General features: G+C 37.4%; 5 protein-coding genes and 1 long non-coding RNA gene across 10 annotated transcripts; 3 read left to right on the forward strand and 3 right to left on the reverse strand.

The window, feature by feature from the left end:
• Nucleotides 1–4,981: 4,981 nt before the first annotated feature.
• On the reverse strand, nucleotides 4,982–22,824 carry mettl4 (methyltransferase 4, N6-adenosine). The gene is made up of 8 exons (XM_066723418.1): nucleotides 22,398–22,824; nucleotides 21,034–21,099; nucleotides 20,176–20,539; nucleotides 14,168–14,237; nucleotides 13,296–13,470; nucleotides 12,692–12,798; nucleotides 12,505–12,596; nucleotides 4,982–5,510 (listed from the first exon to the last, which is right to left on the reverse strand). Exons 1-8 carry the CDS (start codon nucleotides 22,677–22,679, stop codon nucleotides 5,353–5,355), a joined length of 1,314 nt encoding a protein of 437 aa, XP_066579515.1. The 5' UTR covers nucleotides 22,680–22,824; the 3' UTR covers nucleotides 4,982–5,352.
• An 801-nt stretch (nucleotides 22,825–23,625) lies between these two features.
• On the forward strand, nucleotides 23,626–103,975 carry smchd1 (structural maintenance of chromosomes flexible hinge domain containing 1). 2 transcript variants are annotated; one of them, XM_066723419.1, is made up of 48 exons: nucleotides 23,626–24,069; nucleotides 37,271–37,346; nucleotides 37,897–38,055; nucleotides 38,222–38,304; nucleotides 38,409–38,542; nucleotides 38,766–38,880; nucleotides 39,719–39,838; nucleotides 40,589–40,755; nucleotides 40,881–40,974; nucleotides 42,897–43,107; nucleotides 44,510–44,627; nucleotides 45,450–45,633; nucleotides 50,525–50,722; nucleotides 51,089–51,202; nucleotides 51,884–51,990; nucleotides 52,069–52,151; nucleotides 52,471–52,584; nucleotides 53,097–53,174; nucleotides 53,265–53,384; nucleotides 58,025–58,169; nucleotides 58,364–58,463; nucleotides 60,559–60,631; nucleotides 67,610–67,749; nucleotides 71,206–71,340; nucleotides 71,573–71,800; nucleotides 73,045–73,193; nucleotides 75,259–75,347; nucleotides 75,503–75,621; nucleotides 75,841–76,008; nucleotides 80,629–80,754; nucleotides 80,937–81,016; nucleotides 81,327–81,484; nucleotides 82,335–82,450; nucleotides 85,212–85,273; nucleotides 86,217–86,304; nucleotides 87,267–87,398; nucleotides 88,672–88,824; nucleotides 89,159–89,291; nucleotides 90,073–90,192; nucleotides 90,698–90,783; nucleotides 91,064–91,186; nucleotides 93,416–93,606; nucleotides 94,100–94,209; nucleotides 94,902–94,972; nucleotides 95,453–95,624; nucleotides 98,070–98,228; nucleotides 101,088–101,205; nucleotides 102,462–103,975. In XM_066723419.1, the coding sequence occupies exons 1-48, from the start codon at nucleotides 23,860–23,862 to the stop codon at nucleotides 102,541–102,543; spliced, it is 6,111 nt and encodes a 2,036-aa protein (XP_066579516.1). In that variant the 5' UTR covers nucleotides 23,626–23,859; the 3' UTR covers nucleotides 102,544–103,975. The 2 variants fall into 2 exon arrangements, with proteins under 2 accessions (XP_066579516.1, XP_066579517.1); XM_066723420.1 differs by lacking the exon at nucleotides 75,841–76,008.
• Nucleotides 103,976–112,614: 8,639 nt separating this feature from the next.
• On the forward strand, nucleotides 112,615–135,156 carry LOC136770759 (EMILIN-2). The gene is made up of 9 exons (XM_066723421.1): nucleotides 112,615–112,914; nucleotides 113,529–113,654; nucleotides 116,199–116,377; nucleotides 118,052–119,968; nucleotides 129,812–130,105; nucleotides 130,266–130,313; nucleotides 130,447–130,497; nucleotides 131,340–131,471; nucleotides 131,559–135,156. Exons 1-9 carry the CDS (start codon nucleotides 112,760–112,762, stop codon nucleotides 131,894–131,896), a joined length of 3,240 nt encoding a protein of 1,079 aa, XP_066579518.1. The 5' UTR covers nucleotides 112,615–112,759; the 3' UTR covers nucleotides 131,897–135,156.
• An 85-nt stretch (nucleotides 135,157–135,241) lies between these two features.
• lpin2 (lipin 2) lies at nucleotides 135,242–172,436 on the reverse strand. 3 transcript variants are annotated; one of them, XM_066723423.1, is made up of 20 exons: nucleotides 172,268–172,436; nucleotides 155,257–155,457; nucleotides 151,220–151,315; nucleotides 150,673–150,983; nucleotides 150,333–150,440; nucleotides 149,483–149,609; nucleotides 147,928–148,249; nucleotides 147,385–147,484; nucleotides 145,086–145,273; nucleotides 144,630–144,723; nucleotides 144,353–144,422; nucleotides 144,106–144,198; nucleotides 143,480–143,556; nucleotides 141,817–141,961; nucleotides 140,878–141,026; nucleotides 140,440–140,526; nucleotides 139,659–139,811; nucleotides 139,063–139,177; nucleotides 136,795–136,898; nucleotides 135,242–136,393 (listed from the first exon to the last, which is right to left on the reverse strand). In XM_066723423.1, the coding sequence occupies exons 2-20, from the start codon at nucleotides 155,446–155,448 to the stop codon at nucleotides 136,249–136,251; spliced, it is 2,676 nt and encodes an 891-aa protein (XP_066579520.1). In that variant the 5' UTR covers nucleotides 155,449–155,457; nucleotides 172,268–172,436; the 3' UTR covers nucleotides 135,242–136,248. The 3 variants fall into 3 exon arrangements, with proteins under 3 accessions (XP_066579520.1, XP_066579522.1, XP_066579519.1); XM_066723425.1 differs by lacking the exon at nucleotides 172,268–172,436 and adding an exon at nucleotides 171,732–172,033; XM_066723422.1 differs by lacking the exon at nucleotides 172,268–172,436 and adding an exon at nucleotides 163,725–163,982.
• On the forward strand, nucleotides 137,930–148,064 carry LOC136770811 (uncharacterized). The gene is made up of 3 exons (XR_010822296.1): nucleotides 137,930–138,018; nucleotides 143,994–144,045; nucleotides 147,940–148,064. It is a non-coding gene; the product is annotated as an uncharacterized LOC136770811 (long non-coding RNA).
• Nucleotides 172,437–174,711: 2,275 nt separating the features above from the next.
• Nucleotides 174,712–243,012, reverse strand: LOC136770822 (myomesin-1). Of its 2 annotated transcripts, XM_066723426.1 has the most exons (40): nucleotides 242,872–243,012; nucleotides 242,078–242,275; nucleotides 232,880–233,020; nucleotides 232,219–232,432; nucleotides 230,795–230,952; nucleotides 228,713–228,805; nucleotides 227,114–227,202; nucleotides 220,241–220,291; nucleotides 219,294–219,455; nucleotides 217,661–217,822; nucleotides 214,765–214,906; nucleotides 213,216–213,415; nucleotides 212,936–212,992; nucleotides 211,491–211,615; nucleotides 211,052–211,235; nucleotides 210,494–210,668; nucleotides 207,143–207,264; nucleotides 204,535–204,552; nucleotides 201,890–202,086; nucleotides 201,190–201,316; nucleotides 200,760–200,944; nucleotides 200,559–200,673; nucleotides 199,813–199,969; nucleotides 199,408–199,514; nucleotides 198,948–198,992; nucleotides 198,326–198,462; nucleotides 197,231–197,375; nucleotides 196,246–196,305; nucleotides 195,722–195,789; nucleotides 193,725–193,838; nucleotides 192,970–193,057; nucleotides 192,619–192,657; nucleotides 192,260–192,365; nucleotides 190,086–190,249; nucleotides 188,549–188,585; nucleotides 187,569–187,591; nucleotides 187,342–187,397; nucleotides 186,041–186,256; nucleotides 180,538–180,673; nucleotides 174,712–176,336 (listed from the first exon to the last, which is right to left on the reverse strand). In XM_066723426.1, exons 2-40 carry the CDS (start codon nucleotides 242,209–242,211, stop codon nucleotides 176,125–176,127), a joined length of 4,761 nt encoding a protein of 1,586 aa, XP_066579523.1. In that variant the 5' UTR covers nucleotides 242,212–242,275; nucleotides 242,872–243,012; the 3' UTR covers nucleotides 174,712–176,124. The 2 variants fall into 2 exon arrangements, with proteins under 2 accessions (XP_066579523.1, XP_066579524.1); XM_066723427.1 differs by lacking the exon at nucleotides 204,535–204,552.
• Between the last annotated feature and the right edge of the window lie 45,346 nt (nucleotides 243,013–288,358).

Raw genomic sequence — 288,358 nt, forward strand, 5'->3', positions numbered from 1 at the left:
GCATTGTGCCTTGCTTAACGAAGAAAGCACTAAAAGCTCTAAACAATATTTTTTAATATTGCAAATTACTCAGAATCAGCTTAGATAATGAAATGTGTAACTTTTAGATAGCCACTCCATTCAAAAAATGATCAATATACTTTGAAAATATGTAATGGATAAATAGGTTTAGTTTGGCACTATTTATTAAACAAAACAAATCACTGAAACTATACAAGTGTTATAAAAAATCACCGCAAAACTATTTCTCATTTAACTTAACCTCATGAGTAAAGGATTCATGATTCTATATATTTCCATTGTAACTGAGTTTGTCTTATCAATTTATTCTATAAAATACATCTTTGAAAAAATATCACAAATCCACTCCTTAGGAATTGTAAAAGAGAAACATTATTTTAATGTCGATGAATGACTTTTCTCTGAGGCATGGTGAAAAACTATTCTAACTAGTAGATTATTTTGGTTCTTTGCTTTTTGAACTGCACTCTAAGCAGAAATATTCAAACAGGAACAGCAACAGAGCAATGCTCAGAAAACAAAGAGTATCAAACAAGAAATTGCATAAGTCGTCAATGATGAACGCTGCTTTGAACTCATAAATTGCTTCTAAACTGAATATTTACGTAACGCAGTCACTCTCAAAGCTTTTTGGTGAATAAGATTGAAAATGCTTGAACCTACATTATACAAGTAAATGAAAATGTAAATAAAATATACTAACACTTTTAAGTAAATAAAGCATCTGAAAACATTTGAAAAACATGCAATCTATAGGCCTGATTCATGTTTTGTGATTGCTGGAAGATATTGAGTTAGTGAACAATTTACAATGGTAGACATCTGAAAAAGTCAAGGCTGAGGAGAGAAAATTTCAATGAATTTACCTGCGTTGCCCTGGTAACGCATTTTTTAATCAACACATACAATGCTTATGTCTGCAACAGCAGAAAACCTTGATTACATGAATTGCTTTTGTTGCTTGGCTGTGCACTGAAAGTGTTTTTCTGCCACACACAATTCAAAATATACTGTTCTGTAAATGCAAATGGAAGATGTCCAATAAAGTAGATGTATTGGTTCACAATTTTTTCCTTCAAAATCATACATTTTACTGTTAAGAATCAATGTTTCGCAAACTTGGAACATTGTTTTTGCTATCTTGATTAAATTACTAATTTTAGGTGGGGAATCCTACAATCTTGGCAACATTTATTCATATCAGTGAAATTCACATTTTCTGGCAATCTTATATAATATTATGTAAATCTAAAATATAGTAAAATATTTTAAACATTTTGAAATATTCACATTTTAACATGTGCATATAGATCCATGTCATTGTAATGAAATATCAAAATACAAGGTATCAGTTGAGATGTTATATATATATATATATATATATAATGTTATAAAAGTAAAAGCATATATTGACACACACACATACACACACACACACAAAATCTAATCATAGTAGATCAGTTTGCTTTTAATAATCCAGGTAATTATCTAAATACAATGATGACCAGATTCAGAAATGAGAGAGTAAAAAGAGAATCGAAGTGATTGTTCTAGTCACCACATAATTAGATCATTAGGCTTTTTTCCTACATTATCTTGCAATTTGGGACCCAAGGTCTACTTACTGTAATTCTCAGAATACATTAACCATGCACTTTCCAGTCTCAAAGACAGATGATCCCACAGGGGAACAACAAATTATTCTGCCACTGTTTCCGGAAAAAAATAACACTTATTGTATTTGGGGTCTTGCGTAGCTCTCATTGATTTTTGAGGCATTTCCGCAATATCAAAACAACCATGCTCTATCTATGGATGCTACGATGCTACATTTTTTTGTTCTATTTCTCTCCTGTATTTTACAGCTGTTCTCGTCAGTAAAGCAAATTCCATAGTTCCCCAATTGGTTTCAGGATAAATGTCTAGCTTTGTGACTTTTAATGAAAACATTAATTATATAAAAAGGCAGCATCACATTACATAAATGGCTAGACAATAAAAGTGACAGAGAAATGTTGCTCGGTCTCATTAATCATGGGGGAATTGGGAATTGTAAAGCAACAGAAGGATTTCCACTTACATCCACTAGACGTTTCTTCCCTTCTTCCTTTCTTCCAAAAGCTATTATCATTTAATAAAAAAAACCTTCAAAGAAGCTCTGTGTATTTTTCATGTCGATAGCTGCCAGGAGAGTAGGTTTATAGGTTTTCTGACAAACTCAAAGACAGTTGTTTGAGTTTTTTTCTTCTTCTTCAAGCAAGGAGACAAAACTGATATTCTGAGAACAGCATATAAAACTGTCGCTGCCTCCCTGTAAAATTAGCTCTTAACATCCATTATTGATGCAACCTTTCTAATCAGTGTCTCCACTTTTACAAATTGCTACCCTTTAATGAAAATGAGAGGAACATTCTGTGGAGATAACAGCTCCAGTCCTCAGTGAAGGAGTCATGTGTGTATTAGATGTTTATTTGCAAACAGTACTGCCATTCTTCTTTCCTCCTGTCTCTTTCCTCTGACACAAGGCAAAGGTGGATCAATCAAACTTCTAAATGCGTGCTTTTCAACGTATCTGTACTGAATACTTGTACTAATATGTAGAAATAAACATATTTAGAGACATAAAAAAAGAAAAGCAACAAAAACATTCTTTCCTTTAAAATTCACGATAAAACTACAATTGAACAGAAGGAAAATGACAGTCTTCTAGGATTTAATGAAAAACTTTTATTCTCAGGACAGATGGCAATTGCAGCTGACAAAACACAGAATTTAAAAAGGACCCAGGGAGCAGCAACTCACAAATTGCCTTTATAAAATGTATAGTGCTTCACCTTGACTGGGAAGTGCATTTGATGTGGCCAAACCTGTAAAACCTGTCAAATTAACAAAATTAAATCCTTATTCTTCAGTTTTTTATTTTGAGGCCAGAACCACAATTAATGTAATGCTTAGATAAATGATTTGTCCTTCAGCTGTTGACTGAAAATACATGTTCTGTTTGGAGTAAAGAGATCTAGACAATGTACTGTATGTAGTTGAACCTATTACATGAACAGAAGGAAATGACATGTATTTTATGCATAGTATGGAAGCATACACTGGCTTTAGGAATATCTCATTCATGGAGGTAAATAATATTGCTAGTCAAAACATATTAAAGAATCTTTAAAAGACAAAAATCAAACAACAAGCTGCACGTCAGCTTGTAAAAGTAATGTTTTGGGTGGCAGTTGTCACCTATCAGTTCTTATATCTCTCTAATCTCTCCTGTGAAGTATGGCCTCCCCATTCACACAAAACAGTTTTCCATCTTTCCTGGCTCCCTGCCTGAACCACATACCTATCAGTGAGCTGGAACAGCCTCCGCAGATTTACTCACTATAACATGCTCCCAAAAATCACACACTCCCATCTAACAACAAAAAACACGTGTCTCCCAAACTGGCAATATCATTTATTTATGCCACTTTCTGCAAATTGAAAGAGTACATTCACTTTGTAGCTACAGAATCGCAATATTGGTGTCAAAAGGGTCCCTCAGTTAGAACTTGAATTCTTCTGTCTAAAGTCCAATTTTCCTTATCAATCAAATTCAAGTAAGCATGCTGTCAACTAAACTCGCATTATGCGGCAAGGCCTACTTTGCATAAATGCACTTCAATTTCCTTAACTATATAAACATTATACAGGGAAAATAAACTGATTTGCAGATGTTGAAGTGTTTAAGGAGAAAGCATGAATGTATTCGCTGGCACAGGAAAATGACCAGATAAAAGGAAATAAACAAATGTATTCTTATGGGGTGTCTAGTCAGAATTGGTTTGTATACTTTAAATGGAATAAGTGTTTGAAACCTCTTGGATTTATTCCTCTTTAAACAGGAAATGGATGGATAAGGCGTATAAAAAAAAAGAATTATAAAAAAAATAAAACATCTTGGTGAATTTGACATGCAAAATATACTTGCAACACAACAGTGCCAAGAAGGCTCCTAAACGTTTAGTGCTAAATTATCCAGCAGCCGCCTTTCCCCAAATTCATTAATTTGAAATTGCCCCTGCAACAAACGTAATTCGTCCTCATAGCGCTTTGTGACAGGTTTCCTGAAAGAGTCATGAAATTCTCATTAGATCAAAAGAACCAGCCAAGTGAGGGGGGAGGGGTGTGCTACACAATTGGTTCCGTGCATCATTACAGACACCACAAAACCACACAAAAATGAGATTTTGGGTATGCAAGACATAATTCGTTTTTAGGTCTGCATATCGGAACAAAATTGCACAGGTACAGCTGATGTAATTAAAAGAATATGGCAAATCCATTCTCTAGGTATCACTTCACAGTGCCAGTGATCCATGCGTCGTTAGACACAGCATGTCACTGAAAACAGAAAAGGCCATGGTTGTCAGAAAGATTTCTCTGTGGTGACCTGAAGCTGTGCTCAGATCTCTCCGTTATGTATCCCCTTAAGGACACTTAGTGTCAAAACATAGGAGGGAGTTGACGTTAGGTGTTATTAATCTTAATGATTTTTTCACTGATCTACATATTTTCCCCGCAACTGGGGATCTACCTTTTTTGTCCTTCATATCAAAGCGACTGTATGTCTCCTGTTGGGATCTGATAAAATGTAGATATGGAAATTTCAGTTCAGGAATATGCTCACTGCCACACTTGAAAACAGGTTCATTCTAAAAATAAGAAGTGCAAAATCTGTAAGGTTTTAGTTTAGTTATGATTTAGTTTATATATAAAGCCTGTTATTAGTAGGAACAATACTGCATGTAGAAGCATTTCATACTGTGAAATCTTGTTGGAAATCTTCTATTCTGTTGTTGCTTCTAATGAAAATATCTCAGAAAATAACATTTGACATGTACAATTCAAAATTTTGGGGATGCACACCTCTAACTCATTTGATCTTATAGCAATGCATTTACAAATAATATCACACACATTTAAAATTAAAACTGGGGTGTTTATTTCATGTAAATGGTCATAATTTTGTCCTCAAACTGGTGTTAATCATGAAAGGTAGTATTGCATCTGAACATACACAGAAATATAGCTTAATCATCTTTCCCAACATGTTGCAGTCTCTGTCTACATACAGATATAACGCTTTCTTAATCTGAGTCATAAATCATGTGATCTATAAGGTTCTGTAATTTTAACTGTCATGTATATGTATATATGTATGCACACACACAAAATAAAATCCGTAGACCTTTGATATTAAAATAACCATCTAGGAGGCTGGTGTAAGACTGTAAAACCCAGGTTAAATGGTACACATGAAAGGCTTCAAATGGAAGTGTGATGCTTAGTCTAGGTTAGGGAGTCTGGGCCTGTCTCCTCCATATTAAAATAACTCAGGTGCTGGAACTTAATGACTTCATTTCCCCAGCTGGTCCATCCAGGCTGAAGGTTGCGTGCAAACAACTCAAGGCACTTTGCTTCAGGATCAACATATTCTTCCAGCACGTCTGCACAGAGAACAATGAGACAAACAAAAGAGAATTCAATCACAGTGAGCTGTGAAAGGTCTTCCTTTTAATACAAAAATAATATAAAAAAGAATGTTTCATTAAAAAAAAAAAAAAAACAGCTAAGAAAATTAATTTCAAGGATTTCATCAGCCAGGTTTGTTATTTATAATCAGAAATCATGAGGAATGGATGCCCTTGAGAACAGGAACAATATCTCCACAGGCTTCAATGGCTCTGACAGATCGGTTTCATTTAAAGGCAGTGAACAGAGACCTCACCGCCCACACAGGTGACTTGCCTGTCTTTTCATGACTTTCATAACCGTGCACATCTTGAGCTTTCACTTAACTTTCTAAATATCGCAAGCTGCTCTGTGTTTTAATAAGCCCCCCTCTGCATTCATCAGTCTCTCGACATTCTCCCACAGTAAAAAATGAAAAAGAGGAGGGGGAAAAAAAGAGCTGAACATTGACCGAAGAAGTGAAAGTTGCAAAAGTCTGAATGAAGGAAGAAAATGTCTAATTAGTCATTGAACTCCAAACTGCTGTGAGAAAGACCGTGTACCCTCTGGGATTAAAAACTTGCAAATGAGGACCAAGGCTGTCAGACTAAAATGAAAAAAAAAATATATTATTATATGTTATTGATAATGATAATCTGCAATCTATCATCCCTGTCCAGTCATCACTCACGACTCTTAAATTCCTTTGAAACGGGAACAGACTTTCAGCTGTTTGATTCAAAGCACAATTTCTGACACCATGCTGTGCAAAGCTACCTTAAAAACCAGAAGAGTTTATTACAGCGCAGTGACATGCCATGTGCAGTGGAAGATGCATGCAAGTTCAGAGAAGGAATTAATTATACATAACTAAGCTGGCAATTCATGTCACTAAATATTTAAAGTAATTGTTTCGTGCTGCAATTTTATCTATAGCAATGACTCTGCCTTCATCTTTCCTACAATAAAAGGTTATCTGAAAGCTATACAGAGCAACAAAACACAGGTATCATTTAGTCGATGACAGCACTCTTTGTACGATGCAATCTCCCCAGATGTAGGATTTAAGGTCAGCAGTTTGCTGTGACCTTATTAAGATTTAATGAGTGAAGCTAGTTATCACCATATTAACAGTTCACATACAATAAATAATGGTTCATTTAAAGCTAGTGTGTCTGTCTGTGTGTGCGTGTGTGTACGTACTTCAGACTATTCTAGGAATGGAAAAGGTTTTCTTTCTTAGCTTTAATACAGTTAATACAACAACAATACTTAATCAATAGCCTATATCTTTCCTGTAGCAATGATAGTATCCTTCTCATAGCAAGTCTTATTACTTTCCACACTGACAAAGTATAAAAAGTTATTGATTCATATATTGCTTTAATAAATATGCTGTGAAGTCTAGAAACACAAATACCTATGTAAAGTCAATAACTAAACTAACAAATTGGATTTTTGCAGTGTCATATAGGTATATAAAAATTTGTAATACATTTTTTTAAAGTGCAATAGAAGAAAACTATAGCACCACCACAATAAACAATGCCTAATATAAAACATCTGTATTATTACATTTGTTTATCTATTTTTCAATATCCTATTCAGTGTGAGTTTTCTGTCTCTTTAATTATAAGCTAGGAGAAGGAAAATAAGAATAGACTAAATCTGTACCTCTGATCGACTTATTTTCAGTGGTAGGGCTTATTTTCAAATGATTGACACACCAAAGTGCAAAAGTCATAACTCTCTCCCTGCTCTGGAGAAGACTCATTTCACATATAAGATTTTCTGAGGTCACACTGGACCCAGCATTGCGTCAGTCAATACACAATGTGTAAAGTGTACGGCAAAGTGTATCATCTGGGAGATGAGCAACGACATCAATCCTGACATGCACTGGCCTGTGTGACCTTGAAAGACTTTTAGGGATGCAGGGGTCTACTTAATAGATTTGGTCATGAGTAAGTGATTGCTGAAAAATAAGAGAATGAAATGCAGAGCTGAGATAGTATGTGTGTGTGTGTGTGTGTGTGTGTGTGAGTGTGTGTAAAATGGTAAACAAGCAAAATGGGTTATAAGTGGGTTATTTAAATGGGTCGAAATGTACAAGGATCACAATATTGAATTTCTTCCTTCCGATGCATTTATTACATTATGCCTCAGATATTTTAGAAACTGCCAAGATATTTCAAATGCAAAATCAGTGAACTGATTCTCTGGCAAGACACAACCCCCAGATCGTAGTTTCTCTGGTAAAAGGAAGACACATCAGATATGTATTGGGGTGGGGGGGGTGCAATCAAGTGAGCAAAGAGTAGAAGAATCAACAATTTATATACTCTGCCCAGACATTAGTTGTATAAATATATAGACAGTTGCAGTAGAATTTTTAAAAATCAATGGAGTGGCATTCCAAAGTTTACATAACCCCCAGTGTTAATTCTCCAGGCTGACACTCTAATTCTGAAAATAGATTACTGATAAATACCATACAATACCAATACAATATTGATTAAACTAGATAACTGTTTCACATGGAGGGTATAAATACATTCAACCACAATTGTCTATATATAGAAATAAATATACAAACACACGCATATATATATAGTGAAAATGTCTCCAATCAGTTGGTAAAATCTGCTTATCAAGTAGCAGAGACTGGAGCAGAGCTGCCCCACTGGTCTCTTCTGTTTGATAAGTGGATTGGAGACATTTTCACAAAACACAGTTTTTCCCTTTGTGGTAAGAAACTCATACTGATGAGCAGGAAGCAGTAATGTTTAACCAATCAAATCACATTATTTCACTGCTCCTTTCTGTTTCTACAATAGGTATTTCCATTTCTAGAACAATCTAACATAGAATGTACACAGATCCATAATGCAACACAATGCAGCATTAAAATACCTGTTTATAAAGATGTCCTGTCTATGATAACAACCTAACAGTCAGTCAGTCAATCTGGTGTTAGCTGTATATTGCTGAAGCATCATAGCTGTTTACTGTAAGTGGAGCATACAAAATGTTTATACTACTACAGTCATTAGACAACTGTACTGAGCACAAACATTATTAGTTGTATCACATAAAGTCTTACATCAAATAGGTGAAATTACTTTTAGATTCAGTTTTTTTGGGTGACAGTTTACATGCAAACACATATCGGACAGATTTATGATTTTTTTGGTTTTCCTTTTTTAACATGAAGTGATATTCAGAGTCATTGCGTGGTAAGCAAACTCCCACAGAATTCATTATTTTTTTGTACAATTGTACAATGTATATGGTAGGCAAGGATTTAGTGTTCTAGTTTCTGCTGTTTTTCTTTCACCTATTGCTCTTCTCAATCAAACATGAAGGAACTTGTGCCATAGTTTTGATAACTATCCTGTAACTGAGACTATAAGCAGCGTAGATACATTTATTTAATTTGCACATCTATATTTTTTCTGGTTTATATGAAATTATTACCTTCACAATCTTGAAAGTTCAAGAGATATAAAAGGGTGCTGAATGATTAAAGCTTCACAATAAAAGCTATATGTTGTACTTTAGGTGGTAAATGCATTTGCCTTGTAGCTGAATGTCAAAACAGATGGAAATGTATCTGACAAAGCAGTAAACAATGGAAGACAATATCCCAAAAGAAAGGTATTCTATCATACAGCAGATATTTTTGCCGATGTGAATCTTCATTCTACTTAAAGTGTGCTGAAAGTATAGTGTATGCTTAGTTAGAATATTTGTCCTTTAGGTTATCAGCAGGTTTGACCGAAGTTTAAAAAGCAAACAAAAAAACATTATAGTCATTAACAAACTTTGAATCATGAATTGGAAAACTTAGTTGACACATCACAAATCTTACATGTTACTGTTCTGAGAATTTTTTGTTTTGTTTTTCATTGTCCTATTTTGTGAGACTTTATGACATTAAAAATTTCATATTAAATAGTATAAGCTCTTAATTTGGCATTTCAAAGAAAAATAAATGAGTGGGATTAATAACATGAAAGATAATGAGATGCTTTGATTAAGTATCTCTGGACAGATTGCTGTTATTTACAGTAATAAAGCCAGACCAAATGAGGGAATAGAGGCAATCTGTTGTTAATATTAAATAAATTTCATAAAACGTTTTTTTTTTTTTCATATAGGAAAATAAATTCATTAAATATACTCTGACTTATAAACATGTTTGCAACTTTCTGTTAGCATTCGTGTTGCTGCACTGCACTCTACTGGTGAAAACAAATAAGAATCTCCCCTTCCACTATACTAAGGCTAGTACGCTTTAGGTTTGAATTTCATGTTTATATCTTAATAACAGTTCACTGTAGTGTACCATAGTTAAACCACAGCAGAGTGTAGGAAAACAATGCACAATATTGGTAAAGCATGGCAAGTTATAGTAAACAGGATACAAACAATGGGAAACCATGACAAAGCATCTGGTTTAAGCATTATTTTTAACATGAACATGATCCAAATCAAAGTGTGACTAAAGATCAATTAAGAGAAAGAAAGAAAAGCTATTAATTACACAACTCCTTAGCAATAATGAACACATTAAAAAAAACATTTTGTTGAGAAAAGGAAAAATGCTGTAAAATCGCAAATAGAAAATAAATAAAAAGTTGATGTTTTCATAAAAAGCCTCAAAAATGTATTATTTCTTTCCTACATTAAAATATCCAACTAATTCCATACTTTTGAATTACTTTTCATATATTTAAATATAACTTAACCTTGTTAACCTGTACATCAGAGTCATTAGTTTCCATGCTAACGATAATCAAACTAAATGTTTTTATTTCACAGATTATGTTTTTATGGACTGTACTAAACCCATATGACATAATACATACCAGATTGCTGAGAATTACAATAGAACTGTGTAGGTTGTAACTTAATAAAATTATAATATGGTTATAATGAAATATACTAGGGACATGGTAAAGGTTATACCTCCTTCATACTTCTCATTGTTTCATTTTGTTCATGTAATTGATTGGTCACAGTTGAGTAGATTTAAATATTCATTACTATATGCATTGCTTCTGAAGCTCGGCAGATACATGCGTTAATCTGTGAAGTCATGACTTTTTGATTTAATTAGCAATGAGTACGAATATCTTTACCTTTAGTCGTAATTAATGTTATAACTTCAACTGGTGATTTAATACTGCACTGACAACATTTTATGGAGCTACAGTTTGTTAGATGTCTCTTATTGTAAACTGAATTTTGCTTTAATACAAGGGGCAAATGGACAGTTTAACTAAAATAATTCAAGTACCATGTTTGAGTGTTCTACTTTGAGATGTTTACATATGAACTGTGTTTCAGCGTGGTTTGTATTGACTGACCTCTTAAATATGACCAATATCAGTAAAAATACTTACTTATCCAATTTGTTTTTTTCTCCTTTCCCAGAAAATTAAGATCACAGTGAACTTGACTTGAACATGAATATATATATATATATATATATATATATATATATATATATATATATATATATATATACACACTCACCTAAAGGATTATTAGGAACACCATACTAATACTGTGTTTGACCCCCTTTCGCCTTCAGAACTGCCTTAATTCTACGTGGCATTGATTCAACAAGGTGCTGAAAGCATTCTTTAGAAATGTTGGCCCATATTGATAGGATAGCATCTTGAAGTTGATGGAGATTTGTGGGATGCACATCCAGGGCACGAAGCTCCCGTTCCACCACATCCCAAAGATGCTCTATTGGGTTGAGATCTGGTGACTGTGGGGGCCAGTTTAGTACAGTGAACTCATTGTCATGTTCAAGAAACCAATTTGAAATGATTCGACCTTTGTGACATGGTGCATTATCCTGCTGGAAGTAGCCATCAGAGGATGGGTACATGGTGGTCATAAAGGGATGGACATGGTCAGAAACAATGCTCAGGTAGGCCGTGGCATTTAAACGATGCCCAATTGGCACTAAGGGGCCTAAATGTGCCAAGAAAACATCCCCCACACCATTACACCACCACCACCAGCCTGCACAGTGGTAACAAGGCATGATGGATCCATGTTCTCATTCTGTTTACGCCAAATTCTGACTCTACCATCTGAATGTCTCAACAGAAATTGAGACTCTTAGACCAGGCAACATTTTTCCAGTCTTCAACTGTCCAATTTTGGTGAGCTTGTGCAAATTGTAGCCTCTTTTTCCTATTTGTAGTGGAGATGAGTGGTACCCGGTGGGGTCTTCTGCTGTTGTAGCCCATCCGCCTCAAGGTTGTACGTGTTGTGGCTTCACAAATGCTTTGCTGCATACCTCGGTTGTAACGAGTGGTTATTTCAGTCAAAGTTGCTCTTCTATCAGCTTGAATCAGTCGGCCCATTCTCCTCTGACCTCTAGCATCAACAAGGCATTTTCGCCCACAGGACTGCCGCATACTGGATGTTTTTCCCTTTTCACACCATTCTTTGTAAACCCTAGAAATGGTTGTGCGTGAAAATCCCAGTAACTGAGCAGATTGTGAAATACTCAGACCGGCCCGTCAGGCACCAACAACCATGCCACGCTCAAAATTGCTTAAATCACCTTTCTTTCCCATTCGGACATTCAGTTTGGAGTTCAGGAGATTGTCTTGACCAGGACCACACCCCTAAATGCATTGAAGCAACTGCCATGTGATTGGTTGGTTAGATAATTGCATTAATGAGAAATTCAACAGGTGTTCCTAATAATCCTTTAGGTGAGTGTATATATATATATAAATACACACACACACACACACACACACATTTCGATAGGCAGGTGTTTAAAAGTGAATTAATAACCATCTCACATAACTCCTATACACAGGCCTTGAATTTCCAAACATCCATGTCAGCAATTTTTTGCTGGAATAGATATTGAACCGTGATTTTGCAATGCATATCATATAAACATTAAGGTTGTTTAAGATTTACAGTTAGCACTGATTCACAAATATTTACCTGCTAGTGAAGGTTTCTGTGAATGAAGAGTAGAGGGAACACTCACAATTATCTTGTGATCTGGGAGAGGGTTTTCATCCTTTACTGGAGAGCTTAACACAAATTAAACTGCATATTAGAAGGCTTAAAACAATACAAAAGAAAGAATATACATACTTGATAACAGCATGAACATAAATAATTTTACCTCGATGATGCATCCTTAGTTTTGCAATGCCGCCCCAGGACTAGGATTTCATAGGGTTTTTTATGTGGAGAATCAATTGGAAACACATATTCCCCAGAGTTTGTAATCTGAAAGAAAACAGAAAAATACATGCTGAGCTTTCATCTTCAAAGACAGAGATACTGTATATCTATAAGTATGTGAAATTCAAAGGGAGATGCAATGTCACCTTCAAAAGTGTCCATTCTTAGTTTCAGCAAAAAACAAAACAAACTGAAACTACATTTCACCTCATTGTTGAAGATTTTGAAAGCATTTATTATTATTAGAGAAAGTGGCAGACTTAGGTTTGTCGAGAGTTGTGTTACAGCACAGAAGGTTGTAAAACTTTTCATTGCTTCTACTTCTGAAATTCACTATAAATCCCCTTCAGTCATTGTGAACACTGAGGAGCAATTTTAAGTTTATTTAGCCAGCACACTTTTGCAAGGACACATTTCAGATGGATAATGCTGACATAGTAAGGACACCTTTAGGCATTAAATGACACTTTATGTTATGAGAGATGCCTGCAGATAAAGTAATAGGAATCTTGTCTGTTTAAAGTGATGTTTAATATGTTTACCTTCACCCACAGCCACTCTGCAAGCACTTCCACAGACCAGTGAGGGTACAATTCTTCCTTCACAAATCGTAAGTGCTTCTGTCTGTTTGTTACCCATGTGAGCAAAAGACAACCTTGGGCTGCTAGCTCAGGGACAGGTATCCTCTTCAGCTGAGAGGGCGGCAGGGAACTATACCTGAAACCATAAGTGTTTATTAGACAAAATGATATGCGTTAACACTTAAAAATCTACATGTAATTGACCAGTGGGGAAAAAGCTGATGCTGTTGATCATTTGACTACTTTGTATAACTTGTAACTCTTCCAATGAACTTATCTGTTGTAACCGTCACTGTAAACATTGAAGGCTTCACATTTTAGGAAGTGTACAAATGACACAAGATATATGAAAAAGAGAACTAAAGAGCAGGTTAAAAGGATGTATTTGATGTTTCAAAGTACAAATAACTTTAAGTGGCAATTTCTATCCTGGAGTTACTGTCAAAAGGAGCAATTGGCCTTACAGTATATTTTTAGATGATGTGAATTTTTGGTTGATTTTCTTAACAGGAAGAGAACTCAATCAAATCTGACCTACAGCTGCTCCCACCCACTCACCATACATAACACTGCATTGGTAACTGCACTTGCAGGCAATACTCAAAACAGTTTCCAGTGTTAATTCAAGAGAAAAGGTACAGTGGAGAATACAGGGTGGAGATTCCAAAATACATTTTTTCAAACCATAGCTTATTGAAAATATAAAGTTCTTTTCACTTTTCTGATGCAAGACAATAGTGACCCTCTTAAATTGCCACCAGATAATAATATCATTTGTTACATACAGAAAACATATTTAGATACAATGCGACACTAAAATCCAGCTTAATTACCTCTTGCTCCGTTTTACAGACTTGTTTTCCCAAGGAGGATCAAGAACAATTACGTCATATCTTTCATTAGCTATAAAAGGAAAGTTACAGGAGAAATTAAATTACAAATTTGCACACAATAACCTTTTACAATACACACACAGATATATATATATATATATATATATATATATATTGTTGTGAAAAATACATCTTAAATTAAATCTGTTAATATAAGATTTTAGAATGTATTATTCATACATTAATTCATATAAGGCATGAAACCTTTTGTGTTTTACCCATTTTAACCATAAGATGGCAGTGGTTCAAAAGTCAGCAAAGGCACATTAAATAGCTGATACAAATACAATGTTGTTAATAATCCTTTATTCAGAAGACAAAATTTATCAAACATCATCACTTCTTCAACCCAGGTTCATCCACAACCTTTGATTATATTGCCTAGCAGACTACCAGGAAATAATTTGTGTAATTGCAATTATAAAATGATCCACTTGCATGATGCATTCAATTAACTAAATCAAATAAATCAATTCCAGTTCAAGTGTGGACTTATTAGAATCGAGACAGGAATTTGAATTGCAATTTTTAAAGGACTGGAATTGTCTATTCCATTTAAATTATGCTAAACAACAGGAATATGTTCATGAACTATTGCCCTAATTTGTCTAATATTTTGGAAAAACTGAAGGATAGTATTCTCAATTTAGCCTAAAAAAATCATGATATGCATGTAATTCACACACTGACAACAACAGGTACCATGACTGATTAACTGATTAGGACTTAAAGGAAAAAGAAAGAAAGAAAATGCACTGCAGTAGGTACCAAAGAGATGCATCCAAGACTCTTATCCCAAACACTTGTCCCACACTCTGCTCTGTGCCACACTTACATATGCTTGTACTAACTTATAAACTATCATAAACATCCCTACATCATACTACAGCTACTAACCTACATATTTTTTCATACCATTGTTGATGTATTCTCCTAACATGAGTGTGATTTGGGGGAGGGGAGGTGCTTGTGAATTTTCATCAAGGGGGAATGGTGTGGTTGCAGTAGCACTTGTGTTTTAATATATTGTAGTAATCTTGAAGCCTCTCTAAGGAACCTGTGTTTTTAGTGATGCGGTATGATCACTGCACTGTGGCGCAGGAAACTGGGGTTCAAATCTCGCAGTGGCTGGAACCCCCACAATCTTTTTGTGTAAAAGTTCACACATTTATGGCAAGTATAAAATTATATATATATATATATATATATGAATCACTTAAAAAAGCACCATTTACTCAACTTATGTTGACCTTTTATTTATTAACACACTTCCATCTAGTACAGGCAGTAACTCACCGCAGTTAAGGATCGCTTTTTTCTCTCGTGTTTGCTAGTTTAGTTAAGAGTTACATTGATTGTTTACGTGGTTACTTGTTTAGCTAAGAATTATATATCTTGCACCTGTATTGTAGTAAGAGCAGTGACTGTTTGTTAGTTAATTAGCAACTTACGTAGCACACTCGACATGCACTTTCTGTAAATCAGAAGCGGTTACATCGTAGGCTGTTATTATTTAGCATTTATTTAGCATTGCTGCGAGCTACTGATCAGTGTAACTGAGCGTGTCCAGCTCGGTCTTTGTCTGTATTCAGATATAAAGCAGCCGTTAATTGTGCCATTAGCAGTCCTGGGTGGGAGGGATTGCCATCCTGACAGCCTTGTTTCATTCAATGCAACGCAGGTGTGTATTGTCCTGATTAGCTACGGGTGGCATATTTAATAGCCCCCCCGGACCTATGTGCCAGCAGTCAGTGCCAGCAGCCTCAGTGCCCCCCTTCTGAAGGGCCCCATCTCCAAAGGGCAGGGACTCTAGCTGTGGGACTCCAGCGAGGAGAAGACAGCGAGGAGACACCGCACAGCAACAGCAAGAAGCCAGCCACGAAGATCTCTCTGATTCCTGTCCTGCTCTCTCCTTCCTCTCACTGTGCACCTGCACACCATTGCTTCCCTAATCCCTTATCTTCTCTAGCGGCTGCTTACCTTCGACACTCTCTGTGACACCCATGGACATCTCAGACCATCTCCTTCTCCCTTTCTCTCCTCTCCCTCCCCACCCACTCCCTCTGTCACCTTCTGCCGTAATCTCCGCTCCGTCTCCCCCTCCACCCTTGCTTCCACTGCCCTCACTCCATCGGCGTCGTTAGACCCGGGCTTCCGGGGCTTAAGCCCCAGGTCTCTTAGTAATAGCCCCGGGTCTTTCCATCCATAACGGCATTTCTGAGCGATTATATTATACTGACGTGCGAAAACTTAATACGAAAACACCGTCAGCACTTTGAATCCACTGTCAACAACCCCTGTAAACTTGACCCCACCTTCTCCTCCCTCATCTCTCACTGCTGATGATTTGCCTACTTCTTCTCCTCCAAGATCGCAAACATCCCCAAGCTCATTAACAGTCCCCCCTCCTCTCCCATCACACCCAAACCTCCCACTGACCAAGCCTCCTTTTCTTCATTCTCACATCTCTTGTACTCTGAAGTTTCCGCTCTCCTCCTACATCACAAACCTACAACGTGCGCCCTGCTCCGCTCCCTCCACTGGCTCCTGATACTGGCACGCATTCAGTTCAAGACATTGACCCTCACCTTTGACTGTGAACCTACATCTTGACCACACTTAGCTTTTACTTTCCAGGATGTATGACCTCACTTACTGTACTTACCTGTGTAAATTGTAAGTTGTAAAATGTATTATGCTTTGAATTGCTTGTAAATGTAATGTAAATTTGAATTTGTAATGTTTGATGCCTTGTACTTAACTGTATTCTTGCACTGTGTATTGCACTTATATGCTCTGGATAAGGTCGTCTGACAAGAAATAATAATAATAATAATAATAATAATAATAATAATAATAATAGTAGGCTTTTCTCCACGAAAACTCTGTAACTGGCTTGCTTAGCCTAGGCTACTTCATGAACAGTTACAACAATGAAGAACACAGCTCAGAAGTGCAATTTCATCAGGCAGTTAACAATGCTATTAGCCCTAACATTAAAAAAATACATATTTCGCTCTATCTATGCAGCATTAGAAAAGGGAGATCAATTTAAAGATTTCTATGCCTCCCTTAATCCTGTTCTGACTCCCTTAAATAAACTTTTTAAAGTACTGACAATTGAGTCTAGCTTCTACTAGTCCAAGCTCCCTGCCTAACAGCAATATAAAGATCCTGGCAAAAATGTTGGCACAATGTCTGGAGTCAGTTTTACCTTCTGTTATTATCTGTCCAGACTGCACTGGATTCATGAAGAAATAAGCACTATTTTTTATTTATTTAATATGTATACCACCTCAACTTCCCACCTCCCAGCCTTTTGACCATGTTGAATGGCATTATCGTTATAGTGTTCAAAACTTGAGAGGTATGCTCTCTCCCCTCCTTTTTGCCATTCCTACTGAGCCTCAATAGCTGTTCAGAATAGTCAATATCTAAGAGAGAGTACTAGAGGTGGATAGGATAGTGTGTCTCTCTTTATGCTGATGATCTGCTTATTTAGATCTCAATCCCCGCTGCTTCATCTCCTCCTGGTCCTTTCCATTTTAGAACATTTTGGTGTAATTTCTGGCTACACGTTACATTTACATAAAAGTGAGTTATTTCCAATTAATGCTGCTGCTCATCAGTATCCACTTAATACATTAGTATTTAACACCACATGATCATGTTACAGGCAAATTTACTTATCTTTTAAAATTTAATTTTACTCTGCCTTTAGCACACACAGAACAGGACTTTCAATGCTGGTCTTTACTAAATATACTGCTTGCTGTATTTGGTAATTCTGTTAAAATGAATACCCTTCCTAAATGTTCATCTCTCTTTCAGTGTATTCTGTCTTTTATTCTTTCATTTTTTTTAATAAACTTGATCAAATCATTTCAAATTTAATTCAGAATAAAGTTCCATGCATCCATGAACGTTTTTTTTTTTTTTTTTTTTTTTTTTTTTTACAAAAATTATTAGGGGGCCTGGTTTTCCAATTTTGATGCACTTTTATCCTCAGCAATCAATCGCAGTGCGCTCACATACAGTGAGGGAAAAAAGTATTTGATCCCCTGCTGATTTTGTATGTTTGCCCACTGACAAAGAAATGATCAGTCTATAATTTTAATGGTAGGTGTATTTTAACAGTGAGAGACAGAATAACAGCACAAACATCCAGAAAAACACATTTCAAAAAAGTTATAAATTGATTTGCATGTTAATGAGGGAAATAAGTATTTCATCCCCTATCAATCAGCAAGATTTCTGGCTCCCAGGTGTCTTTTATACAGGTAACGAGCTGAGATTAGGGGCACTCTCTTAAAGGGAGTGCTCCTAATCTCAGCTCGTTACCTGTATAAAAGACACCTGTCCACAGAAGCAATCAATCAATCAGATTTCAAACTCTCCACCATGGACAAGACCAAAGAGCTGTCCAAGGATGTCAGGGACAAGATTGTAGACCTACACAAGGCTGGAATGGGCTACAAGACCATCGCCAAGCAGCTTGCTGAGAAGGTGACAACAGTTGGTGCGATTATTCGCAAATGGAAGAAACACAAAATAACTGTCAGTCTCCCTCGGTCTGGGGCTCCATGCAAGATCTCACCTCGTGGAGTTTCAATGATCATGAGAACGGTGAGGAATCAGCCCAGAACTACACGGGAGGATCTTGTTAATGATCTCAAGGCAGCTGGGACCATAGTCACCAAGAAAACAATTGGTAACACACTACGCCGTGAAGTACTGAAATCCTGCAGCGCCCGCAAGTTCCCCCTGCTCAAGAAAGCAAATGTACAGGCCTGTCTGAAGTTTGCCAATGAACATCTGAATGATTCAGAGGAGAACTGGGTGAAAGTGTTGTGGTCAGATGAGACCAAATTCGAGCTCTTTGGCATCAACTCAATTTGCCATGTCTGGAGGAGGAGGAATGACCCCAAGAACACCATCCCCACCATCAAACATGGAGGTGGAAACATTATGCTTTGGGGGTGTTTTTCTGCTAAGGGGACAGGACAACTGCACCGCATCAAAGGGACGATGGACGGGGCCATGTACCGTCAAATCTTGGGTGAGAACCTCCTTCCCTCAGCCAGGGCATTGAAAATGGGTCGTGAATGGGTAATCCAGCATGACAATGACCCAAAACACACAGCCAAGGCAACAAAGGAGTGGCTCAAGAAGAAGCACATTAAGGTCCTGGAGTGGCCTAGCCAGTCTCCAGACCTTAATCCCATTGAAAATCTGTGGAGGGAGCAGAAGGTTCGAGTTGCCAAACGTCAGCCTCGAAACCTTAATAACTTGGAGAGGATCTGCAAAGAGGAGTGGGACAAAATCCCTCCTGAGATGTGTGCAAACCTGGTGGCCAACTACAAGAAACGTCTGACCTCTGTGATTGCCAACAAGGGTTTTGCCACCAAGTACTAAGTCGAAGGGGTCAAATACTTATTTCCCTCATTAACATGCAAATCAATTTATAACTTTTTTGAAATGCATTTTTCTGGATTTTTGTGTTGTTATTCTGTCTCTCACTGTTAAAATACACCTCCTATTAAAATTATAGACTGATCATTTCTTTGTCAGTGGGCAAACGTACAAAATCAGCAGGGGATCAAATACTTTTTTCCCCCACTGTATGGAGTCAGTCTCCTGCACCCCCACATCCTTGCCTGCTTTGTTATATTCTCCCATCCCCCCATCAAACTCACACTACAATACCACCATGTTGATGAGGTCAACCATCAGGATCTAGACACAATTTAGATGACACTATGGTCTACAGTCACAACCACAGCTCATACAACCATTGTGGTATTTTTGTGTGAAAATGTCTATATGAACATCACAGATTTAGTGTTGTGCTGTGCTGTCACCCCAAGTTTTTACTGAATACAATGGTCAAACAAAAAAGCAGTAAACCTCTTGAGCACATAACTTCAGGAAAGGATCTGTATACTCACAGTTCACAAGGGGCTGCATTCTCGATATATCAGAAAGTAAGAAGCTGCAGTGCGGGGGTAGGAGATATTTCTCCCCCATCAATGTTACCAGTCTTGCACAGTCCATGTTGTTTTGTGTAATACACTCAAATAAGTCCAGTTCTGTGGAAGTCTGATCCTCAGTGATTGTCTGCACTGATCCCTGCTCAATGCCATTCCCAATTGGAAGCTTCTTTGCCATTTCACAAAGATCTGCAAGTCTGCTATCAACCATTGTCAAATCAAGACTTTCATGGCATTCATTTACTCTTGCTCCGTAGAGGTAATCACAAGTAAAACCTTCTTCAACTAAAGATTTGGTGCCCTCTAATATGATTTTCCTAACCTGCATTAATCAGAAATAGAAATCATGGAGGGAAAATTCAGAGACATTCTGCATAGAATCATGTCAGAAATTACTTTAAATTTAGCAAACACCTGATGAAAAATAAACATATACAAAATATATTTTTGTTTATATTTATTTAAGACCATATCAACTGCATTATTAGTAGCACTATGACTCAGTAAATGTACGAGCCAATAAAATATGGGAACAAAATTCTGAGGCCTGTTGCTCCAGTATGATTAACCTTGAGTTTCTTATTGTTTACTTCCATTATTTCACACACACATCAAAACAATTGTTTGTTTGTATATTTTAATTTACCTTGTTTAATTTATTGTACATGTACATATGTCATGTTACTGAATGACAGACAATTTAAGCATGATGAACCACATAAAAACAAGGTTCTAATAGAGGAAATTAATCATGGAACATATTATATAACATATGTTTATATAAGAATATTTATTTGCAACACTTAAAAGACTAACCTTTTCATGGTAAGATTCTGAATCAATCTCTCCTTGGTTACGCTCCTTATGTTTTCGCTTGCGTTTCTGGAATAAATAAGTAATGTTATGATGCATTTTTTTTTCCAATTGCAAAAAGGTGAACATTATTCACTTAAAATGTATAATATTTCCAAACTATCTTTAATACATGTTAAGCACTTTACAAATGTGATTTTAAGTTATGGTCATAGCGACCAGCATGTTGTGTTGGTTTAATGAATAAGAAATGGTATAACGTGGTGAGTGAAGAAACCAGTGTAATGATTAATATTAACTGAAATGATATGTCTTAACATTAGCATTACAAATACTGGTATGTTAAAATTCAGCAAATTAAACTAGGTCAGCAAGATAAGGTTTTATCTGAAGATAACGAATACATCTGTTTCTGTGACGGGAGTTACCCAACAGTCATGCTGCCCAGCCGATGAACCACAAGTGTGTAAAACCTATGACAAACTTGTAAGCTTTTAAGACTGAAACTTGGATTGTTCCTATGTCACTCTTCTCTGTAATAAAGATTATATTTGCTTTACTTCTCCAATTCTTCAAAAGGTTCTGCAGTGATCCTTTAACTTTTCTCCCTCTCCAGATCTCTGATCCTTCAGAGTCTGCTCAGTTCTATCAAGCCATAAAATGCATCAGAAATGTGCTTTATAGTCCACAGTTGATGGGGGATACAGACATCTTAATAGAAAGCCATACCTTGTTGGAATTGTACATTTTGATTGTGTGAGAAAATGTCAAGCAATATTGAGTAACCTTCCACTTAAGTAGGATATTGTCACGGTTATATTATTAATCATAACCTTTGTCCCTGTTATCAACTCCCCTTCCAATTTGCTTGTTGAACATAACCATTCAATAGTAACATATTTTACAGGTGGAAGACTTTCTTACCTGCAGTAACACTTATTAAGTGTTAAGTTACAATCTGACTGCTCACTTTAAACAATGTTAGCCATCACATTATTGTTGCAAATATATTTCACAGTAAGGTGTGGGGAGAAGCAGGCAACCATTAAGGTTAGGTTTTTCTTGCACAATATGTGTTGTTGTTTCACACATGCACAATGCACATATTACAATGCAATACTGAAGAATAAACTGCTCCACTGTGGACTTGACTGGGGGGATGGAGTCGGGTACATGGACCTGGGGGGAAGGGGGTGAAGCTGCGGATGAATGGAGGTGGGGGAGGAATTGCACGTTTCTTAAGAATGTAACACGCTTAGAACAAAATAAGCTTCGATAAGCTCAAATAGCACAAGTCTACACAAACCAGTATGACCAAGCTGAAGCCCTTACCTTAGTGCACACGCATGGTTGCCACTGTCCCTTACCTTACATCTGACCCTCAAATGCAATGTATCCTCGCTTCTCGTTTGTGAACTCTCCTCGTTGCTTTTGCTTTCTTGATGGACAGTACCGGGAGCATCCAGGTTTGTGAATGTCTTCGCCAAAATATGGGGTTTTAAGATGTCAAAATATTTTCGTTTCAAACTAAATTGCACGTACTGTTTCAGGCCAGGGTCTTTAACTAAAAGGCAACTCTGAAAACTTTTGTTTATATGAGAACGCTGATCCAAAAGCCATCCTTTGGTATTCTTGAAAACGACAGACATTGACAACAAAGTGATTATGAAAAGTATAACACGTTAAAAAAAAGGCAGCAATATTATATATCATTGATGTAGCCTATACAAGTTTGCAGTTTCGATTTGCACAGGGCGCTGACATCTTGCATCGGGGACGCATGCGCACCGTAAATTATAAGCACGTTGTGAATTTGGCTGACTGGACACAATTCAGTAAACAATCATCTCAAGAAACTGAAAGGGAAACGTTTCGTTGAGTGTATGGTATGTGTGATTCCCGAATTACTACGTTTGAAATATATATATATATATATATATATATTTAATACAAATATATGCATTCCCTCAAACGCGTATTAATTCACTCTGAAATAAAATCTACTTTTATTTAACATATTTTGTGAGCTTTGTTCGGAAGTCTTTTAAAAATAACTATTTCGTTAAGTGGTATTTAAATCCGGTCAACTACATGTATTTATTGATCCACTGCTCATTACAGTTCTATCCTATATTTTAAAATATACACTCATTTTGAAGACAGTGTGTTCAGACTCTTCTAGTTCTTCAAATCCAATTGCCAAATTAAGACAGAAAACGAATGGGTGAATTAAATAATTCAGGCAAACACTAATTCAAATGTTTCCCCAATAATGCTGAAGGTTATTATTAAAATTACCATTGCCTATGTTGCGTGACACCAAATGTCTGTTTTTGTCCACTATTTTAAAAATGCCACGATATTGAATAAACTATTAAACCATTGTTGTAAACCATTGCAGCATAACAAAACACCAGTGGGTGGCAATGATGAACAGACCTCCCAGCGCTATGCAAACGCCATCTTCCACTTCTTAGAACCGCCTTAATCAAGCAAAAAATCTGCGCAGACCTGCACAATTCCGGCGACCCCATTGGCGGAGCGGCGCAGATCCGCGCAGACCTGCGGACGCCTGCGCTCCTCCGACGCGACCTTCTTTCTTCCCGTGGCTCGCACTGCCCCACGTGACGCGGTGTGACGTAGTGGGAGCAGGTCTGTTTGGATGCCTTTGGCGGGTTTGCGAGTCTTTTCGGGATGCGCATCTGGGGCACTATGCACTGAATTCGAGCAATTCCTCCGCAGCCCCGTCCTAAAAGGTTGAGCTCCGACGATACCTCTTGGCAAGCCTAAAGAAAGCGGGTCGGTGGATGCCCACACGCTTCGAGAAACATGGCGGCGGATAGCAACAACCAGAACAGCAACAACAGTCAGACATTGCAGCTCCCCACGGTGTCCTGCGACCCCAGCACCCCAGGACCGTCGGGGTTTTCACGGAGAGTGTTTGTCTTTGACTGCCGTGTGGAAAACAATAATCTCTGTGAGAAAGTGTTGGAGAGTGGGAGCATGACACTCGCGGATTTCACTGGCATAGTTTGCAAGGTAACAACACAACACAACGCAACGCAATGCACGCGTGTACTGTCCTGCTCCGATCATTTGCATTGTTATTGCACGTTTGTTGAGATTTCTGCAACAGCCAAGTGTCTAAAACGAAGTGTGCGATGGCATTATATTATTCAAATCCGTGTGTGGTCGCGCTGTTAGCTTTGCTGAAGTGGCACCGCAAATGCAACAATTAAACACGCTGGTCCTCAAAACAGCACACACGTGGAAGGGTTCAATTTTGAGAGGTGCTTGCGTTGCGTTATAACTTACGTGTGTTGTGGCTGTGCTGTAGGCAGGCAGTGCAAATATCGTGTTTAACAGGAAGTTGGAGCCGTGCTGTAGGTGAGGGATGCTGTTGCAGACGGTGGGTGATGTGATGGGCATGTTTCACAGACCCAGATTACATTACAGTACCGTGTTGGACTCGAATAAAACACGGGGCCCCTGGACGTAGAAGCAATTATATTTTGTAGAGGGTGTTGAGGGACTGTTCATGGATAGCCAATAATACATGATCAGTGTCTCATCAGTATTTTTCATTAGACTGTAATGCATTATCACATTGTTGTGGAAATGAGTGTTAATTAACTTAACTGCTAAATAGGGAGACATGTAAATGTTTATGCCATGTTTTCTACAGTTCCATCTTGAAAGGCGATGAATACGCGCTTCAATGTTCTCTACGATATAATACAGCAGCTTGTTCAAAATCAACAGTGCAGCGTGGTAAAATAAAACCTGTAAACTAATATATATATATATATATATATATATATGAAAAATAAATGCACGGTTTTGCTTGTGCCCTTTCCATTGTTCCTGCCGGTGGTAAAACCGGTGTCCCGGACCTTAACTTTAATTGATGCATAATATTTAAATGTATCCCATCAGTCTCAGCTGAGACCAGTATCGATGTTGCTAGAAATAAAATGTTTTTTTTTTTTTTTTTTTTTTTTTTTTAATGACATGGATTCAACCTTCTTGAGAAACTTAGTTCCTTGTAACATTATCTAACGAGTTTTGATTTTGTATAACGTCGCGCAATTAATTAATTAAAGTTGCGAGAAGTCATTTAAAGCCACTTGCATGGTTAGTGAAAATGGCGGAAACAAATAAGTCGAAACCGGCGTGTGTCAGGAAACTCTTCTCGTCAATTTGTTTGTCAGGGTGGGTTGTATTTTCACTTGTAAGTAGTAGAGATCCGTTAATGAGCATTCAAACTTTTCTCCATGTGACTCCGACAAAGTGATTTGATGGGGAATTAGTTTGACAGTAACTTCCTTGAATGGCCCGATTCAATATTGTTTAATTTATTTGGGGATATTTTGTTAAACTGACCCTGGTTGCACGAATTATATTGTTTATGCATCACAGTTTTTCTCAATTGTTAACGCACGTTTGCTGAAACTACATCGCATAACTAACAACTCTAAAAATAAAACCCCAAACTGATCATTTCTGCATCCAAACGACACACACACACTCAAATGAGTGGAATTTAGTGACGACCAATATCACATTAATGTGACATTTAAAATCCTCTCGCAACTTATTTCAGTGTAAAGACTAAGAGTGTGTTTGTGTGTAATCAAACAAGAAAGAATACAAAATGTAGTTTTAGATTTCCACACTTCAGACAGCACACTAAGCAAACATACAGTAAATATGCAAACCTACAGTAACTTGTAATTTACATATGCAAACGAAAAAAATAGGCCTACATTGTACTGCTGTATGTTAGAAACTGTCAAAATACACTAAAGCCAAAATAATAACTAAAGAAAACAATACTCCATTGCAAAACATTAGTCTGTTGTTTTGATCTGGTCACAGATGTTCATCAACATCGCCGGCAATGTTCTCTTTGCCAGACAGTGGGGGATGTCCTCTGGCATGTCACATCCACGCTGATGGCACTCGGCTGGGATGTCTTCACAGGCTTCCTCCATGTCCTGGGGTTTGCAGACATGCACCTTCATTGGTGTACTCACCTGTGGCCTTTGTTATCAGACCTTTAGTATGGATAAAAAGTGAACACTCATCACATGTGCAAACACTATTTGTGTGAGTGAATGTGATCAATAAGCTGATCTCAATTACCAATTTGCACATGAGTGTAGAGAATTGTTGTGTTTTGCCAAATGTGTTATAGAATTGCAGTCTGAGTGGAAAGCAGAACGTATGCTAACAGTGTTGCAGCTTTGGTGTATGTTTCTGGTAAATGAGTTACAGGTCATTGTGCTTCAGGTTCCAGTTTTAGTTTAAACAGTTGGGGAAAATTGTAATTCATGCTAATACATTTAAAATTAAACCTGTTGCACAAAGTGCAACATACTGGTGTCCCCTCAGCTTAAACTATCCACACTGGTTTCAGGTGCAGTGTTTTGTTGTTGTTTGGTTAAGTTTTAATTCCTTAAACTTAACTATATTTGGTCAGTTGCAACGACCTGCAGCTGCGCACTGGAGATGATGGCGAGGTCAGACTAAACCAGTGCGCAGGTTTAACACCCATCGCACCGAGCTGAGCGGCTGAAGTTGGTCCCCAGCTGCGGACTAAACGAGCTCTGCTGCCCAGAGGAGACTAAAACCCCATTCACACTGAAACCATTGACTGCAATTTGTTGCCGGCAAGGTCTGTGTGAATGGAGCAGGAAAACCCGATGTTGTGAACAGTGGGCAGCTCACACTTAACGACTGTTTTGTGTCTTCAGCGCAGGACACACTGACCGATCTGACACGCGTGTCGCGGATCTGCGCACAGCCTGCAACCCCACACCCGCACGAACGCGTGATTGCGCAGTTACAGCAGCGACGCGGCTCTATCCTTCCCACAGGATGAGCAGCGCATTGTAGCGGTGGATATTTAGCGCAGACCTGGTCAATTACAGATACTAATTGGTGTTTGAAAATATTATTTTCCCTGTATTAGAGTATTTTAAAATAACCTGCGCCGAAACAACCATTGGTATTTGAAGTATTTTAATAAATACGTATGGAAATCTTATTCTCCTGTCATGTTTATTCTCGCTGTTTCTTCTCTCTTCAGTCGGCTCGGCTCTCATTGGCTGCTGATCACGTCACCCTCCACGATCGGCGCCGATCGAGTCATAAATATAAACACGTTTAATAAAGTCGTAGCGGCTCCGACCAGCTTACGGTCGGGTCGGGTCGGAGCAGCGACGCATCAGCCCGTCTCTCACTGCACGACCAGCTGCCTGGCGTGACGATCAGTGCCGATCTGTCGTGAGGGCCAAATCGCGCTCAAATCGTGTAGTGTGACTGGATAGTACCGTACTAAGGGCAACGAAGTGTGCAAATCACAGTGTATTGACAACGTTTGTAACTGAACTACTCATAACTCGAGTCCTAACCACAAATCATCTTGTTTTGCATATCAGATAGTTACGTTTTTGACATTGACAAAATGTAATGTATTAATAATGCTGTGGTGTACACTGGTGAAACTGACACCTCACCTAACAAAAAACGCAATTCAAATAAGAACCAGTGTACAAATTGTTGGTTGAAAGGTTTCATTAAATACTATGAGATAACGGAGAATATATTGAAAGCTCTGCAAGAATTACTACCCAGCAGCAATTGCAATGCAATATTATAGTAATAATATGGAGTTATACAATTGCGCTGTATGTATCCTATAGCCGATATATTAGTATATGCCAATATAGTGTAGTAGTATATATAGTATAAAAGATAGTATATTTTTTGTATTGGGTAGATTACAAATTTTGTTTGTACATGCATACATTAATAATCTTACATAATAAGAAAAAAACATAGTTTAGTCACAGACATTCAAAATCTCCTTAATCTACCTCACCCTTCACTGCACTGTGATGTTCTTGAACTGACACTTCGCTAAAGTGCTACCAGCTATTCTGTTCTATACAGACCTTCAGTGTGTGTCCTGTAGCTTTCAGTGCCAGGGAATCTGCAATACTTCTGCTGACTCGCAGTGCTTATCCATTCAAATAACTATGGCAAAGGAGAACTGACAGGGATCTCACTTTGTATCTAAGAAAAAAATAGTTTGGAAGAGTCTGGTACACAGTACATCTTATGTGTCTTACAGTTTGCAAAGGTTATTTATGTCAAATGAAGGTTACCAATTCATGAATATCCGTCATATTAACTGTGTGTGCTGTTGTGCTACTTCCGGTTATTAGTTATGTAGGGGTAATTTTAGTATTTTAAATACATTTATTTACGTTAACTTCTTTAGGACTGTACAGCAACTGGATGTGGCCAGATATAAAAGTTCCAAGTTTTGATTGGCCCAACCACCTATTAGTTTGACCGATCATGATTGCACTGAATGGTTGAAACTTTTTCTTAAATTGCCATCACATCTGTTGTAGATCTAGGTGTGCAAGGGGTTAATCCAGGAGGCATGGGCACAAGTATTTGAGCACTTGGGAGTGTAATTGAATTCAGGGTGTATAAAAAAAAAAAAAACACCTTTGTCTAAATTAAATATAAAGATCTAGATTGAGGATTTAACTATAGACCTAGTCTGTACCCACTGAGTTTAAGTGGACAATTACATGTAAAAATATTACTGGACACTAATACACAATATCATGAAATGTATACAATATATACAATAGCATACAATATATAGAACAAAATAAAAATGTAATCCCTTGTAAAGAACACAGTTGACTTTGTTTAATCAGAAAATACTTTTTTGCAAGTGTCCGTTGTAGTGGTAACTGAAAAATACCAATATTAGTTGAGGCGATTTAATTCTTATGTTAAGTATTTAGCATAAAACTAATTTCTCACATGGACCAGCTCAATAGTTGTCATCAAAAAAATCTTGGGTACAACCATACGTTACAGGAAGCATGCACAAACTGCACTAATAACAGTGTTATTGGCACACTTACTACAATATAGGAGAATGTTCTTGGGAAAGTCCTTCAGAGGGGTGCAGTGACACTTTGAAAGAGCAGGACAGTGCTGTGCTGAGCTGAGCTCAAAAATATAACTGAGTTTGGACTGAACAACCATGTCCCCCATCAATCATCCATCAGGTTCGTAACCGAAGATGACTGTATAAACAAAATATCACTGACTGTATAAACCTATATGGGATGCACACTGTCTGCTACAGACAAGGCAAACCAAGAGCCAAGTCATTTGGTTGGGTGCAGCCATGGCCAGGTGCCTCCTTGGACGTTTTGCCAGTTGTTTCTTGCTCATCAGACTTCAGGGCACTGTTGTCGCCTGGCTGATCGATTTGCAGCAGTAGCCTCAAGGGATTGACTGCTGATCCCGCAATGTTTTAGTGATGCCTTCAGATGGTCTTTTAATCGTTATTTCTGCGCACTTGTGGAGCGGCACCCTGTATGCAGCTGGCCATACAATATCTGCTTCGGGACGCAATCCACTGGCATTCTGATAACATGACCGAGCCATCGTAGCTGGCAGTGAGTGATGGTGCCCTCAGTGCTCCTGCAGTTGGCTCTCTGCAGGATCTCAGAAAGTGGAACATGGTCACGCCATAATATAACTGAGTTTGGACTGAACAGCCATGTCCCACCTATAAACTGTATGAATTCCTATTCTGTAACATGTTTCTTCACTGGAAGTATATTTATGCATCCTTTTCAATTGCATTCTTATCTTTGATGTAAGTTACCATTATTATTATACCAGTAGACAGTTGATAAGCATGTATTGAGGTGTTTTAATTCTTCTGCTACATGCATTTGAGTGGGGAAATTATCAGCCAGCTGTAATTCTGCATTGAGTGAATTAAAAGAGGAACCTGCACTAATCCAATCCCATTTGCCAGAACCTATTCCTTTTATTTTTAATTTGTTATAGCAATTTTTGTTACCATTCTCTGACTTTGTGACAGAACTTTGAGGGAGACAGCATCTTAGATGAGGTTAAAGTCAAATCAATCAATCCATTTTTATTTGTATAGTGCCCTTCGCAGGGTAGCCACAGAGCCCTTTACAGACTGGTAAACATACAACAAACGTACAGCAAAATAAAATAATACATAAATACAATACAATAAAATATAGACCTGTAAACATTTAACATGATCTAGAATAAAGTGAGTGAACATTTAAATAAATAAACCATTTAGGCATGGAGGAGAGGAAAAAAAAAAAAAACTCCTATGGATGGCATGTAGGAGCAAATGAATCTCTGGGGGTCCACGGCTTATCATCTCAGTCTATTTCAGCAGCTAAAACTTATTTAGCTCCTTCTGCGGTCTATTTACACCTCACAATTTTATTTTCATTTCCAGATTGGCTATTTCTTCCCATTGTTTTATCAGCACTTAATTTTGATAAGGTTGCTTTTTCTACATTCCTTTTTTTTTGTGTGCGTGTGTGTGTATTAATTCCCTTAATTGGTGACCTGTTACTACTGCTATTTTGTATTATTCCCTTCGTCCTATATTACCGCTTTGTGTAGGTTATAAATCTGATCACAACTAATATCCCTTAACCCTGCTGCAGAAGCTTTACTTATTTATTTTATTAATTTTTATGATCAAGGGATTGCTTCGCTAACCCAGACTTTTTTTTTGTTTTGTTTTTTGGAGCCTGTTCACCTCATCTGTTTCACTTCTAGCTTTTCTTTAAATTCTTAGGTCAGTAAAGTTCCCCTTCAATATATTGTGGGGAGGAAACCTTTACATTTAACACAATACTATATTAATTCCCAGGTACTTCAAGAACATTTGTTTTCATTCATTTTAAATGTATTCAGCCACATGTTTCTCTAACAAAAATATTACTTGCATGTGCAGTAAGTTAATCTTTTCTCTTGCTGAAGTCTGATCTATGCTGGTATGTGTGGAGAAGATCCATTCCCAAAATAATTTTGAAATGATTGATAGTTTCTCTTGCCTACTCGTTGTACCTGAGGTTGTGTCTTATTACTGGGGACTTCAGACTCTTTGTCTTGGAAGTGATTGACGACAAAGTAAGCTAGAACTGCTAATGCAAATTAACAAATTTATAATTTTCTGAAGTACTGGTCATTATTTATATATCTAGGAAACGATTACTGCTGACTTCCCTCAGATTTACTTTTGTTCTCGTATATTTAAGTGCCGCTTCAGGTGGCCCAAGCAGACTTAAATATACCTTGTAGCACTACTGGTGATTTATTTAGCAGATCACCCTTATGTTTTGAGACCACCACCATAACATTATGCAGATATGCTTCTGATTCAACCTCACAGTCTCTTACCCCATTTCCACTAGCCATGTTTAGGTGCACCTCCGTGTGGCCGTGCTGTAACTGTGCACCTACACTGTGCCCGGCAGCGTTTCCACTCATTGTTATGAGGTCCAGCTGCCCTAGGAAGTGACTGTGAGACATGAAAGGTCTGGGACAGTCAGCACTGGAATTTAGTGTTTTTAACTGCAGGCTGAAATACCTCTAACATTAAAGTGCAATAAACTTTGAGCTGAAATGTTTTTACAATATCTAACACAGTCTTATAGTATGTTATACCAGATATTCAAAAGTAGAAACGGGGACACATTGCAACAATATAAAAAAACAAAAGACATCACTAAAAAATATGATTGTTAGAAAATTAAGTGTTCATTTTGAAGTATCTTTTCCCGTTTCATCTAGTTTATTTTGTTTACCACTGCATCGTAAATAACCATGTTACTTCTCCCTGTATCATGATCCAATTAACATTGACAATATAGCTTAATTTAAGTATCCAGATATTCACGCTTATTATTTATTTGTGGGAGAATGAACTGCGTTACATTATTAAATACAGTGTGCGAGGGATTAAATCTGTTCTGTGTAGCCACTACAGATCTATTTCATGAAATATACATTATTACATACACAGTCACAGCCTATATATGTAGTTTCTTAAGCAAAGCGAATGTGTATATAAATACAGCAACAACACTCTGGGATCCGTAACTTACTTGAACAGTTTTTCCACAAATTCATTGTTAGCATTTTTTGTCTGTATACCTCCAGCTTTGTCAGTGTCACAAAATAAGTCACATATCAATAACATTGCGTGTAGGCATCAACTTTTATTGTGAATGGGATTCCTTTAAAAAATACCTTTGACACCGTAATTAATGGATCAGTTGTATTAATTGCTAAGTTTAGTAACATTGTAAGGTTTGTATTTCGGTAGTCGGTAAAGCATCTATAATTGGATTACCATTAATATATAGTAATATATATAGGGCCTTCGTTGCCTTATTTTGCGCTTCACAATGTGCCACACATTCTCAATGGGAGACAGGTCAGGACTGCAGGCAGGCCATGCTAGCACCCGCACTCTCTGCTTACGCAACCATGCGCTTGTAATCCGGGCAGAATGTGGTTTGGCGTCCCTGGAAAAGACGACGTCTGGATGGCAGCATATGTTGCTCCAAAACGTGTACATATCTTTCTGTATTAATGGTGCCCTCACAGATGTGCAAGTTACCCATGCCATGGGCACTGACACGCCCCCATACCATGACAGATGCTGGCTTTTGGACCTGACGCTGATAACAGCTTGGATGGTCCTTTTCCTCTTTGGCCCGGAGAACACGACGGCTGTTTTGTCCAAAAAGTATTTGAAATGTTGACTCGTCGGACCACATAACATGATTCCACTGTGCTGCTGTCCATCTCAGATGAGACCGTTCCCAGAGAAGTCAGCGGCGCTTCGGAACAGTGTTGATGTATGGCTTCTGCTTTGCATAGTATGCAGCGGATGCAGCGGTGAATGGTGTTGACTGACAAAGGTTTACCAAAGTATTCCCGAGCCCATGTCAGGATATCCATTACAGACTCATGATGGTTTTTAAGACAGTGATGTCTGAGGGATCGGAGATCACGCGCATTCAGAAGTGGTTTTTGGCCTTGCCCTTTACGCACTGAGATTTGACTGGATTCCTTGAATCTTTTAATTGTATTGTGCACCGTAGAAGGTGAAATCCCCAAAATCCTACCGATTTGTTTTTGGGGAATGTTGTTCTCAAAGTGTTGTATTATTCGCTGACGCATCTGTTGGCAGATTGGCGAGCCTCGACCCATCCTTGCTCTTGAAAGACTAGGCCTTTTTTGGAGGCTCCTTATATATGATGATTACACGATTGCCTCACCTGTTTCACATCGCCTTCTTATTTCAACTTGTCACATCGCTATTAGTCCTAAATTGCCCCTGCCCCAACTGTTTTGGAACGTGTTGCATGCATCAATTTCAAAATAAATATTTACCTTCAAAAAAAAAAGATGCAGTCGATTTAAGTAAAACATTAAATACCTTGTCTTTATATGTTTTTTTGTTTAAATACAAGTCAATGGACATTTACAAATCAGTCCTCTTTGTTTTTATTAGCATTTTCCATAGTGTCACAACTTTTTCAGAATTGGGGTTGTAAGGGAAAGCTAAAAATCGTGCCATTTAAATAATTGAGAGAATTTACAAGACATGGGGACATTTAATTTAAATCCAGGAAGAATATTTCATGTTTGCGTGCATTTTTATATATTAAAAAGGAAAAAAGGAATGTATTTCATCATGGCACATTGTTTTGCAGTCCGATGCAGTCCTTTCTCCAGGATGATTTTCATGATCTTTTCAAACACTCTTCAATGTCTTTCTGCTCCAAGCAATTAATCCTGTGTGGCACTTTTCCATGGTACATTAAAAACTGCTCCAGATTAATTGTTTTCCCAAGGTAAACGCACATTCCTTCTTTGGAAAAGTTTCTACCGCATCTCTCCCATCGAGGAAAAAAAAAAAAAAATAGTGGCCACCATTACTGTAGGGCACAGGGACATCGTCATGCTGGAACAGGAAAGGGCCTCCACAAACAGTTGCCTCAATGTTGGAAGCGTAAATTTGTCTAGAATTTAATTATATACTGTAACGTTAAGATTTCCCTTCAGTGGAACTAAGGGTCCAAGCCCAGACCATGAAAAACAGTCCCAGACCATTATTCCTCCTCCACCAAACTGTACAGTTGGCACTATGCGTTCTTCTGGCATCCGCCAAACCCAGATTAGTCCGTCAGACTGCCAGATGTTTAAGCGTGATTCATCACTCCAGAGAACGTGTTTCCACTGCTCCAGATTCCAATGGCACTGAGCTTTACACACCTCCAGCTGACACTTGGCATTGTGTATGGTGATCTTAGGCTTTTGTGCAGCTGCTCGGCCATGGAAACCCATTTCAAGGAGCTCCCGAAGAACAGTTCTTGTGCTGATGTTGCTTCCAGAGGCAGTTTGGAACTCATTAGTGATTGTTCAGGACAGATGATTTTTATGCACTATGCCTTTCAGCACTCGGCGTAACCATGCTCTGAGCTTGTGTGTCCTATCACTTCACGGTTGAGCTGTTGCTGCTCCTAGACGTTTCCACGTCACAATAACAGCACTTACTGTTGACCCGGGCAGCTCTAGCAAGGCAAAAATTTTACTAACCGACTTCTTGGAAAGGTAGCATCCTATGACGGTGCCACGTTGAAAGTCAGTGAGTTCAGAGCCGCCTTAACTCAAATGTTAACGGGGTCATAGATTTAAGGTGGCACTGGGCCAGGTCAAAACTAGTCCCACTTTTTGACCCAGCGTAAATCTTTTGCGGTGGCCTAAAGGTGACCTGAATGTGAATATGAACGGCCCTGGGCCGGGTGGAAAGCGTCAGTGCATGATGCAACTCAAGCCTGCCCCCAGAGACTGATTCAAAGGAGACGCCACTTCTCGCCAAGGCAGAAGTAAACACAGGCACCAAAACAGCTCACACCACTGCACAAACGGTAAAGACATACAGTATTTTCTCTATATTGTTTGAAGGGCATATTGATCTATAGCCTTAAATGTACAGATACATTTCGCTAGCTCAAATCTTTATATATAATATAATTATATAAGTATATGATGTATAATGAGTATATAATCAGTTATAATTTATGTAAACAGTTCAAACTACTCGATCAATTAAATTATTAAAAGTGTGTAGCATGGTTGGTAAATTTTACACCTGAAAATTGCATTGTGAAATTGTGAACGGTAATGCATATGATTTCTTGTGATTTAATGCAAATGTCCTAATAAAGGTGCTTCGCTTTCGGGTGAATTGTATAACAGCACTTTTAGACTTGCAGAACCGAAGATAGACATTTGAAAATGGAAATATATTAATTTGATTTCCCCATTGAACCAGCACATTTTTTAATTATATTAGAAAGCTGCGGCTGCAAAGGGTTAAGATTACTTTCAAAGAAAATATAGAACCGATCAATAGCCTATATATCAATATTAATAAGTTGTGACTATAAATACATCACATACACCTGTAAGCAGACCTAATGTCATGCGTCACTGGTTTGTTTGAGCAGATTTGTTTATTCCCAGCATGCATTTCGTTTAGGCCGCCTTTTCGCCCGCATACGTGAACGCACTTAGGCTCCTAAACCTGCAAGTGTGAATGGGGTGTATGTGTGCTTGATTGTATACACCTGTCAGCAATGGGTGTGCCTGAAATAGCTGGATCCACTAATTGGAAGGGGTGTCCATATACTTTGGCCATGTATTATAACTTTACACAAAAAAATTATAAATGATGCACGTGTGATGTTTATCCACATACCATTGACAAATTAATTATGATTTGTTTTTATTTTTTATTTTTTGTTTACGGTGGCACAGAAATAATTTATTTTTAAATGACCTCTGTTACACAAGACAAAAAGCTTTACTCTGTCCAGATTTTACTGGAATAAGAAAGTTACAATTTAACTTGCAAACCCATTCACTTCAGAAAATCTCACACGCAACATACGTTACAGCGCTTTAGCCTGTTCATATAATCCAGCGCTGGCAAGTGAGGTGATTCAAATGATGCAAATGTTGGAATACACTGTGATCAAAGTGATCGCTGTGGATTGCAGATTTTTTCGTGGTTTTGAATGTAGGATTGTTGACTTACATAAACAATCTCCCCTGTGAGTAACTCCTTTGAATAACAGCTGTGCATACACACACATCATGTTGTCTATGCAAACCATAGGCTAATTCTTATCATGGTGTAAGACTGTGAAATGCTAACACTTGGTTGACTTGATAATAATTAGGCTGATGCAGGGAAGACAATTCTAGTGCTTTTTTAGTTTTTTTGCTGTGTTTCCACTAGCAACCACTATATATATCTGCTGATTTTTTTTTTTTTTATATATATATATATATATATATATATAATTTTTTTTATAACCCTTATGTTTCTCAATGGGTTTGTGTTTGTTTCACCACAGTGCTCAGTAGTGCATGCAGCACCACTGTGCGCAAACTAAAGCACCATGTTAAAAAATCATGGTAAATAATTATACAAAAAACTGTAAAACGAAATAAATATGTATTTATTGTCTGAAGTCTGACAAAGGATTTTATGGAAAAAATATTTAGCCAATAGTATCTGCAGTTATATCGGTGCATTATCGGTGGAATATCTGCCGATACAGATTTCTGTAAAAGGCCATTATCGGCCGATTTAATATCTGTTCTTTTGTGCCCTACTTTCCAACTATCAAGGAAGTTATAACGCAACACATTCTGAAACCCTGAAATAGCACACATTTGCAAGCGTTTGACAACTGCCATTATAGGAGAGTTGTATATTTTAAAATATTGAAAGTTGCTTATATGATAAAATGGGTTGGGAAAATTGTCCTACATATATGCTAAATGCAAAATGTAAAGGTGCAGTAAAACCATAATCTTAGAAACCTTGCTAGTTTCCCTTTACTAACTATTGTTTTTGCTGTACTGGAATTATGGTTTTAGACTAAGAGCAATTGTGTACTGTCTGCTGTGCATTGCTCACTGGTATCTTCCATTTCATAAATTTTCATTTTTAGTTAATTTTTTTTTATTTTCCCAATTTAAATACTTTATTCAGAAATAAAGTCAAATGGATAATGGAGATGCCCTCTAACTAAAAAGTGCTACAAAGAAACGAGCATACACCTTCATAACTGAATATTTGCATCCATGTAATAATACAGAGTTAAACTAGATCATATGCAAAGTGATTAATAAACTTCCTAACCACTGCACATGTCTGTTTCACTGAAGTCTGTAAATATCTTCACAGTAGTTGGTAGTTCTGAAACAATAGCTTAGTAATGCAATGCTGCTTTCATTTTCATTTTTTCTTTTTTTTTTTTAGGTGTTTAGTATTCGTCCGGATGAAACTTATGTTTTGACGACAACAGCTAGGAAACAAATTGATGAGGCCCGATTTGGTGAGTGGGATGTTTCTTTTGGATATGGATGAAAGTGATGTTCAACACTCTGTGGCTTCGTTAAAAGGAAGGCACTCTAAATCCTGTAAATATTGGTTCAAAAAAACCTCCCCCCCCAAAAAACCCCCACCAAACTTCTGTTATTTCTGTGGTTGAAGGAAATATTCACCTGCTGCTCTCGTAAATGGTGCTGATTAATAAAGGCATGCAGATTAGTGACTTTTGTACATATTAAGTGCCCCTTTTGCTACCTGTGTCTTCACCTAACTAATTGTATTAAATATATTGCATAGAAAGTGTTAATGTGACTAATGAAAAACTCAACAAAACTTTTGCTTCTATTTTACTATTCTCTGTCTGCATGTTCCGTAATCAGTTAAAAAATGCAGGATACTTTTTCAAATATTTTGTTCACATTGATGTATGTTTGTGGTTATTCATGTGATAACTTGGACATTGCTATCGCTCTGAAAATTCGGGTAATCTTGACAATTATGTGGTTTAAGATATATTTACTGTAGTTCTGAAAATTGTGCATTTCTCTTTGCAGAAGAAATTGTAGAGGGGAATACTTTGTACGTGCTGCACTCTGTTGATCAGATCTTGCCAGTCGCAACAAGGGAACATATTGAGTTCCTTCCGCACTATGACACAATTGTTAAAAGTGGCATGTATGAGTACTATGCCAGTGAAGGGCAAAAAGCTTTACGTAAGTAATACAGTTACAAACGTCTGTGCATTCCTTTTTCTGTATGATATTCTGTGCTGTATTTTACTACTCTTGGCTACCATGACACAATGCTGGATACAGTCTAAATTGATAGTGCTAAAAAAAAAATTCCAACTAAATCTATACCTACAAATTATTTTTCCAGCTTATGCGTTTGCTGAATTGATAGACAATGCTTTGTCAGCAACCTCACAGAACAATGACATCAGGTCCATTGACATTAGATTGGTGAGTATAGGTTTTTATTCCTTATTTAATTAGACATTTTATTGCTATTGTTAACTACTACAATATTGGTTGTTATAACTAACTTTTTCCCCCCCCCCTTCAAGCTATTTGATGAATCCCATGGTAAACCTGCAGTAGTTGTCTTGGATAATGGCAGTGGCATGTCAATCAAGCAGCTCAATAACTGGGCTGTTTACAGGTTGTCCAAATTTTCAAGAAAAGACCATGAATTTGAAAGGTTTGTATTCTTTTAGAATTGAAACTCCTATTCCTAAAACCTGCACAAAATTAATGGTGATGCTAGGGTATGTTGAATAACATGAATAGTAATTGAGTATGATAGGCATTGTTATTAATAATTACATTTAAACATTGGAATTCAGGTTTTTCCTCATGACACATGTCTGTACATTGCTGCTGTTTTGGATATTTTTTTTAATCGATTTTTATTTTTAAAATAGTGATCATAGTGGTTATATTCGACCATCTCCAGTGCCTCGCAGCTTGAACAGTGACATATCCTACTTTGGAGTAGGTGGAAAGCAAGCGGTTTTCTACATTGGACAGTCAACTAGAGTAAGTAGCATATAGAACGTTCCCTTTTATTAACATATTTGCTACAAAGTATTTAGTAAGTATTTTATGTTCATCGGTTTAGTTTTTTCCCAGCGTCATTTGATAGCCTTTCTACCTAGTACTTAAATGGATATCGCAGAAGAATGTTTTGTTCGATGGTGGCTTTGAAACTGTTTACCATTTACATCTCACTATGAATCAGAATTACTTTAATGATTTGAGGCAGGTGTCATCAGTACATGCTTTTCACAGAAGGGTTCATGACATTGGATCCCGCCCCTACCCAACAGATAACAACACATAGGCAAAAGCACAGTCCATATAGGTTCAGATTGCCTTCAGAATTAACAATAATTGAAAATTGCTCCAACGGTTACTTAAAAATAAAACCTCCCCCTACTGACTCCTACCCCTGACCAGTCACACAATAAAGTAATATATCTGCAATACAGTTAAATACATTTTAAATAAAAGATTAATCATCCTGTTCAACATAGCTGTTTGCCATCTAACAGAAGCAATATTTTGTCTTAAGATTTTATTACAGCTTTCTCTCAAATTGTACACATGGTGTTGTATCAGACCAGTTTTTAAGGTCAATGGATGTTTTGTTTTTCCCTATTTGATAGTTTTTTATGTAACTTTCAAGTTTTGACTTCTTGATCTCCTGTATCCCACTCTCTTGATATGACAATAGATGTGTAAACTTGATCTTAAAACAAATATTTGGGCAAACTGATCACTATATTTAATTTCAAACTAGAACATGTCAAATGCATAACCAGTCAGTGGTGGAGAGGGTCTACAGACTTAAATTGGTTTATTTGTATTAATTTAGATGATCACTAGACCATTAGGATCTCTAGATGTTCATGAGCTTGTACTTTCAAAAGATGACTTTGAAAAGAAAGAGAAGAAGAAGGAAGCGATATACAGCGGATTCATTAGAAACCGAAAGGTAAGCATATTTACTATTCTTGGATCTAGATTTAGACTTAAAAGATGATAATTTGTTCTAATTTGAATTAATATTTGTAGAAGAGCTTTCAAAGTTAAACACACAAATATTTGCCAGCAATAAATTATAATTCTACAATACAAAACAGGATATGAAAGAAAGAAATGGGCCTCAAACATATAATAAGTGAGCAGCAAGTAGCTCGGGGGCTTTAGGTTGCATTTCCCTGCTCTAGGGACTTGGTCTAGACAACCTCGTGTTTTCTGATTTATGCACAGGTTAAGGTTGATTGGGAGAAACTGTTAATGTCTCTGTGAGCAGCAGACCCACTCAATTTAGATTTAAAGTCATAATAAATCTGAATGAGAGATCACCTGCCAACATAACTTCCACTTCACGTTTCAATACTTGTGTGTACTTAACTTCCTGCAGAGGATGTAACCTGTTCAGTTTAATCATACATCAGTGCTACCAACTGTTTTAGTGACCATAGTGACTATTTTGTTTAGTTGCCTACAGGCAGCCACTGTGTGGTGGTGTTGTTGTTAAAGTCTTTTAACTGCCAGATTCCAGTTGTTATCCGTGAAATCTATAGCGTCTCACAAATAGTAGTAGCAAGGCTATAGATGTTTAACTACTTTATACTTGATTTTTGACCTTTGCTAAAATGTATATATTCATTTTTCTAATTCCTGGATACATTTTTCAAAGGATCCCTGTATTTTGATAATGTGTATACTTGATCTCTAGCCAGGTGATTCTTCTCACATAACTACTGACGATGAGCATTTCCTGCATGGTATTATAAGTGAAGAAAATGGAAAGGACAGTTTTACAGCTGTGGTGATCACTGGAGTTCAAGCAGAGCATGTCAGCTACTTGAAGAGCTACTTCCATCTATGGACCAGAGAGCTTGCGTGAGTTTTAACAGTACTCTATTGACATTGTGCTAATTTTACATTTTCTGTAGGAATGCAAAAAAATACTATAACACAAGTAAATCTTTTTTTTTTTTCTTTTTCTTTCAAATTTGCATTTCCAGGCATGTTTATCATTATTATGTGCATGGACCCAATGGAAATGATATGAAGTCTGCAACGAGGAACACTGGTTTCATGCAGAACATTGATATTCAGGTAATGTTAGAGTAGGTTAATTGTGATGTTAGGCTACACTAAAATCTTCTATTGTTAGTGTTTTTGCATTTTCTCTCTAGAGATGGATGGATAAGATCAGGACTTCATCTTTCAGACAGTGTGACCCTATTTTGAGCTTGAAAATATTCAATACACACACACACCTCCCTCCACACAGACAGATTTGAAAAGCATCATATTGTAGCCTAATTATGAAATCATTTTTGATAAGTTTGATAAGGCTGAAATCCTACTAAATTAATGGGATGGTTGGGGCTGCATTGATGCACAAAAGAGTTCCAGACGGGGCTTCGTAGGTCTCCGGAAGAGTCACAAATCATTTTCTACACTTAGATGGGCTCTGTGTTTTATAATGTCACAGCCCCCAGGTTAAGATCCCCTGGATTAGATGGACAGATTAATTGATATTCAGAAATATTTTATTTTCTTTAATGAGTCCTAATCCCAAAATATTTTTGTTGTTACTTGTGTGATTTATTATTCTTTTATGTATGTATGTGTATGTATGTGTAGAATACATATATAGAATATAATGTGTATATATACATACACACACTACCAGTCAAGTTTTAGAATACCCCCATTTTTCAATGTTTCCAGTTTTTAGAGAAATTTAAGCAGTTCAAGTCCAGTGAATAACCTGAAATGATACAAAGGTAAGCGGTAAACTGGCAGAGGTTAAAAAAACCAAAACAGGTTTAGGTTACCAAAAACTGAAAAATAATGTACATTTCAGAGTTTTATATACTGTTACTACACCCTCTTTAGCATTATTTGGCAGTGTTACATGCAACTCCCGTGCATAGAAGTTACACTGTATTCCTACAATGCACACATTGTTTGAAAACTTATTCTCTCGGCTACCAGTGCATTTTATTCTCAAACACATCTTCGCCTGCCATCATTCAGAGCCCGGGGGGTAAATGTGCAGTCTGCTTCAGGAAGTTGGAGGTAGTCTCATATAGATGGTCACAGATCACTCGGTTTCGATCGTATTTATTTGCAAATAGGCTTGTTTTGTACAGAACAACCTAACAATTAATCGAGTATATATTTGATGTTCTATCAAACGCACAGAAATTCAGTTCCAATTATGTAAATCGTTGTGTATTAGTACACTGTAAACAGAGTTTTCCATCTTGACATTTTGAGCTCTCTACGGGTGTGTTGCTTCTACCAAAACATGGATGGTCTTGTTCTGATCAGTAGACTCTGTGGTCCCAGAATGTCATAATTGTCTATTTTCTGAGATTTTGTACATACATATATACATATATATACACGCATGCCTGGACTACCCTAGATTTGGCAACCCAGGTCACACTTTTCGGTATTGTGAAATGCATGCTTGTTTAGTCTGTGGGCTGTTGCAGGTATGCTGCAAAACATGTCAGCAAATGTGTTTCCTGATTAGTTGATAAAAAAATAACCAGGAGACTAAACCCACAGCAGAAATGAATTGTGTGATTTAAGAGCGGAACTTCTATTTAAGAGCGGTTATATTTTGATTGAGAAATTCCTTATGGTTCTCTTTCACGTTTGCATCTGAACATTGACAGAAGCCGAAAGAGTAATGCTGAATATGTATCTCTGTGCAAGAGCTCAAGCACAGATCCTAATTCCTTCTCCCATCAAGTTATTTTAGCAAAACTTTTCTTTAATTTTGTGTAGTAGTTTATTTGCAATAAATATGTACAAAAGTTAGATTTTCTTAAGACTTTCTAATCTACTTTTTTATGTGAAACCACTCCTCACACAGTTTTCTTCCATTATCCATGTAACAATTAACAAGAGTTTTGTGCCAATTCTTTTGTTAATTGTATTTGAGTATTATCCAGGTGTCCTATAGATTAGACTGTTTAGTACATAATTACTTTAAATCCATCACTTTTTCTTCTTAGATCTCCATGTCTGAGAAATCGAAGCAAACGAGAGTTGTTAATCTCAGAGAGATCAATGATGACATGCAGACTCGTTACATCAACTCCTCAGCAGACAGTTTTGAATTCAGGACACGTGTTGAAGATGATGGGGTTGTGGAGGGAATTATTAGATATCACCCTTTTCTTTATGATAATGAAACGTACCCCGATGACCCTAACATCGTCTCAAGTAAGTCTTAAGGTGTCTCATTGACTACAATAACCACCAGGGTTTTCAGAATTTGTAATGGTTTTCAAAAGGTTAAAAACACAATTCTTTGACCCATTATTTTTGTCACACTTCATTCCTTTTAAATCGGTGGATCCCAACCCTGGTCCTGGAGGGGGACCCCCTACCCTGCTGGTTTTTGTTCAAACCGAGCTCTCAATTACTTAATTTAATCTTAATTGAATTAGCAACATGCCTAGATTTGACTTTTTAATAAGAATAAGAATTGTTCTTTATACAATTCTGTACTTAGCTTAAAACCCCTACTGTTTCCAACAATTAAAAAAACTGATATAGGAAATTGTTAGTTCAATTAAGGGTAATTGAGTAATTGAGAGCTTGGTCGGAACAAAAAACAGCAGGGTAGGCGCTCCTCCAGGACCAGGGTTGGAAACCACTGCTTTGAACTATAGCAGTTGTGAGTACATTTATTAGAACACCCTATTGTGCATGAAGTTGCGTTTTTATGCTCAGTAAATCACCCCACTGTAAGTTGTTAAAAATAAGCAAAATTATGTGCTACACTTGCAATTAATGTAATGCAATGCATAGCCAGTAATCGTAAAAGTTTTTTGCCATCTTGTACATGCAGTCTTGGATCAGCATAAGGACTAAGATAAGTCATTCTAACATGATACAAAACATACTTCAAAGAAACTCAGCTGTTTTTAGTATTGAACTAGTTTCATGCAAGATGAAATTGCAAAAGGTTATTAGCCTAACGATTACTCGGGTGAATTTTTGCAAGTTGATTAAAATAGATTTATAAATATACACCTTTATGATAGATAAAGGCATTGAACCCAGTTACAAAATTAGGCATACAATTGTCTTTAGAATATTGTTAGAGAATTAGCATGTTTTCACATAATACAGTTAGCCATATCAGGTTAATTTAAACATGGTACATTTGGAAATAAACTATTACCAGTATGTAATTTCCTTACTAGTGCATCCCTTCATTTAGGTTCAGGTTACTGTACTAATGTTTTTTTAATTATTTAAAACCTGAAGCTAAAACCGTATGTAAAAATGCAGATATTTAAATGATCAGATTCTGCCAATTCATGGGAGATACAATTACTGAAGTTGTAACTCCAGTTTGTTTATTTGAAGACTGAGAGCTAATTTCTTAGTACTGTGTTTGGGTTTATGCCACAGTTGAATAGAGGCCACTTAAAATATAGAATAATTTTGTATAATATTATAAATTTGGAAAACCTTCAGTTTTTATTATTGCCGTGCTGTCTGTACCTTCGAAAATGCTATTGATGTGTCATTGTCCTTTTTAAATCTACAGTCTTGCTTTTTTGTTAACAAAATGAATGGGCAATACAGAACTGAAAGATTTCAAATGTTTCAGAACCAACAGATGATGATGATGAAGACTGTATTACCCTTGATAAAGGAGCCAGGGGAAAGCGGCCTATATTTGAATGTTTTTGGAATGGGCGATTGATACCTTACACTACAGTGGATGAGTAAGAAGTTAATAAATTATAGAAAATATGAATTAACACATTTTATACATTTTTTTTTTTTCTACAATCCAATCTTAGTCTTTTGTAAGCTGTACGATTACACATTTAGAAAAGTAATCTGTGTTTAAGCTTTACAGTAGTGCTGCAACTTTCTACTAACTCAACTAAAATCTTTTATACTCGACTAATTTGCTTACTCTAATACTTCGAGAAATACTTTGAATACTTTACAGTATATAGAGTTTAATGTTGCATTTCTGTATAAGCAATACATTAGTATAATGATGAAGTATCCAAGCACCTGGCCAACAGCCACTGCTTCCAGTATTGTAATCTTGTTTTGTTACTGATTCTTTAAGATATATGCACAGCTTGACATTCACAGAGTATTTATAAACTTCTGTGACTCTTGTTAATGAAGGCTTTTCAGATACTAAAATAATTTGCAGTAATCATTGCCCAACCTACTTCTTAATGAGTTTATAATTTACCATATATATATATATATATATATATATATATATATATATGAAGTGATCTGCCTTAAGTGCTTTGTCATGTGCTTAATTGAATCCATTTGACTGCAGAACTTTTTTTTAATTAATCATGTAGACATTATTCTTGTACTTATTTAATTCTATTACATTGATAGTCTACTTCAGCTAATTTAGCAAATTTGCCTTCATGTTTTTGCTGAGTAGGACTAGAGGGGGGGGGGGAAACTTTGGGTGCGTGGAGAAATGTAATTCTGGTTGAAGTACGTACCTGGATACTTCCATTCATACATACTTATGTGGGTTCCAATCTTATTTCTTTTCCCAGCTTTGAGTGGTGTTCTCCCCCAAAGAAGAGGGCCACTGTGCCTCTGGAGTGCTACAACAGGATCTCCGGCGTTCTCTTCACCAATGACAGGTTTCAGGTCAGCACTAACAAACTCACTTTCATGGATCTAGAACTGAGGCTGAAGGACAAGGACATTCTCTTCACACGGGTTGTGAATGGACAGGTATTTGAGCTTTTATTTTTATTTTGTGTATATTTTTGGTCTTCTCCTTTTTAGTCTTTATTTTCTCATATGCACAACAGGCCAAACAGCAGGTTGTGTGCCGGGGGGTTTCTTAGAAGAAATATACAGTTATGTAAAAATGGTCATAGATATTTCAGTTTAAAGGACAGCTATTGTGTTTTTTACAATGATTTGTTTCTATGTCTAGAGACCCCAAAATCACACTCTTTTGGGTTTCAGACATCTACCATGGAAATCCAGATTCACAGTCCTTTTGGTTAATATAATAACTGCAATCCACATGTGTTATGATATAATGATATAAAGAAATCACACTAAGTAATGGTCATGGTTATGGTTTTGAGAACTAGCAATTTAAAGAACCACAAAACAAAAACATTTGCCAAGACATAAGTGCTACATGTAAATATTGACAATTAACATTTAATTAACATTTTTTTTTCCAAGTATAACAATTCTAAAGTGTAATGCCATGTTTTCACAGTGCTGCGCTCTTGAAATAGGTGGGGTCTAGGGAAACGGACATACGTATTCAATGATATGGTGCAAAAGGATGGTGAATTATGTACAGTGCAGGGGTGAATAAAGACAAAAATAAAGATCCTCTGGAGCCTATTTGACTGGGAAATCTAAATCAGGTCCAAGTTCAAGCAAAGTTCCTATTGTGGGGTTTCCAGTTAATCTGGGAGATGCACATACAAACAAATAAATCCTCTTTAATCTATGTGTACAAGGGCAGTCTCTCACACCAAGTCAGTAGGTTTAAACATACAATCATACTTGGTTCAAACAAGATACTTATACAGTCCTGGTGCAGTTGACATCGTCATTGACAATCGTCTTGAGAAACCCCTATAGCATTGTAGCATTCTTGGATTCAGATCGTCTGAGCTTTTTCCTATTCCCTTCTTTTGGTCTTTGGTTCTCTTTGAAAGTCAACCTTTGTGAATGGGGAAAACTCACTATACAGTGCCATGAGAAAGTATTTTTCTATTTTGGCATTTTTCCTATTTTGTAGCCTTACAACCTTGGAATTAATATAGATTATTTCGGGGTTTATATTATTTGATTTACACAACATGCCTACCATGTTGAAGATGCAAAATATTTTTTATTGTGAAACAAAAAAGAAATTAAAAAAAAAAAAAAAAAAACGAAAACTTGAGCATGCATAACTATTCACCCCCCCCCAAAGTCAATACTTTGTAGAGCCACCTTTTACAGCTGCAAGTCTCTTGGGGTACGTCTCTATAAGCTTTGCACATCTAGCCACTGGGATTTGTGCCCATTCTTCAAGGCAAAACTGCTCCAGCTCCTTCAAGTTGGATGGGTTCCACTGATGTACAGCAATCTTTAAGCCATACCACAGATTCTCAATTGGATTGAGGTCTGGGCTTTGACTAGGGCATTCCAAGACATTTAAATGTTTCCCCTTAAACCACTCGAGTGTTGCTTTAGCAGGATGCTTAGGGTCATTGTCCTGCTGGAAGATGGACCTCCGTCCCAGTCTCAAAACTCTGGAAGACTGAAACAGGTCTCCCTCAAGAATTTCCCTGTAATTTAGTGCCATCCATCATTCCTTCAATTTTGACCAGTTTCCCAGTCCCTGCCAATGAAAAACATCCCCACAGCATGATGCTGCCACCACCATGCTTCATTGTGGGGATGGTGTTCTTGGGATGATGAGAGGTGTTGGGTTTGCGCCAGACATAGCGTTTTCCTTGATGGCCAAAAAGCTCACTTTTAGTCTCATCTGACCAGAGTACCTTCTTCCATATGTTTGAGGAGTCTCCCACATGCTTTTTGGGAAAGAGCAAATGTGTTTGCTTATTTTCTTTCTTTAAGCAATGGCTTTTTTCTGGCCACTCATCCGTAAAGCCCAGCTCTGTGGAGTGTACAGTTTAAAGTGGGCCTATGGACAGATACTCCAATCTCCATTGTGGAGCTTTGTAGCTCCTTCATGTGTTATATTTGGTCTCTTTTGTTGCCTCTCCGATTAATGCCTTCCTTGCCTGGTCCGTGAGTTTTGGTGGGTGTCCCTCTCTTGGCAGGTTTACTGTGGTGCTATATTCTTTCCATTTCTTAATAATGGATTTAATTGTGCTCCGTGGTATGTTCAAAGTTTCAGAATTGTTTAATAACCCAACCCTGATCTGTACTTCTCCACAACTTTGTCCCTGACCTGTTTGGAGAGCTCCTTGGTCTTCATGGTGCTACTTGCTTGGTGGTGCCCCTTGCTCAGTGGTGTTGCAGACTCTAGGGCAGGGGTGGGGAACCTTTTTCCTATCAAGGGCCATTCGAGTGTTCACAAATGTATTTACGGGTCACAACCTTAATTAATACACCTACATCAAAACATTACTACAGATGAAACTTACATTCTAATGCAAGAACAAATCACTTTTTTCTAAACTCATACACTGCTATCAAAACATAAATAACTATATATCATACAATAAGCAAAAAGCTCAAAAACTGCATACAATAAGAGAATGAAAGAAGTGTAAACGTAAATATTGGAATAATGCTCAAAAGCAATATTTTATAGTTCAAAAACAACTATAGCATTTATCAAAACATAATTGTACACTAAAGTAAACATTTTCAGCATTGTGTAAAACTTTGTTTTCAACATACAAAGCTACAGTGAATAAAATCAGTGTATTTCAATAAACTATGTACTATATATTTAGACTGCATACCTGACAGCTCGGTATAGTCCACACAGGACAGTTTCTGCACTTTCCCTGCATGAGCTCGTACCTCACACTGCATTTTGATAGCCCTCTCCAGGTGAACACTTTTACTTCATGAATATATAGCATCGCAATACATGCTCCTCCGCTGATAATGTCCATGAATCATTATTTTGGTGCGATGTGCCTGCGCTATTGCACTCTGTATTACCTGCATTTCACAACAATGTTTTCACAGCACTGGCACAAACCCACGAATGATCTGTTATTCCCATTATCACTGATGCCCCTGAATCAGTCATGTTCATATAAACGGCATTTCCGAAACGGCTCTCTTCATCTCCGTTTATAATCCATTTTTATTTGCAGGGTAATCACTGTATCCTCTCAATCTGACTACAGTTTTAAGAAAACACCTGCAATGCTGTACAATGCGTGTGTTTTTCAAGCACATGAAAGACTGTAGACGGGTAAAGATCACCACTGGAGCCTCAGTGGCTGTTTACGGCCCGGAGGCCGGATGTTCCCCAACCCTTCTCTACGGCCTTTCAGAAAAGATGTATATATACTGAGATCATGTGACACTTAGATTGCACACAGGTGGACTTTAACTAATTCTGACTTCTGAAGGTAATTTGTTGCAACAGATCTTATTTAGGGGCTTCATAGCAAAGGGGGTGAATACATATGAACGCACCACTTTTCTGTTTTTTTATTTTTTTTGAATTTTTTAAAACAAGTAATTTTTTGCATTTCACTTCACCAATTTGGACTATTTTGTGTATGTCCATTACATGAAATCCCCCCAAAAAATCAATTTTGAATTACACGTTGTAATGCAACAAAATAGGAAAAATGCCAAGAGGGGTGAATACTTTTGCAAGGCAATGTATGTTCCATCAATGGATACACTGTGCATGTACATTAATTAAAGGATGTGATAAAGAATTTATACAGATAATTATCTCTACTCTAATTATATAAACAATATCCATCCTCCTCATTAGTTGAGACTTAAGGATTTACTTTACATTCTCATGCTACCAGGCAGTTTCTTCCTATTTTCTGACTTGCACAGCTGCATGTTTAACAGTGGCACCCAAAGCTTTCTAAATCTCAAGTGCAATATGCTGATCTAGTGCTGGGCTCTTCATTTTCCTCTTGTTCACTTGATATTAAGACCTCCTAAAACCAAATAAAGTAAATCAATAAGAAAAATGTATTGGAAAAGCTTTCTAATACTTGGGGACTTGTGATTTATGCAGCCTATTTTTTTTCCTAATCTAATTCAACTGCTATGCCCTAGATCAGTGTTTGTCAACCTCCGTCACTTAAATGGCACTGGTGTTTTTTTTTTTTTTTTTTTTTTTTTTTTTTTTTTTTTTTTTAAATCAAATTCCTTAAACAAGAATTTGCGTATGCTCAGCCATCACAATAAGATTGTGGTGGTTGTGAGTAGGTAGTTAAACAGTGTTAAGCCAGGTCCACATCTGAGCAACTTGCTGTGTTTTAATTTATTTTATTTTTTTCCTGATAACCAAGGTGATAGCCTTTTTCTAATTTGTATCATTTTTACAAGGTGAAGCACTTCTGTGAATGTCTGAGAACTAAGTTGAAATGTCATGGGACAACAGATTGCACACATTTTATATGTTTTTGGACAACAGTGATACTTTTTATATATCCTGTAATTAATGATAGTTGCATTATTATTGTTGTTTAATTGCAATATTCCCTAAAGAAAATGTAATATTGTTTTTCTCCAAGGCCTATTGAATACCTTTGAACTGAAAGTAATATTAGCCAATATAGTTAATCTGCACTCAGTGGCACAGGGTGTTGTGAAATGTTTAAACACATTTAGGCCTAATTTTATTTTTAATAATGTGACTGGATGGGTTTCTGATAATGTCAGTAACATGATTATGGCATAAAATGACATTTTGATGTTTACTTCCAAATTCAAATTTTTCTGAAAGCAGTTGGTTGCAACCATTAAACTGTTCTGCCTGAGCAAAAAGAGCTTTAAAGACTACCTGACAGAAGCAATCCAAAAGGAAAGCTGTATTTGACCCATAAAGTTCCTACCTAAACCATGCATAACATTCTTGATAAGTTGGTATTCTGCTGCTGAATATTATTCCAAATACATCCCTTTTATTTTGCTACTTTAGGAACAGAGAATGAAGATTCTAAAAGAATTTACACAATGGTTGAAGGAATGTCATGAAAGGTGGGACAAACAGGTCAAGTTTACTAGTTTCAGAGGTACCATGACCAGGACTGATGTATTGACAAAGAGAATGCAGAACCCATGGGCGAGATTCGCATCAATTGAGTGGGATGGAAAAATATATAGAGAAGGTCAATATGTAAGTATTTAGTGCATTTTCAATTTTTTCAGTTTGTAAGGGAAAATCTGATGTAACGACATCTTTAAGCCCATTACGTTTTTTCTCCTTTTCCCTCCTATTGTGGCATGCACTTGGTATGAATTGTAGAATAGGTTTGGAACGCATCACCACATGGGATTCAATACAAATGAAAAATGATTTTAGACATTTTTTAAATATGTATTAAAAGTTTAAAGACGTTCTGTCACAATGCATTTTTATTTTACATTTTATTCATTATAAGAATACAAATGCAATGCAGTCAAATTGTCATTCTTTTTATGAACCTTTAAAAAGATTGTTTCCAAAATCAGCCAGTGTATAAAAAATGTTTGTGTTGACTAGGTGAAATCAGTCAAAACCCAGCCCATTTTCTATGGCAGTATAACTCAGTTCCTTCTGTTTGGAGATCATGATGATGATGTATATTCTACGGGAGGAGAAGTTCAGATTTCACTGGTAAGAAACGCCACTCTTAACTTGAGTATTGGTGCTTCGCACTCCACGACTATTACTAATACACAGTAATAATCTTGATCAAGAAAGGTACTGGTTGTAGATTACATTTTGTTCTTGATTTGTGTTTTTGCATTGGTAGTCGAGTATTCACTCCTGAATAACCAGCTGCATTTGGCATAAAATGTTTGTCAAAATCCTTCACTGTATAAAGGCGTTTCTTGTATTACCAAACATTGTCCATCACAGAAGTCCAAACATCAAACCAATTTAAAAACTACAACAAGAATCAACCAACTTTTTTATTTAAAACAATCCTATTGATGATCAAACACTCGTATGTTAATTAGTAACATGAATTGCAATGGAAAGATTTATCAGGGAGAGTGTTGCAGGATCAGGTGTTCGACTTGCTTCTAGAGCCTTACATCCACCAAAAGTAATGTACAATTGTGCCATTCAGTAAGTCACCTGTAATTACTGTATAAACATTTAATGTATAAAATATTTATTTTTTACTGTAGAATTTGCTTTAACACCCTGAATACTTCATATTTTTGTTTTAAAAAAATCATGCCAAACTGGACACTATATTTGGTATTACATAGAGTAGAACAAATAATACTTATTGATTTATTGTAAAAATGTATCTGAATAACAATTTTCTGTGACTTTGCTCTGCAGGAACCAAAGGCACTCTATGATGAACTTAAAGTGATTCCAATTTCAAAAATAGATCGAAATGTTTCCGTTAGTGTTATTAAGAAGTACATTGATGATGAAATGGCAAGGTGAGTTATTTTGTATTTATTTAAATATTTGTTTCCTTGTGAAATGTGTTATACTACATTTTATTATTGTAACAACAGGCTTCCAGACCGACTCTCAGTGACGTGGCCAGAAGGAGACGAATTGATTCAGAATGATGTTCGTTCTGCTGGAACTCCAGTTGGTAGGTTTTTCTGTAGCTTTCCTCAGTGTTTCTGCCTTGGTGTAATTAATATATTTTGTGATTCCAAGACAGATCGGTGTCCTGTTTCTTAGAAATAACTTGTATATAAATAGATTTTATTGCATGATAAATCTTGATTAGATTATATTTGTTTTAAAACATTTTAATTATTTTGAGAAATTAGTTAAATTAGTAGGTAAATTCAATACTAGCTTTAAATGTCAGTTTTGTGTTCAGTCCTATTGTTTCAGGGTTTAGATTTAGTTTATTATTGTGTTTATTTAAATGATGCTGGTAACCTACTCTTTGCTGTCTTTAGGTGCAATTAGGATTGAGATACTGAATAAGAGAGGAGAAGCAATGCAAAAGCTACCTGGCGCTAGTCACAACGCATCAAAGAAATTGCTGGTTGAATTGAAGGTCACCTGGCATTGTAAGTGTGCAAATGTAGTGTTCATCAGATATAAATAATGTATATGTAAATACAAAGTAACCACCACATTTTCACTTGTTAGTTGCATTTCATCGTTTTACTTTTTAAACTATTACCACAAAGGAATGCGCTCCAGCACATTAAATAACAGAATACAATTTATTACGAGAAAATACATTGTACAGTTTAGTTTGGTCTATAAACGATGATTTTCTATGTATTTAAATGTCTGTTATACAAGGTAAACGAAACAAAATATACATTGAAGTAAATAGCTCTTAAAGTATTTTTCTAATCACCTCATTGGATGTAAAATGTAAAAATGTGTTAAAACCACCTTAAAAAGCATTTCATGCTTTATTTGCTACATAACATTCTTGTCGATTCTCTCAAGTTCGACCAAAGTAATGCTTCAGAATGCTTTTCTGACACTGCACCTGCAGGGACAGCACTTTCAACCTTTCTTTACCATAGTAAAATAACATCATTCTCTGTTTTCCCTTGTCAAACAGCTCCCACTGGGGACATAGAAACAAACTCCCACATCAGTCAGCATGGAGGAAAATGGCCTTACTGGTTTAAAAAAATGGGTGATTTCCTCTTCACAATTACGATTTTTGTTTATTTAGACTTACTCTTTTTCTTTTTTTTGCTTATTCTTATTTCCTCTCACCTTTCAGAAAATCTTAACCAGCTGGGAAAGTACACGCTGAAGCTGCAGACAGTGCTAAATGAGAGCAATGCCGATACCTATGCTGGACAGCGTCTGCCTTCACAAGTATACGAATTCTCTATCAAAGGTAATTTTCTCTACAGTTGTCACATTTTATGGGACTACAGGTTTTGAAGAACATTTTTGAGGTCCAAATGTTACAGATTTTTAAACCATGTAAACTACCTTGGTTTATTTTCTAAGTAACATAATGCATGATTTCTACATCATCCATTCATACTGAATTTGAATTGTTTTGATACCACCATGGACAAAATTACCTAATTTCAGGGTTCGTACGGGTGCTTGAAATCCTTGAAAAAGCTTGAATTTTAAGGTGGTATTTTCAAGGTTGTGAAAGTGCTTCAATGTTAATATAATTTATCGAAGTTTGGTAATTACTGTCACAATACATCAGAAATCTGATTAAATTAATTAACAGGATTTAACTAGTTTGAGAGAGCCAGTTGATTGCTTTATGTGTGGCCAATAAGACTCCTTTGTCATCGTTTTAAAGAGAGGTGACTGGAACACAATGTATATAAACTACGGGTAATACAAGGTTCAAATCTGCGTACAGCATATTGCAATGTCTACAAGAAAGAGATTCAAGTTTTCACTATGCGAGAGTCTGCGCTACAGTCACACCAAAGGTAAACTGCAGGGAATTTTCCATAATTTCTATACGTGAGCGGCAACTCTAGGTCTTTGTCTGTATTTGATGGTATGCTGACATTTCTGTGCACATTAATGTATCTGCATATCAGTGTGTGCGCACTGCACACACGACTGGCCAGCCATGTGCGTTTCACCTGCAGGCCTATAGCCTAATAATGACATTTATGAAGTGTAACATACTGTAGCCTACCAGTGGAATAAAAACAATATGAAAACTAGTCACACCTCTCTTAAGGTGTTTATGTAGCCCCCACCTGTGAGAGCCTTAACATTGTGTGGCACTCGCAGATGTGGCTAGTGTTCATGCTTATTGTAGGTTAGCTTACTCCTGTATTGTTGTGGTGTACAGTGATTAGGTTACTCAATTAATATCGCTCATTGATATAAAATAATACATAGTCTTTTGATTTGTGTGTGTGTGTGTGTGTATATACACTCACCTAAAGGATTATTAGGAACACCTGTTCAATTTCTCATGAATGCAATTATCTAACCAACCATTCACATGGCAGTTGCTTCAATGCATTTAGGGGTGTGGTCCTGGTCAAGACAATCTCCTGAACTCCAAACTGAATGTTGAATGGGAAAGAAAGGTGATTTAAGCAATTTTGAGCATGGCATGGTTGTTGGTGCCAGACGGGCCGGTCTGAGTATTTCACAATCTGCTGAGTTACTGGGATTTTCACGCACAACCATTTCTAGGGTTTACAAAGAATGGTGTAAAAAGGGAAAAACATCCAGTATGTGGCAGTCCTGTGGGCGAAAATGCCTTGTTGATGCTAGAGGTCAGAGGAGAATGGGCCGACTGATTCAAGCTGATAGGAGAGCAACTTTGACTGAAATAACCACTCGTTACAACCGAGGTATGCAGCAAAGCATTTGTGAAGCCACAACACGTACAACCTTGAGGCGGATGGGCTACAACAGCAGAAGACCCCACCGGGTACCACTCATCTCCACTACAAATAGGAAAAAGAGGCTACAATTTGCACAAGCTCACCAAAATTGGACAGTTGAAGACTGGAAAAATGTTGCCTGGTCTGATGAGTCTCGATTTCTGTTGAGACATTCAGATGGTAGAGTCAGAATTTGGCATAAACAGAATGAGAACATGGATCCATCATGCCTTGTTACCACTGTGCAGGCTGGTGGTGGTGGTGTAATGGTGTGGGGGATGTTTTCTTGGCACACTTTAGGCCCCTTAGTGCCAATTGGGCATCATTTAAATGCCACGGCCTACCTGAGCATTGTTTCTGACCATGTCCATCCCTTTATGACCACCATGTACCCATCCTCTGATGGCTACTTCCAGCAGGATAATGCACCATGTCACAAAGGTTGAATCATTTCAAATTGGTTTCTTGAACATGACAATGAGTTCACTGTACTAAACTGGCCCCCACAGTCACCAGATCTCAACCCAATAGAGCATCTTTGGGATGTGGTGGAACGGGAGCTTCGTGCCCTGGATGTGCATCCCACAAATCTCCATCAACTGCAAGATGCTATCCTATCAATATGGGCCAACATTTCTAAAGAATGCTTTCAGCACCTTGTTGAATCAATGCCACGTAGAATTAAGGCAGTTCTGAAGGCGAAAGGGGGTCAAACACAGTATTAGTATGGTGTTCCTAATAATCCTTTAGGTGAGTGTATATAGACACACACACACACACACACAGATCAAAAGACTATGTATTATGTTATATCAATGAGCGATATTGAGTAATCTAATAACCTAATACACGCCAAAATAAATTGTGTGTGTGTGTGTATGTGTGTATATATATATATATATATATATATATATATATATATGTATATGTGTATATATATATATATGTATATGTGTATATATATATGTGTGTATATATATATATATGTATATGTGTATATATATATATATATATATATATATATGTATATGTGTATATATATATATATATATATATATATATATGTATATGTGTATATATATATATGTATATGTGTATATATATATGTGTGTATATATATATATATGTATATGTGTATATATATATATATATATATATATATATATATGTATATATGTATATGTGTGTATATATATGTGTGTATATATATATATATGTATATGTGTATATATATATATATATATATATATATATATATATATGTATATGTGTATATATATATATATATATATATATATATATATATATATATATATATATGTATATGTGTATATATATATGTGTGTATATATATATATATGTATATGTGTATATATATATATATATATATATATATATATATATGTATATGTGTATATATATATATATATATATATATATATATATATATATATATATATGTATATGTGTGTATATATATATATATATATGTATATATATATATATATATATATATATATATATATATATATATATATATATATATATATATATATATTATACTTTATTTTGGCGTATTGTTCCCTACAGAGGCAGAAAAGAAACCTAACAATAGCATATTGCTCGTACAAGTGGTTAAAAAAAATAGTTTTCTCTTATGGTAAAATTCTACTCCTGCTTAGTTTTTAAGCTTTAGAAGTTGGTTGCTACAGTTGCAATTGTAACCACAATGAGAAATCTTTATTTTGTATTTGTGTAGTTCTACTGTTTGTTTGAACAGACTAAAACAGATTTGAAAAGTGAATTTGAAGTCCTCCAAGTTCACGTCTTCACACGTGTGGTCTAAACTCCCGAGAGTGAGATTTTTGTCAACTTAAGACCACAAACAAAGTCTACAAACATGTATTGTATAGAGTTTCTACAAGCATATCATATCACATTTATGCTTATGTATATTTACATTAGACAAAATAAACATGTATGGATTAAAATAAAGGTACTAGAAAGATAAACGTTTCTCCAGACCCACACAGCAATAAACACACCCATAAATTAGACGAGACCCCTTCGCAGAGGAGGAGTGTCATTCAGCACTGGCACAAGGCACAACATAAGCACGAAACAGTTTCTGAAATGACGTCTTCGTTTAATCCCAGCAAAACCAAATCATTTGTACAGTTATTTACTAAAAAGTCAAATATTTACAAAATATAATATGGATTGGGAAGGGGGCAGAAGGAGTGAGTTTTCAGTCATCCTTCAGTGCACAGAATTCCTTGAAGCCTGGAATTTCAATATTTATTTTTCGCAGAAATGTGTCCCCGTTATGTGGACATGTTGATGGTTTTGTATTCATGTTCAGTTATTATAATGTGTTATAACTTAAAGAATTGCCAGAGAACAGCAGATACTAATGCCATGTATTTAGGGAGATTTTATAACTTAAAAACCTTATACTAGGCTAAGGTTATGGGAACTTATACTTGGTTGTTTTGAAGAGCATAAACATGACTGTTTTGACTGTAATTAGTGAGCAAATTGAATATACATGGATTAACAGTAAAGAGTTTAAAATGTTATGCACTATTTTACATTTGCACATTGAATGTACATGGAAGTAAACTAGAGTATTTGTTGCCTTTTTTATGTTTATGTATTTAAAACGACACTAAAGATTTAATTGAAACGGAAGTTACTATGTACTGGTGTTCACTGAATTTGACTGATTTTGTGTGATTTTATATTGGCCTAAGCCAGGTAACATAACACAATGCCAGTCTACATGTTGGGTGTTACAATACAATAACATCTGATCTACTGTGGTGAAATTATAGTTTGATGTTCTTAGTTCAGTGCAGAAAAGTGTGCAGTTTAGATGAGGTTTAGTTTACCTAAGCTGTGAGGTACTGGAAAAGCTTTGACAATACACCTTGAAAGTACTTGAAAAGTACTAATACATATACAACGTGTAAACGTGTATACTCTTTATGGATGTTAAATGCTAAGATGGCTTGCTCCAATAATTAAATATTGATTTAACCAGGTTTGCTACATAATGATACTGATTGTTAGTAACTATGTTTCACTCTTATAGAACATTATTGGATATGATGGAGATATAGGCATGTGTAACTTGTTTCTCTTCACAACACAGAGGGAAAACCAGACCGGTTCTCTATAGGAACGCTGGAACCGCTGCTTCGTGTTGGAGTGCCCTTTAACATTCCTGTGGAGCTTCTCGATGAGTTTGGACATCCCACTCACTCGCCTGTGGATCTCAAACCAGTTCTGGAGAGCAGGTGTGCAAGATCAGATAGCATTCTTTAGTGTGGAACTATATTCAGACCTTTGCTTATTGTCAGTAATTAATCACTTAGTCATTACCACTGGATATTTGCTGTTTTTGTTCTTAGTATTATATTGAATCTTTACTTGTCGATGAGACTCAATATCTTAACTAAATCTTTTGTATTTTTTTTTGTTTTGTTTTCAGTGCCCTGGACTTATCTTATGTTGCAACTGTGACAAAAGGAACTAATTGTGTCATTGAAGGTGTAAAAGCAAAAGGTCCTGTAAACAACTATACAGGCAAGGTGGGTAGAACATTTGTATTTATTCTTCAGAAGGCGGATTATATATGTTTTGCAGTCATGTGCCCATTTCTATAACGAGAACTACACGCTGCCATTGTGGAGTGAATACAACTGTTAGTCCACCAGTGTTAAAGGCAACTGTTTTTTGTCTTTGATTTTGGTAGAAAAAATATATAACAAAACTATGTAGTTGTGCTTTCTGCTTATGCCGAAACACTGGACAAAGAGTATCAAAACAACTTACCTAATAAAGACTGCATCCATCATGCCTCGGATAAAATCAATATTTACTACCCCAAGCACCCTTCCATACGTAAAGGCAAAGGAAGTACCAGTTTTTCTTAACCTGATATTTATAACTATCTCATAGATAGGTCTTCATATTAGGCAAAAGAAGTCCTGAAAGCTTATAAGACTTGACTGTCAAAAATATTTAGCCTAGATCTTTCGCTCACATCTCTCCATATATAAACTGTATAGGTCTCTTTGTTGTCTATAACACTGACAGTTGCTGCATTGCACAACCTTTATATTATAGATCTAGGCCAGTTTATTTCAATGAAGGCTATAGACACATGACACTATATGTATTATGTGCACTTAAATGGAAATGGATCCACAGTCTATGTAAATTTGATACATATTTGATCTATTTTAATTGCACTATATAATTTACATATTATGAAATATATGCATAAGGCCAGTAGCATCACTGTAATCAAATGCCATTGATTTATTGAGAATCTTTAATTTGAAGAATCATGTTTAATTTGAAGATCCAAAGGCACAGTGTGATTTACGAAATGTTCACTCCAAAATGGTAGGAGAAAAGTAGGAGGACTCTTCCTTTTTATTGTTCAATCAAAGAGTAGAACTAGTTACTACACAAATACAAAATAAAGGTAATATTCATAACTATTAAATACACAACACAAACAGAATTAATACTGATTTAAAAAGAACGATGTACAAATTACATTGTAAATTGTTTTAAGTGTTAAGACTTAAAATCACGACTTTAAATGGAGCATTTGAAGTAGACTTTTTAGATTCAAATACATATTTTAAATAACTATATGTAATTTATTCCATTTAAATGTTGTTTTTAAGTTTTACAAATGCATGCTTTCAGTTTATGTTGTGTGTGGAGGTTCAGTGACAAAAATACCAACGTGACTGTCTGGCTTTTAGGATGATTGCATCAGAGTTGCAGTGTTGCACTATTCGTTTTAAAAACAATATATAAATGGAGCAAGGTACCTCCCTGCTAACAAAATGTTACCACAACGTTGTAGCAACATGGTCACAATGTTGTCTGTTAGCTGGGCTGTCAATTCGTTATGCACTTTTCATCACAAGATTTTAATAAGAATCAATAAGGTCACAGACAAAAGATTGTCATCAAGTTTTCTTTTGGAAATCACTACTTAAGCTGTGCTAAAAAAAAATAGCTATAATAAATCATAAATTACAGATTCAGTACTTATTGACATACAAATTACATAAAACCCCAATAGAGCTATTAATAAATCATAAATAACAGATACAGTAAGTATTCAGTTCAATATCTACATAAATAAAACCTGATCAATACTTCTTTTAATTTAGATCAAATACTTTTTACAACAATTCCAAAACAGCCTTTAATTAAACCCTACAGTTGCCCACTGCAGTTGTAGTCTTTTCAACTCTTTAATCTCACTACTTTTTATCGATATCTCGGGCTACATGTTGTAACTGCAGGCTTCATATAGAAACTATAGAACTACCAGGCATCACTCTCTGCTTGCTTTTACTGGGTGCCGGTCATGTTGCGCAGATTTTCCTCATTCTTCACAGATCCGAATGCTCAGATTTTGTGCTGATTCTGTGCAGAATGACTAAAGCCACATTGCTCTCAAGTTTTCAAAAACTCAGATTTGTCACTTGAAGAAAAGGCCGATTTTGACAACATTATTTTTCACCGCAGTGAGGGCGTTACAATGCGGGAGGGCCGTATACTGTTTACTGGCACAGCTCTAACATGTTCTGTTATTTGTTTATAAAGGCAGTGTATAATTATTAATAATTGTGTTACTGTTTTTATTAATGGCAGAACTACAGTATCAAGGTGATCTTGCCAGGCTTGAAAGAGGACTCCCAGCTACTGAAAATCAGGCTGCTTCCCGGTAAGATCCATAGCCACAGCTAGAGTTGTAAAAAATACTGATACTTCGATACTACCGCAATTCCATATTTCAGAAACGGTTCTGAGCTATGCATTCGGTAATATCGAAGTATGGGTGCACTCTACTAGTATAATTAAAATTGTGTGACTGTATCTTTGACTTAAAAAAAAAAGAAAAAAAAAGGCTTTTTGTCCGCGCAGTACTATACACCACGAGAGCCGATGTTTTAACTAATGGACCTTATTCACAGTCCCAGCGAAAACGAGTCTCAGTTCTGGAAATGCGATAAACAAACATGTATAACTGCTGTGTTACTAGCCGTGTCAGTGATTCCCTTTATGACAGAAATAAAGCCCTGTCATTTCACAGATGTTCAGTAGACAAACAAAAGGAAAGCCTGGATTATCACAACTCACCGAGACATTGCACCACTTTTCTCTAGTATTTTTGTTCAATTTGTTATTGATTGGACTGGTTACATTAACCACCAAGAGTTTTGAGATTAAATATGACCACCGCACCCACAAAATGTGCGTCTCCTTTATAAAACAGCTGTGTGATGAAAATGAAAAATAAACAGTTGGATTAAACTTAATATTTTTACATATGAACATCGCACAACATTTTCACAGCAGCAACACTGCATTGACATTGAAAATGTGAGTATTTTTCTTATTTTTTCAAAACGAGCGCATAGGCTACATAAACATGAACAAACTAATAATACATTTTACACAATAAACTGTGTAAACTGGTGTAGAAATCATTATGCACATATGTTAGCAAACATACAATAATAAAAAGTTATAAAAATAGCATAACCTCTTGCGCAATTTGAAAGCACTTTGAAATTAGTTTGACTGTCTGTATACAGCTCATACATCAATGCAGCTGCGCACTTTTCAGCACTGCAGTGCATTTTCCACAGACTTGCATTTCAACAAAGTGAAATATCAACAGGTCTGTCTGTGTGCATTTAGCAACCTGGCAGTGTCTTTATTCCATGTCCTGTGGATCGCCAGCTGCACCTGATACAAAATAATTAGCACATGATGCAACGAGATCAAGTGAATTTCAAAGGAAAGTTAGGAACTTGCTGAGCCAATGAGGGGACAGGCAGATGAGAGCTAGATTGGGTGTGATTCTTCAATTGTGTATATTTTGTGTCATCTGCTAATAAAATAATTAATGATAATATATGAATAGAAGTGTAGACATTTACGTGTTTCAGCTCTCAACACGACACAAATGAATTCCAAATGACTGAGTTCATTACAAAGCCCAGATTGTCGGCTTTATTGTAGTCAAGCCTACAGGATAAACTGCTGTCTGGTGGCTGAAGAGTATTTATAACTTACTACATTTGACGAGTTTACAGCAAATGCCGTATAGGTATTTAATACACATTTTTAGTAATATACAGTGCATCTGGAAAGTATTCGCAGCGCTCCACTTTTTCCACATTTTGTTATGTTACAGTCTTATTCCAAAATAGATTAAATTGATTATTTTCCTCAAAATTCTACAAACAATACCCCATAATGACAACGTGAAAGAAGTTTGTTTGAAATCCTTGCAAAGTTTTCCAAAAGGCACCTGAAGGACTCTCAGGCCATGAGAAACAAAATTCTCTGGTCTGATGAAACAAAGATTGAACTCTTTGGCCTGATTGGCAAGTGTCCTGTCTGGAGGAAGCCAGGCACCGCTCATCACCTGGCCAATACCATCCCTACAGTGAAGCTGGTGGTGGCAGCATCATGCTGTGGGGATGTTTTTTAGTGGTAGGAACTGGGAGACTAGTCAGGATCGAGGGAAAGATGAATGCAGCAATGTACAGAGACATCCTTGATGAAAAGCTGCTCCAGAGTGCTCTGGACCTCAGACTGGGGCGAAGGTTCATCTTCCAACAGGACAATGACCCTAAGCACACAGCCAAGATAACAAAGGAGTGGCTACAGGACAACTCTGTGAATGTCCTTGAGTGGCCCAGCCAGAGCCCAGACTTGAACCCTGTTGAACATCTCAGGAGAGATCTGAAAATGGCTGTGCACTGATGCTCCCCATCCAAACTGATGGAGCTTGAGAGGTCCTGCAAAGAAGAATTTGAGAAACTGCCCAAAAATAGGTGTGCCAAGCTTGTAGCATCAAACTCCAAAAGACTTGAGGCTGTAATTGGTGCCAAAGGTGCTTCAACAAAGTATTGAGCAAAGGCTGTGAATACTTATGTACATGTGCTTTTTTTTGTTTTTTATTTTTAATACATTTGCAAAGATTTCAAACAAACTTCTTTCAAGTTTGTTTCTTTGTTTGTAGAATTTTGAGGACAATTAATTTAATCAATTTTGTAATAAGGCTGTAACATAACAAAATGTGGAAAAGTGAAGCGCTGTGAATACTTTCCAGATGCACTGTATAATAACCGATAAGTGGGAGAAATTCACATACGCGGACACATTTTCTTTTGTATTGCAAGAGCCACCCAAAATATGTGGCTAAGCAGTTCTAGTGTTCACTGATTCATAACAATTTAAAAATAATGTGTATTTACAAAACAAATATTGATTCAGCTATATCTAACGGCATATTCAAAATAAATATAGGCCTAGGTAATGCTGCTTGATTTTAATTTATTTTCTGTCTAAGATTCTTAACCATCTATTAAAATGTTGCAAAAAGTTACACAGTTTAAATTAATTACCTTTACTATATCCAGTATTAATATTGTTTAACGGATCAACTATGGCTCAAGACTGTGTAGTGTAAGAGAATTTTATATGCTTGGTTTTTCAGTCAATCTAAATAAATAGTTGAACTGAAAACTCATAGGTCAATTGGTTTCTCTTTTAAGATTATTTTTAGAGGGAAGATGCGGTCAAGTCACAGATGTGCAATAATCATTTATTTGTGACAAAAATAGCAAACTAATACAATTCAATTATATTACTGAAAGTAAGTAATGTTAAGCTTCTGCTGGATTACAGAAAGAAAACAGATAATACCCGATTTCTCCTCACGGGGCAGCTTAGGTCAGTCTGTTCAGGCAGGCAGCAGTGTGTCCCTCTCCCTCCTGCTCTTCCTCTTCTTGTCTCCCTCCTCTCTTCTCCCGTTCTCCTTTATCTGTCTGTTTCTTCTGTTATAAGGTTTTTCTTTAACCAATCACATTTTGCCAACATCACACCATATTTTGATATGGCAGTAAGAAACCTAACTGCTTGGACTCTTTGAGGTGTCTGACCTTGTACTCTTATCTCTAGTTTAACTGCTAGCAGGGCCCCTCGGAATCTGAGAAACTAGGCAAAAAGAGGGAGATGTCGGTTTTCCTGTATCAAATCAGACGGCAAGATATTCCCCAAAAAAAAATACATTCTAACAAATATCTTACAGTAGATATATTTACCTGTTATTTACTGTATTATGTTTTGGCCCAATGACTGGTGTGTGTCACATGCATATTCTGTATATCAAATAAAAGGACATTCAATTCCCATATGGAACACATTTTCAATATATTATGAATCTGTGCAATAATAATGCAGTAAAACATGACTGTGCCTATTGATTGTTACTCCAACAAGCCAGATTAAACCAGTCACGGAATGCTCTGTTATGTCGGCCAAAGAAATTACCAAAATATACATGAGTGTTATTAGCTACCTGCACTATATTGTTCTGAAGAAAATGTTTGAATGGTTAATGAATTCTGGAAAAAGTTTTCTTATACTATGATACCTGTGTTTACTGCTCCGGCCCATTTGATCTGGAGTGAAGATTGTGTATCTTTATGAAAGGAATGCTAATGTATGCGTTTAAATTTTTTTTTTTTTTTGTGGTATCGAGTATCATGAAATTGAACTGGTATCAGAAGTTCAAAATTCTAGTATCGTGACAACCCTAGCCACAGCTCAAGCAACTTCTGTTAGTCTGTACTCAAAAATGTGATTAATTGTTCAAATACAATATTACTTGAAATCTAGTGATGTGAATTTGGCTGTATTGTTATTTATTAATAGACAACTGTGTATGTGTAATTATTGTAGCTTTCTATAGAATTTAAAACACATTTTTGCCCTGATACAGAATGGATTGATTTATTATGCAATAAAAGATTGCAGTTTAATATCACATTTTGTCATTTTAGTGTTTTTTCCAAAACTGAACCTGGTTTTAACCACAAGATGTCCCCATTCAACAATGTAGCCAACAGCAACTTGTTGATTTATTAGAAAATATGGGACTTTTTGCAGTTCACTATAAAATAACTTCTGTAACCTATTGAAATATTTTCTTGAGTCCATTTTGTCAGTGTATGGTTCAACATATGCATATATATCCAAACCTGGTGTATTAAAAGCTGAGATTTTACATGCTGACAAAAGTTTTGTCATTTTCACATACTTGAAAGATAACCATAAAAAGACACCTTATTTAAAAGGTTATGCATACTTATAATTGAATAATCATGTGCAGAAAAAGGTATACAAGCAGTAGTGTAGGCTGATCCATGAAATTCTCATGAACATTCAAAAACTCAAACTTTTTTGGAAAATGGAAATGCATGTTATGTCAGTTTGAAGCAAACCTTTTATGTGAGATGCAAACCCCTTCGTATCTATATAAGACTAATAACTTGCTGTGTTTAGTGTTTCAGTATGGTAAAGTATAGTTGCTTCTATTGCCTTATAGATTATTTAATTGTTATACATTACTTGGTCCTTCTTGAATTTTTCCCAGATGACTTTTTGTCTTTACATAGTTTTTCTTTCTTTACAAATCTGTATCCATCTGATTTATATTTATCTTTATGAAAGTTTTACATGTTTAAAGATAAGCTTCTATCTTGATAGTAAAAATTGTTGACATATATTTATTGCATCCTTTAGGGTGTATTTTAACATAGATGTGGGAAGTATCCAGTTTTACGTGGCGTAGTAAAATGCCTTTTTGAGACCTCTAAAGTGTCTAGGCTACTAGCAGTAAATTTAACCCAGCTGCTATCCAGTTGTCAATGTCAGTACTCCTGATAACATTGTTAGGACTCTGGATACCTGTGGAGCACAGTTTGTGCCAAAAGTGTTCGTCCATCAATTTGGTAGTTCATTGGGAAATTCATTCAGAAATTCGTCAATTTGGCCATTCAGCCGGAAGATTGGCCAGGAATCTGTCTAGTTTATTCATTTGTCCGATTCGTGTGTCGATTGATCAACTATCTAATGAATGTGGCTATTCATTAATATAAATAGACAAACTTCAAAACAAACCAATGAACTTCCAGACAGACCAACTTCCATGCAAACATGCAGACAACACAGTGATTTTCCAGATGGACCGATGAGCTTCCAGACACACAGACCAACTGTCGGTCATGCACTGTGCCAAACCCACTTCAGTCTGTCTAGTCAATAGCAGCAGACACACCAATTTTAACCAATAAAAGTCCAGGCTCACAGAAAACGGGCTCAGACAATAATGGTGCAGTTTATTAGAAAGGCCGTTTCTCTGTCTCTCACCTTGATCCGCATTTGTCCCCACTCATCAGAAAATCTTGACTCGTCAGAAATCCATCAGGCTATAAAATCGTGCTTGCAGTCTTTTCTCCGTGAGATAGAAGGTCAAGCATCAATGGATTATATTTATTTCAATATAGATTGGATCCTTGATCACAGGGGCTGTGCCAGCCTCTTCTCAGTGGGGGGCTGAGGTGGTCTTGACATTATATTGGCGGGGCTTCTCTTTTACACCTTGTTGGCACATGTATTTCTTAAACACACATTTTAGTGCATATAGTTAATCTGTGTTATCCTCAAAAGGAGAATGAAAACATACAGAATGATTTTGGTTTTAAACTTTACCGATTTACAAATCATTGATGCAACACAACTACTAAACAAATAGGCTAATAATTCAAAAGAGGTTATTAGCTAATAAATTTGTAGGATAATGTACTGTATTTTTTTTTTGTAATATGTGCACACGAAAATAAACAATACACACTAAAGCGAAATAAACACACTAACACTAAACACCTTGCCCTAGCCAATCGAACACATATTTCCATTTAAATATAATTAAACCTAATTACAATACATACAATACAACACTGCACTGTCCATAATAACACTATAATAAAATACAAAGTCTGACATTTGCGTTGGGGTGCCTACGGTGGGCTGAGACACATTTTGGGGTAGCTATAACCCCCACAAGCCCCCCCAGAGCCGCCACTGCTCAATCGTCTCCATGAAGTTGAAGCTGTTCATGAAATTCAGCTGTAATCTGTAGCTCATCATGTATCTGTAGCTTTCATGTATTCAGAAAAGACACGGGTTGCTGTAACCAGTCAAATTATATTCACTCGATTAATAAATACTTTAGTTAAGTGTTTAATACAGACACATGGAGCAACACCCACAAGTTTAAAACTTTTTCTGTCTTTTAATATTTCAAAGCCTTTTAAAAAAAAAAAAAAATGAACATAACCCATTTGTCACTTACTTCGACAGTATTTTAAAATATTCTTACGCTACATGTACAAAATATAATGATTAAAAAATACTTATTTTACTCTGCAAAGCTGTGGTTAAGCCTTGCCTATTCTAACAATTAATCATCTCGTAAACAACCCTATGTTAATGGTGATTTGAATTTCCATACGGTTACACAGAGACAGAGAAACGCACTTTCTAATAAACTGCACCACATTGACGGACAAACACTTTTGGCACAAACTGCGCTTCATAGATACCCCTGTAAAGCATTCAGGAAGCTTGTAAAGTGTAGTCGAAAGCCATGTCCCTCCATATTATAAATTGTTGTAAAACTGGTATTTTGTTTTAATAAGTTAACCAATGTCTGTTTTAATTCAAGTAATATTTTATTAATTATCTTGTAAACCCAGTCACCTTTGCCTTTTGGCAAAGTATCATCCAAATAAATACATTATTATTATTGTTAATATAGTATTGGTTTTCCTTTCTTCAGGTCCCCCATTCTCGCTCAGGGTAAAAGCAGAATCTGAAAACCTAGTTCTTGAAAATGGAGCATCTTTTCCTCTCCTAGTTGAGGTGCTTGATGAAGCCGGAAATATCACCGCTCAGCCGAAAATGACAGTCAGCTGTAAGGTAAAATCCTGACATAAACCCTACACCCTAATCAAATTAAATTCAAATATCAATGTATGAGATCCATTTAAAAAGTCATGAAAAGCTTTTAACAAAGGGTTGTGGAAAAAAGTGTTTAGATGAACAATGTTCATTTTTAACTGCTGCTGATAATTGTGTAATTCTGGGAATGTCTAGATACAAATTGTAGTAAACTGGAAAATGTCAATTTAATCAAAGCTAAAATGATGGACATGTTAAAATAACTATGAAATGCTTGTTGGTAGCATAGGAGGAGAAGTGCATTACTCAAAATCTATGTATTTTGTATGTATGTACAATTGTGAAGTAGTAATTATTTACCAGACTTGATCAGCATGGGTAATTCAGATCTGAAGCAGTTTAAATGTTGATTTGGTGCTGGAATAGTGAGTATTGAGTGCAGTTATCCCGTAACAAAAGGTTAGCCTATATTTTCTAGTGCTCAAACCCTTTAGTTTAAATGTAATACAGGCTTACCCGTTGGCAATTTACATGTAAGTTTCATTCATGCCAAATACCATGCTTTAAGTGACATTTCAATTTAAATTTCTATATTACAACAGTGGTATTACACAGGCAAGTCCTTACCATTTTTATCCAAATGGGTTTGCTGTATGTTTTGGGACTGTACTGGTATTCAAGCACTCTCATCATGTGGGTTCCTCTTCATAACTGCAATGGCATGTGCTTCAAGACGTCTGAATAAAATGTTGGAACAAAACATGCACATTTACAGAAAAAAAGGCAGAATCATATTACCTTTCATTGTGTTTTTACTCCATGATTTCAAATGGATGTAGGCACTGTTCAAGACACGTCAGACTTAAGTTTTCCCTCAATTTTACCAGACCATTAATTTGTCCTTTAAACAGGACTCCAGTGCAGTGAGGAGCCAACATGAAAACACTACACTGATCTAGTCTGTAGTTTTATTCATATTGTTTAGGTTTCAATCAGATTTTGAGTCCCATAGTAATTGTCTAATGAAGCTTCAAAGACAATTCTTAAACTTGTATCCATTTCTGAGAAAGACATGATTGCATATGTGGCCTTAACAGCAAAAAGACTAGACATAAGACTAGAGGTGAATGTTCCTGCCAAGTGTTCAGTGAGATAGCTGCTGCTGTTTTCCTTTGATCCATTTTTTAAATCTAGCTTTTGACCACACCATTCTCGTATAATATGAAACTTTAAGTCTATTATGCACTTTAATTTTGATGATGCTGCCCCGCCACAGCCCCTGGACCCCATCCCCACGCCCGGAGGTGCGTACATTCCAGATTGGGAACCAGGGTCCTTAAAAAAAAAAAAAAAAAGTTATTGGGATTTGATGACTTTATTTTAAATCTATGGGAATGTCTGTACTTCTCATGACCTTTTCTCTTTATTCCAAATGTTTTGTAATTGATTCTAGTGATAAGATGGTTGAACAATATTCTAATTTGATGTAAAATTTAATTTTGTAAAGACACATGTGGAATTTAAAATGTATACTAATTTAGTGGTAGTTTATGGTTTAGAAATGGATGATATCAATCATCAAAAGTAGTTTCACTTAACCTCAGTGGTTTATATTTTAAATATATTCATTTTAGGATTGCATGGTTACATACTCCTAAGAGACGTGGTCTGGCATTATTAAACTGGCAAGCAAATAATATTTAGCAATGCTGACATTAAGAAACAGGCTTCTGACATCTGGAGATAATTTGCTAAGGAGTGTTTTTATTTATGAAGAAGGTTAAATGGTTTAATAGAAGTAATGACCCTTTCTTTAAAAAAGAGGCTTGAAATTACTTTAATGGTTTATTAATGCTATGAATATATGTTGTACATGCAGCTGGCTAAGTAAAACAAGCAGGGCACAGTCATTGGAGACTGCTGAGGGGGTCTTCTGTCATGTCTCACTTCGCCTTTTTATTATCGGTGTTTTGTATCAACTCCTTGCCTTATAACCTCACTTACTAAAGTTCGAAGTAAAATGGAAAAATGTGTGGATGGAGAAGTACCCATTGTGTAACAGTAATAATATCATCATGCTACTACAGGAATGTACAGTACCCTCCAAAATGAGTTACACTCTTGATAAAAATAATCAAAAAACACTAAAATCAAGTAACTAGCTTTATTTTAATTCTTCATCATTTTGAATATATTCTCCTTCATTTAATGGAATCAACCGACATAACACCTTTTTCTCAAATGTATTTCCACAAAAAATAAAGTAAGTTACAAATATCCATAACCCTGTATTCTGAACTTTCTCAGGGTTTCGCACATAAATTTCCATAGGCAAGGCGGTCTGATATCGAATTGTCCAGCAGGAGGTGGGTCATCACATATTGTTGAGCAGAGGGGGCGATCACATATTTTCGGGAGTAGGATCGCAAGTGGGTGGTGCTTTTTTTTTTTTTCGCCCGCCATTCACGTGTTTGTGCCAGGCAGCCTCTACTAAGTTGTCTTATAGTGTTTTAAGAGATTTGGTGAACATATTGTGAGGGAATTACTGCAAGATAATGCATCACTTATTGTGCAAGAAAATACTCTTTTTGCATATGTAGAAGCTTTCAAACCTCTACTTCACCAGTGGTGTAAGCAGATGTCATTAATCACTATCTCCTATGCAAAGTCCTTGACCATCTCAGTCACAAGAAGCTGTTTCAAAGAGCTTTCATGTCATAGAGCTGGAACTGAAGCCCAACTGCAAGTGGACTAACCTTCATCTGACCTCCCACTGATTATTTTAACATCTGGTGTCCTTGTTTTGATCTTGAACTGCAGCAATGGTTCCTTCATTAATGTTGTGAATAGGAATGTGAGGCTACTCAAGTACAGTAATACCTCCTGTGAATGAAGCTGCTTTAGAAAGAAGCTTAAAGAAAAGAAGCTGACGTGAAGCACTTCAAAAGCACGAATGTTGTACTTGCACTGTAAACCCAACCAAATCAGTGAAGAGGTCCGAGTCACTCACTCTGTCTAATCAGTGCTGCCAGTCTTCCTTTCCCTTTCCCATATCTCAAGATTCTTGTAATGGAAAATTTATTTTAGTTTTTTTTTTTTTGTTAGGGATTGGTAATAGTAAGTCCCTTTATTGGGCAAAAAAACAAATTGTAAATGTAAAAATGTAGATCATGAACTCAAAAGTGAAGTGTCTCATTCTAAGCAATGTGTGAAGACTTTAGTGCAGAACCCTACCTTACCTCAAATGCATATTTCAGATTTGACTTTGTTAGTATAATTATTTTCCTAGTCTACCCACTCCCCCATCCAGAAATAGTATAAGGATGTCAAAAGCAAACCGTCTGTACCAGATCATTTTTAACTTGAGGTTTTGAGTAAATTCCTGGCAAATGTTTGCTCATGGAAATGTTATTAAATATAATACACATGTGAATGAATTGTTTGTAATATGCAATTTTTGTTTTTATTATACAGTTTCTAGGTGCTCCAAACTTGCCAATGTACATAATAGACTGCAGCAACACTGGGGTGGGTACATTAACAGGTCCACCTGTGTATGTCAAAAACATCAAGAAGGATCAGACCATAAAGGCAAAAATTGAAATACCAGTAAGTTATTGGCAAAGTTTTAATCATTTTAATAATTATTGCTATGGCACCCTATTAAACTTTATCATAGGTCCACTGAAAGATGAATTGTGACTTTTCCTCCCATTTTTCAATTTCTTTTAGAATTGCTAATTAATTAGTCTACCTTTTTACGGAATTAAATTATAATTTAAATGATTTGGAAATATGTACATTGTAGAATACATCGCAATAACATTTTCCTTTATTATAGAGCTGCAAGAATATAGAAGCAGTAGAAAAGACTGTAAAGTTGGTGCCTAGTAGACATGTGGCCAGATTAGAAATCTTAAGCGTTGATGGTGACAAAGCAACTCTACTAAAACAAGATGATGAGATCAGCTGGACAGCTGGTGACAGCCTGCAAAACCTTATCTTCAGATTGTATGATGAAGGTGACCGAGAAATCCCCATCACAGCTGGCTTAGCACAAAAGATTAAGGTAAGCAATTTTAATACACGTTTCCATTTGCTTCTATCTACAGCTTTGGTTCTCTATGTTCTCCTGCAAAATTGTATTTAATCTTCACATGTGGTTGTCTCTTGGTATCCATTCAGTAGCTTCCTTTATCCATCTTTGATCTGTTTTTCTTGCAATGTGTCCAGCCCATTATCATTTTAACATTTTACTCTTATAATGATGCCACATATTTCAGCTTGTTCTCGGATGTATTAATTTATTTTTCCATCTCTGGTTGTTGTTGCAAGCGTACATCTTTCCATCTTCTTTGCGTCGTGTTCAGTAAAGTTTGTGCAAAGTGTGTCTGAAGTAAGCACTGGTAGTATGAATTAATCAAACATTAATCTCTGCAGGCAAATGGGTAGATTTCCATTTAACAGTGTTCTGTTTCTTCCAAATGCAATCCATCCCATTTTCATTCTTCTTTTGATTTTCTTCTATATCTCCAGCTGCGCTGATTTATTGTCCAAGGTAGACAAAATGTTTGACTTCTTGACATCTGTTGATATACTTCAATTTCCTTTGATTTGACAAAGTGGTTAAATATGACTTTGATTTTACTCTGGAATATATATATATATATATATATATATAATATTGTGTGTTTCACAAGTTCACTATCCCAGCAAACTATTTAAGGTCTGGCTGGGAATTGGAATGAATTTCACATTTTCACATAATAATAAACTTAATGGAATTCCCTCACTGCTATAACCATTTCAGACCATGAGGATTTCAGTTTGGAATTGGCTCCTACAGCTTGGCTAAACATCTTTTGTAAACAAAGTGGACGGAAGATGTGATTGCTTGGTTTGGATTAATGGAAGTTCAAGAGTAAACCAATATTTTAAACGTTTTTTGCACCTCTTGCAGCCACTAGAGGAAGCCTATGATGTGCTAAGGTTCGACAGAATGTAGAATAATTGTGATGGAAATAAATTGAATTGGGTTTTGGTTTGAATTGACTGAATTGTGCAAATGGAGTCATTATACATAGCCTAAGAGAATAGTTGTTGTTTTTTCTTCATTCTGCTAGCATCTGAATGTTTTTCTTACTAAATCTAATGGGAGAATATTGTAATAAATCAGTGTTTTGTTAAAATTTATGAAAATTAAATAAATAATAAATTAAAAAAAAAAAAAAATCTTCTAGCCTGCATCAACTGGAAGCAAGTCACAGGAACTGTCAAATCTGTGTTCACAGCAAAGCATTTTTTGTCCTGTAGGTAAACTGGACCCCCAAGTTAAAGAAGGAGGACCTCATTGAAGGAATTCTACCTGATGTGATGGTTCCCAATTCCATTAAAGACCCCCGTTACTGCCAAGTGTCATTTCAGGATGAACGCGTGTCACTCGAAAGATCTTTTACTGTCAGGTAAGATTATAAGAATTATTTAGAAAAAACATTCCAGACACATTTGCCTCGGCAGATATGCAAAATGTTCAACCAGAAATGTCTGTCTTGGTTTTATTTTGTTTTATATGTTTTTTTAATTTAATTTAATTAAAATTTTGTCTTGCTGTGTGTATATAGCCTATAGTGCTGAATTACACTGTGAATGGATCAGTCTCACAGTTGCATTTTCTCTTCTGGTGTGTTTATTGCTATATGAGTTTGAGAGAAAAAGGCTTATTCTATCCATCTGTATTTCTAGTAACTTAATGTTTATTTTGTCTGAAACCCACTGAATTACTCTGAAGGGACTGGTCTCTCTCAAAAATCTTATTCTATCTATCGTTCTGGTAATGTAAGTAATCAATACATGTTTATTTGCTCTCTAGTTCACAATGCTTGAATGAAAGACTATTATTAATATTCCACTTGTGCTTTGTCTAAACTGCTTCTTAATTTCCACATATAAAACTGTATTATATGAATACTTATACCTCTTCTACTTCTAAAAATAATTATACTACAATAAATTAGGGGCTTTAATACAGATTATTCGTATTCTTATTATTCCATATTATTTCCCTCTTTTCCCTCTGTAAGCACATTATTTCTAATGTAACAATGAATATTATTTACAATTACAACTGCTTCAACTACTACTAATAACTTAAATTTACTTACTATGACTATAAATATGAATGTACCTAAGATTTTATTTTACTCCACCTACTAGGCTGATTACTGTTTTCTATTGCTTCTATCCTAAAACTTTTTTTAGGTGTGTGTGTATGTGTGTATGCATGTATGTATGTATGTATATGTGTGTATATGTATATATATATGTGTGTGTATATATATGTGTATATATATATATATATATATATATATATATATATATATATATATGTGTGTGTGTATATGTATGTATACTGCAGACAGTTTTTCCAGGAACTTTAGCATTCAAGTTTATTTTGCTTTTGTATAGTTGTGTGTATTTGCTGAATTACACTGTGATTTTTTTTTTTTTCTTTGGGAGGGAGCTCATTACATCCAGCTATCTTTCAAGTAATGATTATTTTGTCTGAATTACACAGCAAAGGGGTATATCTCTCAGTTGCACTTGCTCCAGTGTGTTTATCGCTGTGAGAGTTTGTCCACACACTGAAACACTATTGAACACTGTCCCTCCCTGTAATTACTTTGCTGTTTTATATTATATTCTATGTTGTCGGGGTTCAATGGACACCTCATTACAGAAGCTCAGTTTTATTTATATTTGTGTTTTTAGGGGTTCAACAGGCACCTCATTACAGAAGCCGTATTATTTTTTGTGCTTTTGTTTTACGAGTTTGGGGGAAATTTATTTTGGGTTTGTACTCCCGAGTGTGCATTTTCCCTCTTATTCAAGGATGTTTTGCCAATATTATGTGTAAATCAAATGGCAGATGATACTAAAGCAAAATGTTCAATAAGCACCTTATTAGATTATAAACATATATATGCTTGCTGTTAATTTATCAAGCTTGTTTTAAGCGTGTCTTGTGAAAGAGGCTTTATTGAATCAGCGACTTAGATCGGTTTTACTTTAGCAAGGCAAAGAATCCTACCTAATGTGTTGTGCACTAACAGAGGTTTTCAATCCTGGTCCCAGGGGATCCCATATATATGCATTGTTTTCAGTGGATCAAGTCAGTGGTATAGAAGTTGAATGTTATACCAGATGCACAGTAATTGTGTGAATTGTGCAGATTTTTTACTGTTTTTCCAAGTAGGCCTATGTCTTTCTCCCTTTCCTTTGTATTGTAGATGCCAAATCTAAAATCCAGTCCAATCCATATTGTACCTAGTGTTTATGTAGTGTTGTTTTAATAGTCACTTTTTTCTGGAAATTTCCACAATGGTGCTGATGGTAATTGAAATTAATAATCATTATGATGCGTATCCCTCTCATTTCACCAATCTTAAATGTAACTTGATGGGAGATAAAACACCAGCATATATACAGTATTATCTTTACTTGCTTTTTCTAATCTCTTGTGTTTGTTAGGCCTCTTCCAGATGAGCCAAAGCGCATTAAGGCTACTCTGAATGGTGACTGTTCACTTACTATGGGCGAAGAGCTGACTGCAGATATCTGTAAGTAAATTGTTTGGAAATGCAAATGTTGAATATTTCTAATTTTAGTTTTTGCCTTTTAAATCTTTATTTACTGATACTAGAGCACATTTAGTAAAAGAATGGTTTGCATGTGTGGTGTAAATTGTGATTGCTTCTAATTTTCTTTACTCTAGATTTGGAAATTACAGACCAGTATGGGAATAAAACAAATGTATTGTCATCATCTGCTGTGAATTCAGTTGGTGTTTCTTCTGAAGGGCTTGATAAATCCAGTTTACAAGTTATCTGGCAGGTAAAGTATCATAAGCAGCCTATCAGAAAATGAATTTGCCAATTATTTCTCCTCACACTTGGTATACTGTAAGTTTGATTTCATCTTTTTTTTTTTGTTAATTTACTTTTGAATATTACTTATTTTGTGAATTTAGAACATTGAGATTCTCTTTTTGAGAAAATGTTTTAGCACACGCTTTTTTTTTTTTTTTTTTTTTTTTTTTTTTTACAAATATAGGAAAGCTTGCAGTTAATTGTGATCAAAGGAATAAAGTTCACTCCCATAGCTCCTGGATCCAAAGAGCTGTGTTTTGCTTGGCGAAGCTTTGTGGAGTACATGCGTGTTAATCTGATTGCAGGACCCCCTGCACAGCTGCAATTTGTTGACTGGCCAAAGGCCGACAAGGTAACGAGTTTGTGTGTTTGTGGGGGGGGAGGGGATGTGTGTGTACATGTATATAATCTGTGTTTCTCTCTCTCTCTCTTATATATATATATATATATATATATATATATATATATATATATATATATATATATATATATATATATATATATATATATATGTACACATGTGTACCCGTTTGCATAAAATGCAGACACTCAGGCTTTTTGTTTTTGCTTGTGCTTCAAGATACATACACTAACTTAAACTATATACTTTTAAAAATATATAGTTTTATACATTTCAATAATGATTTTGTATTCAACAATGAGATGTGGCACAGATGGACACGCCTTCTCTCTGTAGTGTATTGAGGTTTTTAAACTGCAAATCAAAGTTTTTTTTACACATTGCGAATGAAATGTCCTTTTGAAAAAAAGGAAAACAAACTTCAGACCCAACACACGTTGATTACATTATTCTGTACCAAAGAACAGAGTTATCAACATCAATACAACATAAAAATGTATAAATGTTTTAAGATTGACTAGTTCTGCTGTAAAAAGCATTGTTATAAGCAACCAAGATTAGTTTTTTGGCAGGTGAGAGAATTAGTATGACAGATAGTAATCAAATGTACTGTTGCATTTGATCCAGATAACAAATGGAAATTTTAAAGCACCTATTGTATTAAGGCATGTGGCAAGTCTTGAGGTTACGTATTCAGTTGATTGTGTTGAAATCTTTACAACTGTTGCCACTGTGTGAAATATTTGTAGCCAAAGTTTGCAATCAGCTGTTCTGATGTATATGTATGTGTGTGTGATATTTTATGTATACAGTGAGGGGAAAAAAGTATTTGATCCTCTGCTGATTTTGTACTTGGTGGCAAAACCCTTGAAAAATCCAGAAAAACGCATTTCAAAAAAGTTATATATTGATTTGCATGTTAATGAGGGAAATAAGTATTTGACCCCTTCGACTTAGTACTTGGTGTCAAAACCCTTGTTGGCAATCACAGAGGTCAGACGTTTCTTGTAGTCGGCCACCAGGTTTGCACACATCTCAGGAGGGATTTTGTCCCACTCCTCTTTGCAGATCCTCTCCAAGTTATTAAGGTTTCCAGGCTGACGTTTGGCAACTCGAACCTTCAGCTCCCTCCACAGATTTTCTATGGGATTAATGTCTGGAGACTGGCTAGGCCACTCCAGGACCTTAATGTGCTTCTTCTTGAGCCACTCCTTTGTTGCATTGGCTGTGTGTTTTGGGTCATTGTCATGCTGGAATACCCATCATCCACCCATTTTCAATGCCCTGGCTGAGGGAAGGAGGTTCTCACCCAAGATTTGACGGTACATGGCCCCGTCCATCGTCCCTTTGATGTGGTGCAGTTGTCCTGTCCTCTTAGCAGAAAAACACCCCCAAAGCATAATGTTTCCACCTCCATGTTTGACGGTGGGGATGGTGTTCTTGGGGTCATTCCTCCTCCTCCAAACACGGCGAGTTGAGTTGATGCCAAAGAGCTCGATTTTGGTCTCATCTGACCACAACACTTTCACCCAGTTCTCCTCTGAATCATTCAGATGTTCATTGGAAAACTTCAGACGGGCCTGTACATGTGCTTTCTTGAGCAGTGGTACCTTGCGGGCGCATTTAGGTAATTGATGCATATAATCTATTAACATGTCTATTTTTGAAAGCATTCTTACTTTACAGCATTTTTCACACCTGCCTAAAACGTTTAAACAGTACTGTATGTATATATATATATATGTGTGTGTGTGTGTGTGTGTGTGTGTGTGTGTGTGTGTGTGTGTATGTATATATATATATATATATATATATATATATATATATATATATATATATATATACACTCACCTAAAGGATTATTAGGAACACCATACTAATACTGTGTTTGACCCCCTTTCGCCTTCAGAACTGCCTTAATTCTACGTGGCATTGATTCAACAAGGTGCTGAAAGCATTCTTTAGAAATGTTGGCCCATATTGATAGGATAGCATCTTGCAGTTGATGGAGATTTGTGGGATGCACATCCAGGGCACGAAGCTCCCGTTCCACCACATCCCAAAGATGCTCTATTGGGTTGAGATCTGGTGACTGTGGGGGCCAGTTTAGTACAGTGAACTCATTGTCATGTTCAAGAAACCAATTTGAAATGATTCGACCTTTGTGACATGGTGCATTATCCTGCTGGAAGTAGCCATCAGAGGATGGGTACATGGTGGTCATAAAGGGATGGACATGGTCAGAAACAATGCTCAGGTAGGCCGTGGCATTTAAACGATGCCCAATTGGCACTAAGGGGCCTAAAGTGTGCCAAGAAAACATCCCCCACACCATTACACCACCACCAGCAGCCTGCACAGTGGTAACAAGGCATGATGGATCCATGTTCTCATTCTGTTTACGCCAAATTCTGACTCTACCATCTGAATGTCTCAACAGAAATCGAGACTCATCAGACCAGGCAACATTTTTCCAGTCTTCAACTGTCCAATTTTGGTGAGCTTGTGCAAATTGTAGCCTCTTTTTCCTATTTGTAGTGGAGATGAGTGGTACCCGGTGGGGTCTTCTGCTGTTGTAGCCCATCCGCCTCAAGGTTGTACGTGTTGTGGCTTCACAAATGCTTTGCTGCATACCTCGGTTGTAACGAGTGGTTATTTCAGTCAAAGTTGCTCTTCTATCAGCTTGAATCAGTCGTCCCATTCTCCTCTGACCTCTAGCATCAACAAGGCATTTTCGCCCAGAGGACTGCCGCATACTGGATGTTTTTCCCTTTTCACACCATTCTTTGTAAACTCTAGAAATGGTTGTGCGTGAAAATCCCAGTAACTGAGCAGATTGTGAAATACTCAGACTGGTCCGTCTGGCACCAACAACCATGCCACGCTCAAAATTGCTTAAATCACCTTTCTTTCCCATTCAGACATTCAGTTTGGAGTTCAGGAGATTGTCTTGACCAGGACCACACCCCTAAATGCATTGAAGCAACTACCATGTAATTGGTTGGTTAGATAATTGCATTAATAAGAAATTGAACAGGTGTTCCTAATAATCCTTTAGGTGAGTGTATATATATATATACACTCACCTAAAGGATTATTAGGAACACCTGTTCAATTTCTCATTAATGCAATTATCTAACCAACCAATCACATGGCAGTTGCTTCAATGCATTTAGGGGTGTGGTCCTGGTCAAGACAATCTCCTGAACTCCAAACTGAATGTCTGAATGGGAAAGAAAGGTGATTTAAGCAATTTTGAGCGTGGCATGGTTGTTGGTGCCAGACGGGCCGGTCTGAGTATTTCACAGTCTACTCAGTTACTGGGATTTTCACGCACAACCATTTCTAGGGTTTACAAAGAATGGTGTGAAAAGGGAAAAACATCCAGTATGCGGCAGTCCTGTGGGCGAAAATGCCTTGTTGATGCTAGAGGTCAGAGGAGAATGGGCCGACTGATTCAAGCTGACAGAAGAGCAACTTTGACTGAAATAACCACTAGTTACAACCGAGGTATGCAGCAAAGCATTTGTGAAGCCACAACACGTACAACCTTGAGGCGGATGGGCTACAACAGCAGAAGACCCCACCGGGTACCACTCATCTCCACTACAAATAGGAAAAAGAGGATACAATTTGCACAAGCTCACCAAAATTGGACAGTTGAAGACTGGAAAAATGTTGCCTGGTCTGATGAGTCTCGATTTCTGTTGAGACATTCAGATGGTAGAGTCAGAATTTGGCGTAAACAGAATGAGAACATGGATCCATCATGCCTTGTTACCACTGTGCAGGCTGGTGGTGGTGGTGTAATGGTGTGGGGGATGTTTTCTTGGCACACTTTAGGCCCCTTAGTGCCAATTGGGCATCGTTTAAATGCCACGGCCTACCTGAGCATTGTTTCTGACCATGTCCATCCCTTTATGACCACCATGTACCCATCCTCTGATGGCTACTTCCAGCAGGATAATGCACCATGTCACAAAGGTCGAATCATTTCAAATTGGTTTCTTGAACATGACAATGAGTTCACTGTACTAAACTGGCCCCCACAGTCACCAGATCTCAACCCAATAGAGCATCTTTGGGATGTGGTGGAACGGGAGCTTCGTGCCTTGGATGTGCATCCCACAAATCTCCATCAACTGCAAGATGCTATCCTATCAATATGGGCCAACATTTCTAAAGAATGCTTTCAGCACCTTGTTGAATCAATGCCACGTAGAATTAAGGCAGTTCTGAAGGCGAAAGGGGGTCAAACACAGTATTAGTATGGTGTTCCTAATAATCCTTTAGGTGAGTGTGTGTATATATGTATATATATATATATATATATATATATATATGTGTGTGTATATATATGTATATGTATATGTGTATATATATGTATATGTGTGTATATATATATATATATATATATATATATATATATGTATATGTGTATATATATATGTATATATGTGTATATATGTATATATATGTATATGTATATATATATATATATATATGTGTGTGTATAGCTTTGTGTATATATATGTGTGTTTATATATACATTATATATGTGTATAATACATATTATAAATTTTCATAAAAAATATTTTTTTATTTGAACAGCATCTAATGGTGGTTAATGGGAAGGAATTTGAGAAGCCGTTTACTCTTCAGTTGTGTGATCAATGGGCCAATCCAACCTGTGACCCACAGGTCAAAGTGGTACTTTTAAAGGATAACTTGTTAAAGGTATGTCACAGATGCATAAACAAGTTACTAATAAATATGAATGTCTCTGTCTTACATTTCCAAAACATATTTAATAATAAATCCCTTATGTAGAGCTTTATTTTCCAGAGAGAATTGTTATTGTTAAATCTTTTCGTAAAACTAAAAATACAGAATTAACATACTTGGATCTTTCTTTTCAGATGGCACCTGTGCCACAGCCACAAAAAGTCGACAAAAATGGTAGAGCTACCTTTGCAGCGTATCGAGTGTATGCACCTAAGTAAGTATTGTAATAAAGAACCGGTAATTGGTAAAATACACTTCTCCTAATCAAAGATGCTTTTAAGCATATGTGGTTAAACTAATTGTAAGGTACACCTTAATTTCATAGAGGCACTCGTGTGATTGAAAGTTGTTTCCTTGTAATAGTTTAATTCCTTTTATTTGATTTTGATCATTTTCAGGTGATACTACTTTTTTAATTTCCATTCTTAGCAACCTTAACTACAACCTTAACTAATAATAATGCATATGTATTACTTGAATAATGTTTTTTTTAATTAGAAAATATATTTCTCTTTACATTTTAGGGGTGAATACAACATAACATTTCAAGGCATATTAAATAAATCCACTTTAGAGGGACCTTCTGTGAAAATCAATGTTCTCCCAGACTCCACTAAACCTGTGAAACTCTTGGTAGAGTACGACCAAGATGCAGTGTTCCCTGCGGGAGGTTTTTTAACCGGTATTTTATCCCCTATTATTTTTGTGATCAGTTTTCATTTTGGCTTCCCTCACTTTTATACATATTTTTGTCTGCCTAAAGTTTATATTCATGCATCAACCTACATCAACTGGAGTAACATTTCAAAAGATCTATCCACGACCTTTTCAATCTTCCATAAAAATTGTACCCAAGACACTTATGAATAGAATTGTAGCTCAGTGTGCAGATCTGTGACAAATTGACAAATTCCTTTCACATAGTTTAGCTACATCCTTCAACATACCACTTACGCTGAAGTTGTATGTTTTACCTTTTTTTTTTTTTTTTTTCTCTCCATCACAGATTTTTGTTTTATATAGCCCTGGAGTCTTGCTCACTGACTTATTTTAAAAACCCAGAAACCTAGATCTGTTATATAGGGCCCTTTATTTTGCCCAAATTATTTGAGCTGTAATTCATTCATCATCCTACAGGTCTCACTGTATCCCCTTCATGAACCTAAGCAAAAATAAAGGAAACAACACATCAAGCTCTGGTTAATTAGTATAAGCAAAATATAATTGTATTTTTTGCTATTCAGTAAATATATTACAATAAATATTGACACTGCTGGATTTTGCAAATGGTATCAAACAACCATGTTAAGCCCTAAAAATTTACATCCTGGCAATGTTTGATATGAAATGCTATATATTTAATAAATTAAGAAATCACACGTTTTCTCTCAGGTGATTTGAATACTGGTCATATATATGTTACCATTTTGCATAGGATTTGACAGTCTTAAATCATGACAAGGTGAATCATGACATGGGTATATTTCTTTTACCCTCTTGAAGTGTATCTATTTATAATCTGTAATTTCTAGTGTTCACAGTGACTGTTCTGTCAGAAGATGGCAATGGAATGAGGAATTTGAATCCAGCTATGATGTCAATGCAGATGTGGAAAGGTCGGACTTCTGGCACACGACCTCCAGAACATGTAAGTCTGTTAGCAGCAGATTCACATCGAACACTGTGGCTTTACGACACTATTTGCTCTTTTCATTCAATGTTCAGGCTGATTATAGTGTTAATAAATTTAAACAAATTAAAGTGAAGTCACATCATATTTAAATGTTGGGCCTTATCTTTTTATTGCTGAAATAGGGATGCACCGAAATGAAAATTAAATAGTCTAAATGAGCTTTTACTATTTTGTCTTGCTTTTCAAAGACAAGATCAATTACAAAACTACAATTTTAAAACATTTATTTAACATTTCAGCAGACATCATACCAACAAAGCACAATATTACTTAAAATGAATAAATTAGTAAAATAAACATATTTTAATACTTTGAGCACCCCCTTCTTGATAACTGACTGAGGGTGCATAAATGTGTGGTAAACATGTTAAAAGGTGGCAATTATTTAGGTAATTCATCAATCACTATAACAAAAGCTAATTGCACACCTGTATAGACTAGACAGGTGTGTATCAGGGAAAAGGAAAAAATGCTCCCCCACAGTTTCTACATGCAAGTGTTATAAGGTCTTCTATCAAAAAAACACCACATTCTGTTGAATTATACTACTTGCTAGTAGAGGCGAGAGCATCGTTTTCAAATTAATCAATCACATATGCAATAACATGGCAGCTAATGGGGATCTGTATAAACACACTAACAAATGAGAAGGGGTGTTATATGGTGACACATTATTGCTCTTCATACTCCTCTTCCTCTTCAGTGCTATTCCCTTCTCTGGGCCTCTGCACATCATGAAAAGGATTTCATTGGATTGGCTAGATATTCAGAGTCACGGTCTGTGATTGGGTAAAAAATATATAATCTCTAGGGATGATGACAGACAGTGACGTCCTTTCTATGGTCAATACCACACGCCGGGCATAGACGCAATGTAAACAAACTGCACACTTCTCTTCAGCAGAATCTCCGCTACGCAGCAGAAAATGCACATGTCTCTATCGCAAATCGTTTCAACACAAATTAATATGTTGTAATTGATGCAATTGATGAATACTTATCTAACACAACAACTTTGTTAAATAAATATCTATGTAAAAATAAATTATTAGATGATGTATGGAAATGGTATGATAACAGCAGACCTGTTAACTCTCACGCACCTCGTGTCAGACTCTTGTATTATTGTACCGAAATTTTTGCGACTTTTTATTGTCACGATTTCAAATCAACTATAAAGGTTGTGACTTTGTTTTATAAAGGAATATTATGCAATTACAGCTGTAATTGACCGAACAATACGGTTTTTTTTTCATTTTTTATACATTTTCATTCAGTTGCCAGCTTAGCAATGTGAGCTGCAATGAAAATGCCTGAGCAGTAGCGTCCTTGTGGCAATGTTTTCCAGTCAGAACAGCGAAATACAAAATGTATAAAACCTATAGCTAATTTATGCAGTCTACTTCACTAAACGATTGTTTTTTTTCCTGTCCAAACCACACTCAGACTGCCGCTCTGCGTTCAGAAACATAACTGTGCACTGGAGTTACATCAAATACAAAATAAATAGCAATAGCTGGCTGCTATTTGATCGTGTCATCAAAAACGTCATTGTTTGGTAAAATGTATTTGTTTTTTTCACTTATTCGGCCGAACACCGAAAGTGCTTTTTTTTTTTTTGCTATTTTCGTTTGAATAATTCCGGTTGCTGAACATTCGGTGCATCCCTATTATGAAAGTAAAATCTCTTACTCATGTTGCTAGATAAAATCAAATTTAACTTTTTATATTATATACTGCTGTGCAGTCAGTGTATAATTTTCTGGTTGGTTTTGTTATGGATTTTCCCCCAGCCATGACAGTTATGTTTGGAATCTAGTTTTATGAAGGAACTATGGCAACACAATCCAGTTTGAAATGGGTAAATATTGTGGTGTTAAATAAGTAATGCTACTGTGTACAGGTCAGCATGGTCATGACCCAGATATGATTAAGTTTATCCAGGGTTTTACATCAGCTTTTTCTTTTAACACTATATGATGTTTAGCTGGGAAGAAGTCCTATACGGAGAGCCTTAAACTGTCTTCATGGTTAAGAATGAAACAGTGGGCATTTGCCAATGGGATGTAACCTGTTCATTGCAGTTGAAATAATAGTAATGTTATCAGTGAAATATAAGATAAGTATCTTCCCCACAATATTAATATACTCATAAAGCAGTGAGTCTGTTGACATGGATAGCTAATATGAATATTAAAATGCAACTTTTGGTCTTTAGTTAAGACACTTCAAGAATCGAGGGCTGTGTTAACGGTATACAGGGGTTCCCGACAAAATTAGCATAGGCAAGGCGGTCTGTTACAGAATTGTCGACCGGGGGAGGCGGTGGGGTGCAAGTGGTTTGTCTAGCGTATCCATAGGTGCTGTCCCCCCCTATATTGACAGCATCTTGTATCCCCCCCATTCGCCAACTGTTTTAAAACTCCAAATGCATGTCCCCCCTAGTTCTGAAACACAACCTATGCTGTGTCGGGTTGTTCACAGCCAACCCCCTGCCACCGTGGTAAATTCTCCAATGCTATATCCATACTGAAAAATGTGTCACTGGCACAGCCCTAATTGAATCCATGTTTGTATATTTATGAATACATTTATCTGAATCTCTTTGTCTTTGTAATAACTTAATTGCCACTTCCAGAACGGTTCTCAGATGAGTTCAATTATCGATTTATACCAGCATTTCCTTTCATTGGTATTGTTTTTGGTTTTCTTTTAGGCTGCCACACTCATGTGTAGCAAGCCAAAGGAAAATGAAAAAGAAGGCCGGTTTTATTTCAGGTGGGTTTTTAATTGTATTTCCTCATTCTGCAATGAATGCTGAATATTGGAATATTTATGAAAGCTACAATTTTTATTTTGTATTATTTGATATTGCTTCAGTAATTTCTTATGCAAGCTCTGATGAGCAAGACCAAATGCTAATTGGTTTTACTTCTCAATTGAATTAACATTGTGGAAAATCCCTTGCAATGCACAAAGGAGTCTCTTAGGACATTTGATGGAAAAGATGGGAATTGTCTATTGTATTAAAATGCATTAGTTTATTTTTTTCCTATAATTTCATAACTGGTTGCCAGCTTTGTCCCTCTTGAAATCCCTTATTTGGAAATGGCAAGAATAGGGCAACACACACTGCCAAATAGTAATAAAACGCCAAGTTCAAATTAAAATCTTGGTCCTGTTTAGTTTTTCAGAGAGTGTTTCATGAGTTAGGCTATTAGACTAGGTACGTTCTGGATGTATGCCTGTAGTAGGAATTATGCTTTTCAATAAAGGACTAACATATCATCCATTACTTTGTTTGTACAAACCATGACGAGCTTGGGGGCCCTCTAGTGAGACAATACTCGGATTGTGTAAAATCATGGTTCTTTTAACATGTAATTCCATGTAATGTGTCACTGCAATTTGAGAACGCAGACCTGATCACTTTCCATTCAAATCTTAAAAAAAAGTAATAATAAACAAACAGAGCAACTCTAGTTCTTTACGTCTACTTAAAATATAATAGAAATCATGAAGTAGAGCCTGCTAGAAGGGAACCTGACACTGTGCAGGGAAACGGCAAGTTTTGCAGTTTTATTTTGTATATATGTATTTATACACCATGTACCAACTTGGCCATTAACTCTTCACCTGATATGAATACCTCTGGGTGACCATATTGCTTAACCTTCTCAAAGTGTAGCTTTTTTTTTATTATTTGTATGTTTTTCATCAGAGACAAAATAATTCCAGATCGTGTGGGCGAGTACAGCATTCAGTTTTCATTTACAGTGGACAAAACGAGAATGTTATGGAGTGAACAGGTGAGTTTCTGTTCAAATCTTTGAATACTCAAATAGTTTCAAATGTAATACAAATATTTTAATACAATTGTTATGTAGGATTTCAGATTGTAAAATCACGTATCACTTCTCTAATCGTACGTTACTCATTCAATGTCAAGTGCAAATGCACAATTTTAGTTTGTCCCTGTTATGGATAGCATAGTCTTCAGTGCAGAGGCACTTTTATTTGAAATGCAAGATTGCTGAGGTTATAATTGTGAATTGCACTGTAAATATTGTAATGATGCTCTTACATTTCAAGAATTTGAATAAATATCACGAGTCCCAGGCCACAATTTTGGTGTACCAAGGCCGATGTCGAATGCTTCTAAATGGCTGACGAGCAAATCACAATCTCCGATTTATATGCGATTTGGTCATTCTCAAATCTGTCATGAGTGAATATAGAATGATGCCTTTACAGCCCTGTATAATGACCAGTAGTTCCAGTCATAAACTTAATACCCATATTTGCACAGTTATTGTGATGACAAATAACGAGACGTAATATTTGGATTGCACCTCAACTGAAAGAGAGCCTTAGGTAAAATTATACAGAAATAAAATATTTTTGCCCAGGATGTAAATTGATGTTTGGTACTTTTTAATTTGATTCCTTGTATAATTGCTATATACTTTTGTTAGTGTGTTTGCCTGTTTTGTAATCTTGCCCCTAAAGAAAGAATTAAAGTGCCATGCAGCTGGAGATGGGAGAAGCTTTAAGATATTAATTATAAACCTTTCACAAGCACTGTTACTGGGATACTGATAAATCTTCACTGTTTACTAATGAAGGTTTTTGTGGTAAAGATGTATGGTTACATTTGAAATTATATCCAGTTCAAAGATATTTATGTGTCATTAAAGTTATTTATATTTGATTCAGTGTAACAGGACAGGGTCATTTTCATAATATTAATTAAAGTATGTTTTGATTTCAGTTTGTAATAAATGTGGAGCCTAATGATCCAGTGAAATTGATGCCAGATGTCCAGCCGCCAACTCCAGTTGTTTCTAATATCCGTTCCATTGCCCTTCGGATATTAGTTAACAACCTGCGTCTTAAAATCATGGTAACTAGATATTTCTTGTTTGCTTTATTATTATTATAAAAGTATTTCATGTTGTGTAAAGGCCCAGTCACCACAACTCATTAGCTACATGATTATATGAAACATCCTCCGTCTGTGTGGGCCTCTGTGTTAGTATATATAATGGCCTAATTGCAAGAGAAACAATCTCAATACCATGAGAGCTACTCACTTCAGTGAGCCATGCCTAGATTATTTTTTTAGCAGTTCAACTCCTTGTAAATCCAGAAGGACACCATAGCTGCTCCTTAATAAACAAGTAGCAACGAACTGGCAATGATGCATGTTTCTGCTCAGGGGTTTTCTCTTAGTTCAAAATAGTTCAAACACACTGAAGTAATTATTTACCAAATTGTGTAGTTCTTGTTCACATCTCCACAAAATACAAAAGTTTGATACAGAATATCTTAATTTATTTTCTCTAATATACACCAGTTTAAAAGCTGTTTATTTGTATGACTGTTTTGTTAGAGTAGATTTAGCAAGTGATCAAGTAAGGGAACTGAATACAACTTGGCGAAATTGCCTACAAATGGAATTACTTTCATTTTCTTTTTTTCGTATGTGTCCGAGACTGAATCAGAACTGTGAATCCACCCACACATGGTAAATTATATTGTTTAGCAGGATTTTCTTCCACTTAATGGGTATCCGCTCTATAATTTAAAATCTGTCATTGTTAGGTCAGTCAAAGTTGTAATGCAGCTCATGTTGAATTTATGCTGTTTTTGGGTTGTTCTATTTTCCCTTGGTCATGGTCATGCTGTTTACTTGCTGTTAGCTTTGTAACAATCACCAGTAGGAACATGGTTTCAGAAGAACAAGGTGGATATTAACGCAACCCTGTGTGAAATAAAGTACAAAAGAGTCAACTTCAAAACACAATGATAGGTTTTGACATAGTGTTTACTAAGAGGCAAATCAGGGAAGAGGAGTTCACAGCAGCTGCATATATGCACCAAATTATGGAAGATTCAGTACTGTAAATGGCAAAGAAAAATGTTTCTGCCATCATTGACAACCTATTTTGGTAAATGTCAGTAATGTGTTATTGTTAGGAGATTGCAGAGATTCCTTGCAGTCAAATGAATCAGCATGGCTTCAAAGTTCTGTTTGGTTGCCCCTTTGTTGATTATTTTAGCAGAATTCAAAAATAAATTAATATTTTGTTCTTTTACCTGGGTGGCTTTTTGGGGAATTGTTAAATTACCCCAACTGTGAATTACACTGAAGCTTTTATGTCTGCTGTTTTCAGGATGAGTATGACAACCCCACTGGTGCAAATCTAGATGGAAAAGTGGTGGTTACCATTAAGAGTCCTAATGAGACTGACATCGAAATCCCTCAATTTCAAGGGAAAGTCAGACAAGTACAGTTTAACCTCTCTAGAGGTTGTGCTGAGATTGTGGTAAGTTTGCTGTTCTGTAAAATCTGTTACCAAAAGAGTATAATTACATTTACAATGGATGTTGTTAATTGACTTTTGCTTTTCAGAATGACAGGTTGTACTGTTTCAAAAATCTATTCAAAATTGTATTGATAGCTTGATTCGTTTTTGGTCTCGGGTTATCAAAAGATCATAATTAGAATCAGTTTTAATCTTCGATTTATTGTGCTTGCTTTACAGATCTCACACTTTACATGTTCCTACATGTAATGTATTTTAAAATGTCCTGTATATTCTACACATGGATTGAGCTTAACCTATACTTAAGTGTGCTGTGGAACTTCCCTCATTTCAGAATCTCATTCTTGCTGAAAACAGCCCCGGCATCGACGGAACTGAATACATTCTGTTCTTCAATCCAGTTGTTCCTGGCTTTGTAAAAGAAAATGCTTTGAAACCATTTGAGCTTCCATTCATGTTTTCAAATGGTGAGCTACAGGTTTAGTCCTTTTTGTTGTATTTGGTTTTCCTTCAAATCTTTTAATGCTATAACCTTTCATCGTTTCATGTTTTAACCAATAGTAGACACTTTTTTTTGTTTGTTTGAGTGCTTTTGGCATACATACACCAAGTACTGTATGAAAAGTATATTATTTAACATGCACCGGTGTAAATCATTTAAGTGTATGTATGCATGTATATACATTTATATATGTGATCCCCCCAATTTTAGGGTCTCGAATGTATTTGAAAAAACTAACATAATCATTAATAGAATACTTGGTTGCAAAACGCCCCAAGAACAAGCAGGAACTAAAGACAGCTGCAGTGCAGGCCTGGCAGAGCATCACCAGGGAAGACACCCAGCATCTGCTGATGTCTATGGGTTCCAGACTTCAGGCAGTCATTGACTGCAAAGGATTTGCAACCAAGTATTGCAACTCACAATTTAATTCATGATGAGTTTGTCCAAATACTGTTGATCCCCTAAAATTGGGGGGGCCACATATATAAATGGGTGTAATTCCTACACCATTCACCCAATTTGAATGTAACTACCCTCAAATTAAACATATTTTTTCCTTTCAAATCCATTGTGGTTGTGTACAGAGCCAAAATGATAATAATTATGTCACTGTCCAAAGATTTATGGACCTAATTGTGTGTATATATTGTAACAATGTTTGTGTGTGTATATATATGTGTGTGTGTGTATGTGTGTATATATATATATATATATTTTATTTATTTTTTAATATCCCTTTTCAGATTGTAAGAAGCAGCAGCAAATTGCAGCCTTAACACGGGAGAAAGACCAAATTACCCAGTCTGTTGTTGCTTACAAGAGTTTGTTTGACACAAACAATCAACTAGTCACAGAGTTGAAATGTAAGTTATTCATTCAGCAAAGAAAATTATCATACCCAATAATTTCTAATTCAATGTCATAGTGATTAAGCCTTTTTTTTGTGTGTGGTTTCCATTTAGATTTTTTTTTTCCTACATATTTTGAGATTATTGTCATTCATGTGAGAGTCTCTTTGTGTTACTCAGGCAGTAATGACAGAGCCAGGCCAGTTTACATCTAATTCTAAATTATAGCTATGGTTTACATAATTAACTGCATTTTTGTTGTGCATATCTGTAGTAGCATTTAGCTTTTAACATGCATCATTTCAATTTCACTCCAAGGTACTGTTTATTTACATTATGCAGTTATTAATTGGTATTATCCTTTTGTACCATGGAAATTTCACTTACAATATCAACAATCAACTAATGGCCATTGATTAACCGATCCATTAATCGACTGACAGCCCTAGTTATAAATAGTAGTTATTTTCTGAGAACGTAGTCAAAGGTAAATGCTCATGTTACTTTTTTGTTTACATAGGCCAAGCCCGAGAAGCATCAGTAAAGGAGGTTCATCTCAAAACGGATCTGAGGAATATAGATATCGATGTGTCCCAGCTGACAGCTGTGAGTGTGGTCAAGCTCTACATAGCTTTCTTTTGTATGTGTGTTTTCAAAGACACGTGTACAGTTCCTTAACCATGTCTGTCAAATAGTGTATCTGTCACAAAGCTAATTTAGAAAAATAATGTTTATCCTCCAATTGTAAAGCACTAGTTTTTAAATTATTGTAGTTTAAAACTTGACTAATAATTTTTAATTAATTATTTTATAATTTCTATAATAAGCCCACCCTTTAAATATTTCACACTGCACAGCTCAAGATTTCTTTTTCTTTAATTTGCAGGTTGAACATATAGAAGTCATGATGAGAGTAAAGGCAGCAGAGCGTGAAAAGATAATGAAAGAGCCTCGCAGAATCTGCACAATCCCCAACACTTCTAAAGGAAACCCAGATGTCTTGGGAAAGGTATTTGCAGAACATTATGTGCTGCTTTTTTAATTGTTTGAAATGCTGAATTTACAGAACCTACAAACCGTACGGATATCAGAACTAGATGCACAGAGCTTGATTATTATATGTCCATTAGGATGAATTACAGAATGGCTATAGTTCTATATAGAGTAATGGATTGATCTGTGTTGTCTTGGCTCAGTCAGAGTGATCGGTGACAAATCTGTTTACTGTGTAAGTGAATCGGTTTGCAATGCATCATTTCATTCCAGAGTCTCATTGATAACAGGTTAAAAAAATATTTTAAGCTTCCCACTAAATAAAGGCTATGTATTAAATTTACAGACCGTTAGATGGTTAAAGAGAAGAAGTAGTGGTTTGTAATGCTGGGCTATAAGGTTTCTGCCAGAGGTAATTTATGTGGTATTTAATGTGTTAAATGGAAAAGGAGGAGGGGGGTTTGGGTGTCTCATTCTTTAGCTTTTAGTCTCATGTTTCAGTATTTTTAATAACATGTTGTAATAAAGTTGCGTAATTTATTTGGGGGGGAGGGGGGGGTTGTTTCGTGGTTTAATTGCTTATTTCATAGACTTAGTATCCTGAAAGAATGCAACTTTTGCCTAAAGCGTGTATGTATAGATAACCTCAAATTAGGTTTTTCTTTACATCTGTGCCCTGTGTAAATATGTCTTTAATTATTGGAGCCATCTGGTGTTTGAAACCACCCCAACAAAGCATGGCTTTTATTTGTTTGTTTTATTTTGTTTTCATTACCATTAAGCTTCCTGTTTTGCAATCGGAACCTATTTAATGTATTCAAACGGTGAATGTAACTGTCTTTCTGTAGCTGATTTTAACTTAATGACGTTATGAAACATGTCAATCCCAGTCAAATCTTTTTAACTACAGCACAAAGGATTATCAACAGTGGTAAACTAAATAGTTTGCATCTTATCCACCAAAATAAGACTCATTCTGAATTTTTAGATTGAAGTATGTATGTGAATGTATGTATGTGATTGAATGTATGTGAATAATGCATCACCTTACAGATTCTAATTACAGACCTCCTCACCCCTTTGTTTTTTCAGGTTTTTTTTTACTTTACAGTTTTAGGGTTTAATTAATATTGTATAATTATCCAGATTTCTTCATTTGTGTATGTTGGGGGGAATTAATCTAATGCATGTCTTTATTAGTTTTAAGAGTTTCATTCAGTGGCTAATTCAGTTTGTGAGTGCATTCTCAAATACTGGTTGTGTTGGTGGTTTTTTCCTGTTTGAGGATTTGCATTTCATTTTTATTCCTTATTTTTTTTAGTATGAAAATGATTAGTATTTTAGTATAATCCTGAGAGATCATTTTAAATGTTCCCCACTTGAAGTTTATACCATATGTGGGAGAACTTATTAAACTTTTTTCAGTACAGTTATGCCTTTCTCCTCATAGATGTAAGTACTGCTATGAAACATATTATACCAAACATTGTAAATCATGAACTGTAGGACAGATAGATTTGTGGTTAAGCAGCACACCATGCAGTAGCTTGACTTTAAAAAACACTAAGAGGAATTCAACAGACCAATATTTTGGACACGCTTAGGACACAGTCGGAAGATGTTCTAATTGGTCAGGTGGTAATACTGTGGACAACATCAGCTGTTTTGTTTAAAATAGAGGTCCACTGTTTTTCTAAAACCAGCTCAGCCTTGCTCAGAAAAGCTCCCACTGCAGGCTGGTGCATTTACAAGTTGGGAAAACATACTATATTTAATACATTTAATTTATATCCATTTAAAACCAATCATTTCAACAATTGTGAAGAAATAATTTAAATTCTGTAGTATTTGAAACCTACTACTTTTGCAGTTACATGGTCAGTTAATTAAAAAAAAAAAAATTAAGTTACTTTTTATTTAATTGCTACCTTATAAAATGTATAGTAAGCTGGAAAAAATGTATGAAACAAAATTACACCCTATTTTACTACTTTTGAAAATGTATTACAAGTAACTGAAAAAGGAAATTAGCAAGATTTAACAATGACTAAGATCTGTTACATTAATGCACTAAATATTTTTTACAAATGGTTTTGGGGAAAATTTAGTTTTTGTGCATTTTTGGAACAAGCACAATCATGCATCATTTATGTAATGAATGTACGCTCATAGTGCAATTTAAACGTGCATATGTAATCAACTCCATTGTGATGTTCATACATCTTAAAACATAACTAACCCACAGATTGCTCACTTGGCCCATGTTGCGGACAATGAAGCTGCAAAGGTGATCTCTTGGCACCTGGCAAGTGATATGGACTGTGTGGTCACACTGACCACTGATGCAGCTCGGCAGATCTTTAAGGACACCCAGGGAAGGCAGCAAGTGCTTCCTCTGGACACCATCTACAGGAAAAACCTTCCAGACTGGAACAAGTATGGCAGATTTGTTACCTTATTCAATTATATGCACAACATGTATACAATTCAAATAAATGTAAAACCTAGTTTGTTTTAAAATATTTCAACTGAATAGTTTAATCAGTACTGCCAATTAGTTATAATATTTCTAAGCAGGAGCCTTTGTCTAAGGCAACTTACAGTATATCACATTATAATTATCCATTTATACAGCTGTTCTTTACTGGACCAATCTAGTACAGTACCTTACCCAGGGGCAAAGTCCCCCACCTGGGCTTGAATTAATATTCATATTTCACTTGGGGCCGGATTAGTTGCGGCTTCATTTTTAGAAAGATGACACTTTCTTCTAATCATAAATGTAAGTACTATGATGAACAGGTTTATAGTTTTCTATTAGTGGGTGGGTCAAAGTTTTGCTTTAATTCGACCCATGGTGCCTGGAAGAGATCATATAAATACCTGGATTGAGCTTACAAAAATAATAAATATCATTTTTCTTTCACAGGTCCCTACCTCACATAAGGAATGGAAGGTGTTGCTTTGAACCTTTAGGAAATCCTGTATTTGTTCGGGATCTCCTGATTTTCCCAGAACATCTTCCAAACTGTAAAATAGGTGAGTCAGCAAATATTTCCTGTTGACTACTTACTTTTATTCTTTTACTTGTGTTAACTCAGTACTTTTATTTTTTTCAATCACTGAGCCATGTTTTGATCCATAAAGGCATAAAGGAAAGTAATTTTGTTCAGAATGTATTAAACGGAATTTCTGAAAGTTGATTTAATGACAACTTATCATGTTGATGTTAAACATTTTATTAAAGTGGTATTCTATGCAACAGATGCATCTGAAAATTAGAATTAAAATGAAATAATAAGGACCTTACTTTTGCATTTATAAGATTGTTTAATAAGTGTGCTTCATTCTTCAAAATTCTTCAACCAGGATTCCTCCAGACAGATTTGTTTTTAGTTTTTTGTTAAACTATGAGTGAAAGGCAGTGTGTTTATGCCTGGGGTTGGTGGTTGCTCTCCTCATGGTTAGTAATCTGCAGGCTTCTATGTGACTCTACTACTGCCCAGCATATTGGGCTGCTTCCAGCAAAGCTCAAGAGTTCATTCATTTAAAATAATTTTCTGTTATTTGCAATGTAAGTATAATATAATCAACATTTGGTGCCTTTTTGTAATAGTGATTTTTTTTTTTTGCCTTAAGCTGCATTTAGTTGAACATGTGTTGCTCAATTGTTATGTCTCATTGGGGGGTGCTTTGTTTAATGGCTGCCCGTTTCCTGCAATTCTCCCCAGTCTTTGGCATGCTCCTGGGAGACACCATTCTTCTGGATGACTTGGATGCTGCAAACCACTATAGGAAGGAGGTGGGTAAAATTGTCTACTTTATCAAGCTGTCATCAGTCAAGTACCACATTAAACCAGTGATGTATAGATCAATAATTTCCTCTGTTTTTACTTTAAAAGATGCCCACTTAATGGCTATTTATAAGAACAAGTAAACAATTGGGGGTGGGAATCAACATTAATGACTTGTCTTACTTATTTTTAATATGGTTAGTATGATAATTACAAATAGCGGCTTTTGTAGAGCTGGATTAACAAGCTCAATCTCCATCAATTAGATAAATACTTAAGAAATACCATTATCCCTTTGATATGTGGCTCTGGGTTAACAAACCTGAATTATATAATTGGTAATTCATAACAATGTGTACAAAAAACATCTAACTTTGTTGGGTATTCTTTCTTCTGGTTCATTAATACAATCTTAATTTAAAAGACAGATCAAAATTAAGGATTGTGTCATTTATGTATTTAGTTATGTATTTTTTTTACATCTTCAGGTTGTTAAACTGACACATTGTCCAACATTATTGACCCGGCAAGGGGACCGAATCCGTAGCAATGGGAAGTTTGGAGGCCTTCAAAACAAGGCACCGTCACTGGACAAGTTACGAGGGATGTACTTTGGAGCACCTCTGCCCCCATCATACCATAAACTGACGACACAAATTGGTAAGTACATTTTAAACAATGGAATTTACACTTTGGGGCATTTGTGCAGCAAACGTCTGTTTCAAATACTTAATGAAGATTAGTAACAGTTCCATTTGTATGTTAAGTAACATAACAGATGTGACAAACATGAGGAGACCATTCAGCCTATCATTCTTATTCAGTTGCTACTAACTTACAAATCAAAGTACCTCATCAAGATGCATTCTGATGTAACCCAATGAATCGGCTTCCACAATGTGGTTAGGTGTTTATATCATCGTCAACAACAGCCTTTACTGATCCGCTGCTGGGTGAAGGCCTCTCCAAGATGTTACCACTTCATTCGATTTACGCTCTTTTCCAGGTCATAGCAGCAAACTTCTTTCATCTTCTAGGTATTTTTTTCATCTCTTGGGATGCGAACCATTCTATAGCTTCCTTTGTCCATCTTTTCATCCATAGTTCTTGCAATGTGTCTGGCCCATTTGTCATTTTAACATTATCACTCTTTCAATTATGTCACATACTTTTGTTTGTTCACTGATCCATGTATTTGTTTTTCTGTCTCTTGTTATTTCCATGCTTCTTGGTGGTGTTTGCATTTTGTGTATCATTTTTGCACTTAGTGACCAGGTTTCAGAGACGTACATGAGCACTGGTAGTATGCATTGATCTAATACTTATTTTCTCTAGTCTCAAGTTTTGAGGGAGCATGCAATTTGTATGCTGATTGCAGCTCTCGTAACAATCCTGCAGTCAGGTCAAGACACTGGTGATTACGACAAGCCGATGAGCTGAGCTTCCTTGAGACGGTTTGTGCAGACATTCTTCAATTGTGCCAACCCACAGTTTCATCAGCTGTCGAGGTGGTTGGTCTCAGACAATCCCGCAGGTGAAGAAGCCGAATGTGGAGGGCTCGGGCTGGCATGGATACACGTGGTCTGCAGTTGGGAGGCCGGTTGGACTTACTGCCACATTCTCTAAAACGATGTAGAAGGCGGCTTATGGTAGAGAAATTAATGTTCAATTCTCAGGCAGCAGCTCTGGTGGACATTCCTGCAGTCAGCTTGTGAATTTCACGCTCCCTCAAGACTTGAGACATCTGTGGCATTGTGTTGTGTGACTAGAATACTCATTTTAGAGTGGCCTTTCATTTTCCCCAGCACAAGGTGCACCTGTGCATCATGCTGTTTAATCAGCTACTTGATCTGCCACACCTGTCAGGTGGATGGATTATCTTGGCAAAGGAGAAATGCTCAGAAACAGGGATATAAACAAATGTGTACACCCAATTTGAGAGAAATAAGTTGTGTGCTTATGGAAAATGAGATCTTTCATTTCAGCTCATGAAACATGGGACCAATACTTTACACGTTGAGTTTATATTTTTGATCAGTATATATATCTTATATAAATCTACATCCACACATGCATGCATACATATTGTGACACTGTCAGATACAATTCTCTCTAAACATCCAGATAATCAAAATGACAAAGAAAAGACGAAGCATGAATCCCAAAGAATAGTCAAAGTCCATAAATCAATGTCAATTACCAGGTCGTCTTTGTTCTCTCCTCCACCTTCCAGCTCCTATACACCACAATAAATGGTGCCAACTTTCTGCTTTTATGCAGGATACGGCCAATCAGGAGTATCCTACGGGTCAGGTGCTTCTATAGCATGATTAATCCTTCCAGGACTTCTGGGAGGTGCTGGCCTGGTAGTGCTGCACCTAGCACTAAAATATATACAATATATACACATACACCCTATCTGTTTTCTGCATCTACAGTATTTTATCCTTGATATACTTGCATTTTAATTTTACTATACATTTTTCTTCTGAGGACCTAGCTTCTGTATTAGTTTTGAAGTAGTTGTTTGGCTTAACATTGTTAATTCCTCTCAAGATTTTCTGTTCCTGAATCAACTGAATGAGAGTGACGCATGTTCCACTCCAAACAGACCATTACTCATTGTATGCAATGCCCCAGTGTTAAATTACACTGGGGGGGCAGCCCACTTTAAACTTGAAAACATGTTCTATCCCCTGCTCTCGTTCGCTAAGGCTAACGGCCATTCTTCCTCTATTCAACTAGGACTATAAATATTTCATTCCATATTGGGTAGAATTCATGTGGGGTAAAAAATAATATATTCTGAATGTATACAGTCCTCAGTTGTTCCTCTCTTGGGCATGAGTCCAACTGAAATAGATCAATAGTAATTTTATATTAATGGTAATAAGGTGAATACAGTTACGGAATAAACCGTGATCCATCTTCATATTTTTTGGTTTAATCCTTCTAATATTGCAATTAGTTGTATACCTGCCCTTTAGAATGTGCTAACTTCTTGGTGTTGCTTGCGACTTTGCTAAACCTTTTTGTTTTCCCCCAGAGTTTCTAAATTGTCAACGGCCTATGACTCTAATGCTATAAACCCTGTTATCTTGGCAGATCTCCTTCAGCAATATCGCACGGCGTTTATGAAGCTCAGAGATGTGAAGAGTGATATTGAAACTCACATGCAGTACCTCAAATCACCGGAGATGTTGAAGAAACGAGAAGAGCTCCAGTTGCAGGAGAAACAGCTCCAAGACATTGAAATGAAACTTGGTAAGTCATTGACTTTTAGAGGAGAACATTTGAGGTCATGATTAGCTGCATCTTTTACAAGATACTGCAAAAAAAATTATTTCATCCAACTGTATTAGCTTGCTTCTTGAAATTTTCAATCAGCTGTGGTCTGTGGCACTTCATCACTTATGTCTAACGTGAACCCTTGTCAGTAGGGATGCACTGAATGTTCGGCAACCGAAATTATTCGGCCGAAAATAGCAAAAAAGCACTTTCGGTGTTCGACCGAATAAATTTTACCGAACAATGATGTTTTTGATGATGTGATCAAATAGCAGCCAGCTATTGATATTTATTCTGTATTCGCTGTAACTCGAACACACAGTTATGTTTCTGAACGCAGAGCGGCAGTCTGAGTGTTGATTGTGGTTTGGAGAGGAAAAGTCAATCGTTTAGTGAAGTAGACTGTATAAATTAGCTAGCTAGATAGGTCTTATACATTTTGTATTTCGCTGTTGTGACCGGAAAACATTGCCACAAGGACGCTATTGTTCAGGCATTTTCATTGCAGCTCACATTGCTAAGCTGGCAATTGAATGAAAATGTATAAAAAATGAAAAAGAAAAACGTATTGTTCGGTCAATTACAGCTGTAATTCCAAAATATTCCTTTATTAAACCTTTATAGTTAATTTGAATTGTGACAATAAAAAGTTGTGAATGTCGGACCAATAATACAAGAGTCACACGAGGTGCGTGACAGTTGACAGGTCTGCTGTTATTATGCCATTTCCATACGTCTTCTATTGCATTTTTACATAGATATTTAACAAAGTTGTTAGATAAGTATTCATCAATTACTACGTATTAATTTATGGGGAAATGATAGAGATGTGCATTTTCTGCTGCATAGCGGAGATTCTGCTGAAGAGAAATGTGTGGGTTGTTTACATTGCATCTTGGCTGGCGTGTGGTACTGACCAATGGAAAGGACGTTACTGTCTGTCATCATTCCTAGAGATTTTTTTTTTTTTTTTTAACCCAATCACAGACCTTGACTCTATGAATATCTTGCCAATCCAATGAAATCCTTTTAATGACGTTCACAAACCCAGAGAAGGGAATAGCACTGAAGAGGAAGAGGAGTATGAAGAGCAATAATGTCATCATATAACACCCCTTCTCATTTGTTAGTGTGTTTATACAGATCCCCATTAGCTGCCATGTTATTGCATATGTGATTGATTAATTTGAAAATGATGCTCTCGCCTCTACTAGCAGGAGTTATAATTCAATAGAATGCAGTGTTTTGATCAAAGACCTTATAACACTTGCAAGTAGAAACGGTGTGAGAACATGTTTTTTTCTATCCAGATCCTTTTCCCTCATACACACCCGTCTAGTCTATACAGGTGTGCAATTTTATAGTTTTGTTATAGTGATTTGATTACCTGAATAATTGCCAAGTTTTAACATGTTCACCACACATTTATGCACCCTCAGTCAGTTATAGGCCTAATATAGATTACTCAAGAAGGGGGCTCAAAGATGGCCAAATAAAAATATTTGTATTTTACAAATTCATTTATTTTAAGTTTATATTGTCTGCTGGAATGTTAAAAAAAAAAAAAAAAAAAATCAGTGTTAAATAAATATTTTTAAATTGTAGTTTTGTAATTGATTTTGTCTTTGAAAAGCAAGACAAAATAGTAAAAAACACATTTAGACTATTTAGTTTATGCAATGGTGAAAAAATTGGCAAAATAATTGGCAAACAATGCGAAAAACCACATTTGGCCTTCGGCCAAGTGTTTCATTATATTCGGTTTCGGCTTCGGCCAAGAATTTTCATTTCAGTGCATCCCTACTTGTCAGGTTACTGAGACCTGTCTTATTGTTTGAATCAAAATGGCTGATCCAGTAGCTGAAGAAGGTGACAATTCAACCCTTGCTTCATTATTCTCTTATATTTCTTCGAAGCACAATTTGATAGAATCTTTATTAAATTAGTTTTGTTCCTCCATCCCAAGCATAAAAACTACCATGGAAATCTACAAGAGTTAACTAGAAGAGGTGACTCACTTAGTTCTTGTTCATCCAGTTTAGAGCTGGATGTTTTTTTCCAAAACAAAATCGGCACTAGTAAAACATCTCTGTAGTTGTGTAATAATGTTGTTTTTCATTAAATTGACAAATGTCTTTCATAATCCTGCAGTCCACTGAAACACTACTTCTCAGATCAGAAACTTTTTCTTGTTTTAAAATTTAAAAGAAAATTGCCTTTCAGTAAAATTAAATGTTCCCAACAGGTACATGCTCTAATAATTGTTCTCATATGCTTAGTTTCCATTGTATGGGCATATTATGTCATTCATATATTTGAAGAAAAAAACAAAACAAAAAATGCAAGCAAAATTTGGAAGAAGTACATGAATGTTCATTGTTTGTGGAAGTCACTGTCAATGTCAAATATAAATTGGGAGATAATTATACTGGGATACATAGGTATGGCAGATATTTAGCTTTTTTTTTGCACTTCACGCATTTGTTTGTCCAGGCAGCACTGATTTTTGGCCAGCTATATTTAATATAGCTACAGGAAACCCTGTATATTAACTAACTACACTTAAAATAACCCTGCATAAAACCAAACCCATATTTACGAGTAGGTCAAGTATCTGTTGAAGTCACATTTTATGTCTACCATGGACAACAAATTGGCACAGATGGAGATCTTATGGAAGAAAACTTAAAAACAGTGGAAATGGGATGGAGTACATTTGGAAGAAACCGTACACTATTAAAAGGAAATTTGCTCACTTGCCTAAAGGGCAAATTATTTTATCAATGCATACCATCATCACTCTTTTAACCTCATTATATTTGATTTGATATGAAGGTATGACACCTGTGCGGAGGACTAATGGAGCAGGATGGAAGCGACCAGTGTCAGAAAGTGAAGACTCCCCATCCATTAGTACAAAAAGGACACGGCGAGACAGTTACCGAACTCAAAAGTATGTATTTGAGACTAAATTTATTCTGTTACATAATACTAATTGATTTGAACATAATCTGTAATGTTTTCAGATTATAAAAATTGAACAAAAACTCACAACAGGATTTTAGTTTATGAAGTAAAAACAAATTGTATGTATTAAATGTACAATCAGTAATAACCTAAAAGTCTTGCATTAATCATAGCATGATGTTTGGCTTACATTCTCATGTAAGCTTTTCACTATGACTCCAGGAAGAGAGTATCATGAGAGACTTCTACTGAGTAAACATCCTATCTAAGGACCAGTATTTATGCATACCTTTTGTCCTGATGTGTCATTTTTGCTAATTGTTAATCTGATGTAATGCACTATGGCTATGTTTTGGAATTGGAATATTTTTGGAATATTTATCTTTATTGAAATCTACTCATATGTTGTTGCCTCTTCCCATTCCCAGTCACACTAATTATGCAGTTAACATGTTAGTTATTAAGAATTTACTCTACTCTAGGTGAGTGTTTAGTAATGTCATAATATAGAACAAGCTTAAACATAAAAAATTGTTTGTGAGGAAATTGTTTTCAAACCTGAAAATAAGCCAACAGTTGGCCTCATAAAATGTTTCCTGCTAATTTCTGTTGCCTGGTTACTTTCTGACACCTGGCAATAGAGAATGTAAGAGGGAGAACCCTGATAAAATGTAATTGTAAAAAAAATGTACTATGCAAAACAAGTGAACCCCTGCACAGTCTTCCAATTGTGTACTTGATTTAGTATGCCTTTTCCTGTAATTTATCAGTAAGCATTCCTTAAATGTCCATCTCTGAAATAATTTCCTGTGTAGTTGGACAGAATACACAAATTTGAAATCTGAATACTTAAGAGCAATATTTGCATTTCATTACTTCCCAACATTGTGTGTGTGTATATAGATAGATAGACATTATTGATGTTTTGTATTATCAATAAACACTAGTAAACCTGAACAACATCTTCCTGTAGTGGACCTTGGTGTCTCTTTCTTTATCCAGTATTCAAAATCTATTGTAGATTTATCTAAGAACAGGATTTTTGGAGGTTTGTCATTTGCAAAAAGTGCAAAAAAAAAAATAGCAATCAAAGTACCATAACAGGAAGATTTGATATCTATGATTATAGCTATGGAGCCTAAATGTATACAATGTGCAATCTGTTATTCTACCAAAGTGTAAATCTGCATGTCTGTGGTGGTGGTGTTTGTTTAATAGTATTTTGTTGCTTTTCATTTACAGCACAGATGTGGTTTCATCTCTCCCTGCACTCTCAAGTCCTGCGACCAGCACTGGCACTGTAACAAGAAAGAGAAAGGTTTAGGTCTTCTTTTTTTTTTTTTTCTTTCTTTTTTCTCCTCTCACCAAAATGGTATTTTATTTGTAATGAAAGGTTATTTAAACTTGTGTTATTTAAAGATTTGAGGGCTTTTTTACATTCCTCCTCTTTGATCTTTAATATTCTTTGACTTTTTTCAACATGTACTGTACATTTTAATACATTTTGTATCTAGTGTTAAATGTTTTTGTTAAGTTTCCAGCATTTTAGAGCCGTTTGCTAACTTCGACTTTGTTTCTGATTTTGAAATGGAAAAACAAACTTCTGTTGAATCCACCATTTAACCAATGGGTAATTGAATTCGCAGTGCTAGCCCTTACAGTTGAGGATACATTTACACACCATAATACACATTATCAGTTTGCACAGCATGATGGAGTGATGCACTTTCTGGGAATACAAGAGAACAACTGTGACTGGAATATTGTGGAAAAATAAATCATCTTTTGTATTATGTTTTTTATGTACTGTTATTGTTGGTGACGTTAATGCAATACCTAGATAGAGTATAGCTAAGGATTTCACTTTTTTTTTAGGGTTTGCTGACCAATTTAGTTTGAGCTCAAATACCATTTCACTTAAAGTTCTCATGAAATACATCTAATTCCATTGCAGAGGACTGCAGAGATCTTAAAATTAAAACCTGAATTTCATAGGTTTTGGAGTCACAGACAACCAACTTCTGCAGCAATGCTCCCAAACTGTGAACAATGTTATTTTAAAATTGTAATCTTTGTATATTTTTTGTATATCCACCTTAAAAGCTGCACTATTCACTATACATTGAATGTATCATCAAAAAAGCTGAGTATTTTATGTGATTTCTAAGGAATCTTGAATCCAGCGTGGGCTTGTATATTACAAGTGTCTTTGTATATGAAGGTTATAATACACTGCAATAGTCATATTCATACAGCAATTATGTTTTATGTTTTTTATGTTCTTTGACCTGCCCAATGGTCTACTGCATCTGAAGGCTTGTAATTTATAAACTTTGCTTTTATTTTATTTTGTTTTAATTTTCTTTATCTTAAAAACAGATCAGGTTAGCTGAAGATGAGGTTTTTGTTTGTTTAACCACAAATATTACCTTTAGCGGGCTTTCACACCTACAATTTGAACAAATACCACTAGAAATGCGTGGTCTTGTTTGCTTGAAAGTGATGGTATGTTTGCGACATTGCACAAAATGTAGTGTAAGACCACAGCATTTTCAGTGTATGATTATTATGAATATAGACAATTTCCAGCAATAAACTGCAACTGAGTGTGTTTGGAATAGTGTAATGTGAAACCAGTAGAATTGTACACAAACTAACTATAGTATAAACAAAATTGAATTCACTTTAAAATAAGTTTGAAAGAATTTTCCTGGTTTGAAACGAATAAAACATAAACTGGTTTGTTTGCAAGTGAACTAGGTGTGAAAGTGTCCTTGTTTAAAGAGCAAAGAACATAATAAAACCTACATCTTGAGGTAGATGCACCTATATACTCTGATAGTTTACACTTCTATGTGTAGATTTTGAAGGAAAATAATGCTGTGTAAAAGTAAATATGGTTTTATGTATATCCAAATGGCTGTCAAGTTTTGAATTTGGTTACAATAATACAATTGTTTGAACAGCAAGAACACAGATAAATAATACAAATAAAGACCATGCACCCATGATCAGTAAACAAGTCTACGTTAAATGTGCAGAAAAGTGAAGAGACACAGGGTTTAATATCTACTGTATAAATTAACAGACTCCAAGGGCATGGTGGAGGGAAAGATTTAATGCAGTTGTTAAGCATTTCTTAAAAACTGAAAGAGTGACACTTCAAACTGTTTTAACAGTTTGTTTTTCAATGGAAATCATTGGTTGTAATACAAACAAGGCTCAAAAAGGTGGTGCTTAATTTATTTATATATAGTTTCTGTCATGAACAATTTGTTAGCCTTCCTCATGCATTACTCCAAGCCCTACCCTGGACCATCCCAGAATTATAAATGGAATAAAACACAAGGTCTCTCAGATGGCCTACTTCTTTGCAACCTTAGTGGTTTTATGATTACAAACCTGTTCTGTCTAGCAAACATTGTTTAACTGTTGAAGCTACCCATTACCAATAGGCCAATTCAGAGCTACACAGCCTTTTTAATCAGTCCCTCTTTAATGTGTTGAGGACTATTTTTAGTTCATTCTGTTCCTCCCCAGACAGTTTAAGCTCTTATACACATCATGTTGAATAATATCAATGGAAGTATTCTCTCCAGACAATCTTCCCATGGAACGGGCAGCTTCCCCTTTGCAGTTTTGCCTTGTATACCCAGTAATTTTATAAATAATCACATACTGCATCCATAAAGTTTGAAAATTGTGCTTGAACAATCCATGAAAAGCCCTGCCTTGGCATTGTGAAGTCCTGGGAGGATTTATGAGAAGCACACAGAGAAATAAATCCTAATGTCATTAAAAATATGAAGAGAGAGAGCGGTTTTATAGGACATAAAAATGGGACTGTGGTCAAAACAAATTGCTGCAAGCACAAATCTAAACCTGTGTGAGAAAAGCCAAATGAGAAAAGTAGTATTGCAATGGGGGCTTTTTAAGAAGGGTAACCATTTTAGTTTGTGTGTGGATTCTGGATTGCAGTGGAATACATATCAAAAGTATGTAATGATTTCAACATCGTATAGGCAAATGTGGAACTTTTTGATCTTTTGTTGCATCTAATAATACACTGCCTACTAAAGCAATTCAAATTGATTTAGGTCTATTAGTCAGAAACCATCCTATATATTTACCTTTTAAGATTTGAGTATGTGTGTTTTTATTACTGTTAACTGTTGTAAGATTACGGAGACTGAAGTTCTGATGCTGTCCAGAGAAACTAACCATAAAAGGGAAAGAGTGCACAAGCACAAATGACTAAGGAACTCGAATGATTTCATTTAAATGTCAAACACTGGAACTAGTTGATTACTTGGAACGGTGAGTTAATATTAAAAACATTCAGGCTAGTTTTCAGCTTGTGATATAAATACCTTGCTCAAGAAAATTTAAAGTAAAAATCTGAAGTGACTTGAACACGAAGATGTGGACAAAATCCTGGTTTGTTTTTAAACCATGTATAGGTCAGTCATACATAAACAGCCTATTTTGTAATATTTTCCACTTAAAAAAAAAAAATAAAATCTATTCTTTCTTCTTGGAAAATGTATATACTGCACTTCAAACACCATAGTCCTGAGCTATTGTTCTTTTCCCTTCTCAAGTTAATTCTTGGACACTTAATATGATCTTACATAATGCGGTGAACTACGTGTGTACTGAATGTTTTAAACACAAGGTCTATAAATGCCTTATTCAGACATGGAGTTTCACCTCCTCTATGAGAGTGCTAAGCATCCCAGAAGGTTAGGCTGCTGTCTTCCAGGTACAGTCTGGAGAGATGCGTCTTTTATCCCCCGGAAGACGAGACTGGGCAGTGCTGATCTCAATGTGAAGGGAGTTCCACCACTTGGGGGCGAAGGTGGAAAAGTAGTGGGATCTGGAAGATGGGGATCAGAGAGGGGCTACAGTGAGTCTTCTGGTGCAAGAAGACCGGAGTGTAAGGAGAGATGATTTACTGTAGGTAGCTAGGTGAAGTCTGCTTGAGACAACTTTAGGTAAGAGCCAAAGTCTTGAACTGGATGTGAGCTGATAGAGAGCCAGTGGAGAGTGCAGAGAAGTGGAGCAGGATGTGCAAATCAAGGTAGAAAGAACACCAGATGAGCAGACAAGTTCTGGAGCTGGCAGTTAGTAGATACAGGTGAGCCAGTCAGGAGGGAGTTGCAGGGTCTGGTCCGGAGAGAACAGGATCTGGATGAGCAGCTGAGTGATCAGAAGAATGTAGAACAATGGAAAGAAGGGAAAATCAGATGTAAAAGGTTATGCTTGCCATTATGCAATGCATCCAGTAGGAGATAGCAGAGTTAGTAGAAGAGATATGAAAGGGAGTGAGAGGGTCATAAGAGGGAAATGAAAGAATCATTTGGGCATCTGAGTTGGTACTCTGTGGGGCACTTCTACTGCCACCCCTGTAGCACAAGTGCAGCACTGGGTTCTGAGCTTTGCGTTAAACGTCAATGTTCAAGTGTACAGGACTTTATGGGCAGTTAATTTCTTGCCCAAATGCAAGGTTTCATGGGTGTAAGACTCATTACCTAGGAAATTGAGTATCAAGTCTTAAAAGACTGAAGATGTTTTTACTGATAAACCCATTCCTCCAATTCAGCAAGCAAGTTCCTGTATAAGCTGGTGAGTACAGTTTTAAGATTTTACTTGTCAGTTGCATATTCTGTTCTTTTAAAACCCATCATTATACACTGTTAACTGAGATATGCAATATGCATGTTGGTATAAATGGAAAAAAAAGTTATTGTCTTGACTTCTAGGAAAACAAATCTGTAGTCACTGTGGGTCATGTAATGTTGAAAACATGCTCTGCCAAAATGGGTCCTCCTTAAAATATTATTTATTTATTATTATTAAAGTTTTAGCAGACACCCTTATCCAGGGCGACTTACAAAATATAAGTGCAATACAAAGGCATAAAACATTACAAATTCCAATTCACATAATACAGTGCAGTCCAAGGCATAATACATTTTACAAATTCCAATTTACACAAGTGAGTACTATATATGAGCTCTTACGTCCTGGATTGTAAGAGCTGAGAGCAGACAAGATGTTAGGTCACAGTCAAGGGCAAAGGGAAAGGGAGCATAGGGGAAATCAAAATAACAATACGAGTACTAGAAACAAGTAGTAGGCAAGTAGTATGATAAAACATTGTAAAGTGCTATCTTACAGGAGAGTAAAGGACTAAATTACTAAAGTATTGTGTGAAAAGATGTGTTTTGAGAGGAGGCAGAGTTAGTCTTCTGGCACTGGAAGAGTGCAGTGGTCTGGAGGGAATGTATGGGGAGACGAGGGTTTGAAGGTAGCTTGGTGCAGTGTGGTCGATAGGTGAGGGTCAATGTCTTGAACTGAAGGCATGCCGGTATCGGGAGGCAAGGGAGGTAGCGGAGCAGTGGAGTAGCGTGTGCGAATCAGGGCAGAGAGAATACCAGACGAGCTGCAGAGTTCTGGATGAGCTGGAGCGGCGGGTAGTAGTTGCAGGCAGGCCGGCCAGGAGGGAGTTACAGTAGTCCAGGCGGGAGAGGACCAGTGACTGGACGAGTAGCTGAGTCGAGTAGTCAGTGAGGAAGGGACGGAGCCGGCGTATGTTGCTCAGGAAGAATCTGCAGGTGCGTGTCAGTGTGGTGATGTGCTGAGTGTAGGAGAGCGCAGGATCGACGGTGACTCCTAGATTCTTAGTGGAAGAAGAAGGAGAGAGTATGGTGGATTCCAAGGGGACAGAGATGAAGAGATCAGCAGAAGGTGAGGAAAACGGGGGGAAAAATAGATCGTATTTGGAGAGGTTGAGCTTGAGGTGGTGCAAGTGCATCCAGGCGGAGATAGCAGACAAACAGGAAGAGAATGCGAGAGGGGATGAGAGGGTCAGAGGAGGGAAAAGACAGGAAGATCTGGGCATCATCAGCCTAGAAGTGGTAGGAGAAACCATGGGATGCGATGAGGGGGCCCAGGGAGCGAGTGTAGAGAGAGAAAAGGAGCGGGCGCAGGACGGAGCCTTGGGGAACGCCTGTGAGGAGAGGTTGGGGGGTGGATGAGGAACCTCACCATGTCACTTGGTAGGACCTGTCATTAAGGTAGGAGGAGAACCAGGTGAGAGCAGTTCCAGAGATTCCAAGGTCAGCGAGGCAGGAGATGAGGATAGAGTGATCGACGGTGTCAAATGCTGCGGAGAGGTCAAGGAGGATGAGGACTGAGGAGAGGGAGGCCACCCGAGCACGGCTGAGGGAGTCTTTGACTGCCAGGAGAGCCGTCTCAGTGGAGTGAGCTGTGGATCCAGGAGTGAGTGATGGGAAAGAAATGCAGAGAGCTGATGGTGGACAGGGTCTTGGGTCTTTGAGAGGAAGCGGGGAGTAGGGAGACAGGGCGGTAGTTCTGAGGAGAGGTGGTGTCAAGGGTAGGTTACCTGAGCAGTGGGATGACAGCAGCTTGTTTAAATGCAGAGGGGAAACAGCCAGAGAGGAGGGAGGAGTTGAGGAAGGAGGAGATGAAGGGGAGTAGATCAGGAGCAGTCGCTTGGTGGAGGTGAGTGGGGAGGGGGTCCAGGGCACACGTTGTTGGTTTGTGACCTAGGAGGAGAGGGGAAATTTCAGAGTTCGAGAGAGATGTGAAGAAAAGGAAGGGGGACTGCGAGAGGAGGGGGGACTGTTGAAGAGCTTGCAGATGTCTGTGATCTTGGAGGAGAAGAAGGATGAAAAATCATCTGCAGTGAGAGACGGGGAGGGGGGCCAAAGAGGGAGCAGAAGGTGGAGTTGAGTTTGCGGGGGTTGTTGACAGAGGATTCAAAGAGTGATGGGAAGTAAGACTTCTTGGCTGAGGTGAGTGAGATGGAGAATGTGGACAGTAGAGAGCGGTAGAGTTCGAGGTCAGCTGGGAGTTTGGACTTCTTCCACTTCTGAAGTGAAGGAGATGAAGAAATCTGGCAGATAATATATATATATTTGATCATCGCTCCACCTATTTTAAAATTCACCAGCCACTACTTATTAGGAGAGAAGAGAAGGAGGATGCATGAGCAGAGTTAACGGAATCAGTGACAGATAGGAGAGCAGTTTCAGTGGAGTGAGCGGAGCAAAAAACAGATTGCAGAGGGTCAAGGAGTGAGTGGGGAGATAGAAATACAGAGAACTGATGGTGAACTGCCTGCTGAAGGGTTTTAGAGAGAAATGGAAGAAAGGAGACAGGATGGCTATTCGAAGAGAGTTTGGGTTGAGAAGTTTCCAGTTATTTAACATGGGAAGGGGGGCTGTTGTAAAATCTTCAAAAGAATCTGAACATCTATGGCAAAAGAATAACAACACATAACTAATAAAATACAAACTTTTCTCTGCACTGACACACATACACCCTTACAAGACTGACCAAACAATACGTTTTTTCTATAACGATCTTTCCTACAGAATAAGCTCTGTGCTGCAGGTTTTCATGTTTGACTAATGACCTCCTACTTAGAGGTCTGATACTTCACAGTCATTAACTTTCAGCATTGTTTATCCTCATCTGGCAACGTAAACAGTTACATTTTGAATGACAACGTATTCACTTTTTTCCCACAAAGAAGATTTGCGCTTGCTCTCAAATTACACTACTTTGTATATGTATATGGCTGTTCTGCTCTATTGAATATATATTCTGGCCTTTGATCAAGCATTCATTTTATTTCCATTCTTTAGTTTGCATGGCTTTGTGACATGGAGTTCCACTCTTGTAAAAAATCTCTGCTTTTATTGAGCTTTTCTAATGAGAATAACGGCAGCAGTTATTTGGTTAGAGCTTTTACTCTTACTTTGAAATAATAAAAAAAACTCAACCCCTGTTCCTGGAGAGACTCTGGGTATTCTGTTTCTCATTCCATTTGATGTCCATTGTTTAATCTAACCATGGCTTAATTAATCAAGACTAACATTATATTTAACCACTTAACACATATTAAACCTGAAGAATTCAAGTGTTCAAGCACCAGGGCAGGTGATCCTCTGTGAAAATTAACTTGGACTTAACTTTGCTGCATAATACTGTGACACTAGATCTGCTATATTTCAAACTTCCCAGTCTGTAGGTGCTCTGACGCTTGGCTTTGTCAGGGCATCTTTCTGATGTATTGGAAAAAGCTTAAACTTATCTGTCTCCACCTCAAGGCACCAATGATAAGAATAGATGCTTTGTACTTTTTGGCTTTTGGCTCACTGTGTGTACATTTCCTCATGTGCACCTCATTTTCAGTCTGCATAATTATGTTATGTGATAACCATTGCCTGATAGGGAAACAAACAAAAAAAAGACTAAAAACTGGGACGATTCCCAGATGTACTGGCACGTCTGGTATCCTTATTCAAGAAATGTCTTCGTTGTTGAAGGTGACAAGTTCAATTTTAATGTAGTAATTTTAATGTCTTTCAGGTTTCCAATGCTCTTCGTGTCTCCTTGGCCAAATTTTACTTCCCATATTTACCAATATCTGAAGCTTTCATGTGTCCAGCTGTTGTATTTTTGAGAATTCCTGCATATATAATTGTCTTGTCTGCTCACCAGACATTGTTTGTATATTTAGAGAAACTACTGAGAAAATACAAAAATAATAGAGACCCCAATACATATTTTTAGGTTTAAGTATTACATCTGACAGAGGATCCACCTATAACCTGCTGTTATAGCCGTGAGCCGTGAGCTATTCTTGAAGATATGACTGAATTTCAGCTATTTGTGTGAAATGAAATCATGCATTTAGATCATGGAAATCAGATGTTAATATTTTAGGTGCACACAACTCCATGCTTGTCTCAGCCTCACCCAGAAGGAAACATCAGTCTGAAGTTATATAATAAATATTGTGTCATCTTGGCATTGGACCTTTATATTCATGATTATTATACAGTTCTGTTATATAGTCTGCTGCTTAAGTTCACAATGGACATAATTGTCACATTGTATTAAAGTCTTATGCACAAGCCATATAAATCATCCGTTAATGGCTGTATATTAGAGATCCAAGGCCCAAAACCCTATTGACTGTCAATTGATATACATCGGCCTAAAATTAAGCCCTGTCAGTGCACACAAGAATACAAAGAAAGGGTATTTTTAACAGATAACAGCAAGACATTGTTTCACATCAAACAGAAACCTAGCAATTACTGTAAGGGTTGAGCTGAGCTGGACCACCATTGCTTACTGGGAAGGAATTCAGTTTTTATTTTAAAGGTCTGATCTCTTCTAATGATGGTTAATTAACATGAGACACAGTGCTGTACTTTGCCTTCTGGTAACTGTAGTGGTTTCCATCCAAAACGCTACCACATGCCAATGATTGTGACACTGCTGAACAAAAACCACACGAACCAAGGAGGTTTGGTAAAATGCTTAAAAACCTATTGAAGGATGGGTACCTCCGTGTTCTGTTTGTAGTTGGCCTGGTTGTATCTGTGTGATGACTCACTCTTTCCTGTGTTTTTTCAGAAGGTCAGAGGTGTATTGCTATTAGAGATTTTTCCCACCATTTGTACAACACTGCTATTGTCTTTATCAATGGGTCGTTAGACTTGCCATTTATTCTTCAGGACTTGCATACTCAAAAACAATCATATAAGACTGAAAGAACAGACAAGAAAGTACACTAAAACAATTAATAAAAATAATAATTAAAAAAAGCTAAAAATGAGCAAAACAAAGTGATATAGATTGAAATCATTTTGTTTCACGTTTTCAGCATAATTCTAGTACTAAAGTCTAAGTGTAAACTTTACTGTGGCTTTTGATACATTACTGTATTGACTGAAGTCCAAGTTCAATACTAAAGCAATGTAATGCATGTGCTAGCATTATGTTACCACACATCTTACCAACCCCTGAATTTATTTGAATATGCAGCAACCATTTTCATTTCTCCCAAGCCGTGTCGATAGGATTTCTCATCATCTAACATTTTTCATGAGGATGGAAAACCTCCACATGTTTCTGAAGTTAGTCATGTTCTGGGCTCAATCAATGTTACGCTTCTTTTGCATTTGAATATCTTATTACACGGGGCCATATTTCACCGTACAGGGCATTTTTCTTTATAGCTATAGTGCTTTTATTTCTAATCCAGCAAATGTTTCACTGTAATAGTGTTTGATATGTGGTTTGACCAACACCTCAAAACACTGAAGACGTTTAGTGTTCCTTGAGAAGTATATACCACAAGTTAAAGAACAATTAATGTACATCTATACAAAAAAAAAAAAAAAAAAAAAAAACACACACACATTGAGTTTGAGTAAGTGGAAAACTGGATTAAACCGTGCTGACAGTTAGGAGCGCCTTTTCTGGGGGGTGGAGGGTCCAACCCCCTGCGGACTGGACTCGTCATATCTGAAAGGGCTGTATTACTCCGTAACGACCAGAAACTCATTTAGTCAGCTTGGCCAGCTTTGGAGAGAGGGACTCTTCCCATTGTGCCAGATTACAATCAAGGGAACTACATCAAGGAAACTGTCCCCCCCCCCCCCCCCTTTCCTTTTTAAGTTTTTAAGTTACATGTCCTATCTATCAACTAAACAATGAAGCGCATCCAAGCTGACTCCGGATTGGAAATCTTTCTTTTCTTGCTCATGTGCTCTCTGCTCCACGCAACTCCTCACCCTTCAAACTATAACCTGTTTTCCAAGGGAGCCGCCGCATATCCTGCTGCATCTGTGCACCGACATAGAAATAAGTAAGTAACGGCTTTGTTTGTTCATTTGCTAACGTGTTTGCTAACTGAATAGCTTCCCCCCCAAAACAAATATATATATATGAACAAATATGCGTTTTAGGTTTAAACCTATCATTGCCATTATTAAAATTATCATAAGAATTACAAGACGTTATACATGCATTTCTTTTTCTTGCGTTTTTGGGGAGTTGCCTATCACTTTTCCTGGCTCATGTTTAAACTGCGCTTTTGCTCAGTTTTAATGATCAACATGAGGAAAATTGCATAAGATGAATCATTTCTGGTTGCGCCCTCACCGGGGACATCCTGGCCAAATTCCCTGTAAAATGTGATGAAGCTTTTATTGTTTTTTAGGGAAACCGTACAATATGCTGTATGAGAAGAAGAATATCCGCCATATCCGACTTCTTTCCCCACATGCATTTCAGTGCACAGCTACATTGACACATTTATCCATCAGCAGACCTCACTGATACAATGTCGCAATTAGATTAGATGCCATTTCAGTGTAGCTGGTGGAAGGAAGGCCTTGTGTGTCTGTGGGTGGGGTGGCTTTTGTCCTAACTTTTTTTTTTTTTTTTTTTTTCCCTCTTCCTTTCTACAACTGACTGTAGGAACTGGTGTGCATATGTTGTGCACAAAAACGTGACTTGCACTGTGCTGGATGGGACTGAAAGTTACGTCCAGTCTGAGCTCACGCCGTGCCCCATGAATCAGATGAACTGCGAGCAGCAAGTGATGTAAGTGTCTCGCAGGGTGCAGGCTCTCATGTATCAGAGCAGTGGAAACAATGACATATACATGAAACAAAACCCCAAAACAAGTGTGTTACTTTCAGTCATTCTTCCATCTCATTTAAATACTGAATATTATACTATCATGAACCTTATATGTCTCCCCAATGACCAGACTGGGAGAAGAGCATGCAATTATCCGCCTACCCATAGTAGAATTGTACAACTGTATACAAGTGTAAAATATTTAGTCGGTATGAAAAATTATACAGTAACGATTATATACTAGGCTATTAATCAACTACAGCAAAAAAATCTAATGTATTTTAGATCTTATTACAACAAATATCAGCCATATAAAAAAATATTTTTGCAGTGCTGATAATAATAGGAACTCCCTTCCATAATAATGAAGTAGGGCCCCTATAGTCCTCTCTTGTTTTTATGACAACTGGTAAGATTTGTTTGTCTTGGTGAAGTATCATAGGGAGCGATTGTGTTGTATTTTGCTGGCTGTTCTACAATGATTAAGTATGGTCTTCAATATGTAAAGTGGTCAGTGTGGCTCAGAATTCATCAAAAATAACTTTAAGGTGGAGGGACTGATAGATCAGTTCTTCTAAACGTATCTCACTTCAGTGATGATCAAGTGAGATATTGATTTACTAAAACTAAACCTTAAGCATTGTAAAATACCTACATTTGAAAATGTGTTTTTATTTTTCCAGAATGCTAAACACTCTGCAATTGATTTACAATGTAAACTAAATAGTAACAGTAAAAGCACATGGCTCAACTCAAATGTATTGATTTATTTTATTATTCTCTTCTCCTCATGCTGTAGAAACCATGTGTTTGAATGAGGGAATGCTGTATTACCAAGACCTGTTATTCTATGAATAGGATCTGATATATTTAGCATTAACATTGTGCATATGTTGGTAATTTAGCAGACCTCAACAACTCCTTCATCACCAGATAGTATATTCAGCTTTGTCACAATTTTGCTATTTGTAAGACCTTTTGCGTGTGTGTTAAAGCTCCATGAAGATTGTGCAAAGGCATGACAATGAAGTATGTTGTAGGATTTAAATGATGGAAACTATGAAGGAGTTGAAAGTGAAAATAATGAAAAGGCACATGACATGGAAAAGCATCTGGAGTTTGTTTAAATAAATTTAATTTTACAGCTGGGATACCCACCTCTTTGTTTCCTCCCCTAAGGAGAGTTATGCTATAGGCTGAGATGTGGAACAACATACACGAGCTTTCACAAAAGTCTGGTCTAATTTCTCCTTTATTACATCACCTTCTTGAAAAGGCAAGCCAACATTTTTGTTTGTCACAGTGAATTCGACAAGGTGTAAATTTAAACTTGTGGAAGTCGCTTCAGTCAAATGCGTTTTTCATCTTCTGTGTTTTCAGTACGTCCAGTAATGTGTGGGGTACAGAGTTTTCTGTAGTTGAGTTGGTGTTTACATGCCGTAATTTTCAACTACACTACAGGTGGTCTTGCTTGTCGCACATTAGTGAGACATGGCGACATAAAACCAGCTGTATAATGAGTCTGTTTTGCTGATGGAAATGCAGACCAGGTTGAGCCTAGTGTCAATTAATCATAGCAATTTCTCTCATTTAAAACGGTGGTGCTGAAATGCATTATTTTCACTGTTTGGGATTTGGGTTTGAGAAAATTGAGAAGAAAAATTGAAAACAACATTTCTGTTTTAGATGTTTGACCATTGTAATGAATGATTATGAGTGGATGAATGAATTAATCAGTTAATGTAAATCGGCTGATGCTTAAGTTTGATTTATACTCAACAGTTAGTATTTATTTATCCTGTTCTGCCTTTATTGAAGCAGAATCATGTTCTTCATGGTTAGGAAGCATTTTGATCATTTCCTCTCACTGCCCCCTACTGCTGATAGTGTTTACTATACAGCTCTGGAAAAAATTGAGACCACTGCAATTTTTTCTTAAATTAGCATTCCATTCATATTTGTATTTGGAATTTGGGAAAAATGTTGCCAGTAGTTTATAGAATAAAACACAAATGTTCATTTTACCCAAACGCATACCTATAAATAGTAAAACCAGAGAATCTGATCATTTTGCAGTGGTCTCTTAATTTTTTCCAGAGCTGTATGCTGGAAACACACTGAGTCCAAAATGTATTTTTAGCACAGCAAAGTTGGCATTTATACTGCATTTGTGTGGTGGTTATAGCCCAACTTACAGACGTTCTTTCTGTGAATACCCCCATGAACTGGAACAGCCAAGTTTCTTTTGAAGTTCTACACAGTTCTCTGATCATTTATCTTGGGAGTGGTGCTACTTCAACACTTACTGACGGCCCTGTAAGCCTGTATGCTGTATAGAGACTACCTGAATGTCACGAAGAAACAGTGTCCTTTGTCTGCATGTTTTGTTTTCCACGTCTTCCAAACGGTTATCTTATCAGTGAGTAGTTGAGATGGAATTTATTTGTACCCTGAAAAGGCTATGCTTGCCATATCTGTAAAATTGGTGCTTTAATTTCTCTTCAGATACCGGACACGTTTTCGTCCCACGTACAAGATAGCATACAAGACTGTCACAGAACTGGAGTGGAGGTGCTGTCCGCGTTTCCAGGGACCAGACTGTGAAGAGCTGAAAGATGCTCCATCAAAACAAGCATCACTGGGACCCAATCAAGCCCCAGTAAAACCTGTTGAACGTGAATTGAGTAAGCTATTTATATAAGTAAAGTGTTTTTGTATCTTTTATTCAAAAATGGAATCTGTTCTCTGTTCAATGGCACCCTTTGCTAACACACAGATAGGAACATGAACAGTGAAATACTCTGTTATGCAAAGTATATCCTGCACCACTACTTAAATATACTATTGTGATTCCGATCGTATTGGTTTCGGCAAAGTTACTAATTGCATTTTAATTTCAAATGCCAACACTAATTTAAATATTCAAATACAGTAGACTACCTTCAATTAAATGGCATCAGACATGGTATACAGGCCTATGAAGGGCCGGAGCCTGCAGGGTATGTAGGTCCCTTTAATCCATCACCTGATAATGACCTGCAAATTGTAACCAATTAAGTAAATAGGTGACTGAAGTAAGTAATAAATCTGCCGTCAAGGACTGAGCTTTTGGCACCCCCATTTGCAGCCATTATCCCGACACAGATTGCTACATCAAGCCTTTATTTTCAACAGTATAATTGAAAAGGAAAATCTGCTAATTTGTATGTAGTAACTATTCCAATAAGTAGTTAAAACGTAACTGTATTTCTACATCATATTAAATTGTTATAATCTAAACATTTAAACCACATGTACTTGAGCAGTAATTCATGTAGAAAAATAAGATTATTTTAGGTATATGTATATACTTTTAAACATTTACTTTTCAAAACACTTCTTGACTTTGATATGCTGAAATTTAGAATATACAGATCTGTTACAAAAAAAAGCATAATACAATTTAGATAGATTGCTCTGTATCAAACAATTGCAGTTTAAAGAAAGTCATTTAAATGACAAGAAGATATTATAAAATGATTGATTTGCCATCAGACATCTGTGATTGAATTGAGAAATAGTTATGGATTATTATTATTAGTAGTAATAATAATTTCTTACCAGATGCCCTGACTCAGGTGACTTAGGTATAACAGGAAACACTTTCAAAGCATTACAAAAGTAAATACAATCTATAAAGCATACATACAATTAGCATACTTCCTAGTACAAATGAGCCAAGTGTAAAAGTGCCTACTTTTGTGTCAGTAAAAAGTAATGTACTATAGCCCTAGAACTACATGGCAAACAACTTTAGCAGCCAGTTTTGATAAACCACACACCATGAATTACCCAGAGTACCCCCTTCTAACTGACTGCGTCCTTGATCTTGACAAAGGGGATGTTTGCATTGCCACATGGCCTTAACTCCTGTGATTGAGGGGGGAACTGGAAGGCCTGGCTAATGACAACTGTGTGTACCCACTTCTTGGCATTGTAGGTCTGTTGTTGTTGATCCAATTACTGCTGTGAAAGAGTCCACAGGCCTGGTAGCAAATGTCCTGGGAAGATGTATATGTGTGTTCCAGCAGTTCTCCCAGCTCAGTGCAGGAGACTGAATGTGGACTATTCTCAATTGGAAAGGTTTTGTTATACTTGAAGCCTGAATTTACTGGATTTAACGACTCCCCAACAGAAGATATTACAAAATAATTACATAGCAAAAAGGAAAAGCACCCAGTCACATAGTATTTGTCTATGGGTTGGTGGTTGAGTATTAGACCTGCATTTTCTACAGAAGTACACAAAAACAGTAATACGATAGTGTGGTTTTGTTTGGATGAGTGGTATTGGTGGTAACACTGCTACTTACCTTGCAGGGCCGCAGGTCAGAGAAACAGGATTGCAGGAGAATCAGATAAAGATGCAGCAGCTGGAGGATGAGGTGCAACGCCTGTCCCAAACCATTCTCGACATGCAAGCTGCCATGACGGGCATGAATGAAAACCTCAGGGAGGGCATGCAGGAGGACACCAGCAAAATGCTAGTGACTCTACTGAACAATCTGAGACTGCCTGTTAGTGCGCTGGCAGGGGAGACAGAGAGCATCAATCTGCAAAGCTTTAGGCATGGCCAGGAGCAGGAGGGCATGGACGAGGTGGTGGCCAAGCTCCACAATGTCACAGACACCTTGAAGAACAAAAGCGACATGCTAGACGACCTGTATGGCAAAGTGAATGGGCATGAAGGGCAGCTGAGACTTCTAGCAGAAGCTGCCCAAGGCCCTGTTGCCAGTGCCTCCACCTTTGACATTTACCAGGCTTACGTTGACAGCAAGTTTGAAGACTTGAGGCAGGAGATGCTGGAGGGGATGGAGACTAAGATGGCAGATCTAAAAAGCTCCTGTGATTACAAGATATTGTCTGTCCAGCAGCAGTGTGAGGAACATGAGACCAGCTATCTGAGCTTGGCAGAACTTCTAGACAGCAAGGAGGCTGACCTCAGGAAGGAGATTGGTGACCTCAAGGTTCAACTAGAAGGGTCAGATGGTTTAGGGAAGGTTAACAACTGCTGTGAGTCAGGTTCTCAAGTTAATGCCGAAACAAGAGACCTTGAAAAGGAGGTTGAGCGTATTGCAGAAGCCAGCAGGGCCCTCAACGCAAGATTTGATAATGAACTAGAGCACTTCACCACATTTCAACTTGAAGGTGTTTATGGTGAGCGTTTTGAGGAACTTGAGTCTCGGATCAATATTACAGAGAAGAATTCTGAAGTGCACTGCTTCTATATAGAAGAGAAACTGAGCCGACAGATTGCAGATGAGGTTGACAAGTTGAGACAACTGCTTGATCAGAGACTGGACTCTACGGAGAACCAGTTTACCACTACTTTTGGTGAGATAGGCAAAAGCCCTTCAAGTGAAGTGAATGCTGGATTGGTGGGTGTTTCACAAAATGAGTTTATCGCCAACAAACAGCACGTCCAAAGTGAAGTGGAACGACTGGAGGAAAGAATAAATGGGATGTATAATTCATGCTCTGTTGAATGCAGTTCTGGTTCAAAAGATATTGTAAGTGTTCAACAAGATCTTCAAAACTACAAAGCTGACCTGAGTTTGATGCATTCAAATATGGACGTTGCATCTGCAAAGCTTAGAAGAGTAGAAAGTGCTGTTCAGAAATTAGTACCAGCTGTCCAGCGCAATGGCCAAAGTATTGGGAATGTAAAGAATGAAATTGTTTCCCTGAAAGATAACCTTGCTGACTTGGGAGATGCTGTTACCAATTTTGGGGACACTTTGCAGAAATACACCCAAGATCTCTTCCACATTAATGCTACCTGTGGTCAGAAGGGAAGTACTTTCAGTGAAGTGACTGACAAAATCCAGGCGGTTCTGGACAGTCGCTTGTCCCATGTTGCTGTAAACAGCAGTCAAGTGGACGAGCTGAAAAACAAACTGGAACTCCTCGGCAACCAGGTCAGCACAGAGCTCAGCCAGTGCAGAGAGAGCACCCAGGGAATCATGAAGGAGGTCTCCAGTGTGGATGGCCGGGTGTCCAATGTAGAGAATGTGTGCAGCAAACTGGATGGCATTTCAGGCAGCCTTCAGAGAATCAAAGAAGGCCTCAACAAGCATGTGACCAGTCTATGGAACTGTGTCAACCAAATCAATGGCACTCTAAGGACCCAGACCCGGGATATCCACAGACTGAAAGGCTCCTTCCAGACTTTCCAGGCAGAAATCTCAGAAATTACCAAGAACATCCAGGACTTGGCTGATTCACCTATCAAACCAGGTAAGTCATACATTTAGCATTACATTTTTTGTTGTATTTATTTTTTCTTTGGTGGCATGCTTGTTCTTTCAATCAAACAATGTGAGTCTTTAAAGGTCATTTCACAGTGGATGCATCTTTGGGTGAAAAGGTGGGTGAAAATATATATTTTCTTACACACTGGCCATGTCACATAAAACATTGGCGTGAAACATTGACCATGTCCTTTTGTTTTTGTTTGCGTCGTGTGTAAATAGTTGATCTAACCAGTGACATTCTAGGTCATAGCCGCATTTCCATGACAACAAACCTCAACTACCTAGCTAACGAAACTGATGAATGGCTAATTGCAGATGTGGACCAATCATTAAGACAAAACAATTAAAATAAGTGAAATTGGTGACAACATTGGTAAACATATTTTTAAATCATGATTATCCTCCCCTTGCTCTCACACCGTGTAACATTTTTTGCATATTTCTGATATTTAGTCCGATGACAAAATCAATCAAGACATAGTTTGATGCATACATATACACTCACCTAAAGGATTATTAGGAACACCATACTAATACTGTGTTTGACCCCCTTTCGCCTTCAGAACTGCCTTAATTCTACGTGGCATTGATTCAACAAGGTGCTGAAAGCATTCTATAGAAATGTTGGCCCATATTGATAGGATAGCATCTTGCAGTTGATGGAGATTTGTGGGATGCACATCCAGGGCACGAAGCTCCCGTTCCACCACATCCCAAAGATGCTCTATTGGGTTGAGATCTGGTGACTGTGGGGGCCAGTTTAGTACAGTGAACTCATTGTCATGTTCAAGAAACCAATTTGAAATGATTCGACCTTTGTGACATGGTGCATTATCCTGCTGGAAGTAGCCATCAGAGGATGGGTACATGGTGGTCATAAAGGGATGGACATGGTCAGAAACAATGCTCAGGTAGGCTGTGGCATTTAAACGATGCCCAATTGGCACTAAGGGGCCTAAAGTGTGCCAAGAAAACATCCCCCACACCATTACACCACCACCACCAGCCTGCACAGTGGTAACAAGGCATGATGGATCCATGTTCTCATTCTGTTTACGCCAAATTCTGACTCTACCATCTGAATGTCTCAACAGAAATCGAGACTCATCAGACCAGGCAACATTTTTCCAGTCTTCAACTGTCCAATTTTGGTGAGCTTGTGCAAATTGTAGCCTCTTTTTCCTATTTGTAGTGGAGATGAGTGGTACCCGGTGGGGTCTTCTGCTGTTGTAGCCCATCCGCCTCAAGGTTGTACGTGTTGTGGCTTCACAAATGCTTTGCTGCATACCTCGGTTGTAACGAGTGGTTATTTCAGTCAAAGTTGCTCTTCTATCAGCTTGAATCAGTCGGCCCATTCTCCTCTGACCTCTAGCATCAACAAGGCATTTTCGCCCACAGGACTGCCGCATACTGGATGTTTTTCCCTTTTCACACCATTCTTTGTAAACCCTAGAAATGGTTGTGCGTGAAAATCCCAGTAACTGAGCAGATTGTGAAATACTCAGACCGGCCCGTCTGGCACCAACAACCATGCCATGCTCAAAATTGCTTAAATCACCTTTCTTTCCCATTCAGACATTCAGTTTGGAGTTCAGGAGATTGTCTTGACCAGGACCACACCCCTAAATGCATTGAAGCAACTGCCATGTGATTGGTTGGTTAGATAATTGCATTAATGAGAAATTGAACAGATGTTCCTAATAATCCTTTAGGTGAGTGTGTGTATATATATATATATATATATATATATATATATATATATATATATATATATATTTAGGCATTCTGTGGACAATTCCTATATATACAGAGAGTGTGTTGTAAGTGCAGATTGTCATAATCATTGATTGGTCTATAATAGTCACATTTTGATATGGGCCAATCAAGCATTGCAATATAGATTTCTTTTGTGCAGTCAGATAGGGGGAAGAAAAAAGGATGACAAACATTGATGCTTTTGAATAAATTCTGCTGCACCTGGTTAATTTGAAGTTTATTTACCAAACAGTGGAGGCAAGATAACTTACATTAAAATTGGTGAATGCATAAAAAATATAAACAGCCCCAGTAAAGCAATTTGTGAGTGGTGTACAGACTTGTTAAAACATGGGACAGCAAAGTAGTTCTCACAAACTCACCAAAAAAATATGTTGCGAAACATATGAAATTATTTTGTAATTCTCTCTTGTATGCAAAACTGAAAATGCTTGGTCAAGAGTAAATCATATATATATATATATATATATATATATATATATATATATTCATCTGTCCAGGTAATTTTCTAAAACAGATGGAAGGCATAGTAAAAAAACAGTGATTTGAAATGCGATCTAAAGGGAAATTTTACCAGCACATCAGGCAATTAGTATTTTTCTGGGAAGTAGATTGTCTAATTCAAATGGCGATGTGTTTAGCAGAACCCTCTGTGCAAAATATTAAACATTTAAATTCAGGGCATGTAAGAGTGCTCATTTGAAATACTAAGACTAAATGAAAGTAATTAATTAAAAGATTACAATATAAATGATATATATATATTCAATATAAATTGAAGGACAACGATAAACCGTCCATGACCAGGACTGTGCACCAGTGCACTAATAATATTTTAGCTTCATTTCACTGCATTAGGATAAAGTATTTTATATATGCCTTGTTAAGATACATCAGAAAAGTATATGTATATGTCTGAAGAAGGAAATCACTACTACTGCAAAATGCAATCAGCATAAAACTTGTTTCTCCCTGACACACCATGTGGGTAACTATGGCTTTCCATTAGTATTAAATCTGAGAAAAATAAGATGTAATCGAAAACATGGCCTTTTAAACATATTACTTCTTGGTTTATAATATCAGCATCAGAATTATTGGACTTTCAGGGGTTCTGAGTCATTGGTGACAATAGAAGAAGTAAAGGAAAGCAGCTGTTGTTAATTATTTTTTATTTGTTGTGATTCGTACACACTGTTGTCACTTGTTAAGCATGAAGCAGTGGTTTCTCCATATAATGTGGTTCAATTATTTTATAATTATACAAGAATTAGGCACTCTGCGTGCATAAAAATTGGAAGCAAGTCCACCATGTTTATTAGTGTGACCTCGTTTTTAGGGTCAGTCTTTATATGACTCAAAGGCTACTTGAATATTTAAGAATCTCCATGCTATTAAACTAGGAAGGGAGCCAAGGGAATGTGCTGGAAAAAGGGTCAGTGTTTTACAAATTCTTGTGTGTATTATGTAATTGGTAAAGAGCTTTTACATTGGGAGTCCACCACCCCACTAAAAAGTGGAAAATCCAATTAAACGCTGCCAGGTTAATAAACCTTATTACAGTTCTACAGGGGGGAAATAAAGCACAAATGTTATTATCTTCTTTGCTTAAACTGGCTGACAAAAGTGGGTGTGGGAAAATGTGTTATGTAAAATATTGAAGGAATGTGATTTCTAAGACATATACAGGATCTACTTCACATTATGTGGTGCCCATTGCACTCATGGGTTAGCCACAGTGTTGCTTCATGTCGCCTCAACGACTCTCTGGAAGAAGAGTATTTTGTGTAAAGGAGATTTTATCCTGGTAAAATAAGGCTAATTACTACTGCTGGCAAAACAAAATTGGTACAATATAAAAAGGCTAGTGCATGGCGAGAATTATTTAAAACTAGCATTGAAGCCTCCAGAACATAGAGATATCTTCGGTATATGGTGAATGGAAAGAATTTCTCAAAGCTGAAAATCCTGCATACTAGTACTGTGAAGGACAAGCATATTTTACACACGACACACGCAAACCACTTCCCTCGACATTATAAAAGATACAAACAGGCAAGTAGGTTTTTATTGTTTAGAACTTTTATTAGTGGAAAAAGTGTGTAAGTTGACTTTTGTTAGCTTTGTTGGTTTCCATTTTATGGTTATAGGCTGTGTGAATCAGTAATGTTTCCCTTAATTATAAAATGTTCTCTGTTGTGGTCTGTAAATGGTTGTCCAGAAGGGCATAGCAGACTTCCTTCTGAGGTGCCTAGAAACAGCTCTCTTCTGAAAATGGTACCCCTGACAAATCAGTTTCTCTCAACATCTCCGAATACGTGGTTGATCTGAGTACAGAGGAATTTAAAGAGGCACTCCCTGACTCCTCATGGCTCTGTGTGCCCCACACATTGTATCCCAGAGCGACCATCCTGCAGCTCGAAACATATACAGAGTTTCTGGGGGGTTAATCTGTTGATCTGTTTTTTATTATGGCTATTTAAGTCATTCCAGGACCCTCCCTGTGCCTCATTGTTGAGTGCTGAGAGCAGAGAGCTGTCCCCCCACAGCAGATGTGTTCCTGTATACACATGATGTCATAACCACTCATATCCCTGGAGCTCAATTATGATAGTTGGTTTAATGTGGCTAAACTGAAACGGTATTCTGATGATAGTCTGGGCTGAGCTGTCATTTCCTTTCACCAATATCCATTTTAAAAACCGATACAAAATAGCAATTTAATTTCCCCCCTTACCGTTGAAGCCATTCTTGTAATGTGCACAATGTGTGGCATTATCTTGTTGAAACTGTTTATGTATGTGTATTATTTTTAGACTACTGCTTTAGTAGTAAGTAAGACTACTTGAATGAAGCTGTACTAATTTATTAAATGTGAGTAATCACTTGTAATTGACTTAAGCCTGTTTGGAAAATATATTGTGAAATGACAGCTGAGCAAGAGTTTCTAGTTGTTGTGGTGGATGACTTTGCAGTCGATGTCTGTTGTGTTTAATTGGTAACACATCTGTGACAGGACCTGCTAAAATGGAGCTGAAATGCAAGTAAGATAAGAACGCTTAAATCACATGTACAGTCATGCCCCGAAGTTACATCTTAATTGGTTCCAAGACCGGCGACATGAGTCGAGACAGGTGTTTGAGCAGAGGTGTGCCTTTTCAAAGCCATCGTGAAAATTCAGGAGTAAAGCCTTAAATGAACTCTTAAGAAAACAGTTATCAGAGAGAAGAGAGATGATTTCGATTCAAGTGCTGACTGCAGAATGAAGCTCTGGGGCACCTCCCATGCATATTGAATTAGTCATTATCAATCAATTTTTATTTAGTATAGCGTCCTTTGCTGGGTAGCCACAAAGTGCTTTACAGATTGAAAACCAAACAAAAAAACTAATAAAAACCATAAATAATTCAATTAAATAGACCATTAGGCATGGAGGAGAGAAAAAGAAAATCTCCTATAAGATAAAATCAATCTCTAGAGGTCCCTGACTTAAGGATTAGACCTAATGGTTGCCTCCCCTCCAGGCAATATAATTATGTTACAGCAGCAAGAAGATCAGAAAGTTCATAATGATGTTGCTGGTTGTGGTCTTCTCTCTGGTGGTAGCCCCTCGTCAGCCCTCAGGGGGTGAATGGAACATCATCAGCCCTCCGGGGTGTGGGGCCTCGTCAGCCCTCCAGGGTGGGGGCCAGGATTCCATGTCAGGAGGGGGGCTATTGCTGGAAGATAGAAAGAGAAAATTGTGCGCAACTACTGATAGTAAAATGCAGGAGATAATGGAATACATTGTCCAGGTCCAATAGATCTCTAACATTCTGTGTGGAGCTGTTTGTTCTACAGGACGTGTTAGATGACCTGGAAAATGCTGAAGTGGTGGAACAAAATTGCTTGGAAATCAATCCTAATGTGCACTGATACTGTGGGAGAATATTTTATGATCTGAGTCAATGCCAGCCCTTAAGAAATGGAGTGGTCAGTGATTCATGATGTAGACTTGTTGTCTGGATGGTAGACAAATTGTCATATATAAGCTATGCTTTGTACTCATCAAATGGCTTAATATGTAGGATTGCTACATTCACATTTCCTAGATGCAAATATACGTTTTAGAATATTCAACACAAATTGTTCTCTATTTACTTGTTTGTTTAGCGGGGTATAAATTGCCATTTTCACATTTTCAAGAGCTTTTAGATTTCAGATTTTGTAATTGGAAGACATCCACTAAGCTGTCACAGAACATGTTCTACACATTTTGATGAAAGCAGTAAAAATCACACAGAGAATGCAATGTGACTGTATTTCGGAGCATAAAGTGCGTGCTGTTTTCTGCAAGAGCAATATTGGAGGTGATAGTCAGTAACCTGAGTCTGCCAGCAGGCTTCATAGTCTCCCGGAGTTGCTAAACCAGGCCCATGTGTTGGCTGGATTTTGCTTTGTACCCCATTGGGATTTACCTGTCTTGTGATAATAGGTTCAGTGTGTTTTATGGAATAGTAAAATGCAGAGTTACGGTTTGAGTCTACTAGCTACAGCTAGGGATTAAGCTCAACCACATGTAGGCACTCGTGCAACCAGTTAATTCTCGTACTTTGTCAAAGTAAATTAATATGTAAATATATATATATATATTAAGACCTCCTTTGGGGTTTTTCTCCCTCCACTAAATAAAGGCGATTTCCTATCAGAAACGCCACAGGAATTCTTGCCTGTAACATGCAATTTCTGCTTAGCCACAGGGGACACTGGCTGTGTGCTAATTTGAAGGCCTTGCTGTTTCTTTTTCCTTTTTCCTTTAATCAGGGCTGTGGGAGTTTGTAAGAGGCCAGCATTGCTTGTTAATTGAGGTAGTCCGGAGGGCAGAAAGTTGAAGTTTATAGTCACGCTTCCTAGTGCCTCTTCTGGTTGTGTTTATGGCCAGCAGGCAGCTATTTGACATCAGTGACCCTGCTCTTCTCTGCACTGAAGAAGACGACTTCCTGATATTTTTATTTCAAGTCTATCTGATACCCATGTGCCTTTAATTTCACAGGGAGACTATACAGATAATGTCAGAAACCTTTTCATACTACATCTTTCAGATATGCATGCTGGCACCTATTCCTTACAATTATGTCTTAGTATCAGATACTGCAGCAGTATCAAATTAATCCACAACTAATCCTTAGCATAGCAATGGCAAACATATCAAACAGATGCATAAAGTGCATGAAGTGATTAAGCAGAAAAATATCTGGGCAAGTGAGCATTTAAAATCTTCATCATTATGAAAAACAATACAGCATGCCCCTCTTGACCAAAAAGCTAAGTACCCGAAAACTAAATCTTAAATTGTATTGTGGCATACTAAGGCTGCAGCAACTATTTCAGAACTATTTAAAATACTAGCTTAGAAGACTCCGCATCTAGACAAAAATGAATAAAAAGTAGCTGTACAACAAAAAATCTAAATGCAGAAAGAAAACTATGTGTAAACATGTAGTTATTCTGTTGTAGATGTCCGACTCCAAAGATCATAACATTTTGTTCTGTTATACGGCTTTAGCGAAAGCAAATAATTTCCATTTCAACTCCACCACACGAACACAAAGCATTGTCGCATGTCTCTGCAAGATACTTACTATAGATAGTTAACAATGTTCACCCTGGATATGGGCTTCTGCCAATAAATAATAATAATAATAATAATAATAATAATAATAATGTTGCTGGATTTATATTAAGCAATGTGACTAACATGACTAAGGCTTTCAAGCATAGGAAGAAACTGACAGATTGGCAGTGGCTTGAATGCCGTGAAAATAACTTGTTGAATAAAAACAAAGCTTACAAAATGACAACTAATATTTTTCAATTCAAGGAGAGTGTTACTTTCAAACAACCTGGAGATCCCCCTTAGGGGTGGGACCAATCTGTGTTGATTCCCTGAAATGCTTTTTGATGTATCCAGTATGTGCCTTGTTAGGATTACCATGCTTTCCTCATCTAGTGCATGAGCTCTAAAAAGTTTCCAGGCTGTGCACTGTATCAGGAGGAAGATTTACATGTAGATGTTTCCTTTGGCTCAGTAACTACTATAAATCTAATATTCAAATCTTCACAACAGGCATAAAATGTAACAGCAAAGGGAATTCCCTGACAGCAGTTTGGAGGTTGCAGAAAGCTGATTTCCTCAAATTGTAAAATTATGTAGCCTGTCTGTTTTTTCACAACTCTGCAGAGTTATGTTTCAGCCTGCAGACAGGCACTGACAAGATCTTTCAGAGGACACTATTAAACACAGCCATATTGAAAAAGAGGAACACAAATTGGCTGATTTTGGATAAAGCTAGCTGAAATTGCTTTCCCCTTTGGAGGGATTTTATATTATGTTCAGTCCTTCTCCAGAGTCCAAGAATATACATTTCCTTGAGCATTTTTTAATATTATGCGTATATATCACATCATAGTAAATAGTGCCTTTGTCCATTACAAAACACTTTATTGTCCAATTACTGTTGTATAAATGGCTTTTTTCCCCCAACATCTGTTAGTGGAATGAATGCATGATAAGATGTAGAGGTTCTCCTGGGCCTAGATTATAGAAACACCCATTTCCTGGTTAGCAGACATGGCTTTCTTCACATGACCTCCTGATACAGTTTTGACTTCAGCATACAATCTTTAATTGATCTTATTCTGTAGTTAATTTGGGATAAATATTTTTGTATCAATGTAATACTGGTAACTGTTGTACAGGCGTTGTTATGTGAAACATTGTGCCAGAATTCTTCAGTAAACAGGAAGCCTGATGTAAAATTAAGTTTTAACACCATTGGGCAATACATTGTGAACAGAAAATCCAGTTGTAAAGAGAGCTCAACACATCCTAAGTTGTTTCTGATTTGTGTTATTAATTTACCACTACAAATTGACTTTCACCAGAATAATAAGTTTTCTGTCATACCTATACATTTGGACTATGTATGTATTTTACTATTACAGATGTACTTCAGATGGGAGTGTGAATAGCTGTTTCTTAAATGTGTGTTATTAAAATAACAACAGAGCAGGGTAGAGTGCGTAGATATGAGGTACTAATTTGTCCATTGATGTTTAAAGTTTAGTAAAGCAACGATAAAGATATGTAGGCACATCAGTCCACTGTGTTCAGTATTTAACAATAATTGAAACATTTTGTATTCAATATGTGTGTTGCTTCGTTTATTTATTGCCTGCTACAACCGGCTTCTTAGTATTAATACCCCCCCCCAACACACAAGTTTATGGTCACATTGTTGTTCAGCTCAAGAGCATGTCGCAGATTGAAAATCTCAGCATCTGGCTAAGATCCCTGTAACCCGAGCAATCTAATAAGGGCAGGTTCATCATGCAGCTGAACCCTGACACAAACACTTCCTGTTCCTGTGGTCTCTGCCTGGCTTTGCAGACTGTGATCAGCAGGAGCTGGGAATTGAGAAGGGGCTCATCTTCAATCAATGTTCAGCCACTAGCTGTGGAAAGCTTTCTGGCATAAGGTCATCCCAATATAAGATGAGAAGTCAAACATCTGTGCTGGACAGCCAGTTTATTGCATACAAAACTCAAACCCAGTTCCTGGAGTGTCAATGTTTTGGCTTCCAACTGGAGGTCTCTACTAATGAATTAACCTAATTATTTTATAATTAGACATATATCATATTTCTTACAGTTCTTTTACAGTCTTTCAAGTCTTTTACAGTTCATGACTTAAAATATATTTTTTGATTCAAGGTAGACTACCTGTAACGTAATTTGCAGACTGTAGAGAAGTATTTACTTTATCAGATGACCTAACCAGTTACATTACTGCCAATGTGGTTGGAACAAAAGGCAGAACACTTAACTGGTTTGAGACTCCTGACATACAGTACTGTGTCTTGACTTTGTTTACTGCAATGCTGTAACAACCAGTGTTTTGTTTTCATGACCGGCACATCTAAATGTGTGTAATTTTGTGTGAACTTGGATGCCCTATACTAGGATGCTTCTTGCAATGTTAAAATAGGTACAAATTCCTTTCTTTTCTCAGCAACAGATGGAATAAAAACAGCCAGCGCTTCGACTGTGCCTGAGAGTCCAGCTCGCCCAGAAATCCCCAGACATCGTGTGGTGGTCTCTCCAGTGATCCGGGTGCCCCTCAGTCCACAGAAGCAAGTGCCAGTTACCTCACGGCCTCGCCTGCTGCCCACCCCCAAACAGCCCAAGATGGTGATGGAGACCGGGGAGGCCGGTCCTCCGGGGACAGTGGTGAAAACCTCGCCAGTTCTTCCTCAAGGTGCTGATGGCTTCATGACTGACTTTAAAGCGGTTGCTGGAGCACCAGGTCAGTGGATGAGTCTGAGGAAGAAGTGATGTGTGGATCGTGGAAACTGGATTTAAGAGTATTAAATCAAGAGCAAAATCAGTATTCTTTCTATTATTGGCATCATTATGGGGAAATTAGTCATTCCGTGCTCTTTTTGACCTTTTTTATTTCTCTTTAGGTTATCCACCTGTTACTCGTGTATCTTTCATTCCTAAAATAATTCCAGGTAAAGCTTTAAAATTCTTAAAAATTTCTTGTTTAAAAGATGAAAAATTAGACTTTATTTTAATTTTATTTTATATTTTAATTTTATTAACTTCATTAACACCTCTCTGCCTTTCTTCTTAAAATAATTCCAGTTGCCCATATCCCAAAGATGCCTACACCTCAAAAACCCATTGAGATCCCAGGTAAAGTTTCCCGTTTTAATAATATGCCTGGTTGGACTGATGTTGTTGAAGTGTACAGGGACGACTGGTTAATAGTGTTTGCTTTTCACTGAACCCCCAGTATTTTTTTAAAAATCAATTGCACTTGCCTACTGGGTACGTGCGTTTAATCTCCCCCATCCCCCTCACGTGACACTGGCACATCAACAGTGCAGCTCCTCCCATAGAATTACTTTCATCCTCTCTGTTTAATATACGGGCTGTGTTCGCTCATTGTGCACATGTACAGTAGCAACCAGCCGTCAGCCTGGACTTGGTTTAAAAAGGTAACCTGGTAGTGAATACGGTGATCAGGCGATTAAGTGCATGTGTCAAGATAAACAAAATGCGTCAATGTGTCAATACAAACTGCACAAAGTCTTTGTCTCAGACAGAACGCGTTTAAGCTGTTCCATACTGCAATTAATTCTAATTCTAAAAGTCTTGACTTATATTGATTATTATTGTAATCATAATAGTATTCATCACAGTCCAGTTTTTCTTCATGAGAGTAATACTTGTCTTGTTGGGTAAACAACAGTTTTTCCAATCTTCAGTTTATATGGATTTCACCAGACTAAACTTGAAAGAAGACCCCTGTAGGTCCGCACAACCAAACCCAGCTTTCATATGCGTTATTTAAACACGCGCTACTCAAGCATGGAATCCGTTCACCTGTCTCTAATTCAGCTTGCAGGCTGGCCATCACATAGCTATGACAAGCAAATTATAATGGTAAACTTTTATCGTTGACCTTAACCTACAGTGATGTACAGAGAGAACTCATTCTGAAGAAATCACACTTTCCTGTTTTGTTATTGCAGGAAGCAGTTTTGCGGGAGAACCTTTCTCCTTCTCTGCTGGTCTCACTCGGAGACCCTTCCCTGGTGACGTGGGAGTGGTTTGCTTCAATAGGGTGCTGATCAACGACGGAGGCCACTACAATCCTCGCACAGGTACAGACATTTTGGATAGTTAAGATGCAGTGCAGGATTGACTTCTTCTTGTCTCTCTTGTTCACTGTGGAACTGTGCTCATTGCAGGGGTCTTCACTGCGCCAAACGAAGGCCGATATATGATCAGCGCTGTCTTGATTGCGGAGCGGGAGGAGCGTGTGGAGGCCGTGTTGACAGTGTCCGATGAGAGCATCCTGAGGCTGGACACTGCAGGATTCAGGAGGGAGCAGCTGGAATACACCAGGCCCATGGCGGGGAAGAAGGCTTGTGGAGGCACAGGCACATTCAATGTCATTCTCAACCTGAAACGGGGTGACCGAGTCAGTGTTGCAGTGACTGCAGGCAAACTGGCCTACGCACAGTCCGGTGAGATGTTCTCCACCTTCAGTGGAATATTCCTGTACTCCCCCCTTTCTCACAGATAGCCTGCCAAAGCGAGGGAGATAGCCAAATGTCTTAAAAGATAACCAAAAATTGAGGTGGATCTTTAATATATTTCTCTATAATCTGTATTTGAAAGTTTCCTATTTTTAATGTTTTATACCAAATTAAGATGTTTTCTTCCCAAAATGAATATATATATATATATATACATGTATATGTATGTATTATTTTTTGTTTGTTTGATGAGTTAAAGACAATGGATTGTAAGCTGCCTCAAAATTCAGAGGATCTACTGTATTAAATAAACACACAAATATGCTGTATGCTTTTCACCAGAATAAGGTAATAGAAAGCAGACAGGTAGGGGTGCTGAGGTAATGCTTTTGAAATTCAAGGGTAGTTTCCTTTTCATGTTTTGGGGAAAAAATGTCAGCCTGTTTATAATCACAGAAACACTGTTGTCCCTTGAAAAGCTTTCAATGGAAAGGCACACAACATTTTATTCTGTTACATTGTACTGTACATCAACATTCAAAACTCATGGGTCAAAGGTCTAATTTTTTTATTTATTTTAACTTATATACCACTAATACATTGGTATCTCCTAATGTGTAAGAAGAAAAGCCCAAGGGTTTTTTGTAAACCTTAATCGGACAGATGTTTGAAACGATCAGGGGTCTTCAGTTTGGGTTCTTCCAGTCCAGGACACCAGAGGTTGTGGGCTCCTTAAGGTTGCCAATTGAACTTTAACACATCCAAAACAATTAAATTGTAAATAGCATAGAATGGAAGGGCCAATTGCTGTGTACTATGATGTAAATCTTTTCACTTTTTTTTTTTTTTAAATATATATATATATATATATATAAGTATATATACAATAAAACTTTGTTTAATTCGTTTTCGTTCTCTCTGTAACACTCTTAAATCAATGCATAACCCGTTCAGGTGTGGTGTTCATCTGGAGTTCCTTATAACGTTACAGCCATCACTTTAAATTGTAACCTCAGATCACATGCTCCATTTTCATGTGAGGTAAGAAACGAAATAGAACAAGAAACAGCCCAAGGAAACTAAGAGTGCGTTCCTTTGACTTGGCAGCTCAGGATATCATTCCCTCTTGAGTTGCAAAAAAATCTGAATTCCCAGCTAGGCATTCAGTTCGACAGTGCTGGAAGAGATGTTTGGGGGTTAAATTAAGTTCTTGATGACCATGAGGGCAGTATGTGTGTCAACTTGCCTTCCTGAAATCTTATGTTTAAAGCCAAGTCTGCTCTGCTCCTTGACTAATCTAAACGAGCTTCCTCTAGATGGCAGCAGAGCTTCATTGCAAACATTGAAATGTATTCCTTCCGCTGATCTATCAGAAGTGGAGAGGGCAAAAGGTCAACTTTCCAAACAATTGACAGTTGTCATTAACGCTTGGTGTCATCAGACAATTCTTACCATTCTCCTTTATTTGTCACCAGACTTATACTTGACCACTTTTTCACAAGCTGAATTGGCTTTTACTGCTCCAGTTTTAAAACTATTTGTTACATAGTCCCAGGCTGGGAACCAGCTCCTTGCATAAAGCTAAATAATATATTTGACTCCCAATAGGCTTCCATGTACCAGTACAGTTTATTGACCACAGTGATGAAAACCAGAGCAAGTTGGTGCACAGTCGAGGATCGGTATACATTTGAAGGCCATGTGTTCAGCTGTTATGGATGTTTTTACTGATGTGGTTGAATTTTCTGGTTATGGTTAACTATCCATTTGTTCTTGATTTAGCTGCAATTTCAAACACTTACTCCATTACTGACCTGAGATGGACTAAAACTGCACAATTGCATCAGTTGTCAACACTGCACCGGCCTGTATACAATCACTGCACTGCATGGCACAGGGGGTTGTATAATTGTATGTATTTGGAAGAGGGAGCTACAGCTCACATTGTCCATGCAATACAAAGATAAAAAGACTGGACATTATGCCTCTTCCACAGCTTGGCACATTATTAGACATGAAGGCCACTGAGCTTGTGTGGCCAGGCTGCTGCTGTTCCTGGCATAATTGCTCCAATAAGGCATCCAGGATTTGGAACTTGCATACAGATTCTGCTGCCAAGAATGGGCTGCCTGCTGTCTAAAACTGCTGATCTTTTCAAAATAAGGAACTAATGTGTAAGCAAATGTACTGCCTTGAACAGAGCAAAAGGGAAGCACTACCCACTATTAATTTCACCATTAATTCTGCCAGTGGTATTTATGTTTCTACTATATACAGCTCTGGAAAAGAGACCACTTAACATTGATTTCTGAACTTGGTGTGACCAAAACTGAACTCCATCTCTGTATTTCTTAGAGGGTATGATGCACTTAACACTTTATGCATCAAACATAATACTCATAATGTATACAGAGCTCAATTGATTTTTCAACGGACCATAAAAAATGGTCCCCGGTGTCATTGAAATTCGGCAGTTTGACAAAATCGTGCCACTTCTTTTTTGTTGTTGTCAGAAGAGACTTCTTCCTTGCAAATATGCCATCAAATAATAACATCGTCATCTTCACTATTATGCAAAATGAAAATAATACTATGATTTGTTTTAAAATTTGTGATTTATTAATATGGATATTTGTAAACTTTTTTTTTTTTAACACCATTGTCCATATACATATTCACACTGTTAATATGTATTTAAATTGATTTGAACTAGTACAATAAAATCAAGTAGTAAGCTTAACATTGAAAAGAAAAGATTCAATAGAAACTTTCATCATAAGAAACCATACATACTTAAGGAATAAAACCAATGGCATTGAAGATTGGGTGGAGGGGAAGTTCAGCTGAAGCCTACAACTGCACAATCACAGTTATCGCAACAGTATATTAATATCTATTCATGAATACCAAGGTTTTTTTTTTCTTTTTTCTTTTAAGACGTGTGTTTTCTTCACACAAATAAATTACTTTCATAGAAAGAATCACATAACTTGTTAATATGAAATGCAACAAATGTTCTTAACCTCTGAATTTCATGAAATACTGAAAAAGATGCACCAACAGAATTGATCCGATTACACAAACCACACTGGTGGCAATGCTGTAAACATGGCTACCACATATTATGCACACAAATATTCTAAATCAATAAATGTGTATGTCAGTCATTGATATACAATGTGATTGTGCTTTACATATTAATTATATTGTGTAAAAAATACAATGAAAATGTGTCAAAAGGTCATTTTGTTTTGTTTGCCCGTAATTATATTATTAGCTGAAGTATAAATAAACACTTCTGCAATGTTGATGAATGTCTGTACATTTTACATTGTGAATACTGTTGGTCATGGCAAGTGGAGAGCAAATTCACGGTTACAAAATTATAAAGAACTATTATACATTATGACATCTCTAGTATTAAATATTGCCTGCTTTCTTTAATATACTGTCTGTCTGTCAGTATTCATATCTTTGAATAATTCCTACACATATATCCTACTTTTTCTTCACAATGGACAGTTGTAAGCTTGGCAATTGCAAGTGCAAAGATACAAAGAATTGGTTACTGAAAAGTACAGTAAGGCATGAGAAAAGGCAACTGCATTTCCTAATCAAAGAAATGTATGACATGGAGGAAAAAATATAAAACTTGCCTACAATATTTCAGAAATACACATCCTTCAAATACAAATTTCTGATTATTAACAAAACATTGTTAAGCAGGAATTTATGTGAATGAAATAAAAGAGGGGGGGGCACCCCTATGTCATTATGCCATTATCACAGTCAATCCTAAAACATGGAATAATCCAAATTCAATTACTCAAAAAAATTATATTAATACAAGTGAATATAAAGAATGGTGGAATAGCTGTGTATAAAAGTAAGTACTGTATATGTGTAAAAGTAATATTGGATAGATCAGCAAAAGCAGATTCTGTATTGTATAGAATATCTTCTACATTCAAATTTCATGATCTGCTGGAAATCCGTCTCACGGGTTCATTTCTGATGCCTTTGTTATACAAAATTAAAATGTTACGAACAGCAGCAGGTTGCAAACTTTGTGCAAATTATATACATGTCCACATGACACCCTTGTAATTACCCAGCAGTTCCTCTTGTTAATAAAATCAGAAACAGAAACTTGTCTTCCATAATTCACCAACCTGCCATCTATTACTGCAAAAATTAAATACAAATAGTTCATTCCACTGCCATCGTAACAACAAAAATAAATCGGCCCCAATAAATAAGAAAAAGGGGACATTTTAGCTGGTTCCCTCTTGATTACAGGATGTACAGTAGAATGATAACTTCCTTCCCAGTGCTGTCAGCTTCACATATCTTTCTGCTCACGTCTCCCTCGCCCAGCTGGAATATCCACCTGCATTATTCAGACCAGGTCCTCAACATTGATCTCTGCAATGGGTTGTCTCCAGAAGCAGAACGAACTGAACTCGGGAAAGGTAAATGCAGAACTCTGCTCCTTATTTAACAGAGGGAAAACGTGTTCTACCAGCTCGCTCAACCTGCTGTACCTGGGAAAACAGGGAAGAAAAGAGCAAAATTGATCTAACATCAACTACATGTATGAATTTGGATGTTATCTAAAACATCTTCTACAATAACATGCAAACGCTAATATATGAACAGTGAGAATGATGTCAAAGAAGGTAGGTTAACAATATTGTTTTTCTACTTGAATCTGTAGCAGACTTTATGCAATGGTACCTGAATAAATGTATCAGGCTTTGGACCCTAATAGTGTAGTGTAGTCTTGGATAGGAGTATAAATACCTTTGCTAGTTCATTTTAAAAGACTTATAAAAAAATAATATTGTTTTTCATTAAGAATAGATTTACAAATCTTACTGGTACACAGTTTATAACATTCAAAAAAGCAATCTGTCATACATTTCAACAATGAATGTGCACTTACGAGGACTTGTTTCCTTTGGTTTGTTCTTGTATAAGTTCTCCTTTTGGGTTTACTGTAAATATTCTGCAGACAGGGACACCAACTTGCTTATAGGCAAACACATCCTGAAAAGAATAAAAGAGCTGGAGGTCAGAATAGGGATCTGGCCAGTACATGCAGCAGACAGAACAAAAGCAAGCCAGACGGGTATGTCCTAAGCTAACCCACAATGGAAATTAATCATACTTACCAACATCATGAAGTAAACAGATAAGATACACAGGAACTTCCTATTTATTCGGTGGGACAGATTTCCCACCCATGTGTGGATCGCCCACTTCCCCACACAGGATGAGGAGAAGTGACAAAGGATCAGTCTGCTGTGATTGATTTGTTGGGCCAAATTAAAATAAATAAATAGATCAGTAGATACTAGTGCTCCATACTTGTAGGAAGGCCAACACAATCAAGCAAATACAATCACAACAGTTTCACTTTCTTAGGGTGGTGGGAATACCAGGGCCAATAATTCTGCTGGTTTTGCGTGCACAAATATGTGGTCCAGACTTAAACCATTAATCTGACAGATGTATAGTATGGATGTTGGTTTTGCATGCAAAACTGTGTGGTCCAGACATAAAACTGACAGATGTACAAGTATGGCTCTTCTTTGCTAGGCTGTTTCAAGATATTTTTATGAATGAATTTCATTGTACAGAAAAAAAAATGTATACAATGAATGAATTCATAATTTTTATCTTTAATACAACATACACCACCTGGATCCTCAAAAGACATGGCCTGCATCTTCCCACCCCACTCCATTCTCACACCTTATCTCTCCCCTGCATTGGCGAAGTTATTCCCATGTCTTCAGGGGAACAGGTGCAGACAAGGGTTGCTAAAATTCACTCGGGACTGAGTGCAATGCCAAGCTTTTTGGCTGGCAGGCCTCAGGAATTGGAGTCAGTGAGACTTTCCAATCCCCTTCACATGAACCTTGATCTGGGTCCTTTCTGAGCCAATTCCTCAGTGTGTCAAAGATATCCCCTCACCCCCACACAAGGCACCCGCACTTTAAATTAACTGACTGCAAGCTATGTGTTTTTGACAGCCTTCCAACATAGCTGACAGTACAGCATGCTAATTTACTAAAACAAGCAACTCGATCACTGCCAGCACTCCTGAAAAGGTGACCCTCAGAGCAGTGTCAGGGACAGAAGCAGCAGCCATTTGGACAAGAGGGTAAGTATGCACTTACTGAGGTCATTTTGACACCGCTAACTTACAATCTCTCTTTTTATAGTATTGCTGAACATGAGAATCATTCGACATTGCAGAAGACAGTGAAGTTAAGCAAGCAACATTTGTTTAGATAGCATCTGAATGTTCCTGCAGTTGATTTTTTTTATTTCCCATTGTTTTAAATTTGGCCTGACTCCCAGTTGTTAATCTACCGATTCATTTCTCTAGAAGACAATGTTACTGAGAAAGGAAATACCATAGATTATTACATTAGCACTGAACACAGCTCAGTGCATTATGTTTCACTGGTATTTTTTTGTAATGTTAAAATGGTTTCTCATTACACTTTCAGGCAATTACACCTGAGAAAAACGTTTTTCTTAACTGTTCCTGCTACGTTACAATGGAGACATATGAATACAATATTTAGTATGATAAGTAAACATGTTCCTATTACAGCACAAATAATATTTAATGCCATTTAAAGTGAATTGTCACACCAACAATAAAAGCACATTTCCTATAAATAGGATAATAGTAATACTAATTATTATTATACATAGTTTACATAGTTGTTCATGTTGCACACAGTTTGCTTTGTTTAACAGCAGTTGCTTTAGACTTGTCATACTTCACAGCAGAGGGGTATAGCAAGAAATTCAATAAAGAACACTCAGCTGAATTAATTGTTCACTGCTTTTTAATCTGTTAGTAATTATTTGTAGTTAAATGCAAATGCAAGCCAATCCTCAGAGCAGATAAAAAAATTGCATTCCTCCATAATATCGTTTACCACGACCCCTTGACGCTGGGTCTGAACAGGGTTAATGCGCTGTGATGGGTTTTCTCTTTATAGAACAGACGCTGTTATTGTTGGCGCCGTGTTGGCACTACGCTGTATATGTCAACAACTGTTATTGTCGGTGCTGTAACAGGACGATCTGCGATGCTGGTGCTGTCTTTGTTTCACTGTAGAGTCGAGATACCGCAGAAAGAGCCACCAAGTTTACATGGCTTCGGAACAAATAAAACCGTGAGACTTACATTTGGTCGGTTTCCAAAGGCAGCATAAAATGGCTGTTTATTAGGATGGAATAAATTCTTGATATCGGTAAGACATTCAATCTTAAACTTTTCTGGCTTCTTCTCGATAACCTCTCTGCAGGAAGAAAGACAACAAAGGCATTGATGTGGGGTTTGAATTAGGTATAACGACTTGTTGAATCTATCCAGTAACCAGGTTAGCATATTGATAGCTTAGCGATGAATTAGTACTTCTGACACATTTACTGTTTATAACCAGTCCTGGCACAAGTTCAAGGTACACACAGCATACAAGTAACACACGCATCCAGTGTGCTAGCTTTGTTAATTATAACTAGTGGTTTAACTTTCTGATGTTTATTTTCCCTGTCTCTACTTGCCGTTATCATCAATAGGTAAGGAAAATCTGCACCTTAATTACAAGGAAAAAAGTGAGTGATTCTGATAATGGCTTAACTCATATTTGAGTGACAAAATGGGTCAAAACATGGTTAAAGGGACATCATTTAAACAATAAAACAAAATTATAAGCAACACTTTCAAGAATAAGATTTTTAGGAAGGCTTTTCTAGTTTTCGGGGAACAAGCCAGGTTACCTATGAAACGCTGAGAACAGGCTACTAGGAGACAACATGAGAGGCCCCCTGGGAAGGATGGTCCCGCGGTCATTGACCCAGTGCAGGTATCCTCTAGTCATGTCTGCCATCCCGATGGCCCGGGCAGAGCAGTACAAAAACTTGTATCCATTCCTATAGAGAAAATGCATACAATAAAGACACAAATACCGTACCGTAATACAGAAACTATATAATCTAATTTTTTTATGATCTATAAGTTTCATTCAGATTCTTCCTATAGCAGCAAATGTATTAAATTATAATATTATCATGCTAGGTTGGTTAAAGAAGTTTTAAAACTGTACATCTCAATAGGTAGTAACAGGAGAACGTGCACTCTGTTGTGCCGTGTACCTAAAGACAAAATGTCATGATAACTTTCTGTAAATATTTGCTACCAAAAAAGAAAGGTTGATACTCTAAGAAATAGAGAGAGAATATAGAGAATTTTAGTAAAAGGATTTTAGAACAGTTATTATTTTTGTGTCTGTTAAAAAAGAAAGCAGTTTAGCAAGTACAAATAGTGTCATAGTTTGGTGCTAAGATAGCATGAAGCCTTACATTTTGATTTAGCAATTATTACTTTATTAAAAGGTTGTTTTCATACAAAAACCTCTGCTATGTACTTGCCGGAAATGACAGCACAGAAAATGCTGTGTTCAGATCTCAGTGTCAACATTACGTTTGTGTCAAAATTGATATAAAGGAAAAATAAATAGATATATACATCTTTTTTTTAATCAGTGTCTCTCTGACTTACTCATGCACTGAGTGATACAGTTTAGCAATCCCTTGATGTGTCCAGTCTTTACCAAGCTGCGGAAGAATCTGTCCCAGAGCGTCCGACCTGGAGACACAGACAGCGAAACGTATTATGAGTGAGAAATATTTTAAATTAGGTTTGGGATAGCTGTGGCTACATGAATATTAATTTATTTCATGTTAATTTAAGAGGATATTTATCCATCCATTTAAATCCTTTCTTTATTTGTTCCAAAGTGCTGGACAAATTAATGTTATTGGTAAAGGCATATATACAATTAGATAAAAATGGATGAGAAAATCTGTTAGAGAATAAAGCTCATTGCTCCTTGGATTCAAAGATTATTACTGAGGCTAGAGGGGTTAATTTATTAAATGAACACGAGGGCAGTGTCTTTTGAAGGGATATGGTTTGCTATTGTTTGTTGTAACTTACTTTGTAATTGTTCCATCAATGTCAGAAATGATGACTTTGTCGTCCCAGTTCCAGAGATAGATAGTTCCTTCACAGCGGCATGTACCCTGATATTGAGTTGTGATACTGAACACAACGTCATTTGGGCCTTCTTTCAACTTCAAGCTTGCCTAAAATAAAATAAAAATATGTAAATTCTCTATCCAACTGAAAACAAGAACAGAGCTTTCAGGATGTGGGCGACATATTTTTTAATCTGCAGATGTTTATTTAATCTGGTTAACCACAAAAAAGTAATTTTAACAGATAGCCTGAAAAGATGAATGTGCAACTTGTATAATTCACTTGTACACTTCTCAAAAAATATTTTTTAAATATCTGACAGTGCAAACAAAATCTCACCAAAGATTAGACAAACAGATTAATAATAAAATCTCCAAACTGGGGAATCAAATTTAATTTCATGTGGAGACAGGGGAAGGTTATGATGAGCACTAAAATAAATACATTTAACATTTCAGTCGCTTTCCTTTCATTGTCAGGTACTGCAATGACTTTATTTTTACCCTGAGAATAAATAGGCATTGTTTGAAGATGAAATAATTATCTTTGATCTAAAATAGCTGTCTAGGTGGTGTATGTTGTCTAAAAATAGCTTCCTTACCTAAAATAGACCTCTTTAATGCGTGCTGCCAAACTCATGGATCAGGTGAATACAACTGAATGATACAACAGCTACATGAATATTAATTTATTTGGGGATCCCGAATCTACAGAATTCTGCAGAATCCAGGATATTTTCCACCCAAACGAGACACATGAACTGTGTACCTAACCCAAAGACGGCTACTCAAAAACAGTTGGCTACAGTTCTAATGGAATATAAATAATTGAATATACGGTTGGTTAATGTTTAGTAACTGGAAGTTTGATTGATACAAAAAAATAAGGAAATCTCACAATCTGATCAGAAGATAGTCGGAGTGACTTCTTGTAAGAGGTAGTATTTGCTTGGCCAAGGCTCTCAGGCTGCCCCATATCCTTCAGGGATGCATTTTTAATCTCCTTCGATTCCTCATCACTGGAGGAGTCCTCCCTCTTTGACCTGATACAGAGGGAATTCAAACTGTGTTCATTTATTTATGATTGGTTATTATATTCCCCTTTCAAAATGAATGATACCCAATCATCAACTGAGTAGCTGACATTTACTCATTTTTAATCAATTCATCAAGTCAGGAAATAGCTATCTAAGCACTATCAAGTGGAGCTGAAGTGGACAGCACAGAATGGGGGGTGGGGGAAGGGGGGGCATTTTAAAAGCAAAGAAAAACAGCTGCATAAACAAATCCTTTAAGCCTGACATTAAATTCAAGATTCCCTGGGGTTTATTATGTTAGAGTCATGTCTTTATCAGCTAGCTACTGATAGCACGAGCAATGCAGCCATGCCCATCTTCATCAGCAGATGGCATTGTTTAAGCATCACTATATACAGTACTTACAGCTGACAAACTAACATTCGTTACAGTTTTTCCATCTTGTTGAATGATTATCACAGGACAATCATATTTCATGAAGAGGAATTCCTTACAGATTGCAGTAGGTCTGTGCAAAGCAGATTTATGTCATCTTCTTAGGGAAGATACTGTCCCCTACATGGTCTGGATACATTAATGTGAAAAATGATGGAGACTTAAGTTTTTGCCTTCATTTCCCCAGGGTTTGTAGTAGTATTGGAGGCCTGAAGGTTATTTTATGTATGTGAACATGTATGTGAATCTTTTCAGAATTATTTCAGTTTACATTAAAAACATAAACGAATAAAAGTAACTAGTTCTCGGTTTACACGGTTACACTGGGAAACAGGTTAAGATAAATACACCGTGTGCGATTTCTTACATGAGAGGAAGCAACAGTAGTTGAGAAGGAGCCAAAAACCCTGTCCCATTTATAATATCTCTTATGGCTAAAGCGCAGTACATGTTGAAACTCAGCACTTAAAACCCCTTTGAAAGTTATTAAATCTTCTGAAAATGCTTTTTAAAATCGTGAAATGGTACAAGAATGTACCTACAGGGGCTGATTTTAAGACAATTTAATCTTTCTATTTTTAGAAGCTCTTAATCTTTCCTCAACAGGATTAAAATATCTGTTAACAAATAATACTCCAGCCAATTCCTTCTTTCTCATACCCATCATCTCAATTTAAAGGGCCCCACATGATTGCGGTATGATTGCATGGTTGGGAAAAAGAAATAAGGTGTGCTGTTTAAATACTATACTGTAGTTTGCACCAACTGAATGTTTTACTTAAAGTATGTGTGTTTGTTTAAAAAAGAACATATGGATATTGCAACAAATATGAAAGAAAGAAAATAAAAAATGTTGTTTGGGTTACGTTATTTCTTGGAAATCTGTTTATTTACAAAAAGTGCAGGCCTTCTTATTGGTTGGCATTTGCTCAAAATACTGTTAAAATAAATAGATTTTGGTTACTTGGTCTCCCAAGTAGCCCGTCGCACAGGGGGACACTATAGTCCAGATGTCATGTTGCTCTCATTTCTCCTGTGCTGTAATAAGGGTCGTATAAGCAGCATCCTAGGTAGTGTTGTGTGGTTTACCTCTGACTGGGGTTTTCCTGGGTGAGTGATGGGGTAATCCCACTCTGTGACTCTGGAGTCTCCAGTTTAGCCTCTGACTGTTCAAATAAAGGGAAGAAGGAGTTTTATTAATATTGTAGATTATCTTAATCATTGTCACAGTCCTATTTTCATGCAAACAAATCTACAATGGAAATAACTATCATAATAAATAAGAGTTTACAAACTGGAAATGTTTTGCCCAAAGGTTGAAAACTGATTTAAACATATCCATCTATTAAAATGTTAAAACCTCTGAATAAAATAAGTTTAATAACTTTATTTATGAGTGTGGGCATGTGTACATATGGTGATATTTTAATTACATGAAGCTGACAACTAAGGTTGTCTAAAGTTCTTTAAAGTTTGAAAATTAATGCATTTCAGATTGAGTACAAGTGGTTATATTAGGAACTTTAATAATAAATAGAAGAGCAATGTTTCTTATTGCATGCAAATAATATCTGCTTCATATATTTTGTTATTTAAACTACAGGGAAAAAAGATGACTACAAGATTTGTAGAGAAAGTGAGGATGCACTTACAAAGTGAGTAATTCAACCATTACTGTGGTGTCATTTCAAAGTATCCTCTACTGAGAACTGTACCTGTTTGACAGTGCTGTCCGCCCTTTTGCGCCAAAACCACCACCGTCCAGATTTCTTTGGCATCTTCTCTTTGACCCAGGCCTCTTCTGTAGTCTGAAGTTCACAAAAGATAAAAAGTGATAATTAATTGACCTGAAGTAATTTGTACACTTGTGTATGTTTGATGACAAAAACCTAAAGCTTCAAGGGGTAAAAAGGATCGAAAAGAGATTGGTAGAAACATACAGTGTAACATGCAAAAACTTACCTTTGGCAAGTTCTTCTGAAAAGCCTGCAAACTGAGTATCATGGGGGCAGCTAATGTCCAGTTGTAATATCTGTAAAATTAATAAAAACATACAGAAGTGCCAAAAGACACAAAAGACAAGTCATAAAACTAATTATATCAAAGGTTCTGAATAATTTTACTTTCCATGGCATCATGAAAGTATATGAAAAACATCTTTCAGTATTTTGGCATCTTAAGAAACTAAACTGCAGTACAGAGGGGTATGGATGCAAAACTACTGAATTTCAAAATGTACCTGTTTGCAATTCGTACTACCAAATTGGGATTGTCTATAATTCCGGGATTTTCCGCAAATTCGTAGTACGTGATAATATGCTCCATGAACTTTTCTGTTAGAAAAGAAAAAAAGACAATTTCATCACTACAGGAAAACAAGTTACAAATTTTGACCGTTTTATTTATCTCATCAAGTATTATAAATCAATATCCACCAGAAATTACAGTGATATAAAAAATAAAGGTTTCATTAGTCTACTGCAGGGGTCTGCAACAAGGTTTGGCCTCGGGCCAATTCTGATCTCAGGTAATAGTCGGCAGGCTGACGGTGTTTTTGCCGATAAGAGTGGGGGGGCTGACGTTGTTTTCGCAGATAATAGTCAAATATTTTTGATGGTGGGCCAGATTTGGGCCGTGGGCCGCCTGTTGCTGAACCCTGGTCTACTGTACTGTATCAATCCCCACTTGATCTCACCTTTTGAAATTTCTGAGTTTTCACTGAGCCCTCCACAGAGGGACAGCGTGACGTCGGGCAGGTCGATGGCTGAATCCGACAGGCACTCCGTCCCACTGTCCGCAGCTGCACTCCCGACGGACTGAGGAGACTGGGAGCCCGAGCGAGTCTCGGACTCCAGCCAGTGTTTAGACCCCGGGTCAGACTCACTGCAACACACAGAAGTCATACGCATGCAGAAATAGCATAGCAACTGGACCAGTGATTACAACTGTCTCTTAACACCTTAACGAGGAAGTCATCAGTAAAGTTTTTGCAGGAAATCTTTACAATTAAGGAATACAGTGAGGGAAAAAAGTATTTGATCCCCTGCTGATTTTGTACGTTTGCCCACTGACAAAGAAATGATCAGTCTATAATTTTAATGGTAGGTGTATTTTAACAGTGAGAGACAGAATAACAACAACAAAATCCAGAAAAACGCATTTCAAAAAAGTTATATATTGATTTGCATGTTAATGAGGGAAATAAGTATTTGACCCCTTCGACTTAGTACTTGTTGGCAAAACCCTTGTTGGCAATCACAGAGGTCAGATGTTTCTTGTAGTTGGCCACCAGGTTTGCACACATCTCAGGAGGGATTTTGTCCCACTCCTCTTTGCAGATCCTCTCCAAGTCATTAAGGTTTCGATGCTGACGTTTGGTAACTCGAACCTACAGCTCCCTCCACAGATTTTCTATGGGATTAAGGTCTGGAGACTGGCTAGGCCACTCCAGGACCTTAATGTGCTTCTTCTTGAGCCACTCCTTTGTTGCCTTGGCTGTGTGTTTTGGGTCATTGTCATGCTGGAATCCCCATCCACGACCCATTTTCAATGCCCTGGCTGAGGGAAGGAGGTTCTCACCCAAGATTTGACGCTACATTGCCGTCCATCGTCCCTTTGATGCGGTGCAGTTGTCCTGTCCCCTTAGCAGAAAAACACCCCCAAAGCATAATGTTTCCACCTCCATGTTTGACGGTGGGGATGATGTTCTTGGGGTCATTCCTCCTCCTCCAAACACAGCGAGTTGAGTTGATGCCAAAGAGCTCGATTTTGGTCTCATCTGACCACAACACTTTCACCCAGTTCTCCTCTGAATCATTCAGATGTTCATTGGCAAACTTCAGATGGGCCTGTACATGTGCTTTCTTGAGCAGGGGACCTTGCGGGCGCTGCAGGATTTCAGTCCTTCACGGCGTAGTGTTACCAATTGTTTTCTTGGTGACTATGATCCCAGCTGCCTTGAGATCATTAACAAGATCCTCCCGTGTAGTTCTTGGCTGATTCCTCACCGTTCTCATGATCATTGAAACTCCACGAGGTGAGATCTTGCATGGAGCCCCAGACTGAGTGAGACTGACAGTTATTTTGCGTTTCTTTCATTTGCGAATAATTGCACCAACTGTTGTCACCTTCTCACCAAGCTGCTTGGCGATGGTCTTGTAGCCCATTCCAGCCTTGTGTAAGTCTACAATCTTGTCCCTGACATCCTTGGACAGCTCTTTGGTCTTGGCCATGGTGGAGAGTTTGAAATCTGATTGATTGATTGCTTCTGTGGACAGGTGTCTTTTATACAGGTAACGAGCTGAGATTAGGAGCACTCCCTTTAAGAGAGTGCCCCTAATCTCAGCTCGTTACCTGTATAAAAGACACCTGGGAGACAGAAATCTTGCTGATTGATAGGGGATCAAATACTTATTTCCCTCATTAACATGCAAATCAATTTATAACTTTTTTGAAATGTGTTTTTCTGGATTTTGTTGTTGTTATTCTGTCTCTCACTGTTAAAATACACCTACCATTAAAATTATAGACTGATCATTTCTTTGTCAGTGGGCAAACGTACAAAATCATCAGGGGATCAAATACTTTTTCCCCTCACTGTATGTCTTGCTTAATTGATCAAATATGTAAACGTTTTAATTGCTATATATCAGGACATTTGCACAGTTAATCGGCACCTCAATAGCTTTCAATTTGTGAAATACTTTAATAATCTGCCCTCCACTCTTCTGTTTAACAAATATACTACAAATATACACATTCAATGCCCAGAACAGAGGAAAGAATTTATGTTTTTAGACATCAAACATGTCCATTTTGGAGAAATATGAAATGCCCCTCTGACTTTCTATTTCTTTTAAACAAGTTCTCTGAATCTCAGAGCAAGTAGTAGGTTTCACCAGATGACATTCAGTGATTTACTTTTCTCCTGCAATTCTCAGCGATTGTATTACTGAAGTTAAAAAAAAAAAAAAAAAAAAAATATTAACAATCACCTTTTAGGAAAGTAACGTGCAACAACATCAGGCTCCAATACATTTAGATCGTCTAAGTAGATGTCTTCCGGTCCCTGGTGCTGACTCCTCTTACGAACACCTTTTAGTGACAGGGGAGGGGAGAAAAAAACAACCAATATGATCTTATTTTTTACTTATGTTCTTTTCTGACTGTGTATATACATAGGACCACACAAAAAAAAAAAAAAAAATACAGTACATGTATAGCGTTACTTTCCCAGACCATGAATTCAAAACCACATCCTTCCTTTTCAGACCTCTCTCTACATGACTTTTACGTTGTCTTGGGTGATATCTTTGTTATGCAAAAGGTGCTCTTTTGAAGTATGTTTATAATTCAGTTCCGAGTTCAAATACAGGAAATAATGCAGTACTCCCGAGAAACAAATTCATGAAGTTGAAATGATTTGATCTACAAGACAAATATACTAAAATAACACTGTATACATTTGTATGAGTTTGGATTCCCAATGTGATAACTCCAAGCTTGCTTCTAAATTGGGATTGCTAAATTTGTCTTACCTTTCTTTTTAGAGGGGGAGTCCGACTTTGAGAATGGTTTAATTTCAGTAACAATGTCTGCCAGGTCCCCAACCTGCTCTACTACTGCTGCAGAAGAGCCAGAAGAGTTTTCCTGGAGGGAGGCAGTCACACTGACCACAGCTGCAGGGCCAGGGCTTATAGGCTGAGGCTTCACTATGGTACAGACAGTATCCACCACAGCTTGCTGCTGCTCCCCCTCCTCGCCCATGGCGTCCGAGCTGAGGATTACACGGAAATGTGTGTTTTCGGACGGGGTGATGGTGACGGTTTTCAGAGGTTCACACTTTTCTTTCTTGCTGACCTGGAACATAGTTTCAAGAACAAGTAACAGTGAATTTATGAACTTACCTAGAGTTGCAAACACAATGCCATGCCTGAAGTACCAAGCTTTTGTTTATTATTTACTAAATGTTTTCTTCTGCTTTCAACACGCTTCCTTGTAACTTCCATTTACAAGGAACAGCTGAAACTTGTTTGGAGCTCTTTACAGGTCTGCGTTTAAAGTTCTGTCTGTTTTTGTGCAGTGATACATTTATCAAAGCATTTATTTTCCCACAATTGAAACCTGTCATTGTCTGGTTTTCATGTTTTCAGATTCTTGTGCAATGCCATTGTATATGTCACGATTAAACATATTTCCATCCTCTTAATATGTTTTGCCGATTTTATTTTCATCATGAATATCTGCATCTCTATTTTGGGAAGGGGTGGACGATATGGCCAGAAAATACAGTATATCTTGATTACTAGCAGTTCCTTCTGAATGAGAAACTAACAAAATCAATATCCAAACTATCTAATTGTGGAGGGTTCGTCAGTGCTATTGAACACGTTGGATGTGACATGTTTAATGGTTTAATGAGAAGTTTTATATAGCATTTTAGTGTGTTTTAGTAAAACATTTAAATAATGTAACACAAATACCAAAATAGCAGTTAGATTGGGTCAGACCGTGAGATTTGAACTTATTACAGGGGAGGGAGAAATGAAACCCCAAAACACAGCAATATTTTTTGATCTGTTAGTAACTAAACGGTGCAAAAAATAAAGGTATAATTATTTCACCAGATATTTTTATATTTTTGTTAAAACACTGGTACAGCCATGATACCGATGTATCACCCAACCCAAATTTTCAGCTAAACTACGCATGAGATCACCATACAACAATTATGGCAACTCCCCAAATTTTATATTATAATGTGAGCAATACTCAATGCAACCCTAGATGTCTTGATAAATAGGATGTAAACACAAGGTAACTCTGGATTTCTTTTATATCCATCCGCACAAGAGGTTGAAATGCAACTAAAGCAGGGAGGCATAGCTCTGGTTCTTGAGGGCAGCAACATCTTCTGATTTTCTTTCCAGGACAAGTTCTTCATTATATAAAGTAAATAATCAGATGGGATAACAGTTACCATAATTTCTCCCACCATCGTCATTTCCCCACCCACATTATAATGATTTAAAGAAGCACAAAAAGCCCCAGGACTTGCACACTGATGTAATGCCAAAGGGATTGTTATTTTACCCTAGTTGATTCTGGAAACTCGCCCCAGATCCACTGCATATGGGATTCAGCCCTTAGGAGGTTCTCCGAGGGCTTCACCACCAACTCTGAGTCACTCTTTGGAGAGCAGAGCTGTGATAGTGCCATGCTGCAATTCAAAAATAACATTAACATTATAAAACAATACATAAAGCAGAGTCATACATTGTAATTCATTGTGCTGCAAATATTGTCTACCTTACCATCAGTGATGCTATGAGGTTGAAAGGGGTGTAAAAACATTATGCATGTTGATTTCATAATTAGCATTAGATATTTAGGGTTTGTTTCCAAGATGAAGCTAAGACCTAGAGGAAAATCAAAACTTTGAGCTCCCCATGAATACAAAATGAAAAACTGTTTACACTTTTTATATAATAGTTGTTGAAAGTAACATTTTGCAATAAAATAATCTGGATTAGGGAAAAAAAAAGTCTCATTTTAATTTGGGGGATAGGTGCAATCGGTTTGCAGGCACCTTAAACCTTAATAAATAATTTTTTTAAATTAAAATACAAACTTTAGAAAACTATGAACACAAATTAAAAAGTCCTTATGCTATACAAAAAAATATTATCAAATGATAAAAATGCTGCATGATGCATGTTACAAATATACCTTACTAGCAATTTAAGACTAGGCTTACAATTAGTTATTTTACACAGTAGTTATTGCAACATAACACATGTTCAGAATATTTTTGTTTATACTACAGACATATCAACAAGTAGTAACTGCTGACATTTTCTGTTGTGTTTCATAGGCCAAAAACTGATTTGCCCTTATTGAAATAAACATAAGGGGAACATCAATATTTTTCAGCAAAAAATACCTGTCAGAGGGGGACCAGTCTCCATCAGAGAATGGGTAGCTATCAAGGGAGTGAAGGATCAAGGGCTGTTTGTAGTCTATATCCTTTGCTGGGGTGAAGGAAGATCCCCTGGAGAAAACAGAAAAAATATCAACTGAAATCTAGTAGAGACACAAACCCTTTATTCTTCCAAAAATATACAAAGATTTGTTGTGAAAACTAGTTTCCTAAAGCTTTAATTTCAAAAGCTGACATTAATATTACACTTTCAGCTTCTACTGGCACATCTAGGTTTAACAGAAGCTAACAGTATGAACAATTCATATTTGTTAAGACAGGGCAGTGGGAACAAACAGATTACCTTGAATGATGAGGCGTTTGTTCTTCATCAGAACTGAGATCCATTTCAAAGATCTCCTCATTTCCAGGCACTGGGGTCTGGTCCTCTTTCCTCTGATCTGCTCGGTGCTTCTTCCTCCTGCGTTTCTTCTTCTTCACAGAGCCAATGTTGAGCACCAAGCTCTCAGTGTCCATGCTCTTATTGGTGGAGTTCTCCGAGATCTGAGCCTGCCTGTCTTCCATTCCAGAACTCGCCAAATGCTTCTCTAGGTTCCAGAACATCTGCTCCTCAGTTGGGATTGGGGAGGTCGCCAGGTGAGCTGGAACAATCTCCTAGATAAAGCGTGAATCAAAGGCCTTTCATTAGAGAAGGTTCCATGAAATCTAACTCACAACAAGGTTGACTCAGTAGAGACTATGGTATACACAGGTATTGCAAAACATTTTACATGAAGATTAATTATGTAATTATTTCTTGCTTTAAAGAACAAGCATTCAAAAGTAATCCTAGTGGTCATCATGCATGTTCATAACACTCATACAATAAAAAAAAACATTAAAAGCCTTACATTTTTCTTTTCCGTTTCTTGTACGAAGAATGCCTCTCCATTGTCACCCAGTTTCATGTGAAGCTCAGCAGGTTCGCCATTAATCTCTATGTCAATCTGTGAGTAAGAAAAAAAAGGACATGAGGGATTCCACAGCTATTACATTCATTTGCATTACTATAATCCCTTTTACATTTGAGTAAAAAGGTCACCTCTGACGACTAAGTCCTCTTGGCTGTTGTTGTGATTCAGCAATTAGTATATGGTTGAGCCGAGATGACAGTGTCACTTAATTATACCGGTCTCCTCACGCCAGTGGGAAAAATAAGTCCAATAGTGGATGTTAACAATACGGGTCAGAGAGAATATTGCCTCGAGGTTTTAAAGTGCTCTTTCGTTTAACTGCAAATGCATCAGAATGCAGTTGTCATAATCTAATGCCAATTCATATTTGCAGAGCTATAACAGATTTCACACTAGTTTACACTTCATGTTTTATCAGTTTTGACTGATGTATAGATGTTCTCTATATACGCCTAATCTTGATGAGGAGAATCTTCAGTAGATTGAAACATTAATCTATTGGTGGGTTAAATAAAACTTGTGTGAAGTATGTAAGTGTGGGTATTATTCTATACAATCATTATTTATAGACACATACAAAATAGAAGAATGTGGTATACTGAATATGTTCTAATATTTTAAGTATGCAAAAAAAAAAAGCATTGTTGGAATCAGAAGCAGCAGACATGCAGATAAATCGCCAAGCCTATTTCAACAAATTCTCAATAGATTGCAATAAGTCAAAATACATAAAATGCATCCAGTTTTCTTTCGCCGTAACAAGGATTTCTTTAAATGTCACTGTTGTGCTTCTATCACAGGACAATACCACTTACTACATATCATTTTTGAGAAGCATTTGCAAGCTAGGAATAAACAGATAACGAGATAGAGTAATAATGTCTGTTAAATAACAGTATGATAGTACAGGGATAACAACCCAAAACTGCAAAGGGTGTGCAAACACTTGCCCAAGACTGTAAACTTATCCTATGCATTATATAAAATTAAGTCTACCAAGTGCATAGGAAATATATCTAATGCAAATATGACCTCATATAGTGGTCTCTGAATAACAGTAAATGTAGTATGCAAAATGAGTTCATCTTCTGTTGCAATTTAAACAGGTGTCTAAAGTATACTTAAATGTAATTATCCTAAGCTCTGTAGATTGTTGCTTAATCTCTGGGAAATAAATATTTCTAAATAAAACTACTTTTTAGGATCTCTGATCTCCCTGTGTCTGCGTGCGTGTGTGTGCATGTGTGTGTGTACAAACATTAACCAAAAAGCAAACTTTACTTGAATATTACATTTGATATTTCAAACATTTGCCTATAAACAATACAGACGACTTAACACTTAATTAGAACATTTTATTTGCCTGATGATTTAATACCCCAGCTCTATTTACAAATACTTTATTTTCCTACTGTTCTCTACAGAGATTTGTTTCTTTAAGAACCATTACAGCTTTATTTTGTCGTTGCTAAGCAATTTATGACCAGAGTTGATTCACATGAATGTTAATGGCTCCGCAACAAGGCAGAAAGCTTTCACTGTTTCCATCTTAAAGGGCCTTCTGGAGTTTAAATACATTTTGAAAACAATATAAAGAATGAGCAATTATGGAATTATGGAATTGAGGTGCCCTGTGCGAGTCCCTTCTGTGTTCCTCTTACATTATAACACTAATTTAATGATACAGAATGGTAGAGCAATCTGCTCAGTTTTAGTTTATGATTTCTGACACAATTTTTACATTTTGTAGGTCTCTCTTGCTCTCTCTGCATAACATGAATAGGCCAGGTTCAGTGCAGAATCTGTGCAGTTGAATTACAGAAAACATTTTATTATATAAAACATTTTCATCCAAGGCTATAGAGAACAAATGACAAAGATAAAGTTTGGGGTACGTTAGTAACCTCACTGATGTAATTTAATTGCCCAGCAAACATATCGTCTATATGATAGTATGCTCTTTTGAAAAACTTTAGATGAGTCTTCCCGACTGTCCATCTCCGAAGCGCTTTGTTATGGTTGAATTAACTTCTTTGATATTATTCAGATTCATTCCCTGAAATTTCCTTGTTCACCTGTCTATTGAGGGGATATTTTCTCCCTATCAATAATGCTACTTCAAAGAGTTTTAGTCCAGTTTACCAGTTTCTATAATTCATAAATCCTGTGATGCCTTTTTCTTGATATAGCATTGCCACATTTAAATTTGAAAACTGAATATCAAAGAATAAGCAATCACTACACTCAGTCACTCAAATAAATGTATTATAGTCAAAGTAATACTTGTTCTAATACTTTAAGATCAGTAAATTTATGATTTTTGCAGATGGTTTCTGGCACTCAGACTTTCTTCTTTTACTACTTATTTTTAAACACAGAAAACATAATAATTTAAATCTGAGCTAAAACCCTTGCAAGAAAAAAAGTCAATATTTTTCAACCAGCAGTTTAGTGGAAGTTGCTGGAACCCACTGTCTTTCACCTTTGACAGGGACAAGTCGTTACACTGCTACACGCAATCCCTGAAGTAACTGGAAAAGGTGCATGGACCAGAAAATTCTGCTTCATGAGCTACAAAACTGTAAAATAATTGAGGTTTTTGGATATAAGAAAATGAATTTAAACTTTTATTTATTTTCAAACATAGAAGATATATTTTGCTTTTCTTAAACCTTATAAACTAAACAATGTTTTGTGTTGCAATTCTATACAGTAGAGAACATGTCCAGAATAAATTTACAAAGGAGTTTTCTAGAGCCTGCACAATGCTTGATTTGTGATTGACAGCATCCAGTATCCTCTAAATGCAAAATCCAAAGCTTAAACGAGGACCAAATTAATCTCTAGAGCTTTTGATATTGGCTGCTTGTATGTACTCAACATGCACTATAACATCTGCATAAGCGGTGGTCTCTTGTGGTTTGTTATATATTAGGCACAGAATGTTTTGAAACATTCTTTTATATTGGAATAAAACTGAAAATTGGGTTCAATTATTTTGAAATGTACAAACATGAAGAACAAAACTGTGACCTCTGAGTTCATAGTAGTACATGCAACAATGAATATGAATATTGCCAGCAGCTATTTGCTTTTGTAGTTATTTATGATTTATTAAAGACAGATCCTCTTAAGTATTACAAGCTACTCCCCCTACATTAATTGTGCTGTACCGGAATTATATATACATAAATTGCATCACACTGAGCAACCATTTTTTCTTTCTTGTTTGAAGACAAAAACTGAAATCTGTTGCCATAGAAACTCAGCAGGGTCCTGACGTTCTCACTAACACCAAGGATTTTCAGCCGTGCTTTCACTGAAACCCTGCTTCCTCTGAAGGATATATGAGGATGTGGAGCTACATAATTGAAACACCTACGCGCCCAGAAACTGAAATAAACTCGAATTTTGGTCAATAGGCTCAAACGTCAATGATAAGTCAGACAAAATGTAAACTTAGAACAAAGAACTCAATAAACTACATACGGCATTACATAAGCTATATGCATAATTTATATCAGATGGAAAAATATTTAATTAGTAGTAAAGGTCACAAGTATTATGCCATAATACAGAACAGTAAATGTCAGCATAGGAAACAGGCTGGTCTTCATTGGATTGGGAAGCCTTTGCAAATTGTGGAGACGGCCGTTTAGTTTCTCCACATGATCTGGGGACACATTTAACAACCAGCACTATCAGTAGTCTGAAAGGCTAGGAAATACAATACAATAAAATTAATTCCATGATGATTCACAAAGCAAATTATGAAAAACACGCAAAACTTTATCTGTGAATATTCAAATGAATGTCACACTTTCAGAAGTCAAACAAATTAAAGTATCATTTAAGCCTGAGAACAAAATAAATAGTAAGTTCCCAGGAACCCCTGCACTGTGTAGGAGGATCTAAAATATGAACTACTGAACAGGAACCAAGACTAAATTATTTTCCTTTTCTTTTCTACCCACCACTTTCTCCTTGGAGCGCAGGACCCCCAGCTTTCCAAAACGCACATGAAAAGGGGAGCACTGGTAAGAGCCATCTCTCTGTTGGACGACGACAACGTCAATGCAGCCGGACAGGGTGGCCTGGTTGATGCCTTTGTACAGCTCCTTCACCGTCACCAACACTTGGCCAGCCAGCTGACCCACGTAGTTCATGGTCTCAATCTGAAACAACCAAAAACAAACCACATCAAAACTGGTGCCCATAGAATAAATATAACAAAGTGTTAATATCTCAGTGACAGCTTTATGAGCAGTTATAAGAAAATAAGAAAGTTTACAAACGAGAGGAGGCCATTCGACCCATTGTGCTCGTTTGGTGTCCATTAATAACTATTAGTTATTTTTAAATGTTCCCAAATTGTCGCTTAAACCACATCGCTGGGGTGTTTGTTCCAGATTGTGATGCCTCTCTGTGTGAAGATGTGTCTCCTGCTTTCTGTCTTGAATGCCTTGAAGCCCAATTTCCATTTGTGTCCCCGGGTGCGTGTGTCCCTGCTGATCTGGAAAAGCTGGTTTGATGTGGTCGATGCCCTTCATGATTTTGAAGACTTGGATCAAGTCCCCACATAGTCTCCTCTTTGCCTTTATTTAGCCCATCATATATTAGGACAAACAATGACAGGACTATGTTCACATTCATCATCAGAAGGGACCTTGTGACCCCTGACACTATGACACCTTCTAGGAAAAGCATTTTCCATAGCTTCCAAAAGGACAGGCGTTTGAAAAAGCAGCTTTATTTTTAAATGGTTCTGCAGAATGCAAACGTTTGAAAAAAATGTAATCATATTCAGCCACTAGGAGATCCTGACAAATAAGCAGAGGTAGTTAATATTATACCAACAGGGTCATATGAACCCTTTAAAATCCCTGATATGAATCTCAAACCTTTCCCTGCAAAAAACTGGGTAGCCACTGGGTGTTTGGTGTAAGGAATTTGTAGCCCTGGTCAACAGAGTCATTTTAGGGAGATATTTTAAATACTTTTTTTGAAGAATTGTATGGTGGGGAACGTGTTACAGACATCTATAACCCTTTGTGTAAAGTGACTGTAGTCCTTTTATTTGTTATGCACTTCTGGTTTGTAGCTATGTGTGGTGGTTGTGTGCTATTCCTTCCCTGGACCATAAGGGCCTATTTTCTAAAGACCTCCTAGGCTTACTGGCTGGCCTTCAAATTGTGAAAGTGCAGTCTGCCACAAAGCCTGTGATTTGAAATGCAATGAAGCACCTTGTGTTGCCCTGGTAAGATAGGGGTTAAGGCCTGGAAAGGGATAGATTTGATGTATCTTCCTGTCAGAAAACATAATAATTTTCATCACACAAAAAAGGCAAAAATAAGTAATTTAAAAGTTTCTACTCCCTTAATGACAAAAGAAGAAAAAAATGTTACTATTTTATAACATGTCTAAATAACAGGAAAGATGCTGGTGAGTGGTAATAAGTAGTATATTTTTGTCAACCTATCCAAAATGTCAGTGAAAACATGTTATGCCTTAAACCTTCCAAATTGTGCAAGGAAAATGTATTAGAGATACTGTTTGACATTCCTGGAAAAATTTAACTGGTCTTTATTAGAGCCAGACTGATATTTCACAAGACCTTTATAAAAACTAAGAAGAGCTAAATAGTAAATCATTGAAAATGTCACAAAAAATACAGGTTTCACTAGCTTGAGAAGCTGTAAACATTTCCCAGGATTGAGAGGACCCGAGCATAATAGTATGTTGTTTTTTTAGTTGAAGGCACTTTACATCATCTTGTTTGGCAGCCAGCCCTCTCTCTCTTATCTCTCCTTTTGCACTCACCATTACAGCTGTCAATAGGATTGAAACTGCAGCTCAGTGAGTATGCCATTTCCATGCTATAGTCTATGTTTTTAAATGGCTGTCACTGATTACTGTATCTCACTCGCTTCTTCAGTCTAGGTTGGCGAAAGCACCCTTTTTTCACTAGGAACTCACTATCAAAGTGAAAGCGTAAGAATAATACCACCATGTTTGGAATAACAATGCTTGTGTGTTTCAGTTTCACTGTAACAAAATCATTTTACAGTGATCTGTGCTACTTGAAATTATTAGAAACAAATTTCTCCCCAAACTTGAACACGATATTAGATATTTCTGCAGAAAAATAACTTTACAAATGGAACATCCTTTCCAGTACACATATCCATATATTTGAAAGGTATTAAGCCTACATTTAGTATATATTTGGAGATTAAAAATATTTCTGATACTTGAAGACTATATAGTTTCTACAATATGTTATACACTTTTATAAAAACAACAAAACAAAATACACTAAACCAAAAAATTCAGGAAAAATCTAATTTTCTGAATGAGAGCACCTTTACCAGCAGACCAAGAACATTAGCAAATGCCTGGCCTACATTAAAAATAAGTCCTAAAGGCTCCAGGGAGACCACATAAAAATATACACCAGGATAACTGTCCTCGCTAATACTTTAGGAAAAGAGTAAAACATAAGAAGTCCTGCCCCTGTACCACAAGATTTAGCTATTCTGCATTGTTTATTTCAAATGAACATTAAAGGGACTACAAGGCACTGTTGCTACAAAGCTGCTGTAATTAAAACAGTTTTTGGCAGAAAGCAAGAATAAAAAGGCTTTCAAAAGCAAAAACACAGTTTTGAAAAATACTAGGTTAATACAGTATTAAACCTTCCATGTGATTTTACAGTTATTGTTTTGTTTGGTTAGTGCACAACTGCAAAATTGCTTTGCTTATTATGATAAGAATGAGGACAGCCAAAGAGGTCATGGTCTTGATTATTTTAAGAAACCATTTGACACTTGATTAATTGTAGTTTTTTTCTATGCTTGAAACCTTCACAAGATTGGAGACCTTCAAAAGATCAGTCTTTTGAGGAAAAATTCAAGATTAATACTTCACAATTAAATGTTTCTGAAAGTACCATTAGTTTATATCTCTCTGTATCTATATTTAACTATTCATTAAATTCAGTATTATGTTTTTATTTAAAAAAATGTATCTTCTTATTCTTATTTAAATGCTTTTATTTTGTGGTTGAACTACATGCAATGTATAAAATCAAATCTACAGCTTCAACCTATATGATTTAATACATGTTGACTGAGCGTGTCAAATTATTGTACCATACTTGTTAAAAATGCTCATTTTGCAAATACAACAGCAGAATAAACGAGTGAGTTTTGGTACACCAGACACTGACAATGATTTAAAAAACATCAAGGTGTGAATCTTAGTCTGCTTGGGTGATATTTACACAGCCTGTAGAAAACCTCAGTGTTTTGTGAAGTCCCTGCTAGCTTTTATGATGCATTTAGCCATCAGCAGGCTCATCTTCTGTTCCTGATAGCAAGGAGGAACCTGCATTTATCTGACCCCAATCATGGCCTTCTTGCACTGCCACTGTTCTTCCATCATTACAAATATTCAAAAGAGAAAAATTAGTAGAATTATTAAATCTGATCTTGATTGAACTTTACAGCTATTAAAGCAAACTATAGCTAAACCTAATGGGGGGGGGGGGGCAGTATGTGTTAATGCTGTCAATGCAGTAGACATACATTGACTGCTTTTGAAGTTACAGCCCCCCTCAGGCAAGCACACGATCCGTCAATGTGATGTCATGGTGGAATCATTGACATACTGAGAGGAAAGGAGCGGAAAAAACAGACAGTAATTTGCTTGCATCTTCAGCCTGCAAATCTATGTAAAATCATCAGATATGTTGTGACATATTTTGATGAAAAACATTAAAGTAAGGTATCAAAATGGCCCAAGGGCAGAAATCTATATCAAAGTATTCATTCAACATGAAGCCTTATATTGAACTGAAGAACAGTGAAGAGAACTACACAATTAACATTTCTTTTATTATAGAACCGGGTCAAACCCTGCTCTTCCTTTGTCCCTCTCAACCCACTATCTGCTTCCATTTCAGTGCAGACTTTTTGACATGTGCAGAACAATCACAAATCCAGGGATACAAAGTTCAAATTAAGAATTGTTTATTCTGCAAAAAGAATAACATTTAAATAATGTAGGCCACTGTTTTTCTTTTTCTTCCTACATTAATATCAGGACTCAAAGCTTTAAAGCTCTCCAGAATTGACATTAGAGTGAAAATTACTCTTTTCCCCATGCCTATATTGTCCAAAGAAAGTTTTTTTCTCTCTCCAAATAATAACCTTTATAAAATCCCTGTGTATGTGCCCAGAGTGGCCTTTTCAACAATATTACTATGTTGCCATTTCCCTACCTTTAACATTCCTGTAAAAAGCAGTTTTATAAAATACATGAAAGCAAATCCAGACAGAAAGAATTGTGGAAGTGAGGCAGTCACTGGATTTGGTCTATTCGTTCATCAACTTGCTTCATAGTGTGTAATACAAATACTGTAAAATTCCTTTGCACACTTCAACACTATGCTTTAAATGAGATATACAGATATTTCATCTAAGCAAAAAACACAGGGAATAATTCTAAACATGCACTAGAAGTTGATCACAAATTACTGAAGAAATTGCGACCGAAGAACCAAGATGTAGACCTAATGCATTTACCTTCACAGTACAGAGTAACCTCATCAAGGTGTTTTAATTATAAATTTGATTCATGGAGGACAAGATGAAGTACAGTTTTGAACAGTTGAGAGTATCATCTTTAAATTTAACTATTCTGTCAGGAAGCTGGTGAAAGTGGTTTTGTGTTGCTGTCGCTTTACTGTTCTTCTTTCTAACACTACTGAAGGTGGATAAAGTCTTAATATTCTGCATTAGGTTGTCCTTCTACTTTCCTAAAATGGTTGTTACCGCAATCTAGCTATATTCTACATCTGACAGAATAAGTCCTGACACACTTCCAAACTCCACTGATACATTTTTAAAGAGAAAACTGGCTCCGTCAGTGTCTCATTGCAGTGTTGTATTCCTGATAAAAAACACCTGAAGCTATGCATAGAAAATAACTTGGTGATCTACTAAATCAACAACTTGCAACAGTTAAAGGTGCTCGCTTATTCTCAAGACATTAAACATAAGTGAAAGGAAACCAACAGATGTGCAGTCAAAACCACACTGCCAATCAGTTCTCAGCTTTCATTTCTTAGTACGAAATAATAGTGTGATGGAACGTTTTTAACGAGCATTTAAAAAGACATCCACTGCCCAACCATTGACTTCCTGACTAAACTGACCCAAATTATTTTGAATGAAATTCTTACATTAAGTGGAAAAGATAAATCAGAAATACTGAGAGAACAGCAGCACAGATACATTTAGCAGAAAACAGGCTCAGGCAAGAAAAACTCTCATCAGTGGGAGGCCAATAAGGCAAGTCGTCTGACTGCATACCTATCCAAGCTGAACATACCCTTAATGGCATTAACTGACAATGTATGGTTTCAAGATAAGATCTTGCATTAGTAGGAAAGAAAAACTGTAAGAGGAAATAGTAGCACTAGCCTAATTAGGCTAAATGACACTGTTAAATATGATCCAAGTGTGTTCAGTTTATGACCATGCAACACTAATTAATAATAATAAAAAAAAAAATACTCAGTGCTTATTTTTTCAATATGAATATTAATGCCAGTCAAAACAACTGGGAAAAAAATACTACCACTTTTAGATTAAACAGGCTACTTTTAGATAATTAGTCTATCACAAGCACCATTTCTGACAAGCCATCAGGGGGTCCTGCACTGCCAGCAGTAGTCTACCATGTAGCATAAGGCTTCAGATGCTTCTTTGATATTAAGCATGTAAATTACATCTGATTTAGATTGCTAATTTGGTAGAAAAACAAAATGACTGAAGAACAGAGGCTATGTTATGCATTGTAAGCTCCTATCAATGTTGTACAGCATCTGACTCACCTCCAATACATGTCAGTTTGCACTAACCCTGTGGTTATGATAAATAAAAGCTCTGATAATAATAACAATAATAATCATCATCATCATCATTCAAATTATATTTAAATATGAACACTGATGTAGTGAAGCTCAGATTTGGGTTATTTACGAAAGCAAATTTGTCAAACTAGCCAAAACGTGCACTTGCATATAACTAAACATCAAAAACTTTTTCTCTTTGACTTTCACCACCTTGCATTGTTAAGGTGACTGTTGAATAAAGTACACATATTTCACTTAATAGAACCTTTCACACATGCTTCTCCATCTCAAAATGACCTGTGAAATCAAGCTTTCACTTCACTACAAAAAGTGCTTGAGATTCTGACATCTTACTTATGGCTGTGTTTTCATACAGTTTGCCAAAAGTTGTGCCAAAAGCCATTCTTTAAGTGAAAAATTGACATGGGCAAGGCTGTATTACCACAGTGTTACATAGACAAGTACAGACCCTTTTTGTCCAGATGGGCTTGCTGTACTGATAGAAGTGTGATAAAGGTATGGCTCAACCTCCCAGGGGAACTGTACATGTCATCTACAAGAGGAGAATTTTTATTTTGTCTCTTTTTCTGTCCACGTGTTTAATGCTGCTTTGTTTGATGTGGTTTTGTTATGACATTTTAATCATACCACTTGAAATGATAGACATTTTCTGAAGGCCAAACACACAGGTGTATACAAAGGAAAGTGGAAGCTGTTGGGAGTACTGCAAATACAAAAATAAAAGCAGTTCATATTAAAAGGTATTACATATCCACTTTCCACACCCATAATAGATCATGTGTACATAAATCAATATCACTTTGTAACCAACTTAACCCATCTCTTTTACAATTCATGCTGATAACTGTTCAAATTTCTTATCAAACCACAAATTATGTAAAATGCATGCGATGCCAGAGCAGAAAGGACAGACGTGTTAGTCCCCCACAGTTAATCAGAAACACCATGACAGGGGAGCAGGTGGGTGGTGCTGGTAGAAGGAATCGAAAAAATTGATTTAATTGCATGACACAAACCTTTAATACTTAACTGAACAACTTTCTCTTCCAGAGCTCACATACTGTAATTATGTACACACAGGAGCCCTGGTACAGAGCAATCAAGCAGTGACTGTTTCAAAAACAACAACTGGGCTACAAAAGATTTGTCTTTTTATCACAGTAGTTACCATGGGATCAGGAACAATGGAACCAAAATCAGTTTTTCTTCAGGACAACTTCTACAGACTGTACTGGTGTATTTTCAAGCACAGGCTTGTGTAGAAAGCCCAATCCTCAGAGGAAGAACTTTAATGAGGATACACTGCCTAGGCCCCAATTCTGTCACTTATTTTGAAAAAGAAAAAGGAACTAAAAATGTAGGCGACACACTACTTCTAGCAGCAGGCAGGAACAGATGATTAGTGGTGAGGCTCATTTCTATTAATATAGTAAGAAGTTTGTGCTCTCAACAGGGGGATTTTTGATTAGTAAACAAAAGGAGTTACATAGACTGAATGACAGAAAAGTGGTGCAAAACTCATTATATTAAATCCATAGACCTGACTACACAACAGAAAGGATTCAAGGAAGAGTCTAGAAATAGGAACCACACAGGCAAAACTGAAGAAACTGAAGAGAATTCTGATACAGACCATACAGTGTGTGTTCTCTAAGCCCAGTACCATCAGTGTGTCCAATTACAGGGTCTTGCGGTAATTCAATCAAATCTAGATTACAAACATTTTGCAATATTAATATTATTTTTTGATTTGAATAATCAAACTATCAAAAAAACCAAATAAACAGTTGAGCCACATACAGTATTTGTGTGCAAATACTGAACAGGAGGCAATTTCAAGAATATTTGTTTTTTGGCAGATTTATGTCATTGAAATAATCACAAGGAGAGATTAGTCTTTGGTATCTGCAGTTGCTACCCTATTTCTGAAAATTCTAACAATAGTCTTATGAAAACTTAGTATCCTTATTTTAATTTCTGAACAACATACTTACAAAAGCCTGAAAAATGTGATTTTGTTGACCCTTGTACTTTTGAGTGTATCATATTTTGTGATAAGCTACATTATGTAGGCAACCAAACGTATAAAGACTGGGGAAAAAACAAACAAATTAACTGTTAAATTGTATAATGCTATTGCTTCAAATCTTGCAAAACACACAATTCAGAGTAACTGCAACTCCAGTGAAAATGCTAAAGACCCACAAGGACAGACTGAACAATTATTGAGGAACTGTTCATTAATGTACTATTCAATTTAAATGCTTGACATGCTTTTGAGATGGCAAGGTGACAGTCAATCTAAAAGAAAAGACTGTTGTTAAAGTAGAACTACTGATTGTAAGATGGCTTACTGTAAAAATGTATTTACTGATTTGACAACAAGTATGTCACTACGTGAAAGAAGGTAAAGCAGACAGGGCAAAAAAGAAGCTGTGTGTTCCGACAACTGAAAAGTTTTCGAATGGCAAAACCAGAGAGATGTACTTTTCCTTGACTCACCAATGTCCAGGTTACATTTGAGGGTGAGGTGTCTTCAAGTTCAGGACTGAATGAGAGGTCCATTTCTCAAGAGAAGCACAGTCTTTCACACTAATCTCTCAGAGACAACATTTCTGTTTAAGGTTCACCATCCTCTATGCCATTCTGCAGGGATTAATTCATACTAACAGTATAACCCTGTGGTCTTTGCCCTATCATTACATAACAGAAAGTGAAAACTTATTTACTGTGTAATATACTACTGCTGATGATCAAATACAAAAAAAAAAAGTTTGCTTGGTTGTTGTAGCATGTATGCAGCAAAACAAGATCCTAGGACCCAATGAAAATGCCCAAAACTGTCCGTACTGAGATTGATAAGGGCCTTCCAAAAAAATTGCTTTAAGTGTTCGACTGATAAAGACTGGAAGTCACACCCAGTCACGTACACTATACACACTGCAGCGCTGCCAGAAATACCACCAGTTAATAATTCGCTAAGCAGTTGTCACCTGCTACAGTCAGCTCTTGCTGGGAAAACAGAAAACAACCACATCTCTTCACTTCTGTGTTTTTAATCTCCATTTCAACCTGTTTCGGAAAAGATAACCTGGAAACAAGCAAAGTTTTCAACTAATTAGATTAAATAAGGTGTTAACATGAACTAATGTTCAGTTAATCCATGATACAGCATAAAAGCCCACACATCTTTGGTACAGTAATAATGCAAATATATATTTTCATATTCCATTGCCGTTATTCATATTCCGAATTCTTCATATTTTGACCGGTTTCATGGCTTACACACAGTGGTTTTATGATGCAGTTACTGTATTAATGCATGTGCACAAATGAAATTTTCAATCAAAGGTAAATTACCATATATTATAGCAACAAAGAAAAGGGGATACTTATGTGCTCTCTCTTCCATGTTTTTCCACTGTTAAGGTGCATTTTAAAGTAAATAAAAACTGGACAAGGGCTGGAAGAACATGTAGCTGATCAATAATGGAGAGAAAAAAACATAAAATATAAAAAGAGTGGGATACAGAAACAGCACACAAAATATGAACTTAAAATTGGGCACAGTTTTACTTTAAAAGAAAATACTTAAATAGTTAGAAATAGTTAGACACATACTCCAGAGTAAATATTAAAGACATTAGCAATATTTATCTTTTGTGCTTGGGAATCAAACAAACATAATAAAGTAAAAAGTACACAAAGTTGCCAATATAAAATTGGTTAGCTCAAATTAAATATAAAAAACACACCAACCAGTAAATGTTCAGATTACAGTTGTATTATTTTTATTTACTAAGAGCAATAGTCCTTATCTGGAGAAAATAAAATTAAATAATTCCTGGTGTCATCGTTTATTTTTTCCTCAATAATTTGAGCAATGGACAGGGAATAAATATCGGTACGACACGTTCCATCTCCTGCAGAACAATCATTGTCCTGAAAAATGCAGTAGGTGGCCACACTATGAACAAGCGCAATAAGGATTGGAAAACCACGTAAGCACCTAAAATACATAGAGTGCCCATAGAAATTCTACTCCCCCTTGTGTTAAATTGTACTGATTCAGATTATTTCAAGCCTAACACAGTGCATCACCCACAGAACACCACCCCTGCTGTGAAGAATGGTGGTGGCAGCATCATGTTATGGGGATGTTTCTCATCTGCAGGGACTGGGAAGCATGTCAGCATAGAAGGGAAAATGAATGTAGCAAAGTACAGAAAAGTCTTTGCCCTGCTAATCTCTGCAAGAAAGCTGAAACTAGAACAGAAGTCACAATGACCCGAAGCACACAGCCAAAACTACACTGGAGTGGCTAGGGAACAAAAAGGTAAATGTCCTTGAGTGGCCCAGTCAGAGACTAAACCTAAAAATCCAATCAAAAATCTGACTTGACGATTGCCATCTATCAACGCTCTACAAGGAACTTGACAGAGCTTGAGAGTAATTGCTGTCAAAGGTGCTTCCACCAAGTATTAACTGAGGGGGGTGCAGACTATAAAAATGTTTTCCTTCTAACAGTGTGCAGTATGGTGTGTAGATCAGTGGAAAAAATCCCAATTTAAATGCATGAAACACTGAGGCACTGACACAGCAAGAGGTTAAAAAAGTTCAAGGAGGTATAGACTTTCATTAGGCACTGTATATTAAAATGAAAAATTATTTTGTTTTACGACTAACAAACAAACACAAATTGATGGCAACAATGTTGATTCAGTTAGGTTCTTAAATATTTGGACAGTGACACAACAAAGAATGTAACAAATAGCAGATTTGGCCACACCTAATGTTTTTGCCATCTCTCTGATTGGTTTGTTTTAATTTCTAAGGCAAAATGCTAGGGATGCACCAAATGTTCGGTAACCGAAATTAAGTGAATAAGTGAAAAGACTGAATAAATTTTACCGAACAATGATGTTTTTGATGACGCGATCAAATAACAGCCAGAATGCTGTTCATTCTGTATTCGCTGGAACTCGAATGCACAGTTCTGTTTCTGAACACAGAGCAGCAGTGTGTGTGTGGTGTGGAGAGGAAAAGTCAGTCGTTTAGTGAAGTAGACTGTATAAATTAGCTAGCTAGATAGGTCTTATACATTTTGTATTTCGCTGTTGTGACCGGAAAACATTGCCACAAGGACGCTATTGTTAAGGCATTGTTGTTGCAGCTCACATTGCTAAGCTGGCAATTGAATGAAAATGTATAAAAAATGAAAAAGAAAAACATATTGTTCGGTCAATTACAGCTGTAATTGCAAAATATTCCTTTATAAAACAAATAGTCACAACCTTTATAGTTAATTTGAAATTGTGACAATAAAACGTTGTGATAATGTCGGGAAACAATAATACACGACGCAACAGTCTCACACAACATGCGTGAGAGTCGACAGGTCCGCTATTATTATGGCATTTCCATACGTCTTCTAATAATGTATTTTTACATAGATATTTAACAAAGTTGTTGTGTTAGATAAGTTTTCATAAATTGCATCAATTACAATGAATTCATTTATGTTGAAACGATTTGCGAAAGAGACATGCGGTTTGTTAACATCACGTCTTTGCTGGCGTGTGGTATTGACCATGGAAAGGACGTCACTGTCTGTCATCATCCCTAGAGATTATATATTTTTTACCCAATCACAGACCGTGACTCTGAATATCTAGCCAATCCAATGAAATCCTTTTCATGACGTGCAGAGGCCCAGAGAAGGGAATAGCACTGAAGAGGAAGAGGAGTATGAAGAGCAATAATGTCATCATATAACACCACTTCTCATTTGTTAGTGTGTTTATACAGATCCCCATTAGCTGCCATGTTATTGCATATGTGATTGATTCATTTGAAAACGATGCTCCCGCCTCTACTAGCAAGTAGTATAATTCAACAGAATGCAGTGTTTTGATAGAAGACCTTTTAACACTTGCAAGTAGAAACGGTGTGAGAACATGTTTTTTTCTATCCAGATCCTTTTCCCTCATACACACCCGTCTAGTCTATACAGGTGTACAATTATCTTTTGTTATAGTGATTGATTAATTACCTGAATAATTGCCACGTTTTAACATTTATGCACCCTCAGTCAGTTATAGGCCTAATATAGGCTATTCAAGAAGGGGGGCTCAAAATGGCCAAATAAAAATATTTGTATTTTACTAATTTATTTATTTTAAGTTATATTGTGCTTTGTTGGCACAGTGTTTAATGTTCTGTGTTAAATACATATTTTTAAATTGTAGTTTTGTAATTGATTTTGTCTTTGAAAAGCAAGACAAAATAGTAAAAAGCACATTTAGACTATTTAATTTATACAACGGTGAAAGAATTTGCAAAATAAATGGAAATAAATGCGAAAAACCGCATTCGGTATTCGGTATTCGGCCTTCGGCCAAGTGTTTCATTATATTCGGTTTCGGTTTCGGCCAAGAATTTTCATTTGTAGGTGCATCCCTACAAAACGCCCCAAGAACAAGCAGGAACTAAAGACAGCTGCAGTGCAGGCCTGGCAGAGCATCACCAGGGAAGAAACCCAGCATCTGGTGATGTCTATGGGCTCCAGACTTCAGGCAGTCATTGACTGTAAAGGATTTGCAACCAAGTATTGCAACTCACAATTTAATTCATGATTATGCTAGTTTGACCAAATACTTTTGAGCCTCAAAAATTGGGGGCACCACATATAAAAATGGGTGTAATTCCTATACCATTCACCCAATTTGGATATAACTACCCGCAAATTAAAGAATGGGTGGAACATTTTTGCATCTGGATTATAAAGTCAGCCATCAATCGTGTACATCATTGCTTGAGGAACACAGTTTTGAATCATGCTTTCAACAAGACATTGTAACTTTAGGCAGTTCAAAGTACTGTATTTTGTAATAGTAATATTACCGCGTTGAAGAGGCTTTGACATAAACACAATGCACAATTAGTGCTCTTAACATTTAAAGATTATTTTAATGGAAAGCTTTTTTAATATTCGTTTTGCTTTAACATCGTCCGCCCAGTCTACAATATCAACAATATCTTTTATCCAGGACAAAAACACAGTTTCGATGGCCTTGTACAACTCACATGTATTTCTTATCTGCAAAGTCCATCAACTACGAAAGTGCAAATATTTTAGTACAGAGAAGCTCAAGGGTAACTACAGTCATAAGACACATCCTACAGTTATCTTAGCGTTCTGTGTACGCACGGCTGTGTGCACTAGTATGGGTGTACAAAGGTGATGAATACATAGTGACACAGGTATGGAAAAACAAGATTATCTGCGCTTGTTTAAAAAATAAAAGAACAACTATTGATATACTATGAATTCCTCAAATACCACCTTGTAAAAAATCAATATTGCTAGGATTTCTTTGATACCAAAGTCCCAATAAGTTCTGTATTTACTTAAAGTTATTGCAGTGACTTCAAACCACACAGCTCTGCACACCTGTAGTTGTTATTCTCAATTCAATCTGAAACTACCTTAATTTAACATAGTAAAAGCATCATTCAAAAACACAGAATTATACAACAAAAAGTTTATACATATTATTTAACCACTTTAGTTCACAGATTGTAATGACAAAAGTTAAAATGACTTATTTTATTTTAATGTTTATATTATACTTTAAGCTCTCCTCATGTTACTTGCCAGTTACAAAAATATATTTTACATCAAGACTATCATTTCCTCGGATGGGATCTAATGGCTAAGATTACTGCAATGGTTATCTTCATGGTGTGGTGGGCTTTACTGGGCTAGAATTACAGCAATTTCCCTGGATATTTTACACTCATATGGACCCAGGCTAGTCGCAGAGTCACAGTGGCTATGCCTTTTCTTTTAAATAACCATCTGCAAATCCTGTTACACGTCTGTAAAATCACTGTACTGGAAGGCTGGCACTGGGATTATTTCCAATTATGCACTGGCTGGGACACAAACCTTACTTGACCTTATAGCCCTTTAAATTCCTAATTTAGTCAGACACAGCTTCTGGTACTAATGGTATGCTTATAACTGCAAGCAGTGGATTTTAAACCTGAACTAATTTGTACTATTTTCCTGTTATTTTCGTACAGCTGATTTCTGCATATAGACGTCTACTGTGCAATACCAGTAAGCATGGAGAGAAACAGAAAGGAAAAGGGGGTGGTTAGATTTATAGGAAGTTAACGCAAGAAACGCAGTATCGAAAACAACAATTAAAAAGTATTGATTCGATGTAAACAAATCCTTCAGAAAAGGCAATATTGATCGGGGTCAAACCGCATCTGCTGGCAAGAGGTTTACACCTGACCATGTCAGTTTTCATGAAAACATGCTTTAAAATATAATTGGCTACTGCTGAGGTGTGATACAAACCAAAAAGCTACACCAAATACTTTAATGAAGTCACTTTCTGACTTACACTGGTATGAATGCAGAAAACTACAAAAAAACAACAGGTTGTGCCTAGATTAATACTACTGTAAGAGGGGCGGGGGGAAACATGGTTTGAGATTGCAAGCTGAATTCCTTGACACACTGAACATGCTTAAACAGTGGTATTAACTGGTTACCCAAAGGTTGTGAAAGTAAATTCTGTTTTGTATTATTTTCAATCACCATGTTGTGACCCCTAGATGACCCTTTAGTAGACCACAAAGCCTGGGAAAAACAACATTGCAAGCCTGTGTTGAGCAAGAACACAGTCAACTGTCAGAAACATACTGCTACTTTTGGGGAAGGAAGATTGTTGTTTTGACACTTGAATGACTGGAGTTATAAGCTATAAAGGGTCCACTTATGCAGAATACTATGACATAGTCTTCCCCGAGATTCAGTGACTAGTTAGTGTAATTGCATTCAATCAACAGTTTATGCTATTTAATGTAAATCATTATTTGAATGCTGTGTGTAATAAAATTAAGGTATTGCACTTCCCATTTATGAAGAAATAATACTTCATGGAGAAAAACTAAATGAAAAGTGCTTTCATGACTTTTCAAATGATTTTTTAGTTTTGTTTTCCAACAATACATTTACAATTTTACATGGCACTAGAAGAGCGTGTCCTTTAAATGTTGCATGAAAGTCCACAGACAGGCAGAAAAGCACTTTCTCATGGGGGCACTGTTGTCACACTTGAGCAAGATAAAAACCTTGTATGCAAAGTGAGTTTTGAAGCCTAATTTATGTAATCAAATTACTTAATTTATATATTTTCAGGTCCAGAAAGTGGATGGATTTTATAGAAACCCTTTAAAAGGAGTTTCTTAAATGACCCGCATGTCCCTTTTGAAAATCATGCTGTTTGCCTTTTAATATGTATAAGCATTTAAGATTGTCAGACATATGCTAAACTTAAAAGCTTAACATATAATAACTCACTGACTAGACCTCATAATCTCCCTCGATATGTTAGATAAAATCCTTTATTATAAGACTAATCCTTTAACAGACCAGAAATATCCCGCTTTCCCAAACCTAATGTTTTGAAAATCGTGCATTAAGTGATATTTGGAAAATATGACGTATAGTGATTCTGAAAAGTCAGAGTAAATGTCAGTCAGTCAGACACACTATAAAATATTTAATCAACATAATATAAATCCATGGTTTCTTTTGTTGATCCATTGACTACATAGAGCTTTAACAATATTTAAACACACGTCTAGGAAAGATAAATACATTCAAAATTACCAAACAAACAGACTACTTCTCTTCTGGAAGACTAAACAAACATACCATCCAACCAAGGAAACCTGGCTTTGCTTTTCACAATCATAGCTGTCAACAACATCTTAACCTGCTCTGTTCTGTCATGGAAACCCTAGACACTGGAAACTCTAGTACTTGTTTTGCAGTATAAAACTGCGCAAGTGCAGTATTGTGTTTTCTTGTAATCAGACCACTGTCCAATTGCTTGATCATATTATAAACTCACTGTGTATGCCCTTTTCCGTCCCCTCATTTACCCCTAAGACGCACGTATTTCTCCTGCATAAGTAACTTTAAGTCCTAACTTTTCACATACATGTGTATGCAATTGTAAACATACTAAAGAAACACAACCTGACTGCACTTTCCAAGGAGAGCTAAAAAACTGCACTTACATAAAGAACACTAACATACTCATATCATATATAGTTTCTATAAATGTGGGCTGTGTGTCTTTAAGCCATTTGTAGTTACATGTTCATTTCAGCAGGTACTGCACTATTCTGAACTGAACCACCTACCAATTAACTTAAAAAAAAAACCTGCCCTGTGTATTTGAAATGATAAAGGGCTGGATTTATAATGCACCCTTCTGTCTTCAATTACACACAAGGGTTGCCAGCAATGCAATATACCACGGCCCTTTGTAATGTCCTAGTGATGTGTGCAGCTAGATCAGTGAACACCTTGACAAAGCTTAGGCTTTAAAGAGATTAGCATGCAAAGCCAGCTAGTACCCAGCATAGCACCTCTCTCCCAAGCATGTGGCAGGAAATGAACACGAAACGGATCAAACTCACAACAGCTCACTGCATGCCAGTGCAAGCATCTGCTGGAGACAGAGACAGACACACAGTCGCCCTCCATCTCGGATGAATGAGATCGGCAGCAGCTCGGTTTTGCAGTTGAACACAGCCGTGCCATCTTCCACCCAGCGCCGCCACACACACGCAACTGCATCCGCGCCGAGACGGTACACGTTAGCTGCCCGCCCGGGTGCTGAGCCGGACCGCCGCCAAAAAGCCCACGTCCAATGTGGCGGAATGCATTTACAGAAAACGAAAAACGACCTGCGGTTCAATGCGATGCCAACCCGATCAGACCCCAGTGGCACCAGCGGGCGTGCGGGCTGGGCATTCAATCATCACTAGTTCGCAAGAATGCAGCTCACGCCGGGAAGTGATGCACAAGCGCACGCACTGTGACATCTGATGGCATCGCGCTTTGTGCTCAGAGAAAAACAAACCCCCAAACCCTAAATCAGCGACAGCGCACAGCCGGCGTGTCAATGGCAGAGTGAATGGGATCAGGACAGAGACCCTGCGCGATGGCTTACCTAAGCGAGGGGGTCCGGAGCAGGGATGAGCGGTCATATGTGATGTCTGTGGCCTCTGCTCTCTGCCAGTGCCCTCCTGATAGACCCCGTCCCCCGGCGGCGAGGTGCTGCTCTCCAGTGCGGCGCAGGGCTGCTGCTCCTCCGGGCGGCGCGGCGCTGCTGGACCATGTGACCCGGCGAGCCGCGCTCTCACGTGATTGCAAGGAAAACCCCAGTGTTGCGGCTCCTTAAAAACGTGCCTATTGTGCAGAATAACACACCATAAACCTTTTTTACTCATACTAAAAGAGGCCATTTTATGTCATAGATGAGTTATTATAATAGACACATGATCCGCACATATGTATTGGTACCTCGGGCTGCTATGTTACCCACTAGAGAAGAGGCAGCACCACAAGCCACACAATGTTTTGTCACAGTGAATGTGTTTGTTTTAGATCAACTGAAACAGTCTGCCCACTGTTTGGATTGGTATTTTGAAAGACATGAATTGACATTATTCCCTCAATATGAGGCGGTGCCCAAGAGCAGGAGATTGATTTCAATTTCTGGAAACCCCAAAGAAATCCTCGGTGGTTTTCTAGGCCACTCAGTTGTGATAAACACACTCATGTTTTCTTTGGCATTACTTTGGATTAAATTAAGACTGAGCAATGTTATTACTAAATTTGTCTAATGGCAGCAAGAAGGGCCCAGGCTAAAATCACTGTTGCTGTGCCTACATTGTTCCTGTACATATGAATAAAACCCACGCAAAATCTACACTTAAACAAGACCACTTTCATCGTCTTGTTTAAGTGTAGATTTCATAAATATAATATATACAGTTTAACTGCATAATTAATGTATTGTAGTATAACCCATTGTTTTTAAGTCACTACTACCTAGTCACTAATGACATTACATACTGACCCTACACAGTTGACTACAGAAGTAGTATTCTTTTATAGGTCTGGCTTGTTTTAGTATTGGGCCAGCTTCATTAGACCATTTACTAATCATTAAGTTTCACATAAATAAGGGTTTCAGATGCACAGGTTATTTATGGAAATAATTTTAGTTTTGTATGTTTTGCTGTCCACACACTCTTGCCATACATGCAGGAGCAGTAAATAGCCCCTTGTTTGTGCTGCAATCAAAAACCTAAAATGGTTAGCAAACAAGAATGAAACTTGACCCAGATAAAGAAAATAAATACATAAAAAAAACATGCTTCCTTTAAAGGCTGTTAGACCAGGATGCATGACTGAATAAGATTGGCAATAATGATTATTACTCCAGATGGTGATCTGTACATCCAATTGTACAGGACAGTACCTAAGATATGAGTGTTTAACTGCAGGGTAACAATGAAACCCCGCCTTCACAGCAAAACTGTACTAAAACGTGTAATCGAAAAGTTTTTTTGTTTTGCTTTGATATCATTATTTTTGCTTACAATTCTATAAATTTTGCTTTTGGTTGTTTTATTTTTGATCTCAACATCCATTGTCTCACTTTTACTCAAATATTTTTGTTATGTTTGTACTTTATTTTTTTCATTTACGATATTATTTATTTAGAATTTGTTACTTAGGTCATGTTTGCCCTAATTATTTCTTGTACATTTTCTTTTGCATTTCATATTTCCACTTTATAAAAAATATATGGTGCACACGAAAAGGGAAATACATATAAAACATTGTTAATTGTTTTTTTTAATAACATTTTTATTAACAATTTTTGTATTGACAGTTTTTTAGTAGACTTGACTTGTTTAAGGTGGTAAGGCTAGATTATAAGAGTACCTCTACTCATGATTCATTTACTAGTATATAAACACAGCTGCTGTCCGAAACTTGCTGCTGGTGAAATCACATCATTATGACACACATTATATTGGCAGGACGTGAGACTGGTGATCGATAAGTAAGCAAAATGTTAAAAGCTTCAGCCCTGGATATACTTTTAATTTTGTTATGTATTGCTGGGAAACTTTATATTTATTTTTAGAAATGTTAAATGTAATGTAAATCAATATCACAATATTTGCATTTCATGGTCTATTTTGTTGATGACAATACAGTTCAATGCCATGAAAGGTGGGTGTCCGGGGGCGGTGCTTATCTTAGCAACTTTGTTCCTCAAAATCTAAATGCAGCTGCTAACTTTGTATTCGATTCCAATCTCATAAGGCACCCTGTTAAACCAAGTATTTTTCATTATGTCTAAATAAAATCTGCCATCAGGTAATGTGATTTTAATGTGGATTTATTTGTGGTTTTATTTAGTCAAAGCTCAAGTAGAATAATTCACCTACAAAACAAGGGAATAGAATTTAGTTATATAATATTTAGTGTCTTAAGTTCCTTGTAGTTTGTAAGAATTGGGATCTCCAAGTATCTTGTCCATGAACATTTGATGATTATGCTTATTAAATAATATGGTAGATCATGACAGCAGAGAATAATGTAGTATTTAATTCACACATATTTTGGGTATACATTGAACAATTACAATAAATCATACAAATCAGCCATTCTTAAAGGTTTGTGATCTACAATTATTGTTATACTGTTTTTTTATAGTTCTTACAATTGAATGAACAAATGGCCACCTTGTCTATATCCATGTCTATAGCAGAAGATTTAAAGATACATGTATTAGTGGCAGACATGTTCTGCAGGTTTCACAGACCCTGATTAGTACTAGTCTTGTATTATCCTACCTAAAACCCTACCTTTCTGATCTGTGAAACCAGCCTGTTAGCAGTTACTAAGAAATTAGTTTTTAACTAGGTGGATTAAGTCAATAATAATTCACCTTTAAAAAGCATACCTTTTTTTCAAAGACCTCAATTATTACACTATAAGGGCTACTCTGGTTAAAATAGCATTGGGTAGTCCATGAATAGTGCTAATTTTGGTCTGTGGAACCAGTGCTTACAGCTGATTTCAAAGACCTCGATTAGCTTTTGTCTTGGATAAACCTATGTAAGAGAATATTGGGTGTTCTAAGATTTGTGTTAATCTGAGTCTAGGAAAACAGCCCATAAAGTTTCATTACAATACATAGAATGCATAGAGGTATAGTTATGCAGTAATTTAAAGTTATTTTCAATGATTCTGTAAAAGAGGATATTACCTTAGTTCACACATTTTGTGCAATGTTTTTAAGCTGTGGTTAATGTTTCTCTGAAATGTGTGTTATACTAGCAAAGTAAAACTGAAAGTAAAAGTATAGATTGGATCATTGTTTTGTTTTTTGTTTTTTTACATATAAGAGTTCTAATATAACGCATAAATCAGTTTAACTATATGTGGTTCTGGAAATTTAGTAATATGTTATGATAAGATAGTATATATATATATATATATATATATATTTATAAGTGTGAACTTGCAGAATATAACAGAATATACAATAAAGGTAAAATACCAATTGTTTTATTTAATGTTATTTAAGTTAAATGCTATTGAAATACCAGTATGTATAAGGCACAAATCAAAATTGATTTAAAGTGTATACCCTCTTCCAATATTGAAATTCAGCACTGCACACATGCACACTTTGAAATGGAAAAATAATAATAATAATTCACTAAATTCATATTATTTTGATAAAAAGTCAATGGTAACACTTTTTAATAAGTACCTGTAATGTTATCATAAATGGTGTAACTATTCAATTGATATTCAATACGTATGAAGTTAGTGTGTATGTAAGAGATACTCTACATTTATTCGTATTATTTCCCCTGTGAAACATGAATTAATCTTAATCAGCCACTTACAGTAAAACATTACTAAATACAATTGCATTAATATAATCCAACATCCTGAATCACTTTCAAAACATACTTTCTGTTTCATATGCATTCATTGCTTTTGCACAGGTTCTTCTTCCGCTGGCTTATTTGGCTGTGGCTTGTCTTCCCGTGTCTGTTGGTCCCTTGGCTCTAATACTTGCTTGTCAGTGGGGCCATGTGGCTCCACCTCTTCCTTTTCATGCCCTGACGGCTGCTCTTTCTGTTCTGGGGTCTCCTCTGTTGTCACAATTTCAACCACACAAGGCTTTACTTCCACAGAATCTATGAGACAAAATTTTATGAATGTACCTGTTGTATAGTGATAAAAGTGATGTGGTAACCCATGGTAATACACAAGGCCCCATAATACAGTGTGGTATACATCATACAAAATGGCACATTTTGGTACCACACATATGTGACATAATTGAAAGAGTTAAAATGCTGAATTGGCAAAGGGCCGGACACATTGCAAGAAAAACAGATCAAACATAGTGAAAGGAAGCTATGTCTTATTTTGGTTTATATGATTTAAATGTACCACCAAGATGATGTTTAACAAATATCGTCTCCTTACACCATATCCCTGACTTTGTGTGTGCCTGTCTCCTAAACCCTGTCTATATATCGAGCCCCGGCATGGTCCATCCCCCTACAGTGCCACAATATATGTATCTATGATAATTATACATACACACACACAATATATATATATATATATATATATATATATATATATATACAGTGAGGGAAAAAAGTATTTGATCCCCTGCTGATTTTGTATGTTTGCCCACTGACAAAGAAATGATCAGGCTATAATTTTAATGGTAGGTGTATTTTAACAGTGAGAGACAGAATAACAACAACAAAATCCAGAAAAACGCATTTCAAAAAAGTTATAAATTGATTTGCATGTTAATGAGGGAAATAAGTATTTGATCCCCTATCAATCAGCAAGATTTCTGGCTCCCAGGTGTCTTTTATACAGGTAACGAGCTGAGATTAGGGGCACTCTCTTAAAGGGAGTGCTCCTAATCTCAGCTCGTTACCTGTATAAAAGACACCTGTCCACAGAAGCAATCAATCAATCAGATTCCAAACTCTCCACCATGGCCAAGACCAAAGAGCTGTCCAAGGATGTCAGGGACAAGATTGTAGACCTACACAAGGCTGGAATGGGCTACAAGACCATCACCAAGCAGCTTGGTGAGAAGGTGACAACAGTTGGTGCGATTATTCGCAAATGGAAGAAACACAAAATAACTTTCAGTCTCCCTCGGTCTGGGGCTTCATGCAAGATCTCACCTCGTGGAGTTTCAATGATCATGAGAACGGTGAGGAATCAGCCCAGAACTACACGGGAGGATCTTGTTAATGATCTCAAGGCAGCTGGGACCATAGTCACCAAGAAAACAATTGGTAACACACTACGCTGTGAAGGACTGAAATCCTGCAGCACCCGCAAGGTCCCCCTGCTCAAGAAAGCACATGTACAGGCCCGTCTGAAGTTTGCCAATGAACATCTGAATGATTCAGAGGAGAACTGGGTGAAAGTGTTGTGGTCAGATGAGACCAAAATCGAGCTCTTTGGCATCAACTCAACTCGCCGTGTTTGGAGGAGGAGGAATGACCCCAAGAACACCATCCCCACCGTCAAACATGGAGGTGGAAACATTATGCTTTGGGGGTGTTTTTCTGCTAAGGGGACAGGACAACTGCACCGCATCAAAGGGACGATGGACGGCAATGTAGCGTCAAATCTTGGGTGAGAACCTCCTTCCCTCAGCCAGGGCATTGAAAATGGGTCGTGGATGGGTATTCCAGCATGACAATGACCCAAAACACACAGCCAAGGCAACAAAGGAGTGGCTCAAGAAGAAGCACATTAAGGTCCTGGAGTGGCCTAGCCAGTCTCCAGACCTTAATCCCATAGAAAATCTGTGGAGGGAGCTGAAGGTTCGAGTTGCCAAACGTCAGCCTCGAAACCTTAATGACTTGGAGAGGATCTACAAAGAGGAGTGGGACAAAATCCCTCCTGAGATGTGTGCAAACCTGGTGGCCAACTACAAGAAACGTCTGACCTCTGTGATTGCCAACAAGGGTTTTGCCACCAAGTACTAAGTCGAAGGGGTCAAATACTTATTTCCCTCATTAACATGCAAATCAATTTATAACTTTTTTGAAATGCGTTTTTCTGGATTTTTTTGTTGTTATTCTGTCTCTCACTGTTAAAATACACCTACCATTAAAATTATAGACTGATCATTTCTTTGTCAGTGGGCAAACGTACAAAATCAGCAGGGGATCAAATACTTTCTTCCCTCACTGTATATAACGTAATGTTACATTTATGATTGGATAACATTCTGTTATTAACACTAATTTTAAATTTTGTTCAGTTCACAGTCCACTGTGTGAAAAAACATCTCACGACCTGAATGTTAATTTAAAAACAAGCCGTTGAACAATAACAACCAAACAATCATGACCTAATTCCTAGTATAGAAATATCTTGGCATTCCTAAAAAAAATGTTTTAAAATTAATGTAATATTAGCCCATAAAGTCCTTTTTATATACTAGAAAAGCTCTATGACTTTTATGTGGGTGGTTGTTACACAGCTTGTTTATAGCAAAGAGCTAAATGTTTTTTTTTTTTTTTGATATGTGAAATTAGTTCCTAAAGCGCAATTATTCTGAAGGTTGTATTTGTCCTTTAAAACATACAGAAAATCCTTTATTGGCATTGTAGTGTGACTACATGAAACATTTGCTGTCTGTTGTACCACGAACTGTGAAATTTTAGATGAATTAATTTACATGTTTTAAATAATTTACAAATGAGAACCTGATCATGAAAATGCAGGGTTTAAAACAAAAGTAAAGATCGTTATATGTTTTATATAGCCATAAAACCTTTAAACGACATGCACATTTGGTGAAACCTGCAAATAAAAAAGATAAACTGTACAGTATCCATAATAATATGTCAGAAGGATCAATGGGAGAATTCTAAGAATGCAGGATGAATGAGTAGCAAACAAATGTCTCAACAAGAATACTAAACAATTGAACTGAAATGAGTTTGAAAATATAATTCAGAGGAAGAAAACAAGAAAACAAGAAAACAGGCTATTTCACTGATCTCACATAAGCCCGGGACACCCCCCCCTCCCCCAGCACTGCAGACAAAACACCCCCTACATCAGCACCGTGGGGAACTGCCACTGAAACCTCTCTGTAGATCTGAATGTACATATTCAAAATAAGGAAATCTTTAAGTCAATCAATCGGAACACTCCATATTTACAATCATATCAATATTACTTTACAAATAGTGTAGTAAGTGATTAAAAAGCCTAGAAGCACACACTGTCCTGGACACCTAATGTGCTTTTACTAATTTACTGTAACACACTACATTAGAAACTGATCCAGATTTTATAATATGATGTTATCAGTATTCAGAGTGACTCTACATGCTTTCATTTGGGCACATAATCTTAAAAAAACAAAACAAAAAACACAGTTTTATAGAAGTCTGCTGACTGCCATGAACTCAAAATGGATAAGCCCAGATTTACACTGGCATCAGCGTGAATGTGTTATTATTAGTCATGACTTTCTACATCCTGATTTTAAGAAAATTAAGGGGTTTCCGAGAACTGGTTCTGACAGTTACACAATATTACAGCAAAACAACGTACATAATGAGTTAATGTGTTAATATATAGTATCAAAATAAGGAGAGTTAATTTTACACCATCCATGGTTCAATTCTAAAAACAGTTGTCTTGGCATTGCCAGGAGAACTCAGACTTTACTGTTTATTAATTGTAATAGTCATTGGAATCGTTTTTCAAATGTTGTACAGCTGCAAGTGGGAAAACAATTCAGATTATGCCTTACTACTCAGTGAGCATAAATAATTCTGCTTGAAACAGTTGTACAATGGGGTGAGAAACAACTTCAACTGAATTTAAGAAAGCAACTGTTAAAGATACATTTCAGTTATTTATGAACTGAAATTCAATTTCCAGGTGAATATTAGATATTAGTTTTATTAATAGTAGACCTCTACATGGGGAATCATTTGTTTGTATACAGTACATTCATGTATTGTTCAAACCTCAAAGATGCCATTAAAATATTTTGAATTCACATGAAAATCAAGTCCAACATGTCAACTTCCATTCAACAAAGGGGGATTGTATCCTTAAGGCTGCTGTCTGTCTGACATGACTTGAAGCTGCAAGAGACACCTTTATATAAGTATTGATAGTATGGAAGTGACAGGCTGTAGTTTTTAAAAGACACCCCTCTTGCAGAAATACGAGGTAACATCTTGAAAGTGAGTTCGCTGGAGTAAAAATGTTTATCTCTTCAGAGGGTGAGCAATAGGAAGGCAATGACAGGCACAGTACTTTGAATGTAGAAACACATTGTGATGGATAACACTGTATAGAAGAGCAGAGGAAGCTTACCTTTTCTTTTCTCCCTTTTTCTGCCACTGACAGGTTTCATCTTGCTGCCAGGAGTCATGGTTTCCACAACATTGCCGGCACAATCAGTCACATGTATAGCGCTGCTCAGATTTCCAGTACCCGGGGTGACAATTAACTAGCAAAGCAGAGAAATCACTGCAAGTTATAAATAGGCAAAATGGAAGCAAACAAGAACAATGGCAAAACCACCACCAATAAATAATTAGGCAACTCTTTAAAACAGGGACTGTACATTCCTTTTGAATTCTGACTGAATATCACAGGAATATCATATTCTGTTTCTGATCATAAGTATCTTATCTTAACATTTTAGAAATTGCAGTCATTGTTTTCAACTGCAAATAATGGTTAGCTGCTGAAGCATGTAAACTTCCAGCAAACAAAATATTAATTTATGTAATTTGTGGGTTGAACACTGACATTCAAGACATTGTTTTGGCTTAATTGCTGTCAGTGTACCACTGTTCAATGAAATACAATTACAATCTGCAGTCACCCTTACCCAGAAGGCCCATTTGCACTGCATTAATGCAACATGGACATAGTATAAATGAGCCAGGTCTGAATTTTTGACCTTTAAGTAGATGTTTCACATCAAAACCAAACACAGGATTGCTCCAATGTGAGCCTGCTATGCATGTCCTGGAAAATGATAGTACTGATAAGCAATAGACCACATACAATAACCACTAGAAATACAAAAGGCTGAATTAATCTGACATAAAACATATCTGAGATGGCAACAAACGACATGACTGGTTGTGGATATAGGAATCAAAGTGTGAATACTGCTCAGGCTTTGTCCTATACACAAATTCATGCAAATACACTTCAATTATGTGCAAGTGCATTTAACTGATTTAATTAATCTGTATATAAAGCAAGCAGAAGAAAATAAATTATAAGGATCTGGTGATGTCATATTTCTTTAGTCTGTTACTGTTATTTTTACTAAGATCTCCAAAATCAAACAACTTCATGGTATTTCAAAACTCTGCAGTTGAAAACTACTTTTTATGCATGAAAGCTGACAAGTTTAATAATTATGCATGCACAAACAAACACACATCCATGTGAGACAATAAATTCAAGGGTTGTTAGCAATAGCACAGCCCTAATGGCTAGACTGTCAGAAGGATAATGTAGTGAATAATGCTTTTAAATGTTTAACATTGAACATTATGCACAAGTAGCACATTATACAGTATCATTATACAGTATTAATTGATTATACAGTATCAATTAATTCAATGAAATATGCAATTTGTGAATTGTTTACAGGAAATGTTTTATTTATTCATACTAAGAAGATTAAATTGATGTGACATGCCAGTACATTCTTCACATCTTTGTTAAATCTTTTGTTCTACATGTTTAAACCAAATAGTAGAATGTTATATGTTTTGCCACCAGTTAGAGACTAAAATAAATTATTAATTTGTGTAAATATAGTAACAATGTTTGGTTTAATATTTTGACAATTCCGAGGCAATATTCTCTTGTTTTCTTTTTGTTTTAAATTCCCTTTATAGTGCTAGATTTCCAATTTGTTCTCATTGTAGTGCTCAATACAGTATATGATTTCTATAGTATCTCAGACTATTCATGTTGAAAATACACAAAGTAATCCCGGTTTATTTGCTTTATTTGTTTATCATAGTGTCGCTTAAACACAATTTAGAAGCTACACAGGTACTGTAGAAAGGAGAAACATATCACCTAACAGCGGTGTGGTAGATGCTATAATTTGTATACCTGGTAACTCTATAAGAGTAACTGATTTGTTCAGAATTGCTTTCTAACAAGTGGGACAGCTTTAGCAGAAAAATGCAAACTAAATGTAAAAAGGCTTACAATTCCTTTTTGTTTTTTAATTGAACCAGTTCAAATTTCAAAATTTCTACTTGACGACTCTGAAAAGCACAGTCAATTGAAATGGAAGTTACACCAGGGTCATTACTTTTATGCTTGTCTGAATTCACTTAAAATGGAAATGATCGTCTCGATCATCTTCTGAAAAGGCTCTAACCCTGTTACATCAAAATGTCTACTTTTCTCTCTTTAATCTGTATTTGAGGAGAGTCTGTGAATTCAGAAACACTTCATTTACTTAATGCATTTGGGGGCGGATGCTTAACAAGCTTGTTATTTCCACCTGTGCATCTGACCTGAATTAACAGTAATTCTTTCATTCTTTTAATCCTCTCTTTCTTGTGTGGGAGGGAGCATTCAAAAATAAGGAAAAAATAATGGTTTCAAGCTGGTGTTGAATTACAGTGGATTGATGGCTTAATAATAATGTTCTCAAGCTAGCTCAAAAAGCTATATAAGGAGCTTGAGCACTGTGAAGTGATTGTTGTTATTCTTGTTGAGCAGTTGAAGTGAATGGAACTGTAGACCAGTAACACTGCACCATATGAAACAAATTAGGAATATGAACAGAGCAGTTGATAGAAGCAGCAGTAGGACCTGGGCTTGTGGAGAAGCGGAATATTGCTACAACTAATATTTATTAGCAGCTTGTTTCACAGACCTTGATTAGCACAAGTCTTGGACTAAATTACTACCAAATAACATTGGACAGTTTATGAAACCAGCCCTAGAAGTTATTGTTTTCATTTTGGGCTACCAAGCCAGTATTCATGTTCCTATTTAGTTAATGAATAAATGTTATTCTTGTTTAACATTAGTGTGTATTTTGTCTCTCTGCTGCATTGCAATGAGCAGGATAGAAATATGAAATAATGTTTTTTTTTAAATCCACACAATTAAAATAGCTATGACTGTCACCAGGTTAAGCGGATTGAGAAAATTAAATTATACAATTAAAATACAATTATTTTCTTGGAATTAAGACAAAAAGGCTGAAGACAAGTCATTTCTATCGCGTGGTATTGAAGAATCCAGATGTTACAGTCCCAGTTGACATGGTTGTGAAAAAGCATGTGTAAACATGTCTTTTTTTCACAAACACTTAATTGTTCCAAAATTCTTAGCATTGGTATAGAAAATGGTATGAAACACTATTAAAAAACAGAAAAAAGACACATGTAACAGTATTATGAATGGGCCAATGTAGGTATAAATAGTGTTCTTATGCAAGAGGCTTTGAAAGTGTGTCAGAAACATGCCTAAGAGCTATGCTTCAACAGTTCGCTTACATCATTTCTTTTTTTAAGGAATATGTTTTGTAAACATATATATCAAAAACAAATATTTTTAAATCACCTTTTCACGCCAATTCTTTAATGGCAACAGACTTCACTCAGAAGACATATTCTTGTGCGGAAGTCATGACTGATGACATGTTTTCCCTACAGAGATCAATAACTTGTTTGGAGTATGTGGTCTCTCGGCTGAAATACTGTAGGTGATGTTTGAAATGGCTTTATAACTTGCATAGCTGTACACATACCCCATGGGCATAAATGACAAATCAAACCAAGGAGAGGAATGATTTGCATTTGGCAGACAACTGTAGTTCACGTAGGTTTAGAGCAGTGTATGGAGGAAGAGGGAGGAAGATGGCTGTGTGGTAGTTGTACAATCATTGAAAAAAAAATAGACCACAGGAGACGAGAAATGTCTGTGATTGTGTTATAACTGCAAACAAGAGAAACTTAGTCCGTGAAGGTTATTCAAAGAGTTGATCAATGACAAGTGAATAAAGAAAAGGACACAGTGATACAAAATAGGAGTAGAGATGAAGGATATGTGCACCATTTATTAGTCAATTTAAAAGTGGCACCAAGAAAACAAAACAAAAAACACAAGTGTGGTTATTTGTGTATGACTGAAGCATGAAGTGGAGCACATACAACACAGTGACCAGATACCTTCCATTGTACAGGAAACAACCCACAATGCACAGCTCTAATTCAAACAGGTTGTGTACACCTGCATTTCTACTGCAGAACACACACCCTGTCCTCCAGCTACATACTCTTGACCCTTAACCCCTTGCTTACATCAAAATATCAGGAAGGACAATGAGTTTAAAACTCCTGCTCTGGCCATAACAGGTCACACAATAAGGCAAGCAGGTTTCACAATAATAGTTAAAAGCCCTATAGATGTTTTTCCATTGCACATTTAAATTATGCTCACTAAGGTACCAGGTGTATGATGTCACATTTGCAAACCCAGCTTTGAATGATCTAAACTAATTAAAATACATATCTACCCAGTCCTTCAAACTGGTTTACTGCACAAGCCGGGTTAAGTCACTAGCCCTAATCTCATGAAGATGGTTGGTATTTCAGATACAAGCCCTCTTTCCTTCAGTAATAATAATAATAATAATAATAATAATAATAATAATAATAATAATAATAATAATAATAAAGTGGATGTGTAGTGTTTTCAATAAGCTCTCCACTTAAGTGGGCAGTTTTGTAGAACAATCATTATATTGCATGTTTGGACTAGCTATAGAGTAAAGCGGTAGAGAATGAAACATATTTTGCTTTGATTAAGTCTAGTAGGTTGCTAAATATATTGTTATTAAATCTGGATGTTATGAAGAGGGAGGGGCTTGGCAGAAGTCTGCAAATCAGTGTTAGTGAACTGAACTGAATGTGACAAAGAACGCAAGAAGAGAGTCATAAATCCATGACAGCTGATGCCTTAATGACCATATTGGCAGAATCTTAGAAAAGGGGGCATAAGACATTTAAAAATTATGTGAGAACAGAGTAATTGTTGCTGCTGTTCTAATAGTTAATTCCTATGAACTTCTCTGATATATGTACTATTTGTAATCGCAAAATATTTCTCTATTTTGCATTGTCGTTCGAACAAAACAAAAACACATAGGTTCATGTCAAAGGCCACCCAGGCGCATACTTCATTGTCTGTTTCCTCATTACATGGAAGTTTGACAGTACTTAGGATGCACTGGGTATGTACTGTGCAATTAACATAACAAAGCACCATTTTTACATTTATTAGACTGGGGGATATTTAAAAAATTGATGTCATTATTAACATCCGGTAATTAACATTTTATGCTTTCAAATTGTTGTTTGAATCTTTGGAGTTTATAAATATCTTATATGACAGGCAAAATGCAAAATGATCAAAAGATACAATGGGACCTTTTCATTAACAAGGATATGATTAGATTGGACTGAGTTAACAGCTTACAGGGGATTGAGGAGTGTTAGCAGACCAGTGGTGTCTCTACTAAAAATAGAAGGGGGTGTCAACATAGCCTTACCAGAAAGGATAGTGCATTTAAATCGTAATGCTTTCTATTATATGTTAAAAGGATGGTAAAAGCCTGTGATATAAAATATCACTGGCCTACAAGAACAACAAAATAAAGTAAAAGAAGAGGTACACACAATTTTGTCCCTTATTATACTCGGTTAATTATGCACTATACTTTCAACTATTTTTCATGTAATTATTTTTTTTTCTTGTCTGGCTTTGCCTCGTGAGCAGCTTTCTCCTCTTCACCATCTGGTGTGAACACACTTACGGTGAAGTCTCCACTCTCCGTGCCATACTTGTTTTTCACCAGAATGCTGTATTTCCCAGAGTCCACGGAACTGACGGAGGAGATGGTGAAGCTGGCGAACTTGCCCGACTCGAACTTGAGGAGGTAGTTCTTGTCTGACACCATCTCCCGTTCGTTCTTCAGCCAGGTCACCTCTGGGACAGGGTCTCCCCAGATGTTGCAAGTCAGGTTGAGGGACTGGAAATTGGTAAATAAATATAGAAGTAAATAAATCCATTCATCCATAAAAAAGTGAAATGCTTATTGATTTGTACTGTTTTGCTGTCATTATATTTTTATTTAGATTTGTATTTTTGGTGCAGCAAGTTACCTTTCTTGGTTAGGGGCCAGTTTAAAATAATAGCAATTTATAAACCTGTACTCAGTCATGGCTTAATTTCATGTCAGATGCTTCTTTCTACTCTACTCATAAATATAACCATTATCAAGTACATGTTTATAATTCGTGATTAGGGGATTGGCCAAAATGTAACCACAAACGGTAACTTAGAGTATGACATTCATGAATACATAATTTGCCCATTTTAAATAAAAACAGAACTGCAATAGTTTTCCAGAAAAAACATCAAAAGGCAAACCTTTCTATGTGAACTCCTTGGTCCCATTAAGTTTAGCAAATCCTCATTGCTGTATATATGTTACATATAACCTAGGTTAAGAGGCATCAGACCCCAGTATCAGACAGAGGCCTGTTTTTAGACAGGAGGTATGCATGGCTAATCACAGTCTTGCTCTGTTACTGAGAACCAAAAACTAAATTTTGCCTCTGACAGGAGCAAGCAAGTTTCCTTATATAGACATGGCCGAGATCAGCCCAGTCCAGATACTATCTGTGCAGCTCTTGTTAATGATAGTATTTGTGTATCCAGCATCAGCTGTGGTGGGATCTTCAACTATTATCTCAGATGAAGTTGGAAAGCTATTTTATAAACAAGAAAGAGGTTCCACCTGGTAAAATTCAACAGTTTCCAGTCTATTTAACTATCAAATCGTGTGCAGCCCCCCACCTAACAGCAGTGTTATGTGGTTAAGAATGCAACATTAGCTGCTGCTGTTTGATAAATTGTAGTGATCTAAATCTTTGTTATTTTTTTTTAATTAAATTTGCCATAATGGTAATTGCTGAAGATATTTTCAATGAAAACCACAGTATATACCAATATCATAATGATAATTGGAAACAAACAATTATCCTTGTGTTGTTTACTAGATACAATTGGATTAAAAAGCTTTCAAAAAAGGATCAGGAATGGATCGTTCACCTTTCCCTCCTGGATTGTCACCACATCAGGCAGACCACCAATAACTCGAGCACGGTCTAGAAAAAAATAAATCACTTAAGTTCAGGGGACAAAAGCTTAAGAAGCTAACTTAATGCTAAAGGTTAAATAACACAAATTTGCACAATTAAAATGAAAGATATCTGACTGATGTTTTGGTACATTTTGATCATGTTTAGCTATCAGATGTGCAGAATAAATGCACTTACTTCTTTCTGCAATTGCAGCTTGCCTGGGGAAGGAAAAGGAAAAACAGTTAAAAAGCAGAAAATGCTTTAAATCAAACTATCTATCTATGCACAACATTTTGAATCAGGGAACAGGCCTCTGCTTATTCTTCCTTTTAGCGTGAAACAAAAATGTCTACTTTTCGGCAAGGAAATTGTTCTAGATCACTTTTGTTAGTAATTGCACCAACATAGTTTTGTACGTATTCCTTCTAAATCGTATCTATTTAATCATATCTAGTTCATAAAGTCATTTGAGTGCCAGTGAAAAACTGCCAAGAAACTGCACCTTAAAGAGCTTGTGAATTAGCAACAGCTAATAGCATTATCAAGATGAGCTTGATCTCATCAACTATTATGATGTAATAGTTGAATCGCTATCTGAAAGTACATTTTGTACTGATCATTCTATTTTGGTTAGATATCATGCAGAAAGCATGACATTTCTCTTGACAACTGTCTTGATAAAATGTCAAAAAGAGCATACATATAGTGTAAGCTGACTTCTGAAGGATCAAAGACAGAGCTTCTCTACTAGGGTTCATAAACCCTACATTGTTGTGAGGTGTACAGGTAATCATTTGGAAATAATGTCTCCACAAATGCCTAGTACTCATGGAAAAATCATTGTTACATTGTTTATACAAAGTAATCTTCTGTTTTTTAGTTTTTTCCCCAAATGATAATTTGATATCTGAATGCGGTACATATATTTTTAAACCATGCTCAACATAATTATCATTGGTAGATGATACAGTGGATATTTTTTAAGTCTAAACAACTGGATCTGCGAATGAGTGCCTAACTGGTCTTTTTTGTTTCTTCTTGAAGGCAAATAGCTTTTTTTTTTTTTTTTGCTGACAGAAGCAGACAATATAAGGCCTATAAGGTTAGGAAAATTGCAAATCAGAACAGACCACTTCTGAATATAACAATAACATCTCCCTTTTTGCTTTACTTACTTCAGCCTCTGGAACTCCGCAAACGCATCGTCAAATGCTGTATCAGAATAGATAGACGATAGTTAGGAAGCTGTTAGTTTGGGTTGACAGTTTTTAACACTAAACACACTCACAAACAGCACTTTCAAATGTTAAAACCACTGATGTTTCAAGAGCATATATAACTAACAACTGATAAAAGACTTCTGAATGATATTTTATTTATTTATTTTATTTTAAATATTTCATTGTAACAGTTATTTTTCATTGTATAATTAAAATAACAACTCCCAAGTAAAACATGGGACCTGAGTAAAACCTGTTTGCTCCATGGTCTATTGAACATACTGTACAGAATTAAAGCTAGAGCTTACTGTTTTTGAGCCAACTGGGAGAATGCCTGCAGCACACTGGCACTTATGTTTTCTGCTGTGTTAACGTCGCAGTGTGGTGCTGAAGCATGCTGGGAATGTGAAGTGGTCATTGTTTTGGTTTATAGTCGATGTTCAGAGCATGTGAGCAGCTAGGCCTGTTCTGTACATCGCAGACACCAAACTTCTTGCATGCAGCTCCTATCATACAAGTCATTCTGCAGTAATACTGTAGATAGATTGGGGGATTGGTTAAGTGATAATGTAGATAAGGGTTGGCCAGCTCTGGTGTGGAGAGTCACAGTGTCTTCTGATTTTTGTTTTATCCAAATTATCACAATTTGGCCTGTGTTAAAAGCATTCAGTGATTACAGTTACGTAACACTGATGTATTTATTTTTTCTGCAAAGTGTAGCATAATTTTGTTTCATAATTGTTGCTTAAATCAAAATAAGAAGAAATGTGTAATTACATTTTTTTATTCATTAATCTTTTATAGTTTATCATATAGATGAATTACTTAAGTTAAACTAATTGGCTTATTAAAACATTGTTATCGTTATAGGTTAGCTGCATTTTGTAAGATTTTCTTGCTTAAATGGATTTTGGACACTGCTTCTGTTCATTTGGATTATTTTCCTGTGATAACTAATTTAAGGTGGTAATTATAACTGGGTTCAAGCTTCTTTTTCCGATGGTAGTATTGCCCATAAAATAAGTACATACTATATACTATTCACGTTTATTTACAAGATATTTTAAATAGCCATTCATGCAGCAACTTCATTTGTATTCATTGTGTTGTATGCTTTAGTGATTAGTAGAATTGCTGAAGATTATAGTTTAAGAAAAATAAGGAATTAATTTGGATTTGCAAATAATTGAGTCTTCAGAGCCAAGTAATTCAACTGGGAAGTGCTGGTCAAGTTGATGGAGCAACTAAAGCACAGTGGTAAGAGTACTGTGCAGTTGTCAATAATTGTCTACAGCACTATTTCAGTTGCCAAGAGCTTTGAAAGCTCATTTCACCTGGTTTTCCTGGAATACTCAGTTTTAATGAAGATAAAAAACACATGGGCAGGCAAATATAAAAACTAAACACTGAAAACAAAGAACCCTAGATATGGGACAACTATGCAGAAAGAGAACACTAGCCCTGTGAGTGGCAGCATCTCCAGTAAACGCACCCTGTCCTGAAAGGTCGACTGTTTTCCGGACACCAGTCTTGCCATCGAAGATTTCAATGGCATATTTGCCCTTATCCTTCTCCGTTGGCTCATTGATCTGGAGCCACAGCTGCTCTCCTGTCACACCACTCTTGACTCTGTCTGTGAAGGAAATCTTAGACTCTCTGCAGAAAAAAGGAAAAATCACTCAGTGCTGTTTGTAACAGCTCCCTACGTAATTGAGTACATTAATTTTAATAAGAAAGCAACCAAAAAAAGTTTAAAGGTAAATATGAAAAATGTATCATAACAGTTACAGTACAATAACAAAATATGTTCAAAATATGGTCTGTAATATATCAAATATACTAACTAACCTTGAACTTTAATTTCCATCATTTGTGTTTTAAAAAAGGCAAACAAAATCTAATGCTTACAAAATCAAAACAATATATAATAGTGCAATTATATACTGAGTATCAATTTATTGATTGATTGTGCTGTTTTCTTATTAGAAAATATGTCTATTGTTATAATGTATTGTTACAAGACAAAATATGGCCCACTGTTTTATAGTTAGCATAAAATCAGCCCTCCACTAATTTTACCTTCTTTTGTTTGCATTCACTCTCTGCTAAACAACATAAGTAATATTGATTTATATTTTGAAATGCAGAAGGTTGGATTCCATTTTTATTTTGATGTATTGTTACATATGATTGATTTTAAAATGAGAATATAACTTTAAACAATGAATCTGTTTTCTTTCATCAGATGAGAAGGATTTATTTTGTCTAATGCCATGGCTTTGGGAGCTAAGCTAAGGAAACTTAAACTCGTTTCAGACAGCTTTATACTAAAGGCAAATTGTTTCAATGTACCCACTCAGCTCCCACTGAGAGGATTATTATAATTACAGTCAATAGGCCAACTCTAGTTTGCAACTCTGAATAGGAGGTTACACTGACCCTTAAAGGTTACACCAAATTAAAGATGGTGTGAAAGGGTTTAAAAGGAATCAAAGGAAAAAGACTAACATTGTCAGTTTCAAAACAAGCCCCTTTTGCATTGAAAATCGTTTTTTGGCTTTATCACTTTAGCCAATAAAGTAAAAAATCAATTTTGTCAAGTCACCCTGGATAAGGGTGCCTGCTGATAAATAAATAAATAATAATTTGCAAGTCTTATGTAAGTGCACTTTTTACAGACGACTTTGAAGCTGTCAATATCTATATATTTTTAATTAATCATTCAATTTAGAGCCCTCCACAGCAGTAAAATTGGAAAAGGCCTGGGGAAATACAGAAACTAGACAGATTTCCACATGGACAATAATAACGCTATGGTGGGCAGTAGTGTGGAGTAACAGTTAAGGCTTTGGACTCTGGAGTGGTGGGTTCAATACCAGGTAAGATAAGATAAGGTTGTCTGCCAAGAAATATAGAATAATAATAATGTCAACACCAGGAAGACGACCTGCGAGGTCCTCATGCGAATGACTCAATGCACTAAAATGTCAGCATAGAATTAAGCCATTCAAAAGATGGATTGGGTCATACTGTTATTATACAATGATTAAATACAATCAGAGCAGCAAGGTAAGAGCCATTTTTTAAAAATATTTTGTATGAGTGTTACTTAGCTCTTTAAGAAAATTCCAAAATATGAAGACTGAAGTGCATATTTCCTTTTGTTTCCTTTTGTCTCAAACAGGTACAATACTGATTTAAAGTAATGGTAACCTGTAAATGAATAGCAACTAAAACACTACATGATGTAAAGATAATCATTACAATTGGTTTTACTCATATTTATCAACTACATTTGCATATTTACATATATTAAAGATCTTTGAAAGAAACATCTGTTCACAGAGTTCTAAGAGAACCTGGTCTGCCCTCATATTCAACCTCAGAGAATACCAATTAGGCAATTATAACTCATATCATTGCATTTAAATGTACAAAAATAAATGTTTAGTTGTGCTTTGCACTAATATGCATTTATTGTAATTTGCTGCATTATACTGTTTACTGTGTGATGTGCAAGGATGTACCGCCAGATGCAGATGGTCCACAAGCAATTTGAGAACATCTGGATAAAAATATCCAGGAAAAAAAAAAAGTTATAGGGCAGATTGGAGATGCTGGCATGTGCGTTTATGGCCGTTGCAGTGAAAATCAGTTACTCCTTACTTGTGAAACCAGCCGACTCTGAGCTCCTCAGTGTAGTAGGCGATGAAGGAGTACAGCCTGATGCCCTCCTCTGTGCTCATGATCTTCAGCTCTGTGGCAGACCCCGCTGTGAAGACAATGAAAGGTGATGCAGGCTGTCTGGTACATTGTGTGTTAAAACCGAGTCTTAATTGTACAAATATGGCAAGGAGCCTAATGTTATATTCCCCATCTGCAGAGTATTCAAGCAGAATTAGTAACTATAAAATTATACCGTTTTGAATTACAGCATTATTTGCAATTAAATTACTGTGTGCATAAAAAAGAAGGCAAGATTTATAGACCTTTTAGGAATTAGATGCACTTTCTGTGTGACTTACCAATCACTCTGAATACATCATTCATCAAGTCTTTGAAACCTTAAAATGAAATGAAAAGCATGACATTAGATAAATTAAAACACAATGAAATTGTAACAGTAGCTCATCAAGTCAAAAGACTCTCTCTATTGTAAACTACAGTTAAATTGTGTCGTGTGACGAACTATTTAGCTCAAGTCAACGACATGAACACACACCTTATTGTTTACTGATAGACTTCTGTAAAACAAACATGCAATTTGCACAGATATTACAGTTTCTATATGAAACATTTTGATAAAACTCTCTATATGGCACCTCATGATTTTGTAACATGTCAGAAGAACACCAGGACCCCGGTTGGGTAATTACCTTGATCAGTCAAGTTCAACAAACTTTTATCCTTTCCTCTGTCATCCCTCAGAATCACTTCATAAACACCTGCATCTTTCTTTGAAATCTAGGAGAAAGATAATTTCACAAATACAGATGGTGTTAATAGGATTCGTTTAAAGTTATTTATGACAAATACACCTGTTTGCCTTTTCCAATGGGATGAGCAACTTTTATTAAAAGTTATTATACAAAGTTAACATTTACCTCGTGTACTCTTCCATATTCAAAGTGAATACTGAAAAGCATACAAACATGCTTTTAATATGCCCTACAGCTCTATTCCAATGTGAGGACAGTGACTGACATCTCCAGGTGTGCAGGTTAAAAAACCTCACATAACCAGGCATTACCAGGAGAATTAGGGCTGCTGTGAGATTCAGATTCTTATTTTCTTGTCGAATACAAACTTGGGGGAAAAGCAGAGTCAATTATTTTGCTTTCAATCATAGCTTTAAAATGAAACCAACACATCCTGAAATAAATTGGGTGCACATGGAGTCCTGAACTATAAAACCTAAACAATGCAACTAAAACTGCAGGTGAAGAAAGATGTACACGTCTTGGGACATTCACAATTTGGCCTCCATATGACCTCTATAGCTCTCCAATGTCAAGCTAGGTGCAATGGAAGATATGAGATAGATAGACTGGAAGTGGTTAATTTGGGAGAGCACACATAGAAGGTATTAAAGCACATCTCCAGATTTGAGAGCCAACCAACCGATTCTTACCTGGGAGATCAGGAGAGTACAAACTCCTTCCTTGAAATCATGTTTGTTATCCACCATGATTTCTCTCTCATCCTTATACCAGACGATGGTAGTCTCCTTCAGAATATTAGCCACCTGAGGGGGAAAAGAGATGTCTGATGATTGCAGATCTAGACAGAAGCTCAAATCACCGGCCTTTCCAACCTCATCGGCTTTGCCCCAGCTGAGATTTCAACTGGCAGCACATGAAAATTTTTGGCTGTGGCGTCTGAGGGGGATCATGTGATGTCCTCCCACTCATCTGAGTGTCCGTTACATAAACAGGTGCTAAAACTAGTTTCAACTTACTGCCCAATTACTCTTATTGGGCTATTTCTTTACTATGATGTGCTGCCTGATATGGAAATATCAGCAGAATATGCTAACCGATTGATTACTTGAGTAATAAAATGAAAGCACATATCTCGCTTGTGTGCAAAATAACTTCTTTGCACTTGCCATTGATCATTCCTCAGACCTGACATGGAGCCTATATTAGTAGTAGGTTTATGCAGGTGCTTTTACAGGTATAGTCAACACGTTCTGTGTCCAGAGTGGGTTTGCAGGGCTTATGAGATCACTTAGTAACAAATTGAGATGGAACGGGGGAAACAGCCTGCCCCTTATTAACAGAAAGTTTAAAAAATAATTTCCCTTGGTCAACTGGGCTCAAAGTGAAGGGGGATGAGGAGGGACGGAATTCACTTTGGTTACTAAAATACATAAAATCCTAATCCTTATTATGCAATGTATACAAAGATCAAGGCAATGAAAAATTCCATATGTACAAGTGTGGCATAAACTCTTTGTCTTTGTTATCAGGGATCATCTTTTGAATGTCAGTATTTTGCATAACTGAAATGTCAGTGTCAGTGTGCCTCTAATGACCTGAGGAGTTTTCTTTATATGTTGAAAAAAAAAGGGATTTGCAAGTGTATTCTGTACTGAAATGCAAAACAAATATTTTACATTCACATTAAAAGATTCTTCTTATTGATTTTATCACCCGTTTCTGATAGTCAGTAACGTTTGTCAAAAACTCAGCCGTAGAAATGAATAAGAGCAATATGATTTCACGTTTTAGATCAGTATACCCACCAGATCTATGTCTTGTTTAAAAAATCGAAGTGTTTGTATTTCTTCACATTCCATGTTGGATTGTACAATATAGATGGAAAATGAATGAGAAACTCTGTAGCTTATTCCTCTGTCTCTGTGTTTAGTCAAAATAATAACTTTTAAATAGATTGCTTACTTATATCACATAGCCCAATAACTTCTTTAACGATGAATTCACTGAAAGTTAATTATAATTATAATCCTTGACAGCTATCAATGTACTGAAATGACCTGTACTTTGCTAATCATACATTGAAATGATTAAATAGATACATTTTATTAGCTATGTCACTCCATACATCCAATATTTCACAAATGTGCTTGTTAAATAACAATTTCTACAATTTGCTCTTCTGTGTAGACTATGTGATATATACAGAATATATTTTTCTGGTTTTATGAAATTGGCTCCGGCGTCCCCCGCAACCCACAAGGATAAGCGGTTTCGAAAATGGATGGATGGATGGATGGTTTTATGAATTCAGATCTCTGCAGTCAGTTGATGCACTTGCTGTCCTGCCCCATATAAGATGATCGACACTAGAATTATATGACTTTGCCAAATTTACAAGTATATATTTAAATAAATTATGTATATATTTTGCTATTGATATTAACATTCAAGTTAACAAGTTATCCTCCGTACCCCCCCCCCAAAATATTTCTACTAATTAATAAATATAAATTTGAACTATTTTGTCTTTAAAGCACCTAAAACAAACTTTGCAGACAGAATTCCCCCTGTTCAGTTTGAGTACTGCTTAGGAGGTCACTAAATGTACTTTGAGGTCATGTTATAATGCAGTAATGTTGTCAGTAACAGTGTGCTGAAGTGCTGAACCGCAGCGTAAATGCCTTGCCTTGCATTTCAGCAGCACGTTGCATTCTGGAGTGACTTCCCAGCTGAGATATTCCGCAAAATGAGGACCTGTGTGAAAACAATGATACAAAAAAATAAAAGAGTTGAGAGAAATGCAAATTCTGATGGAGTAATAGCCACGAGAAGTTCAGAAATTAAAATAACTTATATCCATAGTTTATTTTACCATAACCCTGAAAGCTGCATTTGAATATACAAATTATATATTATCGTTCTAATGCCTGACTTCAAACCTGCTTAATCTAGAAAGTTGCATTGTTTTAATTCTTCACAAGGAAAAGTATATAACGTTCCTTATTGCTTTCTATTATTTGTATCAGCTGTTCGATTTTCTGTAGCTGAATGTGTTCATTTTTAATTAAAATTAAATATTAAGTAACATGCATAGTGAAAGAGATGAGCCATTTAAGGTGTAATTCCAAAAGACTAACCATTACACATATGACAAAATCATTATATTTTTTTCCTAATTCACATTATCAAGGTATTTGTGTCCTTGAATACCTTGTTTTCTGAACCATTCTTGTCTCTGGAATTCTGATTCCTTCTGTAGACTCCTGAAAACTGAAAATGAAAATATAAAGATTAATCACAGAACTACTCAATACTTTATATGAGACTTTACTAATACTGCTTCATAAGTAACTGACTTAATTTTCATTTTGGGTGATACATGAAGTGGTTTGCAAAAATTGACATTGCAGTTCCACTTATCAGCAGTAATCATGGATTGCCTTTTTGGGGTTAATACAAAAATCCAGGATTAGTGCTTCTCAGGTACTGTGCAGAAAATGTTCATCTGTAATTAATGACATGAGTCAAACATGAGAAGTTATAACTTAACAAATATAGAAAATAAAAAGATAAATACAATTGAGGTTATAACCTGCACCAGCAAAGGTAAATATGTAGCCACAAACACCCTGATTTTTCAAGACTATTCTAAGGCCCCAAGACCAGCAGGAGTCTTAGGACTTAGACATTCAATAAAACAGAGGAGCTACAGTTTCCTCCTGTTTCAAACCCCATATCCACAAACCAAAGCAGCACAGACACAATGCATAATCAGTAAGAATAGAGGTTTGGGAGTGGTGTGTGTGCTTATCCACAATGATGTGAACCATGACACACTTTCTCAGGAGTCATGAGTATCTTGTGGTCTCAGACTGCCCCCTAATGGACAGTCCTACATTTCACTTAAGTCAACCAACAGGAACACAAGTACCTAAAACAGCTAAAGGGTGTAGCCTTTCTCTTGCCTCCAATAAAGTCACAGGTAATACGAAATCAGCATCTAAGCAAATAATCCTAAATTTCTAAATCTAAACCACATATGTCCTCTAAAGTAATTAGTTAGTAAACAATATGTATTACCTCACAATAAAATCAAATTTCCCTCATATATTCCTATATATATATATTTCCCCCTGTGATTGTTATCCATACTTGGAAATGAAATGAAGGGAATGTGAGATGTTGCAGGTCTTACCTTCTCCAATCAGAACCAAGCTGGATTGATTGGTAGCTTTTCCATCCTGAAGCTGGAAAGTAAATGTGCCTTCATCTTCATCTTCCAGTTTCTCCATAAACAACTCCACAATACCAGTGTTTTTGTCAAAGTTCATTTTATATTTCTGTAAGAAACAGAGGTAACATTTAGTTTAATACATTTGTCAATAAAAAATAATGAAACATTGTGCTGTATTACTTTGCAGATTAGAGTAGTGGCAAGAAATATGAAGACACCTCATTACATGTGATGTATTGAGCGTTGCACACACACAAACACACACCCTATTGCAATAGAAAGTAGTTATTAAGTCTTGCAAATATATATTTCTTTAAATTCAAAACATACATACAATAGGGTTAGATAGATATTGAAAGGATTATATGGTAAATTTTCCAGTCAGCTTCAGCCTAGATGGAATTGCGTGATTGTAGTATATGCTAATCTATGATTTCATATTTTGTGATGACCAAACTTCTAAAAAGTCTCATGTTGTTTCCAGTTTTGAGGAACAGTGTTCATTTTCTCTTATACTTTTAAATGAGCTGCTAAAGTCAGTATTGAAAGTGATTATGTTTTCTAACAACCTTTCTGTGTTTCAGTGCTTTGGTTTAATATGAACCATACATTCAAACTTGTTAATCTTGATTACATACAAATGGGCAATTAACATTGTAAGATGTTTTTTAAAGTAAAAAATACACTTAAATATGTATGAATATGCAAGGTATACAGCAGTCTGAACCTGCGGACATGCCACCATTGTAAAATTTCACAGTTAAAGATCCAGTCTCCCCAAAACCAAAACACAAATAAAACACAAAGAGGTAAATTAAAATGTATTGCTAGCATTGTCTTGCTGTACCCAGTGTGCTTGTTTATTGTGCTCTATATTATTGTGCTCTTCAATTAATCAGATTTTCTTCATACCATTTACTTGTACAGGCAGAATTCTTACAAATATATACAAAGTATTAAAAAAGTATAAAAATAAGTCTGTGTATGAGTCATGCATTTCATGCCTGCCAGTAGTATCATATCAAGTTTATTGAATCAATTTTAGCCGGGGCCTACCTCTCCCTGGGAGAGCATGGCGTCATTAAAGACGTAGTTAGCCTTGCCGTTGGCAGACATTTTCTCGGCTTGCAGCCAGAAACGGACACGACCTTTCTCCAGCAGCTCGACCGCCAGCTCTGACTTCAGGGGAATAGCTAAAGAGGAAAAACAGACATTTTGGCAACAACCTGAACAGCAGTTCTCGGGTTAGTGTGGCTAAATTTATTAATAGCATTTCATCCAATTCCCTCCTGAAAAGCTCAAACTCCTGACTGCTACCTGCCATACATATTTTCATATTAAACATTTTTAATACTATCAACAAACAGCTTTTAAAATACCTTTTTAAATGATGCATAGAGGAACTGCACTGAACCATGCCTTCTTGTTCATTATAAAAAACATTGGACATCAATCATGCTATGATAGAATATATATACAGTATATATATATATATATATATATATATATATATATATATATATATATATATATATATATATATATAATTTAATTTTGTATTGACAGTAAAATGTGTTATCTTATAGTAGTAGTCCTATAATGTCTTGTTGATATCTATAATCACTGTTTAACATATTCTTCATAAAACTATTATTTTTAGTTGTTGATTTTAACTTACTGGGGAACTTATGATCGTGGCTGACCTCCAGCAGGCGTTTCAGTTCTGTATGAAAAGAAAGAAGGATTATCTATTGTGGCAGGTTTCTAGGTTGTGTTTCATTAGAGTTGGACAGCACCGATACAGGATCATTTGTCATGCATGCTGCAGGGTAAAGAAAATGAACATACAGCCTGAAATATACAATGCTCTGCAATGTATAGTTTGGCTGCCAAATGTGTGTTTAAGTTTATCCCATACTCAGTGATGATAACACAATTATTGAAAACATTTTTTCATAGTTGCATCATTTTCAATTTTAAGTTATTTATTACACAGAAATACACAAACATTTGCCCTATGTATTCCTCCGAGATTCTTCCACTTCCTGTGATGCTCTGAAAATGCTACACAATGCATGCATTAGGCATCAGCCTCAATATTACATAGCTAACACATACATAGTACACGGATGACATACCTTCTTCATCTAAAGTATAGCTGGCAGAAACACCATCTGTGTTTGTGACAACAGAAGAGTAAATGCCCAGGTCTTCAATTGATGGATCATTAAAGACAGCTCTTGATCTAAATAAATGAGAGAAAATAAACAGCCTGATATTTCAAATGGCATTTCATTAATTAAGTCACCAACTTTTTTTAATTAGTGTTTAATAAACACCAGTTTGTGTCACACCAGGTTTGCCTCATGCCACAATGTTGGTTCTGCCTTTGAGACCACTTTGGAAATAAAAAAAAATGGCTATTTCAAGATTGTAGCCTCCCAAAAATATTTTTGCACAGGAAGTCATGTGTGTGTGTGTGTGTGTGTGTGTGTGTGTGTGTGTGTGTGTGTGTAAAACAATGGCTGGAAAATGCAATTTACCTGCCACCTTTGGTCTCCATAGTAAGGCGAGATGAATCTGAAATTTCTTCATAATTCTTGGACCACACAAATTGAGAATCAGGGGTCATCTCAGAACACTCAAAAATCAATGAAATCACGCCATCGTCATCGACATCCACAACCAGCTCCTTGGTACCTGAGGAAGATATACGTTGTTCACATTATTATAATGGAGAAATTCCTCACACTGAATGCGTTTAAATCTCAATCTGCGGTCTAACTTCTTGCTTTTGCTCTCTCTCTAACTCTCTCGCACACACATACACTGAATCATCTTTCAGACATATTGCCAGCTCAATCTAACCTTTCACTCCATCCGTCTTTTGATGAGTCTGCTTGCTTGCTTTGCAATATCTGTGACACCTTTACCAGCCAGGAGAACTTCCTCACAGACTACATCAGCAGCTACAATTCTTAAAGTACACAATTCCCAACATTCCTGTTATACAACTGTGTGTCTGGCATCGGAAATCAGAAACTTTAAAATGAAGCAATAGTTCATTCCCACACTCAACTTAATGTAGTCATTGATTCTTGCCTGGCAGATTTTGGGGTAATGTAATTTGAGCTGGTGGATATGGTTAGATGAGACTGTAGTGTGTTGAGTTAACAGTTATTTTTTGGCAGCTTGCTCTACAGCTTCATTCACAGGCATCAGCTAATAAAGGTCAAGGAGCTTCTCTTCAATATTTTAACCTCTGTAAGTCCAGACTGAAACTGCATACCTGGACGAGTCTCAGCAAGGATTGGATCAGTCATGTTTGAGGGCTTTCCCACCCCAGCCCTGTTCTGTGCCCTCACACGGAACACGTAAGAAGTGCCCTCCTTTAGGTCCTTAATCTGTTCTCAAAGACAAACAGGGGTTAACATGGGCCATGTCCCATAGTACTGCACCATTTCTGGAATGAATGCAGAAAGATTCTTACTTTCATGTATTTCTTGTCGGTCGCCTTCTGATTGACGCCACACCATTGATCCTCATCAGCATCGACTTCTTTGATGTCCACGTAGAATCCATTGACCTCGCTGCGGCCCTGGTAGACGGGCGGGTTCCACAGCAGTACCATTGAATTTTTACGCACCTCAGAGATCCTCAGGTCATAGGGAGGTCCTGCACATGAGGGAACATATATAACTTAGACAAAGCTATTCCACTACATTTTAATTTCACTTAAAACCAACATGATTGTGAAGCATTGCAGTTGTCTCTCCCTACACAGTATAATGCAAAACCTGATGAATGCTAGCATCCACATTCCACACTTTGCAGTATAATAACGGAGGGCTGTATATTAGAGACTGAACTCTACCCTTGTGTTCAGCCTCTATCTCTTACATGGTCTGCTTTCCTCTCACCTGGCACAGCAATGGTCCATTCCTCACACTTGAAGATATTGCTGGGCATGGAGGGAATGCCAACTCCAGCCAGGTTCGCAGCTCGCACCTGGAACTGGTACAGCCTGTTCTCCTTCAGGTCATTTACCTGCAGCATACAGACAGGCCCAGAGAGTTTTGAGAGCAATGCTAAGAGCAGTGTGTTGGAGTTTGGAACAACATACACAATTTAAAATTTCTTTCAGCATTGTATATTCTTCCAGTTTTGATTTTCCAATTTAAAAAGATGTGGCACTACAAGTCACCAATTAATTAGCTAGTAATTGTGTAATTCTGCTGGAGAAAACAGAATGAAATAACACAGAAGATTTAGGAAGATGTTTCCTAGAAGAGAAAGAAATTGGTTGGCAACAATTAAAAATGTTTGTCCTAATCTCATTATTGATTGAAGTTTGTCAACCTGGCAAAGAATAAACAGGAAGTGGAAAATTACAAAAATAAGAAATTTCAGCCAATTGTGTAATACGATATTTCAGAAATACTTTCAGCAAAAGTGAAAGTTAAGATATGAAGTGTACATTTTTATGATTTGTTGCTCTGAAGATTGAAAAGGTCAGTACCACTTAAATATTAAAATGTCCATTAATGTAAAATACACAAATGTCATGATTACCCACTTATTTTCTAATTTTGAATGAATAATGGAAAATAATTAACTTACCCTGTATGCCCTTTCACTGACAGCCTTTATGTTCGCCTCATGCCACTTCCCTGGCACACCATCCACAACTTCACGGTAGTCCACAAAGTAGCCAATGATATCGGCTCCACCGATGAACATTGGTTGCTTCCAGCCAAGCACCATGGAGCTGCGCACACACTCAAGCACAGTGATTTCGCAGGGAGGCGCCGGTGAAGCTGTTTCAGCAAACAGAGAATATTACAATCTGCTAGGCAGGCAGTATCTGTTGTCTCACTTCAGAGACTCACAAAAGAGAGCAATGTAATACACCTGTTCAGTTACATTTTAATAAACAGGGCTGTTATACAATGAGATATTCGAAACAATTACAACAATTAGGGAGGATTAGGCCTCACATAATCCCTTTGGGCAAACTGCCTGATCTACAGTAGACCAATTATGACCGATGAGCCATTTACTCAGTTTGTCCTAAGGGGAAAAAGAGGCCTAAAGCTTCAGATCCATAAGGAAGTAAACTGTCAGGGCCTTAACAAGCAAAAAAGGCTTTTTGTGGAAGAGAATGTACAATTAAAGAAGCGACAGGTATCATTTTTTTACAGCTGTATGGAACTTACACTAATTTTCATATTCATTACACTAAAAGTCATATATTTTTCAGAACAGCCCTGTTGATCCATAAACAACAATCTAATAGGATACACAGAATCAAAACTCTTGTTAAGTTATTAATATTGTATTTTGTTCAACCAGTCTCTGGCAGTGCTGAGCAGCCATTGTGAAAAAGTGAGCAGCATAACGCTGTGAACCTGGAAGGTGATTGCTTTGTGTTAAACACACTGTTACACCTGAGCTCCAGACGCTCAGCCTACAGCTACAGTATAGAGGTGCAATGATTTTATTGGTTCAATACCAGTCAACCTTCAAATTTCTACATTTGCTGCTGACTCAAATAGTATGACCTGTTCATAGTATCAACCAGGACAGTTACAGGAGATAAAGTACATAATCAGCCATTTAAATCCATGTTTCATACCATGACAATGATGAGACTTTAATTTGGTTAACCCTTGTATTTAAAGAGGATACTAAGATGAGAACATTAAGAGCAAGATCCAGTTCAATCATTGCACTCTCCATTTTTCAAATTGCCCAGAATATACATACTTACCTTTTTATGAAAACTAACATATTACACTTTATGTTTTCCCTCAATGCTTTGTGTGATGTTTGTACTCGTACAGAAGGAGGTATATTCTGTATGTTTCCCCTGTTAAAGGTTTAATGACTGAAAATACACATACAGTCCATACAGAGTTATAGCATAGATTTCAACTTACCTGCAAAATCAGATAGAAACCTTAGGTCCGTCTAAGGAGGAGTACACGGTCAGTTTTGGTTCCTAAAGTAGTCCTAATAGACTGCCCCTTGTACAAGGTGTCTAAAACACATTTTTCTCTCCCTCTGCAATCCATTTTACATTGTCCATATGTAAATGCTCTCCTTTTGTCTCTTTTCGCCTTTTGTACCTTTGTTTTGATTTGTTTCATGCGAGAACCATGCCACAAACACAGAAATCCCCTCTCAGCTCCAAAAGTAATATTCAATTAAAGAGCTCTCATCTTTAATCGCATGATATTAACAATGCTGGATACAAACTTGCAGGCAAAGTTTCCACATTTGAAGTTATTATAAATGTCTGTATTTTAAAAATCATAAAAGCAAAGTCTTCACTGGTTCCCAGTGGTATAATGTTGAGGTATAAACACTGGTATAATATAAAAATGAGAAAAAATACTGGTTTATTGCATGGAATTTATACAATAACATTTGGAAAAGGAACCAAACATTCAGGAAGAAAGGAATAAGTATGAGCATTTATTATCAAGGAAATCTGGACATTAAATTACTCTCACCACCTGGAGATATTGACTGGAAATGGACTGATTCTGACTGGTCGATTCAAAAGTAATGGTTCGACCTACAACCTACAATTAGTGTGTCCACTCAGCAGGGGAAAATAGAAACAAGCTTCCCAACCTGTGCTGCCTCTGACCACAGTGCACCAGCTTATGATCTTAACTGGGTAGACCGCCATGAAAAAACTTTTTTAGGTCTGAATTCACAATCTCAGACTTCTAGGCTCAATAAAATAACAAATTAATTGCGTTAAATAAGAGAAACCGCATGACAAATATCTGGGAAATCATTATTTACAGCCTAAGTTTGTAAATTCTCATAAAGGAAAACAATATTTGAAAGAAATAATGTATACTATGAAAACATGTAATAGTGCAAGACATTCTTCATGTTTAAATGTTTCTTGGTTTCACAGGTTTGAATCTCACCTGTTGAATCTTTCCGCCGTTTTCTTCTCTCTTGCTTGGCTGAACCGTCTAGACAAGACTTACGTGTCTGCTCAGCAGCTACGGTCTTTGAAGGCCCTGAAGCAGCTGGTGAGCTGCATGTCTGAGCCTCGTTTCCCTTACTTACAGTGGACCCGGCTGCTACAGAGTCAGAGCTAGCTGTCAGCATGTGCCTGTCAACCTGAGCATTGTGTTTTAGCGAAGTGTCAGGGCTGGGCTGGGAGGCCTCATGCTTGCCTCGCCAGCTTGGCGTGCGCTCAGTTAGTCCGCCATTTTTACCACCCGTTTCAGGCCACACACCATGAGGAATTCCTCCCCCTAGAGTTAGCAGAGAACAGTAAAAGAGCAATTTATTCAGGCGCAGGTTCAAAACAAACTGATAATAATCATAAACCAAGGAAGAAGGGAAATTATTTAGTATTAGAAAATCTTCATATTTTTCTTTTTCATGAAAAAATGAAGACAAGATGATCAAGCAGTGACATCTGAATGAACACACATGCAAGTGATTTAGTCAATTTTAGTGCACCTTGACTTCTGGTCTTCCCTGAATGAAAATGGTAGTTTACTATGGTAATGAGTCAGCAGAATCTAACCTAAGCATGAAATGTAATGATGGTATGTTTCTACTAAGTGTGTTGCATTGGCAGCTTTCTACCCTTTGCCAAAAGGCATAACCTTATAACACTGATTTGGTTACATTACATAAATATGGTCAATGTAGATAAAGTATTTAATTTGATTTCCTTTAATATTGGGTAGTGCAAAGAAAATAATCGGAAGCATAGAATCAACATTGTCAACAATAATTTCCTCATCAAATATGTACTGCCCTAGCTAAAAGTGTATGTATATTTTAAGTATGTTTATTTTGGTCATGTTGTGTGATCTGTTATGCAGTATAATGCTTTTTAAATACTCAATTTAAATCAACATCAATCTGTGCTCTAAATTACAAGAGGGTACTCCTTGGAATGGGAACAGGACTGAATGTAAAGCTCAGGAGCGTGTTGGTGTTTAAGTGAAATGAAATGAATATTGTGAACAAACAGCTGCAGCTATTATCGTAAATATATATCACCACTTGTCTGTATTGTAGCTAATGAGTTTTTAAAATAATCTGTTAGCAGTCTCAACAAGAATATTTTCAGTAAGGAGAGTAAAGCATGCTACTTGGCACAAAGCTTCCCAGAAAATAATGAAATGATTAACAGTTAATGGTTAACGGCAGTTAATGGTTGTGTCATGTGACATGCTCGATTCTGAGGAAAATCGTGGCATCGCTACCAAGGGGCCATCGCTTCCATAACTTTAACAGTATGTTGTAATTCATAATTTTCCTAAATTCAAATGTACTTTCTTTATTAACTATTTTATTTTGTATTAAATATATATTTTTCCTGTTCAGGGGCACAATATGGTCACCATAAGTATAATTTTTAAATGTCAAAAATCTAAAAAAATATAAAAATCAAGTGTATCAACATAAAAAAATGAATACATCAAACTAATTTTAAAATGACAATCAGCATATTTTGTGTCTCATTCATAAACAGGCTACAGATTATAACATTATAACTTTATTTGAAAACTTAAGTTCTTAACTGTTATATAAAAATATTGAAAAAAATCCAGATTTGTTTTTTCTTGAGAACCACTAACAACAGTAATAATGAGAAAGTCTAAAGCTAAAATGAAAAGATGTTAACTAAGTAATTAGATCTGAATAATTCAATACAATTATTAGGATTCTTATACAAAATCACATTCTTAAAAAAAAATTGTAATGTCCTTTTCTTGCTCTTACAATTAGAAAAATATAAATGTCCTAATACTAGTTTTGGAATAGTAAGATATTAGATATTCTATTTAATTATTAATTTTTTGTTTGTGAAATTTTGACAAAGCCCTGGACAGGACCACAGCTGGGCACTTTATGATCCATGTGCCCATCAAGGTAGCAGCTGTCAGAATGGTGCTGGCATTAATTTACAATGCTTTTCAGAATCCTATAGGTCTGTTTGTGTCCATCATGCCCCTGTTACAAATGAGTACATGCTAACAAGCACAATTATGGCAGAAAGTGAGTGAGTAATGGAAGCAGACACACTGGACAGGCATGGATGTCGGTGAGAGTACCTTACACACCAGGGAGAGACTGGCAGCTCATATTCCCAACAGTAGAGTAATAGAGTTGCCGGTAGGCTGGTTTGTAACCCCCCTATGTTGGATCATTATGACCCAAACCAGGGGATGTCTACAAGTGCTTTATCAGTGTGAAGAGGGTGTGGAGGTGGTGGGAGCTTGGTTTTGTTATAACAGTGAAGAACAATGTGGACAGTTACAGAGTGACCCATGAGAGGTGATGGTGGGAATCAAAATGCTGATGACACACAGAACTGATAAACATCTTTGTGAAAATAATACAGAACCCTTTACAAAACACTGCATAAGGAAACAGTACATCGTTTCAAAGCTGAAGTCACTAGATAGTGACTAGAGATTTGTAGTGTGAAAATATTGAAGTAAACAGCCAGGAGATCCAAACCAGTTTGCTTAAACTAAGATAAAGAACATTTCAGATTTCACATATTTTAAGTGGCATACATCAAAACTTGTAAAATGTATTTAGGTATTGTCCTTTAACAAAGAAAACAAGATCTAAATAGTTTTGTAATTGTAAGAGAGTATACAATATTAATAGACAGCCCTACCTCACATTCTGAGAGGGAATATACAAAACATATCCTTATCCTAAAAACAAACACCCTGACAAGTTTCGGTTAAATCCTTTTGCCAAGTGATACTACAAGATGGTCCCTTATACACTATATAATAAATATGTATATAAAATTATTGAACAATTTATTATATTTTTTTACATCAGTTGTCCAGAAAATTTACTCACCAATGGCAGCCTTGACCACAATGGCCTCAGACTCCTGGGAGAATTCACTGAGTCCAGCTGCGTTCACTGCTCTCACTCTTAACACATATGTCTGTCCAGTGGTAAGGCCGTGGCACACAAACCTGGACAAGAACATGCGTGACAAAAGATGGGCACCTTTAGTTCAAAACAAACATTACAATGTAGAATTTTGCCAATAATCATCAGCCATAATCTGTACTATCATAAAAAGGTATGGATTGAGACAACTACAGACAACTATGTAGTACACTGACTTTTGCAAGTAAAGATTTTGAATTTAATCAAATCCATCCACCAAATCACAACCTGTAGGGTTAGCATTTGATGACAGGTTTCTATGAGTCGGAGACAGTAACTTCTGTCAGACAAAAATAACTGGCATTGTTAGGCAGGTGATTGGCAGTTGGATAACAACTTTAATTTAATTCACACATTATGTTTGACTATGGTGACTATCACCTTTGCAACAGTGGATTCTGTAGACATGCATGTAGAGTTGATAATCAAATTTTAAGTGTGATATATCAAGCACAAGTTATAAGGGAGCACTACGATTGTAGAAATGTAAATCGTAACCTTTGACTTGATATAAGGAGTGTGAAAGGACACTTTCACACCAGAGGTGGCTCAACATTAAAGGCAACGTAGGCTAAGCCCATTTCAAGGGTCATATCCACCACTCACAATAATGACTTTATCAGGATGTTTCTGGTACCAGGCTGGGTAAGTGTCACATGTAAGTACTTGCCTTCAAGAATTCATACCACAAGCTTCTTGTAAGCAGACAAGGAGACAGACAAAGAAACGCACAGGTGAATAGGAAAGTGTTACTTCGAAATAACTTGTATTGATCCAAAACTAAAAGGATGGAAAAAATGACTTAACTATTTCTTAAAATAAAGTGTTTGACTGTTTATTAAATTGAAACATGAAACTGTTTATGACATAACATTATTTTCAATTCACGCTTGAGAATTGGGCGTTCAGGCAGGTTGTTTCCCACGAATGCCTAAAATAATGAAAAATAGATTTTTAGACTACCCACTGTTTAAATTCATGACTTGCTACTGTTTCACACCTAGTTAAGCAGCAACTGATTTGATTCAGTTTTTCAATTCCCCACAAAATGTATTCTGTGCTTGCTTAAGTATATCAATTTCACTTTTATCTTTGCTCCTCGATTTGAAGTGGCAAATGTTCTAAATGAGTATTTCACAGAGGTTTTTACAAAAGAAAAAAGGATAATATGCCACAGGTTAACAATCATTCTAGTCGAACCCTAACAGAGATCAGGATAAATGAGGAGGAGGTACTAAAGGGACTAGCAGAATTAAAAACAAACAAATCGCCTGGGCCAGATGGTACATTTCCAACAGTACTTAAAGAAATTAGGGAAATTATTTATAGGCCGCTAAGTCAAATATTCCAAATGACACTTAGAACAGGGGATGTGCCAACTGACTGGAGACAGCAAATGTCAAACCAATCCACAAGAAAGGGGACAAAACTGAGCCAGGAAATTACAGACCAATCAGTCTCACCTGCATCACTTGTGAAATGTTGGAAAAAATGATTAGACAGAAAATAGAGGAGCATCTTAATGAAAACCATATTCTTGGAGATAGTCAACATGGGTTTAGACGAGGCAGATCATGTCTTACTAATTTATTGGAGTTTTTTGAACATGCAACCGCAGCTGTAGATCGTGTGAAAGCATATGATATGATATACTTAGATTTTCAAAAAGCTTTTGATAAGGTTCCACACCAAAGACTGATCCTCAGATTGGAAGCTGCAGGCATTCAGGGTAATGTAAGTAGAAGGATTATGAACTGGTTGATGTATAGGAAACAGAGGGTGTCGATTAGAGGAGTTGCTTCTAACTGGAGTGAGGTTGTTAGTGGAGTTCCACAGGGATCAGTATTAGGGCCTTTGCTTTTTCAAATCTATATTAATGATCTGGACTCTGGGATAGTTAGCAAACTTGTCAGATTTGCAGATGATACTAAAATAGGTGGCTCAGCAGATACAATCTCGGCTGCACAGGCTATTCAAAGGACTTAGATAATATTCAGTTGTGGGCCGACACCTGACAGATGAAATTCAATGTGGACAAGTGCAAGGTATTACATGCAGGTAACAAAAGTGTCCACTATAATTACACTATGGAAGGAATAGAACTAGATGAAGTAACGCATGAGAAAGACCTAGGAGTCTATGTGGACTCCTCACTTTCTCCATCCAAACAATGTGGGGAAGCAATAAAAAAGGCAAACAGACTGCTAAGGTATATTGTCAAAAGTGTAGAATTGAGAACAAGGGCAGTAATGTTCAGACTGTACAATGCACTAGTTAGAGCATTGATCTGGATACTGTGTACAGTTCTGGTCTCCACACTTCAAGAAATATATTGCTGCTCTAGAGGCAGTTCAGAGGAGAGCAACCAGACTTATTCCAGGTCTGAAGGGAATGTCCTACTGAGAGACTGAGGGACTGAAATTTTTCACCCTGGAACAGAGGAGACTACATGGGGACTTGATCCAAGTCTTCAAAATCATGAAAGGCATCGACCACATCAAATCAGAGGAGCTTTTCCAGATCAGCAGGGACACACGCACCCGGGGACACAAATGGAAATTGGACTTCAAGGCATTCAAGACAGAAAGCAGGAGACACTTCTTCACACAGAGAGGCGTCACAATCTGAACAAACTCCCCAGCGATGTGGCTGAAGCTGAAAATTTGGGAACATTTAACTGTACTCGATAGGATCCTTGGATCACTTAGTAATTAATGGACACCAAACGAGCACGATGGGTCGAATGGCCTCCTCTCGTTTGTAAACTTTCTTATGTTCTTATGTTCTTAAATATATTTGGTTTTGTGGTTCTAAAAGTTGAAATATACCAAACAAAATACAGGTCTACCTGGAAAACGGTCATGACAATCTCCACAACAAGTTACATATTTTCATGAATAAGGTACCTCTTTAGTTAATTTGTATTGCCATGACATTTTCATGTTTTGACAATTATTTATTCTTTAATATCCATGTTTTGCATGCCTTGATCTGGAGAAAGATATTGTACAAAGGTTTCAGCTCACTTGGCTTGATTCAAATTCCACTTTAGGTCCTTGGTGCCAGGTGAATTCACATATAGAATGCAAGTGAACCTAGCAGCACTAGCAGCAAATGATCAAACTAGGTGTGCAAGTAACCTCTACAGCTCTTTATTAAGCCTCATCCAGAAATCTGTCCTGTATGCAGAGTCTCCTCCGAACAATAATATATATTTCAGTGAAAGGCAGTCTGAAATAACAGCTGTAGTACCTCTTGCATTTCACTGGCTTGTTGTTGCACGGCTCCCACACACCAGACCCCACGATGGACGCTTCAATGTAGTACCCCACCAACTCCTTGGCATTCTTTGATTCCTCCCAGGAAACCACCACAGATGTGTCAGTGTTCCTTGTTGGCAGAACACGGCCCGGAGGCGAGGGGATGTCTGTGATGAAAGATGAACACACATGATTATTTAGTTTAAAAACACTTGAAACTGTGGAACCATATGTGTTAACCAGATTCACTTATTTATTAAAGGCTACCTCACCACTTTATCGGTCCCTGCCTGAAAATCATCAAAAATTACTGGAACTCAATATTGATATCACCGTACAACTACAATACAGCATTGCCTGATTCTACAAGTAAAGGATGTTCTATATATTGGCTATATAATTCCAAGTGGTGTAAATAAAATGTAAGAAAGAGGACCTAACATACAATTGACATTAAAAAATAAAAAAGCCTTAATGTTTAAATACAATAACCAAGAACACAGTGCTTCACTGAATACAAATTTCCCAGAACAGTCTTTGAGGAGCTTACCCAGCTTGTCCCCCACAACGGTGGCCTCGGTGGGTTCGGACGGTTCTCCCACGCCTGCCGAATTGCAGCAGCGGACACGGAAGCAGTAGGACTTGCCCTCAGCCAGGTCGAAGAGAGCAAAGCGTGGAGACTTCACAGGAATCTCAGTGTTTACTCTCTGCCAGCTATCTGTGCCTGCTACACACTACAGAGCACACAGCAAAGAAGAAGAGGTAAATTATCAAACAAATGAATCAGAGGGAGCAAAATGCATCAGCTTTATAGGTACTGTGTGTAACAGATTTTCCATAGCAAGGCAGATCATGATCTAGCTTAACAAATTAAATCCTTTAAACACCAAAGCACACATATTTATGATGCAGTGCAATGCTAAACCAGGCGTACAGTATGCTATGACTGTACATGCATTTGACCGAAAACAAAAGTTGACTCAGCTCACCTTTTCTACATAGTACATAATACCCTCATGGCCTCTCTGACCAGGTGGCTTCCAGCTCAGAACAACGTAGTTCTTTGTGGCCTCAGTAACGGCCAACTCAGAGGGTTTTCCTGGCACCACACCCTCTGAAAGGACGAAGTAACAAGGCGTGAAGACAAAAGCAGACTATGCTTTCTGAAACTATTAGGAATTTACTTTGATCACATACTAGATTTGTGTATGGTACCATTACATATTTAGTGTTACTTAAATATCTATTTTCGTAACCGTTAATTTTGAACGTCATATTTAACACATCTATCTGATCCTAGGCAAAACTAAAATATTAATATTATAAAATGCTCTGAATGTATTAGGGTTGTTTCAGCATAAATAATACACTGTGCACTGTATATGCAGCAGCCATATTGGTACATCAGCCCATCATCAAATTTCTCTACATTTGAAACAAATAATTCAGATTCAGATCTTTACTATTAAAAACAAATACATCAATCTTAAGTTTTTCTTTTGTTTGTTTTGATTTGTTTATTTAACCAGCAAACCACGATAAACTGATAATATAAACAGATACATACATACAATGACAGGAATGACATTCACCATGAGAGGTCGCTCCCACCACACAGATTATTTCATTTGACATATTTTAGATCAGACAATTGTGTTTTATTACTTCTAATGGAACACTTATGATTATAACACTCGTTTATAGAACTAGTACTAATATTAGTCATTTTATTTTATTTACAGCTCAGCACTGAGCTTCCAAATTCATCCAATACATTTTAGCCGGCACTTAATTAAAGGAACAATGTGATTGAACCGGAAGCATTTGAATGTCGGAAATTATTGTATCTAACATGTTATAAGGTACCATAGATATTAGTATTTAGAGCATTTCCCTGTATTTTTTTATTTGAATATTTCTGTTTCAGAGAGGATTTGACATAAACGTGAAGCATGACATGGACAAGTAGGTTCAAACGATGATGTAAAAGCAATTAAATCAATTAAAAGCATTTTCATTTCAGAACAAAATAAAAAACAGATCTTTAAACACACTTTTTAGGACTTATTTAACATTTTTATCATTGCAGAGTGCAGAGACTTGCTTTTATACATGGATACAGGCTTTCACATGCTGTTGATAAGCATAAGTTAACATTTTGTCATGCTTCATATAAATTGTGCTGTAGAACTGATGAAGTACAGTCAACATAGGAAATGTAAGAAATGAGACTAAGAAAGACATGAGATCAAAGGACTGCAACAAAATATGTGGAGGCATAGTTAAAACATTCCCTGAATTAATCAAACCAGCAAGATGCAATTCAACATAGCTCAGGAACTGATGCACACATTATCCTAATAATATTCATCGTAAGCTCTTGTTTAATTAACATAAAAACATTAACAATAAAGACATATAATTATTGTTTTACCTGCAGGCTCCTCTTCAGTCACAATAATCTGCCCAGTCCAAGGTGCTGAAGGGTGACCTTAAACAGGAAGAGACAAGCAAGTAAGAAACATTAAGAATTGTAATGATCATTCCACAACAATATTCTGGTGAACTATATATAAAACAGACTGAATGTGGTAGGGCCCTAACTAAAACACATCCTTTTTTTATCACAATAAACAACACAGTCTTCGTTAAGTGTTTGTTAAGGCCTAGCAACGCTTCTTCCTATCTGACAGTGGAAAAGTAAAAGCGCTCACCTCTCATTCTTGCCTTGTCGGCGGGGTCCAGTGCTGCCACAGGCTCAGACACCCTGGAGGGCCTGCTGATCCCGGACTTGTTCACGGCCCGCACTCGGAACACGTAGGAACGGCCCTCCACCAGGCCGGTCACAGGGAAGCGGGCAAATTTGACAGGCGTGTCATTGCACTGGCTCCAGTGAGTGGTGCCCACCTCACACCTGCACACAGCACAAACCTATCAGCATCGCTTTAAAAACAATCCCTTAAGGTCTGCTGCATATGCTTTTAAATACAAGGTTAAAACATACTGCATAAAATTGAGTGTTTTGTGTCAGAGCACAAAGAAAAAAGTTTCAGTGTAAGTCTGTGGTCTCTAATCCTGGTTCATTCCATTTATGCCTCATTCACGATGGGTGGGTTTCCACTAACAAATACCCGAGTTGAGGCTGAGCCAAACCGTGAAACTCTAGCCTCTTAACATATCTGAATCTGGCTCCGGGCAGAAGGGGGCCGTGGGAATGGTTACGGCAATTATTTTAAACTCTGAAAACACACCAAAAAAGTAATATTTGCATTGTTTTTTAATCAGTCATTAATTCTAAACATAATCCCTACCTACACAAATATTCCAATACACAAAATCTCACTATACAAATAGAAAATACAAATGTTTTTAACCCCTCTGTGTATTATGTTTACCTATGAGTATAACACAACATGAACATCATGATCCACCATAGGAATCGTTATTTTCACAGTCTTTCACAGTCACATACATAATGCATCATCGAATTGCTACTGAGCACGAGCCCAACATGTTAACCAATTTCTAAAGTTTGGGAACACATACCAATTGTTGATCAATTAAGGGAACTCTGATTAGGGAGGGCTGAAAAGGCATTGGCTGTGTGCTCCAAATGATCTATAAAAGATTGCATTCGCCAAAACATTGGGGCTCTCCAGGATAAAAATAAAATAAAACTGCAAGGGGTTCCAGCATAGCACAACAAAAACTGCTCAAAAAACATTAAAAGTAATATTAGAACAGTTGCTTTTAAAGTTCTCATCCCACTGCAGACTTCAAGCATGAACAAGTTTGTGTCAATCTGTTCAGTGACTTTAAGGATAACATTCACAAAACCCTTGGAATTGCCAGGTTTAGAATTAGGATTCTCTTTTTAATTGTGATATTTACACATAAATTTCCCTGTGCATTTTTTACCAACGCCACACAGGTTTCTTGTATTTTAACACAATATATAGATTCTGACTATTCTTGGTGATCTACACGAGGAACTGTCAGATTTGTTGTACCCAGTTAAAGAATCCCATGCTAATAAAGAAACAGTACGAGTCAAATCCAGCAATGACAAACTGGGATTCACAGCTCTCCTCTGTTTTTCCAGCCTAGTAGAGGGGGATTACAGGGATAACTTTGGATGGAGGCATCACAGTTGCCTTGTTGATTCTTCCCTAAATCCTTTTAGACATGCACTGTTGGACAATAATTAAAAAGATAAGCTCTTCCAACCAGCAGCAATAGAAAGCAGATCTATGGCGCACAGACCTGTCGACAAAGTATCCCAGGACGTGGCTGCCCCCGTCCACAGCAGGCTGCTTCCAGGTGACAATGACATAATCCTTGTTGGCATCCTGGCATTCGACATCCAGGGGAGCAGCCGGAGCCCCCTCGACCTCGGCATCCGCGTCTGACACACACAAGAAAAATGTTAGCACACCACTGGGCAGTATAAATAGAAGGGTTAGCTTTGCTATCTTTGCCATATGCTCTGTGAATTATGCTGTATGTCCACACCATTTCCACTCCTAGGAAACTTGAGGATCAATGCTCTCCCTTGAAAAGAATTGGTGGGTTCTATTCAAGATTTAAATAATGATGATGATTAAATTTAATGAATGGTTCAGCAAAAAGACCATGGTGCAACTCCAGGTGAAGCATCTAATAGATTAGCTAGTTGATGAGAGATATCAACTTCACCTCACTGTTTAACCAAATCCTGCGCTTTTTGCAATTTTTTTTTTTGAAGCTTTTCAACATTTGTGCTCGGCCTAAATTTTGCTGAAGTCTGCATGAAGTCTGAAGTCACATGATTCTGAGCCAAGAATGCTACTGGTCTTTAGGTTAATATTACACCCCTTAAGCGGCCTTCAGCAATGGGGACAGATATAGAATCAGCATGCCACATCTCAATGAAACCCGATAGGAAAGGTGCCTCTTAAAGAAACAGTGCCAGGAACCATCATGTTAGCAAAAGGCACAGAGCCCTGACCTGGTCCTTGAACATTTCTTGTGTTCGTGTGCCTACATGTGTCACCTCTGTCAAGGCACTTTACAGCAGCTCAAAGGGCAAGTCATATAACTATTGTGCTCACTCCAGCTCTATTCAAAGACAGCTATGCTATCCTATAAGCCATTTCATTGGTTGTTTATCATGTAACCAATAAACAAATGATACATGATAGCTCTGAGGAGTGATTTGGCGTTCAGTATTGGAAACAAATTATTTCATACAGTGGTTTGTTTTTCCATCTGTGCTACCAAACCAAACACCATACAATGAAAATGGATGGAACATTATATTTAGTTAACAGAATTTTATGGAATATGTCTCTTCCTGATTCTTCATTTTGTACATGTAGATGTGTTCATTGTGGTTGTCTGTCATTTCTTCTTCTGTATTTATTCAAAAACAGGTTTTGAAAACACCTATATAGTTTCAAACAGAATACTGATGAAAACATATCCAGCTAATAAGTAATGAAGTAGCTGCAAACATAAGATTTTTTTTCCATTCTTTATATATGTAAATACATATTTCATATATACACCCCGATCAGCCATAACATTATGACCACCTGCCTAATATTGTGTAGGTCCCCCTTTTGCCGACAAAACAGCCCTGACCCATCGAGGCATGGACTCCACTAGACCTCTGAAGGTGTGCTGTGGTATCTGGCACCAAGACATTAACAGCAGATCCTTTAAGTCCTGGAAGTTGCAAGGTGGGGCCGCCATGGATCGGACTTGTCTGTCCAGCACATCCCACAGATGCTCCATTGGATTGAGATCTGGGGAATTTGGAGGCCAAGTCAACACCTTGAACTTGTGATTTATGAGACCAGGCAACCTTCTTCCATTGCTCTGTGGTCCAGTTCTGATGCTCACATGCCCATTGTAGGCACTTTCGGCAGTGGACAGTGGTCAGCATGGGCACCCTGACTGGTCTGCAGCTATGCAGCCCCATACGCATCAAACTGTGATGCACTGTGTGTTCTGACACCTTTCTATCAGAACCAGCATTAACTTTTTCAGCAATTTGAGCTACAGTAGCTCATCTGTTGGATCGGACCACATGGGCCAGCCTTGCCTTCGCTCCCCACGTGCATCAATGAGCCTTGGCCGCCCATGACCCTGTCGCCGGTTCACCGCTTTTCCTTCCTTGGACCACTTTTGATAGGTACTGACCACTGCAGACCGGGAACACCCCACAAGAGCTGCAGTTTTGTAGATGCTCTTACCCAGTCGTCTAGCCATCACAATTTGGCCCTTGTCAAAGTCGCTCAGATCCTTACGCTTGCCCATTTTTCCTGCTTCTAACACATTAACTTTGAGGACAAAATTGAGGACTTGCTGCCTAAGATATCCCACCCATTGACAGGTGCCATGATAATGAGATTATCAGTATTATTCACTTCACCTGTCAGTGGTCATAATGTTATGGCTGATCGGTGTATATATTATATATATATCACAGTTGTATATAGTTGTATATAGATCAGATGCAAATGACAGCTTCTTTATATATTTGTTTTCTACATAACCGTTTCCACCTTTATGTTTTTCAGAGAATTTCCTACATATGTGATAAAAAGGAAATTTCCCCCATATAAATCAAAGACACAGTATGCATAATAAAAGACCTCAATGTACTTATGGGCAGAGAAAAATGGCTCAGCATCAGGAATATATATAATACCAGGTTGTGATTAATTTTGATTCAGGTTTCTGTACAGACCAACTACTATTATTAAGTTATTGTAAATATTTAATGTATCTTTAACAAATCATTAATAATTAGTTCAGTTTAGAAATAAAACCATCAGTTGGAAAGATATATCAAAAGACACTGTGTCACTCAATGACCAGGGACAAACATGACCGCACTAAGAGCAGGCTACGGCCCTGATTAAATCAAAACTTAAACCTGCTATCCAAACACAAACTACAAGGTCTGTACTTAATGACAGGTTCTTGATGGCAAGCCTCTGGCGAACCTCCTTTTAATACCGCTTGTGATTGGTGGGCAGGTCAAAATTGTAATTAATCTGAGTGTTTGTCCATTGCTTGCTTATTTGTATGATTTACAAATTGAGTGCTACAACTACACAACATAAAAAGCATTTCAACTGGGGAAAAACAGGCCTGGCTTGTGTGATCTGACCTTGAACAAACACGTATGCAGCGTAGGTTTCATAGCCTGACTTGGTGATCACACGCATTGTGTACAGTCCCTCATCCTCCTTGTTGAGGTGTGTGAGTGTCAGAGTGGCCCGCTCCCCACTCCAGTGCATCTGCACCCATTTGGAGGGATGAAGAAGAACATCTGAGGACAGAGGAGAGACAGAGAACAGGGATTACACTAAACAATACATTTTCAATCACTGTAAACCTCCAAGCATCTACTCCAGACAGACCTGTTCAGACTGTACGTGTAATACCTCAGGAATCTTGCACCGTAGCTAATATTGTCCCCGACATTAGTTCAAATTACCTCAGTTAGGACTCATATTATATATTACACTCTTATTTTTTTAGAAAATGTTTTGTGTAATGTTTATATTTTGTGACACCTGCATGTCACCCGAGATAAGTCAGACTTCCTACCAAACTGTGACTTCTTCCCAACAGAGGTCTGATATGTTAAATGAATACAAGCCTGAAACACAATAAATATAAATCAAACATATAGGAATATGAGAGAGGTAAATTAAAGATTATGAGATGTAGGAAAATGAAAAGCACGCAAAGTGACTCCAACAGGAGAATGTGCAATGAAAATCTCCTGGAGCATAAATCCCCCCAAAAATGTATTAAAATCTGGAAAGATTTTTTAACAAAAAAATTTAAAGACATTTTTAGTTTTTTGTTTTGTTAAATTTGATCGTCACCAAATAATATTAGGGAATTCTTTCTTAATATAGATTGTAAACGCCCCAAGAACAAGCAGGATCTAAAGACAGCTGCAGTGCAGGCCTGGCAGAGCATCAGCAGGGAAGAAACCCAGCATCTGGTGATGTCTATGGGTTCCAGACTTCAGGCAGTCATTGACTGCAAAGGATTTGCAACCAAGTATTTAAACTCACAATTTAATTCATGATTATGTGAGTTTGTCCAAATACTTTTGAGCCCCTAAAATTGGGGGGACCACATATAAAGATGTGTGTAATTCCTCTTAAAGCAAATCTTGATTGTTTCCTTTCAAATCCATTGTGATTATGTACAGAGCCAAAATGATGAAAACTGTGTCTGTCCAAATATTTATGTGGTGTTAGTTTGTATTTCCAAATAAATCTCTGTTTCAGTTAATTAAATATGGATTTACACTATCAACATTTTTGTTTTATGTTTATTTTTTCAGAAATCTGGGAGTAAATTCTGTGCTAGAGCACAACGCTTTAGAAAATAATATTATTTATGTTTAAAAATAATAGTTATAAATCCTGTAGAATATATTTGTAATCATTAATTGATGATTTAGCTTCTTAAAAGTTGTCCACAACTGTGATACAGTGTGTAATATACTTAAGGAATGAAGACCGTATCTATATTTGTAGAAATACATGGATTGTCATTGAAGGTTATTGACTGAATTCCATTTAGGAGATCAAATTAAAATGAATTAATTTACTATTCAGCCGTTCTTGTATTGTTTTTTTAAATACTCAAACACTGCACAGAAGCTTCTTAAAACTGCATATTCAATGCAAGTGTACTATACCAAAAACTATATAATGACACTTATGTCAGCAGCAAGCAGTTTGTTATTTGATGTGTTCGGAGGCCTTCCCACCTACCATCTCTGTACCACTGAATCTCAGGCTGGATGCGTTTGATACTGGGGTAAACGATCACGGTACAGCCCAGGCTCATTGTCTCTCCCTCTCTGCCGAATGACACTGCAAACTTGTCGACAATGTGGACTTCAAACCTTGTGCCATACCCAGAGGAGAGGTCATCTGGAAAATGACAAACATCACAAGTTCACCAATTAAGTGATATTATATACATTTCTTATTATTTTGAATAATAGAAAAGAAACACACAATTAAAAGAGGATGTGAATTTTTTTGTTTGTTCTGTCCTCCCCGAAGCATAACATTATTAAAATCCCTGATTGTGTGCATGAGATTCAACTGTCTTATTTCTAGACCTTTAAACACAGAATTTAGGATTGTTTAACTGGTATGCATGAAGAAACAACATTCAGCAAGGAAAAGGGAATAGTGGGATTGCAGGTTTGTTGCTTGTGTGGGGCTGTGTGGATCAGATTACGATTTGAAGCAAAGTCTGAACCCATCTGCTACACTGGTTTATTTATGTCATACGTTATGGTTCTTAAAAGCTATGAATTGTGGTTATGTTGCCATCACATTGAAACAAATAAAGCCCTCCCTTTCTGTACTTCTAAAGCCAGTGGTTTTCAGTTGTACCCATTTCTGTCACTTACATAAACTTTTACCACACAGTGCTACTAAATGGACTGGATTGGACTGGATTGGACAGACATTTTTTCAATGCTTTTTCAGCTTTTTCAAAGCAGACTTGTAATCAAAACTTGAAAACAAAACAAATCAATGCCTGACAGCTACTTTCTGCTGGATTGACACAAGGAGCCTTGGGCAAACAGAAAGCTGCCATTGACGTCAGAATTTGTAACTGCCAGGTGGGTTTATGTAACTGCTATTCAAAAGACAAGATATTTATTCATGTCACTAGGGCAAAAACGGGAGTTAACACTTACATGATGGAGCCCTGGGAGTGGGAAGAGAATCATCTATCTCTCCTTTGTATCCTAAAAAAAAAAAATGTTATAACACAGAACAATACCTAAAATACCTTTATCTGCAAGCAGGTGATTGAAACACTATTAGCATCATTTAGTATAAAGATAAATAAATATATTAATTCTCTACATAGTATCAGCAGCTGGAGTATACCTTATGCTATAAATAATGAATACAATTGTAATGCATCATGTTAATAGGTTTAGAATAATAGGCAGGAATAATTTATTATTTATATTTATTATATATTATTAAGTCATTCAACAAAGAATGGCAATGCATTATTGTAAGTATGGACTTCCAATTAAAACTAGACTGTATTGCACCTGTATAATGCTCTTATGCTCTGTAAGTCACCCTGGATAAGGGCATCTGCTAATAAATAAATAAATACATAAATTATTATTATTATTATTATTATTATTATTCATAATAATAATAATAATAATAATAATAATAATAATAATAATAAAACCAGTTCTGCACCAGCCTCACTCTTCAGTCAGATTACACTGAAACAAAATGGGATTTATAACCACATAACATTTAAAGATCTTATATGTATTGGCCCTCAAAAGGGGTGTCTGATGTTGTTTAAAAAGCCACAAGTGCAAGTCTTCAATGTAGTTATCTTTCAAATCGGAAGCACAGCCCAAGGGGGAGGGGTTTCTGCGCACTTCTGCGTCACTCTATCAAAGCTGCCATTGGTCCCTGCGTTCGTCACTCAGAACAGGTCCCTTCCCACTTCCTGTTCTATAAAACGTGACGTCAGCGCAGGTTCGTCCTCTTTTGCCATTTCGCTGGACCCGAGAACATGAGCTCTCTGTGTCTTGTCTGTGTACTAGACTTTATTATTATCACTGTTTTTCGGTTGGTTGGCTTCATGGCTGTGTTGTTCGCCACTGTTTTACTAGTGTGTGTGTCTCTATTTGTTTGTATTAGTTATTATTGATCGCTAATCCGATTCTGTTCCGTCCGCGCACTGGGGCTCCGGTTGCGCTTTCGTTTTCAGATCTGTACAAATAGAGCACTTTAAAAATAATAGTGGTGTTTATATAGTGATATATATATTCTGACTGCTTGTTGTGTTTTTCTTTTCCACAGGGCTTTTTCTTCTACAGCAAGAGCGCTAGCAGCAGCAGTAAAATCCGAGGCCCGGCTGCCCAGCCTGAGCCTCAGTGTATCGTAAGAGATCTCGCTCGCGTGAGATGCTCTTCCGCCAGCTTGTGCCTGCACTACAGCCTGTGGCTGCGGCTGTAGGAGAGCTCTCTCAGCTTGCTGGGATCGAGCTCTGCTATGCCTCCACGTCCATGTGTGCAGGCCTCGGTTTTAAGCACCTATGCGGCACTTGTATCCTGCACCTGGTATTTGGAATACTGTTCTGTCCAGCAACAACAAGGTTGGTTGGTGTTGCAGTGCCCCCGTGTCCATAAACTTTGCCGGGTGGAGACGCACTTACAGCAGCGAGTCTGCTAGGCGCTCCACTTGGCACTTGCGTTTCAGTTGTTGTGTGCCCCTGGTGCAAGCACTGACCGGTGCCCCCGCTGCACATTTCCCTAGTCATGCATGTGTGCACTCAGCGATGAGCTCCTCTCTCCCCCACCATTGCGCCCCTTTCTGGCCAACACACCTTGCCCGCCTGGAGTGGTGAAGTCCTCTGCCCCTTCTGTCTGGGCACCAACAGTGGGCGCAAATTAGCCTTGACTTCCAGGTCCGGTATGGCAAGTGACGGTAGGGGGCTCTGGCTCTCCCTCCACCTCAGGGGGCAATTCCTGGCAGCCATTGTGGCGGCACGCTGCCAGCTTTGGCTGTCACAGGCGCTATGGGTCCCTGAGGTGGACAGGACCCACCTCATGGACTCCCCCATCTCACCGGGTTTCACCTTCGGCCTGTCTGTGGTGGCGATGCTGTCACGCACACTCCAAGAGAGAGAAGCCCAAGTTTACCCCATTGCACCCCAGGCCCAGCAGCGATGGCAGCCTGTGGCAGCTCGCCGACAGGGAGGCCCCCTGATTGCAGCTCGCAGGCACTGGTGCAGCCAGAGGGGTGTCCAGGGTGGCACTGGATTGGCCACCCCAAAATTTCATTCGCTACTGGCAGTTTGATGCTCATTTCACCTCTTGTTGAAAGAAGAATTTATTTTGACGTTCGGTGGCGCATTTTTCAAATCAAGGACGAGGAAGAGAGAATATCAACGTTGGTTGAAAGATACAGAAGAAGAAGAAGAAGAAGAACATACAGAAGAAGAAGAGTATTTCCACAGCTCCACAAGCTCTTTTCGCGATTGGCAAAAACATCATATTTGATGTAAGTTTGAAGGTTTAGCATCAGGTTTAGGTTTCCTGAACAACTTCAGTTACTTACTAAAGTTGAGTCGCAGTGTAAGTTAACGTTAGACCTTTGGCTCCATTAACAGACAGTTAATCATATAAGAGAGATCGGTTCCCAATTTAGTCTAACATTATGTTTACATCTGTGCTGGTAATACACGCATATACAGTGTAGTGTGGTAAATGTTTAGCTAATAACTAGTAGTAGGCTACAACTGTCAGTGTTCAGCAAGTTAACATTTAGCAATTTGAAATCCATTAACTCAGTCAGATTTTTGTACTCAATTGTTATTATCAATCTGTTAATGTTACTCAAAGGATTACCACAATTTGCAGATAGCCTGTTTGCTATCGTAAAGGTGTAAGAAATTATAGCTAGCTAAGTTACTTACTACTGAATAGGGCTAGCCATGATCTAACTAGTAATTTAGGATTAATTAAGATTGAGATTGGACACAAATGTGGGTAATTGGATGCTGAGACTGTCTTATTTTTGCATAGGGTCATTTAAACATGGAAAGAAAGGGAGAGATATCAGACTTTGTAAATAAAATAAACTATGCAATTTGTGTAACACACAAATGCTATATTATCTCTTTGGTGCTTGAGCTTTATTTTCTGAAAATATTTTGGATTGTTCAACACTTATAGATCCAGATTATATATTCATGAAAACAGAGTGACCCAAGTCTCTCCAGTATGTGAGTACAGTACTGCGTGTGCGTGCGTGTGCGTGTGTGTGAGAGTGAGAGAGAAAGAAATTGAGCTGCAGTTCCGAGGTAGAGACACTGACTATTCATAGTATGTTAAAGAGTTCTAGTGAAGTGACCCTTTTGGACCACACCATCTGCCACCTTGAAGAACTCTGGGTTAAATGAATGATCACTTCTAGCTCTAATCAGCAATCATAAGATTCATTCATGCTCCTTAGATGCCAGGTTAGGGTTACACACTAATTTTCTGTCATGGTCTATGGACCCCCTGAAGTAGCCTTGGCCACCCCCTGGCCACCCCATGTATAAAACTCTAGTTCTGCCACTGCTCGCAGGCCACAGCCCAGGCAACAGCTGGCTTGTTGTCACTTGAGGAAGCAGGTTCAGAGCCACACGAACCTGATTCTAGGCTGTATCTCCAAATAGGGCCTCCAGGTTGCCTCCATACACACTTTTCTCTCCTTATTCCAACTGAGAGCTTGTGTCAGGGTGTCCATTTGCCAGAAGCTGCTGAGCCTCCTAGCAGCTACATCACAGATCCTCTGCCTCCTCCAATTGAGGTCGCTGCAGTGGTGGTTCAGGTTTCTCAAGATGCCCCCTCACTGCAATCGAGCACAACGGGTCACAGTCACTTCGGCATGCTGGAAGGTGCTCTGTTGGTGGCAGCTGAAGCTAGTGTCACTTAAGACTGTGTTTTAGCTGGCAATCACCTCTGCAAAATGCATGAGCGAGTTGCACGCCCTGTCTGTACACGCATCGTGTGTCCGTTTGCAGGAGATGGCTCCAGGGTCACGCTACGGCCTAACCCTGCATTCCTCCCGAAAGTGTCCATTTCATGTCAATAGGCCTATTGAGTTGATGGCTTTTCATCCTCCTCCCTTCTCTTCAGAGCAAGAGAGTTGGCGTCACCTGCTGTGCCCAGTGTGGGACATCAGTTGCTGTTTGGAACGCACTAAGGACATTTGGCGCTCAGACCAACTGTTTGTGTCTTATGGAGTGCGGAAATGGAGCCAGGTGCTTTCAAAGCAGCGCCTCTCGCATTGGATTGTGGACACCATTACCACGGACTACGAGTCCACCAGGACCTCGGTGCCGGAACACCTGGTGGCCCACTTGACTCGAGGCGTTGCCACATCATGCTCTCTTTTTCAAGGTGTCCCCTTGGCAGACATTTGTGCGGCTGCAGCTTGGGCTTCGCCATTTACATTTGCCCGGTTCTACAGGTTGGATGTGACGGGACCAGACCCTCCATTGGGAACCCGGTGTTGGCTGCGGTCGAGCACAGTAGCCCACGGGCTCTGGCTCCTGATTACTCTCCCAGTCTGTCCCTGTTATGCACATCCTGATGGAGCTATTGAACCATGTCTTCCCTTCCACAGGACTATGCCTTCCAGTCGAGCACCCACACAAGCTGCTCCTGGACTTGCTGACAGCCCTGTTGATGGGTTCTGTCATGCGGCCTACAGGTACGTAGCCTTACGAGGCCGCCCTGTATATAGTTCGTTCATTATTTGCATTGTGTTGCGGTGCATCTGCATTTGAGGGTGGCATTCACAACCTATCGTTCTACAATGTGAGAAGCATGTGCTGTTTTTTTTCATTGTTGTTCTGTTTTATGTTATTCCAAGATATTCATAAAAGCACAAAAATATCTTAAATATCAAATAAATTATATATTTATAAACCAGTAAATAGTAAAGCTAGTAACATAAATATATTATATATATTATATATATATATCAAATATTTCAGTGACTCTGTTATAAAATGCCACTCACAGCTGAAAAATAGATTGAAATTGACCTTTTTAATGCAAGAACACATCTCAGAAGCTTTGCTGGTCTTTGAATTACAAATTAAGCATTAGTACATTTAGTGATATATAATCATTAAAACCAAGTGTTGAAATAAGGATAAAGAATAAAATCACTACTGATCCGATTGAAAAAGTTATTCTGATTAATCATGTATTCTCCAATTTGCAAGACTAATTATACTCTAAACATTACTAAAAAAAATAACTGGGATACTAATTATCTTCAACAAATTGTCCCCAATTATTATTTTACAAACAGGATATGGCAATTCCCTGTCAAGCTGTGGTAACACCAATACATTATTCAGGTTGCAAATGAAAATGATTAGATAACAAAATGGATGCATTATTTCACACTACACATGGAGCGAAAAAGGAATTTGTTTAGGAAAAACACCTATAAATTCATTGCTTCATTTTTACAGAAACCGGCTTTAGTGTACACCTTGAGACACCCTCTATTAAACATTTGAGACCTGAGAGGTTGGGCTTGGAAATGCAGTTTGCAGCTGTGAGAATGCACCAATCACAGCCTTTTAACACTGGCAACTTGTCAAGGCCAGTATATATATTTAGGTCCCCCTAACATCTCAGCTGTCTTTATTTTTAAATCTAAATTAAAAATACTTGTATTATTTCCTCCCTTTCACCTTACATGACTATCTGGTTTAGATTCACACATTTGCTGTAAAGCACAAAAGTAGCTTGGCAAGATAAGGCACATTCAGTTTGGAGGTAATAGCTTTTGTACTATGCTTCATGCTCATCAAATTGATTCAGTCCACTGCTCTCTCTGTGAAAGAACTGCTACTGTTGCTCAATGCTGAATCATTACCCAACAGGAAGTGATAAATGTATGCTAGGCTTATTGAATAAAATGGTTATGCTTTGGCGAAGCCTTGCCTTATCAGAATATCATTAATATTCTGCTCTCTTCCTCCTTTGTGACCTAGATCTAAGCATAACCCAATTCGACCATGTATTGTGCTCTACAAAAACCAAGGAGTAGGAAAGCATCTGACCAACATGTTTCTAATAGTAGTATGTGTCAAAAGTTAATTAAAATTAAGCCAGACATTTTACAAATAGGGCTGTTGTGTAAAAGAGGAGCCAAGGGAAAGTTATTAAAGTCTGAAAACGTATCCCCGTTTTTGTGCTCAGCTGGCTAACCTCTTTAGTACTGTGTTAAACTGTGTTTTTTTGTTAATCGATTAGTTTTCATCCAGAGTGGATCACTGTTGCAACATCTAATTTACCTAAAGCAGGACAGCCTGACACTCAGGATTCAGGATGGTGAAGGACAGTCATTTTATACATTTATTAGCATGTATTTAAACCAATGCCCTTATGAAAGCTTAGAGCACAGCAACATGCCTGTTTTTGTATTACTATCCCATGCATGGAATTTGATTTGTTATTTTTATCAATATAATATCTAATACCTCTCTATATTTTATGATTTATTTAATTTATTTTTTATAGAGATTTTACCATGTTACACTATAGTAAACCTTTAGTACTTTGTTTGTTTTTCTATATGTCCAAGTCAGGTTGAAGTGAAATGTGATTGGATGGTAATTGTGCACCATTTTATAGTCTTGCTCAAGTGACTTCCTTTTTGTTTGTTTGTGTAATTTGATCCGTTTTCATTTCTTTATTTATGAAGCTACAGTAAAGACATGCTTCATTCCAGAATTCTCTTTCTATGCCAGAAAGTCCTACACAGACACCCTGAAGATACCAGCAGGGAAAGTGTCTGTAACCTTTAGTGCCACTTAAAAATGCAATGAAGGGAAATGTGGCCTTAGTACAAGCCACGCCACACATATACTACAATAACAACAGTGGGATAATGCCCAGCATTTGTGCTTTTACTATCTGAAATTGTGAAAGCAAAGACAACTTAGTAACAGTAGTGTAACACTTTATGCGTAATGGAGAATAGGAGCAGTTAACGCCATGCAAACCTACTTTTCACCACTACCGAAGCGTAGGCAGATAGCTCTCCTTTTGCATTCATTGCAGAAACACGATACTGTGCTGTGTCATCAAAATCACATCTGAAACAAAAGAAAGTTATTTTTTTTATTTTTTTATTTTTTCAGAATATTACACTGATATTTTAATGTATTTTAAGCGTTATATTAATGCATTAGTATTTATACAGATAGTTTTGCTATTTCAACAGCACACAAAGAAGTCAGTGTGGCAACAGAAGTTACTATCACTAGTTTGCAATATTTTGAAAGTATTCTAACATTTGCAACACATTCATAATTGTTTTTTGAAGCCAACAAAGCAGTCAGTGAATACAAGTCATTATATATATATATATATATATATATATATATATATATATATATATATATATATATATATATATATATATATATAATGCATGTATGTATGTATGTATGTATGTATGTAGGTATATATATATATATAAATATTTAGCATTTAAACTGCAAAATTATCCCATGCCAAGTAGCTGCCACAGTACTGGAATTAGTACTATGCAACAGCACTGCACTTCATATAATGTCAATTTTTAAGGCATCATGGTAAGTCTACTTTACAATTGATTTATTACAATAGTTCCATTGAACTATTATTAGCTGTGAGTACAGTTCTGGATAACACTCACACTGACAGGATATATTTAGAAACTTCCCTTATAAAGGGTACCATGCAAGAAACATAAAATAATATCTCATGGCAACTGCCCCATTGTTACTGTGGTGTACTGTGCTAAACATTTACAAACGTCCTTTTACATATATTGTTTTTTGAAATAAATGTGCAGGACCAAAACATTTATTCTTTTCAGTCACATCAAAAATAGGTCACAAACACAGAAGTGTCGGTCCTGTATCTTAAGAGAATTCCTTCTGCATGACTCTGAGATATTTTTAGATGACCGCTTTGTTATCAAACGACAAGCCGAGAAATGTTTCATATCACATAACACTCTGGACAAGTTTGCTGCCCAACAGACTGGCTCCATAGTGTGATCTCTGTCAAACATTCAGTCAAGGCCCTGACCCAGGAATTTACCACAGCGCTCTGATTAGAACTCCTAAACTGTAAATGCAGTTTCCCCCGGACTGGTGCAGCTTAACTGTATTGTAAGCAGAACTAAATGCACATTTTTTCATTTAATAATCAACAGCAACAATAACAGTTGCCATTTAAAGGGTTTCAGTAAAAAGCATTTTTCTCCAAAATGATTCAACCAAATTAAGCAAAGAACAGGGAAAAGGAGAAGGAGAAATCAGCACTTAAACCAATTTTATACTGTGGAAATGTAAACTTTGTAATAAAATAATGTGATTTTGTGAAATTAAAGTGTATTATTTTAATAATTATAAGGTACATCCATGAAGCATGAAGCTTAAATAAATTCTATAATTGTCATAGGATCTGGCTTGGGGTTTATTTAAACTTTGAAGGTAAGGTTTAGACTGGGTTTTCAGTGACGTGACTCTTAAATGCTGGGGCTAACAATAGAGGGATCCCAGTGTCTCTTAATATAAGCAGAACAGCCCTGTTTGCTGGTGAGGATTTCCTTACCTGTTGATCTCCAGAGAGTGGACGCTGTACCTGCTCTCTATCTTATACTTTCCAGTATGGGTATGGAGATCAATGGCAACATTATTTTTGTACCTAAGAGTGCAGGAAAAAAGGAAGGAAATAAGGAGGAAGACAGATGTGCAGGTGATTTAAAAAGAAAAAGCTGGAAAATGAAAAAGCCACAGAGAAAGATATAGAGCATAGAGTATTTCTCTAGCAAATAAGTGAATTACTACATACACTACCAGTCACAAGTTATAGAATAGTAAGTGGTAAACTGCCAGAGGTTAACAAAAAACTGAAAAAGAATGCACATTTCAGAGTTATGCTGTGTTACTACACCCTCTTAAGCATTATTTGTCAGTGTTCCACGCAGCTACTGTGCATAGAAGTGACACTGTATTCCTACAGTGAGCACATTGTTTGAAAGCTTATTCTCTTGGCTACCAGTGCGTTTCATTCTCAAACACATCTGATTTACAGTTTCCGTGTCGCCCGCTGTCATTCAGAGACTGGGGAGTCAACAGGCAGTCTGCTCCGGGAAGGGGGGTTCATTTAGACAGTCACAGATCACTCAGTTTCGATTAGATTTCTTTGCAAACAGGCTTCTTTTGTTCAGAACAACCTAACGATTAATCCAGTATATATTATTTCATGTTCTATTAAACACAGAGAAGTTCACATCCAATAATGTAAAATCGTTATGTATTGTACAGAGTTTTCCATCTTGAGTCTCAGCTTTCATAGGATACCCAACACTTGGCAAACACAACAGTGAAGAGTACACATGGGATTAAAGAGAAGCACACGGATTTGGTGCCCTTTTAAGGGTACCAGGGTGGTTTGTCAGTTTAAGGGATTACATTTTGTTAAACAAAACTATTTCTTTTTTATCTCCAATTGTTTATTTGTTCTATCCTTTAATTTCAGAGTACACTGAGACATTAAACTGCGTACATTTCAATAAAAACTGGAAAAATGGAGGTGCTCTAAAACGTTTGACTGGTAGTGTACATATTAGGGAAAAACCAAGCTGGCTTGCACTATCGTACCTAAATCAGACTTGTTTTAAAATATTGCAGTCATAACAATTACAGATACATGTTTTTATTCTTCCATGCAGGTGATACAATTCTTAGAAGCATGTTGGTCCTGCCAAGCTGCATTCCAGGGTAGCACACTCAGCTGGTTTAGTTAGTGTAGCATGAGAGTCAGCTGAGACCTTCTCTAGCCATGTATGATTCGTTTCCCTGTCATCTAACCATCTGGGTTTAAATAACACCTTTATCTGAAAGGCATCTTTTAAGGGAGGACACATTTTGGCTTCGCATCAGGTTGTCACAGGGTGCAATGCCAAAATAACTACTCCTCATCCCATGTTACATGATCAAAAAGTAAGAATTCAATTGAAGAAAAGAACGAACATCTTCAAAAGGTATGAGACAACTAATATGTTCACAATGCAAAGCTAAACAGCTAAGATCTTTTACAATGTAGAAAACTTTATAACTTTACTTACTGAAATATAACATGTACTATACAAGCACAACAAAACGACTTCATTGTTTAGCAAATTGAAATGTTGCAAAACATAATTCCTCCTTTATCCATTCTTTATTAATTCAATACTTTTCTGAAAACTCTCACATTATGAAAGGCACAATCACAGATTCAGCGGTGCGTCTCTCCCTCTCCTTTACTCTGCCTGCTTATTATCATGTAACAAGGCAACCCAACCGCCCACTCAAATGACTCATGTTTCCGTCAGCAACTGCTCAAGAACTTCCCAGGCCAATTAAGCCATTCTGTAAACTACTCCTCTAGCCAATCCTGAGACAAAAAAAAAATAGAATTGAAATAACTGATTCTGATTTACATCTATTACCTTCAAACCAACTGAAAAAATTGTCCTAAAGGTAACAGAACTTTAAGTTTTAATAAATATGTATTACACCATCCAATCAAAATATACCAAGTCTGTACCTGGAACAGAGGTTTGTTTCATGGCTATGGATGATACACAATCGGCAAAATCAATGTTTCACAAAGGAAGAGCTTCCTTTCCCATATATGTCCACTTACCAAGTGACTCTTGGTTCAGGCCAGCCGGACACAGTGCAGTGCAGTTTCACATTCTGTTTCTCCCACACCGTGTGGGATCGTGGCTTAATGACAAACTCAGGGGCATGCATAAGACTGTCTTCATTCAGCTTCTTGTGGAACTCTTCCTTCTCATGGATCTAAAAAAATATATATATATATATATATATATTTTACTTATTGATTCAGAACACTGTTTAATGCAATACATGAATATAACAAATATAATGCAAAAAAAAAACATTGGTAGCCTGATTATGCAATTCAGGTAGTTCTTCAGCAATAACCATTCATATTTAACAGTGCTTTAGGAGAAAAGCAACTACTGATTCATATGTTGACAGTCAAACAAATGTGGGTTTCAAGAAAGATATGTAACAATGCCTTCTACCCAGTAACCATTATATAATCTCAGTGGAAAAACTGGAAGTTTATTTTTTTATATCCTTGTTCACCTTGTTTGGCTTTTTTATACAATGTAACTGTAGTCATGTTTTCTTCACAATAGTAACCAATGAGAATACACATGTATACATATATATGTATATCACAGTGAGGTGTTTTTAGTGGATGATATCAATGAGAGTAACTGCCAGTTACCAAAAATAAGTGTAACCTGAGTAGGTTACACTAGATACTTTAGCATTATAGCACATGGAGCTGGCATTTATACAGATCATGAAGACTGCCCAGAGCACAATATAGTGTGGTATGTGACCCTAAGCCTGTACCTTAAACAATCCAGCTCTAGACATTTGAAATACCCATTACAATGGAACAAAGTGTAGGCAGTACTGTATAAACCCAGTAGCAGAGTTACCCAAATATACAGTACAGTATGAATATATTTGAATAATGTTCAAATAAATACACGGTGTAGCCCACTTTTTTGTAAAACACTGTATATATGCACTTTTTTTCCATAAACAAAAACCTTGACCAAGTAAAAACTTTGATCCACCCACTCAAATAAAATTAAATAAAACACTGGATAGTTGGAAACAAGGAAGAATCCTTTCTCAAACAGAAAACGATCAGTAAATATTGGAATAGGATTTTACAAAAGTCAGATTGGTCAAAGTTCTGATTTGGTCCAGACCAAAGAACTGTTAAATGTGGCCATAGGCATAGGTTTGGAGGGGATGGGGGGTCCAGTGTTGAGAGAATATTACATTTTCCAACCCAGTAATGTATGCCTGTATGCCTGGCTCCATAGGTGTAGGGGCCCAAATTTTGAAATGAAATCTACACCCTTGAATGTGACTATTAGTTTAATTGTTGATTTTTCTTTAACTATATTTCATATGTAATATTTTGTGTGAAATTGTTATTTACTCATTTAAATTGTAATTATATCAAGTTTGATATACAGGGTATCACTGTGTGGCAGAGGTCAGCTTTTTTACCTTTTTGTTTAAGGTGATGTGCTCCGCAGACTCTCTCATAGCAACCTTTCTTGACTTCTTCTCAATCCTTCCAACTTCCATTGTCTGGGACTGGCTGGTGGCCATCAGACTGATACCTTCTTCTGCAGCAAAGAGATTCCTTCTAGCCAGATAACCAGCTGTCTCCTTGATCCTCTCCTCCTCTGTGTCAGTTATTCCGCTGTGAAATTCTCGCCTGGAGACAAAATCAAGTATTTCACAACACACATATTTGTTTTCTGTTTTCCAGAAGGAATCACTACTTTTTGCCCATAAGTTATTATTATTATTTTATGATACTTATCATTGCAAAGTACCAATAATAAGCATGAATGGAGCAGATCTAGAGGAAATATACACCATATACAAAAGGAACCCCATTGCACATGTATGCCTAAATGTTTTAAAATACATTAGAATACAAGACATTTCTCAGTTATTTCAATTATTGAACACGAGTTTAAAATCAATTAATCAATACATATAATCTAATTGAATCTGTCTAGTACAGCAAACATATTTGTAATAATGTATTGCTTTATAAGCTAACAATTGCTTTAGTAAATGACAGCTGCAGCACTTAAAGACGGATGTGCCTGGAAGCTGTCTAGTAGTTCCTAAAACCTTTTCTTACTGTACATACTGGCCTCTGAAGACTGGCACAACATAGCCGATGATCTCATTGTCTTTGTCCACAGCCAGGTAGGTGGGTTTGGCTCTCTTGGGTCGTGGGCTTAGTTTGCTCTCCTGCAGCGCCCCACCTGAATACTGGGAAGCTTTCAACCTGTAATAACAAGACCAATATAGCTAGGGCTCAAAGCACATATTTAATTCATTCTGCCACAAGGATGAAGGAAAAAAGGAATCTTGCATACAAATAACATTGAAATTACCCATGTTAGGTCATAAGTAGTTTTAATTACCAGGTTGTAATAACTAACTATGTGTCAAACTGGGAGGGTCATGGCCCGGTAACACTGATTGCAAACCATGGTTCAGTCATGCTAACTCATGCTAACACCTGCTCTATTGCCCAACACTCTTAGTTTACAAAAAACAATGGCTTTTCTGCTCCAGCTACAAATGCAAGATTTGGCCAAGAATTGATCTGACTAACTGTACATAATCAGCAGCAACTAACAACCAGTCCACCTTACTATCCAATGCCCAAAGTGGCCCAACTATTAAATACTATCATATACAAATCTGTGATTATTTGGTATGCATTACATCAGCTACATCTGTTAAAGATTTCACTGATTAATATAGAAGGTTTTGAGATTACCATATTTAGAGCCTTTAATTGATAGACCCTTTAATAAGTCATGTCATTTTAAATCTCAGCCTAATATAGCAAAAGATAATCAGCAGGTTTTTGGATATAATTATCTCACTAGCCTCTACCAAAAATAAAACCTCAGATGTGAATTAATCTATCAAACAGGAAGAAAAATATAGTAAACAAAGTAATCCATGCTTTAATAACTCTTTTAATAGCTTTTATCTCATTAGCCTCCAAGCATGTTGGGAATGCAGCTAAAAATAAGAGACCGAAGCATCGTGATTTCAACTGTTTTGAAATAAAAGTTTGAATAAGCAAATGAAAGACTGGTGTTGCACATGCATCTATCTGATCTTCTGGATAATGTTGGGATATTTGGAAAACTAATGCTCAAGGTAACATCCATTGATGGATATTTTAGCTCATGGTGTGCAATAAGACATTTCACTGGACTCTATAGGACACGGCTAAAGAACCAAATCACAGCATCATATGCATGTAGAAAAATCTAAAAAGTTATTGCAACAGAATATTTACTGAATTTAATGCAGTTTCCAAGAATAAGGGCCTAATTAAAAATTACAAAATGTGAAAATGTGTGGAAATTGCCATGTATGGAAGGCTGCAGACTGCAGTCACGGATGTGTCTGTCCGTGGGCGTGTCTAGTCTAGGTCAGACCCCCCTTTTGTGATTTCAGTGAAATAGAAGGCGCCACTTGACACATGGCTTACTCCCCAAGAACACAGAAATAGCTTGAAGTATTCACAGCAAACCATTATACATTTGGCACAGTGCCATATGAGCAATTCTTCATTCAAATATAAAATGACCAAGTCCAAAACACTTACATTGTATCACAGCGATTCATTTTTCCAGAGCCAGCTGAAGTTGCAATTTACAAAGTTACGTATATGCAAAGTTATTTATACAAAAATATTACAATTAGGAAACAACCCAGTAATAATAACTGGAAATACATGTTTTTGATTATATTGTATATTCTATTGACCACTGGGGATTGTTCTTATAATTATCATCCATAACGCTATGATATTTCCCCCAAAGACATTTTGCTCAGAAATATGTTTAATAAGCAATGTCTTAAAGATAAGACAAAACAAAAATGTGAATCAATATATTTATGCAGGGATTGTTAGGTACACACATTCTGAGAGGCTGCAATGTGCTAGAAATGAGACTCACCTGTACAAGTATACCTATCTAATGACCTATCTATCAGCCAACATGCAAGATAGCAGACTGACTTCTCTCTGCAGCTTTATATAGGCAGTAGAGGAGAATAATTGCTATTATACACAATTCTAATAAGTGTATTAATCTTTAAAATTAAAGTGTACCGTACATAAAGAATATAATAGAGCACATAATGGAGACCTTCCCACTGAAGTCAAAACAGCAGAGTCTGACATCCTTCTGGCGATTATTCAAGACTCATCTTTTCAGACTCTACTTGTAATTTAGTCATTCATTCTCCTGTTAGATTGCACTTTACGTTCTATCATACTACTTGCCTTGCGTTACTAGTACTTGTATTGTTATTTTGATTTCCCTTTCCCTTGGCCCTTGACTGTGACCTAACATATTTTCTGTACTCATCAGCTTTTACACTCCAGGATGTTAGACTTAATTTATTGTATACACCTGTGTAAATTGTAATTTGTAAAATGTATTATGGTTTGAATTGCACTGTAATATGTACATTTGAATTTGTAATGTTTTATGCATTGTACTGAACTGTATTTTTGCACTTTGTATTGCGCTTATATTATAGTTACCCTGGATAAGGTCGTCTGTTAAGAAATAAATAATAATAATAATAATAATAATAATAATAATAATAATAATAATAATAATAATAATACATAAATAAAACGTATTATATAATATAATAATAATGTATTCATGTATCATGAATACAGTGTATAATAACCTATATCCTGTCAGTGTGTCACTCATTATATTCATAGCATGAAATAAAAGACTATTGCTATTTTGTGTCACTGTTATCGCATGGATTTTGTTCTCTAATACGTGGTTAAAGCTTTCCATGAAAAAGTGCTATCAAAATAAAGTAAAAAATGTATAATTATAAAGTTATAGTGTTAACAGGCAACATCACTCTCTATAGAATATCTACTCCTCCAAATGTATTCAAACTATTGATAGTTTAATTTAAAGATCATACTATAAGATCTACTATATTATTGTAAACATTGTATTTGAATTATGTGATGTAATTCTTGAATCTTATAATAAACTATATAATGTTATAGGTCAATTGTATACTACAGCTCATTTCCACATTAAACAGAACTATCGAATACTGTCTTGTCCTGAATTTTGCAGCTAAATCAATTAAATAGCTAGATGTCAGAGGTTAAAAAGCAACACATTTCAGAAACTTAAATATATAGTTTACTTGAAGATAAATACATTAAATCCCTAAAATGCTGCATGTAACTGGATATTTTCCAGTTTCCAAATTCCGGAAGCAGTGTCGATATCACCAAAGATGGAGGACTGAAATCTCTCTCAGCCGCACTGTAAGGATTTGCAATAGGGGGTCTAGTGTATGCATCCAGAGGTACTATAAGAATGAGATGGTAAACGCAGCCGTTTCTTCTGACTTGGCTTGCAGGGAGTCGTGGGATATAGAGAGTTCCAGAGATATGTTTTTCCCCATCTACTGAATGTAAAAGCTGCTGCTCGGCTAGTCTGAACACCTTCACAATAAAATGACTACATATTCCAACATGATTCAATCTGATTCACAAAGTGATATAATTTATTGGCACTTATATTTATTTTGACCAAGTCTGGACTGCAACTCTCTGCTGCTCATGCATATTCATGAGCTCACTGCCTTTAATGTGTGGCTTTGTATTTGAGACAGAACTCTCAATATCACAATATCACACAACTCCGTGTCCAAGCAATGTTAAATTAGCAGTTTACCATCTAATTGTTATAGTATCTCTGAAAAATCTATGATAGCTAAATGCCCACTGCCAGAAACATCTCTTACTGCTGTCTGCAAAAGCCCTTCTCAATTCCGCATCAATTCTGGCTGTGTTAAGGGTCCAATTTAAAAAATGAGTGATGCTGCTAATGCAAGAACCTGTGACAGCTTCTTGCATTTGCAGCATCACTCATTTTTTAATAATTAATTTTTTCTAGGTTGCAAAGTTGGTAGAGAGAGACCTAACTGAGGTGGGTGGAGACTTATTCAATTTTGATATTTCAGTTTTGTATTTTTAATATATATATCGAAGCTCCCGTTCCACCACATCCCAAAGATGCTCTATTGGGTTGAGATCTGGTGACTGTGGGGGCCAGTTTAGTACAGTGAACTCATTGTCATGTTCAAGAAACCAATTTGAAATGATTCGACCTTTGTGACATGGTGCATTATCCTGCTGGAAGTAGCCATCAGAGGATGGGTACATGGTGGTCATAAAGGGATGGACATGGTCAGAAACAATGCTCAGGTAGGCCGTGGCATTTAAACGATGCCCAATTGGCACTAAGGGGCCTAAAGTGTGCCAAGAAAACATCCCCCACACCATTACACCACCACCACCAGCCTGCACAGTGGTAACAAGGCATGATGGATCCATGTTCTCATTCTGTTTACGCCAAATTCTGACTCTACCATCTGAATGTCTCAACAGAAATCGAGACTCATCAGACCAGGCAACATTTTTCCAGTCTTCAACTGTCCAATTTTGGTGAGCTTGTGCAAATTGTAGCCTCTTTTTCCTATTTGTAGTGGAGATGAGTGGTACCCGGTGGGGTCTTCTGCTGTTGTAGCCCATCCGCCTGTACGTGTACGTGTTGTGGCTTCACAAATGCTTTGCTGCATACCTCGGTTGTAACGAGTGGTTATTTCAGTCAAAGTTGCTCTTCTATCAGCTTGAATCAGTCGGCCCATTCTCCTCTGACCTCTAGCATCAACAAGGCATTTTCTCCCACAGGACTGCCGCATACTGGATGTTTTTCCCTTTTCACACCATTCTTTGTAAACCCTAGAAATGGTTGTGCGTGAAAATCCTAGTAACTGAGCAGATTGTGAAATACTCAGACCGACCCGTCTGGCACCAACAACCATGCCACGCTCAAAATTGCTTAAATCACCTTTCTTCCCCATTCAGACATTCAGTTTGGAGTTCAGGAGATTGTCTTGACCAGGACCACACCCCTAAATGCATTGAAGCAACTGCCATGTGATTGGTTGGTTAGATAATTGCATTAATGAGAAATTGAACAGGTTTTCCTAATAATCCTTTAGGTGAGTGTATATTATATATATATATATAATCCGCAACAATTAGTGAAAATGCTTTAAGTTAGAAAAAATGCTGGTTTACATTAACACCTAGTGTTCTTTACTTTAAATGTTTGCACAGTAGATAAACTGTAAACATGCAAATGCTGAGAGAAATTGCTCAGTGGGTTCAGGATGTAACACAATAGTCAAAGCTTAACCAGCAAAATGCTTTTATGTTGATATGTTTTAACAAGAATGTGCACCTAAAATAAATGGATACACAGGAGCCTGAATTAAAATTAATCTTCTGTTGGATATATCCCATATGAAATAACTGAAGTTTGTTCACTGGTGAGTCTGCAATTTTTGCTATTTAAAACTGAAGGGAACACACCCCACCTTTTCTGCTATGTGTAATACTTAAAACATAACGAGAAGATTAAATATACTGTCTTTTGTTTTACAAATTGGTTATATGATAAGCTTTTTAAAGAAACAAACAAAAACATTGAGTTTTAAAAAGTTCGAGGCCTAATATTTAATCCATAGTAGTATCCCCTTTTTAATTCAAAAAGAGCAAGAAATAAAAGTACTGATTTTTTTAGGAGAATTTACTTAAAAATAACTTAGAAAGAACATCAAATTTTATAAAAGCACAAGAATAAAAAATATGTTTTTGTATTCGTAAAATGCCATATAAATCTGTGGAGGCCACTATTATGTGAGAAGCAGATCTAATGAATTCTCGCAACAAGGAGACATAAATGTCTCTGCCACCTACAATTTCTAAAATATGCATTCTCTGATGCTTTGAACTAAGTGCTACGACTAATTTAAACCTGGTTTAATATATAAATAAAAAGTGTACCTTATGTTGAAGAAAAATACATTGTCCAATCTTTTAGAACTAATATGCACCAAGTTCAATGTAACCCTGTCTCTTCTTCCTATAAGGATGTAATATGGCATTGGAGAGTCAATGAAATGTATAACTTAGCAGACAGGGAGTTGATTGAGTGTGCTAATGCTATCCTGTTACTGGACTAATTAACAGCAGAGGCATTACAATCCATATCACTCCCAGCAGGACCATCAAAATACTGAACGTGTGTTGATGGATTAGATTTGGGCGATAATGCCAATATCAGGGAATTAGTTAAAAAATTGGTAAAGCAATACACATACCATCTCAGAACCATACAAGCCCATTACAATTAAAAGTACAATTTCCAAGGAACACACTTTAAAGCAAAATAAATAAATAAATAAATAAATAAATACTAAAATGTCTGGATAAGTGAAATAAATGGTCATAAACTCTGTATCATAGTAAGTAGAAAATAGTGACTTATTCACCAAGTTCAAATGATTGAAAACGTTTAAATTATCCCCAACACATGAATATTATATACAGTTTATTAATATTATTGTTATTGACTTCACATTCTGGAGCTCTATGTTTGATGGTTTAGAAACCTAGCAATGACTAGCTCTCACAGAACTGCTTTTTAAGACCTCTAAACTGCAGGAATCCAGTGAAATCACATCAGTTCTGTGATGAGGACACAGAGTTGAAGAAACAGCCCATGGGAAACATGCACTGGTTTGAATTTACATCACGACTGGCTTTTATGTTTGTTTTGTATATACTGTATATTGCATTTAACTTCACTCTTAATACAAATTCAAAAAATATGAAATATGTATATAACTAACAGAAATAAATAAATTACAAAACTACTCAGGGTCATCAGAGGTTTCTTTCTTTTACAATCCTATGGAGTTCAGAGTTGTAATTTACAATTATCAGGTGGGTCAAGGTTATGAATCAAAGTCTGTAAACATTATTGGCATATGTTAGCATTACTCACAACCATCACCTGAACATGACTGGGTACTTGTAAGAGCTTTAAACACAAAATGTGCTCCCCAGAGAGACTGATGTTGTACAAAATGATGTTCTTGTGCAGATCGGCAGAACCTCTGGTACATATTTCTGTTTTCAACCTTACAACAATAACTTGTATTGTCTCTCCTGCATGCACCACTGCATCTTAAAAATGTATACTACAAACAGAATAAAAACATCCATTATTCCACTTTGGCCAATGTTAGTAACTAGATGATGTAATGTATAATAAGATATCTGATGAGAATATATTACTGAACTGTTTCCCATAAGTATCCTAATGGAAATAGTATAGGTATTGAACACAAAATGCACGTTCAGCAATAAGTAAGATTAACTGCAATCCAAATGAGGCTCTAATGTCCAAAATTCAATTAATGGACCAAACACACAACAAATTAAATTTACTAATGACCTTACTTTTACAGACACCATATTTGTATATCTGTTCTCAATAAAACAATGAAACAGGACACATAACAAATACAACACTGGACAAAAGACAAAACTAATGTCACAGATCATGCACTTTTGATTAGGTAAAGCTTTCAAACATGCCATTCTCAGTCCCACTTCACCATCCTCAATTACAAGCCAACAGAAGGCCCTTCTGCCCTGTTTTCAGCTCTGTTACAGTCTGAAGGTCAGCCAGCCTTCAGGGGAATGGTCAAAAAAGGCCACGACCTAACAGGGTTAGCCCATCCAGGTCATTCCTCACTCACAATCCCCACATTATTCACATATCAGTGTATGGACAAATACTTCCATTTCTAAGGGTACATACAAATCACTTGACAATTGAGACCACAGGTGATTAAGATTTAGTTCATACAGTTTTTTTTCCACTCATACATTGCCCTTACTTCAAGACACCTTTAACATTTTGTTTCAACAAGAGGTCAACATACTTAAGGACAGTTATTTTTAGACTGCAATACCACCCAGGTCACCTCATCAATTGAAAAGTATATTCATTCAAGTTGCATACAGACATGCTTGTCATGTAACAGTATATTAGATCTATGTACATATTTTCACATATATATCCAAAAAAGTATGGAACAAAGATATGTTGTGTTTTGGAAGGCATAAAAGGATGCTGGATATTTATGATGAGAATGCCCAGTAACACTATAAAAATAGAAATTACTGAACATCAAAGGAATACTACTTCTAAATACTAATGTCGATCAGAGGTTGATCAATAATATTGACCACTTATTGAGTTGATTATTTAAAGTAAATTATTCAAACTATTGGCTGATTCCCTATACTATTTCAAGTCTACAATTTATGGTTTAAAATATTATTTTCATTCAAGGTGTACTACCTGTAATATAAATTGCAGTATGTAGAGTAGTATTTAATTCATTCAGTTGATCTGCTAATAATACCAATTCACTTGCTGGGAACGTGGGTGAATGAAAAGCCAGAAGACATGCAAATGACATCCCAGCTCTGCCTGATCTTGTTTGGGAAACACCACAACAATGCAGCACATAATGGGAAAACTGCATTTGCTGATAGTCATCTATCGTGTCAGATATCCTTGCCTTGACCAATATATGCAATACTTCTGACTACACAGTTTTTCATGTGTGAATACTCAAAAGAAAAGTGTATCTGGCCTGTTATCTTCATAACTGGCAGATTGTTTTTCTAGTGGCCCCAGCATCCAGAGAAAAGGTAAACCACCTCTATTAAAAGGAAACTAGTATCACAAAAAATGCAATACATATCTCGCATGGGCAGGGGTGAAGGAACTATAATTAAGTTACTCTTAATCAATTCAGTTTATCCAATGAGAACTAATCCCATATCACGTTTTCCTTTCACAATTGTCTTTGTACATGTTGTTAATACATTCACAATATATGCACTGTAATGTCACAAAGATTTCAACTGAATTGTCATTACAAAGCAGATTGGATAAGGAAGATATTTGTATATGTTTTTTAATCAATATGATCTAGTTTTAAATAATCCCCTTTCCAAACCTTTGTGGAGTAATGCAGAACTGCATTGTTTGAACAACATTGTTTCAATGTGTATACTGTGATGAAAGATATACTAATACAGAATTATATATAATGCAGAAACGCAGATAAGTCCTAGACAGCTTATTGGAAACAGTTGTTGCAGAATCCACGCATCTGTGATAATAGGTTTCTGTGGGTAATCTTCACACCACAGGCAACAATGAATCCTATTGTGATGATTTATTTACATTGAAAAGGCATCAGGTTTAGCAAATAATAAACTAAATAAAACTGATAAGCATCAAAGTATTACAAGAAGAAGATTTTACACAAAGTGAAAACTGCCTGTGAAGATCATATGATAACCCTGTGTCTCTCTCACCCTGTGCTGCTGGTTGACAAGCTGCTCTTCTCTTCGTGGTAGTGGCTGAGGGCGGACGACACCCCCGTGCTGCGGTACCCACGATCATAGTGCCGGTGATGTTTCTGGTAGAAAGGTAAGGACCCTGAGGACATCCTGAGCGGCTCCAAACGTGGTCTTTAGTCCGAGTCTTTGTAGTTTCTACTTCAGTGCCAAGCTCTGTTTGAGAATATAAAAAACACAAGTGGTAAAACATTTTGACATCCATCAAAACTTCTTCTGATGCCTCTTATAATTAGATCTTAGTCCAGTTGTTCTCAGTCGTGGTTCTGGGAACCCCCTGCCCTGCTGCTTTTTGTTCCAACTGAGCTATCAATTACTTCATTACTAGTAGGGTACTTAATTGAATCTCAATTTAACTAATAATTGTCAAATTAAACAAATTAGTTCAATTGAGGGATCAACTGAGTAATTTGAGAGCCTGGTTGGAACAAAAACCAACAGGGAAGGGGGTCCCCAGGACTAGGACTGAGACCCAGTGTCTTAGTCCCTTTCGACTTAGTTCTTTCATAATGCTCAGGTGCTGCTGTCATAAAAGCTGAAATGGTTTGTGTTATTGACTTTGGAGGGCCAACAATCCAGTCAATGTAATTGTTGATATCAATACTGGCATACACGTCTAAAGTTGTATATAATACATACACGAATGAATTAAAAATTATCACACATCAACAGTTTACACCCATTGAAAATCTAATGCCATTTATAGATCAACGTGGCATGCAGCCTTTTCAACAGGTAACAAGCGCACTTACCAAAGCTAAAATGTTATCGGTTGGTGAGAAGGCAGAAAGAGGAATAAAACTCCAAAAAAAGTGAACAATTGTGAATCCAGGCAAAGCGGCGACTAGGTGCAGGGCTGTGGACTGCACTGCGATCCACCGAACAAAAATAATGCTGGGAGTCAGTGGAATGTCAGCGCCCCAGTCCCGACCTTTTATGGCCAGGGAGGCTGATAAATATAGCAGCGGGGCAGCAGCTAAGCTATCACAGCTCATAAGCTCTCACAAACAAACCAGCTTTCAACAAAAGTACAGCAACTCTTTTTTGTTTTTAGAACTTTTCGAATTCTTGGTTTGATCTGGATTAGCTTCCTGTCCTGTCATCAGATCAAAGCTGAAGTAGCCTGTTACCTAGACAGGATGAATGACTGTCCGAGATTTACACTACAATCAAATTATAATAATAAGGAATTCAATCAGAATAAATTTATTGGATTATTTGGTTCACAAACATTCTGGAATAGTAGAATGTTTCTAATGGAATTATGCTTTGTATTATGTATTTATGCAACAAATATAAACAACGTAACGCTGCTTAATACAATATTATTATTAATATTAGTAATAGTAGTATTAATAATCATCATTAACACATGCTATTAAAAAGTTGTGTAGTTACAAGTGTAATACAAGATAAATCTACACATCAAATAGCTTTTAAATAATCTGTGTGTGTATTGCTAAACTCTACTGTACTTAATATGTTTTTTGCCTTTGCCAGTTCACGGTTTGAGAGGCACACTGTAAATATGCCTATAACTTTTTTTCTTTTTTCTTTTCTTTTTTTACAGAACAAAAACTTAATTTAAAAGAAGCAAATGGTCTACAACATTGTATTGTTACATTTGCTGATAACAGGTGATCTATCACAGGGGTTTTCAATCCGGTCCTGGAGTACCTCCTGCCCTGCTGGTTTTTGTTCCAACCTAGGTCTTAATTATGTAACTGAATGCTATATTTGCTTAGTTTGGTCAATTAAGGATTCAATTAAGCAATTAAGACCTCAGTTGGAACAAAAACCAGCAGGGCAGGGGGTACTCCAGGACCGGCTTGAAAAACCCTGATCTATCATTTGCTAAACCTACCCATGTTCACATACTAGTGCAGCTAAATAGCCAATATTTGATGGCTTTAATAAGACTACTTTCAATGAAAGGCCTCATCATCAAGGCTTTAGTCATTATTATCAATACATCCATCCATCCATTTTCGAAACTGCTTATCCTGGTGAGGGTAGCAGGGATGCCAGAGCCAATGTCATTATTATCATCATATGAATTGACTGTGTTTTAGTTCAGATAAATGCGTTTAACTACCAAACTCCTTGGTAACATAGTTTGGTTCTTGTTCATGTTATAAATGAATAAGAGGTATTCATGAATAAAGGTACTCTGAGTACGAAGGCAGAGTCAAGGCAGAGAAGAGAAGTGTCCTCCAGTTTTAGTCATGGTGAATCTCAGGCTTCCAAATGCAATTGCTGTAGCATGCTGTAGCTGTAATTGTAATGAACCGATTTAATTCTGCAACCCATAATCCAGAAATTCCTAAGTAGACACTTCCCCAGGAAATAAAATAGACTAACATGGGGTAGGGTACAGATTGAGCTTCATAGTTCTGTGTTGCCTCATGTTTAACCTAACCCTGATACTGCTAAAAAGTCACAGATGTTTTCCAACTCTGTTGGGCTAAGAGTTTTACATTTTTTAACTTTCAGATGTAATTTATAAATCTTTAAATATTTTGTAAAATATTTGAATATATACATAGATCAAAAGTTTAATATTTCCCACTGCCAGAATAAATTATGTTTGTGCTTTGGTTGTCCAAGACATTTTATAATGGTCAATCAAATCCATAGGTATCTCCAAATGATTTTAAAATGACCAATCATGGTGTAGTTTATACAAAACTGCAAGAGCACTTGATTTGTCCTAGCTCTACATAATGACCAATCAGAGTCCTCAGATTGTCTAAGTATCTCCACCAACTCAGAATGATTAGTGTCTGGTGTAAGTGTTCCAGTTTGAGTTTTCCGATCACATTGCAGTCTATACTATTTGTAGCATGTGCAGTTAGGCCATTTGCATTGCCATCTCAGGCACACCTCAGATTGATAAAACACCTATACTCACCTAAAGGATTATTAGGAACACCATACTAATACTGTGTTTGACCCCCTTTCGCCTTCAGAACTGCCTTAATTCTACGTGGCATTGATTCAACAAGGTGCTGAAAGCATTCTTTAGAAATGTTGGCCCATATTGATAGGATAGCATCTTGCAGTTGATGGAGATTTGTGGGATGCACATCCAGGGCACGAAGCTCCCGTTCCACCACATCCCAAAGATGCTCTATTGGGTTGAGATCTGGTGACTGTGGGGGCCAGTTTAGTACAGTGAACTCATTGTCATGTTCAAGAAACCAATTTGAAATGATTCAACCTTTGTGACATGGTGCATTATCCTGCTGGAAGTAGCCATCAGAGGATGGTTACATGGTGGTCATAAAGGGATGGACATGGTCAGAAACAATGCTCAGGTAGGCTGTGGCATTTAAACGATGCCCAATTGGCACTAAGGGGCCTAAAGTGTGCCAAGAAAACATCCCCCACACCATTACACCACCACCACCAGCCTGCACAGTGGTAACAAGGCATGATGGATCCATGTTCTCATTCTGTTTACGCCAAATTCTGACTCTACCATCTGAATGTCTCAACAGAAATCGAGACTCATCAGACCAGGCAACATTTTTCCAGTCTTCAACTGTCCAATTTTGGTGAGCTTGTGCAAATTGTAGCCTCTTTTTCCTATTTGTAGTGGAGATGAGTGGTACCCGGTGGGGTCTTCTGCTGTTGTAGCCCATCCGCCTCAAGGTTGTACGTGTTGTGGCTTCACAAATGCTTTGCTGCATACCTCGGTTGTAACGAGTGGTTATTTCAGTCAAAGTTGCTCTTCTATCAGCTTGAATCAGTCGGCCCATTCTCCTCTGACCTCCAGCATCAACAAGGCATTTTCGCCCACAGGACTGCCGCATACTGGATGTTTTTCCCTTTTCACACCATTCTTTGTAAACCCTAGAAATGGTTGTGCGTGAAAATCCCAGTAACTGAGCAGATTGTGAAATACTCAGACCGGCCCGTCTGGCACCAACAACCATGCCACGCTCAAAATTGCTTAAATCACCTTTCTTTCCCATTCAGACATTCAGTTTGGAGTTCAGGAGATTGTCTTGACCAGGACCACACCCCTAAATGCATTGAAGCAACTGCCATGTGATTGGTTGGTTAGATAATTGCATTCATGAGAAATTGAACAGGTGTTCCTAATAATCCTTTAGGTGAGTGTATACCAAAAGCCTGGTCCTTTGACATGATGTGTGTGAATGCTCCACCAGGTTCACAGGGTGGGGAGGGGGTGAAACATAATCTTCTTATCTCTGATTTATTTCACTTGCTTGATGTAAACATGCAAAGCTTGTCATATAGTTTTAAATGTATTAATTTAGATAGATTTGAAAGTACATATTCAGTGACTTTTTGAATAGTCTATCTTGTTTTGAGACTTCTGAGGTTTGGCCAGTACAGTGTGGGGTTTTTGTTTTAAGTTTATATTTTTGAGAAAATTTAGTATAATTTCAGGAAACGTGTAAATTGTAAACTATAACATGTAAAAGTCATGTTGAATTTTAAGAAGTGTAAATTAAATAAAAATGTGTAGTAAATCAGGGTTTGTATTTTTTACCTACTGTTAAATACAGTACCCTAATTGTTGGCATTTAATACCCAATATCTTGTAAGTTTGTATTTTTCTGACTGTGCCTCCCCGCAAAACAAAATGTAGCTGCATGACACCTCTGATTTAGAGGACTGTAAAACTTGTCTTCCTTATCATTGTGTATGGTGTATTTGCTGCTATATAACTGGTGAACACGTAATTTGGCTTTGGTTCAAATTTTTTAATATTGTGGTTATTTGCTGCTTTCCATCATATGATAGCTAACCTGCACATTTTTCATATTGTGCTACACTAACTACTGCTAAGTGTTTCCCTATATTAAATGGTTTTATATAATCACTGACAGATTCTATTTACATTAGTAAATTTATTTATTACAGATACATGGTGCATTTTGCATTTTGCATTTTGTAAACAAGTGTGATATTTATGCAGCTGTGCATTGAATGGTCCTGCAGTGCTCTTAAAGATTAACTATTCTCTTGGACTTTGGTGTCCTTTTATCATGAACTGGTTTTATATTAAAACAGGAGTGGCTTCTCTCAATACATTTTTGTGGGAACCCTAAATTGAGCTAGAGGTCCTTGTCCTCATATAACACAAGCTGGCGTAGTCATGCACTATTGTAGTTGGTACAATCACCTGGTACACAAGTCACAGTTTGTCCACACCCCCGTCTCCACACACCAGTTCCCATATATCCACAACTTGAGCATCCATATTGCCATTAAGCCTGGGTTTAAGGTGGATCAATAAACCACAGTCATTACAGCCTGTTCGTGTTGCCAATTAACTTCAGTCATGTATTTCAGTCCTGATAATCTTCCTGAATGCAGTATGCTGCTTTTAAGATTTGTTTGTTTCCACCAGGGTTTTTTTAAACTAGTTTTGCACTCATTATCACAAGTGGTCTTCAGCTGATCTTTACTTTTAAATATTTTCTTTAGCAATAAAATGTATAGCTTTGCATAATCAAATGGTTTTAATTGTCTTTTTTTGTTGTGCGTTTTTTAATTTTTTTTTAGAAGCAAAGCTTGTTTGTCGAGGTAGAAAAGCACTAGCTGCCTAAAACGCAGATAAGGGACGTAGCAGTTGGTCCAGTAAAGTAACTTTGAAGTCCTCAGTGTCAATCTCAAAACTAACTTACTAGCATTACTCTTAGGTGCTTGTGCAGTGAGCAGCAACCTCCATATTATATATTGTAAGAATTTGTTACTTTATAGTGTTCACAAAGCACAAAGTCACAGATACTACATTTCAAACATGAACTGCTCTTTATTTACACCACCACTCACAAGAGCTAATAGATGCTACCTTGTCATGTCAGTGCACAGTGGGGGGGAAGTGCCCTCTTGTAGTGCTCCCGCCCTCCCAGTCGACCAATTGGTAAGTGGATGGGAAGGGGATGTACAGTAAAGTGTACAAGGCTGTAAAAGGTAGTACAGTGAGGTAACACAGTACCAAAGAGTGAAGTGTAGTGCAGTATATTACAGGAGCCTATAGTATAGTGCACTACATTACAGTAAAATGAAGTGTGGTGCAGTGCAGTACTTTATAATTAAATACAAGTACAGTGCAGTATTGTATAGTGCAGTATAGTTTTATGAAGTATATTGCAGTGCAGGACAGTGTAGAGCAGTGTAGTGGAGACTCCTTGTGTATTGTACTGTAGATCTTCAGGAGTAGGACTGTAGACCCTTGTTGTACTGGACTATACTGTAATTCACCTGAATCAGAACTGGACACCCCTGCTATACTATAGATCTCATGACGATGGCTGGAGACCTCTGCTGTACTCTACTTGCTGCCTCTTCTTCAGCAGTAGGCTTTTAGTTAATCTCCTATTCTACCTGGAACATTCCTGTGACCAGCTTTACCCATTCTGTCTGACACAGATCCTCCACATCTTGAAGGACAGTAGAGACTAAACAGACAGAACTGGCATGCAGTTACTTTTAAGCATACTTTGTATTCATTAAGAGGTTCCCTTTGTATCACTGAGCTTTTATTTTACTTTGCTTTTAATTTTGAGCACTAGTAACTACGTCTACAGTCTGGCTAGATGATAACCCTTGATGATAATTTACAGCAGCAGACATTTAAATCACAGGAGTACTAGTAGTGGCAGCAATAATAATCCAATCTGAAGCAGCTTCTTGTAAACATCCATTTTAATTGTATGTTGATCACTTAAGTGATCACCACCCATCCCAGCTCAGATGCTGGTGGGTTTTGGGTTTGTGGTTCAATTATGAAATGACAGCTGTGTTTCAGACTGGCATCTCAGTAGTAGACTGCATGCACAAGCTAGCAGTGAGCTGTATTATGACTCGCACCTCTGCCTCAGCAGTGCTTTTGTCTGTGCAACACCTGTTGTCTTTTTCCAGTAATTTGACTCCAGAGACAGCACTACATTGCAGGGGTGCCAGAATGCCTTGAAGCTTTCTGTACTGTAAAGCATCACTTTTGTTGACACATTATTCACATTCATAAATTGTGAAACATTTGTCATCGCATAGTAGGTAAATAAGAGCAACAAACTACAAGACCACGCCACCTTCTTAGGAGAGGAACTCATACTACCCACTGTCTCTCTCCCTGGTCAGGCTCGACAGGACCCCAACACAATCTCCACACGCACAGGTAAAAAGAACAGTTTATTAAATTAAATTCCATATATTTCAAGATCAAATGAACAACCTATGCAATATCCTGTACATCACCCACCCTAAATTACCTCTATTATTGAATGTAGTGAAGAGGCCAATGGCAACTACAGGATTTTATGGCCAAGACTATTGAAAGTGTGCATGTGACAGCAATATCCAAGAAACCTCACCATGAATACCATTAGAAGTCCACAACAAAACACTTAGGAGATTCTGTAGCTATGTGGCAAAAAGTGTTGTATGACAAAACTAAAATTGATTTTTTTAGTCTAAATGCAAAGCATTGTGTTTGGCAAAACCCAACACAGCACATCACCCAAATAACACCATCCCTACTATAAAACGTGGTGGTGGCAGCATCATGTCATGTCATGTTTCTCTTTGGCAGGGACTGGGACACTGGGTCAGGATATCAGGGAAAATGAATGGAGCAAAGTACAGAAAGTCCTTTAGAAAAACCTAAGCTGAACCTGAGATGGAAGTTCACCTTTCAGCATGACAACAACCCAAAGCACACAGCCAAAGCTACACTGGAGTGGCTGAGTAAAATGTCCATGAGTGGCCCAGTCAGAGCCCAGACCTAAATCCAATTGAAAATGAGTTGAAGATTGCAGTCGATCAATGCTCCCCAAGGAACTTGACAGAGCTTGAACAGTTTTGTAAAGAAGAATGGTCAAATGTTTCCAAATATAGGTGTGAAAGTTTGGTAGAGACCAATCTCAACAGACTCACAGCTGTAATTCCTTCAAAGGTGCTTCCATAAATTTTTAACTCAGGAGGGTGGAGACTTATCCAATTATGCTATTTCAGTTTGGTACATATTTCTTTTTTTTCCCCTCACAATAACACATTTTTCCCCCTTAAGTGTGGATTATGATGTGTAAGAAGTGTGAAGTGTAAAACAAATTCCTCATTTAAATGCCTGAAACTCTGAGGCAATGATGCAACAAAATGTCAAAAAAGTGGGTGTAGACTTTCTATAGGCACTTTATATTTAAGATAATGTATATTAGTATATTAAACATTGCCGGTTTAGGAGTAACAGAAATAGTATGTTCAACCTGATCTGAAGTATATTTACAGAGTATACTGTTCATTAACTTTTCTTTATCATTTATGTCAATGTGTTGTTATCTGAAGTACATAGAATTTGTATTAGAACCAAACCAAACCATAACCAAAGAAGAATTTCCAAATTGCAGGACCTCATTAACACATATTTCATGACAGGATAGCTTTTGCTCTATTGTAAATCAAAGAAAATTGTTTTATTACTCTATGGATTTAATCCAGAAGGTCAGGAGATTTAATTAATCTCATACTAAGCTTTGGTAACCTAGCAAACTGTCAATCAACCCTTGTGTGTGTTTTGGTCTTCTTGAAAAGCTACGAACTGCACTTCACTCAAGACTAACTGCCTCTCAGGCAGAGAATGTGATAACATGGTGAGTTAATGACTTCATCCCATTACACTCCACAATAAATTAGAGGGACAGTGAAATGTCATTGGATTCTATTTTAATCTGAGCAATTGCTGCCATCCTTCGTCCCTGGAATCCTGTCACGTCTGTTTCTCCTGGGCTCAGCCCTTCACCTGTGCCCTTAAAATGACTTTACACCAAGTGTTGTTTGCAAACAATGTCCATGTATGTCCATAGAAACATAAAAAATGCAGAAGCTTTGCGACAGAGTAAATGAAGTGCCACTGTAACTTTCTTTTATGATAAACATATTATGCCATAATAATGAGGCCAACTCTTTTCCTTTTTCTAACTTGTACATTTTGGCAGTATTCTTGTTCTGTTTTATTATTTATTATACACTAATGCAGATATACCAAAACACTATTTTAAAGAGGCGCTACTCTCTTGCCTTTCACAGTTTAAGGAAGGTCACTATGTACTATGACACATCAGTAGTCTTTAGTGTCAAGGACCCAGGCTCCAGTTATACAGAGGTCAGAATCCTTCAGCATTTTTAGGAATCATAAAACTATTAACTGATTATTAAGAAATTAATGTATTATTATATATTTACCAAAATTCTAAATTCTAAATCTGAGTGTATAACTCTTGCAGCCTGTAAAGACTATGCAGTCCTATGCAGTGTGATGAGATTTGATTTAGTTGATGAGTAAATACTAGTTCTTAAGGTATTTTTTCTGCACATAGTTTCCACTGGAGCTGATGAGCACTAGCACGAGCATACAGTAAAACCATTACTTAGAATGCTGCTAAGCCATTGGACTGCAGGTTGGTATTGGGAAGCTCAGTGGGCTGAGCATACTTTAAGTCCATTTCAGAGTTTGTAAGTCCAAGATTAGCTGTTCGTACTACAAAAGCAAGCCTGGCTGAGACTCAGGTGGGCCGGACCCTAGATAACAGCTCCATCTGTTTTCCGTTCATCACGCGGAATATGACAGCCTCTCCAAAGTGTACTGCAGTGATTTGGCACGTCATCCATCAGGCCTCAGTGAATTTCCACAAAACCCTCAAAGGTTTTAGTGCTAAAAAAAACAATGAAGACAACTGTATTCAAAAACAGAATAAAACAACAATGAGGTTACCTTGATATAAATACTTTTGGGACATTCTCTCTGCTGTGATTTGTATTTAGTAATAGGATTATGATGTGCAAATAAACATCAATAATACTAATCTTTTGTTTCAATTGTTTATGTTGTGTTTGCTGTTTGCATGTTTTAAATTTTCTATTATCCATGTCGAACAAAACTTCTGAAGTCATGGCTTCAACAAGACAGCTGCAGTTCTGAGCCCAAGATATACAAACAAAAGAGGGGGACAGGTGGCTGGTTCTAGACAAGAATCTCTTCCCTTACTAATGTAACCCTGTGGTTAGTGAATATATGTTAGTAACAACTTCTCCAATGTAGAAGATCCTGATCTCAACTAAAGTAACATTTTCCATGTATAGCACCATCAACCACATGTTCCATACACAGTTAGGCAAAAAATTGGACAGGTACACATTGTCAGCAGACCTCTCCTAATTGTTCTCTGGGGACAGCTGGGATTTTGGCTGCATTGCTGCAAACATCACAACTAAAATTAGTTTGGACAATTAATTTCTACACAGAACACAACATCTGTTGCTACAACATTGCAAAGTCTCTCTGGTACGATAAATGCACTGGTACGATAAATTCGTAAGTGCTTGCATGATACAAAATGGAGATCTGTTTAAACAGAAACTATATTTAATTGAAACAACTTACCAGCATTCTGTTGTTTGCCATTGTTTTCAGTTGTAAGTATGAACAGTCTGAAAGCTTGACTGTTTTAGACATTCTTTTAATTTTATATGGAGTGAGTTGCAGTAGTCAAAGCAGGACAGTACTGCGGCCTGGACTGTCCTGAACCTTTCTGGACTCAGGTGTACAGTCTGCCCAATGCAGCTGAGTTGTGATGCATTGAGAAAAAACTTTTTCAAATAATTTAAATTTGAACAACTATTCACTGTTGTGGTTGGGATGGTGTTTTATTTGGAGCTGTTTCAGATACAGATGGGCTACTTTTCTGCCCATTTTTTCATGACTGCTAGCAAATTCAGTTGAACTTTGAAAATATATATTTTTTTTTTCATTACTATTTACATTAATAATTTATTACAGATCCATGGTGTATTTTGTAAAGAAGTGTGATATTTATGCAGCTTTGCATTGCTGAATTGACCTGTATTACTCTTAAAGATTTCCTATTCTCTTAGACCTTAATTCAGTGTCGTTTTGTCATGAACTGATTTTGTACTAATGTATGACTGGCTTCTCTCAGTTGACTTGTGTGGGAACCATAAATTGACTTGAGGTCCTTGTCCTTATATAAGACAAGGTGGCATAGCCCTGCACTATTGTAGTTGGTGTAAACACTTGCTAAACACACACAAGTCCCAGTTTGTCCGCCTCCCATTACAGTCATTACAGCATGTTAATGTTCTCAGTTAACTTTAGTCATGTATTTCAGACCTGACGATCTTCTGGAATGCAGTATGCTGCTTTTAAGACTGGGATTTTTAAAACAGTTTTTATTTTTAACTGACCTTAACATTTCATTCTTCAAATCCGGACGATTTTGTGTAGCAATAAAATGTATAGCGTTGGCATAATCAATTTCAAGATGTTTTAATTGTGTTTTGAGAAATGTGTACTTCAATTAACCATTAGAAACCTGATAATATAGAATATATAGTCTATTTATAAGGTGACACACATGATCTTGCTGAATAACTGTTTTTTGGTGTTGGGTGGTGGGTTTCGTTTTTTTGTTTTTTTTGTAACTTTAGGTTCTGGGTCACAACAGTACGTCTTTATAAACACTTTACAGCTGGAGTTTGGACTGGGATTGACCAAAAGCATCTGACGATGAAGAAAGACTAAAAGACACAAGGATCATTAAGTCATAGGGCTTTTTATTTGATCCAAAGTCTTTTCAGCATAGCCTCTGTGTAACGGTTAGGTCCCCAGTTGCACAATAGGTCCCTGTTAAACTTTGTCCTGTATATAAATAAACATATATAGATTTTTTTTTAAATACAAATACAATTTAAGAACAATTATTTCCTGAAACATGGTGTCCGAACTCAAAAACATAATTCTACATTTCTACCTACTAGTGGCTTGTGTATGTAAACTCATTGTTTTAAATTACAAAAACACTTTACATCCAAATACAGAAATAATAAATCCTATGAATTTGAAACAGTAGAGATTTATATTCTTGTTTTACTGGCAGCATTACTCACACTGCAGACAGTGGAAGAGCTCATAAGGGCTCCTCCCTCATTTTCAGTTGTTGGATGTCATGTATACAGTATGAGGGGGGTTCCTGTCATGTCTACAGTTCATCACCAGAGGTCTCAGTTTTCCCCAGTGTTGTTAATTTCCCATCTTTTTATACCTCTTCACCTCATTATTGTTTCCCTATCCATTAGCACATCTGTTTCTTGTTTCTTTGCTTCACATGCTCCCTGTATTTATATCCCCTCATCTACCTTTGTTCCCTGCAATATCTTGCCTTCTCTTGTAGTTTGCATTTCTGAGCATTTAATCCTGTAGACCCCTCCATGTAAATCCCTGACCATATTTGTCCTCTCATTGCTCTTTGGATTATCTAGTTAGTGTTGTTTGCCTGAACCCATGACCCCATGCCTGTTTCCACAACCCTGATTCCTGTCTTTGCCTTTGTGTACTGTTCACCAGCCCTTGATCTCTCACTAGTCTGACCTGCTTTTTTTGCCCACACCTGGGAACCTGGTGTTGTGGGTTCGATTCCATACAGTGGGGGTATTATTTCTTATGTATTGATTAATACTAATAATTATATTGACAAAATGTATACCTACATATGAAATAACCGAATAAGGCTTTTACACAGCTTAATAATAATGATAATAATTTATTGTTACTGATTTCTAACATTTAAGTTGGCTTAATTCGATCAGCTCTAACTGGTGTTCATTTAACTTGCTTTATCTAACACTTTGATCTACTATTTCACGTTCCCTAAACCCTTGTTCTAATTTAAACGCAATTCTAATTAAGAGAAGCTGTGTAAAAGCCTTATTAATCACCTTATAATTGTTTGTGAAAAGGTTATTATTATTATTATTATTATTATTATTATTATTATTATTATTATTATTATTATGGTGCAAATGTTTGTTTTTTTAACTTCTGTGGCAAAATTGTGCAAATGCAACATAAATAAAGGTATGAGTTAAATAAGTATAAAGTAGAATTTAATACAAAAATGTGTGTACTGGAATATACAAATTGAAATGGGATGATTGTATTTGCATGTTAACCTAAATAACACATGCATACATGGAAAATGAAAATGCAACTGTGGGATTACATTTGCATTTGAATAAAGTCCACAGTATGCTTCCATACTGTTGTTGTAACTCCCCAGCTAACACAACATTGCCACAGCATTTATACCAAAAAAAGATAATGTACACATCACGGCACACTATTGTAGTCCAATGCAGTCCTTTCTCCAGCAGAATTTTTTAAATCTATTCAAACACTTTTAAATGTCTGACTGCTCCAAGCAATTTATCCTGCGTGGTACTTTCCCACCATACATTAATAACTGCTCAAAATGAATCAGAAATGGCAGAGGTAGATAAACACAAAATGGCATTTGTATGTCCCTTGGGGTTCTGGGAGTTCAACCGCATGCCACAGGGAGTCACAAATGCACAAAGCACCTTTGAACATCTTATGGAGGGATGTGTGGGAGACTTACACCTGAATGAGGTCTTAGTGTTCCAAGATGACCTGATTGTTTTCTCAGAGACTTTGGAAGAACATGAGGAGAGGCTAATGAAAGTGCTAATTTGGCTTAAAGAGTACAGCCTAAAGCTGTCCCCTGATAAATGACATTTCTTCCATACTTCTGTTAAGTACCTTGGTCATGTTGTTGATGCCAATGGATTTCACACTGAACAAGAGAAGATCTCTGCATTAAAGAATTGGCCTTGTCCCACCATCAGGAAGGAGCTGAAGTGTTTCCTAGGCTTTGCTGGATACTACCGGCGCTTTGTCCATTCTTATTCCAAGATTGCTAGACCATTGAGTTGCCTTACAGCAGGATACTGTCCACCCAGGAAGAGGGGAAAGATCTACAAGAGAAACCGTCCGCCACCTCCTCTTAATGCCAATTTGCAGTGTGAAACAGCCTTTAGGACTCTAATAGACAAGCTGACATCCGCGCCCATCCTTGCCTTTGCAAACCCAGAACTCCCTTATATTTTACATACTGATGCCTGTTGTGAAGGGCTTGGTTCAGCTCTCTATCAAGAGCAAGATGGAAAACTTCGGGTGATAGCCTATGCCAGTAGAGGACTGTCCAAGGGTGAGAAGAACTAACCGACCCATAAATTGGAGTATTTGGCCCTAAAATGGGCAGTCTGTGAAAAGTTCCATGATTTCCTCTATGGTGCTGATTTCACTGTGCTAACAGATAACAATCCTCTTACCTATGTGTTGACCACAAGCTGGATGCAGCAGGACACCACTGGCTACTTACCCTTTCAACATCAATATAGAGTCGGAAACACTAATCAAGATGTCCAGACGTCCCCAGGATCCCTCCCCAGAGGACAATGCCTTCTTAGAAGAGAAGGAGAGAATTGAAGATTTGAAGAAGAGGATTTTGGATGGATGAAGTGAAAAGTTTTCTGAAGACATGCTTCCTGCCCTGTGTCAGCAACGCTCTGTCATGTCATCCTCTGATGGGAGCTTACAAACCCCAGAACTTCCTATCTTTGCAGAGTCCTTAGAACTGGATGCCACTGCCATCCCAGAAGCATTTAATTGTCACGGTCAAAACACCATTCTGGGAATGACTCATGACGAATGGATGAAATCGCAAAAAGAAGATGTTAAAATTCGATGAGTGCTTCATTTCATTGGAAAGAACAAGAAGCCCAGTATTAAAGAGATGGCTGCAGATTCACCTGGACCGGGTTGTACTAACACGATCAACATTTGAAGCTGTATTTAGCGATGAGGTTGCTTTAGCGAACTGGCAGCTTTCAGCAAGTAGTAGGTAACATTATCGATGTAGACACATCTGGTTTATCTGTGCTAAATAACACAAATGTGACTTAAATTATTTACAAAGATTTACACTTTCAAATAAACAGTATAATGATGAACCGTGCATTCTGCTATTGTGTCTTTATGGTGAGGTGTAGTTTGTGTGTGATATTGTTGTGTTTTTATTTATTTTCATTATTGTAAATAATCATGTAAAAGCTCTTAGTTCTCAAGCACCCAGATTGCAACCTCAGGATGATGGGTAACAGGACTGTAGCAGCTCCACGGCTGTGCAACGCTTTGAGAAGCCCCCATACAATCCATAGCTTTAAGACATTTCTTGAAACTCACCTTTTTATAAGCTTTTAGGATCTCTCTTTAGTGGCACGTTTTTTAAATACTCTTGAGTTGCTACTGCTATGTTGCCTGTTTGATCTTGTCTGTTTTGACTGCTTGCTGTAGCCCTCTGAGTATGAGTAGAGTACGTTATAAATAAAAATGATTATTGGCTAATTATTATAATACTTTTGTAGTTGAGGAGTTAAAGAAACCCACACCAATGCAATAAACTGGGAAGGTCGTGTACTTTGTGCAGTTTTAATGTATCCAATGTCCTTTTCGGATGGCGGACTACATAGTTGTTGGATCCAATGTACAACGACGGCATAAGCACACTGACATTAACATGCATTGGGAAACGTAGTGAACAACTAAGCTTATTTAATTAATAAACTCATCAGAAATATAGCACAGTATAGTTATGAAAGGTTTGCGATTATCATTGTGTCATTACAGCGGTAGATGCTCAAACAGGCCCATAGAGACGGACAAGCCAGCTCATCTCAATAGGAAACTGCTTAGTCACTCCCCACACTGCTTAATAATCGGATCAAATAATCGGATCAGCGGAGCCGGATCATGATCTGCTCGTACAACGCTTTTTCATGATCTGGATCCAGTGAGCCCGGATCCAATCCTGTTTTCTGATCCTGTTAGTACAGAGGAATGAGAGAGGGCTACAGGACCGTGCTGAGTAACTGACTAAGTGCAGCAGGTTTTGAAGACAACTGTTCTGACACCATACTAGCATCATAGGAATGTGTGCGACTGCCATTTAATTGGCTCCAAAACAGAGTTGTAGGATTATTGGTAATATAATACAAAGCATGGAGTCAAATATGTGCATAATAAGTACTGCACAGTGCAATTAGAATTGATAAAGTGATTACAAGAACATTAGAAGCATGAACATTAAAAAACCCACGTAATGAAGGTAAGTATGTGCTCCTCTGACTCCTGTCTTTCCTATACATCAATGCAACTGACTGAACTAATTCAGATGCTATAGCTGGTCAGCTCAGCTTCCCTTAGGTCCACTGGCAAAAAATACATCAAATACAATTCAGGCCAATCATCAGAGTAATAATAAATTACTAATTCATAACATTCTAAACAATAAAATGCATCTTGACTTTTTGTATTACTTTGATGTGTGTAGTTATTCACAATCATGTTATTTTCATTTATGACATACCACTCCAACTTCCCTATCCTGCCTTGCCACAATACAGGGGCTTTCATTTTTAACATTTTGACATATAGTGCCACCTGTTGGTCTATGAAAGCTACTTCATACCTAGCAGCTGTCTGTTCTAAATACCTAAATACCACACTTTCCTGTAAAGTATAATACCATTTTATAGAGGTCATGTTATGTAACCCCCCATAATTTGTCCCTAAACAATTGTATATTTGTATTTATATAACCTAATGTGTTTATTTAGGACATGTCTGGCAACTTACAATAATCAAAAGGGAAATTCACTGTGATTGTTAACCCTATAACTTCCTTTCTGGTTTTGTTGTTTTTAAAAGCTGTTGTATGGTTTCCCAGTCACAGTACCCATTCTGGTTGATGGTAAAATTTGAAATGCTCCAGCTATGGTGCATGCGCAATCAGTCAGGGGATGCAGGATTTCAGGGGATGCCAATTATGTCAAATCACCTGCTGTACAGGGTAAACATGAGGGTAAAAAGTGTCCCCCACCTGGAATGCCCTTACCACTACCCCACACCATGTTCATACTCCTTTTAGACGTAAATTTCACCTACATAATAATAATAGCAGCACAGTTTGATATAACAGTCCAGAAGTATCGTCCCCATCAGCCAAGGACGAGGTGGTCTTTTTCAAACAGTCATGCAAGTTCTCCATATGTTAAAATAAAAAAGTTCTGTCTTCAGAAGCTACAAGGCTGCATGATATCGTTTAGTCCAGTGGATCTCAAACCTGTCCTGGAGTACCACCTACCCTATTGGTATTTGATCTCAATTACCAAATTGAACCCTTAATTTAAGTAATCTGATAACATTTTAATCTTTAAATTGTGTTACTGATAAAAAGTTAATAATGTAATCAAATATAAAGGAAGGGTTGTACTTACAGCCCCTCCTTTCTGCTACACTTCATTTTGAGTCCTAAGAGGGCGGACTCAACAGAGATGACCAATGAAGCTTAAAATCAGTTCATTGTAAATTCAGCTAAAACAATAGTATTCACCCCATGAATACAGGGATCTACTGTTTTGGGGAGAACCTTATCATTTGTTTAACTAATTGTTTAATACAAAACACCACCACTGAAAACAGAATGCAACATTTGATTCATATTTTTTTTATTATGAATTTAAACTAAACGTTGCTTGGCCGTCTTGATTTGAAAAGGCATTCAATTGCTCTTACCTTAAATCATCCCAGCAGGTCCCAGACGGGTTTCTTGACAGTTGATTTGTTGTTCTCAGTCTCCTTTGAGCGACAATTGGTGACATCTGCATGGCGCTGACCCTTTCCCAGCTGAGATCGAGATCGCTTTCCTGTTTGAAATGTTCAACTGGGGGACCAGCAGCTTCTAAAAGCTTGGATGTATTTTCCAGCGAGAGCGAGTTTCTGATATCTGTCAGAATGTTTGCGGCCGCTCACTTTCTGCTGCGAATATTATCAGCGTCTTTAACACAGGCCGCTGCTACTGTGGGAGGCGGAGGCACGAGAACTGACTTCTGTTGTCTCGCTTCGTACACAATTGTTGAATCACTGTCCCAGTGCAGTGTGACTGTGGTCTTCACTCCTGGGCAGCCCAGGTGTGTCCCCAAGGGGCCCCCTGTGGCCTCTATCTAGAGCTGGTTCAGCGAGGCCCCCCTAACGGGAACACCTCGGGGCAGACTCCCTCACCAGCTCACTGCCCCCTCCCTTGGGATGGTTTGGTCACACAGTAACTCCCCTGAGGCAGTGCTTCCCACTCGACAGATAACGAGGGGTTGCGAACGCAGCCCTGCTCATCTGAGATAGGAAGCTCTGCCCAAGGGTCACAAGGTCACGTGGGGGTCCGGTCTTCAGGTATAGAGGAAGTCCCTGTGTGTGTCACATTATATACAAACAGGAAACAGGAAGGGACTGTTTGAGTGACTCACACAGGGGCCTATAGGCAGCTTGAATAGAAAGATGTTTCAAGGAGGTTCCTATGGTATCGAGCTAAGCCCCCCTCTTAGACAGAGCTGGACAGATAACCTCGTTTGACTCCTCTTCCACACCAGTGAAGCTGGTTGCATAGTTCTGCCACCAGCGGGAGCGGAGTAGGATGCCTGCAAGACAGAAACAAATCACTGCAGGTTACCGACCACGTTATCATTTTATATCACTTTCTCTACAATGTGCTTTAACAATATTTTACATGCAATCAATTTTTTTAACAGCAGATAAGACATCAGGCCTTTCATACACCAGTCTGGGATGAAGAAAGTACGTGCTATATTAGACAATCTTTTGAATCAATTCTCTCAGCAAAGGGAGCCGCTCTTTCGAAGAAGCTCCAGCCTAAAGCACAGTCACCTCCTCTGTGGTCGGGAGGCGCCTCCGTGTCCCCAGTGCCCGGCCTCAGCGCTGGGGGAAGCCGGCCTTGACTTCGGCTGCCTTCCGCTGGACCCGTGGATCAGAGTCCTTCAGGAGGGCAGAGAGAGCTGGGAGGAGAGAAACATGGATAAATGAGAGGGTCTTATATTTAAGTCTCAAATCAGAAGCTTCGCACTACAGCACAAGTGTCACCAAGGCGTATCTGTTTCATTGGGGATTATTTTATTATTTTATTATTGGCCCATCAAAGCTTTAGTTTCATCACACAACTGGGCCAACAGCAGGAGACACAGATTATTGTTTCTGTTGTAAATGAACGTCCTCATTGACATTTATTCTTTCACGTCATGTAATCATGGAAACTTGTGGCATCATAGCAAGCGAGAGCGCTGCCCTTGTAGCCACGGACGTTCTGGTACCTTTCTTGAGTCTCCACGAGGCGCAGAAGCCACAGAGGGTGTTGTCCATGTTCTCGAGAAGAGCCCCTGACACAGAAAAACAACACGTGTGACGCACTGCGAGACGCAGCGGGACAGTGGCACAGTTAAAACAATTAAACAATTAAACAATTAAAACAGCCGCATTGCGGACTGAGCTCTGTCTGGCTCTCTTACCGATGGACACAGCGGCGCCGGCGCGGAGGTGAGGGGCGCTGCTCTCAGCGAGGCACAGGGCACAGCGTCGATACACGGGCGTCGCGCCAGGGAACTGCGCTTGCTGCGGGGACAATAACCGGGTTCAGCAGGAGATACAAGAGGTGGTGTATAGACAGCGAGGCTGGGAATGCTTCCCCACACACAATGAGCGAGACCCCACCAGGAACCCACAGTGACTCACCAGCACAGCGGCCACGTCCCTCATGAAGGAGGTGAAATCAAAGGTCTCCTGGCTCAGGTGCCCCTCGATCAGATCGGTGAGAGTCGGGCAACCCAGTGCCGGAGCACACTGCCGCAGTGTCCGCTGGCACGCCTGGGGAACACACCACAACACCACACTGTTCATTCAGGCACCATTCTGTCTTTATATTTAATCTCCACACGGTGCCATGCACAAAGAAACCCCTCATCCCCGTCGTGAGATCGAGTTTACCTGGGAGACGGCCCGGTGCGAGTCCTGGAGATGGAGCAGCAGCCGGGCCAGCGAGCCATGGCACTGCTTCTGTAGGGCTCTATTCACAGAAGCCGCCGTCATCAGATCCCCCAGCAGCAGCACGGTGGTGCCACGGATCTCAGAGTCCGGCTGCAACACAAGCACAGTACAGACAGGGCACGTCAGCACGAGCTGTCTCTCACTCCCACCACATTCAAGGAAAAAGACCATCTTCTTCATTAATGAAACCATGGAAATGAAGGGCAGTGATTAATAAAGACTTACATTTTCCAGACACTCCTTGGCCGTGTGGTAGATCTTGGGGATGATCTTCTGGGCCGTGCCATCCGCACACAGCTGCAGGATGGTGCCCAGACTGGAGACGGCCCTCAGAACGACCGGCTTACTTTCCACGGCCCACTGGGACAGAGCGCCACTCAGCAGTTTCAGCTGCTCTGTGGTGTATCTGTGCATCTGAGCAGAGAAAATGTAAGAACACGGTGAAAGAGTGCGTTAACAGCATTGATGTAAACACAGCACTGAGGTAGGAACGCTACACACCCAGTCAAAACCAAACGACACCAAAATTGAAAAGAATGAGCCTAGATGCACGATTGGTGGATGAAAGACAGTTTCTCCTTCTCTTGCAGACAGAAATGATCCCCAGAGAGAGGAGACCATCGCTGGGTCATTTCACTTTACCTCCTTCATGGGCACGACCTTCAGCCCTTGCATGGCCAGAAGGCGGACGCCCTCCAGTGGCTCCTTACACATCTCCAGCGTCCAGTTCATGACCATGGTCAACAGCAGGCGGTCGGTCAGGTATGGCGGCCGCAGAAGCTGTGAAACGGTGAGAAGAGAGACGGGTGACTCTGGAGACGACGGGACATTCACTTGGCACACGCATGACAGGATCACATAACGGTCCCGGGGGCGTCACTCACTGCGGAGAAGAAGGCAGCGATGCAGATCTTCTGGCCTTGGTCTGCGCTGCCATATCGCTGCCAGAGAAGCCACACCACCTCTGGGAGGACAGGGAGGGCGGACGTCTTCAGAGCCCTGTGGATCAACAGCACAAGGATCAGGGTCCATTCTTTACAAGCCTGCTTTGCTGCCAAGTCATTGATTGTGTACGTTTTTTCTCTAATGATCAATGTCTCCCTGCTGGGGCTTGATTATAAGTGTGTCTATGCACAGTTATCATCCATATTAATCACGCGTTAATGAACGTCGGTGAAGAAGGTTTTTGGATCTGCTCTGGGTCTACCGCTCGGGCCCGGCTCATCTTACCTGGTCAGCTGGAAGATGCCCTCTGGCTCCTGGCCTGTTTCCTGGATCAGGCCCCAGTCCTGAGCCACCTCACCCAGCTGTGCTCTGGACAGCAGGACTCTCAGCGACTCCACGACGAGGCTGGACAGAGGGAGGAATAGCGTCAGCGGAGATAAAGGGAGACACGTTACACGGGGAGCGGTTCTGTTCTGGTGCGAAGGTCAGGGTGAGCCCTGGCTCCCCACACACACTCTTACCTGTGGACAGCGAAGCCTGTGTCTGAATTCTCAGCACCCAGGAGAGGCAGCAGGGCAGTGAAGAGCTCGGCAAACTTCACCTCCTCCAGGCTGAGCTCAGCCACCACGCCCAGTACAGCACAGACCTGACAATGGCAAAGACAAGCAGAGTCGGAATCTGGAGGAAGAGTGCAGTGCCGTGTCCTCGTCATGTGGGGCTTTCTGGACACTTACCACCCAGGTGTGACTTCTGTTCGCCGACTGGAGCATCTCAACCAGCACCCTGAACGTCCAGGGACCCAGGCTGCTGGCCCCAATGGCCCCCCACAGCTCCCTGTGCCACTGCTGGTACTGAATGGCGCTGGAAAACACAAGCAGACACTCAGTGTGGGCCGACCTACACCGTGACTGACCGTCTCTCACTCTTAATAGGACAGAGAGGCTGACACTCGATAGAATTGAGCTCATGATCGAAACGGCACGTGGACATTGTGTGGATACACGCGAGGATATCGGACACATACTGAAGGCACGATCATAGCATTTCAAAATCATTTGACAAGCTGTGGGACTTCAAGCACGTTTGCTCCCTTAGAGAATCGTATCCCTCGTCTTCACAGGACAGTTAGGATGTTGTTTTAAATGCTCACTGGTCAGCGGGTGGCGGGTGGCTGATGAGGGACTCGATGGCCAAGGCACTGTCCTGGAACACCAGCCAGAGGACGCCCTCCTTCGCACTCTGCCGCACACTGTCCTCCGCACCGAACAGGTCCAGAAACGCGTGAAGCACCTGAGGGAACTGGACACATGCATACAGGACACTTTATACTTCACACACGCTTTTCCCTGGGTAACTTTTCTCTGGGTGACATCTAATTGGGTCAAAACACTAGGCTTCGATTGGTTTACATTATGAATCGCACAGATCTCTTCGCTAGCATCCCCAACAGCCCAAACACTTGCTATAGAGACGTTCAGAGTTGTAACAGATGCTCTAACTCACCAGTCCGGTGAGCTCATTGGGGTGAGACATCAAGAGCTGGCACAGGAGAGCGCAGCAGCGCTGGGCAGAGCTGGGCTGGGGGTCCTGCAGTCCAACAAGCAGACCCTGTATCAGAGTTTGCTTCTGATCCAGTGGGAGCAACTCGCTGAAAACCTGAAACACAGAGACATACTCAGCCCTCGACATCGATATGGCAGACACTCTTAAACCTGTGAGGTGACACAGCTCCTCTCCTCTCCCTCTCTGTGTGCCAGGTGTGGGAGAGGGAAAGCAAGAATACAGGTCTCAATATCGGTGGGCAGGGCTGGACATAGGCCACACCTGGACGACAGCATCGCAGGAGTTCGAGCCCAAGGTCTCGTCATCAATCCAGCCCCGTATGTAATACGCCATCTCCCGGTCAGAGTCACGACCTTTAAAGAAGAAAAAATAAAATGTTTAGCCAAAAGATAAGACTTTGTACACTGTCAGGCGTGCGCGTGTGCGCACACACGCACACACACACACACACACACACACACACACACACACGCTCTGTGCTGTCTGCAATGTGAAGTGCATACTAAACACTGTCTACAGATGATCCATTACCTTTCCCACACTGCCATGAGTCCAGAAGGGCTCGGATGCCCTTCAGTGCCTCCTTCGTGACCGCCAGCTCTGGGTCACGGCAGCGCAGGACAAGGAAAGCCAGCAGTCGGCAGATGGGGACATTCCTCTCCTGCTGTAGAGATGAACAGCCACACAGAGATCAATGCAAAGACCAGTTTCATGCCCCATTATCGCCACCCTCAAAGACACCTGCCCACCCTGTGAAAATTAACATGTGCACACGAGCCACACTGCGCCCTGTGTGACACCCACTGCAATGACAAGAACACGAGCTCCTCACGACAGTTCAGTGAGACTCGCGTCCCATGCAGAGAAGCCTGGATCTGGGCTCACCTGGGTCCGGCAGAACTGCAGGAGAGCAGTCAACATGGTCATGGCCCTGAGTCTCGTCACGCCACACGGAGAGGAACACAGGGCCTGCAGAGGCTGAGGAGGGAGGGATGCCAGAGAGGGAGAGAGAGAGCAAGTGGGGGAAAGAAAGGAAGTTAACAAAAGTAGAACTGAATAAAGAAAAGTTTTAAATCTCACAAGATTAATCTTTCTTTGTTTTAATGTCAGGACTTGTAAGGAACAGAGAGACACAAGGCATGACCTATACACAGATGTTACACTGATCTACACTGAGCTACAAGGCAGGAGAAAAGACAGTGCCACTGGTACCCTCTGAAGGAATCAGAATATCCACAGCAGTCCCTATTCGTTTCTATAAAACCGACTCTCACAAACCAATGGCACCTGCAGACACAGGCAGCTGTTCAGCATCAACTGAGATTTGCAGATGTAATCTATATAGAGGACAGCAGCAAGATGTTCAGACTAAATGAAGGAGCCCTGTCCAGTCTCTATCAGCCTATAATGCGATGGTCACTCTGTAAGGCAAGGTAAAAGCGCTGACCTCCAGCAGTGCCAGCAGAGTGTCGGGGCTGCAGTCCTGCTGCAAAATCTCTTCCAGCAGGACGAGGAGACACCCTGCATTGCCCGAGTACAGCTCCTACACAAGACAAACACAATCTATGAGATGCAACAATGGCACAGTATTCCTGTTAAATTTAACATTTGTAATCATATTTAATGTCATTATACATCGATGTCTTCATTACTAGACGACGGTGTCTAAACCACACTGTTACAGCTCTGAGTGTTGTGGCCAGTCTCTCATCCCGGAACTCCAAGTTTAGTTGATTGTTTCTCACAGGAGATACAGGACGGAGGATTGCACAGTATTGTTGAGTCAGCAATATTAGTATTATTATTTACAACTCAGAAATGTTATTCTCAGCTCTGGAAATGTTTAACTATGAAATGATTAACAGAATGAGTGGAATTCCACAGGATAAAGTATTCATGATGACTGTCCCACAGGTACCCACGACTTGTGTCCAAACAGTAGGATACACACCTGGAGTGAAGCCCCATGGGAGTCCACACTGGGGAGGGTCAGGACGTCCAAAATGCTCTGCCGTGCCACATCCATCAGCTTTCTCTTAAACCGCAGTCTCACTTGGCTGGGGAAACAGGAATGAGAATGTCAGGTTATAGGAACCCCAGCAGAGCATAAAAATCCAATCCGTGTTGTTTTAAATTGATCATTTCAGCCAAAACATTGTGCTGATGCAACCCATCAGATTGTCATAATAGAGGAACCACACAAATCCAGGTCAAGCCTTTCTATACTCATTCATTGTAAAAGGCTTATTTGACAACAGCACACATTCTTTTCAACGTTTTAGGTGAGAGTCACTGAACTATCAAGAGTTAAAACACATCTCAGCCATGTGGCTACAGTGAGAGCTGGACAGCGGCAGTGAAGGGTGGCTTTCTAAGGAAGAGTTACCTCAGGAAGAAGCAGGTGTGCAGGACCTGCTGGCAGATGGATGGGCTGGACCCGTCTGAGGGCTGATCCCGAATGAAAGTCTGAGGGGGGGAGAAAATGTAATGATGAGTGGCAGGATATGAAAGGGTAACGGCCTACTTTTAAATTCCACACCTGCAGAATCATGTTAAGCAGTAACGAGGCCCAAGATGCTTGTTTACAATCTATTAACCAAAATCAGACCTGTTGAAGGATGTGACGCCACATGGGACCAGTTTCACATTGGCATATCATACGTTTTGTGGAAGGATTACATTCCTGCACAATATATTTTATAACATGATAACGACTGTTCAGGAGATCAGTAACTCTGCATAAACCAGGATCTATAATTTGCTTAAGTCTTGATACAAATCACAATTCAGAAAACTGAGCCGCAATACATTCCACACAACACTGTTTTAAGATGCCTTTTCCAGGCGGCGATTCTCTAACCAGCCTCACCCTGCTGTGGCTTTCATTACTCAAGAACAATCTTAACGGGGGGCAGTGCTACGATGCTCGTAGGAGATGGAGAATGACAGGAGAGTACACAAGGAAAGCTCACTGACCATCATGACATCAAGCATCTCCCCTTTTAAAGGGAAGGTGACTCCCGCGGCCCGGACTGCCCGCGCCATGAGGCTCAGACAGAAGCACACGCTCGCCCTGACTTCAGGATCCTGGAGGGGAAGAGCACTCAGTGTCAGTCTCTGGAGGTTGTCACAAGCAATGAAATAGGCAGGTCTGGACAGTCACACTGTTTCTCTTGTTTAAGATGTATGACGTCTACCTCGGAGCTGAAGAAATCGTCCATGTTGTGCAAAAGCACACACTCCAGGTATGCCTCCAGCTTCTTTTTAGGGATCCAGCGGGAGATGAACCCATAGCACAGGACAATCCTCTTGCACAGGCTGGTCTGCAGGAGAAAATGCTTCAGGTTATCCAAGACAATGGTGATGTTTTTTATGTCTGCTTTCTGCACTTTTTACTTGAAGGGTAAAGATCTGACCTAGGGGCTCGTTCCCTCAGGACTCCATATACAACAGTGTAAAGACAATCTGCCACGTAACTGCTTTAGAATGTCACGGATTATAAAATGCCATCTTGACAGAGATTGTGGGAAATGCTGTCTCAGAATTAAAACTGGAAAAACATAATTTTTATTCAAAATGAGGTCTATATGTTACTGAAACCGATTAAGACAATTTCTAATAGTGGCAGCAGTATAATGTATTAACAAACACACACAATTTATATTCTGTAGGCATGTGTGGTAAGTGTGAACAAGCTGTTGAAGATGTACCTCATCCAGGCCATGGGCCTTCATTTTAGGCTGTATGGAGTCGGTCAGCTCAGAGAACCCCATAGACACAACTGATGTCATCAGCCTCACTGTGTCAAACTGGACCTCATTCCTGGCCACTCCCTCCACTGCCTCGAGGACAACACGGTGATCTTCTGAAACCACCTACAGCAAGAGTAAGAAAATAATAATATATACTAATGTTAGATTACTTTAATCATCATTTGAACCCTATTCACAGTAAGCTCTGTTGAGGCTGTACCTTAGATGTGATTAAGGATGTCACCCGTGGGTTGTTGAGAAGGTACTGCTCATAGAACGGCAGCGTAGTCTGAAGACATTCATCGAGGTTGTCTAACAGACTTTCAACCCTCTCAATGTCTTCCTCGTTGTACTTAGCGGTGGGGAGTGCAGTGCTGACTGGAAGAGAGATGCACATCAGGCTGTCAGAAGACATTCAGCTGCCCAGAAATACCATCAATATATATTCATTGATTTATTTTTATTTTCTTATTGACTATTATCATTATTATTATATTTTTTTACAAAGGCACATCATTGTGCATATTTTGAAAATTAATGTAAATGTCTTACAGCTTTAAGTAGCATACTTGCAATTTTCCATTCATAGTTTACATACATGTTTACTGACATCTAAGACTATTTCCTGAACAGAACAACAAACTATACATTAATTTGGGTTCACCGTGGAATCAGAGGGAATGATGGCTGTTTCAGTACTTCAGAGATGTGGGTATTATTCAACCAAAGTGCATGTTTAGCTGTGTTATTTATTTAAAAGCTATCTTACAGAAAAGGTCTCTACACAATGAACACACTGTACCTTGTCCAATAGGGCATATATTCTTCACCATTGTCTTCCTTTAGAATTCTTCTACATAATAAAATGCAAAAAGAAAGTTCAGAAAAGCAAACACACACAGGTTATGATGACTCGTTTTGACTTGTGTTGATGGTAATACACTAATTAACACAATGAGTAACACATTTTAAATTTGTAAAAATTGATTTTAGATTTGGAATTTCATAAAGATTGTAAAACACAATTTAAATGCCTTCTGCTAGTACAATAACACCAGGGTTGCATCAGGACCTAGCTATTAAAAATGACACTTGCACTAGATGACTAATTTGCACTTTGGTTTCAATTACATGGATATATCCATTGCCTATCTGTTGAAATAGAAAATACTTTGCAATGGATAACATACATTTTACTTATTTCCAAATCAACATGTTCAATAGAGAAACAGAGGTAACTCCAAGTGGCTTGGAAAGCTGCATTTCAAATATTATGCTCCAGGGTAAACTCCTCATCAGTAGGATATTGCAATAGTATTGCCTATGAAAGCCTTGCTATAGTAAGCATTTCTAAACTGCATATGCCAGACACAGTGTCCTATCCCATGATACAGGATATGAATATACAAATAAAACAGAAATAAATAATAGGCAATCTTACCGACTCACGAATAGGTTCTTGTATTTAGCTCAACAAAGAGCTGATGGCAGGCTTTGCACACCTCTACAATGGTAGTCAGCAATGACAGCCAACTGTTACATCGGATGTAATGAACGATTACGGTGACTGTGACGTCATAATTGATCGTCGACGGGAATGTTGAAGTCGTAGCGAATGGGAGGGGTGGGTGGAGCATGCGCACATACGCTTGTGTTTCACTTATATTTTTCTACAATGGATGTGACCTCGCATCTAATTGCAACCCTTTACTCTTTATGGTTTTGTCAGTGATTTGAACATTTGAGTCTCTTGCCCAAAGCAGAATGAGCTTAAAATTAAGTTTAGAGTAATCTTTGCCACTAGACATTTGATTGCAAGAGTATCAATTAAAGCTGTGTTGCTCTATAGTAAGAATGTATTAAATGCATTAAATTTGGCCAACACCATATTTTTTTTGGTGGTGCCCAGCAGAGGTCAGAGCCCCCTTTATAGTTTAAGTAATTAAATGTAAGAACAAGGCAATAAAGAACACAACTATGTATAATTACATGATTCCGTTGATATTTTTAATAAGTATAGAGACATTTTATTAAAACATATACGCCAAAATCAATCAATAAATCAATCAACGAATATCGTTGTTTCAGATATGAATTGCAGGCATTATGCCCGCAATGCTGGTCTTGCTGAGTCGGTATTGAAAGCTGGTGCAGCCATGTGCACTTGTTGTGTCTGGCACTGTTGCGCGTCGTTGGCAGCCCTTACAGAAACGCTTCTCTGAGACTGAGAGGCTGCAGCGCTGCTCCTGTACAGGCCTGTCCATGTGATGAAGTGAGACGACATGAGTGTTCACTCGGTTTTGTACCAAATATGAAGAGCTTCTTGTCAAAACCGATTTTGCATCCGGACATAAAGCTCGTCAAATACTCCAGTAAAGTGTGTCACCCTGAGGCGCCGGGCCCGTCTCTTCAGTTGCTCAGCGCGTAAGGCTGGAGTGAAAGTTTGACTTTCACTTGAATCTGCTTTTCGCTTCTTTTCCTTTGTGTATTTCAGTGAAACACGTGTATCCGTTTTGAATTGCTTTGGTACATTAGGACGGATAACCGGATCCTCAAAACGCGCAACGATCAGTCAAATGCAGGTCAATTAGAGGCAGTTAAAAGCAACGCCTGCCTGAATAGCCTATTTAAGTGGGATCTGTGTACACATTATATTTGCAGTAATATAACTTTGAAAATTAGACAATTATCTAATATTGTTCGGTGTTAAACAATCACCAATAATAATTTAAATAATTCAGGACCCAGCAAATACACTGCACTCACCATAATCAATTGCAATGATTTTTGTCCCTAGCGGGCATCGGTCAGGTCAGTATAGGCGCAGTCGCAGTGAAGCGGAAGATGTGGCTTTCATTGCATAATTAAATGAGCTGACATTAATGAGATTGGTACGGTTTCCCCACGTAGGCTATTTTAGCAATGCGTTTTTAAAGACGATATGCAAATTAAAAACTGAAATATTGTAGAGCCCATGTTGCTACTATCGGTGTCCACTGGCGCACCGGCCCATGTATCTGCCTGCGCGCATCGCAATGTGGCGCCGGGTCTCTGCACGGACACAGACGCTGTAAACACGGCGGCGCGACTCGCAGCGGCAGTGCGGGGTCTGTACGGAGCTGCGGACTCGCTAGTGCGGCGCTATCCGCCCCCATCTGCGGACTGAAGTCGGTGCCATTGCAGCGCAGACAGAGGCGGAGCGGAGCCGAGCCGAGCCGCTCCAGCTTCGGTGCCGCCCTGAGGGCGAGGCCGCTGCTCTGCTGCCCGGCGGGAGTGGAGTCAGTGCACAGGCCGGGCCTCCCCAGCCGACCGGCACAGCGCCTGCGCAGACCTGCTGACTGCTGCGCTGCGGCAATGCGCGCCCGCTTACAATGCGACTGCCGTGCGACACGGTATAATGATACATTCATTTTACAATAATCGATCATACAATGTCTGCAGCAATGATTTTGTGTTTTGTTTTTTGTGATGTTATATAGATCATTTAATAATTTAAGCTCAAGACGTATTAATGGCACACAAATATATAGCTGGAGCTAAATTGCATTTCACATTGCACTTTATTTCCCCAAACGAGACCCAAAAACACGATCTAGACTAAACATGTCATACTCTGCTGTGAAGGATGTTATAGAAAATGCCGGTGTGACGCACAGGCCGCGTCCGGACCGGCGGCTCCAGCAGCGCAGAGCTGCGGCCGAGGGGAGTCAGGCCTGCCGCCCGGTGCGCCGCTGCTTGTCCTGCATTACTCTTATACCGGCTATAGGCTGCGTACAGCGCCAGTGTATTATAACTGCATATTATTCATATTGCATTACAATTCCTGCTGGGTAATAATTCCTGTAGAGCTTTCAACATATTCTCTTATTTCACAGTAATTAATAAAACCTTTCAACCGACAATTTGTCCACTGGTTCTTATTTGAATTGCGTGTTTTGGGAGCTGTGGTGTCAGTTTCACCAGTGTACACCACAGCATTATTCATACATTACATGTTGTCAAAGTCAGAGACAAAAACGTACCTATTTGATACATAAAACAAGGCGATTGGTGGTTATGAATCGAGCTATGAGTAACAATAGCAGTCCGTGCTTTGTGTCCCACACTGTGGCCCTTAGCGCGGTGCTGTCCGTAGTCAGTGCGCAGCTGCAGCAGGACTGATGGCGCGGCTGTCTCCTCTGTGCAGCAGAGCTCGTTTAGTCCGCAGCTGGGGATGAACTTCAGCCGCTCAGTTCGGTGCGATGGGTGTTAAACCTGCGCACTGGTTTAGTCTGACCTCGCCATCATCTCCAGTGCGCAGCTGCAGGTCGTTGCAACTGACCAATCTTACTAACTCAAGAATAGTTTTTTTTTTCCAGTCTGTTTCATTGGATGTAATGCCAGTTAAGGGGAGGATTATATTGCATGCTTTGAATATATTACATATTACATTTAATATAACTACCTTGTCAATTGTTACATTAATACCCGGCCTATTATCAAGACAAGAAATCGAATAAGGATAAATGTCATAATTTATTCATATCTAAACTGCATAATAGTGAAGTGAGTGTCTAAGTGATTGGGGGCACAGCAATCTGCCTTACATTTCTGTAGCCAAGACCTTCACAGAGCTTCTGTGCATCGTACTGGACCATCGAAGTGAAGAGCATCGCGGCTTCGTATCCCTGTTCCCTGGCACAGTCCTCCACGGTTCGGCACTGGGCTTTGGCAATGCCCTGACCTGTGTGTCTCCTTCACGCTGACCAGTGCAGCAGCTGGACAGAGCCAGCAGTGTTTGCTTTCCATGTAGGTTTCCTGATATCGCCCATGTCTTCTTTAAGGGACCTCTCGATGTCATAGCTGAACATGTAGCTGATGGTGTCAAAATTAATTTGTTCTCTGTAGAACATGGAATGCATACCTGGAAATGACCTGCAACCTTGTTTTGTGCCTTGAAGGGAGTGGAAAGTCACTGGAGAAGAAGCAAGACAAGACAACAGCTTGATATTATTTGACTTTTGCAATAATAAGGGTCATAACAAAAGGTGTGTCTGTTTTTGTGTTTTTGTCTACTTTGAAATGATTTAGAATGGTAGGTGAAATGAGTCAGTGGTAAAAGCAGTAAATGGTCTATACGGAGTTCAGAATACACAGTAAAACAATCTAACCAAAACTATGTACTGTGATCAAAGACATATTTCTCTCTTTCTCTCTCTCTCTCTCTTAGAACAACAGAGGAGGGACTGAAAACTGGACCGCACAAGTAGGATGCAGTAAATGAGGAAAAGGTAAATAATGTCAATTTTAGAAAACATTACACTAAGGGATACCAGCCCACAAACAAGAGCAAGATAAAAGCAGCCACAGGATTACTCCAGTTTGTTATTTGGGTGGGGCACATTGCCAGGAATGCTATACTTATTGAATCATCAGTAGCAAGCAGACCTAAGTAGATTTGGTCTCACGTCCTACAATAACTTAATATCACCCCAAAACCAGTCAATTTTTGACCACTGCCTTTTTACATTTGAGCTGCTTCAATTAGCGACAGACACACACGAGAGGAACGTTAAATCTCATCACCTAAATCCTACTGACATTACTAAATGTAGTAGCCTATTGCCTCCTGCTAGCTTTACAATATGCTAAGCACTGCTTTAGATACAGTAGCTCAATTAAGGACCAGATACATTTTTATTATTATTATTATTATTATTATTATTATTATTATTATTATTATTAATTTCTTAGCAAATGCCCTTATTCAGGGCGACTTACAAAATATCAGAGCAGTACAAAGTGCAATAATACAGTGCAGTACAGTACAATAGTGCAATAATACAGTGCAGTACAGTACAATAGTGCAATAATACAGTGCAGTACAGTACAATAGTGCAATAATACAGTGCAGTACAGTACAATAGTGCAATAATACAGTGCATTTCAGGCATAATACATTTTACACATTTAGAATTTACACAAGTGTATAGGAGATACAGTAGCAATATATAAGGTCTTACATCCAGATTACATCCAGCTGATATGTGCAGACATGATGTTAAGTCAAAGTTATGTAGTAGCCTATTGCCTCCTGCTAGCTTTACAATATGCTAAGCACTGCTTTAGATACAGTAGCTCAATTAAGGACCAGATAAATAATAATTATTATTATTTTATTATTATTTATTTCTTAGCAAATGCCCTTATTCAGGGCGACTTAAAAAATATCAGAGCAGTACAAAGTGCAATAATACAGTGCAGTACAGTACAATAGTGCAATAATACAGTGCAGTACAGTACAATACAGTGCAATAATACAGTGCAGTACAGTACAATAGTGCAATAATACAGTGCATTTCAGGCATAATACATTTTACACATTTAGAATTTACACAAGTGTATAGGAGATACAGTAGCAATATATAAGGTCTTACATCCAGATTACATCCAGCTGATATGTGCAGACATGATGTTAAGTCAAAGTTATGTAGTAGCCTATTGCCTCCTGCTAGCTTTACAATATGCTAAGCACTGCTTTAGATACAGTAGCTCAATTAAGGACCAGATAAATAATAATTATTATTATTTTATTATTATTTATTTCTTAGCAAATGCCCTTATTCAGGGCGACTTAAAAAATATCAGAGCAGTACAAAGTGCAATAATACAGTGCAGTACAGTACAATAGTGCAATAATACAGTGCAGTACAGTACAATACAGTGCAATAATACAGTGCAGTACAGTACAATAGTGCAATAATACAGTGCAGTACAGTACAATACAGTGCAATAATACAGTGCAGTACAGTACAATAGTGCAATAATACAGTGCATTTCAGGCATAATACATTTTACACATTTAGAATTTACACAAGTGTATAGGAGATACAGTAGCAATATATAAGGTCTTACATCCAGATTACATCCAGCTGATATGTGCAGACATGATGTTAAGTCAAAGTTATGTAGTAGCCTATTGCCTCCTGCTAGCTTTACAATATGCTAAGCACTGCTTTAGATACAGTAGCTCAATTAAGGACCAGATAAATAATAATTATTATTATTTTATTATTATTTATTTCTTAGCAAATGCCCTTATTCAGGGCGACTTAAAAAATATCAGAGCAGTACAAAGTGCAATAATACAGTGCAGTACAGTACAATAGTGCAATAATACAGTGCAGTACAGTACAATACAGTGCAATAATACAGTGCAGTACAGTACAATAGTGCAATAATACAGTGCAGTACAGTACAATACAGTGCAATAATACAGTGCAGTACAGTACAATAGTGCAATAATACAGTGCATTTCAGGCATAATACATTTTACACATTTAGAATTTACACAAGTGTATAGGAGATACAGTAGCAATATATAAGGTCTTACATCCAGATTACATCCAGCTGATATGTGCAGACATGATGTTAAGTCAAAGTTATGTAGTAGCCTATTGCCTCCTGCTAGCTTTACAATATGCTAAGCACTGCTTTAGATACAGTAGCTCAATTAAGGACCAGATAAATAATAATTATTATTATTTTATTATTATTTATTTCTTAGCAAATGCCCTTATTCAGGGCGACTTAAAAAATATCAGAGCAGTACAAAGTGCAATAATACAGTGCAGTACAGTACAATAGTGCAATAATACAGTGCAGTACAGTACAATACAGTGCAATAATACAGTGCAGTACAGTACAATAGTGCAATAATACAGTGCAGTACAGTACAATACAGTGCAATAATACAGTGCAGTACAGTACAATAGTGCAATAATACAGTGCATTTCAGGCATAATACATTTTACACATTTAGAATTTACACAAGTGTATAGGAGATACAGTAGCAATATATAAGGTCTTACATCCAGATTACATCCAGCTGATATGTGCAGACATGATGTTAAGTCAAAGTTATGTAGTAGCCTATTGCCTCCTGCTAGCTTTACAATATGCTAAGCACTGCTTTAGATACAGTAGCTCAATTAAGGACCAGATAAATAATAATTATTATTATTTTATTATTATTTATTTCTTAGCAAATGCCCTTATTCAGGGCGACTTAAAAAATATCAGAGCAGTACAAAGTGCAATAATACAGTGCAGTACAGTACAATAGTGCAATAATACAGTGCAGTACAGTACAATACAGTGCAATAATACAGTGCAGTACAGTACAATAGTGCAATAATACAGTGCAGTACAGTACAATACAGTGCAATAATACAGTGCAGTACAGTACAATAGTGCAATAATACAGTGCATTTCAGGCATAATACATTTTACACATTTAGAATTTACACAAGTGTATAGGAGATACAGTAGCAATATATAAGGTCTTACATCCAGATTACATCCAGCTGATATGTGCAGACATGATGTTAAGTCAAAGTTAAGAACTAAGGGAGAGGGAGGATAGGGGAAATCAAAATAAACAAGACAAGTGCTAGTAATGCAAAGGCAAGAGAATGGCAAAACATTGTGGAAAGTGCAATCTTACAGGAAAATGAAAGACTAAATTACAAGTACTGTCTAAAAGATGTGTCTTGAGTAAGCGCCTGAAGGAGGTCAGAGATGCTGTTTTGACTTCGGTGGGAAGGTCGTTCCACCATTTAGGGGCCAGAGATGAGAAGGAGCGGCTCTGGAGGAAGGGGAGCAGAGAGGAGGCAGAGTTAGTCTTCTTGCACCGGAAGAGCGCAGTGGTCTGGAGGGGATGTATGGAGAGACGAGGGTCTGAATGTTGCTTGGTGCAGTGTGGTCGAGACAGCGGTAGGTGAGGTTCAGTGTTTTGAATTTAATGTGTGCCGGTATCAGGAGCCAGTGGATGGAGCATTAAACCTAGGAAATGCTCACCATGGTTTAAGGAGCACAATTGTGCCCTTAAATATCCCCCTGGGTTTGTTAAACTCCTCTGTTTGAAAGGAGACATGAATAATGTAATTTTCACTGTTTTTATTGCAGTCATGGACACTGCAACGCTTCATGTTGTCTACAGAAACTATAATTACTATAAGGAGTAAGACCATGACATGTTTACACTCCTTTTTCTTCATAATAGTGACTTGAGTTGCCAATGGGTGAGACAAATCTGGTCCTTTTTAAGTTTTTCCACTATCCAGGAAGCTATGATGACACATCCTGAAACACTGAAAGGTTGACTTCTGTAAATATTAGGTAAGTTGTTAATATTACATTTTAAAAGTTGCTTATATGCTTGAATTGATCTAGAAGAGTGGTATCTTTCTTACTCACTTGATCTGATGATGAGCCTAAATGGCAGTTTATTAACAGCAACTGGTTGAACAATTATAATATTCCAATTACACATTTTAAACATAACACTTAAACAGATCTGCTAAAGTTAAATTATATTCCATGGCCTATTATATACATAATGAAAAAAAGATATACTTATTAACAATTAATAAAAAATAAATAAAAAATAAAAACAAACTAATCTCCACATAAACATCACCCCTTATAGTTTTGATTTCGCTTTTCTTGAGTTGAGAATCACAACCAATTTTGTAATCATTAACATTATTTACATTATTATTTGAAATTGATTCCCCTTATGGTTTTTTTCGTCCAGTATTTTAGAAATTGTGGTTTTTGCATGTACAGCTTTCAGTCCATGCCCAGTTGTTACACAAATTAATGATTCGTCTTCTCCTTTATACAAATGTTTAGCAGCTGTAGATCTCAAACTGGTTTGAATAAACCTTGCTAGGTAAGGCTATCTCAAGTTTGTACTGTTTTTTTTTTTTTTTTTAAATCTGTACAATGCTTTGCTTGGCCATCAGATGTAATTTGTCGGAATATGAATGCTGATTTTAAAATTAAATACTGAATTGTGTTAATCTGCATGCCTCCCAAAATGTTATTGAATTGCATGGTAGACAATATATTGTTTTAAATTAATTAAGGGGTGCAAATAATTAATGTAAGAAGTTATAAATAATAAATATTAATATTTGTATTTTTTAAAATATTAGGGAAGTATATGAATTACTATTTCATTCAAAATGTTGGCTTTTCACTTTACTGTTAACATTGTAATCTAATATTATTCTTCATGTTCTTTCATAAGCACTTGTGATATATAGTGTAAATTTGTGAATATGATGTAATTTATTGAAAATATTTTACTGTAGAATGCTTTGTATGCTGTCTTGGATAAAGGTGTCTGAAAATAATAATAATAATAATAATAATAATAATAATAATAATAATAATAATAAAGAACCATGGCTGACAGCAAGCAAAGCTTGGGCCTTGGCAAATTCGGGTTGAACAGGGTTGTCACTAGGGCTGCAACAAACGACTATTTTGATAATCAATTAATTTGTTGATTACAAATTAAACATATTCCAGCATTACATGCAAATGTTTTATTACAATAAGTGTCTTCTTAGAACTGTAGTCAAACTGAGTGGACACAGTGATAACACCACAAATAGACACGTTTCATTTATTTGTTTTGACTGTGCAGTACGCTTTTAGAAAACAAATCTTGGTGTAGGGAAGAGGGTTTTAGGTTTATGGAGCATTGGTCTTTCTTCTGGAATAGATGGGACCTGTACAAACCGGACGGTCTACATCTAGACAAAAGAGGGGTGAATGCATTGGGAGAGCGTATGTGCAGAGTAATTGAGAATCTTTTAATCTAGGGACCAGTGGGGCAGGGAGCTCCGACAATGGGAGATGTTCCACTAAGGAAAGAAAACAAAGGGAACCTGCTGGTAGGAAAGTCCTGAAATGTTTGTACCTCAATGCCAGGAGTATAAGGAACAAAATGTTAGACCTAGAAGCCACAGTGCTGGCGGGTGACTATGATGTTGTAGGAGTGACAGAAACATGGCTTACAGAAAATGATGGGAATTAATTCAAGTTGAAAGGATACACACAGTTTAGGAGGGACAGGCAAAATCGGAGAGGAGGTGGGGTAGCATTATGTGAAAAATGACATTGAGGCAGAAGAACTAAAATTAAATCCCAGTAACGGAACAGAATCTTTGTGGGTGAAACTTTTGGACAAGGATGTGGAGGATTAGTGGTAGGAGTGTGTTACAGACCACCCAACTCAGATATTCAGCAAGATGTTGCATTGTACAGTGTAATCAGGACTGCATGTAGCAAGGATGTGACTGTTATAATGGAGGATTTAAATTTCCCAAACATAGACTGGGAAAGCCCAGTTGGGACTACAGAGGCAGAAATAGAGATGGTTGAGATGGTTAATGACTGCTTTCTAACTCGATTTGTCAGGGAACCAACCACGGAGAGTGCATGCATTGACTTGATCTTTTCAAATGACCAAGATAGAGTCAGAGGGACACTAGTTAGAGAACCAATGACAAATTGTTATCACAACATGGTTAGCTTTGAGGCATTCTTTCAAAAAACAAGGCCCAAGTCTAAAACAATGGTCTTAAATTTCAGAAAAGCAAACCTTGAAGGTATGAGGTGGCATAAGAGGTAGACTGGAGCACACTGGATACAGATTCAGTTGAAAATGGATGGTTATATTTTAAGAATATACTACTTGAGGCTCAGGGGAAATTTGTACCAAAACTTAGCAAATTCAGGACCAAAAAACAGTGGCCAAAATGGTTTAATAGAGGTATGCAAAAAAATATCAAGAGGAAGAAAATGTTGTATAGCGCATACAAAAGGGACAGACTAAACAAAATACATAGAATATGTTGAGCTGCAAAGAGATCTTAAGAAAGGGATCAGGAAAGCAAAGAAGGAAATAGAAAGAAAGATAGCTCTTGGAGCTAAAACTAATGCAAAGAGGTTTTTTCAATACTATAACAGCAAGACGACACTAAGGGAGGAAGTGAAACAGGTAAAGGGCAAAAACTGAAGTATCTTGGAAAACAAGCAAGATGTGGCAAATATTCTAAATGAGTATTTCACAGAGGTTTTTACAAAAGAAAAAACAGATGACATGCCACAGGTTAACAATCAGTCCAGGCAAATCCTAAGAGAGATCAGGATAAATGAGGAGGAGGTACTAAATTACAGAATTAAAAACAAACAAATCACCTGGGCCAGAGGGTATATTTCCAACAGTACTTAAAGAAATGAGAGAAATGATTTGTAGGCCGCTAAGTCAAACATTCCAAATGACACTTAGAACAGGGGATGTGCCAACTGACTGGAAGACAGCAAATGTCATACCAATCCACAAGAAAGGGGACAAAACTGAGCCAGGAAATTACAGACCAATCAGTCTCACCTGCATCACCTGTAAAATGTTGGAAAAAATTATTAGACAGAAAATAGAGGAGCATCTTAATGAAAACCAAATTCTTGGAGATAGTCAACATGGGTTTAGACGAGGCAGATCATGTCTTACTAATTTATTCAAATTTTTTGAACACGCAACTGCAGCTGTAGATCGTGTGAAAGCATATGAAATGATATACTTCCAAAAAACTTTTGATAAGGTTCCACACCAAAGACTGATCCTCAAATTGGAAGCTGTAGGCATTCAGGGTAATGTAAGTAGATGGATTATGAACTGGTTGATGTCTAGGAAACAGAGGGTGTCGATTAGAGGAGTCGCTTCTAACTGGAGTGAGGTTGTTAGTGGAGTTCCACAGGGATCAGTACTAGGGCCTGTGCTTTTTATAATCTACATTAATGATCTGGACTCTGGGATAGTTAGCAAACTTGTCAAATTTGCAGATGATACTAAAATAGGTGGCTCAGCAGATACAATCTCGGCAGCACAGGCTATTCAAAGGGATAATATTCAGGTGTGGGCCAACACCTGGCAGATGAAATTCAATGTGGACAAGTGCAAGGTAATACATGCAGGTAACAAAAATGTCCACTATAATTAGGCTATGGGAGGAATAGAACTAGATGAAGTAACGCATGAGAAAAACCTAGGAGTCTACGTGGACCTACTGAGAGACTGAGGGAACTGAACCTTTTCACCCTGGAACAGAGGAGACTATGTGGGGACTTGATCCAAGTCTTCAAAATCATGAAGGGCATCGACCACATCAAACCAGAGGAGCTTTTCCAGATCAGCAGGGACACACACACCCGGGGACACAAATAGAAACTGGGCTACAAGGCATTCAAAACGGAAAACAGGAGACACTTCTTTACACAGAGAGTCATCACAATCTGGAACAAACTCCCCAGCAATGTGGTAGATGCTGAAAATTTGGGAACATTTAAAAATAGACTGGATAGGATCCTTGGATCAAGCACGATGGGTTGGATGGCCTCCTCTCATTTGTAAACTTTCTTATGTTCTTATGTTCTTATCTGTCGTTGATAATTAGTTACGCTGGCTAATTATGTTTTCCTGGTATTTAACATCTCTTAATATGACATGAATAACATGAAAAGAATGGTCACCAACAATATAAACACAAATAATATTGGCCTATTATTTATTTGGCAAATACTGCCACCACCACATCCCTAGCTAAAATTAGCTATACATGTTGGTGCTTTCTGAGATTTAATTTTAATTTATAGATATTTGTAATCTATTCAATTTTAAAATGAACTTAGAATGAACTTTTCCGCCTAAACAAACATTACCAATCAAATCATAATTGAAAAATGTGAGCCTTCGTTATATAAATTCCAACTTACCCAGAATGTCCTTGTCACTGACGTGACTTAAGAATGTAAGTAATAATTACGGAATAAAACAAACAAAAATGTACTTCTTACTTAAATATCAACCAATACAAATACAATACCAAATTATATTTTAAAAGAAAAAGTATGTTAAATGACAAATAAACTAAAATATTGATATACGTTTTCAGGATACTTTCTGCTATTGCACGCTTCTCACATTGGACGAATAGTCATGGACGAGTGAAATGCATCCTGGATAGAGTGACATGACTTACGGACATACTGAAATTATCTCACGCAACAACATATACAATTTCTTGCACACACACCTGAAAAACTTTTCACTCATCCATATGAGAACTTCTCACACTTTAAAATATTGATAATGAAACATTTAATATCCTTTAATATCTATGTGTGCGCGAGTGTTTGTGTGTGTGTGCATGATTTGAAAAATGTCCTAAATGGCCTCTCTCTCTCTCTCTCTCTCTCTCTATATATATATATATAATGTTAGGAAACACAAAAACCTCAATGTACTTCCATGGTGGAGGGGTGTCACGGGCCTGACTGTAATAAGTTGGTTTTATGATTATTGTTTTGGCCTGAATCCCCCGTTTTATCATATACAGTTTGTAATTGACATTACGAGGGGAATGAAAAGGGCAAAGATTGTGTTTCATTATGTTTCATTCCATGTTCCTCTAATAAAAATGTTTGATCACACAAAAAAGTTGTTGATTATTCAGGTGAGAGAGAGACACACACTAGCAGTAAAAGTTTTTTCCAGTGGCTGTAAGAAACCATACCCCTTGGAAAAAATGGTGACCACTTCCTCATTCTGAGCAAATACACACTAGATTCACAAAAGTGTCTGAGTATGCAGGTTGGAGGGGGACACACTAGCAGTAAAAGTCTGGGCATTTTTGGAAAACTGCTGCTTGGGGAGTCAAAAAAATTTCCCCTGGCTGTAAGAAACTGTGCCCCTTGGGAAAAATGGTGACCTATCCTTAGTGACATCAAATACACACCAGAGTCACAAAAGTGGTCGAGTGTGCACTCAGATGGCAAATAATTGACCATTATAATCTCCTTAAAAGTTTCTGTTATTGCTTCACCAGTGTGTGTGATAGTTGTGAAAAGCTGTCATTAATTAAATTACTTACAAATAAATAAGTAAATAAACATTTAGTACATTTCTAAATTAAATGAATATAAGCGAGAGTGCCTCAATGCGTTTGTTCTGGTCTGTGAAAAGTACACGTACATCGTACAATACATAAATGTAATTACCTACATGAATTTGTTGCGTTAGTTTCTCTTTTTTAATTAGCAGAAACTTTTACCTTACACAAAATATATATTTCACAGTAAGAGCAGATCAAATAACAGAATAACTTCAGTACTAAGAAGTGCAACTTTAACTATGCATATAAAGTTCAATAACCTATAGTAAGAGTACATATACTTACATCCTATAGTAAGTGTAACTAATGTATACACATCTCAAGAAACAATTTGAATATTTGCTGTTGTTTTTAAACAATCCATTCAGCATGTACAGTTGCACAGAGACAGCTACGCGCCGTGCAGAAGTGCTCAACTTACTCCGTTTGCAGCAGTGCGCATGCGCTATTGACAGTGACGTGCTTTGCGCCGTGAGCGAGTGATCACATGCTCCCGTAGGCAGAGAGCAGGGATGGCTCCTGGCGCATGCACATATCCATCAGGTCACATGAATCCTAGTGGTCACTGAATTCGTTGTAACACCTGTTTATGTCCATAGGAAACTGCTTAGTCACCACCCACACTGCTTAATAATCAGATCAAATAATCAGATCAGCGGAGCCGGATCTTGATCTGCTTCATACCTTTTCATGATCCGGATCCAGTGAGCCCAGATCCGATCCATTTTCTGATCCTGTTAGTACAACCGGCCCCTGAAGTCAAATTATTCCTAAGGGAGTGGAACAGATTGGAGCTCAAAGACGGAATACTGTTCAGAAGAAGCACAGGCCGTGGAAAGGTAATTCATCAATTTGTTTTACCAGAGAAATACAGGGAGAGGGCCATCCAGGGTGCTCATGATGAGATTGGCTATCTTGGCTTTGAACGTGCTCTCACTCTTGCTCGTGCCCGATTCTGTTGGCCTAGAATGGCTCAGGCTGTTGAGGAGAGATGTCGCACTTGTGAGTGGTGCCCAGGAAAGCCTATCCAAAAAAGCAGCTCCGATGGAGAATATCCTTACAAGCTATCCTCTAGAACTGGTTTGTATGGACTACCTATCCCTTGAGCCTGACAACAGGGATACCAAGAATATTCTTGTAATCACAGATCATTTTATAAAATTTGCAGTAGCCATCCTAACCAAGAACCAAAAAGCTAGAACCATTGCCAAAGCACTATGGGAAATTTTTATTTTGAATTATGGGTTTCCTAGTCGCCTTCACAGCGATCAAGGAAGAGATTTTGAATCTCATACCATCAAGGAGTTGAGTGAGAACCACACCATACCATCCTCATGGAAACCCAGTCGAAAGGTTCAATAGAACACTTCTGAGTATGCTTGGAACTTTAGAGGAGAAAGATCAATTCCATTGGAGAGACTTTGTCAAACCACTTGTCCAGGCTTATATCTGCACGAGAAATGACACAACTGGCTACTCTCCATATGAGCTAATGTTCAGTAGACAACCTGCATTGCCCATTAATCTTGTTCTTGGTGTTCAGCCCTAGAGGAATGGATGTAAGACACATTCAGAATATGTGAAATACCTCAGACAGCGACTACAAGAAAGCTATGAATTGGCCTCTGAAAATTCCAGGAAGATGGGAGAAAGGAACAAGACAAAGTTCGATGCAAATGTCTGTGCAGCCGAGCTTCTCCCAGGAGATCCTGTCTTGGTCCGGAATGTCAACTGTCAATTGTCAACATGTCAATTGTGCATGTTATGATGGAAAGGATATCTGATGGTCCGGTCTATGTCGTCAAGCAAGAGAAGGGTGGAGGCCCACATCACACTCTCCACAGAGATTTACTTCTGCCCTGCGGATTCCTACCTTTGGAGGAACTGCAAGATCTAGGAGATAGGAATAATCCTCCAAGGGAAAGGAAACTAAGATCGAGGAATAAGACCACAGGACCATAGCAATGTAAGCCTAATGATGAACAAGCGTTGGATATGAGTGAGGACGAGGAAATCTACTTTCTGAGACCCATTCCACAAATTTCAACTGGCCGTCCTTTTATACAATACCAGCCAAATGAGGGCAGTAAGCCAGAGGATGTCACCCCTTAATGTATCTCAAGGAGTGAACAATGTGCTCCAGATGTTTTGAATCCCAGTTGTCCTAAAAATGAACGGGTCTTCTCTAAATCCTAAAAAAGTGGCTACATAAGAGTCATAGGGCATGAAGGGACTCATGTGATCTAGAGGGGGAGAGTGTAACCCAGGTTATTTTAACACTTTTTAGATAGTCCCTCATTAAGAATCCCTTTACATGTTTTGAGGGGAGTTAGAATTCATTGGCAACCCCTTGGGGGCGCAGCGTCGTTTTTTTTGATCAGCCGTTTTAGTTTTTTCTCTACTTAACTTGAGTGGTGAATACATGACTGTCACTGACTGATTGGTTAGAAATGATTATTATTAATAGATTAATTGTAACTAGCTACTAAAGTTTCCATAGTTAATTATCTGTGGAAAAGTGGTATTTTAATTTTGCTAGAATTATATATATATTTTCCCTTTGTTTTTCTACCAGAAATAAGTTATACACTTAAGAATCTTGACTGTTTTTTTGTGTACCCCCTATCCTACTGGAACTGTACAGCGATGCCTCTAGTCTTCTTGTCCACTACATGCTGACCACCTACAGTGATTCTCTCATCGCTGGATGGACGATTGCCTGGTTGAACATTACTGCTAATGTGTGGTACATTTTTCAGGGACAGTTCAAAGAGATTTGTGTTGCTATTTTTTTTACTTTTTAAATTAGATCTCATATTATTATTATTATTATTATTATTATTATTATTATTATTATTATTATTATTATTATTATTGTTGTTGTTGTTGTTGTTATTTTACATATTGGCCAGTAGATTTATCTGTATATTTGCTTTGAGCAATTGAAATGAAATGTGATTAACCTTTTCTGAAATGTGAGTTTTAGTAATAGGAAAAAGGAAGTAATGAAATAAAAATGTATTTATTTAATGAAATTATCTAATGAAATAAGAATTGATTTATTTAATGAAATTATGTCTTTACATAAAGCAACCTACAGAAAATATATTGTATTAGTCTTCCTTGGGGTGGATGTGGTTTATTTCTGTTGAATGATCCTGCCAGTCTCCTTAGGACCCAGACCTAGATGAGTACCTCACCTTGCAGCCTTAAAGCAGTGGTGGGTTACACTTCCATACTGTTCTTGTAACTCCCCAGTTAACACACAACATTGCCACAACATTTATACCAAAAAAAGTGAATGTATTTCGTCACAGCACACTATTGCAGTTCCATGCAGTCCTTCCATTTTCTCATTGGAAATAGGTACATTTCAAAATATCACTGTCCTGGTCACAAAAGCAAAGTTTGTGGGGAATAATAGCCATTTTTTATACATTTGAGGCATAAGCAATTAGGAAATAACACTTACTACCCAGGAAAAAAAATTGTGTTACACTCACCTAAAGGATTATTAGGAACACCACACTAATACTGTGTTTGACCCCCTTTCGCCTTCAGAACTGCCTTAATTCTACGTGGCATTGATTCAACAAGGTGCTGAAAGCATTCTTTAGAAATGTTGGCCCATATTGATAGGATAGCATCTTGCAGTTGATGGAGATTTGTGGGATGCACATCCAGGGCACGAAGCTCCCGTTCCACCACATCCCAAAGATGCTCTATTGGGTTGAGATCTGGTGACTGTGGGGGCCAGTTTAGTACAGTGAACTCATTGTCATGTTCAAGAAACCAATTTGAAATGATTCGACCTTTGTGACATGGTGCATTATCCTGCTGGAAGTAGCCATCAGAGGATGGGTACATGGTGGTCATAAAGGGATGGACATGGTCAGAAACAATGCTCAGGTAGGCCGTGGCATTTAAACGATGCCCAATTGGCACTAAGGGGCCTAAAGTGTGCCAAGAAAACATCCCCCACACCATTACACCACCACCACCAGCCTGCACAGTGGTAACAAGGCATGATGGATCCATGTTCTCATTCTGTTTACGCCAAATTCTGACTCCACCATCTGAATGTCTCAACAGAAATCGAGACTCATCAGACCAGGCAACATTTTTCCAGTCTTCAACTGTCCAATTTTGGTGAGCTTGTGCAAATTGTAGCCTCTTTTTCCTATTTGTAGTGGAGATGAGTGGTACCCGGTGGGGTCTTCTGCTGTTGTAGCCCATCCGCCTCAAGGTTGTACGTGTTGTGGCTTCACAAATGCTTTGCTGCATACCTCGGTTGTAACGAGTGGTTATTTCAGTCAAAGTTGCTCTTCTATCAGCTTGAATCAGTCGGCCCATTCTCCTCTGACCTCTAGCATCAACAAGGCATTTTCGCCCACAGGTCTGCCGCATACTGGATGTTTTTCCCTTTTCACACCATTCTTTGTAAACCCTAGAAATGGTTGTGCGTGAAAATCCCAGTAACTGAGCAGATTGTGAAATACTCAGACCGGCCCGTCTGGCACCAACAACCATGCCACGCTCAAAATTGCTTAAATCACCTTTCTTTCCCATTCAGACATTCAGTTTGGGGTTCAGGAGATTGTCTTGACCAGGACCACACCCCTAATTGCATTGAAGCAACTGCCATGTGATTGGTTGGTTAGATAATTGCATTAATGAGAAATTGAACAGGTGTTCCTAATAATCCTTTAGGTGAGTGTATATTGTGCTTTTTGGAAAGCCTGACAATCTTTTGATCATGGTTGGATTTCGAACATGGAAAAACATAGCTAACCAGTATTATAAAGAATCCAGTTTCATAGAGTCAAAGCTGTGATTGCATTGTTTAACTTCCATAATCAATGGCTATACTACTACGCTTTTGGAATAGTGTGTTGCGGTTTGTAAGGAAACGCCAGGGGTGTGAGGGGCAGCGAATTGTGCAGGGCACAAAAATGGCCAGGGCCGGAGCTGCCTCTCTATCTGCGTGGTCACTCCACAACTTTCCCCCCACAGTGTCTCTGCATGTCCCTGATGTCTATAGTAATAATTAGCTGTAGTTTGTGTAGTTTATTTACACTTACATGTTACAAAGGAGTTTTGTAATGGGGCGGGGGGTTAAAACTATTTATACTGCTTATATGGTGCTATTGCATTTGAATGAGGATATATTAAAACACTGAAGACATTTTAAAAAATAAATCCATATTTTTATTGAATAAGATTAAATAATTGGATTAATAATAATAATAATAATAATAATAATAATAATAATAATAATAATAATAAAAAGATTAATAAATAATTGGTCCCAGCAGTCCTCCTGAAGTCAGGGGACACTCAGCACCTGGCTTTCTTGTGCACTGGCTCCAGGCTGACGTCTACCTCCACC

Source organism: Amia ocellicauda, chromosome 2 (genome assembly GCF_036373705.1).
Source record: "Amia ocellicauda isolate fAmiCal2 chromosome 2, fAmiCal2.hap1, whole genome shotgun sequence".
Lineage (NCBI taxonomy): Eukaryota > Metazoa > Chordata > Actinopteri > Amiiformes > Amiidae > Amia > Amia ocellicauda.

Coding starts and splice junctions, on each gene's coding strand:
- mettl4 (XM_066723418.1), bottom strand. CDS start 22,679: ATGTCTGTCGTTTTCAAGAATACCAAAGGATGGCTTTTGGATCAGCGT. Junction 14,238..20,175: donor AATGCAGCCCCTTGTGAACT/GTGAGTATACAG, acceptor TTCCTTTTATAG/CTAATGAAAGATATGACGTA. Junction 13,471..14,167: donor TCTGTAAAACGGAGCAAGAG/GTAATTAAGCTG, acceptor TTATGGTTTCAG/GTATAGTTCCCTGCCGCCCT.
- smchd1 (XM_066723419.1), top strand. CDS start 23,860: ATGGCGGCGGATAGCAACAACCAGAACAGCAACAACAGTCAGACATTG. Junction 81,485..82,334: donor TGCGGGAGGTTTTTTAACCG/GTATTTTATCCC, acceptor TGTAATTTCTAG/TGTTCACAGTGACTGTTCTG. Junction 90,193..90,697: donor ACTAGTCACAGAGTTGAAAT/GTAAGTTATTCA, acceptor TTGTTTACATAG/GCCAAGCCCGAGAAGCATCA.
- LOC136770759 (XM_066723421.1), top strand. CDS start 112,760: ATGAAGCGCATCCAAGCTGACTCCGGATTGGAAATCTTTCTTTTCTTG. Junction 112,915..113,528: donor GTGCACCGACATAGAAATAA/GTAAGTAACGGC, acceptor AACTGACTGTAG/GAACTGGTGTGCATATGTTG. Junction 119,969..129,811: donor TGATTCACCTATCAAACCAG/GTAAGTCATACA, acceptor TTCTTTTCTCAG/CAACAGATGGAATAAAAACA.
- lpin2 (XM_066723422.1), bottom strand. CDS start 163,787: ATGGACCTCTCATTCAGTCCTGAACTTGAAGACACCTCACCCTCAAAT. Junction 149,610..150,332: donor GACTGGTCCCCCTCTGACAG/GTATTTTTTGCT, acceptor TTTGAATTGCAG/CATGGCACTATCACAGCTCT. Junction 144,423..144,629: donor GTAGTACGAATTGCAAACAG/GTACATTTTGAA, acceptor TTAATTTTACAG/ATATTACAACTGGACATTAG.
- LOC136770822 (XM_066723426.1), bottom strand. CDS start 242,211: ATGTCCTCAGGGTCCTTACCTTTCTACCAGAAACATCACCGGCACTAT. Junction 207,265..210,493: donor AAGCCAGTGAAATGCAAGAG/GTACTACAGCTG, acceptor GTTCTTGTCCAG/GTTTGTGTGCCACGGCCTTA. Junction 188,586..190,085: donor AGTCGACCTTTCAGGACAGG/GTGCGTTTACTG, acceptor ATTCTGATACAG/CATTTGACGATGCGTTTGCG.